General features: G+C 46.5%; 1 protein-coding gene across 1 annotated transcript; it reads right to left on the bottom strand.

Annotated features, from left to right (window-relative positions):
- Nucleotides 1–52,419: 52,419 nt before the first annotated feature.
- On the bottom strand, nucleotides 52,420–233,231 carry XKR6 (XK related 6). The gene is made up of 3 exons (XM_059468258.1): nucleotides 232,510–233,231; nucleotides 73,640–73,836; nucleotides 52,420–54,845 (listed from the first exon to the last, which is right to left on the bottom strand). The coding sequence occupies exons 1-3, from the start codon at nucleotides 233,229–233,231 to the stop codon at nucleotides 53,881–53,883; spliced, it is 1,884 nt and encodes a 627-aa protein (XP_059324241.1). The 3' UTR covers nucleotides 52,420–53,880.
- Between the last annotated feature and the right edge of the window lie 6,147 nt (nucleotides 233,232–239,378).

Below are 239,378 nucleotides of genomic sequence, written 5' to 3'. Positions count from 1 at the left end.
TGAATATTATATGTGTTATATTAGACAGTTATGCTGTATGATTTTTTTAAAAGAGTGTGTTAAATACAGTTTTAGGTTATAGCATAATGTTAAAACAGAAACTATATATGTGAGATATTTTTTTAAGAAAGGAATGAGGTACTCACACCAGATAGCAGCCACCGGACACTTAAATCTTTCAGAGAAAAAGAATTTATTGCCCCCTTATCAGAAGAATTTGACTTCTTCCTGCCTCGCTCAGCTATGAAGACGCCGTCAGGATTCAGAGGAAGAAGCTGACACTGACCAGACAGAATCCTGTGTTTGAATGGAATTTATGCATCATGTATGAGGTGTATGAATATGCAACAGGCTGTTGTTTTTAAGTTAATCCTTTGTTAATGTGTGTCCTTTTTCGGGCTTGTGCTGCTGAGAAAAAGATACCCTAACGTCCGTAACTCTTTGTTTCTATTGTCTCATATTGTCCTAATCCAAATTGTCCAAATTTTTTATTATTCTAATTATATTGCTCTTTTTATAACCATTTTATTACTGTTAAACTTTTAAAATTTTAAAAACAAGTGATTGGCGTTTTTCACGAGGGAGATGCTCCAGGCCCTTCACCATCCTTGTTGCTGGGCCTGCTCCAGGAGCACCGTATCCCTCCTGCCCTGAGGAGCCCAGAGCTGGACACAGCACTCCAGATGTGCCTCAGAGGGCTGTGCATTTCCTGCTGGAATGCTCTTCTTGGTGCACTCCTGGATCACTTTGGCCTTCTTTGCCCTCTGGGCACTGCTGGTGAAGGACACCTTCCACTATACCAGGTTGCTTCAACCTGGCCTTGGACACTTCCAGGGATCCAGGGGCAGCTGCAGCTTCTCTGGGCACCCTGTGCCAGGGCCTCACCACCCTCACAGCCAGGAATTCCTTCCCAATATCCCATCTAACCCTGTCTTGTGGCAGTGGAAAGCCATTCCCTGTGTCCTCTCTCTCCACTCTGTCCCAAGTGCCTCTCCAGCTCTCCTTCAGGTACTAGGAGGCCACAATTAGGTCACCCCAAAGCTTCTCTTCTCCACACTGAACAAGCCACATTTCCCCAGCCTTTCCTCAAGGAGAGGACCAGGACAGATTTCCCACTGCTCGTTCTCCATCCATCCTCCCATCTGGATGGTATCTGGGTTACAGTTCCCCAGCTCAGTTTTTTCCACTGCTTTGCTTCTCTGCCTTTGGATTTATGTTACAGTTCCCTGTTTCTGACGGTGTTCACAGGGGTCTTCAGATGAGGGAAGAGACAGGGATCTGACTCCATGTTTCAGAAGGCTTGATTTATTATTTTATGATATATATTACATTAAAAATATACTGTAAAAAAAAAAGAATAGAAGATAAAGTTTCATCAGAAGGCTGGCTAAGAATAGAATAGGAAAGAATGATAACAAAGGTTTGTAGCTTCGCTTTCTGTCCAAGCCAGCTGACTGTGATTGGCCATTAATTACAAACATCCAACATGGGCCAATCACAGATGCACCTGTTGCATTCCACAGCAGCAGATAATCAATGTTTACATTTTGTTCCCGAGGCCTCTCAGCTTCTCAGGAGGAAAAATCCTAAGGAAAGGATTTTCCATAAAAGATGTCTGTGACACCTGTTTGCTTTGGGAACACTGTGCAAGACAGTTTTTACAAGGTTTTTTGTCTTTTCTTCACAGACAAAGCAAACAAACATTTTATCTGAGTCTATTCCACTCTAAGACCCCTTCTGTCTGTCAGCAAAATTATGGTGGAGCTTGATCCTGGCAAATCTCTAACTTTATAATTAGCTTGGTGATTTATTTTTATTAGTTCATATTCAGGTCCTATTAAACTGGCTGCTCTGGCTGCCCCACTTCCTCCTTTAAACAAGAGAATTGAACTGGTCCTTTTATACTTTTCTGAGGCCATATTCCACTGCCAGGAATCCTCACAGGCTTTGTTCTCCCCAGACTTTTTATTGCCAGTTCTCTGCACTTTCAGGTCACATTCATCAGGCTTGACTGATGTGAAAACAAATAAATACTGCCCGGACCTTCACTTTGTGGCAGAGAGATATTTTCCTGGTCAAAACTTTCACTTAACACTTTTCTCCAGGAGGAAATCCTTGGAGATCAGAATCAACCATAGAAGAGCCCTTTTTCTGTGTTCATAGGTTGGAAAAGGCCTCGAAGATCACTGAGTCCAACCTGTGACTGATCCCCACTTTGTCACCAGCCCAGAGCACTGAGTGCCCCGTCCAGACTTTCCTCAGACACCTCCAGAGATGGGGACTCCAAACCTCCCTGGGCAGCTCCTTCCAATGCCTGACCACCCTTTCCATGGAGAAATCCCTCCTGATGTGCAACCTGAACTGAAATAGCAGTCTCTTTGAGTTAGGTTTTATAAGCTTTTGGAGATTTGTTTCACATTTAAGATAGCTTAGCTACTTTAGAAGGCATAAAATTAATAGGATGGCTTTTGTGGTAGTGTTGGAAACAAAAAGTTTTTTAATAAAAGGCAAAATAACAAACTCTTTACAGACAAAAACCAATAGGTGCAAGAGGCCCTCTTGCCCCTAGTAAAACACCTCACAAAAGCGATTAATTTCTTTGTTCTCTTCTTTTTTTCTAGTAAATTGCCTAGGTGAGACTTGTTGGCTTCTGTCCAATTAGCTATCCTTAATTTTGGGATGAAGTCCCCCAAGTCCTATGAGGTGTCTTCTTCACCTCATTGAGGAGAGAAATTTTTAGGCTTATTTCCTTTTTAAGGGGACAAAGCATGGTTTTGTCACTCCATCAACAAGGGGCACATTCCTACACTGAACCTCCCTGGCACAGTTTGAGGCCATTTCCTCTCATCCTGTCCCTGTTCCTGGGAGCAGAGTCCGAACCCCCTGCTTAGATTGAAAGTGCTGGGAAAGTAAAGGTAGAAATTAAGAAATATCTCCTAATTTCAAGAAATAATTCTGTTTGGTGCCTTTCTGCTTTGTTACCAACAACCTCCTGGGAGCAAAACATCTCAGGGGCTTCTCCACAGGGAGAAATACTCAGGAAAAACCATAGAAATTCACTTCTGAAGCTGTGGTTGAAAAGAAGGGCAGCTGCTCAGCTGGGGAATGTAAGATCTGCTGGAAGCCTTGAACCAGAGTCACTGAGGCTGGAAAAGGTCTCCAAGATCACCAAGTCCAAGCATCCCCCAGCACTGCCAAGGCCACCACTGAGCCATGTCCCCCATGTCCCCAAGTGCCACATCCTCAGGGCTCTGAAGTCCCTCCAGGGATGGGGACTCCTCCAGTGCCCTGGGCAGCTGTTCCAATGTCTGACCACCTTTTTCATGAAGGATTTTTTCCCTCATGTTCAATCTAAACCTCCCCTGGCACAATTTGAGGCTATTTCCTCTCCTCCTGTCCCTGTTCCCTGGGAGCAGAGCCTGAGCCCCCCACAGCTGTCCCCTCCTGTCAGAGAGTTGTGCAGAGCCACAAGGTCCCCCCTGAGCCTCCTTTTCTCCAGGCTGAGCCCCTTCCCAGCTCCCTCAGCCCCTCCTGGTGCTCCAGCCCCTTTCCCAGCTCTCATCTGCATTCCAGCACTCACAGGTTACTCACAGCATCCTCACAGAATCACTCAGGTTGGAAAAAATTTCCAAATCCAACCATTCCCTCAGCACTGCCACGGCCACCACTGCCCCATGTCCCCAAGTGCCACATCCACATTTTTTTAAAATTATAAATGGATTTTAAATCTCTCCAGGGATGGGGACTCCAGCAGTGCCTGGACAGCCTGTTCCAAAGTTTGACCATGCTTTTGGTGAAGAAATTTTCTCTCGTATCCAATCTAAACCTCCTCTGGCACAACTTGAGGCCATTTGCTCCTCCTCTGAGGGAGTTGTAGGAAGTCTCCTCCTCCCCTTCCACCACCACCCAGGCACTCTCTGCAGTGGCCACTCTTTGCTGTCATCTGGATCTGAAATAAAAGAATTTATCTCTCCCTTATCCTTTTACGTGTATTCTCTGATTCAAGTTCCCTTCCTGGCAGCAGCATACATTTTCTTGAATTATACCTCTAAAATCTCTTTTACATCAATGAAATTGTACTGTGTGTCGGGTGTTTGGATGGTCACTTGTGTGGTCCATTTCACACCAGCCAAATTCTGCTCTGGTTTTAGTTTTGGAGAGGTTTAAGTCTCTCTGGCTGAGAGCTTAGTGCTGTATTTGATCGCTCCAATAGGGAGCAGCATTCCCCACGTTTGGAACAGCTTCACTGTGGTATAAAGACATCACTGGAGGTGGAAAATGTGAAGTAATTTCTGTTAAAGGATGCCTGGAGGTTGAGATTTTTTTCTCTTGTTTGGTTTTGAAACTTAATATTCGGCTGCATCAGAGCTGCTTCTGCCTCCAGAGCTCTCACTCCTGGCTGGCAAAGAATCTCAACTGCAAACACAAAGGAGGTCGTACTTGATTTAATTATTATTTAATATTTGCTTAACGGGAAGCTTGAGGTCAAGGTCCAAATTATCTGACACGGCTCTTGCAAATTAGGAGTTTATAAAACAATTAAGTCCATGAATATGCATAGGGGCAGTGAAATTAGGCAGAGAAAAGGTTCCATCCGGGGGCAATGTGTGTTTCCCAATTACATTCCTGACTAAAAGCTGATGTCACAGGAAAGAAAAACATATGAATGTTTGAATATATATTTTTTGCTATGGGTTTTTTCAGCCCTCTGAGAAAATAGCCTAAAATCCTATTTCCAGTGTGCCTGGGGAGGTTGAGCTGTAGCTCTGCTCTGGAAAATAAAAGGATAAAGATGCCTGGTGGGCATTCCATTTGGAGCTCTTCCTTGGAAAGAGCTGTTTCCCTAGAGCCAGCCCTGCAGGCATCACCCAGGGCTCGGAGTCTGAGCAGGGAATTTTCCTCCCAGCATGTCCTTACCCATTGCTGTCAGCTCCAGAGTCCCTTCAGGCTTTGGGGAATTCCTTTGTTGCCTCTCCCAGGCTGGGTTTGGGTCATAGGGAAAGATCCAGCTGGGATGAACAGAGTCAGCAACATGGGAATTGAAAAAACAGGAAAGTGGAGGAGGGTTGGAAGCACTTCTGAGCCTGATACTCACCTTGCCAACCCTTTTCCACCTGGACCAGATCCTTGGGAAGAGAGAATTACATTTCCCAGAGCTCTGTGCCCTGCAGAAGGGCCCCATTCCAATGCCCCATAAACCAGGGAGATATGAGGAGGGAGAGGTGGCCAGGAAAAGCAAAGTGGGGGGAAAAAGGAGGTGGAAAGCCAGGAAAGAAATAGGATGTGAGTCACGGCTGTGCAACAAGTCCTTTGTGAGGCAAATCAGCCTCTGATATGAGGAGAGGTGGCCAGGAAAAGAAAAGTGGGGGGAAAAAGGAGGAGGAAGAGTCCCTTCAGGCTTTGGGGAATTCCTTTGGTGAAGCTCCCGGGCTGGGTTTGGGTCATAGGGAAAGATCCAGCTGGGATGAAGAGTCAGCAACATGGGAATTGAAACAGCCGGAAAGTGGAGAGGGGTTGGGAGCACTTCTAAGCCTGATACTCACCTTGCCAACCCTTTTCCACCTCGAGGAGACCCTTGGAAGAAGAGAATTACATTTCCCAGAGCTCTGTGCTCTGCAGAAGGGCCCCATTCCAATGCCCCATCAACCAGGGAGGTGTGAGGAGGGAGAGGAGGCCAGGAAAAGTGGGGGGGAAAGGAGGAGGAAAGTCAGGAAAGAAATAGGATGTGAGTCCAGACTGTGCAACAAGTCCTTTGTGAGGCAAATCAGCCTCTGATGTGAGGTGAGACAGGCAGCCAGGAAAAGAAAAGTGAGGAGAAAAGGGAGGAGGAAGAATCCCTTCAGGCTTTGGGGGATTCATTTGGTGCCTCTCCCAGGCTGGGTTGGGGCCATAGAGAAAGATCCAGCTGGGATCAGAACAGAGTCAGCAACACTGGAATTGAAACAGCAGGAAAGTGAAGGAGGGTTGGAAAAACTTCTGAGCCTGATACTCACCTTGCCAACCCCTTTCCACCTAGAGGAGATCCTTGGAAGGAGAGAATTACATTTCCCAGAGCTCTGTGCCCTGCATAAGGGCCCCATTCCAATGCCCCATTGTTGCTATGATATTTTCTGAAAAATCCCTTCTCCAGGATTTTTTCTCCTGGGAAGTTGGGAAGCTTCAGCTTCTCCATGTTTTACTGTTTTGAAATGTGATTTGGAGAACTGTTTATTCAGCATATGAATTGTTTTAACTTAATGACCAATCAAAGATAGCTGTTCCAGACTCTCTGAGGAGTCACAGGTTTTTTTATTATTCATTCTTTTCTAGCCTTCTGGTGTATCCCTTTTCTCTATTTCTTTAGTATAGTTTTGGTATAGCATTCTTAATATAATATATTAAAAATTATATCTATAAAATATAATAATAATAATAATAATAATAATAATAATAATAATAATAATAATAATAATAATAATAATAATAATAATTATTATTATTATTATTATTATTATTATTATTATTATTATTATTATTATTATTATTATTATTATAAAACATAAATCAGCCTTCTGAAGAACATGGAATCAGATTCCTCATCTCTTCCCTCATCCTGAGGATCTCCAAACACCACAACCAGGGAGATGTGGAGAGAGAGAGGCAGCCAGGAAAAGAAAAGTAGGGAGAAAAAGGAGGAGGAAAGCCAGGAAAGAAATAGGATGTGAATCCCGGCTGTGCAACAAGTCCTTTTGTGAGGCAAATCAGCCTCTGTTGTGGGATAAATGGCCTGAGGTCAGGCTGGAAATGCTTATTGAGGGAGTCCTGGGAGAGGCGTGATGGAAGCACAAGGGACAAGGACTGCCTGGAGACCTTAAAACGACAAGACAGCTTTGATTTCGGACACTGATTCGAGGGAGCACACGGATTAGAGGTGAGCTCTGGTGGGAGAAGCCGCCCATCAAGCGCCAGGCAGGGAGCAGGAGATTAACAACGTGTGACCCACGGAGCAAAGGATGTCACAATGAGTGCCCGCAGCCAGGAGACACGAGGGGTTCAAGGAACAGCTACTGGGGCACTGAGGAGCATGAACAGGCTCAGGGAGAGGGGATGCTGTTCCTGGAAGTGCTGCCAGCACAGAGCTGGGCAGTGGCTGGCTGGGAACGCTGGAGGGAGTGTGGTGAAAGAGGCAGCAGAGAAGAATTCTGATGATTTTTCTTCTGTTTCATGACTGCAGTGTGATGGTGTTCACAGGGGTTCTTGGATGTGAGAAGAGACGGAGGATCTGACTCCATGGTTCAGAAGGCTTGATTTATTATTTTATGATATATATTATATTAAACTATACTAAAAGAATAGAAGAAAAGGTTTCATCAGAAGGCTAGCTAAGAATAGGATAGGAAAGAATGATAACAAAGGTTTGTGTCTCGGACAGAGAGTCCAAGCTGGCTGACTGTAATTGGCCATTAATTAGAAGCATCTCTATGAGACCAATCACAGATCCACCTGTTGCATTTCACAGCAGCAGATAATCAATGCTTACATTTTGCTCCTGAGGCCTCTCAGCTTCTCAGGAGGAAAAATCCTAAGGAAAGGATTTTTTCATAAAAGATGTCTGCGACAGTGCAGTGTGTTTATATTCTTGTTGTTTCATCAGCCTGGGCTTTATGGGATCATGGAAACATGGGGTGGTTTGGATTGGAAGGGATCTTACAGCTCATCCTATTCCTCCTCCTGCCATGGGCAGAGACATATTCCACTATCCCAGGTTGCTCCAGGCCTCATCCAACCTGGCCTTGTTCTCACCTTGATGCAGGTGAGGAGGTGAAAAACCCACAAGAAGCATTGGCAGGAGATTGAAGGCTTTGAAGATTTCTTGTATTCAGTTTTTACAGTGAAATCTGGAGTAAATTTAATGGTGAGGGTTTGGGAATAGAAGAAAATTGATGTATCCACTTGGAGGTTTGTGACTCAGGGAAAGGTCAGCCTGGAAATTTTGAGAACTGTCGTGTAACAGCCTTTGAATCGGTAATGATCATACTGGGAGGAAGGGTGGTGGAGTTCAGGGAATGGTGGAGGAGCCACTTTGCCTTCAGTCCCTGGGAAAACCCTGCAGAAGTTCTTCCATAAATGGTTCAATATTTGTGCACTGGAGGACAGCAGAGTGTTGTAAAACACCTGAATAATTCACTGGGGACAATCCTCCACAAACCAACCCAATTTTTCTCTCTGACCATGATGATGCTGGTTTTGGTGACCAAGGGTCAAAAGGGACCAAAACTTTTCATGTGGGCCCCAGCCAAGTTGGGAAAATGGGAATGACCAAGAGGCACCAACACTGGGGGGAAATAAAAAAGGAGAAGTAGTAAAGCTAGAAAACAAAAAGTGAAATGAGAAACCTTAGTAAAAAACTGGTTCAAAAGAACAAATTCCTTTCTGGACTCATCACTGTGATGAAAGAGGATAATGGCTCCCAGTCTTGGAGATGGAAAAGCCCCACAGCTGTAACAACGTGCCCATATCTGGCCACTGCACTTCAGGAAATCAGGGATGAGCCAGGGATGGAGCAGACAGGAGAGGAAGGGATACTAGCAGATGATTGAAAAAGATGATCTGAGGAAGAGCTTGGATGAACTGGACTTCTTTGGTCAAGAAATGAAAGCACACAGGTGTCGGAACCCAGAAAATCCCTCTGGCTGTCCTGAGCAGCCAAGACCCCTGCCAGGGGGCTCAGAGACCCTGGCACAGAGACCAAAACATCTGTGATTTTGATTATGACCCATGGAGCAAATTACCAACCTTAAATGAAGATCTGCAGGCCATGACAAATTAAGTAGAATGATAGTGAAGTTATCATGGGGTGGAAAAGTAGATTTTGGGGGTTTTGGTATGGAGGTTCAGGGGGCAAGATGGAGGAATCTGGGCATGTCCAGCCTTTCTCCTTCTTCTTGGCCTCCATCTTCTGCTGTGATGTTGGCACTTTTGGATTGGTTTAGAGTAGAAACTCACTGTCTAATATAGGTGATAGGTATTGGAAAGTAATTGTAAACATTGTATATGTAATTTTTAATATAAAGACATAACACCACCCCAGGGGTGGGCAGAGTGCCTGGACTGTCTTGCTGAACAGACCTCAGCTGGACAGGAGAAAATATTTTATAGATAAGATACAATAAACAACCTTGAGACCAAGAACTGAAGAGCTCTGACTCCTTCTTCGAGTGCCAGGCTGGGAAAAGAGACTTTGGAACATTTCTCGGGGTCACTGTGACCAGCGAGAGGCCCCGAGACACACAGGAGCTCCAGCAGTGCAGGCTGCTTGGGATGGATTGGTTTCCTTGTGCACTGGCACCTGGAAAAGCAAGATCCAACATAATTGAGCATGTTGGAGAACAGGCAGAGTACAGAACACCAGGGAATGGCTAAAGGGTGCTGGGAGTGTCTTTTTGATGGTCACATTTGTCATGGATGCACTGTTTCACCTGAGCACAGAATGGGGAAGGGAGATAGGTGGCTGCCCAAAGGCTCCTCCAGCTCGTCCAGATTTTATCACTTTATGAGTTAATTCAGGAAGCCCTCTGAGAAGGCATCTTCCCTCAGGCCTGATGCAATGGCTTAACCACAAAACCAACCCTGTGGTAATTGCTCCTCTGTAAAGTGCAGCTCACTCTGCAAAATAAAGTGTCCCATTTAATCCCATGAAGTACTCACTTGCTTTGCTCTAACTGAAATGGGAGAGGAAGGGAAAAAAAATTATTTCCTGCAGATGCTGGTTCAGATTTCAAAATTAATCCCTTTCCACCACCATTTTGTTCTTTTTCTGGGAAGCAACTGGGCAGCAAATTTCATTTGCACAGGACATTTTTTGCCAGGGGTTTGAGTGTAATTTACCACACATGTGAGATAAGAAGAAAATGGCACTTTTGTGGAGAGAGGAATCATGGTCATGAAGCAGAAAAAGAAATATTGAGCAGCACAAAAGCAATGCCAATGGCTCACTTCAACAGAACCCACAAAAAATATCAGGAAGAAACTGGTAAAATAAAACAAACCATTACTGCCCCAGATATATTTCTTTTTTTTTTTTTTTTTATTTGCAGACAGTTGCAAGGAAAGTTCATTGCTTTCCACAAGGAGGAGGAAATGCCAGGCCCAGCAGAGCGTGTTTGATATATTATTCATAAGGAATTATGTGCTGAAGACTTGTCAGGATCCGGCAGCAGCAAACAGAGGTCAGCAGTGAAGAAAGCAAATAGACCTGCAATGGATTTTAAAGGGTTTTAATGCAGCCAATTTCCAGCCCCTTTTATTCATTAGCCCTGGTTGTCTGGGATGTTCTTGTGGCAGGATGGAGGTTCCTTCTGAAGGTTTCAGAACCAGCACTGCTCATAGTCCCAGCAGGGCTCAGCTTTGTAAACACAGCAAATTAGATTTAGGGCTTTTGAACAGAAATAAAGAGGGAAACCCACAAGGACATTGCTCACTTTTCAAAGTGGAGCTGCACTTTCAAGGCTGACCCAGTACTGTCATTTTGGGGCTGTTTGAGCAACCACTGGAAAATAAAAGAGCACTAAAAATAGCCAAGATGGTCTCATTAGCTCTTTAATTACATGTTGGTTTTCTTGTCTCTCATTACGCTTTGTCCTGTGAGCTCCCCATTGACAGTGACAGGGGAATGCCAGGTCTGGGGACATCACTGTCATTCACTGCCAGCCCATGTCTCTGTCCTCACCTTTTCCACACACTGGAAGAACAGGATTCCCTCATGAAGACCATGGAAGCATCACAAACATCGAGGAATGATGCTGAGAGAGTTGGAACTGTTCATAATGGGGAAGGGAGACCTCAAAGCTCCTTCCAGTGCCTAAAGGGACTCCAAGAAGCTGGAGAAGGACTTGGGACAAGGGATGGAAGGACAGGATACAGGGAATGGCTTCCCACAGCCAGAGGGCAGGGATGGATGGGACATTGGGAAGGAATTCTCCCCTGTTAAGCAGGAGCTGAGCTGGAGCTTTCCTTTGTTCACCCATCGTGCAGTCAACCAGGCAGGGAATTTATTGTGCCACACTTATCCATCCCACAGACACTTCCAAATCCACAGCTAATGGAAGCAGCAGCACTACCAGTGCCTGTAAATACCATTGTTTGTTTAAGGTTCTCTGGAGCTCTTGGAAAAGTGCTCAGCTTGGGAAGAAAATCTCCACTTTACTGCAGCACTCAGGTCCTGGCTCGTTCTAGGGAGAGAGAGATTCACAAACAGGTAAGAGAGACATGCACATGTGGTCAGAGGTTTTGTAAGGTCAGAGGTTTTGTAAGGCCAGAGATTCAGTAAGTTGTAGGCAGAGAATTAGAAAAATCAATTTAATCTATCGAGGGGCACCCCTGACAAACCCTGGAGCAGAGTCCCCCTTACTGCTGCCACCCACACCAGTCCTGCTGAATCATATCCAACCCCTTCTTCACCTCCACTTGGGAATGCTCAGCTCCCACCCACAGAACCTTCTCAGTGTCCTTTTATCCAGCCAGGAAAAAGCTGCTCCTGCTGTCTCACCCCTCACTTCTTTTCAACCATTTCTTGCTCATTTTCAACCCATTTCTTTGTCCTGACTCCTTTGTTTTCTCATCCCAGCATGTAGTTTGAGTGTGGCCATGCTGACCCACTCCATGAGTTTTCCTACAGAACCACAGACTGGGAAATTCCCAAATTCCAGGAAATCCCCCTGAATATCTGGTCTAGGTGGAGGCAACTGCTACCTACCTTGTGCTGTAACATGGCAGGAGTTCTCTCCTCAGGCAGGTGAGGGACAGCACAAAAACCAGCCAGGTTGTGGGCTAAGCTGCAGTTGTCCTCTCCAGAAGTTGTTTGATAGCAGCAAACCAGGGAAAATTATTAGGAAAAGTGCTAAAATGGAAGCTGGAAGATTGATGGAACAGGGAACAGGGAGCCTGTTTTGTCAGAAGGTTGTCCTGGGATGGGTGTCAGCAGGAGAGAAGTAATTGCTGTGTGAAGTAATTTCTTCACTTGTTTTTTCCTCCCTCAAATAGGTGAAAGATGTTTTTTCCAGGATTGCTGCTCTGCTCTGGTCCTGGTGCTGGTTGAAATCCCTTGGAATTCCTCCCTTGGCATTTATTTCTGCCTCCCTTCCTACCCTTAAGGAGTTCCTAGCTGCTTCTGTCTTCCCTCAGGTTCCTTCTCAGTTTCTCCCACCATCCCAGGACCTCTTCAGCCTCATCCCTATGTGCTACTCCTCTTCTCTCCCTTTTCCTCCACATCCCAGCCTCAAAGACCCCATTGCAAGAGCATTTGGATATGTTTGTGCTCCAGAGTTGCCATTTTATGTCGAAAAGTGCAGGAATCTCAATACTCCTGACACATCTGGGGAGTCAAGGACATAGAGGGGTAAGAATTTCTAATTTCAGGGCTGATCCTGGTGCTGCAGATCCTTCCTCAGCTCCATTCCCTTCCCTGGACACTCTCCAGCCCCTTTTTGTCCTTGTCATGAGGGTTCCAGAGCTGTCCCCAGCACTGGAGGTGCCCCAGCAGTGCCAGCACAGGGGACAGCACTGCCCTGGCCCTGCTGCCATCCCAGAGCTGGCACAGCCCAGGTGCCTTTGGCCTCTCGCCCACCTGGGCACACCTGACTCATGCCAGCAGCACCCCCAGGGCCTTTTCCATCTCTCCAACCACTCTGCCCCAGTCTGTGTTTGTTGTGACATCCCCAGGGAGGGAAATTCGAGTCACAATAAAGGACACTGTGTGCAGTGAGTGCCCACACTCACCCGGTTTTCTTCCAGATGCCTCTCCATAACCCATGAGCTCTCTTCTCTGATGGCTCTCAGGCGTGACATTGAGGCTGCACAACCTCCCAGCCCCTTCTCCTTCCTTTCCCACTCAATATCTCCCAGCCCTGCCTTCCAACCAAGCTTTGGTGTGTCCTGAAATCCAGATCCTGCCCAGAGCATTTGGGAAGCACAAAGATGTTTGGTTTGAGCTCTTGTTGTGTATGAAACACCTCCTTTCCTAGTTTGTATTCTTTGATATGCAATGAAATGCAGCAAACTGGGAGAGTTGTGGTACAAAAAGTTATTTTAGGGAGTTTTTGAAAATGAAACATAACTTTTGGAGAAAATCCCCAAGATTTTGGGACATCACTGTACCAGAAGTCCTTTTCCCCAATCACTTCCCAGGATCAGGTATTTTGCAATGGAACTGGCACCAAACTGGCAAATATGAGGAGGAATTTTCTGTGAGTCTGTACCAGGCATTCATTCTGCTTTGAAATATAGGGGTGGAGAAAACTCTCTTCTCTGATGGCTCTCAGGTGACATTGAGGCTGCACAGTTTTTCACCCCTTCTTCCTTTCCCACTCAATATCTCCCAGCCCTGCCTTCCAACCAAGCTGTGGTGTGTCCTGAAATCCAGATCCTGGATTTGGCATCTGGGAAGCATAAAGATGTTTGGTTTGAGCTCTTGTTGTGTATGAAACACCTCCTTTCCTACTTTGTATTCTTTGAAATGCAATGAAATACTGGACCTTCACAGCTGTGAGGTTCTGCCTGCTGCAAACTGGGAGTGTTGTGGTAAAATAAAAAATTATTTTAGGGAGTTTTTGAAGATGAAAATGATAACTTTTGGAGAAAATCCCCAAGATTTTGGGACATCACTGTACCAGAAGTCCTTTTTCCCAATCACCTCCCAGGATCAGGTGTTTTACAATGGAACTGGTACCAAACTGGCAAATTTGAGGAGAAAATTTCCTGGAGTCTGTACCAGGCATTTATTCTGCTTTGAAATATAGGGTGGAGCAATTTTGGGTCCATGTTTCCACTGCCACAAAAACTCCCACCAGAGGGAAGAGAACAGCAGTTTCTTGAGGGGAACAGATTTGTACTTCAGTCATGGATAATATGATCTGCTTTTCCTGAAAATACCCAAACCTGCCACTAGAAATCAGGACCCCGTGGGGCTCCCTTGTTGTTGTGCGCTTTGGTCCTCACTACTTGTATCTATAGCAAAAAATTAAACCAATGCTGGTTTCCAGGCACATTCCTGAGCAGTTTTGGACCAGGTCACCTGGAAATGTCCCAAATAATCCTTGGACTTGCCTCAGGAGTTAGAACAGACCATTCCCAACTGGCAGTTTGGATGTGACGCCTCCTCTCCTCTGGAGTTTTGGGGGCAAGGACCTGGCCAGAAGTGTCTCAGACCCCAGGATGGAATCAGCATTTCCCTTGTGGCCACAAAAGGATTTGCTCTTCACATGACACCAGCCTCCAGCCCCTCACCAGCAGGTTCCTGTCCTCACAAGCAACATGTCCTGGGTGCCCATGAACAGGAGTTAGAAGGACATGGCAGACCCAGGTGTGAGGGAGGGCAGCTTGCACAGACTGCATAATATGTGGGTTTTCCCTATGGAGTGATGGATTGAGGGGTCAGTTATCATCAAATGTGTATTTGGGTTCAGGAGTGGGCTGGGAGAGACACCCAACAGGAGGCACAAACTGAGGCTGGAAAACCGGAGCAGAAAATCAAGGAATGGTTTGCTTTGGAAAGAACTATAAAGATTTTCTTGTTCCCCCTCCTTCCATGGGCAGGGACACCTTCCACTATCCCAGATTGCTCCAAGCTCTGTCCAGCCTGGCCTTGGACACTTCCAGGGATCCAGGGACAGCCGCAGCTTCTCTGGGCACCCTGTGCCAGGGCCTCCCCACCCTCCCAGGGAACAATTCCTTCCCAATATCCCATCTAACCTAAATCTCTCCTTTTTTAGTTTACAACCATTCCTGCTTGTCCAATCACCTCTGTCTTTGTAATAAGTTGTTCTTACTCTTTTTTTACAAGCTCCTTTTAATTACCACAGTGGACTTGGCCTGGATCCTTCTCTTCTCCAGGTGAGCACTCCTAGCTCTCCCAGCCTGGCTCCAGAGCAGAGGGGCTCCAGTCCTTGGAGCATCTCTGGGGCCTCCTCTGGACTCTCTCCAGCAGCTCCAGGTCCTCCTGCTGTTGGTCCCAGGGCTGGAGGCAGCTCTGCAGGTGAGGTCTCACCTGAGCTGGGCAGAGGGGCAGAATCCCCCTCTCCCCTGCTGCCCCAGGACTTGGGGGGTTCAGGAATGGGTCATGTCCAGCTCCTACCCACCAGCACCCCCAAACCCTTCTGCCAGGGCTGCCCTCAGTGAGTTCCTCTCCCAGTGTGTGCTGATGTCTGGGATTGCCCCAGGACAAAGGACAAAGCAGAGAATGCAAAGCAAAGCTCGTGGGGAGCAGCAGAGATGTGTCCCCCTGTGTGTGTGAGGGGTTTGTGCACCTCCCTGGGCAGGGACTGGAGGAACAGCAGGGAACAAAGGAGGAATAGATGAATTTGGTGTAGGAAAAGGTCAATCCTTAGGGACTGAGTGAGTGGGGATGAGGAGGGCCAGGACAGGTATCACACACTCAGTCCCTGTGAGAGTGGCTCTGTTGGGGTCTGAGTTCAGGGACCACACCGCTGCCAGAGGATGGAAATGGGACATGTGGGGTGATGGTGGTGCCATTCCCTGTCTGGAGACTCCACAGGGTGTCACATCACCCAGAGCCAGCAGCAGGCAATTGGATTTCCAGCTGCATGTGGGAACCCTGGACTGTTCCTATGCCCAGGTCCTCTGCTCTCTCAGGAGACCTCATCCCATGGTCTGACCCAGTGCCTCATCCTGCCCAGGACACACTCGTGCTCTGGTCTAAAAAACCCTCAGGATTGTCAAGATCTAAAATATTTATTTTGGTTTCATAATCTCTCTGTTCAATGTGGAGTGGAAAGGGAAGAATAAGAAGACACAGCACACTGCAAACATGTTATTAAAATGAACTGTTTATATTATCTCGGTTGAGTCAATACATTATAATGTATTAAAATGGAAAGGTACAAAATTGAAATAAATACTTTCTGATTCATGTATAAATCTTTTGTCAAGATGACATTTTGTTTCTTTTTTTTTCATTTTTTTTCATCAGTACATGTTTCAATAAAACATTTAAAATGACAAAATATCATTTAAAATATGGTTCATGGAAGAAAAGGTTGAAATCAAACAACTTTTGGCTTGTTTTGGCATGAGATCTTGACACAATCTGGGTTCCCCAAAACCACGTAAATGGTGGTAAAATATAAATGCTCAAACTTATTTAAAAAAATAAACAGGCTTTACAAAACCCTCTGATCCTTGACTTAGCCACTTTTCTGTATAGTCTGCACTTACGATATATACATTCATTATTGTCCAAGGGAAGACAGCCACTGACGTTCACTTAAAGAGCTTGGTGGAGAGGCTTAACAAACATTTTTGCAGCTGACAACAATTAAACACTGGTAAAGAAACTCCTGACAGTGCAAAAAAGGAAAAAAACAGCTCAGAAACCAAAGCCTACAGATGGGACAAGGAAGAGGCAGGTGCACAAGCCCAGATCTGATGCAAAAGCTCCAGGCCAGGTCTAACAAAACAGCTTCTTCTCCAAAGGGGAGCGCGGGCTTGGAGATCAGCCCTGATGAATTTTGGGCTCCACTGCAGCTCCCAGGGGTGTTCATGATGCCACGAAAATTCCCCCTTGGCACACAGGAACCTTTTGCAGACTCCTTCCTCGCTGGTGGTGAAGCAAGAGCCAAGCTCAGTGGAATATCCTGGAGCAAGCCTGGCCTGGGAGAGGGGGCTGATGTTGAGATGAGAAAACACAGAGTGAGAGGGGCAGAAGGGGAAGTGTGAGTGTGGGCTTGGGACCTTGGAGGGGAGGCAGTGGGGAGTTCCCTCCTGGGCAGCAGGTTTTATCAGGATTGCAGAGCAGGCTTGGAGGTGTGCTTTAATCTCAAGTGTGCTTTTTGTCTTTGTCACTGCAGCCAGGGGCTGTCGTGGTCCCTCTAACCTCTACCATGTGCTTATCGTTCTGGGCAATGGGCAGGGTCCTGCTGGGGGCTGGGTGTGGGAGAATGGGCTCCCCTGATGGGTAATGGTGATGGGTAATGGTGACTTCTTCCCAATTTCAGCATGCCAGCAACTCTTCAAGTTCCACTCAAAAGGGCAAAAGAAACGTGGTTATGTTAAAACGGAATTAAAGAGAATCTTCCTGCCAACCTCTGGATTAACCTTCTCAAGGCTTGGGTTGTTTTGCTGCCAGCCAGTGAAACCACAAAAAGAAGAGGGTGGATTTTCTTTGTTTGCTTGGTTTGAAGGCAGTAGAAGATTTTGCCACCTCAGAAAGGAGGGACAGCCCCATCCTGGCTGGGTTGAAGGGCAGGCAGGACTTGAGAAGGTGCTGCCTGTGCTGTTCTTGGTGCTCCACTGTCTGATGGGGATTAGATCCTCCTGGAAGCCTGGCTGTTCCCATCCTGTGAGGAAGGATCTTGTGGCACCAGCTGTTTGCAGTGCCCTGAATGTTGCTGCAAGCTCCCATATCAAAGGGAATCCCGTTGTAAAAAGAACCCTGTAAAGATGCGATACACGGTCAAGATTTGGGAAGGAAAATTGTTTTCTCTCCCTCCACAAGAAGCCAGTGAGTCACAGTTAAAACTTCTTGGGAAATGCCAACTTCAGGCCTTTTCCTGTTGGAAAATATCACACCCGTTGGGAAAGGAATGACGTGATTTGAAGCTCTTGGAGGTCTTCTTTGACATTTTCCTTCAGTTTGTTTACTTTTCATTTCAGAAAAGCTTTTGTTTCAAAATGCAGGATAATTTATATATTAAATTAAAAAAAAATGAAGAGGATGCAAACAGGGAAAGATCAAAACAATCTCCCTCCATGATAGCCAAACTGTTTCTGTTGGCATATACATTGTTTTGCATGTTTTTGTTTCATGTTTGCTGTTAGCCTTGAGGTTTCCATGTGGGCTGGAAAAATAAATTCACAGAAATTCTTAAGGGATGGAACAGTTCTTTCCTGTCCAACTCCCCTGTGCAGAAGACTTGATTCACCTTATCTAAAGCCCTCCTCTTCTCTAGTTTTGAATTTGTGACTCCATTTTCAAAGGCAAACAAAGTAGAAGTTCTCTGAGTGCTGCTTTCCAGTGGGAGGGACCCACTCAAAGCTGCTCCAAGAATTTCCACATACCAGTGTGGCTGGAAGGAGGTCATTTGTCCTACTGTTTTCCCTGAATCAAACTCACATAGTGCACAAGAAGGGTCTTTTTTGTGCTCCTTTTCCACCCCTGAGAGGGCTTTTTGCTCCTTTTTTTAAATTTTTTACCCTTTTGTTCCCTAATCCAATTTTCTTGCGGCTTTCAAAAGTCCACCTCAGTGGAGCTCTTGAAGGAGCAAGCAGAAATTCTGAGCAGAAATTCCTGCACTTGAACAGAATGGCTTTCACCCTGCTAACCATTCATTCTGATTAAGATTAAACTTGGGATAAAATAGCATTTTTTTTTTCTGACTGTGGGGTAGGCTAAGATGGTGACAAAGTTTTCCTCTCCAGCACCAGTTGCTGGGATTCATGTCCTAAATCTTGTCTGTTGGAGCCTGAATTCATTGACTGAAGTGTGTACAGTCAAGGAGAGGCTGGCTGAGGGTGCTAAACTCCTGCCAAAACTGAGAAATTATTTTCAAATTACATATTTCTGCACATCCTTTCAAACAGCAACCAGCAAACATTTCCTGAGCTGCTCCTGCAGTGTTGTAGGACAGCCTGGACTGTGGCACAGAAAGCACTGGCATCCTTTATACAGACAAAATGTGCACTTGCACCATTCTTCAGTGAGTTGTGCAATCCAAAGGCTGGGTTTGTGGTGGAAAAGATGATTAGGTGGTTGGTGGTGGCTTGGGAATGTGGGACTAAATCCCTTTGTCCATGGTTGTGTTGGAAATTTTATGTATTTCAGGAAAAAGAGCAGGAATTCCCATAACTGATCTCCTCCACATCTCACACCCAAGCCTTGCCTGTGGGATGTCGATAGAAATGCCCCAAATTTTGGCATCAGATGAAAGGAATGAATAGAACTCCTGGTCTTTGCCAACAAGGATGTGTCAAGACAGAGTTTGGGAAAGCTGATGAGCTGATCCATAAATGGTGGATGTTCCTACCCCAGACAGGGGTCTCACAGCAGCCCTGTGAGGTAGATATTGAACCTGGGTGGGCAAATGGAGTCACACAGAGAAGATGAAGGGAGAAAGTGTGAGGAAAAACTACAGCAAGGATTCAGGGATCCTGGATACCAGCCTGCTGCTCCAGGAGAAGAAGAAATATATCTGTCTGCTGGAAGGCGGGAGGGACACCAAAGGAGCTCTTGGGACAATGCTCATTTTCCTGATTGAAGTCCAGTTTTTGGCTTTACACTGGGCATAAGACAGTGAAAGAGAGAATCCACAAGATTTGGTAAGTCAGGTATGGAGTGGGGACATGAAGGAAAGCACTTCCAAAAGGCTGCTCCAAAAGGACATCTGTGGAGTCTTCACAAGCACACCCTCAAGTGAGCTTTGGAGCTATGATGGAAAGAGCAAAGGGATTTGATTTCACAGATTCCAGTGGCTGCCAGTGGAAGCTCCTCATCTCACAAGAAAGAAAGAGGAGGAAGGAAAGAAAGGCAAAGAAGGAGGTTGAGAGAGCAAGACTGGGGAAGATATATTTTTTAAAAAAAGGAAAGAGGAAGAAAAATAAAAGAAAGAAGAAAAGAGAAATAGAGAAAAATTAGAGATAAAGGAGAGAGAGAAAGACAGAGAAAAAAAGAGAAAAAAGAGAGAAAGAGAAAGAGAGAGAAAGAGAAAGAGAAAGAGAAAGAGAAAGAGAAAGAGAAAGAGAAAGAGAAAGAGAAAGAGAAAGAGAAAGAGAAAGAGAAAGAGAAAGAGAAAGGGAGAGAGAGAGAGAAAGAAAAGAGAGAAAGAAAAAGAAGAAAGAAAGAAAGAAAGAAAGAAAGAAAGAAAGAAAGAAAGAAAGAAAGAAAGAAAGAAAGAAAGAAAGAAAGAAAGAAAGAAAGAAAGAAAGAAAGAAAGAGAAAGAAAGAAAGAAAGAAAGAAAGAAAGAAAGAAAGAAAGAAAGAAAGAAAGAAAGAAAGAAAGAAAGAGAAAGAGGATTAAGATAAAGAAAATTAAGAAAAAGTAAAGAGAAAGAAAAAGAAAGAAAAAACATAGTTTTCCCTATTTGCAATCTGCAAAGGGGATGTTTTCCCTTCCAACATTCTGCAAAGTGCTGTGAGGCAGAGACAAAACAGGGAGACTGTCCCATGCAGAAGGTTTGGGAGATAGCACCTGGCACAAGGTTTGCTACAATAACTTGGTTATTCTTTATTGCATTGGAAATAAAACAGTCATGGAAAGTCCTGCATAAATCCACAGCCATGGCCTGCAAAATCCCCACCTCATCTTGACTTTGCTGAATATTTTCAGGGTTTAGGGCTTGAAGATTTTTGATTTTTTTTTTTAAATTTTGTTTCAAGGATGGAAATTAGAGCTGGTCATGGCATTTGTTCTTCTGAGGGCAGGAAGGGAAATTCTGTCTATACAGAGAGATTCTTCTGATGTGTTTCTGGTGAGGGTGAGCAAAGTATGTGCCCAGCCTGTAATCCAGGTCAATATTGTAAGAGGATTTTTATTTTATCCTGAAACATGTTCCTGTTGAGCAAACCAAAGCTTAGTGGACAACTGGAAGATGAACAGCTGTGGAGAGCTGTGCCATGCGATATTTCTGTGGGATTCTGGTAATTTATGTCAGATCTATGGTTAATTAATCATACGAAAGCATTTTCATGCTGGCCTTGGGACAGGGAAGGAGGATGGGCCGTTGGAGACTGACTCTGCAGGAGGCTGCTCCAACAGCCAACTCCTCTTGATATCTGTAGGACCACAAAGAGGCAGATGGGCCAAGGGCAAGGGGACACTACAGGTCCATAAATCTAAATGGCATCTCTCAAGGAATAAACTTTTTCCTAGCAGGGCGCAGCTCCTTCTCCCAGATGTGCTGGAGATACAGAAGGCCAGCTCTGCAGAAAGAAAACTGATGGGAAAAGCTCTTGTAAGGGATTGAGTGGTGATGTTCTCCATCTGAGAATGCTCCACAACCCTGAGGGGTCTGGAGCAGCTGAGCTCACAGCCTTTGAAAGCAAAGCTTGATTCCAGCGCAGCTTTTCTAAAGAAAGACCTCAGACTTGGGATCAACTGAATTCCTCTTGAGGGGAAAGATCCACCGAGCACCACGCCTCGAAACATCAACTAGGAGGTCTCCTCCTTTGTCCAGAGAGCCAGTGCTGAGGCATTTCCACTGTTTGACTGCAGTAACTCTGGACCTGGAACAAAGGAAGAACAAAGCTTACCAAGCTGGGGAGATGAGCACCACGAGCAGCTTTTCAGAGATGCAGCCAATCCTGCAACAAATCACAGGATTTGCAGTCAGTGGCAAGGCCAAAAGCCGGCATCCATCGAGCTGTAGGATTTGGCCACAGGACAGTGCCTATATGTGCATGCCAAGCAAGGATTCCTGCCAGTGCCTAGTGTCAGGCTGTTTATTTCTGTCTGGATTAAAACCAATTAGAACATCAAGCAGCAAAATCAGAGTGCAGCTGTCGTTTAAAAGATGTGGTGGAGATCAGGGAAGACTGGATGTTAATTGGTCAGTGACTAGAAGGAAGGTAAGCAAAGAGAGAGGTATGGAGTTGTTCTATTTCTGGAGCTGGGAAGGAAATATTTGTTCCCTATCCTCCTGTGTGAAAAGAATATTTTAAAAGCTTTCAGGAAGGAAAAAGCTGATGAAAGCAAACTGTAAAAGTTTAGGTTACTTGGACTGCTTGTGATGTGAAGACAGGAAAGAAGAGAGGGAACTGCCCAGAAAAGAAAAACTAAATGAATCAATCTGTCCTCTTGGGTCCCAGCATGGGTTTAGCTGGGATTTGTGCATGTTATACCTTTGCCAAGTCCCCCCAAGGGTGTGATCCACACCTCTTGCACCAGACTGTTGCATAGAGTGGCCGTGAGCTGGCGGGGTCACCCCAGAGGTGGCTGCAGGTCGCTAACAGTGCTCTGCCACTTTACAGGCTGCACGAGTAAGATCGTGTTATGCTGGAAAAGCCCTTGGAGACCCTCTGGGGTGAAGGACTTGAAGAAGCTGGACAGCTCCATATATTCAAGTCTAGCTCTGTCTTGGTTTTGGAAAAGGCCACTGAAGATTTTTCAGGCATTGAGAGACAAGAAGACTTGTGCTGGCATTGCCCAGCACAGGGAGGGCCGTCACACCAGCCATTAATGGTCAATAGCAAACTTTGTTGTTTCCTGCTGGAGGCTTGGAAATGTCCCCATTCTGGTGATTCAGCAGTAGCAAAGCTCGGAGAGAACTGGGAAGAGGTGTGGTGGGGGCAGGAGATGTGAAAACGAACCATGGCCTTTGCCCGTGTGGTCGCCTCTTGGACGTTTGGTCCTAACTGTCATGATGTCCATCAGCTCTGCAGGATGCAGAGCCAGCTCCTCTGGAACATGGAATTTGTGCTTCTGGAAGGGAACATGGTGCTTATTGCAAGTGCTGAAAGCACGTTGTGTTTCTCATGGTGGCAAGGGCTGGTTGTCCACACTCCGCTACTGCTGGTACCCTGTGATTTCAGCAGTGTGGAACGGCTGCCACAAAAGCCAAATTCATCCATTAGAGAGCTGGGAGAAAGCCCAGGGCATGCCTGCTGTGATCCTGATAAAACACGTGCTGCCGAGAGGAAAAACCCAGCCTTTGTTGGTTAAGGATGGACCAAATCCTGCCCTCAAACCCCTCCTTGGTCAGAGACCGCCGGGCCTGGCGCTGGTGTCCCACTGAGCCACACCGTCAGATCCTCCTGGTCCCAGTGGCACCTGCAGCCCGGCCTGGAGCATCTCCCTGCTGTCAGATCCCAAGGGAAAGTCAAACCTGGGCTTCACAGCAAATCAAATGGAACGCAACTGAACCACGAGCGTGATGCGAAAGATCGTTTTGGCCGGACGGAACGCAGTTTCCACAACCTGGTTTTAAGGAACAGTATCACACAGAAATAGATACACTATGCTAGGTCTGGAGGAAAGAAAAGAAACCAATATGCTAAATAAACTAAGACATACAGTATAGGGGATATTCTGATCAACGAACCAATCACCATTAGAATCAAAAAGTAAACCAGCCTTTCACTTAGGACCCTAACAACATTTCTCAATGCACTAAGTACATTTTAAACCATGCAAGTTTACACAAACATCTTAACTAGGTTTTTTTTTTTTTTTACTTTTTAAAACACCAACATTATGCATTTCTTTGTTAATTATATTGGTTAAAGTTGCAGCCGTTCACTGCCAAATATCAGATACATCATATACATATTTTTATACAGAATCTGGACAACACAACATTACACAGCCTAAATAGAGAAAAAAAGATTATTTGTTCCTTTGTTTGTTTGTTTTTTTCAGTTTTGTAAAAAATATGAAATGGTGATAGGAAGGAGGGAGAAGGCGTGGGAAATCTTCTACCAAATTAAAGGATTATATCAAAATAATTCCCAAATCACAGTACATCAAGGAAAAAAATGGTTCGAACTCAGCTCCACATTTAAGATTCTCTTAGCTAAGAAACAAGACTTTACACACAGAATGTATCAGTATTTAAAAATAGAAAGAATTGCAACACCATGCTGTGATTCCAAATACATCTTAGTTTGAAAAAATGTTCAAAAGGGGAAGGTTAAAAAAAAAAAAAAAATAAAAAAATCAATCAACAAACTCAGTGATTGCAAAGTTATCTGGTTGGTTTGGATTTCCTACCTACTCGCGATGCATTGCCGTGGGATGGAGCTGGACGGCCACGGCAGCCAGAGCAATGCCAGGATAAAAAGGAATGACTCGGGAATCGCTCGCTGGGTTCTGTTGGGGCAGCTAGAACTCGGAACGGGATCTGAAACCATCCCAATGGTTTGGGGGGTCTTTGCTTTTTCCTTCTGCTCGGCTCTGAACAAGAGCGGGGTGGGGACCCATGTGGCTCCCCCAAGGCCATACCCTGCCCATCCACACGGAGCAATGCATGGGTTGGATTAGACGGAGAGGAAACGGAACCTGGAAATCAACCGTGGAGGGTGCTGTGGTTGACATGGCAAGAATACAAAAATGCTAAAATTTCAGATATAATCAAAGATACAAAATCAGTTCTGACAAGAGGTTTTTTTTTTTGTAGGTTTTTTTTTTTTTAATAGCAACCATTACAGTGCAAGGTTTTAAAAGTTATTATTACAGTAAAAGGTGTGTATCTGGTTTTACAGTAACTGTAGCACTGATTTTTGTTGTGTATAGTAGGTCCCTGATGTAAAGTGTATGCACCAGTTTGAGAGAAAACCCCGCACAATAACGGCTCTTTAGCTTTAAATACATTTTTCTTTTTTTTTAAACAGATACAAAATAACACAACAAGTTCACAATTTCACAAGCACGGACTTTTGCCTTAATAAAAAGCATGAAAACTTGGTTGAAACCCCGACATTTAAAGAAATGTAAAAACCATTCAATGAGGGACATGAGTGTGTGTTTGAGTCACGGCTTTCTGCCACCCCAGCTCCTGGATGAGTCTGTGCTGTCCAAACTGCTGCTTCCTGCTCACCCACCAGCTTTTTTTTTGGCCAGGCAAAATGGTGTTCAGCTTCCCACAGCTGGGATTTGAGTTTGTGCATTTAACATTATCAACAATCTATTTTTTGGATGGATGAGTTTTCAAAAAGAAGGATCATCCACAGAGGGTCTGTGACTCCAGGCCCCAGGTTTATTTGGAAAGGGCTCTTTTTTGGAATGATCAGGATGAGATGCAAATGACTGCAGCCCTGCAATAATCCTTGGAAACTGGTTGGAAAAGACCTCTACAATCATCAACCCAACATCATGTTCACCATTAAACCATGTCCTCAAGTGCCACATCCACTCTGGTCTCCCTGCACCCAACTTTGAGTTTTCTGAGTTAAAGAAGCTTTAGAATCATAGAATCACAGAATATCCTGAGTTGGGAGGGACCCACAAGGATCATGAAAGTCGAGCTCCTGGCTCTGCACAAGACAGTTCCAAGAATCCCACCCTGTGCCTGAAGCGTCATGGTAACTCACTGATTTAGTCAAACACATTGATTTTACTTCACAACCAACCTGACTTGTCTGAAAGCAAGAAAACAGTAATCAGAAAATAGCCAGGAAAATCTGATGATGCAGTTTAAACCCCAGCTCCAAGAAGAGGGATCCAGATGACATCATAACCACCAAAAACACAGGCTTCCAACAGAAATGTTCCTGTCCCTCACCAGTGTTTCAGAAATTTATTTATTGCATGATTTTACAATTTCTACCTTCTCAAGTTGTCTTTTCTCAGGTAGATAATATATTTTTCATCTGAGTTCCAGTTATTGAAAGACCCAGAAAAGTGGTGGGGAATTCTTCTCCAAAGCTGCATATATCCTTCCACTGATGGTGGAGGAAGCAGATGCAAAGAACTCAGACTAGACTCTTTAAGGGAGAGAAAGTTAAGTGGGATTAATCCCTGTTTTGACTTCTCTCCCCACTCCAAATGGGTGGGTAAGTAAATATGCTATACTCAGGTGGGAAAGACTGCAGAACTTCTTAAAAGGAATGTCTTATACAAAAAACCACCAAACATATTTTGAAAATTGCATCTGCAATCCTTAACAAAATGCAGCCCCAGTCAGAGGCTGGAGGAGGTTTGATGAACATTGTGAGCTCAAAGGAGATAAGGACAAATGTTTTATCAAAGTTCTTCCATCTCTGCCTCCCTTTAGATTTTATTCTGGACATTTTAGAAGCAGCAGGAGTCCAACACAAGAGTGGGATCCCCTTGGTTGTGTCAGTCACCCTGTTTTAGTTCTGTCTGACACTACATCCTCCCAGCAGATTTCTCCAGTCAGCTCCACCACTGCCCCTCAGCTCCTTCTTGCCAATTCTGTAGGAATTCCAAGTAGGAATCCCTCCTTTCCCACAGCACACCTGGACCTTGTCCTGGGGAGCTTTTCCCCATGGCAAACCTGCACCTGGGTTTCCCAATTTTTAAACACTGCCTGCTTTTTGAGGAGAGCCCGACTCTGCTGGTGAGATCTGCCCAGCACTGAGGGAGCTCGTAGCAGTGCAGCTCATGGAAAAGTAAAGAGCTTGACAAAATCCCTGGTCAGGAAGAATTAATCTCTTTAAATAGGAAAGCTTTCATCACAGCGCTGCTCTACCCTAGTCTTTAATTAACAAGACATTCCTCTGGAAGCTTGACAGGCCAGTGGAAGAGCAATCCAAGCGTCGAGGCCTGTGGTAAGCCAAGAATCCAACCATGGAGGCCTGTGGTGTTGTGTGGTGCCCCACAGCAGGAAGAATTTCTTTAGGGTCATTTTTCTAAAGCAAAAAATACCTTTAATAGACTAATTCAACAAAAAAATTTGCAACCTTGTCAAAGGAAAAGCACGACTCCTCCCAGACTCTGAGCAACAAGGCGGTGAAGCACAAGCCTAACTACAAAAAGCTGAAAAGTCAGGAATTCCATGAAAACTTCATGGCCTGCCCAGAAAGTACTTGGACAATTAAAACACAATCTTTCAAGCTGGAAAAGAAGTGGTGGAAATCAGATAAGCCAAGTTGCTTCTATCAAACTATGTCAAGGTTTGGGATCTGAGACTGTGAAGCTTTTCAAGAAGGGTAGGCTTTGATTATTCCAGGAAACAAAGAAGATCTCTACTTTTTACAGTGATTTTGCCCCTTGGTGTTAATATCTGAACTTCTCTGATGAATTGCAGATGGAAGAAGGACAGCAGGAATGTTGCCTCATTCCTACACAAAGGAATTTGCTGCCTGAGTACTGAAAATGGCCTGTGATCTCTACATTGTGTTAGAGGATCACCCCTGTCTCCTTCTGTAGTCAGTGGAAGAAAATTGGCATTTCCAGAGCTTGATTGATCTCTCCTGCTTTAGATATCTCTGCTAGGGGAGGTGAGTGTTCTTCTCCAAGAATCAAAGAAAAAGTTGAGCAGCACCAGTTAGAGTTTGGGGAGTTAACTTTTAGTTATCTAAGTCAGCTAAAGTGAATTTTACCAGCAATATTCAGTCTTAAAGGTTTGTGGAGGTCTGGATTTTTTAAAGTACTGGCACATTTCCATGCTGGCTTATTCCATCCTGAATTTATTCATCCACATTGGAGCAACAGCCATCTTAAATTTGTGTTCCTTCATTTCATGCCAGGACAACAGAGCTGCTTTTCCCCAGTGTTGTCAGCACAGTTCATCTCATCCCACTGTACCTGTAATTGTTTCCCCATTTGAGTCTCCCATCGGCAGCCCTGGCCAGCGGCTTTGGGAACTGAACACCTCTTGTTCTTTGAGTCAAGCAATGGTCAAGCTGGAGCATCCCACGGAGTCCAGATTCCAGAGAGATGTTCACAAAAAAATCAACAGGATCTGTGCTTTTTGGAACATGGGAAATGCCTCAGCACTGGCTCATTGACACTAATCCTCTAAAATCTCTTTGGAAGATGGAAACAAATGATGCAATTTGTTCTGCCAGAGAAAAGATGTCAGCTTTAGGCAAGAGATGTGGGTACACTGAAGAGAAGGATTCCTTCTTCCAAAACAAGGTACCAGACATGGCAGTTCAAGCGTCTGAATTGTTTTCACATGTTGCAATAAAAATCTAGAAGAGGAGCTGCAGGACCTTGCAGTGTCCCTTTGGAGGGGCTTGGCAAGCTGATCTTGTTCAAATTTATCTGAATTCCCAAAATGAGCAAAATTGGCTGTGGCCAAATCTGGACAGAAGACCAAGAGTGAAAGCAGCTCAAGATTTTCAACAGGTGATACTTCTCCACTGAAACCCTGAGCTGGCGAAGAAAATGAGTTTGTTTGGGATGAAAATGAGATTGTTTGCAGGTGCTGCTGTGTAATTATGCTGTTAAGTGGCCATTAAGGTTCCAATGAGATCTTTTACAGAAATCGAACTTTTAAATATTTTCAACTTGAGCCACGGTATTAAAAGTGAGAAATTCTCTTCCTCCCATAAAGATTGGAAGAAACAGGAGATCACCTTGACAGGTGAGCAGTCTGCAGGGCACACTTTAAAAACTGATTTGATCTTGGGACACCGGGAGCCTCATTATCTGAACAAACAGAGATCGATGCCTGTGTTTGAGTTGGTATCTCGGACTCCTTCTAAAGTCAAGACAGATGCAGACATTTCTAGGTCATGATTCACCTGACAAAGTGCAGGCAGCTGCTTTACAATGACAGGAATTGCATCCAAGAAAGGCACATTCCTTCCTAAATGTGGCATCCATTCATTAATCTACACAAGTGGGACAACCACGCTGTAAATGTCTAAAATTGGGCGAGTCAAATTTCACCTTCATTGCAAAGTTATTTCACATCTTTTTTTTTTTCCTCCCAAAGCATCCAGGATATCATGGAGCAAACACAAATCTCAAGGACCAATCCTATTTCTAGGGGGACAGTCAGAAACCTTATAACTTGAGAGATTCCTACCGCAGCTCTGTGGGAGACCTTTTCTGAATAAAGAGCAAGGGGAAGAAATAAAATTGCCCTGGAAGAATGACAATAAATTATTATCTTGCCTCACCCACCCATCTAAGGTATACAGGGGTGACAAATGGTCATGGGAATGTAGATGAAAGATACCTTAATAAAGAGTAGAAAACAAACCATGTGCTAAAATCTTCTGTTGTTGCTGCTAAGAGAAATTTTCAAAGGACAAAAACAGGTGGGTATTCTCACAGGTTTCTACAATTATCCCAAAATCCTATAGTGATAACCAGGTCTGGACACACCTGGGGAAGGACATCTGGCTCCTAAAGCCTTCAGGTTTAAGGATTTATCTTCTGGAACTCCTCAAGTAGCTAAGTAAATTATAAATGTAGCCATGGGATGTGAAGACAACCAGATTTCAATCGTTGTTTACATATTTCCAGATTATACCAAAAGACAAATGAGCACAGAATAGTTTCTTTAAATACCTGGTATAGTTTTTAATACCAGATTGATTCCAACTCTTTTTGCTTCATGCAAACCAGATTCTTCTTTTCCTGAGGAAAGAACTGAGCTGCTCCAATAAAGGGTAACAGGTGATTTCTGCTGTTTGAATTACCAAAATTTGGCAGATGTGGATGGAGGTTGCTCTTGTCATAAGAAGATGCAAATACATTTGTTTTTTCTGCTAAAATGTGACATTTTTATAGAAAAACCCTAATATTGCAAGAGCATCTGATGCACTGAACACAGGAGCTGATGAAGCCAGCACAGAGGTGATCCAGAGAGTTGTGCAGCCAAATCTCATTTACCAAATCTGTGGACTTTTAACCCAACCTGAAGTTGCAAACACCTCCCCAGGCCTCACTTGATGCAAATTCTTTCAGTGCTCTTGGCTGTGAGTTTTAAGAAACCCCAAGGCTGAGTTCTTAAAGTGAGCATCAGAGCTGGGGAATCAGATCCCCCATCAGATTTGGGGAAGAAAATGAAGAATCTTATTTTAAGTCAGTTTTGGACTGCAGAAAAGCCAGAAAAAAAAGCAAGAAAAACTCCCCCTAGCCTGAAAAATAAGGAATTGTTGCAGGAAAATGCAGCCAGCTCTGAAGGTGCTGAATTCTGCAGAAATATCTCACTTATTGAAGGGAAATGGACATAAACACAGCACTATTTAAACTCAGGCAGCACTGTGGAGTCGTTATTTTTTTAAAAAAGCAAATGTAACAAGGCCATATGCTGTCCTTGAGGCTCTGCTGGCAGCATAACAAAGGGAAGGCATGGACCAAAAAAATTCTGGGCTCTTCTTGGAACATTCTGATCCCTTCAGCTCCCACAGAAAGCAGAGATGGTATTTTGGGACTTAATAAGAAACCTTTGGCACCTTGCAAAGTTGAATCCTCTTGATTTGGTGTGGGATAAGAACAGGTGCAAGTCAGAAGGGTGAAATGGGCCACAAAAGTTTGTTAACAATAGAATGACAACACTGGGATAAAAATCCATTTTTAGACATTTCTGAGCACTTTCCAGTCATGTTTTGGGATCTGGCATAGTCTGAGGTGATACAAGAGGCATGGTTTGAAGGGGGAGGTATTTTAATAATAAAATACATATTTCTTGTAAAAGATATTACCTCTTCCCCAAACCTTGGCTCTCTCTTATTAAACAGGAACTTGTTTTCAGGTTCGGTCTGATATCACCTCCTCTTGACTTTTGCACTGTTGCTTGTCATGACATTGAACCAAAAGCTAATGAGGTTTGTGGTGACTTTATCCATAATAAATTAAAAAATCACTGTGACAATGGTTCTTTCTCCCTGTGACAGTGTCCCTGACCCTCCACCAAAGGGTGCCCACAACCAAAGTTTTATCCAGACCTGCTGCTAAATCCTCACATGGGGGAATCTCTGGATCAATATTCACTGACTGCAGCCCAAACTGTGCCAAGAACCGAAAAACTTTTGACAACTGAGTGCCAGATCCTGCTCTGTGCAATTCCTTAGTGTGAGTGGAGACAAGGAATGCAACAGGAATGGGAGAATAATCTGGGTGTCTTATTAAGTTTAGAGTTTTTGCCACTTCAAAGCACATCCAAAATGTTACTCAGCCCCTCATCCTGCATCTCGGGGATGATGATGAAGAGACCCCAAGCAATTCCATCAGGGAAGGAGTTTGGTTGCTCATCTTGAAGACTGAACTTGGCTGGGCACTGAAACTCTCATCTGGTGCTCAGGAAGAGCTGTACCAAATTCCCTGCCAAGTGATGTCATCGGGGCTGAGCTAATGATCCAAAAGAGGGACTGGCACCAAGAGCTGAGTGTCCTCACAGCCAATGCCATTAACACCTCACAAAAGTCACTCAGGGTGCATTTTCAAGACTGGAGCCAGCCTCGGAGATGGGGCAGGCCCCCTGAGGAGGAGGAGGAAGATCATCCTTTGAGCTTCTACCAGCCTTACATCTCCTCCTGGCATACCTAGTCCAGGCCAGGCAGCACTGTGTGTTGACGGTGAGACTGCTTTGGTGAGTGCAGGTTGGTTCTCCTCAGGTTCAAGACGATCCATCACTTGTTTGAACAATTAGCTTTTCCTGACAGTAGAACAAACATAATTCACAGTTGCCCCATCAGGCATTTTGTCCTCAGCCTCCATTGCTGAGTCTGTATTTCAGAGGAGAATTTCAGTGAGCTAAAATTGCAGCACTTTTCCCATATATTTTAAGGTCTGGTATCTTTTGTAGGATCTTCTGATGGTGCACTGATCTGTCCTTCCCGTGAGAGCCTGGGCATGTCCTGATGCCCAACCCCACAGCCATGAAGGGACCCTCAAACCATGGTTTCACCCTCATGCCTTGGACAAAATTCTGTTTCTTGACTTGAGCTGAGGAGTGAATGAGCCAAATTTGACTCTGTGCAGGGCCTTGTGCTTCCAAACATCAGGAGTAACAGAGAGAAAATAAAACTGAGTCCTGCAGCCTTTCTCACTGCTCTGCTGCCTAAAGGATCTCAGGAAAAAACCTTGATCCAAATCAAATGAGTCTTGGTTTCTGTAGGAGCTCCATGGACTGAACCTGCTCAACATTTCAACCAAACCTTCTCTTTAGTAGGTGAGACAGCAGAAGACATTCCCAGTGCTGTTATATCCACTTGCTATATCCCATCTGTCATGCAGCAGACAACACAGAGGCAATTCCTGCTCAAACAGCACACCCTGCTCACTCATGGGGACTCTGCTCTAGGCCAGGATAAAAGCTGGGTCAGCTCCATGGAAGCTTTCCCACATTTAGCAAGGTGGAATAAGAGGAAAATTTTGCTCAGGAGCCAGCTTCCAAAACAAAGGGATCTTTATAGAAATTAAGAGTACTGAAAAATGGAAAGGAGCAGATAGCCCAGCAGTGAGCATGAAGCTCCTCCACATACATGGAAGAGACACAGGAAGATTCTCAAAAAAGCAAAGCTGATCCCCCATAAGGACCTAAAACCTCAGAGCTGGCATTAGGAAATCATTGCAATACGACCACAGTAACAAACCAACCAGCTGGGACAAGAAAATGCTTCCATGACCAAAACTAAAGGCATCCCATCAGCACCAGTGGAAATAATTGTGGAAATAAGGGAAGAAAACCTGAGCTCCTTTCAAAGAGATGAAGAAGAAGGAATGCTGAAGAGTTCCCCAGTTCATCAAACCACCACCAGCCCTCTGAACATTTAAGGACATTGTTGATGCTGCTTCAGACATGAAGTTCATCCAGCACCTGCAGCTCTGGAGGGCAGAGAGGACCCACCAGGAACCTTGTTAACATTAATTAGCGTGACCCAATCAGATCCACGACCTGGTCCTTCCCAGAGCACATTTCACTGCAGATGAGAGGAAAGCCAGGCTGTCCCTTCCATTTACTGCACAGACTCTTTGCCACTCAATTAAAAGGAGACATTTTTGACTTCACAGCAGGGATTGAAGGCAATAACCACAAAGTACAAAATCCAACCCTATTTCTGAAGCAAATAAAGAACAAATAAGGCCAGGAATTCCATGTGATTTCTGAGCAGAAATTAAACAGCTGCATCTCTCCCTTCTGCCTAATGCAAGATGATTAATGAACAGATTGAAAGGATTGCGTATTTTATGTCAAAAATTTGGGGATTATAATAGGCAAAGATTGAACTACCATAATGGACCCTCAATCAAATTATAGCAGTTTAACAATAAATTGTGCTTTTTGGTATCTCAAGCTCTTCTCAAACTTCAGAAAGTCTCATTATCTCAAAATAAACCTTTCAAAAAGCTTGGTAGAATGACAAAATGCCCAAATTCAAACACACACATTTGAAGCATACTTTTCATATAGGTATTTTTCTCATTGTTAGGTTAATTCTTTTTCCAATTAAACTCCAACCTGTAATTCCATCTGCTATACAACTTCATGAACACATCTGTATTTCATTCCAGATAGACAAAATACTACACCATAAAAATAGAAATAGGTGAGAACAGGCAAAAATAATCAAACCGAAACAAAGAACAAGCCAGATTTGTACAGACACCAGATCAGAATGAGGAAAAAAAACGCTGTTTGTACTGAACAATTGTGCCAGTTTTAGAGAGAAGACTACGCAGAAGGGGTCTTGTGAAACCCAGTCTAAATCTGTGCTTTGCAGTCCTGTCTTGTGCTTTAAGTGAAACCCAACAGCATTTTCTCCACAGAGATTTATTCATCTTTGGGTTTCATTTCCTGCTTCTTTCTTTATTTCATTTTCCTTTCTAATTTTTTTTTTATTTTTAAAAATATTTTTATTTCCTAATGGAACAGCTGGATTTATATTCAGTAATAATTATTCTCCTTGCTCTTAAAAAAATATGTCATATTCCATTTGTGTCCAATTCTTTCTGGTCACTAATTTTTTGTTTGCTTTGACAAAGCAGTGGGGGAAAATGTTACATTCCCCATCTGGTGGAAAGGAAATGGAGAGGATTCCCCCTCATTTTACTCCCAGTAAAGTAAATTACCTGTAAATATTTCCTAACCAAGCTAAGAATCCCAGTATTTGGGGCTTGGTGCTTTTTTTATTTTCTAATTCCAGCCTGTGGGAGCGGTGAGAACATTGCAAAAGGATTGCTCTGGACAGTTGTGTCCTCACATTTCTGGCAGGAGGATCAAGCTGTGAGCTCCTAGAAAGGTTTTCCTGGGAATAAACCATTGAGAGGTCCCATCCACCTCAGCAGCCCTCTCTAATGCTCCTCCCCACACTGCCAGAATTTCAGTGCCAGATGTTGGTCATTGTGGTGCTCCTGGCTACAGGGTCCAAGGACATTTTCCACCAGATAAGCACAGGGCAAAGTCTTCCTCACTTTTCCAGGAGCTCCCACATTCCTCACCCCTTCCATTGCTGGAGCACGAGGAGCTGTGTGGCTCAGAATGATGCACATGATCAAAAAACAAGGGTTTTTCACTTCCCAGGATATTTGTGCTCTGACCATGGGAATTTGGCTTTAGCTCATCAAGGTCAGATATCCAAGGTGAGCCTCAAATCCTCAATTCCAGCCATACTGAAGGAGATGCATCCCACATGCCTTAGCCAAGTGGTGATTTGTCCTGGGGAATTCTTTGTCTCTCTCCAGTCCCCCAGAAAATACCTGGATTAGTGACTCTGGGTCAGTGGCTGCCATAAGATGGACAAATCTTTAATTAATGTGGTCCCATGGCTCGGGAAAGTGCCACATTCCAATTATTTCATAAAATGGACCCCTTCTTCACCCAAATGGAAAGAGATGAACATATTTTTCCTCCATCGGCCCTAAAAGCCCCTCTTTGTCTGCTCCCTCTCTGCCAAATTCAGTGTTGAGATCAGACAAACCAAAATTGAAAGATCAGGACTGCAAATAATTTTCTTTCAATTTTGCTGTTTGATTCCAGTTACAAACAGTCTGTATTTGGGGAAAAGAAAAATAGTAAATTCATGTTTGACAATTCTGGTGTCTATCTCACATCTCAAAAACATCACTTCAATGGAAAAGGAACAGAAATAATAACTATTCACTCATGAACACAATATCAATTCCAGTGTACAGGAAAATAGGATCTAGACAGATTTTACAACTAAGAAGGAAACATTACAATAAAGATTATGACATTTTATGAATATTCGTGTTATAGCTTTGAGCTTTATTGCAAAGCAAAAAATATATATTTGTATATATATATATATATTTTTATCTACATATCACCTCTGACATTGTATACAACACTAAATCACAAGAAATCAAAGAAATCATAGTGAGGTAGATACAAAACAAAGGGATGGTGAAGAATCCAGCTGCTAAATTTGGCTTAACGCAACTGTCATTAACATCTGTATATCCACCACAGCAGTGAGCTTTGATTCACAGCTTGATCAATGGATCCTACTAACATTGATATTGATATTAGAGCCCATTTAGGAATGATGCCATTTGGGGAATGGGGAGGAAAATAAATCAGAAGTGTTTCCTACAAATCTGTCGTCTCCGAGGGAAAATTTTCCATTGATTTTTCATGACTTTTAATGTTGATAAAACAGCTCTGAGAAATAGCCTGTGATCTAGGGGTACTGGTAGTGCCTGAGGGCAAAGAGGGAGGACTCTCCAGCAGGGAGAATCTACTGGGGTTGAACATAAGCAAAAGCAAAATAAACCATTTTCCCTTCCTTTCAGGTGGCTGAGAGGAAGCAGCACACCCGGGAATGCTGGAGGCTGCATCCACAAAAGTGTGCTCGGGAATATCAGCTTGGACTTGTTGATGATGGCAAACAAAACAAGCCTTCAGCAGGAAGGCAGCCCCTGGATGGATCCTGCTGCTCTTTTCAGGCAGCAGCAGGTACGTGGCAAGAAAATTGGTGCCGCTGAAGTGACCGGCGCTGGTGGGACCGGCGCTGGCACCTGGTGGGGTCTGGCTGCTTGCTCTGCATTCCCACAAGGAGACTTGTTAAGGCACCTGGATGACTTATGGGGCTCTACGGGTAATTCTCAGCACAATATCCCAGAATGGATTTGGGACAGCCTTGGGCTTTTAAATTTAGTCTGTCAACCCAGCACAAGATGTACCTGGTGCTTCCTTCCATGAGTGGAAAGACAGATATGAGAAGCTGTGGTTTAATGTTAGCCAAGGGGAACCAGGCTGGATCCAGGAAAAGATTTCCAATGTGTTTCCAGCACAGGGATGGTTGATAAAAGTTCTTTAGGCCATTGGACCACCTTCATCCATGGGGTGGCATGTGCAGCAAAATATAGATATGGCACCCTCATATCATTCAGGAGCCGTGAATTATCAGTGGTGTAAGGAGCTCTCAGTGCTCTATGTCCAACACAGACAAAAGTAAGTTGGATTTTCTGGAATAGGAAGTCCCTTTGCTGCTGCTCAGACATCTCCTAATCTTCTTGCAAAGGGAGGAAGTAACACCCTGGAAGAAGCACGATTCCCCAGCTCTCCTGCAAACAGTGGCAATGCAAGCTTGATTCTTCTATCATTTACAATGTCATGGCTGGATTAAAGAAAATTAGGAGAATTGACCAGAACAAATTGCAAATGAGCAGGAGGAGAAGCCAGTGTGACTGCTACCAGCTCTCTGTGTGAATTGAACAAGTCACTGTCAGAGAATGACCTTATCCTTTAGGAAAACACACAGAAGGTTATTGCTTGTGCATTCATTTCTAAGAGATTTTTTTGGGAACCCCTACAGCGACCAGAAGACAGTCACAGAAAGTGTGCAGCACTTAAGAAAATCAAATTCCCCCATTTATTTAATTCCCCCATACCTTTAGTCCTGTCAGGGGAATGCCTGATGTGGATGTGCCACTTTGGCAGGGGCTGCAGAGCCAAATTTCTGACTCCAGAGCTGTGTTGAAGGAGATAATTTTGAATGCTCATTAGCAGAGTACAAAATTCTCATGAGAAGCCGTGGTGGAGAGTGTCTTGGAAGCATGGTAAATCCTGTCCAGTTTGGATGGGATTCAGCTCACCTAAACATAACCAAATAAAGGCTACATGACAGATCTGAAATCAACTGGGATGAATTCCTACCTGGCAGTCACCCTTGAGAGAATGGATCTTGATAATTTGTGGGATACCCAGATCTTCTGGCTAAATTAGAGGATTGGATCCCTTTCACATACAGCCAAGGAACTTTGGACAAACCTCCTTATCTGAGGGAATCTGTCAAAAAATGCACCCTAGTCTTAAGCTCTGGAAGCCCGAAGTGGCTTTATACTTGTCCACAAAGTGAATTTCTCCTGTTCTGTCCCAAAGACACTGCTGAAGATTTGGATTTGGATTTGAATTTTCATGTTACCAAAAAAGCTATTTGGAACTGAAACATTGGTGTGCTTTTATTGATACTCTAAAGGGTGCCTTGCTTCGCTTTCAAGAGGCTGGGTAACACAAAAAGGAAAAAAGTATTGCCAAGCATCTTCCATTCCAAGCATTTCTTTTCCCTAACAGATTTTCTTGGTGAGTCATGGAACAAGCAGCTTTTTGCAAGTTACTTCCTTTAAGAACTGGAGTGTTCTTAAGTACGAACTTAAAATATTTTAGCTGCTGGATTACAGATTGGGTCAAACTTAACTTCCAGGGTCCTCTGCTCACTGAATTTAGCCATTAGGAAAGTATTCTAATTTTTTTCCTTAAAACTTTAGAAGAAACTGGGGCAGAGGATGACTCCACTTGGCCTCTCAGCACTGCATTTTCAGGAATGGAAATTCTAACTTAAAGTGAGCTGGGGAGGGGGGGAAGTACTCTCTTTGAAAAATACTGATTAATCATGAAATTAATCATTAATAATCATTAACACAGACTGCAGATGCTGGCATCCAGCTTTTCCACTACGGTTGTTTTCAGGTAAATGTGTCTGTAACTTGAGCAGGAAGACTCACACCAAGTTCTTGGTGAGGAACCAAATGCAAGAAGATTGGATTGAAGAAGCACCTTTGATACCACAGAATGATGAGGACACTTGTGCTCCCAGTGATACATGGAAGAGATGCCATAAATCCATTCCTTCCATCCTCCCCACTTAAGAAAGGGCCCTTTCTGTATCTACACCTGTTCCTTGGTCACGTGGAAGAACTTCACTAAGTTAGGTGTCCAATGAGTCAGAAATGGGATTTTATCTGTCCCACCCCAAGAAATTCAAGGTCACAGAATCATTGAACCACAGAATAAGTTGGAAGGCAACCATGAGGATCCAGACCATGGGATCTGGGTGCAGGATATGGGATATGGGAGTTGACAGCAGCAATCCAGGATTTTGCCCTCAGCCAAGCTGTGGCTGAGAAGAATCCAATAAAGAGATTTGAAGAGTGTCACCATGGTGGGCCACGACTCCTAAGGACAAGGAGGCCTTGAGTGGAAGGAAGAAGCACAGCCAGAAGATAAAAATAAGTTGATGATGGAAGCAGCAGTGAGCTTTGAGAACAGAAGAGAGCTGGAGGACAAGGGGCAGGTTGGTGAAGAACTCACCATAAACTGGCCCAAATCGCCTCCCGCTGGCACGGAGAGGGACCCCGCGGGGCATGCCAGGGAGGACCAGGAGTGCAAAGTGCTTAAAGGCTTGGTCAGCAGTGGCAACCCCCGTGTGACAGGCACAGAGAGGTGGGAGCTACGCGCTCGAAGCCGCAGGGGAGCCGGTGGTGGGCGTGGGGGGACAGGGCAGCCGCCTCTGGGGCCGCATGGTTTCCTGAGCTCATCACTGGACGACCCTGTTTCCTCACCGACGCTCTCCCCGTGGCTAACCGGGGGGAAGAAGAAAAGTTATCAAGACTGAATCACTGAATTCCCCTTCCCAGGAATGTTCACTGTGGATAACGGGTCGATTTTCTGCCTTTCACCTAAGGACAGGGGGAATTTTACCCAGTAGAGCCAGGCTATTTATTACAGCTGAAAGAACGACAAAACTTCTGTTTGGATGGTGTAGATGGGTATGATCCTGGGTTTGGATGTGTGTCTATATTATACACACCCTCATGTGGACATAGGCTATTATATATTTCTATAATATATAATATAGTATATAATACACACACACACACGCACACGCACGTGAGATACTCAAACACCTGAACTCCTCTTAAGTTATGGAATCAAAAGGCTCTTCCTTGAGGGGGACACTCACTACATTTTCTATATAGACAACTTTGTACATACAAGTCGTAAAGTGCGTTAAAAAGCGCGTAAAATTTTCTATGTAGAAAACTATGTACATATAGCACACACATGTACTAAAACACTTGGAATTAAGCCAAATTTCACCTTTATCTTCACATCCCCAATACCTACAATACAAAACCAGAATTAAAAAGAAAAACCAAAACAAACAAAACACAAAAGGAACCAAACAAAGAGGAAAATTTCTAAAACCCAAGAGAGAGAAATGAATTAAGAAAGGAAACCAAATCCAAAAAAAAGTCAACAGAAGCCTGGCACATGTAGAAAACATTGATTCACTTAGAGAACATAAAGAGGGTCATGTCCGAACCTCCTTTTTCTTAAAAACAAAACCAAACCCCTTTTGTTTGTCTGTTTGTTAGCTCTTATTGTTTGAGAAAAGTCACAGTAGCACTCTCACCTTGAACCAGAGTTTGGAACTTTTTGTGTTTCTTTGTACAAAAGAAAAAACGGTTTAGGTTATGGAAAATAGTTGGGAAATTTGAGGTTGGAGAGAGGAGATAGAGAGAGAAACTGGAAGATTGCATAGTTGTGAACAGTGGCTTCTCATCAAGGTGAAAAAGTGCATCATCTGATAAAATAGCATTTGATTATTATTCTTTTTTGTTCGGTTCCATACTTTTTTTTTTCCTCAGTCAACTGTACATGTCACACATGAAAAGGTATTTACAGCACACACACATGCTAACATTAAACGTCTGACACTGAAACAGCCATTCTTTAAAGGTTCCATCAGAGTTTGTTCCATGCAAATTTGTATTCTTTTTAAATACATTTTTTGCTACATCCTAAGACCACAGACTTGTCTAAGCCCATCTCATGTAATTGTGATCATTAGCAACACAAAAAGGGGAAAAGCACCAAAATGGCTCGGTTTGATCACCAAACCTCTGCTTTGACTTCTTTCTCTTTTCATTTTCATTCCTTCATCACTGCTGGTTGTTTGCTTTTTAAATTTTTTTCTCTTTGTTTTTGTCATTTGTTTACATTAATTTTCCAGAGATGGGAAAAAACAATTGACTCTTTTTTTTTTAAGTTTTCTTGAGGTAAGAGTTATGCTCAGGACCTGGGACAGGCAGCAAAGCTTTCAAAAGCATTTGAGAGATGAGGTGTGAGGCCAAACACTGCCACCAACATCGTAAACTAACAATGAAACAAAACAAAACAAAACAAATTGAGATGAATATTCCAGGTTTCTGTCCCAGCTAAACCTCCCACCCTCTTTCAACCCTCTGTCCTTTTCCAAAAAATCACAAATGGAATGAAAAGGAAATAAAAGCAACTTGGCACATTCCCTCTTGCACCAGCCAAACGAAAAAAGACAGGTGTTGTGCATTAAAAAAGATACTTCAAAAGCCTTTCATGCTTGCTGCCTGTCTCAAGTGCATTTTAATATATGTCTGATCATTTACATTTATATAGGAAAGTCATATTTGTTACACTTTACACAGAATCACTTCATTTTTGTCCTTTTTAAACCTTTTCACTTTTTTTTTTTGTCTTTTGGATAATGAGTTGGTTATAACAATCTACAGTAAGGCTGCACAGGAAGAATACTGTGTGGTTTATTTTTTTTTAATCTCTAAGAACCAAAGTATATAAAATGAGGTTTGATTCTAGCACCTTTTACAGTATTATTGGTGTTGTTCCCTTTAGGAAAAAAAATACCTTCACATCTGTTTTATCATCTCTCTTTAGTTTCAGCAATACTTCAAAGGTAACAATAAGGGGATGATTGACCCAAACCAGCAGTCCTTTGACAAAAAAACCTCTCCCGCCTGAAGTCAGGCAGAACAGCTCATGTGAGCAAAGCCTTGGCCAGCTTCCCTCCTGCCTGCCAGCGAGGGCTGGGGCAGCAGTTTGCTCTGAGCAGCACAAAAAACCGAGCATCCAAAGAGGGAAAAATCCGCACCAAGTTGCTGGGGCAACTGAGATGGAGAGGCTTGACAGCAGATGGTTTTGCTCGGGGTGGGGGCAATAACACTGCTTGCCACAAGGCGCAGAGGATGCTGCCCTAGGATGCTCCCCTGGGATGCTGCCCCACTGACCCCATCGTCCTCCCACCATGGCAAGGGGAGACCTCCCCATCCCACGTGAGGAGGAAGATATGGCCTGGCAGCATCCACAGGGGAGATTTGGAGAAATTTTTGTAAATTTCTATGATGTCAAACAGCATCTTTCACTGAGAGCGTTTCTGGGAGTTGGGAGGGGAGAAGGAAGCTGGAAAAATAAAGAAACCATGGGAAAGAGAAGCTCCTTGCCAAGGTTGTAATGTTTTACAGGACGTTTGTTGGTTTCACTCAAGCAGTGTTAATCCTGCAGAGGAATGGTCCATTCCCCTGACAGCGGCATCAGAACCTCAATTATATATATATAATTATAACTATAGCAATCTATCTATCTAGCTATCTATCTATTTTTATTTATATAAGTATACATTAAAGTCTGTTACTGCACTGGCACCTAATACAGAGGAAAAGTACTGGCGTTGCTGCTGGATGCAAGTGGTTGCCTTGACTGAAGTCCTGTGAAGGGTGAGCACCACAAGGAAAGGCACCACGAGGCTTTGAGAGTTGAAATGTTGCTACCCTAACATAACCCTCATCAACAAAAATAAAGAGCTTGGTGGAGTTCATGAGGGCAGGTGGGGCCAGGCTGAATTTTGGCCTCACTGATGATAGAAAAAACAGGGTTTTCCCAGAAAAAAATACTGGGATTTACACAGGGTGGCTGACGGTGAAATTGAGACCAGATTTTGGTCTTTTAAGGGGCACGTTGATTTTGTGAGCTCTTATGTAGCACTTTGGACACTTTTTATCAGCTTTCCTAAATTCAGACAACCTCTTTGTGCCATGTTCAACATATCTTCACCGATGGAAGAAAAGCAGGATGGAACTTTGAGCACTCAGGGAATAATCTAACACAAAGAGGGCTCAGCCTGCATGGGCTGCCTCCTGGGATGGGCTGGATGCCTTCAGGGGAAGTTGAAGGCGCTCAGTGAGTCAGATCTCATCCCTCTGCGTAGCCTTGTTCTGAATATCTCAATCCATCACACCCCAGGAGCACAGAGAATAAATTGTCCTGGACACAGACAACAATTTTGATGGGAAGAAGTTGGCAGAAGTCCTGCCAGGCTGAGGCAGAGATGAAACCTGCACCTGTCTGGTTTTCTGAGGTCTTAGCCCGTGCTTCTCATTCCCTCCTTACTCAATCAACATTTCCGCTGTGCTAAACTTTTGTGTTGGCCCTTGCTCTATTTCTTCTACTCATAAACTCATGCTCAAGCACTTTGCCCTGCAAGATGTAGAAAACAGAGGAAGAGCTGGGAATAAACCAGAGCACATCCTCAGAGCCCTCCTGCAAAATGAGAAGTTGCTGCAGACACTGCCCATCCCCAAAGGCTCCCTGTGCATAAGGTCATTGCTTGGTGATCGAAAAAGAAAAAGAAGAGACTCGCAGGCACTCAATGCCAAGTTAAGAGCACAGGTTTTGCATCATGTTGACACCTGTCAGCCCATCCCATCTGAAAATCCCGAGCTCTCCCAACAGCTGCTGACAAGCAGCCTGCCCCTGCAGTCAGCGGCATCGCGCCGAGGCAAGGACAGCACTGACGGAAATTCACTCGCTGGACAGAGAGGAGGGGCAGGACTGTCCCCAGGACTGTCCCCGGCCACTTCTGGCCAGCTCAGAGCAAGGGTGGGTGGCAACCCCATGTGAACCAAGCACCGTGTGTGTGGCTTGCTGGAAGAAGCCAAGAATGGTGTTGGGAGACCACTGCGGGGGACTAGTGGAGTTGCCTGCGGCAGGACGTGATGTGGTGTTCCTTGTTCATTCAGGTCGAATTTTGGGCATCTGATTTGGATCCCAGTCTTTCTAGAATCCCAGGAAGGCTGGCTCAGGAGCAGAAATGACCTAGGAAAAAGCCAGCCTCTCCCAGATGAACTGAAAATCCTTGATCCTAACTTGGATGGATGGGTATCTTCACCTGCAAGCCACGCTGGGTCGGAATGGCACTGGAAGAACAACTTCACATGAAGGACCTGGGTTCAGAATGGGCTGAGTTTGGTTTATAAGGCAAATTCAAGGCATGGGCATGACCAAGTTTCAAGCTTAGCTAACAAAATATGTACTTTTTACTAGGAAAGCTTAGGCCATTATTCCTGACTGATGCACCTGATCGAGAGGGTCTGGAGTGAGGAGAATTCTTTGGAATTTTTTCAGCCAGGCAGGATTTAGGGTGGGAGAATAAGACACAGGGATGCCTGTGGCATGAACTCTTGGGAATCCACTTGAGGACCCATGTGCTCTCTCCACCTCTGCTGTCAACACACCCATGGCCCAACAGGACTGTGCTAAATCCTTGGTTTCTCGTTTGACTTCCTTGGATGCTTTCCCAACCAACAGCCCATGGCAGAGATGGAGAGAGAACATGGATCTTCAGGCACTGTGATTTTCAAAATAAATCCAAAAATATTCACACCACAGGGAGGGCATTTCCTTGCAATCAGAAAGTCATTCAAAGCCTCCAGAATATAGGGCCTTCCTGTGATAATCCTGGTTTTAGGGGAACAGCTCCACCATGGAATATGCTGTCAGATTCCCAAAGAGATTCCTTGTTCCTATTAGTCTGGAAGAAGGAACACACAGAAAACCAAGCAAGAATGTCACCCCACCTGTTATCTCATACTCCTTCCATAATGAGTGGCCACATCAGATTTAGTGGAATGGTCCAAACTTGGCCCAGTGACAGGAGTCACCAAAACAAGATGTGAAATAGTCCTTCCCTGAGTAAATAAAATACTTTTAAAATGAATTCCCATTCCTCATTGGGACAAAAGGCTGGAATGGTAAAACTCTGCAGAGCAGAAACAGTAGCCAGAACCATTTTTTTCTGATAGGAAAATATTTTCCATGGAAAGCCCCTCAAGATTTAGATCCATTTTGGGAAGGGACATATTTTGTAGCTAATGGAAAATTGTGATACTCAAGGTAAGATCTCTTCCCTCTCACTCTCCCTACAAAGAAAAGATGGGAGACAAAGGGATTTGGCTGTGATACCTATTTAAACCCTCCTTCAGAAATCACACATCACAGCTTTCCTACAAATGACTGCAATTACATCCAATTTAAGGCTTGTTTAATTGCTCGACTAGTTCTGGGAAGTATATGGATAAGTGCAAACCAGTCCACTTTCCCTACTACTTATCCATCATGAATTTGTTGGCTGATACTGAGACTTCAATAATCATTGAAAAAAACCCCAGGTAATAGGGGTATGGTTTGAAATTGAAATAATTTGAGGGGAGCACTTTGTAGTTTCTCCCACAGTATCTGCACATAGAATCAGAACTGGAAAGGACCCACAAGGATCATGGAAGTCCAACTCCTGGCCCTGCGTGGTGCAACCCCAAGAATCACCTGGTTGAAGTCAAGAGGTTTCTTCCTTAAACTGCTGAAATTCCTGCGCGTGTGTGTCCCTGTGTGCACTTGCATGCCCTCAGAAACTGAAACCAACCCCTCAAGAGAACAGATTGCAGGTGTAATCATCTGGCATTTGTCCTGGATTTTCCCTAGTTAGGAAGGAACAGTGTTTGGTTTTAGAGTGGAAGAAGGAGAGGGAAGGCGGGGGCGGCGTGCAGGTGGCATTCAGCTGGGGCTGAGGGGAGGAGGTTCTGGCACTGGCAGCAAGTTTTATTGGTAAATACAGCTAGAAAGGAAAATATGAGCTGCTTGTCCTTGTGATTGATGAATGGGAATGACATCTGGAGCCAAAACAATAATTATTGCCTTTGAGTGGCATTTGGCATTTGAATTTTAAGGGCTTGAAATCAGATTTAGAGGGTTTACTCCCTGCAAAGGAGGGCCCTGTTTGCTGCGTGTGTTGACAGGGCTGTTGTCATTGCTGTGCTGATACTGGTGACAGGAGAAACCATCTCTTCCTCAAGTAATGCCAGGGACTACAAAGCCCCCACAGAGATCAGGGATAGTCTACACTCAGATGGCTCCTCTTGGAAAGATACTCCTGCTTTTGACCAAGTTTTGCCTGGGTTTTGACAAACCCTACAAGCTGAAGCATGAAATCTATTGTCACAGTTGAAGGAAAAGACCAATAGGGCCCTGTTTGGGCTCCCCATACCAGTCGAAATTAGTGTTTTTAGCATAGATAGTGTAAGGAGGCACCTGGCCATCAGTGCTCTATTGATTTATCCTGATGCTGTGTTTGGCCCTCATGTTTTGTCAAATTTGGTTTCCAAATTTCTTAACAAGTAGAAGATAGGTGGGACAGCATTTCCTCAGGACCTTAATCTTCTGATGGTCTTTTAATTAAAAAACAAGGAAAAAAAACCTACAAGGAATGTTTATTTCAACCCTGCTTGCAAATCCCAAATTGCTAGCACCTCTCACCAGGAATGACCTTCCTCATCTCAAAAAAGCCCTTTGGAATTCACAATGTGTTCATATATATTAAAACATATATACTGCTGCAGTAACATGGCATGTATGCTCACCTATATTTCCATGGGACTGGGGATATAGACTCAGACATACATGTTGATTAATCCCTTTAATCCTGAAAATTCATAGGCACCCTCTTCACTTCAGGCTTAATATATAGTAGGAAGAATTCTCTCTTTTCCTGCTGTTTTACTCTCACTGCCAAAGTGGGTCATACCAAAATAACAGGGTGCAAGTACAGCCAGGTGGTTTCCCTGTTAAACAGAACAATTTCAGGAGAATTAAAGGGTGATTTATCAATAATGTGAACTTCTTGTCTTTTTTTTTAAATATATATATATATATATATTATAATGCCCTCAATACCTTATAGGCTATATCCTATTTAATTCCACGAGGTGGGCGACAATGAGCTTTGAAAGCAGTCTGCACCTACAACTTTTTGCTCTACCAGATACACATGAGACTTTAATTGCTTTCAAAACCACACTTGCCCTCTCTCAGCCCTCTCAGTCCATCCCTGTTCAAGACACAGATGTGTGGTGCTTTTTAGGACAAAGAGGGAATATCAGTTTGTTGGCCAGCATTTGGTTGGGTCAAACAAAGCAGTTAGCATAGCACCGAAGGAGTTACATTGCTGTTTTTTTTCCCCAACATCAATCTTTTTTTTAAAATTTTTTTTTTTGAACAGAAGAAGTAAAAAGAACCCAGATGCACCAAGCTGAGTGCTTAAAACAGGGCAAAGAAACAGCTGGGGAGAAGGACGGGGAAGAAGCAGACCCAAAGCCAATGCGGATGAGCGACAGCCCATCTGCAGGAGTGGGGCTTCTAAATTTGCTCTGCCCCAACAGGAAGATGTGCAGCTGCCTGGAAATTCAGGTGGAAGAGCCTGGCCCCTGTAGCCAGAAGATCGTGAACTCCCTCCTCATGGTGGATACAGGGAAGGGACAGGGAAGATACGTGGCAGACCAAGCCAGAGCTTCTTTCTTGCTTCATGCAAGGCAAGTCTTGGGCTAGAGAAGACAATGGCCACTGAAACACCTCCCAGTGATCCCAAACAGACCAGACTCCACAGTCCTTACTCAGGACAGAAAAGGAGACCCAACAACCAAACCCAGAAGTTTTGCCTGAGTAAGGAGTGCGTGAGCAGACTTCACAAAGCTTCTCCAAAAGGGAGCAGAGAATCCTGCCTGGCATTGCATTTCCACAAGAGACATCATACAATGGTCAGGACACTTAGACAATAAAAAGACAAAAAAATTCCTACACCCCAGACTTTCTATCACACGTTTTTCCCTTCTGAATCATCTGACCAGTGGTGACATTTGGAGCAATGAACTGGATCCCTTCCCTTGTTCTAAAGAAAGTTATCCTGGCTTTCACCCACGTGGCTTGGGGCTCAACCAGGGACGAATCCACCTCGATGGACACGGAACCAACAGCCAAAACTCCCACAGGTGGCAGGGGAAGTTTTGCCTGCAGGAGGACGGTGAAGGCAGCCTGGTCTGGTCTCTCTAGGTGTGGCACAGGTTTTTTCTCCAGGAAAGCAGGGACTTCGGGAAGAGTTGCACGGGAGCAGCATTGGGTCTATTTTATCCTTTCACATCCCACCTTCGCCCTTTGTGTAAGGAAACAGTTCAAAAACCAAAAAAAACCAACAAAGCTACTGTACAACCAAGTAAACTGCAATTATTGTGCTGTCTTAGGCAGTCAAGAAACTCAAGAGGCAAAAACAGAAAGGAAAAAAAGATATTTTTTCACTTGTTTATCAGTTGAGACACTAGTTTTCCCATGCCTACAAGAGTCCTCAGCAATACCAGCCTCCCAAATAAGTCCAGGCTATTCCAAAACAGCGTGAGCAAATTTTTCACTGTATTCAGATGGAAGCTGATGACTGAAAGATTAGTGCACATTTAACCGTGGCTGATGAGAGCAACTTTTAAAGAAATTCAAGTATTCGTCAGTAATCTGTTCGGTTCAGAAATACTTTTGTCATCTTTAGTTTCAAGTTTTCAGAAACAGCAAGGAAAAGGGAAAGGTCACCTGTTGTGTAAGAAAATAATATTGCAAATAGTGCTGTTACATTTGACCAGGAAAGCAAGGCTGTTCAGTTGGCGCACAACAATTTTCTCCATTCCTTGCTTTTGGGGAGAGAAAAGACTTCAAATCATTTTCTCAAGGCATGCACCAGCAGGTTTTCCTTCTGCATGTTGTAACCCACCCCTTCTCTGCTCATCCCCCACAACAGCACAAACCCAGCAAGAATGAAATTTTCACGGCGCGCTTCCAGCACCTCTCACACGCATTAACTTAAGCCTCACAACACCCCTGTGAGGTAGGTAAATATTATTATACCCATGTACAGATGGGTAAACTGTAGGCACAGAAAGGTTAAATCACTTGCCCAAGGTTACACAGCAACTTCGTGGCAGAGCTGGGGTCGAAACCCAGGAGTACTGTCACCCAAAAATCTGCAATGACTTTTAGACCGTGGCCACTTTCTACGCTCTCTGTAAGAGACCATCTGACAAACACAGCATTGCACAAATCCAATTAACTCTGCGGATTACAAAGTGCCTGGCTTTCAAACAGTTGCCTTGCTGCATGTGTCCCAAAGGAATGGGGAGGGCACAGGAAGGTTTCTTCTCTCAAATATTCTTTTTTTTTTTCAGTTTGCAGGGCTTGGTTTTGGTTTGGTTTTTAGGTTTTTAATATACGACTGGAAAAGGTATCCACATTGTTTTATCAACAACATCACTTTCCAATTGGGTTCTGTGCATGTCTGAATATACATTGAGGTCCAGATGGTTTATGCAGATTTATTTTAATAGTCACCAGTTGCCTCCCTCCTCATCAGCGAAGAGCCAATGGAACATATGCAGCGATCTGTTATCTCATTTTCCCATTTCTCTCATTATCCCACTGTCTGAGCTTCAAGTAAGGAACAAGGGTTGAACACAGGCAATACCCAGCACAGCAGGAAAGCTCCTCCCTTTCTTCACATCACACCTCGACAGGAAAGAGTCACCATACCGTTATTCCCAAGTTCAAACAGAACAGAACAATGAAGCGATTCTGAACGTGCTCATGGAGAATTAAGTGGATTGCAACAATCTCTAGCGGTACCCAAAGGTCTGGAAATGCGTTCTGCACACAGTGAAAGGTTTGCCCACGTCTATTTGGGATAGCCTCAAATCTCCTCATTCAAACCAGGCTGAGATCCTCTGCACCAGAATACACCTGAGCTCCAAGGAAAAATAAAACCAGCAATCATAACCCTGGGAAAGCACCATTCCCAAAGCCCCCAGGGCTTGAGACAACTGCCAAAAGAACAGCATGCAAGCTCCAGCAAGCAAAGGGTCCACAACGGAGTTCACATCATCCCTACCATCCTACATCAGCCACCTCAGCTTCTGTGGGGATTGGCATAGATCTCAATTTGTCATGGTTATTCGGGTTTTTTGTTTTCTGGTGGGTTTTCTTTTGCAGGACCACATTCGATCTGAGCAGAACCCAGAGAAAAGCAAACCCAGTAAAAGAAGGAAAAATCCTAGGAAAGCCTGTCTCCACAAATTTCCACCGACTCCGGCAGCTTCCAAATTGTCTCCTGCCCAAGCTGCCCAGCAAGCAGGCACTAAAAGGTTTTGCAAATGCACAGTAGTAAGTTTTCCTTTTCAAAGCACCTCTGAGCTTCAATGAAATCATGCTGGACTAACCTCAGACCACATTTTCTTCAGGAGGTTTAGTCATGCTGCAGGTGTGCAGGTGACTTGTGTGACATGCAGGGCCAGGGGTGGGATAAATTGTGAAGTGAATCTTGTGTGTACAAAAATATATCTATAGAGCACAGAGTGATTGCACTGTGAAAGTCAATAGTAATGGTCCTCACGTGAGCCAGGTTTTAGCAGACAATTCACTAAAGCTTGGAATTAATTTTGCCATTTCATCCAGTCAGCTTGTAATAAAAATACATGCAAATGACTGCTGACTTTTGGCAGATGCACAAAAGGACAGGGTGAAGCAGAGAAGTAGCTCCACTGAAAATATATCTATTTACACTTGAAATGGGTGTCTCACTTGCACTTTGGACTGGTAAATATTCACCATTGGCTCCTCTTCTACAATTCAGGTTGGATTAGCTGCAGATGAAAAATGCCTCGTGTGGGTGGCAAAGCATGGCAAGGGCATGGGCAGGGACCTTGTAATTCCTGTGTTTCCACTGTTGATTTGCTCTGGTCTGAATGATTCCTGTCTCTGAATTAGCTGCCTATGGATGTGTAACACTATCACAGTAAACATGCCATCCATCTGACATGAATGGAGGGATGGATGGGTTGACATCCGAACCATAAAAGTGATGCAGTTTGCAAAACAACCTCAGCAAAAGGAACAAAGTGAACTGAAAAATAACTTGTCCATTGAATCAGGCAGAAAACAGAAAAATGCCAGATTGGAGCTGATGTTCTCCACCACCTTCTGCATCTTGGTCTGTGGCATGGAGTTACGTCTTTGTCAGGAAATTAAGCACTTCCAGGATCCATTCTGGGCATGAAGTCAACTGAGTAGTGCTGGCCCCATCCTGATGCCAAAAATCTTCCACCCCTAATACAGAGCAGCTGCATCCAAACTGCTGACTGGGGACGGTCTCTGGCCAGTGCCAAAGCCTGGGCAAGCTGTGCCTGAGCCCAGGACTCCTTGGAGTGGATCAAAACCATGCCAGGGGAGGTTTGAGCAATAACAGTCGAGATGGTGGAGCCCTCGTGCCTTGGCATTGCCCTGGCATGGCACAGTTGGCTGGTTTAGATGATCCCAGGGTGAATCCAGCACCACAAATGTGCCAGAGAACTTGCCCACCGGTCTTGAGAATAGATGCAGGCTCAACCCTCTCCATGGCATTTTGAAAAGCTCCTCACGCAGTATCTTCTGGCCAGAAGGTGGGATATGGTATAAAAAAGGTACTAGGGAAAAGCTGAGGAGTTAAAATCAAAGTGAAACCAAAAGAAGTTGCTGACCATCCTCCAAAAGTGCACACCAAAAAATCAAAGGGAAAAAAGATAAAACAGGAGGAGAGGATGAGACTCTTAGCACTGGGATTAGTACCAATAAAGGGCTGGGGTAGTTTTCTACCCTGAGCTTTTGGCTTGGCAAAAGGCGCTGTTTGGCAACAAGATCACAGGTAATCCCAAAAGGAAATGGTCACCACCCCAAACTGTCCAGCAGGAACATGTTGGGAGTAGTGGCAGAGCACGTGCTTTATGTTAAGGCTGTAATGAAGTCCTGGAAAAAGAAATAGTTCTTCAGGGAGGACACAGGCTCTCCCTGGAAATCCTTAGCTAAATGAAGATGCTGATGGATATCATTCAAAGAAAGGAGAAGCAGAGGCAGAAAGTTTATGCAAGTAGTGAAACAGTCTCAACTCACAGTGGAGGCACCTGCCTTTGTTGTTATCCACACTATGAGCCATGAAGGAAGAGGACTTTGGAACAGGGACGTGTCAAGCCCTTGGTTAAGCTGGTTTGGTTGTGAGAAGTTAGCACTGCATTGAGAAGTAAGGACACTTCCAGAGTGTTTTGCCCCTCCACTCCTGGCGTGGGGCGGAGGCGACGGCTGTTGGTGTGGTGTTGTGGAATAAGATCCCGTTCCTGAGGGAAGGCAGGCTGGAGTTGCTCTTGAGAGGCAACACTGAAGGGTCTCCTCCTCCTGGCATCTGGTGACTGTGCCTTGGCTCGTTGTCACTGTCCTGGTGGGAAGGGTCTGGCTGTTCAATGGGGTCAGTGATCAGCACCACATTTCCAGACCTCAAGGTTGATGAGTTTGGGGAGCAGAACCTTCTTAGGGTGCTTTAGAAAACAAGAATGCCACCTCCTGGAAAAATGGTCCCTGAGGAACAGCAGGGCTGTTTGCCATCCATTCCTTTCTCATGCTTTTGCCATGGAAATGCAGATGTGAGGAAGAGAGCTCTTCATGCAAGGACCAAGGGGAGCCTTTACATGGGGAATTAGATCAAGATAAGTCTACACTAACATTAAAGGCAAGTCAAAAGAAAGTTCTGGAAGGAGAAATGCACGCCTGTAGCTGGAGGATGGGCACCTCTGTGTTTTAAGGACTCAGCAGGTGGGGACAGGGAGTTCACTTCACAAATTACCTCTTTTTATGGAGACTGCACATTGAGGAGAGAAACGGGGTGAAATGTTAGTAGAACACTTGAGAAGGAACTGGCTGTGGGGCACAGACAATGGAGAAGGGAAATGAAAGCTTTTCACAAATATATATCAGTTCATGTATATATATATATATACATATATGTCTTTATGTGTACAGCAAACAAGAGACTGGGGAGTTAGACAGGGGATGACAAGACCAAATCCCTCCCTTTGCATGAAAATGTGACCATCACATTGGTTGTAATCAGAGCCCAGAAACATCTGCCTGAAATGGAGTTTGACTGGGAATTACAGTACCACTGACAATTTGGCTTTGTATAAACTTTGCCATGTGTCTATAGTTTGGTGTGAAGGAGTCCTGCCCTCCTTGAAGGGGACAGACACCAGTTGAAAGTTTCCTTTACAAAACAAAATTAAACAACTGAAGAAACCCCAACGTTTTCTCAGAATACTGCAAAGGATCACTGATTGAAAAAAATGTTTCTCTTCAGGTATATTCAGGCGAAGAAAGCATTCAGCTTCTTTAAACTGTTATATAAAATTGGTACTAGTTTCTTTAAATATTATCATAATTAAAAAAACCAACTGATTCCTGAAATTAAAAAAAATTAATAATCATAATTAAAAAATATCCCTCCATGCTGATCTTCTCTTCAGAATAGGTCAGCATGGGAGTTTTGCACCCTAGACAGTTACAGTATTTCTGGAATAAAAAATTGCAATTACACACAGAAAATACTACAGCATTCACTTAAAAATATCTCATTTTGTTGTTGTTGTTTTTCCCCTCCCAAGTAGAGGGATGGTGGGATTGAAAAGATGCCCTGAAACGGGAATATTCTTTTAAAGGAGCAATACTCTCGAAACGGAAAAAGGGTGTCGGATAGACACAAACCCGGTGATTTAACTCAAAAAAAACCCAAAAAACCCAAGATGTTCCAGCACAGAAACAGAATCCGAGAGAGATGAGAATGTTCAGACACCGAGCGGGTTATTTGGAAATGTCAAGACAACCCCACAGCTTTGCCAGCATCGGAGGTGGCAGCATCTCCTGGCGGTGGAAGGCTAAGCTAAACCACGGCGCTCTCGCTACGCTCTTGGGTTTCCTCTGGTTGTTGTTTCTCGCCATGTACTTACAGTAGAGGGTGACACGAGACAGTTTTTATCAGCAGTTCCCCACACGTAACCGAGTCGAAGAATTTTTCTCAGCTAAATCACAACAACAACATCAACAGAAATAACAAAGCACCAAATTCATCTCGAGACGTGAGTCAGTTTTACAGGTTATTACCGTTTGAAGAAGTTTTGTTGGTTGTTTTGTTGTTGTTTGTTTTTTGTGTTTTTTTGTGTTTTTTTTTAATCCCGACTTTTCATGTTTTGTTTTCCTTAAAAACAAAACAGAAACAAAACAGAAAATCAAAACCCAAAAATCCCCAAAATGGAACAAAGGATGCTTTACAATCACTTTAAGGCTCGCACTGAATGAGACATGACAGGTCTTACACGAGATTACAAATAATACATGTATGCCTTTCACAGCCTTAAAATGATACAGTAGGTCAAATTATTTTGCCAGTCACTGATCAAGTATTGTGCCTTTAAATTGACTCGCTTTTTGCTACCATGCTGAGTTTTATTATTACTGAAATAATTATTAGATATGTGGAAATGTACTTTCAGATCATGTTTTTTTGGTTTATAATTTTGATAATTTTCACATTTTCCAGAAATCAAGGTGTCAGGCCTTATTCTGGGCTCAGACTCTTGGTATTTGCTCCACTGGAGACAGTGGGGCTTAAGCACGAGCAGTTGTTGGGAACAAGATCAGATCCTGTATTTTCACTCTGATCTGGTAGAATCCCACCTTTGTACAGGGTCCATTTCCATGAGGAAAACGGTCCCAGGGTGGGGTTGCCTTTATAACACGATTCGGTCAAGGCTTGGCCCAATGGTGTTATAAATTCCTTGCCAAATTATCTTACAGACCTGATTTTGTCTTTCAGCTGTTGGAAAAATCAAACTCCACTGGGGTTGTCTTGGCTTTGCTTTCTTATCTTTTCTTTCTTATCTTTAGACATTTGGAGGGTTTTTTTCTGCTAAATCCAATATGAACAACAGGACTTTTTTTTTTAATACATTTCTCTCTTTTTGTTGTTAATTTTTTTTTTCTTTTTTAATTTAAAGGTTTGCATTTCAGTTGGATGGTTGGTTTTTCTTTTGTTTTTTTCCTGGCATATAATCATCAAAGAATTTTGCATGAGAAAGGTGACAGTACTTAATGAAACTCAGCACCTAAGGGCATAAGGCAGTTGTAGGTTTGTTTGTTTGTTTTTTTTTTTTTATTTTTCAATCAGCACCAATCCCATAAATAATGTTCTACACTTGGTGTACGGTATAAAACTGATGTGGAGATGCCTCCTTCTCCACCTGTGAATCCTAGGTGTGGAAGTTGAAATACTGTTTCTTGTGTGTAAAAAACAAAAGAAAAGTTTTTCTTTTTGTTTTTACTTACAAAACATAGAGAATATCTTTTTTTTTTTATACATACAGCAACCAGAAAGAAAGCTTATCTGAAGGTTTGTGTTTGTTTCATGATCTGTGTTTACCGTAAACAAAAATAAGGTCCCCTCTTTTACTTTTGCTTTAAGGAGCTTTAAAGTGAAGATTCATATTGTAGCAACTCATATAAGAGAGGTCCATCTCTATACCTAATACCTACAGCTGTGGGGGTGACATATTGGAGGATGTTGATAGTTCTTCTTAACCTCCTGTCTACAAAATGAGCATCCCAGGCAGGATATCTTTTTCTTGGGATGTCAATCTTAATGAGAGGCCCCTCGGGGGGGTAGGGTCGCCCAGATGGAGTAGATGGTACCATTGCTCTCACCTGGAAAACGGGCAAGCAAGTGTCAGCTGTGAGTTCCTCCTGTTGCTCCGTGACCGCTCTGGTGGGCGTAGCCTGGGCCCCCCGGTACCCAGGGGTTTGGGGCGCCATGGGCTCAACATCGGGGGGCAAAGGAATGCCCCAGAGCAGCTCGGCGCAACAGGAGCTGGCAAAGATCTTAGCTCTTGGCCCCATGGGATGCAGCACACCATAATATAACAGCATCAAAGCTATCCCAGCAGCAAAGCTAAGAAAGACACAACACAGTGCTGGCACGGCATAGGAGTCAGTGGTGTCAGGATCTCTGTAAAAATACCAAAGGAGCGTCAAGGCAGCGTTCTCCGTCAGGACCACCGTGTAATACGCAAACATTCGGTATCGAGTCCGCCCTTCCTTGACATTAAACCAGCAGAAAATGTACACAATCCCTACCACCATGTTGAAGAGGATCTCCTCCCACTTAGACATGCAGAAATCTGTCCCACCATGGATGATCCAGAAAGCCATGGCACACCAATGGACCACTACAAAGATCCCAAAGTAGAGCTGGAAGATGGAAGCAAAGAGAGCAAAAGAAATAACTCGGGATGAGATGGTGAAGAGGCGCCAGAAGAGATGGATGAGGGCCCCTCTGTAGCTCATACTCTTCTTGTCGTCCCTAGAGTCCCGAAGAAGCTTGTGATAGGAGGCTAGCACCCAAGCCAGGGACATCAGGGAGGCCACAGAGGACACACCTGCCGGAAGACACACAGATCCACTGAGTTAGACAGGAGCTTTGGTGGAAAACATCATCTGCTCACTAAATTATTGCATCTGGGGCAGGCTCTGGAGCCTGAAGGTTCAACTCACGTCAGGTTGTCCTTACAGTCTGGAGGAGAGAAATACAGAGATATCAGTGCGGGAATTGGAAATGGTATCCAGGAGTTCTCTGACTCCTTGTCCTTATCTTCCTGAGCCACTGGATTGCCATCCCACCCTGGTAGTTCCAGTAGGGAACAGCCTCTGTGCTCATCCTGACTGGATCCACACTTGAGAGTTTGAAATCCAGATCCCATCTAAATGCTGAAGCCCAAGTGTGAAAGTTACTTTCTTGGAGAGCAGAATCTCTCTTGGAATGCACCACGGCAAAAGCAGGACACCTGTATTCCCTGCAACTGCTTGGGTTCTTTTTTATTCTAAAATACTTTTGTTTAGGCAACATTCCCATTGATCTGCCTTACTCGGGGATCCCCATTTGCATTTGCCTTTCAGAAGAACAAGGTTTTTGTCCCATGCAGATAAATCCAGGGAGCATCAAGACTCATCAATACCCTTGAAAGAGTCCCAAAACAAAGGATCTGATCTCTCCAGCAAATCCCTGCCTTGTTTCTGGGATGGACCCAAGACCTCTACTGGAGGTAGCTCTTCTCCAGTCTCGCCTCTTGCCTGGAGCACAAATCCAAGTGACAGTCATGTCAGGGAGGGCACAGCCTGCACTGGGGTCACCTTCAGCTCCCAACACATCCAGCTGCACCCTGACATTGGGCAGAACACCCCATGATATTCCAAAGGGACCTGGTCTTATTCTCCATCCCAACACTTACACAATTTATTTCCTCCAGAAGATAAAACAGTGGCCCCACCACACTTGAGAGGCTTTTAGGAATGAAATTCCATTGATTATCACAAGGGTAGATTGAATAACTCGTGAAGCAAAGCATCACATTAAAAAATTAATTGAGAGATTCCTGGGAAAAGACAGAGCTGCTGGCATCTTATTCCTTTGCCCACGCTGCTCACTGGACAACTGTTCTGCAGGTGCGGAAACAGATGATGAGCCAAAATCCATATTTGGGAAGCTCAGAAATTTGGTAGCTGTGGTTGGATTGGGCCTTAGCCAAAGATTTGTCTGGGAACATCACCTTTAAAGTCCAAGGGAAAAACTGCTAATGGTTCCCAGCAAAACAGTGAGAAATGCCCCTCCATTTCTGATGTGTAACTGGGTGGTAGGTCCAGATCCTATTTGGCTTTTACTTCTTTAAGAAAATCAAAGGAACATCTTGCTGCAGCTGCTCAGAGTTAAAAAGGTAAAATGCCTGAAAAACCTCAATTTCTTCATCTCCTGTTTCCTTTTTTTTCTGCTCACAGGGGCCTTGCTTCCATGGGAATGCAAATAAGGTCCACTGACTCCTCAGACCTCACTCTGTAGAATTTATCTTGGTTTTGAGGAGCTCACCCCACAGTGTGGCAGGGTTAGATTTCCCTCCTTCCAATCTATCTGTGTCTGGAGGAGAGATGGTGGAGAAGAAGGCCAGGAAGAATGGCAGACTCCAACTCTGCCCTCACTGGAATTCTCACAGCCTGCAAAGTCCACCAAAACTACACCTTTTCATCAGCTCTCAAGTTTCCCTTTGAATCCCTTGTCTTTGGGCTCAAATCGACATTTGAATTTCAGACTGAACTTTAAAAATCAGCAAACAGCAAAGCAGTGAGAGCAGTGGCCTTATCCAAGAAGGAAGCTTTAAGCCACCAGCTTTAAGAAAATCACTATTTCCCGCGAGTTCTAAGTCCTCACTAAGAAACACTTGCACACAGGACTTGGGGATTCCAGCCACAGACTCACAGAATGGTTGGAGTTGGAGGGAAGCCCTGGAGATCATCCAATCACTCTGCCAAGGTAGGATCACCTGGAGCAGGTGGCACAGGAACACATCCAGGTGGGTTTGGAATGTCTCCAGAGAGGGAATTCTTTACTCTCCCTGGGCAGCTGTTCAGTGCTCTGCCACCCTCAGTGTAAAGAAGTTCTTTCTCATGTTGACGTGGAACTTCTTGTGGGTTATTTTATGGCCACTGCTCCTCATCCTGTCACTGGGCACCTCCTGCAAAGAGTCTGGCGACATCCTCTGGCACCCTTTGTAGGTATTTATATGGATTATTGAGATTCCCTCTCAGTCTTCTCCAGACTGAAGAGGCCCAGCTCCCTCAGTCTCTCCCCATAATGGATGAAAACTCTTAAATATGAACAGCCTCATACTCAAGCAGATGTAGATTAGATTCATTTTTAACCTACAAGATGAGTTACATTATTGGTAGACTTTATTAACAGTTTTGGAAGGATGAGTCATGCCACAAAGTTTTGTTATGTGTATAAGTACTGTTTGTTGCTTAACCTCTTGGCTATTCAGTTTAAAAACTTTCCATGATAAGCAGAGAAAAAATATGTCACTTATTGCCTTATTTTAGTACTGTTTTACTAGAAACTTTTACAGCATTAGCTGTACCTGTACAGCGAAACTCAAGCAACACCAACCCACAGGAGACAGATGTGTCAGCCTGGATTAAAAATGTTTCTATTGGGCTCATTTATTCCAGAAAAGAGAGAGGAATAAAATACACCCAAAACAATCCCCCAGTTTGCACATAAAGGCTTTACCTAATGTTTTCAGGGCAGAACCCTCCACTAATCACAGCCCTTGCTGTAAATTGCTCAGAGTGCGTGCGTTGAGTCACTTGCACGGCACCCGGGCTGCTGACAATCATCTGAACGTCTCCTCCAGCCAGCAGAGAGAGGCAGACACCCCCAGAAAGTGATTCAGCCTGTCCTGACACCCGTGTGTGGGACAGGGAGGGGTTGACTCATGTTCCCAAGGTGTCTGACTCCATCCCTTGCCAGGGGACGTGCGAGCACCAGCAGTCAGGCGGGATGAGCCCCCCCGTACAGAACAGCTCATTGTCTCTTCATCTGCACCGAGATCTGAGGGAGGCAATGAAGGACCTTTGGGCAGTTTGACATATTTTTGCTGTTGTTTGAAAGTTCACAAGCCTTGTGTTGAATGTGAATTTGGGCACCCTGGTGATAAGCAGGATCTGGACCTGGGTGTGAGGGGGGAGATCTGTAGGTGGACGTCAGCAGTAACTATGGAGTAGTGTTAAGACTTTTACATCACTCTTGCTTACTGCCACAGAAACTATTCCCTAGCTCTTTCATACAGACCTAAATGACACGGCACTTTTGTCATCTTGACCACAAGTTTCCCATTCTCAACTTTCCCTGTGACTTCTAGCCTGTGACATCTTCATGCAGTTTACAATTCTCACAGACGGTGAGATAAACAATCCCTGTTTTTCCTCTCAACTTCTCCAGACTTTATCTCTAAGCAACTTTAGACATCTCTTCAATTATAACTAAAACAAACAGTCCTGAAAAGTTGGATCACATGAGCAATCATTTTTTATTTTGATTCTGACTCTTGCACGTGGTAACTGATGCACCTTGGTGGAGCATGAGTAGGTTTCAACTCCCTTCCAGTGTTTGTTTATCAAAGGGATGAGGTTGGATAAACACTGAAGTCACTTTGAAAAAAGCCCACTCCCACTCTTCCCACTCTGTTCCCAGCCTTGGGAGTGGAACATCCCCACCATGCACAGCCACATCTCTGCAGACATTCTCAAGTCAGGTGCAAATCAGCTCCTGTGCGGCTGGAAGCTCTGGGATCTGTATCCCACCTGCCCACAATGAGGCAGACTGGCACAGACTGGGGTTCTCTTCAAACCTCTCTGCCCTAGGAAGCCATGAGTGACACACAGACCAAAGTCAGCACCATCAAGGAGTCAAGTCCCTGTGTCTTGAATGACACAGCACAAGAAATAATCCCCCAGATTCCTTTAGGGATGAACCCTGAAGTCCTGGCAGTGAGACATCTGCTCACCTACATTCAGCATGAGGAGGCAGAGCTCTACAATGTCCCTTTTGACAGATGAAGCACCAAGATTTGAAGGATTTACCCAAGATCTCGTATAAAATCCAAGCTAAAGCAGAGAGTAGTTCTCCTTCACATCACAGTGAGCTTGACAAGACATTTCAGACAGGATTCAGCTCCTACTGTAAATACTCACCCCAGGGTGTCCTGGGTTAAATGATGTCTGTTTGCTCAAAGGAGGATCAAAGCTTAGTGAAACCATCACAGGTGGGAATCCAACAATGTTTGAGATGCTTTAGGATATTCCAGACCACCATGTGGAGCTGGCAGATGTGACAAACTTGCATGCAGAGGACAAGAACATTTCTGAACTGGGAGCTGGGGTGAAGGAAGGCACTCAAGGCATTTCAAATGACACCAGCTGAGACTCAAAAAAATTCTGCCATTCTCAGGGGAGCTCATGATCCCTCTTCAATGATAAACACATGTGCAACAGGAAATGGCACAGAGAGATGAGAAAGCAGTGGGAAATAAGGCAGGTGTATAAAAGTTAAATTTCTGAGAATGTCAGGCCAAGGAATAGATTGTCTGAGAAAGGGAAACAAGAGCTGTTGCTTTGGATCATGAAAGCCTGGTGGACTTGAGTACAATGTAGACAGTGATCTGATACCAGAGGAGAAGAGCCTGAATGACTCTGAGTTCAAGGGAAACTGCAGAAGCTCACAGGAACACCCTGAATTTCATCCTGGTTTGGTTTTCCTCCCCTGGTTCCTACCCATAGTCCAGAAAAAAAAAAGGTCATCTCAGATTTGTAAAAAGGCTCTTTAGGAAAAAAAAAACCCCAATCCATCCACACGAAAGAATCAAAGCAATGACTCCCCTGAAATTGCCATTGTTGCTTTTAAAGCCTGGGAACAGAAATAGTGCAGGGAAAGCCATCCCTGTCTATCTGGCCTATTCCTGCTATGCAGGGTTTTACAACCACTCTAATGAAAAAAAATCTCACACACACACACAAATGAATATTTAAAATGAACAATACACCCATTCTGGCCTTACTCAGTGCTGTCCAGCTGAGGAGAGAGGATTTTCACTAGGGGTAGGTACAGTTTTCATCACAAATCCAGCTGCAGGTCATTGGCTGCCCATAATTTTGATGCAGATGCTGTAGCACATTCCCTGAGCATTTCCTGTGGTGCCTGCCCCTTTAACATTGAAAATGATGCCTGAACAGTGCTCTATTTCTTTTTTGACATTAATTCTCCTTAAGACTCCACTAAAACAAAATGGGAAGATACCAACATTTCTCCCGGGTGAGCGGGATGGCAAATATTGAGCGTGACACGAAACCTTCCCTCAGCCCCTGTGCAGAGGCTGCTCTTGCTTAATGCCAAGTGCCACATTTCAGTTCATCCCCATCCCTCCCTGGCTGCTCAGGCCCCTGTGCTGTGAACCCTGTTATCCTGTTTTCCCCTTTGGGTGGCACGTTCCTCCCTGAAGCTCAGTAGGAGACGAGGAGCAGGCTTTCATTTTGATGCACACGGAGTGAAAATGCATTTATACACAAAAGAGATCAAGGCAGATCCTGCTTTTGTAACAACAGGGCCTGAAAGTCACTCTCCCTCATTTTCTAATCTGATTTAATTTGTTTGTGTCAGAGTAAAAGGGGTCAGAATCAGACCCCAGGTCTGATTTTCATTGTTTCCTGATGGATTTTGATGCTTGATCTTTCTTAATTCTTTCCCATCCGATGAGGGAATGACTTTTGCCTTTTCTCCTTTATTTTCCCTCTTTATTTGTCTCCTTAAAAATGGACAAATATGGAACATTACTAACATATAAATAATAAAGGTCTGCACAGACTATTTTGCCTTTCATTTTCCTTGCTGGATTTCAGGACACTTCCTTAAACAGTTCCTCCAGTGTGCCACCAGTCCAGTATGGCAGATGGGAACTGTTCCATCTATGGTGAACATGATGCAAAAATCTGACCCAGGAATGGCCTCCTCACATTTTTGAGACACCTCTGTGCTCTACTAAGAGCTGGAATTACCAGGGACGAAAATCCAGATCTTTACACTGGGGAGACTGGGAAGAAATACCACACCAGTGTCCTGCCCTTTGCTCTTTTCTCATGGAAAATATTTTGGTTTCATCTGGTGAGGGGTGAGTTCACATCCTCAGCACCTGCTCCCTTGCCATGGAGATCCTCTGGGACCTTCCTCCAAGGGGTATCACATCCCCATTCTCCAGGACCCAGCTCACCTGGACACAGCATCACCATTCCATGAGAAATAGAAAACTGCTGATGACTGGGAAAGGCAGGATGCAAAGGTAACTCCTTTCAGGGACAGATTTCCAAGTAGGTCGGGATAACAAGAAAGCCTCCTACCACCAAATCCCACTGGAATGCCACACAAGGCTTGTGCTGGGTTTCTGTAAGGACAGCCCATGTCCAAGCTGGCACAAGGAGAGCTCTTGCACATTAGACCAGAGGCACATCCATATTCCCAAACCTTTCTCTGTGAGAAAATCCATGCCAAGGCACCTCCACAAAAGCTCACTCACATGGAGAGTTGCCCTCCAGCCCCTCAACAGTTAAAGTCTGGCTCATGTCCTGAAATGCTGCTTCCTTTTGCTAAATTAAGATGTCCTTGGTGACCCCAGAAAAGCCGAATCCCTCCTTAGTTCCTCCCCCAGCCCACGCCTCAGCACTGCCTTGAGGAAGCATCCATGGGGTCACCAGGGATTGTGTTTCCAAAGGCCTTGCTTTCCTTGCCCTTTCATCCTGCTGCCTCTCAGCTGTCCCCAGTGCCCCTTTTCCCTGCTGCAGGAAGGGGTGTCCAGCCACACTCATCTGATCTGGGCTCTCATTATCTAGGCTGCTTCTGTCGTGTCTCCTCCTATTCATGTTCTCTGTGAACTCAGGCACTCCAAAGCAGCTCCAACCCTGCAGCCATCGAGGCTTGGATCTCCTCCTGGATGCAAGCCAGAGACTGATCTTGCTGTGGGAGGCACGAGCACTCCAGGGCAAGCAGAGATGGGATAATCCACCCCCTGTTTGGGATTGTCCTCAAATAACCTCAGTGAAGTGTCAATCTCCTGTTCAAAATGTTGGCCCACCACATCAGGATTGGCAAAGCTTCCCCACTGTTCTAAAACCTTCTGTATGAAGATGCCCTGTCCATCATGTGCCTCAGTGTTTATTTCATGCCAGGAATGCTGTCTGAGACATGGGATGAGCTGTCTGGAAATGCCTCTGTCTCTCTATTGACTCTTCCTGGTGAATCATGGAATGGTTTGAGACAGAAGGATCCTTAAAGCTCACCTCATTACAACCCCCTGCCATGGGTACAGACACCTTTCACTCTCCCAGGTGGCTCAACCTGGCCCTGAACACTTCCAGGGATGGGGTTCAAACTGAAATAATCAAAGAAGAACATGGTAAGATGAATAGTAGATAACAGAGGTTTGACATCCACCAGCTCCCCACAAGAGCTCATGGAGGAACACTGAGTCTCAACGAGGTGAAGAGAGGAGAAAAGAGGATTGATGAGACCTCTTCCTGGCTCCAGGATGAGCAGAACAGCCCACAGTGGCTCCTGCAGAGCAGAAGCTGACAGACCCGACATGATCTGGGCATATTCAAGTAACACAACACAATGATTTTACACCACTGAAGGCCAAGCAGGCAAAACCAGCCCCCAACACCCTCCTGATGTGAGAAAGGTGCCATGGTCAGCCAGAGGACATCCTAGAACAGCCAGACAGAGTTACCAACATCCTCAAGGGGTAGGAGAAAGATAACATCCCTCTGTTACATCACTGAGAAGAAGGCTGGTCTCCAACAGGCCTGTGTGTACACAGCCCTCAGCAGCATGAAAATTCACTTTTTGCTTTCCATGACAGCCTTGCCCCTTTCCCAGGATGCTGACTGCAAGTATCTCAGGTTTTACCTATCTATGTAGGGAAAGAAGCTGCTGACACCTTTTCCAGAGCTGGAACATTTCTGGCTGGGGGAACAGGGGGAAATCTCAGTCCCTGTATAAGCAGAGGTCCACAAACAAGCCTCAACTCACTTGGCTAACTGGGGTCTTTGATCCTGTGTGGTGAATTGTCACCACAGATTGGCTCATAAAAACCAGCAGAGAGGAGAAGGACACATGGGAAGAGAATCTGGTGGTGGTATCTGAACCCCAAATGAGAAACAGGATTATTTGTAGACCCTGAGCCCAGCTGGCAGAATCTGCTATGCCCATCCTGTTAAAATCCCTCAAGAGTTGTATCCAACCTGCCAATGGGAATGGTTCCTGGACTATTTGAATTTGTTTTCTCATGCCTGGGAAAGCTTTGGGAAAGGGCTGGCAGGCAAAACTCTACCAGAGACCAATTTAGCACAAACACCTGAGTGCCAGTGCTTGGGCTCCAACACTGTTTGTGTTACAGGTATAGAGAAAATCTGATCACAGTCCTCTGTTTATCACAACCATGGTCGTATAATCCTTCTCATAATGCTAAAAATAACGTGGAAGACCTTTGGCTCAACTCCTCAATGCCTGGAGATAAAGCTTCTCATATTATCAGATTTTCCAGGCTGGGCAGAGTAAATTAGTCCAGGTGGCTTCTGTGTCTGGACAGCTCTGGGGAGCCCAGGCATGGAAGGCAGAGCTTAGGTAAAGGGTAATACAGATGTGGGGACAACTTTCTGGCAGAAAAATGTTATTTTAGCAGGACAGGGTAATCCTTCCAGGAATCTGGTGTCAGCTATGCTCCCAAAATTATGCCTGAGGAAAATGTCAGTGTGAGTCCATTGCTAGAGACAAATCCTGCCTTCTGCAGAGCAGCCTCTTCTGCAACAGATCCACCAGAGTCTCTGATGGGACTCTAATGGTAGAGTTCAAGGAAATGACAACACACAAACTCACTTTTTAGGGAGAACAATGCATGGCATATGTCTAAGAAATCCATTCAGGAATTTGGAGTGAGTTTGGTGATTTGGCTCAGTCCTAAAGAAGCTGGAGGCAATCAGGGAGCAGAGAGACACACACAGTGTTACTTTTGGAGTTCCTGTTGGTGTGGCATAAATGATATAAAAGTATTTATAACACAACACTATTTATTTTGAAATGGCTCTTCCGTTTTGAAACTTCCCCTAAATATTAAGAAAATTAAATGGAAAGGATTTACTGTTTTTCTTTCAGCAAAAGCAGATTGTTTTTTCTCACTGAAAGAACCCCCACTTCATCAGATGCTCCTTTGAGGGTGTTCATGAAGAACAGTTCTTTCCTTTGTGATTTTTAAAATCAGAATTTTTATTAATCCTACTGATGGTGTTTTCAGTGTCAGTGTGGGGCTGCATGGATGGTGTTTAGAAGAGCTGCTGTTGTCATAAAAATTTGGGTTGATGTGGACCAGTAACCCACATTGCAGCAGCAAGGACTCAAGTGCCAAAACCTCTCAAGGATCTTCCCACCATGCCCAAGTTCACCTTTTCCCAGTGCATCCTCCAGAGATCCTGAATCCGACAAATCCCTGAATCTCAGGTGGGCAGGGATGGCACTGCAGCTGATAGAACACTCAGAACCAACAACCATGTGCATCCTTGTCTTCTAATGAGCCACAGACACAAAGGAGAGATGGTCTGCCCTGAGCTTGGTCTAAATCCCTCCAGGCACCAATCACCTGGGTTAATTCTGCATTAGAAATGTGCTGGGAAAGCAGCAGCCAGGATTTCCCGGGCACAGATTAGCTTGTTTGGAAATAGAGCATGAGAACTGCTCTTCGTGTCTATTTTTGTCAAAAGCTGCATGGATTGCTACTCTTTTCAGTCCGAGGTGCCCTCTGCACAGCCACCACTGTAATTATAAACACTTTTGAGTTAAATCCATGTTAATCTGGAGCCTTTAAATGCTGTCTCAGAATGACACTGACAAAGAACCCCACCTGAGCCCCTAAAAGTGAACAGCCACACACGAGAGGATGCGAAGCTCCTCGAGAGACCCCGAGAGCTTTCATTGGAAATGCTCCACCAGGATGCTCTGACAACACCTCCAGCAAGGACAGGATTTAACTCTGTGCAAACAGACCAAAAAATCCCTCTTTGTAGCGTTAGAAGGCAGGGCAGTCACAGAAACTTGGCTCAACCTGACAGGGACACAACCATCTCTAGAAACTTCCACTGCTATTTCCTGTTGAGAACTTAGTTTTTGTCCCTTTGCTAATTAAAATTGTCTTTCTAGAACAAAAGGCATAAAAACCCCACCCAAACATGGTTACTTCAACAGGTAAGAATAAGATGGCAAAATCCAAGAGGGGTTATTCTTGGAGGAAAAAAAAAACACATTTCACATTCATCAGCTGCTTCTTTGTGAAGGGCACTTTAGTTACAACTTTCAGTGGCCAATTGTTTGCTAAGATTTTCAAGTATAGCAAATCCAGCAGAGCTGCTTCCAGTTTGAATCCTGAAAATATCAGAAGGAGCCTCCTACACTGAGATTTTTCAGATCTAATTATATTTGAGCTCTACTGTTAGGAATCCTTAGAAGAGAAACACACCTAAAGGAACCACTTGCATGCACTGAAATGGTGAAAAAATACCCCAAACAAACTGTTTTGCTAAAAAAAAAACAACACATGGCTCCATTTAGCACAAAATCTTTTCTCACCCATTTCTAGGAGTAGGGATGGTTGGCATGAAACAGCAGGACTCTACAAACATGTACAATACATGTGCATTTCAACACTGCAATCTGACATCTGTTACACCCTTATCCTGTCACTCCTTTTCTTTTTATTTCTGTTTTAATTCAGATAAGGACTGCAGACATTGGGAAACATGCAAACCTGCCTACTACAAGTTGAAAGCATCCTGTAATTCTACAAGTAGGGGTTAAAATAGTATGAAAAAGAGAGGAGCAGCACCCCAGTGCTGGAAAGGAAAGTCCAAAGAGTTCCACTGTCTGCTTTGGAGACCAAACACAAGGATCTCTTTTTCCTTAGCCTAGATCTGGGGCAGCATTGCACCCTGCACCCAGAAGTCAGCAACTAAGCCAAGCCTAATTCTGTGGACTGCTGAGTTCTGTCCCAGCCTTTGAAACAGGGTGGCCCAGAGTGCTTGGTGGGAATTGTTCTTGCCATCACCTGAGCCAAGCACGGGAATTGTTTGGGTTGGTGTTGGCTGCCAGGAGCTAAAAATGTGCCAGGGGCTGATAATTGAAGCAGAGGATGAACAAGATCTGGTGGCTGTGCTCATGTTCTGATGTGTTTTGGTTCATCAGCAGGGATGAAACCCAACAGACTTGTCCCAGGATTGGGAAAGCAACATTTCCTGCCAGGGTTTTGTGAGGGAACTTCCTGCTGAAAACAGCTCCCACAGGCTGTTCCTTGGGGATGAGACAACATCAAGGCAATGCTCCAAAGAGTCTGTGACAGCACCAAACAGGGATCCTGCAAACCTCTGGTAGGTGGCTGGGCCTGGATGCAGAGCAACTGCAAGCAATTAGGGAAATAACTTCATCCCAGCTCTGATGGGAAGATGAAGGGACCCAGCTGGGATCGCACTCAGTGGCCAAAGAAAGCGGGATCCATCCAGAGGTGTGTCAGCAGTGCACACTTTGTAACCTTACAGTTTATAAACCTCTGATGTTGTGCAGGGGAGCCTTTGGTGGAAATGCCTCAGCATAATCCCAGCTGAGGGGACTGGTCTCTGAAAAAGAAGGAGCCTCTCAACATTCCTGGGGAATGCGCAGGGCTGACATCTATGAGGCAAGTCTGGCAGAGTGTTCCTGTGAGGGGGAGTGACAAAGTGGCAAAAACGGCTGTGGTGCAGCTGGTGCTGTCTCACAGTGGGGTACTGAAGGCACCAGGGACACTGATCTCCAAGTATAACAGCAGGAAACTCTTTCTCCCTCTGCTTCCCACATTTTGTATGCTCTGCAAAGACCTATGTGACAGGTAGCAGGTCACAACTTGGTGTCCAAGTTCTTCAAGGGCCTGGAGTGACAGGACAAGGGGGAATGGCTTCAGATGGAGAGAGAGAAGGTTTAGGTTGGATATTGGGAAGGAATTCTTATTGTGAGGGTGGGAGGCCCTGGCACAGGTGGTCCAGAGAAGTTTTGGATGCCCCTGGGTCCCTGGAAGTGTCCAAGGCCAGGCTGGATGGGACTTGGAGCAGCCTGGGATGGTGGGAGCTGTCTGTGCCCATGTCCTTCACACATTACGTCATGCTTATCCTGGCTTATCTCCTGGGTCTTTTTGCCTTCTGCAAATATTTTTGGGACCTCAGTGTACACCAGACAAGGGCTTCTGTGCCTGGTGGCTGTCCCCCCTCAGTGACCCTCTGTGTGAAGACATGGATGTTTTGAGGGCACTGAGAGCATGTGGTTGGTCAAATGCCAGTTGGGACAAAAGTAATTTCAGGAGATTTCTACTGACTCAGTAATTTTGCTGCATGCACAGACTCAGAGCTGTCACCCCAAGCTAATCATTAAAAAACAATTAATAGCTTCTGAAGTGAGACAATTCTTTCCTTCAAAACTTGATGATTTTGAGTTGCATCAACCTGAACTGCTCCACCTCTATCAGGGGTAGAAGCACAGAGTAGTCCCTGCCCAACAGGGCATCTTTCCCATGTTTTTTTGGACATCCCAGAGCCTGTGTGGCGTCTTTTCCATGTTTTCCTACACATTCCAGGGCTTATGTGCTCCCTGTTTATCTGTGCTTTCCTAGATTCCTGACAAGAATCCCGCACTAGAGCAACCTGAAGCTAAAAAGAATTGCATTTCACTAACCAACAGCAGCTTTTTCTACGCTCTTATCCCAAACCTCCCATGAGAGGTCTATCTCCAGAAAGCCTGCAGCATGGAGTCACCAAAAAAAGTCTGAATTTCCTGCCTGGAATCTGCTTGACAAGAACCCAAACTTCTCTCCATGCCTCATTTTCCTGGCTGGCCCCCAGCTCCTGGGAACAGCATGAGCTAATGCTGTTGTAGTGCTCTGATGATGTAACCCCTTCCCAGTGATTACCACAGTCTGACAAAGCCTAAAATTGGCAGCACTGGCCCCCTGCCAGCTCTGTCCCGTGAATGGTGACTCATCTTTCCTGGCTGTGCCATGTCCTGTGTGTGACGGCAACACGTGGTACCGAACAGACGGGGTTTTATCAGCACTCCAGAAATAAGAACCAGAGACATGGCAAGGTGGTGGACAGAGAAGCTGCAGGTGGGGATGGGTGAAGGGATGATGTCTTTCTTTGGGCTGGCTCCAAATCCTGCTGGAAAAAGAAAAAATAGCTGTCCCTGGCTCTGAAAGCTCCTGGATCCCACGGCACCGGGACAATACGGCTGATGATGGGACAAGCTGTCCCATGCCAGCGTGCCTCAGGCTTGGCCTGCTCTCAGCATGCCAGAGCAAGGCGTCCTCAGTGCCACTGCCAACTGTGGAGATGGCTTTTTGATGCTGCTGGGAATTGGCCAGGCACCAGAGGCTCCTTTCCAGCAGGGCACCAAATTGCTCCCTGTCATCCGGCTTTGGTGGGAAGGAGGGGAAGGCAGGAACAGAGCCATATGCCCCAGTCTGGCAGAGCACTGGAGTCATATGAGTGGCCTCCCAGGCAAGCTGCTTATGAGTTCAGAGCTATCTGGGCCTCCTTGGGCTGCTGGTGAACATTTAAAGGGAAACTGTGGTGGAGTCAGGACAAATTTTCAGGGCAGATCACCCCAAATCCTCCAGGCCCAGCAAGTACATCCCTTTCCCACATGGCAATGAGCAACTGCTTTTCTCCTTGTGCTTCTTCTGTCACAGGAAACAAGGCCTGGGTGATGGAGATGTCTCCCACTTCTTTTAATCCCCAAGGAATAACATGAGAAATAAGGAAAAAAGAAAAACTGCCTTTGGGCCAGAGATGCGTTGCATCTCTTTTTCCTCATGATCTGTCTCAGAACCTGAGCCAAAGCCCAGAGTGGGGCTCTGGTAGATCTTGTCCCCACCTCATCTCCTGTTACTGAGGACTTTATAAGGCAAAGACTTCTTTAGAAATACAGTGAAGTTCTCTTGGTGGATCTCAGGAAAAATGCATCAGTCAGGAAGAGGATTTCTGCTTTGCAGAAATAGGACTTTCCCCCACAGAACCTGCAGATGCCATATTGAATTTTGTACTGATCCCCACAGGATCTGGTGCCTGTGTAGAGCAAACCCTGGTTTATTTATGAGGTTATGGGACTCTGCACAAATGGGGGCAATTTTGTGTTGTGAGGTCACAGAGATTGGGTTTGGGGGTTTGGATTCCTGTTTGAACATTGTTGGACACACCTGTTTGGCCTAGGCCAGCATGAATGGTCTTACACTAACTTTGAGTGTTCCTTCAAGTGGTGAAAAGGATGAAATTTCAAATCTCATGAGTCTTTTTTTCACTTTCACTGGAGACCTGTGGATTTTAGTCTCCTCAGTTGTGTTCAGTGTTGATATCACTTGAAACTCACATTTTTGAACACCTACAGGCTGAAGGTCGCTTTCTAACTCAGTTGACCAGCTGAGTCTTCTAAACTAAGTGACAGGATAAATTATCTTTAGTTCACCCCTGCAAAAAGGAATCATAAATGATTATAAATGGTCCCCAGACATGGCACAGATGAGGGAGAATGTGATAAAAAATAGGAATTCACTTTGGGAAGAACCAGATGATTTGCAAATTCCACCAGGATAAATCTGCAGCCAGCGCACATCTGTATCTGAGATGTCTGAAATCCATTTTAAAGCCTAATTTGTATCACTCTGCTTAAATAAAATGACCCCCCAAACCCCTAAGTTATTGTTGCTTTTTCTTAAATACATGAGCAGCTTCATCCTACTTTTGAGGGCTTTGGAGAGTGCAAACACCACCCAAAATCCCGGAGACTCCAGCAGGACTTTGCAAAAGGAAGGCTTATGCTGCTAATCTCTCTCAGATCAGCTGTAGGGTTGTTGAAGAGATGGACACAGCATCTGTGGAGAGATGTGGGGTTTTTTAGAGGGAGAGACCCTGTACTGAAAACTGCAGCCTCATACAGGCAGAAATCTTTGTTTAAAGAACTTGTGACATGAGTGGAAGGACGTTGGTGCTTCAGCTACATCTCATTAAGATTTAAAGAAGCCATGTAAAAAAAAAAATTAAAAATTGAATGGAAGCAAACCTCTTTAAGAGGAGATTTATGCCAGAAAAACTGGAATCCCTCTCACCTCCCTGTCTGCCTGGAGGTTGAGTGTCTCCTTTAAGCTGTTTTGATCTGCTCCTTCCCATTTGGCATAGAGGAAGCAGCACCTCTGTGGGGTGAAGGGGTTAAGGATGGTTTGTTCTGCAAGGAGTGAGGTGGATTATCTGCTGGGAGTGATTATGGAATGAGGATCTGGGTTGTTGAGTTTTTTCTGTTGTTAATGCTATGTTTTCCCCCTGCAAATACATGATTTAAATAATGGGAAGTCCTCTGGCTGTTGTTGCCCAGGTGTCTGAGAGATGGGCACCCTCTTATCCTCTCCTAAACCTCAGACACAGTGAGGATGACTGAGGGACAATGCTGCATCCTCTCCAGCATCCCTTCCCCTCCTTCAGCCTCACCCCAATGATAGGTATAAATGCATCAGATTCCCTGGAGAAAAGGGCTGCTGCTGGTTGAGCATCTCATCCCACCCTCTTCAGCTGCTTTGGGCATGAGCTGTTCCATGTCTTGGATCCATCCTTATTCCCTCACCTTCTCTTGACTCTGTTTTGGGGCCACCCAGCTGTGGTTGTAGCAGATAAATCCTCCACAGAGGGGCTGCATACCAACACCAGCTCCTTCCACATGGATATTCAGGAGATTATGTTGCTCCATTTGCTCCACCAACCAAAGAATTCCAGCTCAGGCTCTCAACATTCACCTTTCACTGCCCACCTGATGGAGTTCACAGAGTTCTCATCTCTTTTCTCTCAATGCTCTTTTCTGTTGTTGCTCAGACAAGGGCAGCTAAGCTGAGATCTGCTCTGCCTTGTGCTGGGGATAGGATGAAGGAATGAGCCCTGACTCTCATGAAATCCCAGCTTGTCTTGTCCCAAGCTTTATTGAGGCTGGGTAAACCTCAAATTCCAGCTCCAGCACTTCTGCTGCTGGACATTCTCACTTTTGGGTGAAACTCCTCCATTCTTTGAGTGCTGAAGGAACAACAAATGCAAGTCCTACCCAATCCTCTCACAAAGGTACCTCTCATGGTCAAATAGTTCTTGCAAGGCATGATGAGGTTTTTCTTTCTTTCACCCACCCAATAGATTGAAACCCAGGAAATTAGGCATTATCCTGGTGGTATCACTTTCTACTCATCCTTCCAAGATCAGCCCTTTCTACCACCATGCTGTGTGGCAGAAATGCTTTGGAGGAGATGCTCTGGATCTGAGTAAAGAAATAGGACTTTCAATGTGTTCACTCTTCTTTCCTCAACAGCTCTCTTAACACAGGAATTAGGAGACAGAAGCAAAACCTCCTGATAGCCATTCCAATGACTCCCTTTCTAAAGCTCCTTAAATAGAAGTTGACCTGTTTGGGGAGAAGTGGAGCCTGGGCTTGGCATTACAATCCAAAGAGCAGGGATGGCTGGCGCTTGGAAGAGGGATGTATGCCACAGGAAATGGTGAACTGACCTTGTCTGGCACTAAATGAGTCCATAGAAGTCTGTGGGGCATGTATGGAAGCAGCTGGAGTCTGGACACATCAGCAGAGGCAGTACCTGGGCTTTTAAGCCCTTCCCTGGGCTGTTTTCTCATTCCTCAGGGATGCAGCTGATGCTGTCCCTGTTTAAAGGCAGAACTGGCCCCTTCCTGTGACGAGCCATGCTCCCACAGACTCGATGAGCCAGGAGAGACTCGATTTGATTTTTAAACACACTGCCTTCCTAACAGTATCCATCTCCCTTTGCTTTTCCCCTGCTGGAAGTGAAAATCTTCGATGCTCCCTTTCCCAACAGCTCCTCTCAGCATTTAATTTGCTTTTATATAATTATGGACTGGCTGCGAGGAGGAGAAGGAGAATGAGAAGGAGGAGGAGGAGGTGGAAGAGAGAAGCACTGAACGTGCATGGAGGAGCTCTAGGAATCCTTGCGCCGGAGGAGTCAAGGAGCGCTGAGCAAGCTCCGCTGCTCTCATCCATCAGCGCCCGCATCCCTGGCACGGGTGGGGAGGGAGGCAGGGAGAGGATGCATTGGGGACCTGGTGAGCTCGGCTGCTGGAGCGTGGCAAGCAAAGAGCCCTCCAGGGCTTGGGGAGGCAGGCGGGGACGTGCGCTGCCTTGGAAGAGAGCGCTGCCTTGGAAGAGAGAGCGCAGCCGGCTCGGCGCGCTGGATGGAGGAGCGGAGGAACTGCAAAGCCCAGGAAGGGAGGGGAGGGGGATGCTGGAAAAAAAATGATGCAGCTCGTTCAGTGGATTAGGCAGCCGTGCCTGGAAGTGGCAAAGTGAAAGAGCCACGGATTTGAAAGCCTGGAGGGATTATTCTCCCGCGTTGTCTGACTTGCGGCACAACACAGAGGCCAACAAACTTCACCCGGCGCTTTCTGTGGCAAGCCCAGCAATCTGCAGAACGCCCTGGCAAACCTCCTGGGCTGTGATTTCTGCATTTTCAGTTGGGTTAATAACGTTGGAAGCAGCAGGAAGAAGGGGGCTGGCAAATGTGAGCCATTCTAGCAGGAGTTGTAGAAAGGCATATTCATCATGTCAGCACTTTGGAGGCCTGGAGAGCTCGTGATGAGAGGTTTCAAGAAAAGACTGCATAAATAGGAGGAGGGAAGCTTCTATAAACAACTGTGATGGACATGCTGGCAATACAGGGGAAAGGGAGAGTGGCTGGCCTTCCTTGATGCTGTAGATAGTGGTGACCTTGGCAAAACCAGCAAAATTTAAACCCCAAAGGAAATTCCAATTTCAGCTCCCACCTCAGCTCCAAAAACTCCTCAGAAATGACAGGCCCCAACCAGGCTGTCTTTGGGAAGCTGAGTGTCACCCTATGGTGCACGAACTGAACAGAGGCTGAATAACCAAGCAGCTCCACTGCTGGTCCTTGGAAAGGATGGTTGTCCCTCAGGCTGGTCACGCCGGGGCTGGGACAGGGCCATGTCCCCCTTAGCTGGGACAGATGCCCCATGCTGAGCACATCACAGTGGTGGACACTCTGGTGGGCACCAGAATTGGCAAAATATTCCCTATGGAGGCTTTTAAGCCTCCTCTTATCATTTAATTGCCTGTCCAACTAAACCTCCATAACATCCTTGTCCCTACACAATCCTCTCCACTGCCTTCCCCTCCTCTTTTCCTGGGCTTGGTGAGAACCATGGTACCAATGATAAGACCTTTAACTCCTGGGCACTCATCAGAAAAGGCCCTACAGCATTTAGCTGTTAAACCCCCCTTTTTTTACACTTAACACCATCAGAGCATTGCATAGGCATTGAACCATTTGTCCTCACAACACAAACTCAAATCTGGCCAGTTTTATCATCCTACTTATGTAAGGAGGGAAACTGAGGCAAGGAATGGTCATATTTGCCCGGTGCCAAGCGACAAACAAGTGGTGCCACAGCAGCAGAGCCTGCTTGCCTCCTCCTGACACCACCATCATTCCTTTAGCCTGGACTGGGTGTGGAAGAGCTGAATCCCATCTTTTCCTTGACACTGACTTGTTTTTTTCTCCTCAGAGGAAACCAGCAGAAATTTTACCCAGCGAACTCAGCAGAGATTTGTCCCAAAGCAGCAACCCCCAGCCAGGGTGGGAAGTGAGCAGCACATCCATCAGCTGCCAGGCACTGGGAGCAGAGGGGAAAGGCTGGAAAGGTGGGGAAGAGAGGGACCACTTACATGGTAATGTTTCTGCACGGTTCTTTTGGATCATTATGCAGAGCTGTAGCACCAGTTGAGGGGCGCTCTCGAGGAACGTTTCCAGGAGGCGCAGCATGTTCACGTCTGCATATTCGTACATCATAGCCCAGTAGAAACGCCGCTGGTGTTCCTTCCTCCTCTGGCTCTGGATCCCCAGGTACATTGTTCGGATATACCTGCAGGGGACAGGAGGGAAAAGCTGGGTGTGAGATGTTGGAGTTGCAGCAAAATCTGTTTCTGGGGTTCTGGGGAGACATTGGGGTTTGCGTGGTTCTTCCGCTCCCGTCACTGTCATATTTTCTGAGAAATCCCCTTGCCCAGGATTCTTCTCCTGGGAAGCTGAGAAGCCCCAGAGAAAAAGAAAAATAATATTATCTCATTTGCTTCTCCTGTATTTGGAATGTGGTTTGGAGATTGTTTATCCAATATGTGAATTGGTTTTATTTAATGACCAATCATGGTCCACCTATGTTGGGACTCTGGAAGCTTTCGCGAGTTTTAATTAGTATCTTGTTAAGCCTTCTGTATGTATCATTTCTCTATTCTTTAGTATAGTTTCAGTATAGCATAATATAATAGAACATAACGTAACATATAATATAATATATAATATATAGAATATAATATATATAATATATATCTAATATAATATATATAATGTATTATATATAATATAATGTATATATTACATAATACATAATACATAATACATAATACATAATACATAATATATAATATATAATATATAATATATAATATATAATATATAATATATAATATATTATATATTATATATTATATATTATATATTATATATTATATATTATATATTATATATTATATAATATATAATATATATTTTATTATATATATTATATATTATATATAATATGTAATATATTATATATTATATATTATGTATTATATATTATGTGTTATGTATTATATATTATATGTATATTATATATATTCTATATATATATAAAATATATATATAAATTAGCCTTCTAAGAACATGGAGTCAGATTCATCAATTCCTCCTTTATCCTGGGGACCCAGCAAATACCACAGGCTCCCTCCTGTCAGATCTGAGGAGGACTTTTAGAATCTGACTAATCATTAATGTTGGAAAAGGCCTCCAAGATCACCAAGCCCAGCCTTAAACTCATTGCCACCCTGAGAACAAGATCATATAATGAAGTGTATTTGGTGTTGCAAGGGTGGGAAAAGTTTAACTGATACCACCCAAATGTGAAGCCTGGGAGTAGGAAGTGCTTTTGAAATACAAGAGAACAACACCCTCACCTAATTTTCATCACAAGAAGTGAACCCACATGAAAAATACTGGTCCTAACACTTGGAAGTGGCTTGAGAGACCATCTAAACCCCCTCAGCACTCTGGTAAGGAGCTTCACTCACAGACCCCAGAGCTCAAGAAGTGTTTGCACCCTGCTCTCAGGCTCACTGTGGGATTCTTGAAGTTGTCCAGGAATTGGAATCTGACAATCCTTGTGGGTCTCTTCCAGCTCAGGATGTTCTGTGATTCTATGATTTGACCCTGTTTCATCATAGGTGGAGCAATGAGACACCACCTTCACCTCAGCATGTGTGTGACCCACAGATGTGAAAGGCCACAGTTTGTCACTGGTCAGCTTTGAGACTTTGGGCAACGTTGGAGTACAAGGAGGTGTCTCATGCACGGACAGGCACAGCTCTACCATTGCCTCTGTCTCAGGACTTGTGGCATTTAAGAAAAAACCCTAACAGAGTCCTTTTTAATGCCTGTTGATATCACAGAATCCCAGAATGGTTTGTGTTGGAAGAGACCTTAAAAATCATCTTGTTCCAGCTCCCTGCCATAGGAAGGAGCACCTTCCACTATCCCAGGTTGCTCCAAGCCCTGTCCAGCCCAGCCTTGGACACTTCTAGGGATTGACAATCTAATATTGTGCCTTCTTCCTTCTCATCCTGAATGGTGGCTGTAACCCCGTTTGGGATGGGAACCATTTCACCTAATGCTGCTCATCTGAGCCAGTCAATCGTCGGAAATGTCTCCTCCCGGGACTGTTCATCTGTCCCAGCTCGGCTGCCAGCACGGCAGAGGGATGAAACGCCTTCTGGATGCTCTGGGAGGGGCTCCCGGCACAAGCTTTGGGGTTTGGCCAAAACGATTAGATCATCCCCTGGCTCTCGGGCGAGACTGCACAGCCGGGCAGAGCAGGAGGGAAGGACGAGAGCCTGGAGAGCCTCCGGATCTCCGAACTGCACCCAGGATGGGGAGCTGGGAGAGAAACAGAGGCAGCTCTGCGAACCCTGTCCTTCATCCAGCATCTTGTCCTTCCTGACCGGCACAGGAGGTGAAAAAAATCCCGAAAAGAGGGACCGCAAGGACACCAAAAATGACGCAGGAGAGCCACCAGATGGGGCTCGACACTCGAGAAAATGCTGCGCCAGTCACACGACACTGGTGTGACATCCACAGCAGACCCCGATGGGACGGAGATGGCCATGGGGCACCTGCTCTCCCAACACGCCCAAATCCACCACCTGCATTTGGAATCTCCATGGAAAGACCCCAACCCCAGGAGCTGCAGCATGACACAGGAATCCTGCCTTCCCTTCAGCCAGGAATTAAATAAATGCAGTTTAGCTGGAAAGGCAAAGTCAGGGAGAGTGTGGTGGCTCAAGGAGAAAGCAGAGAAAAGGAGAATGCAATGGTTTTTGTAATGTTAGTGACACAGAGACAGCAAAAACCAAGTGGTGGTGTCCATAATGTGCTGCCCACTGGCAAAAGCACCATAACCTCTGCCAAATTCCACCAAATTCCACCAAATCCGTCCTGTAGTCCTGGATGGTCTCCCCCTCCCCAGAAGCTCCCATTCCTGCCTGTACACAAAACCTAAACTCCTTTTCAGAAGGTTAAACCACTCATTTCTCATCACCTCAGCCACAGACAAGAAGAATTTGTTGCTTTTCACCCTGCAGCAGTCTTTTACCTGTTTGCACATAGTTGCCATGTAAACCTTTCATTTCTCCAGATTAAAAAAAAAAATCACAGTTCCATAGAATCATAGAATTATTAAGGTTTGAAAATATCCCTAAGATCATGGAGTTCAATCATTTCCCTAGTACTGCAAAGGCCACCACTAACCTGTGTCCCCAAGTGCCACATCCACATGGCTTTTAAGTCCCTCCAGAGATGAGGACTCTCCCTGACCAGCCACTTCCAATGCCTGATAACCCTTTTTCTGAAGGAATTCTTCCTGATGCCCAACCTGAACCTTCCCTGCTCCATCTTGAGGCTGTTTCCTGTCATCCTGTCCTTTGTTCCCTGGCAGGAGAGCCTGACACCCCACAGCTGCCCCCTCCTGTCAGGAAGGTCCCCCTTGAATCTCCTTTTCTCCAGAAAAAAATTCTCTCAGTGCCTTCTCACAGTTCCTATTTCCTACACCTCTGCTCTTCCACAATGCTGTTCCCAACAGCTGTCTCCACTTTTGGGTTATTTTAAGACCATCTTTACTTTTCCCAGCCCCCCATTTGGCTGAACCAAGCTGCAACAATGGCATTGGGCCACTCAAAAAGATTAGGAGGAAATTATCAGACAGGACACAATGTCCTGCAATAATTTCTCCTGGATCTCTGGGGTTAGGGTGAATCTCTAGGGATTCACACCATCCACAGTTTAAGCACAGATTTTTCTTACTGGCCACAGAAAGAGGACATCACACCAATCCATGGAGGCAGAATGCATGGGAAAAATATTCAAATTCATGGGATTGACACAGTGTCCTGATCCTGCCTCCACCAGTGGCAGTGGCACAAACACCAAGTTCTCCCTGACTGCTGAGCCCACAGATTTTGGCAAAGGTCACCTGCATTGTGCCTCTTCCATGGATGGGGAAACTGAGCCAGAGAGCACCAAAAAGATGCTCTCAAAGTTGTTTTGGCATCAAATCTCAGATCTTTCAGTGCTGTCCCCTGCCTCTAATACCACATGAGTGGAGCACAGCCCTACCAGCTGATGCTCCTCCATCCAGGGTGGACATAATTCCTTCACAGCATAAATCCCAGCCCTGCCCAATCTGATCCCAAAGGACAAATCTGTCCCTATCCCATGGGGCTGTGACCTCAGAAACCCCTTGGCAAATGTTGGGCAGTGTGAGCAAAGCAGCTCTGAGGACCATTTGCAGCAAAAAGTAAATTGACTTAATTTTTCTTTCTCTTCAGTCCATGAAAAAATATGGTGCTCTGTTTTTAGCATCCCTCAGATTCAAATCTGGCAAAGAGAGGAAAGGAATGACTGAGATCCTGTTCCTTCCTCATGCCAGTGGATTGTGATAAAAGTAATAAAGTCATATTTCCACCTTGTGGGCTTTCGGCAAGTAATAAATACCTGCTTAATTTCTACTTAATTAATCAACATAAAATTTCACCCAGCTCCAACATTGATAATTCTAAACCCTATTTCCAAACACCAATGTACAGAACTGGTGTAAACAGTTATATTCCAGGTCATCTGTTTCCTTATTTTATTTACTTGAGGGTCTTTCAAACCTTTCCTAATATTGGTTAAGTGTAGACAACTTAAGAAGAATTAAGAAAAAAAAAAAAAAATCAATGTCATTTCACCTGAAATTCATTGTTCCCGGTCAAGCTGGTGGCAAACAGGCTTCTATAATTAGGCTTTAAAATCCATATTCAGGCCTGATCTTCAATCTTTAGCAACATGATGCTTCCTCTTATGTCAGTGAAAACCATTCACTGCTCTGTGCTTTTGAAAATCAGACTAATTTATTTATTTAAGAGCTTAATTTTGGATACAGGAGCCTAACTTTGGCCTTTTTTTTTTTCTTTTTTTTTGAATGCTGGCTATTTTTATATAAGAGTGTGTGTATTTGTGTGTATTTTTAGTTCTAAGTCTCATCACGGCTTCAAGAGATAGAATTTGGGGTTGTGAGGGGGATTGGGGCAAAGTTTTTTATTTTTTTTATTTTTTTTTAGTGCACAAAGGATTGGCTGTCCCCTCCCTCCTGGCAGGGCTCCCAGAATTCTTGTTGGTATAATTACCCTCACTCTTATTTACTACACATGTCACAGCAGCACACGAACTGCTGGGGTCAAAGTCACTGCTGTCCCCGCTCCAAAGTGCCTTTTTAAGGAGCCAAATCCACCAAATGTGGTCAAATAACCTTTGGAAAGAGCTGCAGGAGCCCACCAGGAGGGAGAAGAGGAGATGCGATGCTCCTGCTGTAAAAACACAACCCACCCTGAGCTCTGTGGAAAAAGCTGCTCCATGGGGATGACAGGGGTTGGATTCTGGAGGCTCTGGTTTTGTGTCACGAAATGAAGCAGTCCCTGGCCAGCTGGCAAGGATCAGCTCTGTGTGGCTACATCCATCTAATTTGCCCTGGCCAAAATTTCCAGGGGCTGTGTTGATAATTTTACAGGGTGAACTACTGCAGGGTCGTGCCTGGGCCTTGGCAGGGTTGGATTTGCTGAGGTGGCACCAGGAAATGTAGGAGGATGCCTCTGGCAATGGGCTGGTTGAGGGGAGGAGGATGAGTGTCAGAACCCAGGAAATTCCTCTGGGGGGAAAATTCCCAGGAAATTCCTGTCCAGGGACTCAGAGACCCTGGCCCAGAGCCCAAGACCCCTGTGCCCTTGATCTTGACCCATGGAAAAAATTACCAACCTTACATGAGGATCTGCAAGCCACGAAAGTTTAAGTAGAATGATAGTGAATTTATCACAGGGTGAAAAATATATTTTTTGGGGTTTTTAGAATGGGGGTTCAGGGGGCAAGATGGAGAAATCTGGGCATGTCCAGTCTTTCTCCTTCTTCTTCCTAACCTCCATCTTCTGCTGTGATGTTGGCACTTTTGTATTGGTTTAGAGTAGAAGCTCACTGTCTAACATAGGTGATAGGTACTGGAAAGTAATTATAAATAATGTATATGTAGTTTTTAGTATAAAAAGATTCTGAGAGATGAGGATGGGTAAAAGGGTCAGAGCTCTCTTGGGAGCCCAGAAAGGCACATTAGGACAGGCCCTGGGCTGTGCTTTGGGGCCAGGAGAGTCCTGGTGGCCTGTCCCACACAACCACAAGCTGACCAAGGACAGGAATCTCAGGCTGTAACAGTCTGATCATCTTTCCTGAGGCCAACAGGCCAAGATTCAAGAAATGAGCTCTCTCATCCTCCAAAACCAGGAAACTTCCTCCATATTCAGCACTGGGAATGATTCCTGGCCCTTGTAGATTGCTGAAACCTGCACAAGTTGTGATGACTTGGGAGAGATCGAATATGCCTGGACCATTCTAATGATTATATTCAGATTTTGGCACGGAATCAAAGAATATCCTGAGTTAGGAGGGACCCACAGGGATCACTGAGTCCAACCCCTGGCCCTGTACAGGGTGTTGTGAAATTGCAGTGCCCATGAACAGGTCTTGAAATGGCCTGGTTTCTCAGTACAGGTGTATGTGAAATGGATTTTGCTCGTGTCCAGCCCTCTGTTGGGGTGGAATGCTGGAGAAGCAGCTCTGATGCTGTGGTAGCCAAAACATTGGGGTGTTACCAACACCTTCCCAGCTCCAAATGCGAAGCACAGCAGTGTGGGGGCTGTTGTGGGGAAAACAAACTCCATCTCAGCCAGACCCAGCCAGAGAATCACACAATCTTTGAGGCTGGAAAATATCTCTAAGATCAAGTCCACCCAGCATGCCAGCACCATCATGTTCACCACTGACCCATGTCCACAAATGCCATATCCACACTTCTTGAACACTTCCAGGGGTGGTGGCTCCACAATGTGATGGTGATGCCACAATGTGTCACAGCTTGAGGCTGTTCCCTCTCCTCCTGTCCCTGTTCCCTGGGAGCAGAGCAGACCCCCCTGGCTGTCCCCTCTTGTCAGGGAGTTGTGCAGAGCCACAAGGTCCCCCCTGAGCCTCCTTTTCTCCAGGCTGAGCCCCTTTCCCTGCTCCCTCAGCCCCTTATGGTGCTCCAGCCCCTTCTCCAGCTCCATTCCCTTCCCTGGACATGTTCAGCCCCCCAATGTCCCTCTTGTCATGAGGGTGCCAGGGCTGTCCCCAGCACTGGTGTCAGATTAAGCCCTTTTCTGATGCAGAGATGGGGCAACTGAGAGGCATTTAAAAAACTTTTGTTCCATTTTCACTCTCATGAGAAGGGTGAGACAATACAGATGTTATAATTCATGCTATCACAATCTCTACAAATCCATTTCCCACACGCTGGAGGTTCCCCAGCAGTGCCAGCACAGTGGACATTCACTGTCCTGGCCCTGTTGGCCACACTGTTCCTGGATATTCCATCCAAGAACCCCTTAGGCTTCTTGGCCACCTGTCACTCTGCTGTTCAGAAATGTCCTGTGGCACTGCAGGAGCCTGGTTGTGACCTTGGTGATGTGGCAGCAACACCCATCATATGGATGGGCACCATCCCATGGCACCAACCTCCTCCCTGGTGGTCCTTCCTGGAGGAAGAGGATGGGAATGGGGATGGGAATGTCCTTCAGCTGAGGGCTCACCCTCCTGCCACCTCATCTGCCTATCAGGATTTTTTTTTTTATTTTCTCAGTGTTTTCCCAGAATTTCCTTGGAATTTAGTGTTTTTCCCCTCAGTGATGACCCCAGCATGGCCCTCAGCCCGTCGTCCCCTTCACGCTGAGAACCAGCTTGGTGCTGACTTTCCCTTTGCCCTATCATGATTTTTAGGACTTTCTCAGGATTTTTCTCAGATCTTCTTAGGATTTTCTGGAGATTTCCCATATTTTTCCCTGGAATTATGTATGCTTTTCCCCAGTGATGATGTGGGGCACGGCCTTCAGCCCCTCATACTGCTTCATACTGAGTGACGGTTCCCTGCTGATCCTCCCTGGGCCCTATTGGGGTTTTTGGCATTAGATTTTCATCAAATTGAGGGTTTTTTGATTGGATTGGGATTTTTTTTTTATTTTCTCAGGATTTTTCCCAAGATTTTCCTGGAATTCAGTGTTTTTCCCCTCAGTGATGACTCCAGCATGGCCTTCAGTCCCTCATCCCCTTCATGCTGCGTGACGGCTCCTTGCTGATCCTGCCTGTGCCCTGTTGGTTTTGATATTAAATTTCCATTAAATTGCATTTTTGGATTAGATTAGGATTTTCTCTGGATTTTCTTGAGATTTTACCATAGTTTTCCTGGGATTTAGGTGTTTTTTCCCTCAGTGATGACTCTGGCGGGGCCCTCAGCTCCTCGTCCCCTTCACATTGAGTGACAGCTCCGTGCGGGTTCTCCCTGGGTCCATTTGGGTTTTTTTGGGATCAAATTGGAATTGAATTGGGGTTTTTGGGATTGGATTGGGATTTTTGGAGGATTTTCTCAGGATTTTCCCAGAATTTTCTTGGGATTTTCCTGGAATTCTGTGCAAGGGGCCTCATGCACTGGAGGGTGTTCCCAGATTAAAATCCCTCTCCTTGGAGGGGAGGAAAACAGGCCATGAGTAACTGCTGGGAGCAGAGGCTGCCTGAACATCCCCTTACAATGAGGTTACGTGAGGGCAGATCTCAGCTGGAGCGAGCTGGCATCCACAGGGCTCTGGCAATTTACACCAGCTGCGGCTTTGGCCCGCTTTTTTAATTTTAATGAATTATTTTCATTCTAACTGATGTAAAAGGAATGGGAGATGCAGCGCTGGAGCAACAGGGGAGTAGGAAAGTGAAATGCTGTCTATTAAAAAATCAAACTCAAACTTGGAGTTGCCTTCACCATTAATGTGCTCAATATCAACATTTGCTTGTTATTTTCTTTGTTATAATGTCACATGCTAGTGATAAGGATTCACAGATTCACAGATTCACAGATTGATTGTTCCTAGTTTGAGTATCAAAATAGGAAATACAGGGTCCCATCCAGGGGCTGATATTCCACAGCTTTTTCTGGCTGCTCCCACGGCATCAAACTCCTCCAGAACAAGGGGCTGCATCCAAGCTGTCTCTAGGGAGTTGTTCCTGGTCTGGCCTGAGCCTTGAAGGGTGTGCAGGATTTATTTTCATCACTGCTGGTTGTGTTGGGTCAAAACCATGCTGAACTGAGAAAGATCACTTTTCACCTCAAAATTAAGAAAGGGATCTTTGTTTCTGCACAAACTCTAATCTAGCCTCCCCACAGGTCATCCTGACCACACACACCTAAATAATTATTTGGATGACCTTCATCAAGGCCCTGATCTTCAGAACTGGGGGTCTCAGTGCTTTCTGACAATTTCAGGGGATTTGCTTATATGGTTTACACCTAAAAAATCAATTAAAAAAAGTGTGTTCATCAAGGGGTTTAACCATTCTGCCTTGCAGTTTCTGATCTAAGTCTTATCTACTTGTTTCTATCAGCTCCCATTAAAGAATTAATAATTTGTATTACATACTCTCACTTTCTGCCAAATGTGAGACTGAAATTTGTGTTTGAAGGAATGATTGTCCCAGACTTCTGCTGCACAGGAGAAACTGTTACAATTTCATATTTTAAGCCAGTCTGAAGCTGTTTTAAAGCACAGATGGCTTTACTACACACCAACCTCAAAAGATGCAACTGATTTATAAAACTTATGTTGGGAAGGATCATATTGTGGAATCACAGAAGAATTTAGGTGAGAAGGAGATTTTAGAGGTCTGTGAATCAAGGGTCCCATCCAAGTGGGGATAACTTTGAAGTTAGGGAAGTCTGGTCATGGTCTGGTGCAGTTGAGTTTTGAAAATCTCCAAGGATGGAGATTCCACAGCCCCTCTGGACAACCTGTTCCAGCATTTAACCCCAATCCCTGCAGAATCATGGAATCATCCAGCTTGAAAAAGACCTCTTGAGTTCAACCATCCACCCAGCATTATGGGCATGTCCAAACCAAGTCCTCAAGTGCCATATCCACATGGTTTTTTGAACATTCCTGGGGATGGTGAAATGATTTCTAGCCCAAGATCACTTCCACTACTTGAAGAAAGTTTACAAATCAGCCCCTCCTTGGATGGAATTAAAAAAAAAATAAAATAAAAGCATGACACTGTGGCATTTTTAGGATCCGGTTCCAACAGCTTTGGTATTTGCAGGCTGATTTAACTCATGATAATCTGGGGGTTCTGATACACAAAACAGGGCTCTGTCATTGATCATTCCTGAGCAATGTCCCCAGCTCTTCTGAAATTATTGCTGGTGAAAGGGACATAAACCTACACCCCCTCCTCTGGGGCAGCACTCCTGGTCTTCGTTCAAATCCCTTTTACCTGAGGGTTCAAGTGGGTATTTGGGACTGTGAGAGCACAGTCAGGGCTGCAGGTGTGATTTCATCCTGCTGACAGACACTGGGGTCACAACCTCCAGCAGCTGCACAGGGCAGGGAAGTGGGGCAAGGGCATCACTGCAGATAAAACTCCAGAGGCCAAAGGTGCAGGAGCTGCTCGTGCTGCTCCATCTGGGAGATGTTTCTGGGATTTGTTTCTGTGACTGCTCTCCTTCCTCAGCTGCAGAGTAATTGTCTCTGACTCACAGGCTGAAAGATCACAACGAGAAGAAGAGAAACAAATCATAAAGAAGTGCTAGCCCTAAACAGCCCCACTTTTTGGCACTGATTTGCCAATCCTTCCCCAGCCTGGCTGTTACTGAACTATCCTTGCTTAGCCAGAGCCTGTCCAGTGTTTCTTTATTTGCCAAGATAGTCATGATTGTGTTATTGACATATTCACCACAACCCCAGTTTTGGAAGCAGACTCTCCTTGCTGCATCCCCACAGCTGAGGAGCTCCCCTGGATATCCAGACTGCAGAATCCCCATTTCCAGGTCTCTGCTCAGTAAATCAACACAGAATCAGAGAATAGCTTTGTAGCAGCAGCTACCATTGTTTCAACCCAGACTCCTAGAAATCATGTTTGTGTTTTCATTTGTTAATTATTTTCTGAGATGTAGAGCTCTAAAACAGGAATACAAACCCTAAGACCTCTCCAGAACCATGGCATGAATGCCCTTTTTTATAAATTTCAATGTGGAAACCATGCTGCATGAAGGAGGAGGCAGAGCAGCGGGGGCTGATGGAGAGGGTGTCCAAGTGATGGGTGCTACAGAGACATGTCACAGCATCTATCACACGTGGGATTGTCCTAGCACTGAGCCAAATGCTCTCTTTTATCATGTATTCCCCCTCTAAGTTAGTGATGAATTCTTAAACCCCAGTCCCTTCCCTATTTTGCACATGCTTATTTGCTTTAAGGATACTCCAACACTTGATGCTGTCGCCTCCGGCAAAGCCTTCTGTTTTAAATCAAAGCTGTTAAACAGCTTTACACAGGGACCAGGAAGTTGGACTCACACTGAGTTTTTGTTTCAAGTGTGTTTGTGAAAATAAGGTTTAGTGTCAGGGCTCTCTTTGCGGAAATGAAGATGGTCCCAGTCCAGCCAGTCCTGCAGGAGCAGCTGAAAGCCTTGAAAGGAAGCAAGGATGTTCTAATTGACTTGTCTTGGCTCCAAGCAAGGGAAATTCCCTGAAATGCCAAAGGAAATCCCAAGCAAGTGCCTGAGGACAGCCAAAATGTGATCTCAGGGGCACATGGGAGCAGTCACCTCACCCTTTGAACAGGATGGGTCACGTTACAGTGTTTTAACCCAGATGGTCTTGAGAAGAGATTTGGCATCACCAGAGCCATGGGGTAGCTCAGGGGAGGAGAAGCTGGCATTGCTCTGGGACACCAGTCAGTGACAGGGACACATCTTCATCTCCTCACAGAGATCCCTTGGTGCAGAATGCAGAGCAGGAGAGGGGAAAGAGAGGATTTTTGCTATCAGTAAGTCCTTGGAGATGGACACACTTGTGGTTTTCTCGTCCAAGGTTTTCTCACTTCTTGAAGGGTTTAACAGTTTGGGGTAGTGGGTCCAGAGAGCTGAACAGACACTGCAAATTCCCTGTGGTCTGAACCCTCAAAAGGCAATGTGGACCCCAGGATCACAGTGACAAAACTGGGAGTTTGTTCCCTCACTCAGAGGGAGACATTTCCATTCCCACACTCTGGCTGCTGGAAAAGATGAGGGGGTCACCTCTGTGTCTGGGAGATCAGATATGGATTCTAGGAGAGCATTCCCTGAATTTACAGTATTTACTCTCTCCTCAGCCCTCAGGGTGACTGATGCTTCTGCAGGACCTGAAATCACCAGATAAGCAAAGCAAAGCCTCTCCTAACCCTCCTTTGTAGAGCTGAGGAGGTAGACGCTCCAGGATTTTCAAACAGCATGCCAGAAAAACAGCAGCCAGGAGGGGTTTAGGGGGAAAGTATTCTGCTCAGGAAAAGGAGAGCTGGTTCTTGAGGAGCTGGTGCAGCTGCAAAGAAGCTGCTGCAGAGCTGCCAGGGTCAGAGCGGTGGCTCGCTGCCAGCTGCAGCGCGCTCTGCCCGCCGCTTGCATCCAGAGCACCAGGGCTCCCAGTAAATCCTCAGGATGCTGATCAGCAGCTACCAGGCATTCCTGAGCCCTTCAGAGAGCCAGGACCGTGCCTTCAGCAGCACATCCCCGTCTCCCCTGTGCTGCAGGGGTCAGAGGCATCCCTGGAGCGAAGCTCCTTCGCATGGGGGCTGCGACTGTCGCCTTGGCTTTGCCATCCCTTTGAGGAGAAGGAGCTAAAAATTGGGTGAGCGCCTGTGAAATCCTGGAAGAACAGCCTCAGATCGTGGCTATTTTTAGTTCCACAGAAGCTGCTGCATACATTAGTGAGGGCCTGCCTTCTTCTCCAGGCTCGGAGAAATCACACGGTGTCCTCCCAGCCTGCCAGGAAAGAGTTTAACCCTTGTTGTCCCACCACAGTCAGCCCCAGACAGCTGCACCGTGATGGGGACCAGAACAAGCGGGAGAAAGGTTTTCCTGGGCATTTTGGCTCTTGCAAAGTAAAGGAAGAATGTCTTTGTCCCATGGACCTTGTACCATCATATGTAGTGGGAGGAGCAGGGACTGGAAGAACGTTCCAGCACAGAAATGGGATCTGACTGCCACCACCATCGTCCCTGTCCAAGGAACAGCCTCACTCCGGGCTGAGAGGGGCAGGGAGCAGCTCAGAGTTTGCAGAACCTGAGAGTTGATTCCTCAACTCTGGTGACCTCTCATGGTAGCCAGGACAGGTGACATTCACGAACTGCCATATGTGGCCTTCAATTCATCCATCACAGCATTACAGAATCACAGAATGTTCTGGGTTGGAAGGGAATTTAAGGGAATTTAAGCCTCATTTTTTTGCACCCCATGCCACTGGCAGGGGAACATTCCACTATCCCAGGTTGCTCCAAGCCCTGTCAAACCTGGCCTTGGACATTCCAGGGATGGGGAAATTAAGCACCATGAGCTACTTAATCCAAATTTGCAATCTTTTAGCCACGCAACCTCCTGGGAAACAAAACCTCATCATCACACAGGCCCCTCAGATCCTTGGTGTTGCATCTCCTTCCTCCCACTGGATGTGTATCCGCTGCTCCAGACACATCACACCAGGAAAACCATGGCTGGGACACAGAAAGGAAATGAGGCCAGGGATGAGCTCACCAGCCCACTGGAACCGTGATGCCTTTCAGTGCACAATTAACAAAAAATAATTGCAACGCTTATTCCTCCACTTTTTTCTCGGATGGATGAAGAGCAAAGGCTGATCCCTGCACTTCACACCCACAGCGCCTGTCAGCTCTGCTGCCCGTGCGCTTTCACATTTTTCCAGCTCTTTAATATTTATTACCTCTGCTGCTTTGTATTACTCATCAGCTATTCCTGGCCAGAGGAAACGATGTACTGGTGGGTTCTGGAGCGTGCACGTTCCCTGTTACTCGAGGGGGCTGAGTACAACAGCACCTCTATACTCTCACTCACTGCTGGGCCAGTGCAGCTTCCCATGGCTTTGGAGGGAGGACACTCAGACAAGCCTTGCCATCCCATCACAAGTGGCTTTCCAAAGGCCACCAGGATGCTTTAGGCCATCAGCAGAGGAGACACAGCCTTTTTGGGAGGTACAGGAACCTTTCCATGGGTGTATCCTGCTGATCCCTGCAGGAACATCCCTCAGGAAGTTCACCTGAGCATCCTTCCCTTCTTCACTTGTTGTTCTTTTCCAAGTCTCCTCCCAGCCCTGTGGTTAACCACGGGTCTGCCAGCCCCTTTGCCTGCTTGCAGGATTTCTTCCAGATGCTGGGGGCTCTAAGTAAGGATATTTAAAATAAAATTCAGCAAGTCAAGCTGTGCAGCAGCCTGTGGGTGGCAGCACTTGCAGTTGTTCCATTCAACAGGCAGCTCTGAGTTAAGACTGGTTCTAAACAATATTGCAAAGAGGACCCTTTTTTAGTGGTCATGTTCAGGAGAAGAACCAGCCCAGGCATGGAACTACCCAGCACCACAGCATTTTTACCTTTTATCTATTCTCCTACTTATTTAAAAGGAGATTTCTGCTCAAAGCTTAATAAAAGTGAAGCCACCTGACCACGTCCTTGCTCCACCACCCTCCGGGTGCAGCTGAATCCTCTCGTGCCAGCAGCCAGCTCATCCAAGTGACACAAATGAGGTCACAGGAGCTTTCTGTCAGCGAGCAGCATCTGGGAGGTGAGGTGTGGAATCCTGCAGCTCAGCCCAAGGGAGGGATGTTCATGCACAGTTAGGTGCAGAAATGGAGGCAGAGAGGTTAAGTGACATCCTCTGGGCAAGTGGTGGTTGGTGGGGTTTAATTTAGAATGGAGTAGAATAGAATAGAATAGAATAGAATAGAATAGAATAGAATAGAATAGAATAGAATAGAATAGAATAGAATAGAATAGAATAGAATAGAATAGAATAGAATAGAATAGAATAGAATAGAATAGAATAATTTCAGATGCAAGGACTCTGCAATGACCATCAAGTGCAGCTTCCAGTTGGGGAGGCCCTTGTCTCTCTCTCCCTGCTGGATGGACTCCTTTTGGAAGTGCTTAATCCAAAGGAAAGAAAGCCTTTCATTTTCACACACGTTCCTTTCAACCTCCTGCTGCTCCAAATGCTTTCCCAGCCCATTTGGATGCCTCTCACACACCTGCTCCAGCCCAGGCAGCTGCCCTGCCCTGTGTGGAGGATGTTTGCATTAACATTGACTGTTGCAGCTGCTTGGATGAGATCTATCCCAGAAGCACCAATAAATTGCTGAATGCATTGATCCAGACGTGACTCAGGAGCCACCACTGGATAATCTCCCTCTGCACCTTCCCCTGGCTGAGCCTGGGCAGAGTTTCTGCTCCCCTCAGCAAAGCAGTGGAGGACTCTTCCATCTTTGCATTTCTCCAGGGGCAGGCCTGCTTCAATGACACGTGGGGGTTATTGATTTCTGTAATGAATGGATGGATTTTCCCCTCCTGCTCTCACACCTCCTCCCTCTCCCGTGGAATAATTCATTGCCTCTGTCATTTACTGCCCAAATGCCTCTCCCAAGTCCAAACATGCAGCCTTTCCCTGCTGGAATTGTGTGCTGCCTCCAAAGCTTTCACTGTTTTCTCCTGATCTCCTCTGATCTTGCCTCCAGGAGGGATTATTTAAACCAGTGCAGTGAGGCAAGGATCCCAGGCAAGGAGAACAGGAAACTTTTCCTCTCCAGAAGGAAGGTGTGTGGCCAGAGTGGTTGGAAAAGCTCAAGCTGTGAGTTGGATGTTGAAGAACTGGCTGGGAAAGGTGGTGGAGACACCTGTTGGGATGGACCTGGAGGAGATTCCCACACTCCAGGGATCTTAAACAGGAGCACAGTAGATGTTTTAGTTGTTGAGGAGATGAAGGGATTGCAGCTGGGGAGGTAGAAGTTGTGGGTTGAAGAAAAACCCACTGGTGTCACTGGGATCAGCTGAGAAGTTGCCCAGAGAAGTTGTGAACTCCCCATCCCTGGAAGTGTTGAGAACCAGGCTGGATGGAGTTAGGAGCAATCTGGAACAGTAGAAGATGTCCCTGTCCATGGCAGGGGTTGGAACTGGATGATCTTTAAGGTTCCTTCCACCCCAAAACCACTCTGGGACTCAACAAGGGTCTCACCCCTAGCCCAAAACACCAATTCCCGGCTTCCTTCAGCTCCTCCCTGGATATCCCCCTCTCACCACCCACTTCTCCCCAGCCAGATCCCTGTAGCTCATCTGAAGTGCTACAACCCATCTCCTGCTTTTGGGACCCTTCTCTTCTCACCACCCCACCTTCAAGTGACATGTCCTGCATCCTGTTGCTGGTGGCACTTGGCCACAGCTCAGGGGACAGCTCTGCAGGGGAGAGATGTACCATCTCTCTGTGCACAGGTTCCAAGGAGCCTGGCACTGCCTGTCTGCCCTCCTGTCCCTACAAATCCTGCCTGGCCCTCCACAGGACCCAGGACCTCAAATATCACAGGATGTGGTATTTGTCACCTCCTACATTTGCAGAGATTTGGAAAGACCAAGAGACCCAGCTGGAACGAGGTCCAAGATATGTCCTGCCCATAAACCTGGAATTGCAGAGCATCCATGGGGAGCTGGGATTTGACATAACTTCTGCATTACAAACTCCCAGTCTGGCTCAGGTTGCCCTTTGCCTCCACAGCCTCACCAGTGAAAAATTTGCAGCTGACTCTGAGTATGTCAGTCCAGAACACAAATTCTTCCAATCCTGGTCTAAAACTTCAATTATTTGAGCCTTAAAACTGAAAGTTTTTGAGTTTCTTCAGCAGGTAAGCCATGGCAGGCAGGCACAGGAAGGCCTGGCCAACACCAATGACTGTCCTGAACCACTAAAAGATTCGTCATTTCATTTTCCATCCTTCCCTGCCTCCAACAGACCATCCACCATGTTGGCCCAGACCTCAACACCCAACTAAGAACAGTGAGTGCCCTCTCCTGCACTCAGGAAAGTGTCCAGATGGGTTCAGAGCCCTTTTTTTAAGGTTTAAACTCCTTCCTATGGGTTCAAATTTCTTCTTGTGGATTCAAACCCTTTATTGTAGGTTAAAATCCTTTCTTGTGGGTTTAAATCCCCCCTTGTATGTTCAAATCCCTTTTTTATTGTTTCAAATCCCATCCTGCGGGTTCAAACCCCTTTCTGTGTGTTCAAATCCATTCTTGTGGGTTCAGATCAGCTGCCTCTGTGCTCAAATTCCTTCTTGTGATTTCAAATCTGCTTCCTGTAGATTCAAATCCTTTCTTGCAGATTAAAACCTTTCTTGTGGGTTCAAATCCCTTTTTGTGGGTTCAAAACCCTTCTTGTGGGTTCAAATTCCTTTTTGTGTGTTCAAATCCCTCCTTGTGTGTTCAAATCCCTTCCTGAGGGTTCAAATCCCTTCTTGTCATTTCAAACTCCTTCCTGTAGGTTCAAGAATCTTCTTCTAGGTTCAAACCCTTTCTTGTGGGTTCAAATCTTTCCTGTAGGTACAAATCCCTCCTTGTGTGTTCAAATCCCTTTTTATTGGTACAAATGCCTTGGTACAGGTTCAAATTCCTTCTTGTGGGTTCAAACCCCTTCCTGTAGGCTAAAACTCCTTCTTGAGGGTTCAAATCCCTTCTTATAGTTTCATACCCCTTCCTGTAGGCTCAAATCCTTTCTTGTAGGTTAAAAACCTTGTGGGTTCATATCCTTCCTGTAGGTGGAAATCCCCCCTTGTGTTGTACCAATAAAAAAATCCCTTTTTATTGGTACAAATCCCTTCCTGAGGGTTCAAATCCCTTCTTGTGACTTCAAACCCTTTCCTGTAGGCTCAAATCCCTTCTTGAGGGTTCAAACCCCATTCTGTAGGTTCAAATCCTTTCTTGTAGATTAAAACTCGTTCCTGTGGCTTCAAGTCCTTTTTTGTGGGTTCATACCCCTTCTTGTAGGTTCAAATCCCTCCTGCTGGGTTCAAATCCCTTTTATTGGTACAGATCCTTTCCTGTGTATTCAAATTCCTTCCTGTGGCTCAAACCCCTTCCTGTAGGCTCAAATCCTTTCTCATAGGTTAAAAACCTTGGGTGTTCAAATTCTTCCTGCAGGCTCAAATCCTTTCTTGTAGGTTAAAAACCTTGTGTGTTCAAATCATTCCTGTAGGTACAAATCCCTCCTTGTGTGTTCAAATCCCTTTTTATTGGTACAAATCCCTTTTTGTGGGTTCAAACCCCTTCATTTTGGTTCAAACCCTTCTCTGTGAGCTCCAAACCCTTCTTTGCTACACATGAAGGCAAGAGCTTGACCTTGGCCATCGAACATCCCAGACAAATCCATCAACCCCCCCGAGCTGGCCGAGGAGACAAAGCTCTCAGGTTCCCATGTTGGGGCTGCTGGGCAGGATATCCAACACTGGAACACCCCCTGGGACATGGCAGAGTGTCAGGAAGGCTCTTCTCTGCTGGCTCCAAGGGTGGCCTGGTCTCGGGTTGCTGTTGATAATTGCTGCCCTGAGATGCGTAGGATGTCTCTGCTTCGCCCCGTGCGTCTGAAGAACGAGTCTGGACTCTTCACTTTTCGGTCTTGAGGTTGTTTATTAATTCTTACTTGTAAAATTTTCTTCCTGCCCAGCCGAGATCTGCTCAGCAAGGCAGCCACAGGCACTCTGACCGCCCCCGAGGTGGTGTTGTCCTTTTATACTACAAACTACGTGTAACATATTTACACTTAATTCTCAATACCTATCACCTATGTTAGACAGTGCACTTCTACTCTAAACCAATCCCAAAGTGCCAACATCACTGCAGAAAATGGAGATCAAGAAGAAGAAGAAGAAAGGCTAGACATGCCCAGATCCCTCCATCTTGTCCCCATAACTCCCATACCAAAATTCCTAAAATCTACATTTTCACCCTGTGATTATATTGTTATTACACTATTCAAACCTGTGTGACTTTCACATCCTCATACAAAGTTGGCAACTCACTCCAGGGGTCAAAATCAAATCCCCAGGTATTCTGGGCAGCATGCCAGGGTCTCTGAGCCCCCCAGCGGGGTCCTTGGAAACTCTGGACAACCGGAGGGATGCACTGAGTTCCGACAGCCCGGAGAGGATTTTGCTGGGGCTCGATTCCCTGCCGTTGGAAACGCTCCCTCGGCCGGGAGCCAGCGGGCCGGGTTTCCACCCTGGTCTCATGAGGACACTCTGCTGGAAAGAGGATGCTGCAGGCTTGAGTCATCTCCAGGCTCTGGAGGGAATTAAAGTCTCCACCTCCCACCCCCCTGCCTGCGTGTCCTGCCACTTGAGGTGACAGAGCCAAAAGCAGGACATGGAGCCTGCGTGTTTTAAAGGAGCTTTGGGATTGAGTCCCTTTTCCCGTGCTGTCCTGGTACAGCCTTTCTCCCTGGCATATATGGAATATTTTGTGTCATATGTGCCCCCCTCTGATACCCCAGGCCCCTGGTGTGACCCTGGATGCTCCAGTTGTTCCCAGATTTTTTGTGAAGCTCAAGCTCACATGATTGGAAATCCTTTTGGAGCCACCACAGTTGACCCAAGTCCTCTCAGATGAGATTTCCATTCCTCATCTGTTCGAAAATGGGAAAGCTGATCCAAACCCATCATCTCAATTCCCTCTTTTATCAATAGAGAGAAGGAGAGAGATTTCCAGAAAGCCATTCATCCCATCTCCAGATAAGTGTCTGCAACACCTCCCACGGATTTCCTGTCTCCTTCCCTTGACTACAGAAGGGTCCAGACGACCGACTGACTGAGAGCTGATGGCTGATACCAGATGTCTCCCATCTCCTTGGCATCATTTCCCTATCAGATGCCTCTCACCTCCTTGCTGTCATTTTGAGAAGTCATTTTAAGGAATCACTTGTACTTTCCCCATGGAAAAGATCTGGGGGACATGGAGGCTGTGGTAGTGCTGTGCCAACAGGTAGGGAAGGAATTTTCCTGTGGGAAGCAAAGTCCATGCTAAAATGGAATGCATTCCCATCTGACAGCTGGAATGGGAGCTCCCAGAGCTAGCTGGGATTTCTTTTGTTCACATCATCTCTTAATCTGGCCTGTTTTTTCTCCTTGTGGAGCAAATGCACAGCTGTGTGTAGGTGACACATGCCGTGAGTAGTTCTTGTCTAGAACAGAACAGATTTTATCCCATAGTTTTTATGTTCTTCCCACCTGGAGGAGTGGTATACTGCCTTTCAAAGGAATCCCAGTGGAGATCAATCCCATGCATTATCATAGAATCATGGAATCTCTGAGCTTGGAAAAGTTCTTAAAGTCATCAAGTCCAACTGTTGACCCAGCAGGGTCAAGTCTGCCACTGCCCTGTGTCCCTAAGTGCCACATCCACGCATCTTCTAAATCTATCCAGGGATGGGGAGTCCACCACTACCCTGGGCAGCTGTGTCAGGGCTGGAGAGCCCTTTCAGTGAATAAATTGTTCCAAATATCCAACCTAATCCTTCTATGCCTCAAATTGAAGGATTTGTTTCCCTTTGTCCTGTCCCTGTTCCCTGGGAGCAGAGCCTGACCCTCCTGGCTGTTCCCTCCTGTCAGGAGTTGTGCAGAGCCACAAGGTCCCCCTGAGCCTTCTTTTCTCCAGGCTGAGCCCCTTTCCAGCTCCCTCAGCCACTCTTCATCAAAGCTCAGTGCTCCAGACCCTTCCCCAGCCCTGTTTCCATACTTTGGAAAAGCTCAAAGGCCTGCTGGCCTCTCCAAGGCATCCCTGAAGAAGATGGAGACCAGGGGCAAGACTCACAGGCACCTTAATTTGAATTTGAATTTTTCAGAGGATATCAAAGATACCCATGGACTGCTGGCAGGTGGGACACAGGGCATGAAGAAGACCTCTGCCCTTCTAGACCCACACCTGAGGGTGCACTGAACTGCTAGAGCATCTTGAGCAGTTTGGACAAGGGAATGGAGCTCCTGGGTCTCAGTCCAGAAGGGGAATCTCTAAAGCAACAGTCCATGGAGCCAGGCAGGACAACTGAACCATTTCCTCCTCTTCCTCACTCTATCGTTGCTCCATCCACAGGTTTCCCGTGGGAATCTTGCCCCTGCTGCCCCAACCAACTGGAAGAATCCCTTGCTCTGAGACTGACAGCACAGTCTGCATGTCCCTGCAAGCCACAGCTACCAGGACCTTCTGTCCTTGCGGCCTCCAGGGCTGCTGGTCCCCCTGTCACCAGTTCAAAGATGTCACTGCTCAGTGCTTAGAGGAGGGGACAGCACCCAAAGGGGGTTTGGGAGCTCCCTTGGTGAGTTTGTAGCAGCAAAGAGGAGAACATGGACAGAGTACATCTCCCTGGACAGCTTTGCATGTTATGGGAGCAAATGGAGAGGACTGAGGAGTGTGAAGGAGCAGAATGACAGTCATAGAGTGGAGCCAAGACACTTCCCACAAATCCTTTGCTCTGGTGTTGGAGCAGTACTATGAGTAAGTGCAACCCCTACCATTTTTTCCTTTAGGACTTTTTATCAGAAAGCCAAATCTAACTCATATTATTTATTCCCAATTGGCTTTTCAACTCTTGCACCCCATCAACCCCACCTTAAAGTCATTCATAAACAGATCCTGTACTCCTCAACCTTCTAACCACTATTTCAGACAGTCTTTATTTTAGAAACAGGTCAAATAAAATCATCCCTGGTTTCAGTGCAGGGTTGAGAGACCCAGGCAGAGAACCCAGGAGCTCTGTTCCCAGGTATCATTGATATTTATATGATAGCAATGTTAAAAGGCTTCTGCTGAGATCAGAGTTGGATTGTGCTGAGTCCGGAGCGCACACGGAGTAAGAAACAGCTCCTGCCCTAAAGGATTCACAATCTAAACTGACAAGGACAGAACCACAGCAAAGGAAAGGATGTGTTATTAACAGCAGGGGACCCAGGCACTGAGAGATGCAATAAATTGCCTGCAGTCACATGGGCAGCTCGTGGAGGAACCAAAACCCCAAAACCTGACCCTTGGTTTCCCACCGATGCTGCCTTATCTCAGCCATCAGGGAAGGAGCACACCAGGAATCTGGGTGAGTTGGGAATTCTGCTGGTGAGTCAGGTGAGGTCAGGAACCCTGCCAAAAGACACAGCCCCTCACAAAGGCATTCTTGTCCCTGCCCCAGCTTTATTTGTGTATGGCTGGGAAGGAGGAGAAAAGCCCTTTCTGACACCAGCAACCCCAGTGTCATCATCATCCAAACTGATTTTTGTTCTCTCAGACAGGTCCTCTCTCAATCCTGTAGAGGGCTCAGGGCTGAGGCTGATAAACCACTCAAGGTACTTTTACAGACTGGCAAAAATCACAGAATCATGGAATCAATAAGGCTGGAAAAGACCTTTAAGGCTGTCAAGTCTAAGTGTTAGCCCAGCCCTTGCTCACCACTAAACCACATCCACACAATTTTTGAAAACTTCCAGAGATACTGATTCCACCATTTCCCTGGGAAGCCTCTTCCAATGCTTTACAACCCTTTCTCTCAAGAAATTTTTCTTAATGTCTAATCTAGGAAGGGGAAACTGCAATCACTTTTCCTTAGAGGAAACTTGCCTGAAAGAGTGGGCTTCAGGGGACACCTGTGTGAAAGAGTGACCCACAGCAAGTTTGCTCTGTTGGGCATAAAACTGGACTAAAACATGTTGGCAATTTCTGGGTCAGGGCATCTCAAAGCACGATGAGATTGTCCCACCTGTCTGTACACAACTGCCCTGCAGCATTCCATGTCCACACACCTGAGAGAAAGCATGTGAGGAAAAATAAATTTCCTCTGTCCACTTATACATAGGCTCCTACTACATTTGTCATGGCCTCATGGCCAGGGGAGGTTCAGGTTGAACATCAGGAGAATTTTCCTCATGGAAAGGGAGGTCAGACATTGGAACTGCCCTGGGAGATCTAGAGTCCCCATCCCTGGGGGTGTCCAGGGAATGCCTGGATGTGGCACTCAATGCTCTGGTCTCGGTGACAAGGTGGGGATAAGCCACAGGTTGGACTCGATGGTCTTGGAGGTTTTTTCCAACCTGAGTGATGCTGTGATTCCATGACCTTTGAGATTTTGTTCTGACATAATTTCCTGTACCATTACCTAGCCTGCCCAATTTCTTTAACTCTCAGGAATGGATTTGAACCATAGCAGTGACACATAGGAGACTTCTACCATTCAGTGGAACCCCCAATCTGAAGAGTTTACAATTAGGTATGGCAGGGTTTGCTTTCAGTTGAAAACAAACAGTAAATTTAGGTTCTTGACTCACCACATCCAGCTGTGTCTCATTTAGGTGCTTGTTTACCATTCCTGGTCCATTCCAGATATTTGGTTGTCATGGAGTCACAGTGTCATTTAGATTGGAAAATACCTCTAAGATCAGCCAGTCCAACCATCCACCCAGCACCACTTGTTCCCCACTCACCCATGTCCCCAAGTGCCACATCTACACAGCTTTTAAATCCCTCCAGGGATGGAGACTCCAAAAATTCCCTGGGCAGCCTGTACCAAGGCCTGACAACCATTTCAGGGAAGAGTTTTTCCCAATATCCAATCTAAACCTCCCCTGGCACAGCTTGAGGTTGTTTCCTCTCCTCCTGTCCCTGTTCCCTGGCAGCACAGCCCGACACCCCTGGCTGTCCCCTCCTGTCAGGGAGTTGTGCAGAGCCACAAGGTCCCCCCTGAGCCTCCTTTTCTCCAGGCTGAGCCCCTTCCCAGCTCCCTCACCCCTCCTGGTGCTTCCCAGCTCTGTTCCCTTCCCTGGACATGTCATGACACTGGTTTCTGTTCTGAAGCTGTATCCACCAGGACTCCACTCCTCAGACAAACAAAACAAACAAGATTTAGGAAATCGGGGTAAATTACCCAGGGTCTTGCACAGCAAAACCCATATGTCTGAGATCACCCTACCTTGGTCACAGAGTCATCTTTTTGTGTAACTTCCTCCTTTTCTCCCTTTCCCAAGAAACCAAGCTGGATTAGGAATGGTTTTGATATCAATAAATGCTTTCCTTCTGTGGGTGCTCACAACATCTGTGCATGAACCCCTGGATGCCTCCACGGCAACAGAGAATTCAAATGTTCTGTCTGATCTCATCCTTCTCCTTGCAGGAACAAACATTCCCATGGATTACTCGTATCAAATCCTGGAGTTTCCATGTGCTCCTGAGTACAAACAGGATCTCTCCTTACAGGATGTTTATGGAGCAGAAGCATCAGGTGAGAAATGAGCAGTTTTAGGGCTCATGTCATTTACTTGGCCAGGAAAAGGAATTGTTTGTAGCATCGAGGTTTGTTCCAGTCTCTGGGATCTCATATAAAGTAATTAACTGAGAACTTCAGGGTCAGTGTCTGGCCCTGAGGCCAACAGGAAGAATCTGGCCACATCCATGCTCCAGAACACTCCAAGCCTTCAAAACCAGGTGGGCACATCCAAATCCTGCAGGGAATGGGATGAGCAGGGTGGGTGTGGGCAGCAGGGCAGCTCCTCCACAGCTCTAGTCTCATCAGACAGGGAGGACAGGATGTAATAATGCCTTGTGTTGATTTATTGTAAATATTTCATATTGCCAGTGATCCATGGGAAAGCACCTCTGGTGCCATGAGCTTCAGGCAGTCTGAGAGAGCTGCTGCCTCTACAAAACCTTAGTCCTGCACAGGATCCTGTCCCACGGCACTGAGAGCTTGGACATCCCTGAAGAAGGGTAAAATCTTCAGGATGTGACCCCACAACTCATTACTGCTGCTTCAAGAGGTCCTTGGGTCTAGTTTTCATCACAATTAGGCTGATTATTTTGTGTTTTGCTTCTGATTCATCCCAGCACCAAAAACATCACCTTGGCTGAAGCAGATTTTTGAGTTTGGGTTTTGCAATCTGCCCCCTCCCTCTCCCTTGGCCTCCCTTGGTGAAAGTTAATTTAGGATGGCAGCCTTTGAGTGAAAAATGGTGTTTTTCAGGAAGCACCAACTGAGGGCAGCTGTCCATGCAGGACAGGGCAATCCTTGCTTTTAGGAATATCAAGGACAAGTCCCCAGGAAGAAAAGTCATGCCTGAAATTCCTGCTGTTACCCTGATCCAAGTCAGGGAGCTTCTTGGTGATTGCCACAGCACCATCCCCACCAGAATCATTTAAAGAAAAAACAATAAATAACCAACGGTAACACAGCTTTTCTTCATGGATCAGGTTGTTCTCAACCAAGAAAACATTCCCTAATAACAGGATTCCACCATGATGATGTCACCAAAGCCTGGCAACGCCACTTGAGAGCCCCTGATCTTAAATAAAGTATTTTCCTTCACAGCAGTGAAAACTGCAGTGCCTTCACCCACTCCTCTGAATAATGGGAGTGTTTCTGCAAGCTTGCCATGGTAATTTAAAATCAATTTTACTTTGGTTTCCCATTATAACTTTTGCTATAGGAAATTAACACTTTAGTAAATCACCTATCGCCTGCAAAAACAACAGAGTGCAATAAATGGTAGTGCCTGTGAGGTTTGGTTGGATTGCAATGAAAAAAAATCCCAGTGGATATAATAATATGTGATAATTGAAATCTGTATTTTGGTAGAATCATAGAATAGTTTGGGTTGGAAGGGGCCTTTAAAGGCCATCCAGTGCCATGCTCCTGATGTGGGCAGTGACATCTTCAACCCAGGTTGCTCAGGGCTCTGTCCAGCTTGGCGTTGAACAGATGCAGGAGGGGCTGTACCCTTTGGATCTACCCTTTGGAGGAGCCAGCATGATGAAAGCATCATCCCTGTGTGTGCAGGGTGGTCACCAGCCCCACAGACAGTGCTGGGGAGGATATGAAGGTGATAAATAAAGCTCACTTCAGCCTGTGGCCCAGCAAATCGTTTTGGAGAATATCTGAGCCCAGGTCTTCTTGCTGTCTCAGTTGGCTTCACCATCTCATTACAAGGTACAGCAGAGGATCCTGTTCACCCTCCTGTTTTTGGGAAATGATGCTCAACCCCCCTGGTGATGCTGTTGTGAAAGCAGAGCTATATCTCCCATGGCAAATAAACTGCTCCGTTGCTCCTGGAGTTATGGGGCTTATTTTCTGATGGTTTCCTGCCTGTTTTCCCAGCAGTGAGCAGGAATTACAGAATATACCAGCTAACTCCAGCTCTTCCCATGACTACCACTTCAATAAAAACCATGCAAAAGAGATTATGAAGGAAAAAAAAAACAAACCCACAACTGTCTCTGAGTTCCCCATTTAAATTGTTACAGCCATTCAAAAGCAGGTGATTCCTGCCATCCAAACCCCCAGATTATCCAGCCCAGCTCTTTAAATGCATAGGACAGGGAAAAAAATGTGTTAGGCTGGGCCTTCATCTCCTCTCCTGGTGATTCCTGCTTTCAGCCCTTGCTGTCAGCAGTCCCCTCCCAGCACCAGCAGAATCAAAGGTGGAACCAGCTCCGACAGGAGGAATAACAAAAGTGCCGGCACTGCTCGCGAGTCATTTGGAAGTTCCTGCCTCTCTCCCAGTTGCACGTTAATGAGCACAGGGAGAGCTGGGGCTGGTTTGGCTCTGTGTTTGAGAGCCTGCTCAGGAGCTGGAGCTCGCTGTTCTGTGGCTTTCACAGGAAAAACGCTCCCCTCCCAGGCACCAAAAATCCTCATCAAAACTGGTGTGCACAGGCAGATCCAGAGGATGGAGATGGAGGATGGATGGGGATGGATGATGGATGGCTTCTGCAGAGACAGGCTGCAGAAAGCCCCTCTGATCTCTCCATGTGTCTCCCCTCGTTTCCTCTGAGGCATTTTGGGGTGGATGTTTGAATTTTAAGTGTAAAACATCTTTGGGATTAACACCAAGGGTGCAGGACACAAACAACAAATGGACAAGCCAGGGTGGATGTTGAGTGTGGGCTTAAGAAGAACCCCCTCAAAGGTCTGGAGATCCTGGAGGAGATAAAGGCTCTGGTTTTCCTTTCTCAGCTTAGGACTCCTTATAAAATAAGGGCCAGAAGGTAAAATTGGGACAGAAAGGCTACACCTACACAGGCAAATCTGCCTTCCAGCTCTTGGTCTCCCTCTTCTCTAGACATGTCACCATGGTATGGGACACCTCATCCCTGATGGACATCCCCAAGCTTTGAAGATGCAGTATGGAGACAGAAGACCATCTTGGTCCCAAAACAAAACACTTCCCATGAATCCCAGAATCACAGAATGGGTCAGGTTGGAAGGGATCACAGAGAGTGAGTGATGTTGTCCAACCTCCCTGCTCCAGCAGGGCTATCTCAGAGCACAGGGCACAGGATTGTGTCCGGACAGTTCTGGAATATCCCCAGTGCGGAGCCTGTCTGGACAATCTGTTCAGTGCTTGGTCACTGCACTGCACTCCTCACCCAGAGGGAGAAGCCAAGCATTCCTACCCGGATATAATCTGGAGATTCTGGAACACCAGCATGGCTTCTCCACTGGATTTCCCAGAGGAACAGCAGCTGCCTCTTCCACTGGATCTTCAGAGGAAGACTACACCCTTTTCTACAGGATCCCTGCTCCAGCAGAACCACACCTGACACTCCAGGAGGGCTGCAGCCACATTTCCAATTGGATTGCTACCAACATCCTGACCCACAGAGTGTCAGGTTGTGTTCTGATTCTGTCAGTGTTGTTTTAGTTTACTTCATTGTTTATTTTATCTTTTTATTTTTTCCCTATTAAAGAACTGTTATTTCCTCCTCCCATATTTTTGCCTGAGAGCCCCTCAATTTAAAATTTATAGCAATTCGGAAAAGGGAGGGCGTTCACATTTTCCATTTCAGGGGAGGCTCCTGCCTTCCTTAGCAGACATGTGTCTTTTGAAACCAAGACCTTCAAGAAAAAACCTTCAAGATTAAAGTCCAACTAGAAAGTTAAGACAACCAGGTACAGCACTAAACCATGTCCCTAAGCACCACATCTGTGGCACAGTTCTCAGTCCAGCTCATCCACTCTTCCAGTCCACATTTCCTGAGTTTATCCAACAGAAATTATGGGAGACAGTGTCACAAGCCCTGCTGAAGTCCAGGTACACAAAACCCACTGCTCTCCCCTTGTCCATCCAGGTGGTTGTCTCATCATGGAAGGCAATTGTGTTGGTCAAACATGATTTCCCTTCAGTGAATCCATGCTGACAACTCCTGATTGCCTTTCCTGACACTGGTGTTTTCCCACTTAAAGCATTTCCTTTTGATAAATGGGCATCTCCCTTCGGGGGACAGCAAACAGAGTCACTGGAAAATGCCTCCCTTGTGTTAATGAGCATTTTGCAGATGTGCAGGGACCCCCACCCCGTGGGGGAGAACACAGTGATGCTCTGAGAGCTCTGCAGAGCCTCCTGGGAGCTGGCAGGATCTCTGCCAGACTTCCTGGTGCACAGCAAGTCCTGTGGGATCACTCGTGCCATTCCACACCACTGTGGAGTTGGATGGACAGGCAGGTGGAGAAGGAAAAGCAGGAATAAATTAAACGTTCCTTGCCCCATCCTCTCTCATCCCAAATCAGTGAGAGGCTGCCAGTGCCTGGGGTGCCACGTCCAAGACAATCACAGCTGACAGTGCCTTCGAGGGACGCTGTCAAAGACTTTTAGGCTCATCATTCAGCAATGGGAAGATTTCCTGACCGATTTCGTGGGAAGGAGCCCCTTTGCAGACACGCTGGGAGTGCCACCTGCATCTGGTGTGGCTTCAGCCCTGCTTCCCAGAGCTCCAGGATGGTGCCACCACCCCTGAAGGTGAGGGCTGGGTCACAGGAGCAGGAGGAGAGGCGTGGTGAGGAGCCAGGGATGAGGAGGTCTCTGTGGAACACTTTTGATGGGTGGATGGTGGCCATACCATGGTGCAGCCACACCTGGTGGGATGGGGAGATGCCCTTTTCTTCTCATCCTGGTCCATGTTTTTGTCATGGTTTGAGGACTACAGGTATTGGCAGCACCTCAGGATTTCTGGGGAGTTGATGCTCACAGCACCAGGTAATTCCTGACTCCAACACCAGATGTCTGATGTCAGATGGGAATACTCTGAGATCAGGGAGAGCAAGGGGCAGGTGCAGAGGGTGACACATGTGACACAGCCAGCATCCCACAATGTCATCCTGTGGAGGAATTGCTCTCTGGGATGGGGAGAAGGAGGATGAGGTCGGACATCTTCCACTATCCCAGGTTGCTCCAAGCCCTGTTCAACATGGCCTTGGACACTTCCAGGGATGCAAGGGCTGTGAGGGTGGTGAGGCCCTGGCACAGATTATCCACAGTTTCTCTAGATAACCTGTGCCAGGGCCTGTCCACCCTCACAGGAAACAATTCTTTCCCAATAACCCATCCATCCCTGCCCTCTGGCAGTGGGAAGCCATTCCTTGTGTCCTGTGCCTCCATGCCTTGTAAATGATCTCTCCCCATCTTTCTTGTAGGCTCCTTCAGGAACTGGAAGGCCACAGTCAGCACATCCCAAAGCCTTCTCCAGGCTGAACAATCCCAGTTCCCTCAGCCTTTCCTCACAGCTGAGCTGCTCCATCCCTCTGCTCATCCTGGTGCCTCCTCTGGACTCTCTCCAGCAGCTCCACATTCCTCTGATGGATCCCAGGGCTGGAGGCAGCTCTGCAGGTGGGGTCTCACCTGAGAGGGGCAGAGGGGGCAGAATTCCCCCCTCCCCTGCTGCCCACACTGTGGGATCAGCCCAGGGCATGGGGAGGTTGGAATGGGTCCTGTCCAGCTCTCAGACCCCTACCTCAAGCTGAGATAAATTATGAATTAATTTATGTTCAACACCTCATTGGGAAATCTCTCAATTGCCAAAGTACCAAATGGGGTGAACCCCACACTTCTGATCCACAAATTCTCCTGATTATTAAATACCCTCCATATTCATCTAATTCCCCTTTTCCACACCAGACCCTTGCACCACTTTCATCTTTCCCAGGAGTTTGCCCACAACCTTTTTACTTAATGATTCTGGATTTAATTTTTAAACAGTTTTGATAATTTTTTTTTACATTTATAGCAGCCATGCTGGACAATGCGTTCCAAGGAAAAATGTACAATCAACAAACATACCATGTATATAAATTCATACCTTAAACATAGATATAGGTGCATATTCATGTGCAAACCTGTATGAATCTATGGCTTACTTATTCATTTGAGGTGCATATACCTGTATATAGAGAGGTGTATGGCATACAGAAATAAAAGAAAAATATCTGATTTATGAGGTATATATTTATATAAGTAAACCATATATGTTTATATATATCATATATATGACCATATTCATGATTTATTTATTCATTTCTACATCTATATGGACAATCTCCTGCTGGCAGAGAGTTGAAACCAGGCACTGCTGTCTGATGTAAGGATGGGAATTCAGTTTTGAGGTCAAACTGGAGTAAATAAATAAGTATTTTGATGGTTTCGTGTAAAAGACCTTTGGAACTATTCGGAAAAGCCCTTTTTAGAAATGTAGGGAATGTCACTTCTTGGCAAAACTGTTCTTTCTGACTGGATCTCCTTTTTTTTAAAATTCACATTCAGTGCCTCTCATTTGAAGTGACCCATTGCTGTCTGACATACTATCATGGCACAATAAATCATAAAATAAAATAAAATAAAATAAAATAAAATAAAATAAAATAAAATAACATAAAATAAAATAAAATAAAATAAAATAAAATAAAATAAAATAAAATAAAATAAAATAAAATAAAATAAAATAAAATAAAATAAAATAAAATAAAATTAAATTAAATTAAAATAAAATAAAATAAAATTAATGTAGCTTCATACAGGTGGCATTATTGTCATTGGAAAGGCAAAGGGTTTGCTCACAGATGATGCAAGGAAGTAGCTGAAGATAAGGAGAAATTTCCTCTATCAGGTTGCTGCTCCACATGGAGGCATCAGGAGACCATGGCCAAGCTCTCACTGCCCTTTCTTCGTCCTGACATTCCTGGAGACGTTACACGAGCTGAACTTCGCTCAGATTCTGGCATCTCCCTCCGTGCTCCCATTCCCCCCTGCCTTTCTCTGGTTTCCCTCCCAAGCTGCAGACGGCAGGTCTGGGCAGCAGAGATCTTATCTGTGCTCCTGGATGCTGAGAAGGAGGGAGGGAGGGATGGAGGAGCCTCTCCTGCCCTGGATGTGAGATGGGATCAGTGCTCAGCCACTCCATCCCCGCATCCCATCCCTGCATCCCCTTCTCCACCACTCCATCCCCCAGCCTTGGCTCTGGGAGGAGGTGTAGCTTTAAATTTGACCTAAAAAGAGCATTGGAGTGACTCACTGGATTATAGACAGACCCACACGTGGATCCTGGGCTGAGGGGAAGGAATCTCACTCACATCAATTCATGAATCCAAGCTCAGATGCGGATCTGTGGGTGAGGAGAGGTTCCCCTCCTGCCACCCCAGCCCTGGGATTTGGTTCAGATTTTGATAATCTCAAGACTAACAGGCCATAGGGGGGATTTTATTTAATGCATTGGTGTTTGGGGAAGGGGGAAAGCAGCCAAAAATCACCAAGTGCAAATCAGGGCAAAGAGGAAACATTCTCCACCATGGAGATGTGCCACCCAGGAGAGCTGGGGGATGATACCATGGGTAACAGTGAATATCCTGCTGTGGAGGGAAGGGAAAGAGCCAGGATCCAGCCCTTTGCCTCTCCTAGAAAATCACTAAAGCAAGCAATAGTAATTGGAGAGCTACTTGTAAGCTGGGCATCTTCTCCCCAGCTAAAAGCTTTGCCTGTAGCACCGAAGGAGCGGCTTGTGATAAATATATATATATTAAAAATATCCGCTCTGACAAGCGTGAAGCTGGAGAGGCAGAGAGGCAGGGGAGGAGGTAAGGCGGGTAGGAAGCATAAATCAAAATGTTTTGCTGCTCCTAATTAAATCCATCAACCTGTTTGTAACAAAACCCACTCTTGGTCAACGGGAAGATTGGAGGACGAGGAGCTGACGATGCTTGATGGCCATGGTGGCCAACAACTCCCTGAGCCTCATGTAGGAACAGGGGGGAGTCCTTACACTGGGATTTGAGCTCCAGGAAAACCTCCAGCCATCTGTGCCAGAGGAGGCAGAGCAATCACAGCCAGGCAGGGAGGAGAGGGGGGAAAAGCAGTGCAGGGAGGGCTGGGAACCTTCTCAGAGCTCCACATCCTCTGCAGCCAGACGGCTGCAATGTGCTGCTGCCAGCCCTGCAGCCACCACGGCCTCTGCAGCTGGGATTGGGTCAGGAAGAGCAAAATGGGATAAAAGGGAGGGCTGGGGAGGAGAGGGGGTGAACAGGGAGTCGTGCTGCTGCTGCTGCACTGTCCAGGATGTGCCTGCAGTGGGCTTGTGGCCCTCACTCATCTCCCAAAGGAGATACAGAGCAAGAAAATAATACTCAGAGAAGGATGGAGAAGGAGATCAGGGGGATGGAACAGTTTCTGTACATTCAGAGAATGGTTTGGGTTGGAAGAGACCTTTAAGATAACCTTATTCTACCATGGGAATATTCCTGCCATGGGCAAGGATACCTCCCACTATCCCAGGCTGCTCCAAACCTTGTCTAACTTGGCCTTGGACACTTACAGAATTCCAGAGGCAGCCACAGCTGCTTTGGAAAACATGTGCCAGGGCCTCACCATAGTCAAGAATTCCTTTGTAATATCCCATCTAACCCTGCCCTCTGGCAATGGGAAGCCATTCCCTCTGTCCTGTCCCTCCATCCCTTGTCCCCAGTCCCTCTCCAGCTCTCCTGGAGCCCCTTTAGGCCCTGGAAGGGGCTCTGAGCTCTCCCTGGATCCTTCTCTTCCCCAGGTGAACACCCCTAGCTCTCCCAGTCTGGCTCCAGCCCCCAGAGCATTCCCATGGCCTCCTCTGGATTCATTCCAGCAGCTCCACATTCTTCTTATGCTGAGGACTCCAGACAAATGTGTCACAGAGACCAAGATTCTTCAGCCCAGAAAAGGGAGAGCTGATGTCATTCAAGACAAAGAGCTGTGAAATCCAGAGTGCCCTGCAATGAAGGATTTCAATCTGTATGGGGAGGTTGGTGACAGATCAAACCCAGCAAAAAGAAAGCTCCTTTTTTTCTATAAAGCACAGCTGAACTGGGCAACTCCTTCTCATAATGCCAAGGATTTAGGAAAAATGAATAACAGAGAAACTCAACCACCAAGGAACATTCTGTTATTAAATCAACAGCAGCACATCCCTCTCAGAATCATCCTGGGATGCATCCCTGTGTGCTTGCCTTGTTCTTGCACCCACCTGTTACTCAACCTGCTCCTGGTGGACTTTAAACCTGGCCCAGCATTACTGTTGGGTTTTTTCAGTCCCAAACATGGCCCATTTCAATTTTTTCAGCAAATTCCACCCAAAAGTTGAGTTGACATCTGCAGGGCAGCCTGAGCTGAGCCTGGTGCTTGTGACTGAAGGAAATTACCCAGTGCCCTGAAATCCTGAACAGGGATGGTTTTGCCCTGGCTTTCCCAGGGCAACATCAAAATCTGCCCCAGCTGAAGCAGGTTTGGCACAGAATTGGTGAGAATGAAACTGTGTGGGATGATTTGTCCCCATCCCACATCCTGCTTGCAAAGGGCATCACAGACCTGATGTGTTTTGGGGCCACCTGCTGTGATCTCTTCATCAAGGAGTGGTGCAGCTGCTCCAAAATCTTATAAACAACCTACAGCCCTTCCCACTGTCCTGACTTTGCTCTGTGCCTTGCAGTGCTGGTTTCCAGAAGGATTGGGGAATCTTTATGGGGAGTGAATGCTCTTCTATTGCTCACATGAACTGTGAGTGGAAATCTCCTGAGCTGTTGGGAAGAGAGGGGGTAAAGGAGCAAGCTCTGGAGAAACACAGAAGCTGCTCCTGCTCTTCAATCCAGCCAAAATTAAACACTGTTAAAATCCCACAGGTTGGTGGAGGTGCTAAATATTGCTGTGAAGTGGGCAAAGTGAGAGTGACAATTAGATACTTAATAAGGGTTTGTTTTATATTTAAGGGTTTATTTGTTTCTTCAAGGATGTATGGAGTGGGAGGTGATGTAACAGGTCAGGAATGAGCTTTGGTGTGATTTTCCTTAGCACCTGGGATGGGGAATTTCAGTTGAGAAATGCCATCAGGATTTGGCTTCCAGAGCTATCCAGGTTGGATTTATCCACACAAATAATGGAGGAAAAAATACCCAGGGTCCCTGCTGGTGATTTGTTCCCATTACTGCCTTCCCACGCTGCTGGAAGATGTGGAGCTTGTTCCAAGCTGGAATTTGACTGACATCCCACTCCAAACACTGGAGCTCACTGGGTGATTTTATCTCCTGCACAGAGCAGAGATTGCCTTGCTGAGGGTGAGTAACCAGAGGTGCCCATGGCAGGAGTGACTTCAGTGCTTTCAGAAATCAGAGTTCACCCACTGGGCCTGTTCTGACTCGGGAGACAGGAGCCATGGGAACCATTGTTAGCATTTCACAGGAGAGTGGGTTGATATTTTTTAATCAACATTTGCATGCTTAAAACTTCGCCTCTATTTTATTTTTATCCACCTCCTTTCTCCTTGTACGTTTTCCAGCACACAAAAAAGAAGGAAAGAAAGGAAGAGAACTTTTTAATTAAACTTTTGAAGAAAACTACAGTACAAAGCTGTTCTTTATATTGCAGGAGATAAATCACTGCAAACATTTGGAAAAGCCCAGGCTTTGGTGCATTGTGCCAGTGAAATCACACATCAGGAATGATCTGGGGCCCAAATTTGGCTCCTGGTTGAAGGGGCCACTAAATGAACTTGGTTGTTGCTGCTTATCAGGCTAAGAGACCAAGGGAATGTGATGCTGGACATGTCTTGGCCAAGCTGGATGGGGCTTGGAACAACTTGGTCTGGTGGAAGGTGTCCCTGCCCATGGCAGGGGGTGGAACTGGATGAGATTTAAAGATTCCTTTCATTGCAAGGCACCTTTAAATAAGCAAAATGCTAAAGCTGAAAAAGCAGCAAGAAATGAATAATGCAATGAGCTGAGCTGAACTTTAGGTGAGTAAAACATGTGCCTGGTTCTGAGGTGTTTGCTCTAGATCCTTCCAGCTGGGATAAATCCATTTGTGTCCTTTAGGCACAGGTGTCCTTCCATTACTGTGAAGGAGCTCAAGGGAATGCTCAGAAATGTGTCTCCATTTTGGAGATTTTCTTCTGCTAAGGTGACTCTTGTTTTTCCTTGAGTCCAACCATTAACCCAGCACTGCTGTGTTCACCACCAAGCCACATCCCCCTTGTGACACCTTCTGGACACTTCCAGGGATTCCAGTGGGGATTCCACCACTTCCCTGGAGAGCTGATCCAATGCCTGACCCCTCCCACTACAGTGGAGATTCTGCCTCTGCTCTGCTGTCAGTGATGGACCAACTCTATCCACACAAATCAATGGCATGCAGGGTTATAACGACCTTAAAGAAGGATTTTTTCAGGAGAAAAAGGAACAGGAGGGGAAAAAATGCCCTCTACTCTAGACAAGATTTCCTCAACCTCTCCTCAGCTGGCTCATTTAGCACAGTGAACTCTCAAAATATCCCTCCGCTTGTTCCAGTGAAGCTCTGCTCCTGCTTCCATGGACTTTGGAGCAGCATTTTGGTCTCCAGACCCAACTTCCTGAGCAGTTTGGCAGCACTCAGTGCAGCTCATGGGCAAGGCAGGGAGGGATGCCCCCCTTCCACACTCTGGCCAGGAATATCCCTGGATTTAATGGCTCATATCCTGGCCTTGTCCCCCTTGTGCAGGGCTATCTGGCTCTCAGATGGATCATGCAGCCACTGCAGCTTGTCACCATGTGGAAGGTGAGCTGTGATAAGCCCAGCATCCCATAAAAGCTGTCCTCAACACTGACAGCCAGGGTGATCTCCCACCCTGTCAGCAGCAAAGGAAAAGGAAGGAATGTGAGGAAGGGCCTTTCCCAAAGGGCCTATTCCTTAGCCTGAACCTGCTGGCAGGGGGGTGAGGCAGGCAGGGGAAGGGCAGGATCAGTAACAGGGAGCTGAATGTGAGCTGAATCCTCACATTTTCCTTGGTTCACACACCAGCTTGGGTTGATAAGGGGGCTGCAAAGCTTTTCTGTCACACCCTTGGCTTTTGTAGTGCAATATTGAGGTGGAAAAGCAGGTATCCTGTCTGGTTGGGGCTGCAGAGAATCAGAGAAGTATTGAGAAATCTGGAGGTCTCTGTCTGACCATCGCCTGATTGGGTCAGCCAGGGCTTGGCATCATCCATGATTCCATAGCCTGCACAAAGATGGAGATTCCCCCACTTCTCTGAGTGCCTATTCCAGTGCTGCACAATCTCCTGTGAAACAGCCTTTCCTGTTGTTCCATCTGAACATCCCAGACTCTTGGAGAAGCAGTCATGGAATCCCAGAATGGTTTGGGATTTGGATTTGGGTTGGAAGGGACCTTAAAGATCATCCAGTTGCACTCCCTGCCATGGGCAGGGACATTTTCCACTATCCCAGACCACTCCAACCTGGCCTTGGACATTTCCAGGGATCCAGGGACAGCCACTGCTTCTCTGGGCACCCTGTGCCAGGGCCTCAGCACCCTCACAGCCAAGAGTTCCTTCCCAGTATCTCACCTTAATCTCTCCTCTTTTAATACCCAACAATTCTTGATTGAAAAAATGGCTGAATGGAAAAAGGGAAGCAAAGTGTGAATTTTGGTATCAGTTTTGCATTAGAAATAAAATGGCACCAAAGAAAGAGCAGAGAAGTGCAAGAATTTTATACTGGCATTTCACAAATCAAGTGTTTCAATCTCCCATGTCAGCAGTTAGCTCAAAAGAAAATGGAAAAATCCCCCTGAAACAAAGGAACTTCTTTTTTTTTTTTTAATATCCTGAAGCAGAGTGTGAGCTGCACTGGGAAGGGGAGGGTCTGCCTGCTGAACATGGAGAGAGCAGGAGCACTTAAAATAAGCAAAATGCTAAAGCTAAAAGTAGTAAAATCAGGGATGGATCCCTCTTCCTCCAGATTTGCTCCTGGATTTCCATCTGTGCCTGAATTCAGCCTTGAGCAAGACGTGGGCTTGCCTCTCTCCATGCTGCAGCCCAGCAGCAAACCAGGAGTTCAGAGACCACAGCAGGCATTATGTCATCCTGCGAGGAGGAGCTGGGCAATCCTGCAACCACTTCTTTCCAAACCCTTTCATCCAATCCCTCCTCCAGCAGCATTGCTGAAAACTGGGGGAAAAAAGAAAAGGAGCCTGGCCCCGGGGGATGGGTATGACAAAAGGAGATCCCACTCCAGGATGTCCCGATCAGCATCCCAGAGGGGGAAGAGCTGCGGTGCCGGGTTGAGAGGGGTGGAAATGCCTCCCTGGCTGTTGTTCACCTGCCAGATCCCTCCTGCTTGCAAGAAAATCTGTGTGCAGCAAAAGGTGATGTCATCCCTTCCCCGCTCCTGAAATCCAACTCCTTGCTGAATGTGGCTCAGGGCTGGTGTTATTAACACTCTCTTTGACACATCCTGTGCTCTGATTATTTCTTTCTTTCTATTTATTTTATTTTATTTTATTTTATTTTATATTTTATTTCCATTTATTTTATTTTATTTTATTTCATTTTATATATATTTTTAAACTTTATTTTCATTTATTTTATTAATTTTTTATTTCTATTTATTTTATTTTATTTATTTTTATATTTTATTTTAAATTTGTTTTATATTTTTTTATTTTTAATTTTATTTTCTATTTCATTTTATTTCATTTTATTGTCTTTATTTTACTGTATTTCAATTTAATTTATTTTATTTATTTTATTTCTATTTATTTTAAAATTTATTTTATTTTTATTTTTTATTTTATTCTTAATTTTATTTTATATTTTAATTTAATTTAATTTAATTTAATTTCATTTCATTTTATTTTATTGATTTTTTTAAATTTTTTTTTTTTATATTTTTTTCATTTTCCACCCCTCTTTTCCTCCTCTTGCTGCACACTGACCAGGCTCCTGAGACTCAGGTTGATTAAATTTCTATGCCTTGCATCTTCCCTGGAGTCCACATAATTTATGTAAATACAAGAGATAAGAAACAAGGGGGAATCACAAGAAAAATGGAGCATTAAGCCGCCAAGATCCATTAAATTCTCCATCACCCTTTTCAGAATCTCAATGCTCAGCCGCACCCGCCCCCATGTTTTCCCCCTGCCACAGCAGCGTGGATCAAATTGATGCTGTTGGGATGAGGAAATCCATGGGATCATTCCTGACTCCTGCCTGACACCGGGGTTCAGCCCTGCCTGCAGTGGATCCATGCAGGGAACCAGCCCTGCTCCTGTTGTGGTGTGCCCAGGGCGCCCAGAGAAGCTGTGGCTGCCCCATCCCTGGAAGTGTCCAAAGCCAGGTTGGACAGGGCTTGGAATTACCTGGGATAGTGGAAAGTGTCCCTGCCCATGGCAGGGGGTGGAACTGGCTGAGCTTTAAGGTCTCTTCCCATTCTAGGATTCTATGATTCTTTACCAAAGACTTCTCATTTTTAGTGATTTATCCGCATTCTCCACTCAGCTGTGTCCAGCATCACACAATTTCAGCCAAAATGGATCACCCTGGTGCTGCTCATTTCCAGCACAAAGTGCCCTCCTGTATTCTGAAACCTCCTCCCCTCCACTCAACCCATTTTATCCTCACTCCTGTTCATCACCAGCCACAACCAACAAGGAGCCAAGCAGCTCCAGAGCCATTATCCCAAACTCCTTATCCTATCCTCAAACTCCTGCTTCTTATCCTTATAATCCTCTTGATGGCAGGGAGGCTTGTTGTGCTATGATTTCAGGGTTTACCTCAGAAACCCAGGTCCTTCCCCTGACCATTCCCTCCCAGGTATGTCAATCACCTCTCCTTTCCCCTCCAAGCACTGTCTGTCAATCCTGGCATTCCAGAAGGGCATGGAGTGATTGGCAGATTCAAAGGATGCCCTCCACCCCTGGGGGGACATTGGGCCATCCAGGTGTCCTTTGTCCCTTAAGACCTCCCCTTCTGTACCTGGTTGGTGGCTGCCTACTCCTTCCCTGCCCCTCTCCCTGGGTTAAAAGGAACAGCAACCATGCAGTTTGGGAGTTCTATTGGAGCTGTTGTTGGATTCAGAGGCCTGTGGGTCAGAATAAAGCTCTGAATCCAAACCCTCCATCAGAACCGACTCCTTTCCTTCACCACCACCTGTGGGAATTCAAGACATCCCTCTGGCTGTCCTGAGCAGCCAAGACCCCTGCCAGGGATCTCAGAGACCCTGGCACAGAGCTCAAGACATCTGTGACTTTGATAATGACCCATGGAAAAAATTACCAACCTTTTATGAGGATCTGCAAGCCACGACAGTTTGAGTAGAATGACAGTGAATTTATCATGGGGTGAAAAACAAATTTTTTGGGGTTTTTAGAATGGGGGTTCAGGGGGCAAGATGGAGGGATCTGGGCATGTCCAGCCTTTCTCCTTCTTCTTCTTGGCCTCCATCTTCTGCTGTGATGTTGGCACTTTTGGATTGGTTTAGAGTAGAAGCTCACTGTCTAACATAGGTGATAGGTATTGGGAAGTAATTGTAAATATTGCACACATGGTTTTTAGTATAAAAAGATAACACCGCCCCAGGGGCAGGCAGTGTGCCTTGGACTGTCTTGCTGAGTGGGCCTTGGCCCAGGAGAAATAATTTTATAAATAAGAAACAATAAACAACTTTGAGACTGAGAAATGAAGAGCTCTGACTCCTTCTTCGATAGCCAGGCTGGGAAAAGAGACTTTCTAACGCATCTCGGGGTCACTCTGACCAGCTAACGTCCTGAGACCCCCTTAAAGCTTCTCTGCCAGAGGTAAACCTGAGGAGCAGCCTCTGTTACAGGGAAAGCTCCATCCCACAGCCACCAGAGCTCCTGAAAGCCTGAACTTGCCTCCATGTACCCAGCTGCAACACCCAGGCAGCCAAAAGTGTCTCTGGGGTGAAAACACCTCAGTTGCCACTATTTGATTCAGCACCAAGGGCCACACAAGCTCAAGCACATCCTGTCCACAATATTGGTTATTATTCCAATATGATCCAGAGGCAGGTGGATCAGCTGCCTCCTTGCCCAGCTCTATCCTGAGCAGCTGGAGCCCCCTCTGGGACAGGATGTCACATCCCGAGGGACAGAGTTATTCCTGGGTAAAGCGAGGTGAGCAGGGTGATGTAGTTTAGGATCCTCCAGAGACCCTCTGCACTGCCTGCACCGCTGGGCAGCACAAGAGCCCAGCCAGGGCTGCACCCAAAATGAACCCAAAATGGTCACAAAATGGACAACCAGTTATGGGGTCTCACACTTTTATAAGTTCTGGTCCATTTTCATATAATTGGAGTTAATTGTCCAATTACAGCTTTAGATTACGAAGGTTTCTGCTCAGGGTGTTCCTGTGCTGTCAGCTGAGCCCAAGGGCATGACCTGAACGTGGCCCCAAATCGGCCTTTCAACCCCAGTTCCTGGAAAGCTGTGTTGGGAAGGAGTAGGAGTTGTGTCAGCAGCCTGTTGTCCTTTGTGCTGCCTCTGCCTTGCCTAAGTCCCTTCCTAACCATCCTGATGGATGGAACCCCCTTCTCCTTCCTGTTCATCACGCAGCAGGGTAGGTCAGGCTTCAAAGCCAGTTAAGATCTTCCTGGAATAATTCCAAGGAAATTGGCACTGCAGTTTGGTGATCTGGCTCACTAAAATGTCTGTGGAATCACGGAATGGTTTGGATTGGAAGGGATATTAAAGATCATCTCATTCCACCCTCTGCCATGGGCAGGGACACCTTTCAATACCAGGTTGCTCCAAGCCTTGTCCAACCTGGCCTTGGACACTTCCAGAGATCCAGGGGCAGACACAGCTGCCCTGGACAACCTGTTCCTGGCAGTGTTTTGGCCCCCAACAAGGAGCAAACCCCAAAAATGAACCCCAAAAATGAGGTTGTTTTGGGAGGTGGCTGGAACATGTCCCACTTGGCAGAGTGGATGGGAATGCTGTTTTGGGAAGGATGCAAGGACATGAGGGATGGGAATCGTGGCAGTCAGGGCATGGCCAGATTGCACCAATTGGCCTCAGAGCCAGGACACACATCTGGGAATCTGTTCCAAAGGTGCACAAGCACTTGGCAAACCCTGTCCCAGCCCTGGTGCAGGCACCTACACATGTTATGCCTCAGGTTTTAGCTTTTGTGTTTTTCACATTCTGCACTGCTTTAGTGTGTAATTCTGAGCTTCACATTAAGGAATAGTGAGCTCTCTTCACAGAGTAGAGAGATAAAACAATTCCTTTTCTAGCTTGGGACCAAGGACAACTGATCCAAATCTCAGGCCCAAGAGCATAAACAACGTGGACTGAAGAGAGAAAACAAGAAGGATGGTACTTCATAGCCTAAAGCTATAACTGGACAATTAACTCCAATATGCAAATGGACCAGAACTTATAAAAGTGTGAGACCTCATGACTGGTTGCCATTTTTTGTGACCATTTTGGGTTCATCCTGGGTGTACCCCTGGCTAGGCTCTTGTGCTGCCCAAGGTGTATCCATTGAGGCCTTTTAATAAATCCTTACTTTATTCTTTAACTCTGTCCAGCCTCTGTTCTAGCTCAGCCTTCACAAGGCATCACATGGACACACACATGGACACCTCTGCCCACTCCTGAGCCATTCCCAGCTCAGTCACCAGAACCACAACACTCCCAGTCAGCAGCAGGGCTGGAAGGGCACCTGCCCCCACGAGCGACAGCTGAGACCTCTTGTGACAGCACCAGGAGCCTCGGGGCTGTGCTGTCTGAGAGTCACTCAGACCCAGAGAGCTCCTCTGAGACACAGCCTCCTGCTTCCCTGGGACTTCCAGTCCTGCACAGAAAGTGCAGTTAACCCCAGCTCCTGGAAAATCTTTCCCTCTGCCAATGGATGGCATTGGGAATAATGACATAGTTTTTTTTTTTTTTTATTTAAGTTTTGAGCTCACAGGCACTTCTTGAACTGCTTTTCCTAAGTGTGACGCAGAGGAACACTTCTTCAATGGAAGCAAAGACTTTCCAATAAAAATATGATTTCAGGATGCTGGAGCTTGAGGAAAAACCACAAATCCTGAGCGGTGATGGCATCCCAGGAGCAGAAGTCCCTGGCTGTCACTCAGCCCTATCCCTAAACTGGATGCTGTAGCAGTACTGTGGGTGTTTCTGCCTTCAGTGCTCTGCAGAGTCAATCCTTGGTGCCTGTGCCCAGGGCACAATTAACTACTCCAATAATCTAATATCAACTTATAGATCTTTCAATAGTCATCCAGGATCATGGTCTAATTAAGACTACAAATGAGTTAATCACGTGTGATGAAGTCTTCTAAGAAAATTACACCCAAGACTTCCATTCTGCTGGAGCAGCAGATACTTCTGACAGACCCCCAAAGCAGAGACTAAAAGAGTGGTGATTAAATGGAGTGATGGGCATGAAAAAAACAAAGCTTTGTAGATTTCAAAGAAGGAGGCTACCTATAGTCTGCAGCTTGGAGCGCTGTATTATTTGAGACAAATTTGATTTGGCAGATTCTCTTGAAATATCTGATAATTTTACAAACCACTCAGTGACCAGCAGTTAAAAGAGACCTACTGAGTCTCTCCCACTGGAGCAAAATATCTAATTTTGACCAGTGGGGCAGTGAAACACAGACCAGGACCAGCAGTGATCACAACCAAGAAGGGCCAAGGAGAAGTGACAAACTTTTTGAATCTCCAAACCAGCAAGGGGAGCGACCCAGCCCCTGTAAATAAATGGGTGCCTGACATTCCACAGGGTTTGAAAGGTCTGTGCCTTGGCCTCATCCCGTGCCATGGATGCATCATTTGCTGTGCTCTCACGCTAGAAATGACTGCAGTCATTAGGAACAATTTATGCTCAGGGAAATAATTATGGTCATTAATGGGGCTGCAAAGCAGAAGCTCTCAGGGAGCAGGAGTGGAGCGGTGGCAGCCACCCGTGCGTGCGCCGGGACTGATGGGCACAGCAATTATGGTGTTCCCAGGACTGGGCATCCCAAAGAACTCAAATCCAGCCTCAGGAGGCAGCCAATAACTGATTGCTGCAAGGGGTGTTTGGGAAAATCCAGCGGGATCACAAGAAAAGCCACAGCAGTGCCTGGGAGAGTTGGCTGGACACGGAGCAGGGGTGAGTCCCCAGAAGTCACCACTGACCACAGCTGGCAGTTTTAAATCTGCTGATAGTAATTAGTGAGCGATGATAGTAGCTATTAATGAGGTCATGTCTGTCTTTTGGACCACAACTTTGCAGAAATACAGTCCAATATGGAATGCGAAATGTTTGCAAATGTCTGCAAAGAATCCTAAGCTGGGTTCCCAAGTCTTTGACGCAGCTGATGGTATAGGCAGGACCCAGCGGTGTGGAGGAAATGGCTCATCCTCTGGGATAGCTCTCCCAGTGGAAAATAAAGGTTGGAGGAAATCTGGAAGCATCCAATGGCAATGACATTTTCAGGTGACACAATGTGACCCAGGGAACACTGATCTAAGGAAATCATTGAGAGCAGGAGGAGCTGGACTTAATGATCCTTGTGGGTTCCTTCCAACTCAGGATATTCTGTGATTCTGTGTGTGATTTTCTGGAAAGTCCTGCCTGGATTTCCTGTTTCTGTGGAAAGCACAGGATTATTGACAGTTAGCTAATAAAGCTCATTTGGATTGTCTGGACAGTCTCCTAAAGATTTAATACATTACTTAAAACAGTGGATTTGGAAAGGACACTAGTCAGTGAAATTGGCCAATGGTTGATTGATAACACAAATATGTTGATTGATAACACAAACATGTGCTGTATTCACTGAGACTAGCGAGGAAAGGAAGTTTAACCCAGCCCATGGCAGTTTCTATTTAAGGCAAATCTCTTCTATCCCCTGAAAAGGAGCCTGAAATCAGCCTTGCTGGGCACTCTGGCCACAGCTATGAGTTTGAGACCATCTACATCCCTTGGTGACCAAGTTATACCCTTGGGGACCAAACTCCCAGCTGCTTTTAGAGCCAAACTGAAAAATATCTTGTTTCTTCAGCAGAGGAATGACTGATCCTGTTTGTGTCACTGTGCTGCTTGCAAGTTCCTGGTCCTGCATTGACTTCCAGGCTGAATTTTGCCAATTCAGCAGCTGGGATCTTGTTGTGATTGAACTTGATAAATTAAGCAGCCTTTTAGGGCAGGGGATGTCCCTGGTGTTTATTTAGTGAGCCAGACTAAATCAATCCATGCTGTTGTACACAAATAGGTTATTTCACTGTCCCTGCTTGCCTTGGGATTCCCCTTGGTGACAAGCAAGGTGTGACCAGAGGGAGAAGCAAACAAGCAGGGGTTGGTGGGGAAAGAAGGGGCTAAAATCACCACAAAGGATTGTCCTGCCAAACTTCCCACGTGGCTGAATTAAACAAAATTAACTTCAAAAAAATACCAAAACTTAACAAAAATTAACTTTAAAAAATTAACTGGCTTGAGAATGATGGTGTTGTGGCCACTTGTCTCCAAGGGCTCCTTGGTTGGGAATGAAGGACCAACAACATTGTCCCACCTTCAGTAAGATCCTGAGTGCCAGTAGGATTAATTTATTAATATTAATAATAATAATATAAATAACATAATAATATATGTATATTATTATATTAGGTATGCAAAGTGCTCAGATGTTACAAAAATACAAGAGGTGGTGCCTCCAGCTGCAGGATGACCAGAGAGCAGGGGAATTACCACATTGTGGTAAAACAGGACACAGAGGTTATGTGGCTTCTCAGGCCTTGGTGCTGCCTCCCAGGCTTCAGCATTTCTCTAAATAGTTCATTTAATAAATAGATCTTTTGGTTCTGGAGGACTCTCCCTGCTGCATTCCAGCAGGTATTACATGGAACATGGTGGCAGAAGGCAGCATGGCCAGACAGGCAGCATGGAAATGCCTAATTAACAGGGAAACCACCCAGCAGCCAGGAAGGGAATCTGAAGAGGCAGCGTGGAGAGATTAAGGCAGCCAGGAGACTGCCAGGGAATCAATCCATACAGGCATGGGAAGAAGAACTGAGGCCAACTGCAGAGATGAACATGGATGGTAACGATCACAGAGTCACAGAATGGTTACAGTTGAAAGGGACCTTAAAGATCATCTCATTCCAACCCCCCTGCCATGAGCAGGGAAACTTCCAATGATCCACATGCAAGGAAAACACACATATTTTTATCCCTGTATTGTTGGGGACAAAGTGACACAGGACCTGAGTAGGAGTGGTGCCAATGGCAATTCCCAAGCCACACCTATTTGGTGATTTGGGGACTGAAATTAAAAAGGGGGGAGTTGACTGAAAAATCTCCTGAGGGCCTTTCCAAATTGAAATCCTCTGCAATTCTGAGAAATGTGTAGACACTACAGTGTCCAGTCAAAGCCATGCAGTCCAAATCCAGATGGGAATGTGGGCTCCAGGAATCCCTTGCAAAGAGAAAAGCAGGCAGCCCTGCTTGGAAATAGTGTAAAAAGTTTGATAGCAAGGGCAAAATGCAGAGAAATTCCACAAACTTGCTTTCCACAGGGATTTGGGCACCAACTCAGGAGGAAGGCTGAGAAACAAGACTCTCTTTCCCCTGGAGGTTGGTCCCTTGCAATGTGGCCACAGCATGGACAATGCCCAGGAGCAGGGAAGAGAAAGACAAACCAGCCAGGTTGGCATTAACAACTTTGGCCCCTGCAAGCCAGGAAAAATATCCAAATGGGAAGATAAAAATACAAAAATACAAAAAATAAAACATGAAAAGGAGAGGTGTAACAGCCCACATGGAGCAGAGGAAGCCAAGCTGCAGTCTCACCCTGGCTGCCCTGCAGAGAATGAGTTTAGGGCTGAAACTGTTCCATTTTAGGAGCATTTTGCTGTGCTGGTGCTCAGGGCAGAGCAAGCACTGGCCCTGGCCCTGGCCCTGTTCATGCTCCCAGGGCCAGGTGGAAGCGGCATCTCCACAATCCCTGCGGGCAGCAGAAAGTGGGTGAGGCTCCTTCCCTGTCCCCTCTGCTCCTGCCACCATGCAAGGAGTGGGAGGCAGGATGACCTACTTGTGTCATGCCCTGGAAGCCTCTTTTTGCTCCAGCCAAGGCATCTCCACGCTCTGAGGCTCCTGCTCTGCCTGTTGGAGCTGTCTGAAAGGATTTTGTTACTCCTCTCTTCCCTCCCCTCCTGTCCCCTTGGCTCACCTGGGGCTGGAAGGGCTGCAAAAGCATTTTGAGAGATGCAATAGGAACAGAAAGCAGAGGCTGGATTGTTTTAATCCCATAGTTTTGCTGTGGGAGGGGGAGATGTGGTGGAGGAGCATCCCTTGACATTGCGTTCCTGAGAAACAGGGGTGCAGGTGCTCTCCTTGATGAGAGATGTAAATCCATTGGTATCATTCGTGTCCCTCCAGGCTGGGGGCAGGATTATGGAAATCATTCTCTCTTCTCTCCCCATGAGGAAGGATGGGAGAACTGGGCTTTTAGGGATATGATTTTTTTTTTTTTTGTGATGATATTTATTTATTTGCCTGCTTAGCCAAAAATATGTGAGGGGTGAGCATTTCCCAAGCTCTCAGAATCAGCAGCTCTGCTCCTTCACTGATTTTGGAGGTATAGACCTTGTTGACTTCTGTGGGAGCCGAGATAGCCCAGGTCTGCAAAATTCAGCCCTGAAAGTATAGTATAGTATGATATAATAATATATAATATATAATATATAATATATAATATATAATATATAATATATAATATATAATATATAATATATAATATATAATATATAATATATAATATACAATATACAATATACAATATATAATATATAATATATAATATTGTATAGTATTATATTATATACAATATATTACATTAATCCCTATTTTTAAAAAGATTTTTATAAAAACTGTTACCACACACATTATCACAGTTTTTTGGCACAGCCCCTACAAAACCAAAGATATTTTCACTGCACCTTGTGAGGCACTCATAAAGAATCTACTGCCTGTGTTACTGAGCTCTCAGAGATATTTCTTGGTCCTTCACCTGCAGCTGTGGCCTCAGAGCTGTGACAGATTTCATTTAAGGCCCTCTATTTCCTGCTATGATATGTTCTCATTTAATCAGCCCTGTCCACCCCCCTTCCCACCTTCCATGTGGGAGGAAAATGCTGCTGGAGCTGGGAGACACAAGGAGCAAACCCCACAATCAGACAGACAGGTAATGACATTTTCCCTCTCCCATGGGTGAAGAGTGTTTGTCATATTGATTCCCTGAGGAATAGGCTGGGGGATCTGGGGGTGTCCAGCTGGAGAAGGCTCCAGGAAGAGCTTAAGGACATTCCCAGTACTTAAAGGGCACTTAGGAAAAGAGGAAGAGGGACTTTTTACACAGGAGGATAGTGTTAGGATAAGGGGCAATGATTTTAAACTAAAAAAGAGAGAGATTTAGGTTAGATGTGAGGAAGAAATTGTTCCTTGTGAGGGTGGTGAGGCCCTGGCACAGGGTTTCCAGAGAAGCTGTGGCTGCCCCTGGATTCCTGGAAGTGTCAAAGGCCAGGCTGGACAGGGCTTGGAGAAACCTGGGATAGTGAAGGTGATGCCTCAGGTTTTAACTTTTGTATTTTTCAGGTTCTTCACTGCTTTATTGTGTAATTCTGAGCTTCATATTAGGGGATGGTGAGCTCTCATCACAGAGAAGGGAGACGAAACAATTCCTTCTCTAGCTGGGGATTAAGGACAAATGATCAAAACTTCAGGCCCATGAGCATAAACAATGATGGACTGAAGAGAGAAAAACAAGAAGGATGGGACTTCATAACCTAAAGCTATAATTGGACAATGAACTCCCATTTGCAAATGGACCAGAAATTATAAAAGTGAGACACTCCATGACCTGTTGCCCATTTTTGTGACCATTTTGGGTTCTTCCTGGGCGCAGCCCCAGCTGGGCTCTTGTGCTGCTCAAGGTGTATCCATTGAGGCCTTTTGATAAATCCCTACTTTATTCTTTAGCCCCTTCTAATCTCTGTTCTAGGTCATCCTTCTCAAGGCACCAAAGGTGCTGTGGTTGAAATACATCCTTTAAGTTCCCTTCCAACCCAAACCATCCTGTGATCCTGTGGTATTCTGCTGTTGAGTTTTCCCTGGACAGAAGTAGCTGAACACTCTGCACACCTCTCACTTCCTCTGGAAGCTGCTCTGCCTTGGGATGGATCAAAATGGAGATGCCAGTCAAGTTTTGTCCACTTTTTGTCCACTAAGACAGGGCCTTGTGACAAGGTCACCTGCGCTGTCCTTCAGAACATGTGCTGGGAGAGGGGCCCTGCTGCTCAGGATTGTGTCCAGATGGATTTTAATAATCTCCAGGGAAGCGACTCCACTGAAAAACACAAGGAAAAACCACTGTATGGCACTGGGAGCAGGATCAGTCAGACCATCCCTCCTGGTCACTGATACCTTGTGAAGGCTGACCTAGAACAGAGGCTGGACAGAGCTAAAGAATAAAGTAGGGATTGATGAAAAGGCCTCAATGGATACACCTTGGGCAGCACAAGAGCCTAGCCAGGGCTGCACCCAAGATGAACCCAAAATGGTCACAAAATGGACAACCAGTCACGAGATCTCTCACTTTTATGAGTTCTGGTCCATTTGCATATTGGAGTTAATTGTCCAATTCCAGCTTTAGGTTATGAAGTACAATCCTTCTTGTTTTTCCCTCTTCAGCCCACGGTGTTTGTGCTCTTGGGCCTGAGATTTGGATCATTTGTCCTTGGTCCCCAGCTAGAGCAGGAATTGTTTTGTCTCCCTACTCTGTGAAGAGAGCTCACCACTCCCTAATATGAAACCCAGACCCACACACTAAAGCAGCACAGAATCTGAAAAAATACAAAATCTAAAACCTGAAGTATCACCACAATCACCTTGTGCTGTGAGGTGCCCAGAGACCCTCGAGGAAGAGCATTCCTGAGAGGTGGGATCCCAGCACAGCAAGGTAAATTTGCAGTTCCTGGGGGAAGAGCTGTCGCCTTGCCACCACCTCGGGATGCTCCATCGACCAACACCTCCTCCCCCAAAGAGCAGAGCCCCTCTCCTCACTGCAGACCTGGCTGAGAAAGCCTGGCCAGTGTCTACACATTAACATCATCACCACAATGATTCCCCCTGGGAGCACATCAAGAGGAAGTTAATGTGAAGGGAAGGGCCTCACCATCATCTGTTCCAGAAGTGACAATGATCCCTGGTCAGCCTGATCTCGGGGGGACTCAGTCCCGCAGGCCAAGGGTGGCTGTGCAGAAGGTCTGACCCTGCTGCACTCCAGGAGCTCACCCCAGGTCACGTTAGTGCCAGCCTCCCTGGGGACCTGAGCTGTCTCACTTTGTCACATCACAGGGGCAGCAGACAGATGATTTACAGAGAGCTCCCCTCCCTAACTTCATTTATTTCATATTTCCCTAATCCTGGTGCTGCTCCAGAGCTCTCTGGGTAGTGCAGCTCCTGAAATTTCTTAGAGCAAAGCCTGGACTGGGCTTCAAACCATGAAGAAACATTTTCCTCTTGAGTGTCTCACCACCCCATCATTATCCCTGCCCTGTTCTAACTCCAAAAGTGCTCCTGGGAACCACCTGAGTCAATGCTACTGGCCCAAAATCACCCCCTGGCACTGCCTAATCCATCCATCCAGCTGGAGTCTGCAGGTGTCTCATGGAAATGGTGGAACAGCTGATATCTCAAGCCACTTTCAGGCATTTTTAAGACTTTCCTCTCTCTTTTTTTCACTTTTTTACCCCCTAAAAGCAGAGTGATTTTCTTTATACTGCTCCAGAGCTGGAAACCTCTGTGGTAGAGCAGGGGGTTCCGTGCTCCAGCACTCCAGATCAATCACTGGTGGGACCTCTCTTTTCTCCATGAATAAATCAAGACTCTGCTTTCCATCTCCTCTGGGAATGTCCAAAAAGCCCCTTCCTGCACTCAGGCAGGAATTCTGTTTAATTCATGCCAGTGGGGAATTTCCAAAAAAAAACTTAAAAAAACCCCATCAAGCCAAAGAAAGCAAACAGAAAGGGAAGACCCCCTCCCCACAGGTGTGTTGGAAACTCCAGATGATTGAGAGTACGAGGTCTCTTTGCCAGGTCCAAGAACACCTGATGCAGCATCAGAGAAAAGAGGGGTTTAGCACTGACATTTTGGGTTCTGTAAGTTAAATATTCCACAGAAAATATCCAGTTATCCCTTGGATACCCAACCTCTCTGCTCCACAGTTTGGTCTCTGGAATGATGCACACACACAAGAAGTGAATTGTCACTGAACCAAACAAATCCCCAAATCTGCACCATCCCCATCAGAGCTCAGATACCCCAGGGTCCTTGGCTAAGGCAGCTTCCACAAGGCAAATGCATGGAAATGTTGGAATTAATCCAGAGGAGGCCACAGAGATACTCTGAGTAGAGCCCCTCTGCTCTGGAGCCAGGCTGAGAGAGCTGGGAATGTTCACCTGGAGAGGAGAAGGATCCAGGGAGAGCTCAGAGCCCCTTCCAGGGCCTAAAGGGGCTCCAGGAGAGCTGGAGAGGGACTGGGGACAAGGGATGGAGGGACAGGACACAGGGAATGGCTCCCACTGCCAGAGGGCAGGGATGGATGGGATATTGGGAAGGAATTGTTCCCTGTGAAGATGGGGAGGCCCTGACACAGGGTGCTCAGAGAAGCTGTGGCTGCCCCTGGATCCCTGGAAGGCCAGGCTAAACAGGGCTGGGAGCACCCTGGGATGGTGAAAGGGTTCCCTGCCCATGGCAGGGGACAGGACTGGATGATTTTTAAGGTCCCTTCCAACCCAAACTACTGAATCTCTGATTATACCAATTATATAACATCATTATTAAACAGGCTCCTTTATTGTGTGTATATTTTGGTTTTTGTTGTTTGGGTTGTTTTGGCTTTTTTTGTTTGTTTGGTTTTGCATTTTTCAGTTTTGCTGGTTCTTAGTGTTCATGGTACCTCCGATGAAGCTTCTTGTTTGTTTCAAATTTAAAAATTCTTCAGCTTTAGGAAAAAAAAAAGTAAAAATAAAAGAAGACTAAATTAGTGATTAGTTCAAATCATACACCAAGTGGCAAAAAAATGGATAAACTATCAGCACTATGCCCATAACAAAGCTCTTCCAACTCCTTGTCCCAGTCAGGCTGCTCATCTATGAAATCTTCCGTGCAGATTTATTTTTGGGAGGAAAAAATCACTCTGGTTACAGCAGGAATGGAGTTTAGAGTAGAATTGCTATTTCCCAGTGGTGCTGGGGGCTCTTACACTAAATCACATTACTGCAATTTAAAATACAACCGCACATCTGCTGAGGCTTGGGTATTGCTAACATGTGTGTTTTTCAGTCCGAGGCGGGTATTTTTACGTGGATTTTTTCCTCCTCTCTGGGATGTAAAATGAAGCTGAATTCCTTTACATTTTCCATGGATTCTCCTGCCTATCCAGTAGGTTACCAAAGCTCAGCTGCTTTGTGCTAATTTCTTAACCTGGTTTTGTGGCAGGGTCCCAGGTGGATTGAGCTAATTTGGAATAAGGCATGTCTGATTCTGGAATAGGAGCATCAACACAGGGAATTAATTATGAACCACTAATGTCAGGTGCACTGTCCAGAATAAGTCCTTGGATAGATGAAGGCCATCACCTCTAATTTTTCTAAAAGCAAATTATTTTTTTTCCTTGTCTGTCTCTTGATCTGCCTATCAGGAAATAGGGTTGGAACTGGAGAGGGGGTTTGAAACTGGAGAATCTTTAAGGTCCCTTCCAACCCAAACCATCCTGTGATTTTTTTGGCTATGGAATGGACACACAGATGTTTTGTCCTCACCCCGTTCCAACCCCTGATCACTCAAGATCAGCTCTGTGAATGGGGTGCTCAGTGTGTAAAGTCCTTCCTACATTTAGGGCTTGATCTTGGCCTGTAAATCACTGGGATTATTTGTCTAAAAGCTTACTCAGATCATAGTCCCTGCCTTATCAGAGTTCAACCAAATACAGATCATAGCATTCCAGAATGGTTTGGGTTGGAAGGGACCTTAAACATCACCTCATTCCAACCCAAACACCTTCCACTATCCCAGGGTGTTCCAATCCCATTCCAACCTGGTCTTTGACAATTCCATAGATCCATGGGCAGCCACAGTTTACCTGTGCCAGGGCCTCACACCCTCACAGGGAAGAATTCCTTCCAAATATCCCAACTATCCCTGCCCTCTGGCACTGGGAATTCATTCCCTTGCCCCATTTAAAGCCTTGTTTAGCTCTGGATGCAAATTACAGCACCTCCTGTGCAACAGCTTATGGAGGTAAAATTTTAATACAAAAATCTTTCTTCTCATGAAAACCTTGGGTTGTGGGTGTTTTGGCTGACAGAAACTACTCTTTTATCCTAGGACCCCCATGTGCTGGATTTCCAGCAGATTTCCAGAAGTCTTTTCCAACCCCTTCATTCTCTTCTTAGAGCAACCACTGTCCTGCAACCTGAAAGGAATTTTCCACTCTGGTTCTCCAAAATCCTCCTTGTTCTCCTTGAGAAACTTCACACCTGCAGGTGGCTGCCATGAATGCACAAAGTTGCTTTTCTCAACCTCCTCTCACCATCCCACCTCAGCCCCCAGTGGCTGAAGGACAACAACCCAGGACATGGCTGTGGCCTTAATCAACCCCACCAGGCACTTCCACAAAACTGAGGACAGCAAAAATTCATCAGTCTTAGCCGTAAATTCCTAGAAACAGGGAAATCCTGAATTTGGCTGTGAATTCTCCCACCCTAAGAAATCTGCAAAATTTGGATTTTCCTCCTTTGTGTTAGCCCCACCTTCTTTTGGGAACAAAAAAACTGATGGAGCTTAAAAAGATGAATTACCTGATCTGCACATTCAATGGAGCTCAAACGCTCCATAAACGCGACATGAGTTTTAACAGTATTTAATGGTTTGCATTAATTAATAAGTCTTTAAAGATGTCAGACATTTGTAGGTTTAAAAACTTTATAACTTTCAATAAATTCAGTGGGGCTTAATGAATTCCTGTCAATTTACAGAGCTTTGGAAACACACTCCCTCTAAAACAACACCACCAGTGTTTGTTATTTTAAGAGACAGGAAGAAAGACAAGAAGGAAAAAAGAAAAAGAATGAGGAAGAAAAGGAGACAATTTATTATGTTGTGATTTACTATGAAATAGATTTATTTTTCATTTCAATATTTGGTTACTTGATTGATTTTTTCGAGCAATTCTCTGAAGAACTGGTGATGCAATGAGGGGTGGGGAGCTCTGAAAGCCTCCATGTCTCTGTACACAGACTCAAAGGATCATTTAGATTGGAAGAGACCTCTGAGACCATCCAGTCCAACCTTGACTGATCCCCACCTTGTCACCAGCCCAGAGTGCCATGTCCAGACATGAACACCTCCAGGGATGGGGACTCCAACACCTCCCTGGGCAGCCCCTTCCAGTGCTTGGCAACCCTTATCAGGAAGAAATTCCTCCTGACGCCCAACCTGAACCTCCCCTGGTGCAGTTTGAGGCCATTTCCTCTCCTCCTGTCCCTGTTCCCTGGGAGCAGAGCCTGACCCCCCTAGCTGTCCCCTCCTGTCAGGGAGTTGTGCAGAGCCACAAGGTCCCCCCGAGCCTCCTTTTCTCCAGGCTGAGCCCCTTTCCAGCTCCCTCAGCCCCTCCTGGTGCTCCAGCCCCTTTCCCAGCTCTGTTCCCTTCCCTGGACACCCTCCAGCCCCTCAATGTCATTTCCAGAGCTGTCCCCAGCACTGGAGGCGCCCCAGCAGTGCCAGCACAGGGGACAGCACTGCCCTGGTCCCGCTGCCACCCCAGAGCTGGCACAGCCCAGGTGCCTTTGGCCTCTTGCCCACCTGGGTTCATGTTCAGACACTGTTGACCAGCACCACCAGCACCACTACTGGGCAGTTTTCCAGTCAAACATCTCCATATCAGTGTCTGGATTTGTATGCATATCCACACAGCTGTACACACACACACATTCACAAATATATATTTAATATCTAAATTTTGTTGGTATTTTTTCTGAAGGAAACTACACCAGAAATCCAATTCCACACACGTATCCTAAAGGTCAGCTTCTTACATCCATTTGGGATGAACACAAAGAGTGAATATTCCAATTCCTCCCCACACCTTTGGTAATTACAGATTTCTGAGAAGCTCTTTGCCCAGAGGGAAGCAAAGTGAGAGGCAGGGGCAGGGCTGAAGGCAGAGCAGGGGGAGGAAAGAGAGCATAACTCATCCTCATGGGTGGCATATGTGTATGAATGGGCTGGGATTTATCCTAAAACAACTTCCTGTGCTCATGACGGAAGAAAGACAAGAGGAATCATAAAAACAATGAATGCAGAGAGGGGAATGAGCCTTGGCTCTGGCTTGTACAGGGAATTCTTCTCCCAGGCATCTCACCAGCCTTCTGGTCAGGATCACTCATCCCACTCCTACACACTGGATGTAAAAATACCAGGAAATATTTGCTGTAATGCTGTCCCTGCCTTTGTAAAGGCCACTCCATGAGGGATGAGAAGGAAATGCCATAGGACCTGTTGGTTGCTTTCAGGTGATGGGGCTGGGGAACAAATCACAGAGGGGAATCACTGCAGGTTCCACAGGGTTGGCACTGCTTTTTCTTAGTCATCATCACCACACAAAAATCAGAGCAGAGGCCCCACAAGGAAATGGGATGGTGCCAATGCACGTCAGGATCTTCCCACAGATTCACCAGCAGGAGCATGGAACAGGTTGTCCAGAGAAAGTGTGGCTACCCCATCCCTGGAAGTGTCCAAAGCCAGGTTGGACAGGGCTTGGAATAACCTGGGATAGTGGAAAGTGTCCCTGCCCATGGCAGGGGGTGGAACTGGCTGAGCTTTAAGGTCTCTTCCCATTCCAGGATTCTATGATTCTTTACCAAGGATTATCTCATTTTTAGTGATTTATCCACATTCTGCACCCAGCTGTGCCCAACATTAAACAATGTCAGCCAAAATGGATCACCCTGGTGCTGCTCATTTCCAGCACAAAGTGCTTTCCTGTGTTCTGAAACCTCCTCCCCTCCACTCATCCCATTTTATCCCCACTCCTGTTCATCACGGCCACAACCAACAAGGATCAAAGGGGCTCCAGAGCCATTATCTCAAACTCTTTATCCTATCCTCAAACTCCTGCTTCTTATCCTTATTATCCCCTTGATGACAGGGAGGCTTGTTGCAGTGTGATTTCAGGGTTTACCTCAGAACCTCGGGTCCCTCCCCTGATCATTCCCTTCCCAGGTGTGCCAGTCACCTCTCCTTTCCCTCCCTGGCCCCTCCCAGCACTGTCTGTCAATCCTGGCATTCCAGAAGGGCATGGAGTGATTGGGCAGATTCAAAGGATGCCCTCTACCCCTGGGGGGGCATTGGGCCATCCAGGTGTCCTTTGTCCCTTAAGACCTCCTCTCCTGTACCTGGTTGGTGGGTCCCTACCCCTTCCCTGCCCCTTTCCCTGGGTTAAAAGGAGCAGCAACCACATGGTCAGGGAGTTCTATTGGAACATGTAAAAAGATTGGCTTTTCACAAACATTAAAATGAATATTATATGTGTTGTGTTAGAAAGTGATGCTGTATTAATTCTCTTAAGTAGTGTAGTAAATAGAGTTTTAGGTTATAACAAAATGTAAAATAGAAACTGTGCTACATAGGATACTTTGTTTTTTCTAAAGAAAGGACTTGCACTGAGATAGCAGCCACAGGATACCTAAATCTTTCAGAGAAAGGGAATTTATTGTTCCATTATCAGAAGAAATGAACTTCTTCCCACCTCCCTCAGTCATGAAGACGCCGTCAGGATTAAAAGGAAGAAGTTGGCACTGACCAGACAGAATCCTGTGTTTGAATGGAATTTATGCATCATGTATGAAGTGTACGAATATGCAACAGGCTGTTGTTTTTAAGGGTTAATCCTTTGTTAATGTGTGTCCTTTTTCAAGCTTGTGCTGCCCAGAAAATTGTACCCAGACATCCGTAACTCTTTGTTTCTATTGTCTCATATTGTCCTAATCCAAATTGTCCAAATTATTATTACTCTAATTATGTATTACTAGTTTTATAACCATTTTATTACTATTAAACTTTTAAAATTTTAAAAACAAGTGATTGGCGTTTTTCACAGAGCTGTTGCTGGATTCAGAGGCCTGTGGGCCAGAATACAGCTCTGGATGGAAAACCGACTCCTTTCCTTCACCATCGCCTTAAAGCTTCTCCATCAGGGGTAAAAACCTGAGGAGCAGATCCTGTTATGGGGAAAGCTCCATCCCACAGCCACCTGAGCTCCTGCAAGCCTGGACTCCTCTCCACTTGCCCAGCTGCACCACCCAGCTAGCCAAAATGTCTCTCGGGTGAAACACCACAGTTGCCACTATTTGGTTCAGCAGCAAGGGCCAGACAAGCCCTTGGTAAATATTCCAATGGATGCTCTTCCCCCTCCCCAGCTTTGGCAGGACCCTCTGTCCAGCAGGCAGCAGGAGGCTCAGTGCCCGTGATGGAGCTCACAGGGATGCTGCCCATCCATATGGAGATTTGGGTACCAATTTTTTTTGTATTTTGCTGACGTGCTGCTGCCTCCGCTCATCCAACAGATCCTGGCTGTGCCCCTGGCCCCATCCTGCCCTCATTTGCTGACAGGGATCGGCTGCTTGGACTGGCAGCATCCCGGGAACTTCCTGGCTTTGGGCTTGGCTGGGCATGCTGAGCTGGGAGACTGACAGAGGAAGAGTGTGTAATTGCAACAGAGGGGAAAGCTGCGGGGGAGTTTGTCTCGGGATGACGAACAGGAGCTGGAAAGGCTGAGGGGAAGGGGGTGAGCAGTCACGAGAGTGGCCTGGCCTGCTTTGAGGCACAGGAGACAGCCAGGAGAAGGGGATGCAGATCTCTCTTCTTGTCCCTGAGCTGATCCAGCAGCACCAAACACGCTGCTGTGATCACCAAATCACCACACCTGGCATTTCAGAGCTGGACTTGAAATTATGTCAAAAAAGGTCTTGCTGAGACCAGAGCAGCCTGATGGACTTTGGTAAATAACCACTAATTAATGTCTAATCTGTGGGGCTGTATCAGAGCTGTGGACTCATGGGCTGCTGGATCTGTGAGCACTGGGAAACTGAGGCACAGAGCAGTGACCAGTCTGATCACAGAACCACAGGATGATTGTGACCACTGAAGGTCCTCTAGACCAATATCCCTGTTCAAGTAGGGTTCCCTAGAGCAGGTTACACAGGATTGTACCCAGACAGGTCTGGAATATCCCCAGTGAGGAGACCCCACAGCCTCTCTGGACTATCTGTTCAGTGCTTGGTCACTGTACAGGAAAGAAGTTCTGCTTCCTGTCCAGGTGAAACTTGCTGGGCTCAGTCCCTGCCCGTGGCTCTGGTGCCACTGCTGGGCCCTGGAGCAGAGCCTGGACCTTGCTCTGACCCTCCCTGCACACAGGGACACTCAGGGCTGAGGACCCCTCTCAGCTGGGTCTCCTCTCACCCTTTCCTCATCAAGAAGACACTCCAGTCCTTTCACCATCTCCATAGTCCTCCACTGGACCCTCTCCAGGAGCTCCGTGATGATTCCCTGAAGGAAATCAGCCTTCCAGGGACCTGTGGGAAAGCACAGCAATGCTCTCCCAATGGAAACACAGAAATTCTGCTCCCTGGAAACACCACAAACTTCTGCTGCTGGACACCAGACTTGCTGGTTTGGCATCACTTCTCTTGCCTAAATCCAAAGGGAACATCCCAAGGCAACACAAGTGGTTGGAAGCACCAAAAAATGGAAAATTTGAAGAGCTTTTGGGAAAGAGATAAAAATTTTCTTTCAGCGCCGCCTTCTGCCCTGTGTCCCTGGTCCTTCTTGAAGGTTTGGGAACTTGCTGTTCTGAAGCTGGGGTGATAAAAAAAAAAAGCCTGTGCCCTTTTTGGATAATGCAATAAAGACTTAGATGCTTTTCGGACGTCAGCTGCTGCCAGTAATCAGCGCTTCGCAGCTGCTGAGTCACAAATAGCTTGAAAAATATTTCCAGTCCTTGCTCTCCTGAGAGCTAATCCCAGAATGGGCAGTCATAAAAAACCATAAATCCCCAAATTACCAGAATGGCCCCAGAAATCTCTTTTAAGGCGATTAGTTCGATGTCGGTTCTGGATTTCTGGATTGTCTTTACCTCGTTGTTTCTCCTCTATGTTCCTCTCTCCTCTCTTTTCCCTGGACATCCCCACAGGGCTGGAAAAGGTCATTCCTCTGTTCCTCTTTGTCCAAACACTCCCTAACACCTTATATCTGTTCTCTTCCTGGCATGGACTCTGTGCCCCCTCCCCACACCTGTCCTGTCCCCTCTGTGTGTGTGTCCCTGCCAGAAGATGAGATAAAACACTAAGCACAGAGAGATTCTCTTTCTGGGGGTTTAGGGGGTGTTGTTTTTATCATTTATGGTGAGAACAGAGATGTTCCCTTGTGGGCTTGTCCACAAATTTTTCACCCTTCAAACCAAACATAAATCTTTGCCACAGCTTTCTGCAGGAGACTTTACCCTGGTGTCCAAAGGGCTCCTCCAAGTCTGTATTTATATTTCAAAATTGCTTTATCCATTATTATTAAGAAGAAAAAGAAGAAATAACCGTGTCCTTCATGACACTTTTTTATAAGGGAATGCCAGGCACGCTGCAAGAGTCGTCACCATTAATTAAGCAGAAGAAAGGGCAGCTGAAGCCCACGTGAGCGTGTCCATGCAGCTGTTGGCATCATGTTAAATAAGCAAACATATAAATATAAAAACTACATAAATTACATAGAAATTAATTTCTGTTTATTTATTTTTTTATATATATGTATAAGTGGGTTGCAGAGAAGGCCATGGAGATGCTCTGAGGGCTGGAGCCAGGATGGGAGAGGAGGGGATGCTCACCTGGGCAAGAGAAGGCTCCAGGGAGACCTCAGAGCCCCTTCCAGTGCCTAAAGGGGCTTATGAAAAAGAGGGAAAGGGAGTTTTTACACAGGCAGTTGGTGATGGGACAAGGGGGAATGGTTTTAAACTAAAAGAGAGGATATTTAGATTAGATGTTAGGAAGGAATTGTTCCCTGTGAGGGTGGTGAGGCCCTGGCACAGGTTGCCCAGAGAAGCTGTGGCTGCCCCTGGATCCCTGGAAGTGTCTAAGGCCAGGTTGGACAGGGCTTGGAGCAACCTGGGACAGTGGAAGGTGTCGCTGCTTATGGGACACTTTATAGGCTTATAGGTGGTTGGAATGAGATGATCTTCAAGATCTCTTTCAACCTAAATCATTCTCAGATGTGGCAGAGGATCAGGAAGCATCAGGTAATCCTTGTCAGATAAGTTCTTTTGTAGGGACATGATGTGGTCAGATGTTGACACTATCAGTTTGAAGCCATTCCCCCTTGTCATTCCATGTCCTTGTCCCAAGTCCCTCTCCAGATCTCCTGGAGCCCCTTTAGGCCCTGGAAGGGGCTCTGAGCTCTCCCTGGATCCTTCTCCAGGTGAGCACCACCAGCTCTCCCAACCTGGTTCCAGAGCAGAGGGGTTCCAGCCCTTGGAGCATCTCCATGGCCTCCTCTGAAGGGAGGTGGCTGTACCCAGACAAATTTGTGGCCCATCAGTGCCAGGACAAGGAGCAGTGCAGGCAGTGGAATGCAGACCCCGTCAGGGTCCCAGCGCTGCTGCATTTGCTGATACAGACTTTCTGTGGCTCTCCCTGCTTTACCCTGGGTGCCCCACTTCTCTCTCCCTCTCTGCCTGTGACCCCAGTCTGGGACATCCTCAGTTCCATAAATCTCATTCCCCTCCCCTTCCCAAGGGCTCAGTGCTTTATGTAAGAAGGGGAAGACAGGATCCATCCACACTGAGACAGCCTGAGAGCAGCACAAGCCTCTATCACTCAGCAGAGAATATTTTTAACATTAACAATAATATCCGGGTGGCCTGGCCTACAAAACGCTGCTCCAGGGCATCCATCCCAACATGGCAGCGTTCCCAACCTGGCTGCTGGGACTCTCTGCACTAAGTTTAGCCCTGAAATGAGCTCAGACCCCTGGCTGAGGTCTCTGACTCGTGCTCCCCTGGCTAGGGAAGCTTTGCTGCTTCCCCTTCCATCCCTTGGCACCGAGGATCCTTTGCCACGGGTGGCTCGGCCTGCGCCAGCCGAGAAGACGCAAATGCACCCGTGGGACATGGCAGGGACACGTCACCCCTGCGGTGACAGCACCAGGCCCTTCCTGTGCTGAAGGCTCCAAGGCCTCAGCGGCTGCCCTGGGTTGCTCCCTGCTCTGGTTTTGGCTTTCTTCTCTCCTTGCTGCTCCTCACGTGAAATAAAACCCCAGGGACAACATGGGAGTGTTCCTGGCCTTGCAGGGCCTTGCAGGATCCTGCCCCAGGGTCACAGCAGCACCCAGACCAGAGGAGACAGCTAGGGAAGGGCTCTGAAATTCACCCCGGGTGCCCTGGGTTGCTCCCTGCTCTGGTTTTGGCTTTGTTCTCCTCCTTGCTGCTCCACACATGAAATAAAATCCCAGGGACAACCTGGGAGTGTTTCTGCAACCAAGATCTGCAGCACAGCCTTGTAGGACCCTGGTCCAGCCAGGAGGAGGTAGCCAGGGAAGGGCTCTGAAATTCCCTGGGTGACATGGGTGCCTTGGGCTGCTCCCTGCTCTGCTTTTGGCTTTGTTCTCCTCCTTGCTGCTCCCCAACATAAAACAAAACCCCAGGGAAAACCTGGAAGTGTTCCTGCCTTTCAGGGCCTTGCAGAACCCTGCCTCAGGGTCACAGCAGCATCCAGCCAGGAGGACACAGCCAGGGAAGGGCTCTGAAATTACCTGGGTGACATAGGTGCCCTGGGTTGCTCCCTACTCTGGTTTTGGCTTTGTTCTCCTCCTTGCTGCTCCCTACATGGAATAAAACCCCAGGGACAAGGTGGGAGTGTTCCTGCCTTGCAGGGCCTTGCAGGACCCTGCTCCAGGGTCACAGCAGCACCCAGGCAGGAGGAGATAGCCAGGGAAGGGCTCTGAAATTTCCTGGGTGACATCCCAGCATCACCCACGCTGTATTTGTCACCCATGGCAGCCGTGATTGATTCTCCCCCCAGATCCTTCCCCTGCTCCAAATGTAATGCTCAGAGCTGAGCCTGCCCCCCCTGTGAGCTTTGCACAGACCAAGAGGCCTTCAAGGACATTTTTACAAAGTATGATGTGACATAAGGAATAAACTGCGGAGGGGGAAGCACCCTAGGAATCTCAGAGCCACCACTGGGGCTGTGCACGGGCACAGGGGAAGGAGGGGCAGCGAGGAGCCAGCTTGCTATTTTAAGGACAAGCTCCAATAGTAAAGTAATCATCTCCCCAGCAATGCTATTTTCTGGATCCATGCCCTCAAGTCAGCACGAAGCCACCGTGCTTTCTATTCCGGTCACAGCGAACGCTTCCCACCGATCTATCCATCTTAATCCCGGCAGCCTCACAGCCCCACCGGGGCCGAGGGGGTTTGGAGCTGGGTGCATCCCTGCCAGCCCATCCCTGGGCACACCGGACCATCCTCTCCATCCTTTCATCTGCATCCTCACTGTTGCTGCTGCTGCTGCTGCTGCTGCTGGACAAAATGCCTCCCACGTAATCAGCTCCCATCCTCTCTCTCCTCCTCCTCCTCCCCCCCTCCGTGGTTCTCCTCGCTCCATCCCCTCCTCTGGCGCACCGCGGATAAAGGGATCGGTCCTGCGGCGCTGGGGTCATTTCAGGAGCTGTCGCCGCTGGGGTGGCGGGGCTTTGCACGCACAGAATTACAGAATTACAGAATTCCCGTCCCCGCTGCAGCAGAGGCTGGGCACGGGCAGCCGAGGAGCTGCCAGCATCCTTCACCCGAGTTGTGCACCCGCATCCCTGCTCGGGGACATCCCGACCTGTGCTCCGTGCCTGCCCTGTCCCCTCCTCATCCAAAAGGGATGTGCTGGGAACGGAGACACCGCACAAAAGCTGCTTCACCACCTCCAGGACCACTGCATCTCATCCTTACATCCCTGCATCCCATCCCCACATCCCATCCCTACATCCCATCCTCGCATCCCATCTCCGCATCCTCCTCGCACCGAGGGCATCCAGACCACAGGATCACCTCCCTCTCTTTTTATTTTTTTTTTCCTTTTTTTATCGGTGTGATGAGGCAGAAGCTGCACTTCCTGCTGCAAGGATTTCCCTGCAGATTTCACCTTCAAAAGCACCGGATCCCCAGAGCCCCCGAGGTGCAAGGTTTCCCTCTGCTGAGCGCTAACAAGTGGTCAGGAGCTTGGGGTTTTGGTGAGGTTCCCTAAATAGAACATCTCTTCAGAAGCCCAAAAAGATTAAAAGCTCAGCTGACTTCAAGAAAAAAATGATGTTTATACAGAGCACAACAGGATCTGGAGTTTAAATGTATATATATTTACACAAACACTTACATAAGGACCCTCCTAGACACAAGTTAACCTCCAGTTATGCTTTGGGAGGAAATTTTCCCTGGGATTTTGGTGTTTTTTCCCTATCCAGACAATTCCCAAGTACTAGTCACTGCAATAAAAATGCACTGCATTGTAAAGCCTAAAAATTGCCTGGTTTTGGTACTTTTTGCTCGCAGACTTGGATATGAATTCCTTTTTTTTTCCATCAGAGTGCTCAAAAGCCCTGAGCTCCAAGAGGTGCATCTCTCTGTGCCTCAGTTTCCCCAATTTAGAAACAGGTGACGCTGAAGTTTATTACATGTCCAAGACCTGTTTCTGATAGAAAAATCTACTGCAAATTAAAAGTCAAAACTGAGAAAGTGCTCCAGGGAGGATGGTTGGAGTTTTTGAAGGTGGGAGAACATTTTTGAGGTTTGGGGGTTTTTTGAGAATTTTCTATAAAACAACACAATCTAACAAAACCAACCAAAAACAATCACAAGAGACCCAAAGCTTTAAAAAAGTGACCTCATAATTCTTCCCTAAACCACAAACCAGCTCAAATAGGAGCATTAATCAAGTTCCATCATTAAGAGATTTGCAGTCCACAGATGACTCAGATTTAGTCTTTACTTTGATTTCCTCACTCCCATTTCCCCAGTTTGCATTTTTTCCTCTTCCCACCCTTCTGTCTCCACCTCAGCACAGCATTTAACAGGGCAATGCAATTTAAATATACTGATAAATAAATATTTATTTCTTTATGTGTTTAGTGGATGAGTTCAGGTGAGTGAGGCTGAGGAGGAGGAGGAGGAGATGAGATGGGATGGGTTGGGATGGGATGGAATGGGATGGGATGGGATGATAAAGAATGACCATTTGCAAGGGGCTGCACCAGTGTGGGAGATACACAAATATATAAATTATATCTCTAAAAGCATAGATATACATAAATACCCAAACCCAGAATTTGTAAGGGTTTTTCCCTGCCTGTAAAAAGGTAAGGAAAAAAATATAAAGAAGAAGCAAAAAAGGCAGAACAAGCCCAGTTCTCTGACAAAAATAACAATAGGATCCTGCTAAGGAGTAATTCCAGGTCTCCTGGACTAAATTGCAGCAGGTTCCCAGGAGTCAGCAGAGAAGAGGCAGAGTGCTGCAAGAGCCAGTCACACACCCTGCAGCTGGCAAAATAATAATAATAATAATAGTAATAATAATAATCAGCCATGTCCAATCAGCCCTAATATCCATTACCACCATCAGGTTCAGTGCAGGATTAAGAACTGCAAGTGAATAAATGTGCCTGTGATTTCCACCGTGTTTAGAGGCTGATTGGAAGTCCTCGTGGAGGGGTGTTTGCAGCCATGGATGCATTTTCCAAGCTGGGAATGCTGTGGCTCTCTCTTGGCTGCACTCTTGACTCCTGACACCCTGAAATCCCAGAATGGTTTGGGTGGGAAAGGACCTCAAAGATCAGCTGGTTCCACCTCCTTCCTCTATCCCAGGTTGCTCCAAGCTGGCATTGGAGACTTCCATGGATGCAGGGGCAGCCACAGCTTCTCTGGATAACTTGTGCCATGGGCTCACCACCCTTGGTGTGGGAACACATATTCCAAACCCGGATATGGATTCATTCCTCGAGTTGGCCAAAATTTTGAGTTGAACCCACAAATAAGACCTTGTGCTGCTCTTTGTGCAGTAAACGTAATATTGCTTAGGCACCTCCTTGTCACCCAGCCCCTTGCTGTGTGTACTTTTAACCTCATAGTTAAGGAATAAGATCACAGAACTTCATTTCCTCATGGTGGTCCCATCCACTCTCCCAGGAAATTAAATTCCCTCACTTCACCTTCTGCTACTTACACACCCACCTGCAGATTTCAGTGCCCTGCCCCCAAAATAGCATGGAAAGTCATGGGAACATCCTCAGCAAGGCAATATAGGTGAGGGAAGGTCTGGAGAAGCGGGGCTGTGGTGGTGTTCACAGGGGTCTCAGTATGAGGGAAGAGACAAGGATCTGACCCCATGTTTCAGAAGGCTTGATTTATTATTTTATGATATATATTATATTAAAACTATACTAAAAGAATAGAAGAAAGGATTTCATCAGAAGGCTGGCTAAGAATAGAAAAAGAAAGAATGATAACAATGGCTTATGTCTTGGACAGACAGTCCTAGCCAGCTGACTGTGATTGGCCATCAATTAGAAACAACCACATGAGACCAATCACAGATCCACCTGTTGCATTCCACAGCAGCAGATAATCAATGTTTACATTTTTTTCCTGAGGCCTCTTAGCTTCTCAGGAGGAAAAATCCTAAGGAAAGGATTTTTCATAACAGATGTCTGCGACACTGGGCCATGAGGGGGATCTCGTTGAGGAGTCTCATCCTCCACTTCAGCCATGTGGCAAGAGCCAGTCCTGAGTTACTGCCATGCCTATAGGATCTGATTTGATTTTCCCACCCCAACCTGCTAAAGCAACCCTTGGCACAGCTCATAGCAGCCCAGACCCAGCCATGTCTGACCCTGGGGGTGAGCAGAGCCCTGAGGATGCCCCAGAATGCTGTTCCCAGGGTCACAGCATGGGTGCAATGTGGAATTCCCTCCTGATGTCCACATGTGAACCTCTGCTCTGTACCACTGTCACCACTGAATCACAGCCAGACTTGGCCTTTGGTGACTTCCCCAGGGTCTCCTTGGGGGAAACCAAGCATCCTAATGGTCAACAGAGTCCCAGGGAAGGATGGAAAGGGGACAGAGGCCCCCACACCAACACCAGGACTGTGTCCTGCCCACCATGGCCACGGTCCTGTGGCACCTCCATGGTGTCCCACCTCTCAGAACTCCCTGAGGAGGAGCAAGGAGGGGACCAGGCTGTTTTTGGGGAAGGCAGAGGGAGGAGTGGCTGTGATTGCCTCAGAGCACTCAGGGGATGATGGATGAAGCTCCATCATTGGTGCCTTCCAGTGCCACCCTGCACAGAGGAATCACAGAGATGAGCACAGTGGGGATTCAAAGTTACTCCTCTTCACACCTCTGGATCCTCTTTCTTTCCTCGCTTTCCTTTTAATTCCTCTTTTTTTTTTTTTTTTTTTCTTTCCTCGCTTTCCTGCTCCTTTTAATTCTTTTTTTTCTTTCTTTGTTTTCCTAATTTTTTTCTTTTCTTTCTTTCCTTCTTTCCTTCTTTCCTTCTTTCCTTCTTTCCTTCTTTCTTTCTTTCTTTCTTTCTTTCTTTCTCTCTCTCTTTCCTCATTTTTCTGCTCCTTTTTATTCTTCCTCTCTTTTGTTGGTGGCACAGGGAGGAAGAGTTTCAGAAGGAGCAGCGCAGACACATCCATCAACTCCAGCGAGCAGGAGCCGAGCAGGCAAGCTCTCGACAGCAGCAGGGAGACGTCTCTTCCTTGGGGGAATCTCTGCATGGAGGGATGATGGGAGACCCCCTCCGCCCTCCCGAATCCTCCGCACTCTCGGCATCCCCTCTTCTCTCCGCCTCCTCCCCAACTCTCCGGTTTCCGTGACAACGCTTGGCTCACAGGAGCCTCTCCATTGCAGAGCCCAGCTCCACGCACAGCTCCTGGTGCCTGTGCAGCCCACGTGGGGTTCAGAGGGTTCAGCAGCAAGCAACAGCCTCGGGTTGAGTGCTTGGAGGAAGCTCCAAACACGGATTCTAACAGGAGAAGGCTGCCAGGTTGGGGATTCTCTTTGATCCAGCTCCCAGCAATGGCTGCTGTGAGAGGTGGGTGATGAGAGAGGTTGGGATGCAAAGAGGGAAAACCCTCACAGTGCTCAGGTCAGAGCTGATCATGGAATCAAAAGAGTCCCTGAATGGTTTGTTTTGGAAGGGACCTTAAAGGTCAACTTGTTCCATCCCCTGCCATGGCCAGGGACATCTTCTACTCTCCCAGGTGGTTCCAAGCCCTGTCCAACCTGGCCTTGGACACTTCCAGGGATCCAGGGGCAGCCACAGCTTCTCTGGGCACCCTGTCCCAGGCTCTCCCACCTTCACAGGGAAGACCTTCCCACTATCCCATCTAGCCCTGCCCTCTGGCAGTGGGAAGCCATTCCCTGCATCCTGTCCCTCCATGCCTTGTCCCCAGTCCCTCTCCAGCTCTCCTGAAGTCCCCTTAGGCACTGAAAGAGGCTCTGAGGTCTCCCTGAAGCCTTCTCTTCTTCTTCTGGTGAGCACCCCCAGCTCTCCCACCCAGCCTGATGCTGAGGTTACACCTCCACAATAAATCCATGCTGGAGCCTGATCTCCATCCCTGAGACCATTAACCCTTCCCACCCTCCTAAAGGCAGTGCCTGCACCCCAACCACATCTTGGGGATGATCCCTGACCTGTGCCACCTTCTGAGCTGAGACAGGGATGGTTTGGCTGAATCTGAGTTGGCCAGGGCTGAAAAGGCTCTGGGGATGGCAGCAAAAACAGAAAGGTGAAGGTTGAACCCCAGCCCTTGTGTTCTGACTCTGTTCCACTCACCACTCACAATAATCAATCACCCAGCCCTGGCAGGGCCTGGGCAAGCCTGAGTCCATGTGCTGGCAGTGCTCTCAATCCCTCTGTGCCCCAGGGATGTCACAGCAAGTGCCCAGAGCAGCAGCAGTGACTTCTACCAAGGGCTGGACCCAGAGGGGGACTCACAGAGCCCTCTCAGGTGATTGTGCCCCGCCCCAGGGGACAGAATCAGACTCTGGTTATTTTGGCTGAACAGTCACCAAGGACATGAAGCCACCTTGTAGAGACCCAGACAGTGCTGGGAGTGTAGGCATAGAGCAAGGGCTGTGCCCAGGAAAGAGCCACAGAGTGGGAATAAAGGGCAGGAATCATTTAGAATCGTAAAATCACAGACTGTCCTGAGCTGGAAGGGACCCACCAGAATCATCCAGTCCAACTCCTGTGCACAGACACCCCAAAATCCCACCCTGTGCATCCCTGAGTGTTGTCCAAGTGCTCCTGGAACTCTGGCAGCCTTGGGGCTGTGCCTATTCCCTGGGGAGCCTTTTCAGTGCCCCACAACCCTCTGGGGAAGAACCTTTCCCTGACATCCAACCGAATCCCAAAATAAGCACAACTGGTTTAGATGTGTGGATAATGGTTGGTAAATAACAATCAAACAAAACATCCAAACTCTTGCAGGTTTTCTCACACCCCAGTGCTTGGCAGGGTGTAGGGAGGACTTTGTTTCCTTGGCACAGCCTTGGCACAGACTAATGAATGCTGTTCCAAATTGTCCCACCATATAAATCCCAAAAAGGACCCAGGACCAGTGGCTGCACAGAGCTACCACTGATCACAGAATCATGGAACAGTCTGGGTTGGAAGGGACCTTTAAAGGTCATCAAGTCCAAACCCCTGGAATGAGCAGGGACATCTCCAACTAGGTCAGCTTGTCCAGCTGACAGCCTGTCCCCTTTGGTTCTGGTGTTCCACCCTCACAAATATCACAATGGGTACAAAAGAAAGGGGTATGATAACTTTTTTTCCTCATTCCCATGAATCTGGGCAAACCTGATCTGAAGGCAGGATCCCTCTGCTTTCCAGGACTTAAGGCTGGCCATGAGCAAGGAGGGAGTTCCATACACTGCTACCTGTCCTGGCCCATGGAAATAAACCATGGAAATAAAACACAGCCCAGGGTGAACCTCAGCCTGTGGGAGAGTGAGCTAATTACCCCTCGAGAAGAGAAGAGAAGAGAAGAGAAGAGAAGAGAAGAGAAGAGAAGAGAAGAGAAGAGAAGAGAAGAGAAGAGAAGAGAAGAGAAGAGAAGAGAAGAGAAGAGAAGAGAAGAGAAGAGAAGAGGAAAGGGAAAGGAAAGGGAAAGGAAAGGAAAGGAAAGGAAAGGAAAGGAAAGGAAAGGAAAGGAAAGGAAAGGAAAGGAAAGGAAAGGAAAGGAAAGGAAAGGAAAGGAAAGGAAAGGAAAGGAAAGGAAAGGAAAGGAAAGGAAAGGAAAGGAAAGGAAAGGAAAGGAAAGGAAAGGAAAGGAAAGGAAAGGAAAGGAAAGGAAAGGAAAGGAAAGGAAAGGAAAGGAAAGGAAAGGAAAGGAAAGGAAAGGAAAGGGCAAGGCACAGTCACTGCTGGAATTTGTTTGCCAGCCACTTTCATCAATGACAAGAGAAAGGCAGCTCTGCTCACTAAAAAGCAGCTTCCATGGGGTGAGATCCTCCTGCTTCCAGCTGAAGTTCTTCCTTAACAGGACCCAAAGGTGATGGAAATGTTATTTACAGGCAGCCAAATTCCCAGGAAGGGACTGGCAGGGGCAACTCTTGGGTATCAGGCGGAATCATGTTTTAACTCCTGGGAACAGAGCCCACTCCAAGCTCTGGACTCCTGGTTTTGGTGGGAATTCTGGCACCAGCTGGATGTGGGGTTGTCCTCTCTGACATTGAGAAGCCAGCTGAGATTCCAGCTGCCAGAACAAAGGCTGAGGAGCTGTGTTTAACAGCACGAGGGCCCAGCTCTACATTACACACACACACGCACACGCTGAGCTGTCCCCAGCATTAAAATTTCATTACAAGGAGTGCACCAGGAATAACCATTATCAAATATATATTACACACTGCTTTAGTCTAAAAGAAATCTGATGGCTTGGGGGTTCTGCTGTGAGAAGGAGCCTCTCTGGCAGGCTTTGGAGCTGATGGTGTGGTGGAGCTTTGTGATTCACCACTCAGTTCCCACTCTCCCAGCCCCGTGTCCTCATGGTGGGAATATCCACTCCTGGCTGGCTGTTTGTCCCAGTTCCACGCAGGTCATGCTGGGTTATCACAGAATCACAGAATGGTTTGGGTTGGAAGGGTTCCAGTCACACTTTCCACTGTCCCAGGTTGCTCCAAGCCCTGTCCAAGCCAGCTTTTAACATTTCCAGGGATGAGGCAGCCACAGCTTCTCTGGGCCACTCTCTGTGGGATGCCCAGGACATGTCAGAGACTGAGGATTGGATTTTGTGGCTTTTTGCAAAGAGCTGGCTTTGCTATCTGGATAATGCCAGGAGCTGCTTAGGTCACTCACTTGGTCACCTGAGATGTCACCTACAGTCAGGGACACCTCCAAAGGTGCTGTCCTGTGTGTCCTGGACACCTCTCATGGGTGGGACAACTGGACGTGTCCCCACTGCTGACAGAAGGTTATTTGGTGGCCTCAGTGTCCTCTTTCAGATACTTTGGTCTGAGAACCAGAACCTCACTCACACCCCAGAGCTGGAGTGTCCATGAACTTGCCCTGTGCCATTTCCCTGGGACAGCAGTGACAGTCACCCCTCCAGAGTCTACAGCACCCAAATCTCCTCTTTCCCCCAGCACACCAGGCCTGAGGAGCTTTTAAACACCAAACCCACAAACTCTTCCATTCTTAAGCTGCTCCTCATCCCCACCCTGAGCAGCCTTGGCCCTGTGAAAAATCCACTTCCATTTCTTCATGTTGAGGAATGTTGGCACAATCTGAAGGTTTTCCTGTAAAATGATCCCCCCCCCCCCCCCCATAGATGGCAGACAATAAACAACCCCAAATCCTGACAGATGATAATGACAGGGACATTAAGAAGTGATGGGGTGGAGGGAGGGGATGTTGAAGGGTGTTTAAGTCTTTACATTGATATTTCAATCCAATTAATGCCTCTGTGTGTGATGCCCTAGGATTTTAGTTTTTATATTTTCTTATATTTGTAATCCTGGAAATTCTTTAGTGTATAACTCTAAAGTTGCCTGTCAGCTGCTGTTCTTCCATTTTATTTGGACCAAACAATTCCTCTCTAGGCCCAGGACTCAAGGACACCTCACTGTCTCAGGCCCCAAGAAGTTCAAACAAAAGTAAGTTTAGGGGAGAAGCAAAGTGGGAGTTTATGACTTCATTACCTGAAGCTGTAATTGGAGGATTAATCCCTGATATGTAAATTGACCAAACTTAAAACTGTATGAAAAATTGGTGACCATTTCCCCCAAGGTATACGATTTAGATTTGATTTTAAGAAGAAATTCTTCCCTGTGAGGGTGCTGAGGCCCTGGCACAGGTTGCCCAGAGAAGCTGTGGCTGTCCCTGGATCCCTGGAAGTGTCCAAGGCCAGGCTGGATGGGGCTTGGAGCAACCTGGGATAGTGGAAGGTGTCCCTGCCCCTGGCAGGTGGTGGGATGGGATGATCTTTAAGGTCCCTTCCCATCCAAATAATTCTGTGATTAAACTCCAGTGGACCCCACATTTCTTTGCTGCCAACAAGCCCATGGCTGCACTTTGAAATCCTTATTTCCCTTTCCCATCCAGTGGATCGTGCCTGAGAAAGCGATTTCTCAGGATGCAGATTAAAGCAGAACAGCAGAGAGCCTCCAGTGCAATTATGAAAAGGAAGTCATAAAAAATAGTAATTAAAAGTCATATTTCTGCTGGGTAAATGCCTGGGCAGGGCTGGGAGCTGGAGACAAAGATGCCTGAAATGCAGAGGATGCAGCAGAGGTAGAGATGGGACAGAAAAGCTTTGTCTGTGCCAGTAAAGGAAGCAGGGACAGGGATTGCACCACTCCTGCTGTCACCTGTTGGCACAGTCCCTTGCACAGTTTCAATCCAGAAAACAGCCCTGTTGGGTGCTGATCTCTGCTGTCACCTGCCTGTGACTCAGTTTCCTGCTGGATGAGCCAGGAATGATGAGTGCTTTGGTCTGTGTGGATGGTGGGACACACAGCATCCCAGTGCAGCTGCTGAAAAGGAGCTGGGGAAAAGCAAAGCAGTTTGAGTTGGGTGGAAGAGGTTTTACTCACTGAAATGAAAACATGGGCAGAGTTTCATTTGGTTCCACCCTGAGCTGAGCCCCTTTGACCTCCTGGAGTGGCACAGCCTGAGGGCATCTCAGGTGGCTTTTGGCACCTGGGGAAAAACTAGGAGAAAACAACATCTGTATCTGTGAAATATCCAGAGCCTCTTCTCCAAGATTCTGAGGTCTTTTCCTTGGCCTACTCAAACTGCAAATGCTCTTCCAGCTCCTTACCCAGCAAGGATTTACACCTCAAAGATCCTGCACCCCTCTGGACATGGAGTCATGGTGTCCTTCTGCCTCTCCCCAACCCTCTCAGACCTGGCCAAAGCGAGACCTCTGAGCTGACTGGTTGGCAGATGATTGAAACCTCAACACCTGGAAACTCCAACCACGCTCCTGCCGTGGATGTTCACCCAGGAGAAGATGCCAGTGGGACAACTGGGATGAGACCTTCCCAGGAAAGTCTTCCTGCACCACCCATCAGCCCATTTCTGCTGTGGGGAAATTGGTCCAGCCCACAGGCAGCAAATGAGACCCCAGCCAGGGGGAACATTTCAGGAAATGCTTAAAAAACCCTCTAAAGGCAAAACCCTGGAGGCCAGAGGAACTCTTTGCCCTCCTGCTGCTGAATCACCAGTGGGGAGCAGGAATTAAACAGAAGAAAATAAGAATATAAGGGGAGATTGTAAATACAGACCAGATTAAAAACTTAATGGGTCTAAGCAGGCTCTGGAGAGGGGAGAGAGAGGGGAGGCTGGTGCTGTCTAAAAGGGCTGTGGAAAGCTCCAGCAACCCCACTGCACCCAGGAGAAGGGAAACAGATACTCTGGAGTGGGAGCTGGAAGTGCAATTACTGGGCTGGGTCATTGCCAAGAGCTCAGGGGACATTTGGAGGGACAAGGTGGAAGCTCAGGACTGCCACCATGCCAGCCCCTGCTGGGGGCCAAAAGGGCTGTGGGGCAGGGATGGGGTGCAGACTGATGGAGGCTGTTTGGTGGGTGATGGGAATTCATGGATATGAAGGAAGAAAAGGTTTTTCAGCCCTGTGTAAATGTGCCTGGGGCAAAGGGGAGATGGGCCCATGGAAATCAGCCTCCTCAGGTATTAAATTAGGAGGAAGTTCAGGCCAGCCCAGGATGAACCTGGTGGTTGAAGATGCAGAAGACTGAGGCTCAAATTCCACTTCTTGCAGTATCCCAGAGTTCAAAACACCCAGCTTTACCCATTTGCCTCCCAAACTTTTCCTTTACATGCTCCAACATGAAATTACATCCAGATTTCTCCCCACACTACAGCTAAGAAAACAAATCCTCTGTGAGTAAAAGAGCAAAGCAAGGTTGGTTTTCAAGGGATGGTGGATTCTCCAGCATCCAGTAAAGAATAAACTCCAGTGAAAGATTTACCCAAGCCTGTGGCACTCATCAAATTTCTCTGATGGGTGGTTTGGCTGGAATTTAGGAGGGAATATGGTCCAAGGGGTGATTTTTCCCTCACTGAGGATCCTGAGGTTCAAATTCTGTTTCCACTTGCTTGGTTGTGTGAAAGTTGAAGGATTTATCCTCTGAAAAATCAGTATTAAAAGTTTTGAGGGGTCCACCCTCTGTCCCTACATAGGTCTAGTTTCTTTAGGAAACAAATGTAAAGCTGTGGTGAAAAACTGCCCAAAACCAAATAGCAAAACTTTGGAAACAGAATTTTGCACCTCTTAGACAAAGAGAAGCATTTAAAATGTCTCTGAGATGAGGTTTGACTTCAAAATTTTCCTCCAGGCTCTAACATCTGAGGGGAAAAAAATAATGATGAAGAAATGGAATGCCCATGACTACTTCTCTACGTGCCTGGATTTTAAACCATGGAATGACACAATCATTTGGGTTGGAAAAGACCTTTCAGATCATCATTTTTGTTACTTTCTGAGGGCTTGGTGTGCATCTTGGAGAGCCTGACATTGGCAATGCCTTAGCTGGAGCCAGTGAATTTCAGGACATGGGGAAAAGAGCTGTTTGATCACACTAGTGATCTGAGCTGCAGATGGGACAGGAACCCTGTCTGGTGGCTCAGCAACCACGTCCTGGTGCTGGTGACCGTGTCCCCTCCCTGCTGTGCCCATCACCCCAGCCAGTCTCTGAGACAACCATGGGAAAGCTGTGGCATCCCACAGAGCTGAGGTGAATCCTCTTTTTGGATCTTCCTTGTGTGAGTCACCTCCTCTTGTCCTTCTCCAAGAATGGACCACATTCCTGCATGGCTGCATGGAAAAGCTGCAAGATGCCACCTTGTCCCAGCAGGCACGTGTGTCACCATGGAATCATCTTGGATTTCTGTGGTTGAGATGACTTTTGAGGTGTCAGAAAGTCTCTTTTTTCCCAGCCCCACGACCAAAGAGACAGTCGAGATTCATCAGTTCTGCTTTTCAAGGTTGTTTATTTTCTCTTATTTATTACATTCTTTCTCTGACCTGCTGAGATCTGTCCAGCAGGTCGGGGTTGTGGCACAGAGACTGCCCTTGAGGTGGTGTTAACTTTTTATACTAAAAACTACATGTACTTTATTTACAATAATTTTCCAATACCTATCACCTACATTAGACAGTCTGTCTCTACTCTAAACAATCTAAAAGTGTCACCATCACAGCAGAAGATGGAGGACAAGAAGAAGATGGAGAAGGACAGGACACCCAGATTTGTCCATCTTGCCTCTTGAACCCCCATTCTAAATCCCCAAAATTCTACATTTTCACCCCATGATAAATTTATTATCATTCTACTCAAACTCTTGTGGCTTGTAAATCTTCACACAAAGCTAGTAATTGCTTCCATGGGTTAAAATCAAAGGCAAAGGTGTCTGACTCTGTGCTAAGGTCTCTGAGCCCCTTGCCAGGGTCTCGAGCCATCCAGGACAGCCAGAGGAATGTCCTGGGTTCCAACCAATGAAAGAGGGATTTGGGTTGGAAGGGAAAATAAAGCTCATCTTATTCCACCCCCTGACATGGCAGGGACATTTCTCACTATCCCAGGCTGATCCAAGCCCCATCCAAACTGGCCTTGGACACTTCCAGGGATCCAGGGGCAGCCACAGCTTCTCTGGGAACCCTGTGCCAGGGCCTCCCCACCCTTAGAGGGAACAATTCCTTCCCAATATCCCTCTATCCCTACTCTCTGTCAGTCTGAAGCCATTCCCTGTGTCCTGTCACTCCTACATCCATGGAACTGTTCCAGAGGATCCAAGCAAACCCTTTCCAGGCAGATCCCTGAGGCATTAACCAGCAGTCAGGGGATCCTGCAGTGACTCATCCTCAGGATCTGACAAACCCTTGATCCCATTGATAAAAGCCCTGGAGGGTTCTGGCTCCTGGCCAAATCCCTCCACTTCATTCATGGAAAAGAGGGACAGGGAGGGAAACGGGCTGGGCTCAGGTCCAGGGAACAGAAGCACAGGAGGATCTGGCCATAGCACAGAGTCCTCCTATAGCCATGGATGGAGGCCAGGGCCAGGGGAAGGAACCACAGCCAGCCCTGCACAAGGAGGCTCCAGCCAGGAAACAGCAGGGTAGCAGAGTCCTGGGCCAGGAACTCACCTTGGGGGAGCGAGGAGGAGCAGACCCTTCAGGAAAGCTCTGTTCACAGGCAAGGTCACGTCCTCCTGGAAAAATCCCTCCAGTGGCACCGTTAACCTGAGCAGTGTGGTTTTCCCAGCTGGATCTAGAGCCAAATTCCAGTCTTAAACACCAGCAAAACCTTAAGCATCAGCAGGACAGGTAAGGACAAGGAAAGGGCATTCACTGGGTGTTGTGGGATGCAAATATTCCTTGTGCAATCCTTTGTGCATCCACATCTTTTTGTGTGCCCACAGATCTTTCCAGTGTTGGAAATTGCATATGTTCCTCACAGCTTTTTCCTAATTGCTGCTGGAGATGAAAAGGCATCCAGGGATTTGAAACAAGGTGGTCTTTAAGGTCCCAACCCAAACCATCCAGTGATTTGGTGGGATACTGGAGCATACCACACCCACAGGGACACCAATAACTGGGGAAAACCTGACAAATAGTAACCCCTAAATAATTCCCTGATCACCAGAGTGTTATTTCAGAGGGATCATTCCTGCTGGAGACATTACTGGAACAAGCATCTTCCTAGAAAAGGAATTTTTTTTTGCTGAACTGGTATTTTCCAGCAGGGAAATGAAAGTTTGCCTTGAGAAATTCCTGGAAAGCTTCCTCAGGCGATTCATACACTCATCAAGTCACAAAGGTTGGAAAAGCCCTTTAGGATGATTGAGTCCAACTGTGCCCCCAGCACTGCCAAGCCCACCACTGATCCACATCCCCAAGTGCCACATCCCTCTTTTTAAGGGCTTTTAAATCCCTCCAGGGATGGGGAATCCACCACTGCCCTGGGCAGGGAATGAGTTGTGCTTCAGTGAAATCTGCTTGGAAAAGGCTACTGAAGAGGCAGGAAACCCTCCATGGGTTTCAAGTGTCAGGCCAGGAGACCTGACAGCCACCCCCAGAATATTTGAAACATGGGGATAATAATATTTTTAATTATTTTAAAATAATAATTATAAATAATTAAATAATTTTAATTATTTTTAGATAATATTTTAAGCCACAACCCTCTCTCAGAAGGCACATGGAGGAGGCAGGCTGGGACAGGCTCTTGTTTCCACTGACTGCATCTCCAGGTCTTAGGGATGAGCTGCAGGGAGTGACAACCTGTCAAAGACAAAAAGACTCTTCAATATGACCCCAACTGGAGTTTGATCCCCAGCCAAGCCTCTTGTAAGGGAGAGGGTGTGGCTGGTTTGCTTTCAGTGGCTGCAGGCAGTGCAGCCCCCAGCCTGGTGCTGGATTAGTCTCACCCCAGTGCTTTAATGTGCCTGAAAAAGTTCAGAGCTCACTCCTGGAGGTGTCAGCCACGCCGTGGGGCTGTGCTGGGAGGGGAAGCAGAAATGACAGCTGGAAAGCAAGCAGAGGGAAAATTTAGGAGGTTTAAGAAGAGCCTTATAAAGAGAGAGATGTTGGTCTGGGGGGCAGAGCCTGGGAGGGAAGGGGATCAATCCAACCCCCAATTTGGGGCTGATCACTGATTTCACAGACGGTAGGAAGGTGAATTTGGAAAACACAAGTCTAACACAAGGCAAAAGTGCAGCAACAAGGCCAAAACATCTGCAGAGACCTCAACCATGCTCCTGGGCCACAAGAAACCCTCGGAGAGGGATCCACGTCACTATAGGGCACGAAATAACGCGACACGCACACACTGCTGCTCTCAAGGCGAAAAAAGGGAATTTTATTTTCTGACTCCAACATTTATAGATTTCCAAAAGTGACAGTGGATTGGAAGGTGAAAGTGCCACCTCTCCAATGACACTGGATGAAACAACAGTCCATAAAATTTCTCCTCCTCCATATAAGAGTGCAAAACAATAAGTTATTTACAGAAAGTGTGTGAGAAAGTTCCTTACAAGAATGTAAACATCAGAAGGCTCAAAAAAACTTAAAAAAATCAGGGCAACAGATCCATGCCATCCCCCATCCCAAAATCACCTCAGAGCCTTGCTGCAGAATTCAGGGAAGCAAGCAGTGACTCCAGCAAGCAGGGAGGAAAATGAACATTTCAGTTGTAGCATTAGTCACGGGCTCCTGTGCGTGAGGGAAGTGGATCCCGGCCTTGTGCTCTTCCCACACGAGCAGTCCCATTGAGATCCAGAGCTACTCAAGCAGGGAGAAGTCAAGCAAAGTGAGGATGTGTGGGAAGCTCTCACAGTGCTTTTAAGGTAACGTTGGAGGTTGACGTCCATTTTTTTTTCCCTCTTGAAATTCACTGAACAATTTTCTCCCTCTTGCAATCTTTTTTTTTTTTTTAATTTTTTTTTTCTCTTTAAACCAAATTCACATTACAGAGAAAAATGGCAAGAAAGTGTAATTGTAGAGGAGGGGAGGGAATGCAGAGTAGGGAGAGGAGGCAGCTGTATTGACCATCTGCTATACCACTAAAAACACCCACTTAAGTGTCTGTTTACAGATCAAGTTGCCCGTGTCAGGAGAAACAGAGGCACTTCTTCAGCAGGATCAGATGATTGGCTGCCAGCACTCTGGGTTTATTAGGGAGCAGCCTGGGTCTGGGTGAAAATGTTTGGTAGGAGAGGAACAAACCCAAAATCTGTCCCCAACAAGGAAATACTGAGAGGCACTGAAGGCAGGGAAAACCAGGGCCTGCAAGGAGCTGTAAAGTGGGCTCACCCCTGAGCCAGCTGCCATTCCTAGAGGGATCCCAAGATTTCCTGAATATGAGGTTTATCTCAAAAAAAGCCTCACAAACATTCAGCTCCAGCTTCATTGTTTGCCAAGGATGATGTCACAGAATCATGGAATCGCGGAATGTTTGGGTTGGAAGGGACTTTAAAGACCATCTCATTCCACCTCCTGTCAACACCTTCCACTATCCCAGGTTGCTCCAAGTCCCATCCAACCTGGCCTTGGACACTTCCAGGGATCCAGAGACAGCCACAGTTTCTCTGGGCAACCTGTGCCAGGGCCTCCCCACCCTCACAGGAATAATTTCCTCCTAAGATCTAATCTAAATCTATTCTTTTTTAGTTTAAAACAGATCCTTGCTGTCCCGTCGCAATCTGCCTGTGTAAAAAGTCCCTCTTCATCTTTTATTATGTTCCCCTTTAAGATTAAGTGAGACCAACTCCTTTTCCCTTTTTCTGAATTCCAGGTAAGACCAACTCCTTTTCCCTTCTTTCCACTTTGGGCAGTGCTATATCCTTCCTCCAGAAGAGCCTGGAAGCCCATCAGACAGCATTGCTTGACACTTCACATCCATCTTACACAGAAATATTAAACAAAAAGCTGCCAAACACTTTTCCAGAGGTGTGTTTAATACCAGCAGGGATAATGAAGCATCCTGACCCCCCAGATGTCAGGTCATTGCTCATAAGTGCCTAATGATGCAAACGAAGCTTTAAAGATGCATTGCTAACTGATTCCTGCTTCCATTCCCACCATCCTTGGGAAAGCAGGTGCAGGAGGATCCAGCTGCATTTTGGGAATCTGTACACACAGCTGAGGCTGCCTCTGTTCCACAAACCAGGGGCCCTGAGCTTCTGACACAGCCACGTCTCAGGTGATGCCCTTCAGAGAACCTGATCTGGGTCTCCAGGGGCCACCTCACCCTCCCATTCCAGCCTAAAAAGATTTGAGGGCACCAGGAATTTTTGGATAACCCAGCAATGATATCCTGAAGCCAGCTGGGAGGAACAGCTTTCTCTGATTGTGGAATTCATGAGATGGGACTTGAGAAACAGGGAATCATGCAGGTAGAGTTGCCTTAAGACTTAACTGCACTCAACTCTCCCAAATCCAGTTCCTGGGATTCTATAAAATCAGAAGCCAGGTGTTTTCTGTGTTGGAAACTCATCCAGCATAGTCAAAGAGTCCCAGGAGAGGGAAGTTTTAGATGCCAGATATCAGTCAAGGAACCCTTAAAGGGATTCCCGTGACTGTTTCCAACTGCTGGGCACACGTGGGAATGAGATCATGGAATCACCAGATTGATAAAGTTGGAAAAGACCTCTGAGAACACAGAGTCCAACCATTAACCCAGCACTGTCAAATCCACCCCTAACCCAAGTCCCCAAGTGCCACATGCAGACAGTTTTTAAATCCTTTCAAGGATGGGGATTCCACACTGCCCTGAGCAGCTGTGCCATGCCTGGCCCCCCTTTAAGTGAAGAAATTTTCCACAAAATCCCATCTAAACCTCCCCTGGCACAATTTGAGTTCATTTCCTCTTCAATCCAAGCATTTCCACAATTGTGGAGCAATGAGTGGCCCTGATGTTGGTGCCCAAGGCAGCCACAACGGTTGTACATCAAAGCTGCCCCACCAAGGTCGCTCAATTTGCATTTCTTTACATCCATGGAAATCCTGGCTTGCATTCCAGCTCAGGCATGAGCAGGTGTCCAAGTGGGACTATAAAAACAGTGGTGGGGATGTCGCAGACATCTTTTATGAAAAATCCTTTCCTTAGGATTTTTCCTCCTTGAGAAGCTGGGAGGCCTCAGGAACAAAATGTAAACATTGATTATCTGCTGCTGTGGAATGCAACAGGTGCATCTGTGATTGGCCCATGTTGGATGTTTCTAATTAATGACCAATCACAGCCCAGCTGGCTCAGACAGAGAGTCTGAGACAGAAGCCATTGTTATCATTCCTTCTTATTCTATTCTACTCTCAGCTAGCCTTCTGACGAAATCCTTTCTTCTATTCTTTCAGTATAGTTTTAATGTAATATATATGATAAAATAATAAATCAAGCCTTCTGAAACATGGAGTCAGATCCTCATCTCTTCCCTCAACCCGAGACCCCTGTGAACACGGTCACAGTGGGGACACTTAGAAATGTTAATGCAGATGGCACAGCTCCATCGCAACTCCTGCCTGCAGAAAACCCTGGCAAACCCTTCAGGAGTCCTGGCTGACCTGCCTGCAGCCACTGAGACCATTCCAGGCTGTGTAAAATCCCAGCCACGTGCCAGGGATCTTCCCCATGACCAACAGTCCTATCAGAAGCCCAGCACACCTCTGGAGGAAAGCCCTACCAGCCTTTCCTCCCTTATGCTGCCCTACCCAGTAGTTTTCTCTCACTGAGGAGCTCAAGGAATAGGTTCTCTGTGCAGGCACAGCAATTTTTAAGATGCAGACACACCAGAGAGGCAGCCAGGCCTCTCCTGCAGCCTGTGGTCAGCTGGCAAGGCTGCATGGGAGGCAGATCCGGGCAGTGCCAGCCCTGCGGGAGCTGGTGTTTATCGAACAGGGTGGGGCTGCTGTGGAATGTGCTTTGAGCTGTTTTATTTTCCAGCATCAGTCTCATTACATGATTATGACAATGGGAAGATGCCACCAGCTCACATCCCAGGCAGCAGACCAAGAATTTAATGTTACAACTCACTTTATAAGTTTCTTGACCAATCACACAAAGCAAAAGGACATTGACAGTAGTTCTATCCAATCACCACACATACCTTTGGTTAAAACAATGCTTGCTTATTTTGAATAGAATACCTACTTGTAAGCCTTAAAACACAATGCACAGAGCTCCATTATCAAGCTTTAACCTTCCTAATATCTTGCTGGATAAACTTTTCTGTAGCTCAGAGAGTAATTCTAGACAAGCGTTAATACACAGACCATTGTTCTATTCGTCTTTGCTTTTCTACAGTTTAAATAATTTTTCTGCTGACCAATCTCATGGCTGCTGCTTAGCTCTAATCACAGGTCTACTGTATCTGAGGCCTGCCTTTTGCAGCTTTCCCAAAACCCTCTGATTTTGTGGATTCCCACAGTGTTCCCTGTCCCTCTGAACAACTGCACGTTACCAGTGAGTCAATGGAGCAGACATTGCTGATCAGCTGTTAATGCTCACTCCAAAGATGAAACATTTAACACAAAATCAGATCATAGAGGATTTTTTTATTACTATTATTATTTTTATTCTCTCTCCCTTCTTCTTTTTTTTTTTTTTTTTATTCCCATCCCTTTTAATTCGCTCCTTTATCTCCCAGGCCTTGATAGTGTCAGGAACTGACTGATGACTACAGTGTTAAGTTGCCTCTGGTTAAATCAAACACTGCTTCAAGCAGAGAGTTTCTGGCTGGGAGCAGTTCAGGAGTGACATGGAGCAAGGGAATAAAAATGCCTCTTTGATGGGTGGAGGGAGCCACGCTCCTGGATTGATGGAGAGAGGAGGAAACATCCCTATGCTGGTTTATCCCTGTCATGTATACATACAGGGAGGGTTCAGATCATTTGGGCAGCAGGGTAGGGGAGCATGGCTGTAGGAACAAAAGCTCACAAAAGTGACAGCAGCTTCCACTCAGAGGGGACAGAGGATCCTGTGCTTTGTCTCCTCACAGAGATATGCACACAAAAAAACCCCCAATGCCTCCTGCTGGAGTGAAGCTCCACAGCCTCTCTCCCTGCAGGAGGAAATCAGTGGAAATGTTAGTCCAGGGACTCATTTTGCTCAGCAGCAGCTGCTTCTCAGAGGGTTGTTCAGCCACTGAACCAGCCCCATCCAGTTGTGCTTCCAGGTGCACACCCTGCTGCATTCCCATTATACCAAGCAGCCTTTCCAGGGGCTCACAGATGTCCCAAGTCTGAGCTGAGTTTCCTTCAAGGTCAGTTCCTGCCTCTGCTCCCACCAGGTGAAGCTTTTCTAGAAAGCTGGTGAACTCCTCCTGCTCCACTTTGTGCCATTCTGCATTAAAATCAATGTCACTTGGAGCAGCAAAGCTCTGCTCTTTATTCATTCAGCAGGGCTGCTCATCCCCCTCATGCACATGAGCACCAAATACATCCTGGGAGCATCCAGGGAATCCATCCCCCACTTCAAAGAGCCATTCTGGTTAACACAGAAAGCTGCAAAGTCTGGATAAAGAGGTTATTTTATTTTTAATTTTTTCTAAGCACATTAGGTATGACCCAAGCTCCCTATGGTGAAGGCTGCATCTCTATGGATGTGTCCTGGGGGATGGAACACATCACTTTGGTGGCCAGGTGGGGTTTTCAGCATGGCTCTGAATTCACACAGCAGCTGGGATGTTGTCTCTGGGATATTTAAGTCCCTTGGAGCCCAAACACTTCTTCTCCCAAGGCCCTGCCCAGCCCTTTATGTTCTGTGCTCTAGAAGTTGCTGAGCTGTGCCATAATTCAAACATGTCCAAACCCAAACTCCCTTGAATCAAAGTTGGATCAATTCCTGTAAGATGTCACAAACTGCTCTGATGGGTCATACTCAGCCATTTTCTGGCTCCAACAATCACCAGTAGCAGATTCCCAAGGAAAGGATGAGAATTGGGTAAGATGAGAATTTCCCACAACTCTCCCAGTCTCCAGCAGTTTCCACATTTGGTGCTACCAGAGAAGGGAACAGAGCTGGGCAAGGGGCTGGAGCACCAGGAGGGGCTGAGGGAGCTGGGAAAGGGGCTCAGCCTGGAGAAAAGGAGGCTCAGGGGGGACCTTGTGGCTCTGCACAACTCCCTGACAGGAGGGGACAGCCGGGGGCGTCGGGCTCTGCTCCCAGGGAACAGGGACAGGAGGAGAGGAAATGGCCTCAAACTGCACCAGGGGAGGTTTAGATTGGATATTAGGGAAAAATTCTTCATGGAAAGGGTTGTCAAACCCTAGAACAGCTGCCCAGGGCTGTGGTGGAGTCTCCATTCCTGAAGGGACTCAAAAGCCATGTGGATGTGGCACTTGGGGACATGGGTCAGTGGTGGCCTTGGCAGTGCTGAGGGAATGGTTGGACTCAATGATCTTAAAGATTATTTCCAACCTAAATAATTCTATGATTCCACCTACACATATGGATTCTAGGGCTTTTTTTTTTTTTCTTTTTTCAAATTTCCCTTATTCTAATGAGTTTTTCAGTTACATAAACCTCCAGAGTCTACTTCTCTCTTTCAGCAATGAATTCCATTCAGAACTGGATCATAGAGCCATAGGATATCCTGAGTTGGAAGGGACCCACAAGGATCATCCTGCCCAACTCCTGGCCCTGCACAGAACACCCCAACAATTCCATCCTGTGCCTGAGACTGAGATGATCTTGGATTGGATGAATCCTCCTGAGCCCCAGCACATTTTTGCAGCACCCAGGTTCCTGACAGTGCTTTTGCCTTGATTTTCACTGCCCAAACTAATCACCCACATCCAAACTGCGCCTCTCTGGTGATGATTTCCAGAGTGTGGATCCAGCATCTGCATCCTGTGGGGTCCTAGTAGCTCAAACAAGTCCTGTGTCTCCTGTGTTTTGATTGCAAATGTTCTGGATCTGGGGCTGTTTCTCCTGGGATGTACAGAAAACACTGGATGCTGGATTACATCACAGGTTTCCCAGGAAGGGAGGGAGCAGCCAGTGGGGTTTAATTCTCCCATTAACAGCCCCTAAAACTCCCAGACACCTGGCAAAGGGCAGCTCGGCTTGCAGAGCTTGATGAATCCAGAGCCTCCGGGCCATGCATCCCAAATCTCTGCTAGGAAATAAAATGGGTCAGGGCCAGTTCTCTGAGGGCAAAGCAGCATGGCACAGCTCACATCCATATGGACAAACTCTCCCGTCCTCCAAAGCAGGCTGGCACGGAGCCTGCTGGAAAACATCCCTGCTAAACCCTCAGGCACACCCAGATATTGTCTGGGAGAGGGGTGCTTGGTCTGGGCCCAGCCCATGTTTGGGATCGGGGTATGGATTTAGTGCCAGGGATGATCCCAGAGGTGGATTCAGCCTCCTGCCCTTGCCCTGCCTGGTTTGTCTGATGTGGCCCTGGGGAGCTCTGGGCTCTCACACACAGATTGTACCTGCCAGGACCCAGCACCTGGGCAAACAGTGCAGGACCCTAAAATGTGGCATTGTGGATTGTGATGGCATTCACAGGGGTTTCCAGGTAAGGGAAGAGATGACAATGTTGACTCCATCTTCAGAAGGCTTGATTTATTATTTTATGATATATATATTACATTAAAACTATATTAAAAGAATAGAAGAAAAAGTTTCATCTCAGAAGGCTAGCTAAGCTAAGAATAGAAAAGAAAGAATGACAACAAAAGGCAGCTGCGTCAGACTCTGTCCAAGACAGCTCGGCCTTGATTGGCCATTAATTATAAACATCCAAGATGGGCCAATCAAAAATCCACCTTATGCATTCCACAGCAGCAGATAACCATTGTTTACATTTTGTTCCTGGAGCCTCTCAGCTTCTCAGGAAGAAAAAATCCCAAGAAAAGGATTTTCATAAAAAGATGTCTGCGACAGTGGATAACTCTGCTCCAGAGTCCAAGTCTGGGGTTAAATTAGCTGGTACAGATAGACCCTCCTCACCTGGATACATCCTCCCTCTGTCCACCTCCCTGCCCATTTTTCCCAGGAAAAATCAGCTGAACAGGCACTCCTGGATCCTGCAAGGTGCTGAAGGGGAAAATGCCCCATGTGGGCAGGGTCTGCTCCCACCTTGAGTCACCCCAACCCCCAGAGAAATTAAAGACACAAGTATTGCAAAATGGGGAATCAGAAAATCCTACTACGGTTGGATTGGAAGGGACCTTAAAGATCATTTAATTCCACCCCCATGACATGTGCAGGGACACCTTTCACCATCCCTGGCTGCTCCAAACCCTGTCCAATGTGGCCTTGAATGTTTCCAGGGATGGAACATTCATAAGTTCTCTGGTCAGCCTGTTGCAGTGCTTTATCACCCTCACTATAAAAAAAAATCTTCTTTATATTTAATATAAATTGACCCTCTATAAGTTTAAAAGTCCTTTTCCTGTCACTACAGGTCCTAATAAAAAGTTGTCCCTATCTTGCAGGCCCCAGGCCTGGATCAGAGGCAGATCTGAAACCCCGGCTCTGTTAGGCTGCTCCTGGAGCAGGATCCTGCCTCTCCAAATCTCTGCGTCTCCATTGCAAACTTTAATTATCTTAGAGGAATGAAACAGGAAGAGGGCAGAGATCTGAAATGTGGCTTTCCATTTGAGCTAATCATGGAATCCTTAAGGTTGCAAAAGATCTCTGAGATCATTGAGTCCAACCATCAGCCAGCACCACCCTGTTCACCACTGAACCACATCCCCAGGGGCCACATCCACACATTTTAAACACTTCAGAGGTGGTGACTCCAGCACTACCCTGGGCAGTCTGTTCCAATGCCTGATTGCTCTTTTGGTGAACAAATTGTTCCTAAAATCCAGCTTGAATCTCTCATAGCACAACTTGAGGGTGTTTCCTCTTGCTCTATCACTTGTTCCCTTGAACATTCCTATTTCTTCTCTTACCACACCCAGTTAAAACCAGGCTTGAGTCTCAGCCTTGACCACCCAGCTGTTTATGGCCTAAAATGCTGTAAAATAGATTTTTCTTTCAACAGTTTTAACAGTACGAACCTTTACACTAAACCCAACTTCAACTTGGACCACAAACGCATTACTGCAGGAATTAAATTATTAAATCCCATAGAAATGTGATGGGGGGAAAAAAGTTAATTTGTCTGCAGAACGACCCACTTTGCTTGGGGTCTTTCCAAAATGATGATGTTAACGTCCTTACTGCCAAGAGATTTAGAGGTTTAGTGAGGATTTGGCTTTATAGAATAAAATCATGCCATGGAAGGGATGCTCAAGGATCATCAAGTCCCACTCCTGGCCCTTCACAGAACAACCCCAAGGATCACATCATGTTTTCCTGGAAGTCTGAATCCATGCCTGCCTGCCTGGAAGAGGAGGGTGAGCAGAGGCTCTGAGTGCACCCAGGGGGAACAACAAGCATTGTCCAGAAATCAAAAACTTCCTCAATTCATAAAAATTCCAAGGACGCATATTTCCCACACAGAGGAGAATTAGCCACTGGCACAATTTACCCAGGAGCATGGAAAAAGCCTTGTTTCCTGCTGTGTTGAAATTAAGGTGGATTTCCTTCGGAAACCCCCTCCTTGGGCTTGGTTGGGGGTACTTAAAGTGGTTACTTTTCACTCAAAACCTCAGATCCAGCTGATCCCAGCATCACAGAATTGTTTAGGTTGAAAAAGAACTCCAAAACCATGGAGTCCAACCATTCCTTCAGCCCCACCACAATCACCACCAAACCTTGTCCCCAAGTTCCACATGCATTTGTTTTTGAACACTTCCAAGAGATGGTGACTCCATCACTTCCTGACCAGCCTGTCCCAATGCCTGAGCACCCTTTCAGTGAAGATTTTTTTCCCTAACTACCAATCTTTGGATTTTAGGCTCCTCCTAATCCCCTGAGGATGGCAGGGAACTCTTCAAGCTGGCCTGGTTCAACTTTATGTACTATGAGTTTGTTGAGTTCCTTCCCAACAAATAACGCTGTGCACGGATCATCCACTGCTTGTTCCACAAGGCTCCAAGCAGAATCCATGGCAGGGGGTGGAATGAGGTGAGTTTAAGGTCCCTTCCAACCCAAACCATTCCATGATTCCATGATTTCTTTGTGTCCTTCATCACACAACTTGTTCACATCCTCTGTGGTTTTCAATGAGAGCTTCCCCTGTGAGTGCTCCAGCTTTGCTCCTGTGCCCTGGCTCCTCAACACATCTGAAAGGCTCCAAGCCAATCCTGAGGGGACATTCATCATTAGAGCTTTCACATTTGGATTTTTTACCTCCTTGAAGGCTTCCCAAGGATAGACGGAGGAGGGATCCACTTTTAGGTGCATGAAGCAGATGAAAAAAACCACAAACTTAGCACTTTGTGCATTTAGCAGACTGGCAAGTGTGACGGTGTTCACAGGGGTTCTTGGAGAAGGGAAGAGATGAGGATCTGACTCCATGTTTCAGAAGGCTTGATTTATTATTTTATCATATATATTACATTAAAACTATACTAAAAGAATAGAAGAAAAGGTTTCATCAGAAGGCTGGCTAAAAATAGAAAGGAAAGAATGATAACAAAGGTTTGTGGCTCGGGCTCTGTGCCTGAGCCAGCTGTGCTGTGATTGACATTAATTAAAAACAACCACATGAGACCAATCACAGATCTATCTGTTGCATTCCACAGCAGCAGATAATCAATGTTTACATTTTGTTCCTGAGGCCTCCCAGCTTCTCAGGAGGAAAAATCCTAAGGAAAGGATTTTTCCTGAAAGATGTCTGTGAGAGGCAAATGTTTGATCTGATCCTCAGGTTGGAAAGGATGGGATTTCCTTGTGCAGAAGCCAGACAGCATCTCCTCCTCCCAAATCAAATTTCAGCCTCCAGCACCAGCCCCTCACAGGCTGTGGTTTCAGGGGATGTTTCCAAGAGCTGGGAGCACGTGCCTGCCCCGTGTTAGGTGAACACACACAAATGGAAATTGCACAAACAAATTCCCTTAATTCTGAGTGGAGGGGCTCAAAAAGCTCCAGTGCACCCTGGAAAAATGTTAGGAATCCAAACTTGCAACAGCAGGTGCTGCAAGGAGCTCAGGGACAGACTAACAGCCCACGCAGGATGGTGCTGGGCGCTTTCTGCACGCAATCCTTTCCTGGCAGGGAAGTGCTGTCAACCCTGAAGTGTTGGAAGTGCAAAAGGAGGTGGGAATTGTCCCCAGAGACAGCCAGGAAGTCGGGCATGGAGGTGTTTCTAAAGCAGAGGGCATTGCCCTGTGACCATAGCAAACCCCATGGACTCCTAAGTGATGGGATAGATCAGCCCCATCCAAGTTGCCTCAAAACCTGAAGAAAATTTCTGTGTTTACCTCCAATACAGCTGTGATAGAGGGAAGGTTATAAGCCAAGGGATTGAAAGAGATCATTTTTTTGATATTTCATTTTGGGTATCAGTCCTTTACCCCAAGTAACAAATGACAGAACAAGAGGAAACGTCCTCAGGTTGAGCCAGGGGAGGTTATATTGGATATTTGGAATAATTTCTCCACAGAAAAGTTTGTCAACACTGGCACAGCTGCCCAGGGCAGTGGTGGAATCAGCACTCCTGGAGGGATCTAAAAGAAGTGTGGATGAGGTGCCTGGGGACAGGGAATAGGGAATGGTTCTGTTGGCAGCAAGTGGGGGATTCTGATCTCCTCCCTGCCTCAGGAGAAGAACCCAGAAAGGAAATCATTGTATGGGTTGGTGTAGAATTATAGAATTGTTTAGTCTGGAAAAATCCTCCAAGACTGAGTCCAGTTGCTAACCCAGCACTGACAAGGAGGTGGCAGCTGTCCTGGTGGGGCTTTGGCCATCCCAGGGTGTGATTTTAAAAAAGCCATTTGACCCATGTGAACACCAAGTTCAACCCTTGGGATCAACCTGTGCCAGGTTTCCTTGCCATGATCCAACACAGGCACACCCTGGGGGTTAAGACACAGAAGTTTCCTTGCTGGTGGCTCCAAGACCCAGGATGCTTCCAGCTGCTGCCCCAAACTCCTTCTGTTATCACCCCAGCTGAGCAGTTTGGGATGGTTGGAAACAGATCACAGAGCCATGGCAAAGTTTGGGTGGGAAGGGAACTTTAAATGTCACCTAGCCCAACCCTCTCCTCTGGACTCTGAACTCTGCCCAGTTCTGGACCCACCCTGGATGTGCTAGGAACACCAGAAATGGGAGCCAAGTTCCAGCCAGAGCTCCAAGATCAGATAGAATCAAGCTGGTCCAGAGACACTCCTGATTCCCCCTCCTTTCTCCTCTTCCAGGCTACATTTTCCACCTTGTGATCAATCCACACAGAGTTTTTCTTCGTGTTTTTGCTGTTTCCAAGCCAGGCCCCTCCACCTTGGCACAGTGAGTCCACAAGCCCATGTGCTCAACTCCACCTGCTCCACACCCCGCTCCTCAAAGCCAGCCAGGCTCATCTGACATCTCCTGCTCCCCTCTCTACATGCAGGGCATGGCAGCCCCAGAGCCAGGTCTGGAGGCCAACCTAAGCCTTGTGGAGGCAGCAGAAATAATCTCATTAATGTGAATTCCCAATAAATAAGGTATTTGTACAAGACTTCCCATTTCTAACCAGTAAATCTAATTTAATTTGTAATACAAAGTCTTTTTGCAGCACAGCATGTGCCAGCTCCTGCAAGAAGAGCAAAACGAGCTGCAGCAGCTTCTGGGAAAGTACCTGATTTCTCCTGGGATGGGGCATGTGCTGGTGATTCCTCTGTGAAGCAGGGCTGGAGCCTCCTGCTCTGTGTTCTGAGTGAGTCAGAACTTGTGCAAATCTTTTGCATTTCCACTTCTCTCTCTAGCTGAAGCTCTGCTCATCCTGAGCTCCTGGAGCACATGGACTTTGTCAGAAAAAAATACATTTCACAAGCAAAGATCCTTAGGAAAATGAGATACTTGATGAAAAGCTTTCCCTTTGCCTTCCCTCCCAATTATTTTTTAACTACTATAGGCATGAAATAAAATATTTTTTATTAAAATGTCAGCAGGCAAACAAAAAAATCTGACAAGATATTCCACAGCAAAGCCAAAATCAACTCTGAAAAATGACTCAAGCAGAAGGGTTAACCCTCAGCCTGTAATTTCTTTCCCAGGGAGACAGCAAATCCTCTCGAGTTCTCTGTACAGAGGGACTCCTGCAAAGTCTGGCATTATTTGATTTTATTGTTTTCTGAGTAATAACAGCCCTTCTCTAAGGCTGGGGACTGGATTTGTCCTTATAAAATGACCTTTTTGTAGCCTACAAGTAGTGACAAAAGGACAAACTGGCAGAAAACTGACGAGATCTGTGGCTTTCTGCTGGTGGAAAGTCAGGTTTTATCCACCCTCAGCCCTGAGCTGCTCCAGAGACAGAAGGGTGGAGATCTCTGTTATCCCTTGGGATCTGCCATTTCCAGAGCCCCTGGAAACTATGTCCACAATGTGTTTTTGTTTTTCCTGCAATGGTCGAACAATTCCCACCTTGTTCTTTGGAGCAGGTGGAGCCCTTTCCCACTGCCAGTTTCCCTACAGATGCCAACAGCCTTCCTGTGACATCATTCCCTCTCCCAAAATCGCACCCATCCTGTCCAAAACTAATGTATTTTCTCTAAAGCAGAAGGAATCATGACATGCTGGAAGATCCAAGCACTGCTGTTCAGGTTAATCTACCCAAAGTCTTTCAAATCCTGCAAAGTTCCTGCCAGAACACCACAGAACAAAACAGAAGTTTTAGTTCTCATTCCCCTGATGGGATTTTATTTGGTTTTGTTTTTCCTGCAATGGTTGAACAATCTCCCCTCACTCTTTGGAGCAAGTGGAGCCCTTTCCCGCTGCCAGTTTTCCTATAGATGCCAAGAGCCTTCCTGCTCTTCTTGTGTCATCATTCCCTCTCCTGAAATCTCACCCATCCTGTCCAAAACTGATGTTTTTTCCTCCAAAAGTGGAAGATATACTGAACATTCAAGTGCTGCTGTTCAGGTTAATCTACCCAAAGTCTTTCGAATCCTGCAAAGTCCCTGATAGAACATCACAGAACAAAACAGAAATTTTATTCCTCATTCCCCTGATTGGATTTTATCTCTTCTGGTCAACTCTCCTTCATCTCCACTAAGAAAAGCTGGGAACAGCTCTCTGTCTGTTTGGAAGGTGAAGAAGCAAAAGAAAATGGCCAAATACTGAAAAAGGAGGATAATTTGCTTCCTTGGGTAGATCAGAGCAGGCTGGTCTGCACAAAACCCACCTCTGCACACAGAGCTGAAGTGAGGAGCTGCTGGGAATCTTCGTTTTCAAACCCACATTTTCAAACCCACATTTTCAATGGGGCTACAAGGAGAGGGAATGAGTCAGATGACAGAAAGTGAGTGAGGAAGCATGAAGACCATCCCAAGCAAACCATCTGGGCCTGAAATGTCAGGCAGATCCTTCCTGGAGGAATCAATCAGGGCAGTCTTTCTTCCAGCGTGCGCACGAGTGAGCGAGCACCTCAATTACGGCTCTGTGTTCCACTGCACATTGACCTTAAGAGCTCAGTGCTTTATAGGAAGGAGATTAATTCAATTAACACACCCAGGGGCTTCCAGCCAGGCTCAAACTGACCTGCTGGCAGCAGGCATTGGAAGCAGCACAGGGCACTGCAGTTCAAATGTCCCATCTTCCCCTGCTTTCCATCTGCAGCCAAGAAAAAGGGGCATTGGTGACACCGCAAAGGTAGGGTTTGTTTGAAAAACATCCCAAGGGTTTGGGGCTTTATTGTAGTTAAAGGCAAGGCACTGAGAAAAGCCTGAGCACATCCTCTTCTTGATAGGATCTGACCCTGTTCATGCTCCTTCCCATGCATGCGGGAAATTTCACAATTTCTCACAAATTGGGGAAATTGTGAGCAGCAACTTGATGTCCTGAAATCCTGGAATGGTTTGGGTTGGAAGGGACATTAAAGATCATCCCATTCCTCTTCCTGCTGTGCACAGGGACACGTTCCACTATCCCAGGCTGCTCCAAGCCCCATCCAGCCTGGCCTTGGACACTTCCAGGGATCCAGGGGCAGCATCAGCTTCTCTGGGCACCCTGTGCCAGGGCCTCCCCACCCTCACAGGGGGGAATTTCTTCCGAAAATTTCACTGAAATCTCTCCTCTGTCAGTTTAAAACAATTCTCCCTTGTCCTGTCACTCTCTACCCATGTAAAAAGTCTCTCCCTCTTTTTTATAAGCCCCCTCTCAGTACTGAATTGAAGTGTCCCCAGAGCCTTCTCTTCCCAAACTGCTCTGCCATCAGCAATCCTGTTTTCCTCTTGGCTGTGTGAATTTCAGCATTTCTTATGGGAAGAGGGAGGGAGGGAGGGAGGGAGGGAGGGAGGGAGGGAGGGAGGGAGGGAGGGAGGGAGGGAGGGAGGGAGGGAGGGAGGGAGGGAGGGAGGGAGGGAGGGAGGGAGGGAGGGAGGGAGGGAGGGAGGGAGGGAGGGAGGGAGGGAGGGAGGGAGACCTTGTACAAGCAAAGTCACTTGAGCACCAGAGCATCTGCACAAGGAACATTTTCTCTCTCCCCCATCCTATCAAAGGATGACTTGAGGGGAGAAGCAGTGTTAATCCTAACATGGTATACCAAATTCCATCTCATTCTAAACCAAGTTTTTTTTTAATCCCTAAATCTTTATGCAGGTGTGTTTTTCTTCTTGAGGTGAGAAAAGAATCAGAGAGTCATGGAATTGTTAAGGTTGGAAAAGACCTTTAAAATCAACAAGTCCGACCATCAACCCCTCGCCACCACCGTGTCCTCAAGTGCCACATCCACAAATTTTTTTAACATTTCCAGGGATGGTGACTCCCTGGGAAGCCTATTCCAGTACGTGACAACCTCTTCTGTGAAGAAATTATTCCTAATATCCAATCTAAATTTCCCCTAATGGAGCAAGTCAAACTGGAAGATCCAAACTTTTTGAAACATCAGTGATGCCACCAGCTCTGTCCAAGCACTGGCTGTGCCCCACTTCTCCGGCCAAGACATGGATAATTCTGCATCCTTGGACAGGATTTGGTGGCTTTTATGGTGTTCATGTGAGTGGTCATCAACATCATGTACCTTCAGCTTTGCACAGCATCCCACTGGCTGAAAGCAAGAGAAGGAGGCAGCAAAGATGCCGAGGGAACTCAGGGAGAGTGGGAATTGCTGAGCTGCACCCAGAGGGATGAGCAGAAGGGGTTAAAACAGGAAAGCTTTGAAAACTGGGGGCTCGTTCCCAGTGCTTTTGCTCCGTGGATTGCAAGGGAGCACGTCTGGAGAAGCAGGGGCACCGACAGCTTTCCTCCTCCTCCTCCTCCTCCTCCTTCTCCAGGGTATCTCAGAGCTGCGGGGAAAAAAAAACTAAAAAAAAAAAAAAAAAAAAAAAGAGAAAAACCGTCCAGCGACCTCACTGAAATTAGAAACTTAACAATGAACACGCTCCACATACAACTTGCCCGTCTCTGTCGTCATGGAGACGGGTACAAATCTGTGTCAGCTGCAATCCGCTCTCCAGTCCCGAAAATTTAAACGAAAAAGGAGGGAGAGAGGGCTGGGAGGCGGGAAGAGGGAATTCCTCTGCTCTGCTAGGCTTTGATGTGCAGCACGTTTAAAGGCACAGGGGATTATTCGAGCCCGGTGCCGGAATGAAGCGGCAGCCGTGCAGCAGCTGATGTGCGCTGGCCACGTTTGCCTCCAGCAGAGCATCTCCCCAGCCTGCAGAACAGCATCTCCACAGATTCCAGGACATGATCTCCCCAGATTCCAGCAAAACATCTTCCCAGATTCCAACAGAACATCTCCCCAGATTCCAGGGCAGCATCTTCCCAGATTCCAGCAAAATATCACCTCAGATTCCAACTGAGCATCTCCCTATATGCCAGGACATGATCTTCCCAGATTCCAGCAAAACGTCTCCCCAAATTCCAGCAGAGCATCTTCCCAGCCTCCAGCAGAGCATCTTCCCAGATTCCAGAACAGCACCTGCGGAGCCTTCAGAGCAGCACATCCCCAAATTCCAGGACAGCATCTTCCCAAATTTCCACAAAACATCTTCCCAGATTCCAGCAGAGCATCTTCCCAGATTTCAACAGAACATCTTCCCAACCTCCAGGACATGATCTTCCAAATTCCAGAAAACATCTCCCCATTCCAGAACATCATCTCCACAGATTTCAGGACAGCACCTTCCCAAATTCCAGCAAAACATCTTCCCAGATTCCAGCAGAGCATCTTTCCAAATTTTAGTAAAACATCTCCCCGCATTCCAACAGAGCATTTTCCTAACTTCCAGGACACAATTTTTCCAGATTCCAGCAGAGCATCTTCCCAGATCCAGCAAAACATCTCCCCAAATTCCAGCAGAGCATCTTTCCAGCCTCCAGGACAGCATATCCCCAGATTCCAGGGCAGTGTCTTCCCAAATTTCCGCAAAACATCTTCCCAGATTCCAGCAGAGCATCTCCCCAACCTCCAGGACATGATCTTCCCAAATTCCAGCAAAATATCTCCCCAGATTCCAACAGAACATCTCCCCAGCCTCCAGGACATCATCTCCCCAGCTTCTAGCAAAACATCTCCCCAGATTCCAACAGTGCATCTTTCCAACCTCCAGGACATATCTTCCCAGCCTCCAGAAGAGCATCTTCCCAGATTCCAGAATAGCATCTTCCCAAATTCTAGCAAAACATCTCCCCAGATTCCAGCAGAGCATCTTCCCAGATTCCAACAGAACATCTTCTCAGATTCCAGGACAGCATCTCCCCAGCTTCCAGGACATATCTTCCTAGATTCCAGGACAGCACCACCCCAAATTCCAGCAGATCATCCCCCTCCAGCCTCTACAGGGGCTGTGTGGGAACCTCCTGGAGCCCAGGATGAGCCCAGCCCCATGGCATTCCCAAGAGGATACAGAGCATCAGCAGCACCCTGCAGGCAGCAGGATGAGGCAGCACCCCAGAGAGGATTGAAGGACTGGGATGAGACTGGGAAAGGAGCATCCCAAGGGTCAGTGGAGGTGTTCAGTGGGAAAACACCCAGCAAGGAGGTTGGTGGTGTCTTCAGGGCAAAAAGAGCAGAGTCAGACAGGAATTCCTGCTGCTGGTGTGGCAGGAGGGAAGATGAAGCAGGAAGGAGAAAGATGGGACCTGAGATTTGTTTGTGGTGGGTTCAGAAGTCACAGCTGGGATTTGGGGCATGGACACCCTCCATGTTAGGTGGCTCCACAGAAAAATCATGGAAAATGGCCCTTCCAGCTAGGAAAGAGCAAAGCCAGGGGATACAGGATGGTAAAGGTTGGAAGGGAGCACAGTGGGGTCATCTGTCTCACCTCCCTGCTCCAGCAGGGTCATCCCAGAGCACAGGGCACAGGATTGTGTCCAGATGGTGCTGGAATATCTGGAGACTCCGGAGCCTCTCTGAGCAGCCTGTTCCAGTGCTTTCCAGTTCTTCTCAAAGGGAATGAAGAATAGACACTCCACAGACCTTCCTGGAGAAATTCTCTTCCATCCTGACAACTCAGCCCCCACCTCTGACAATTCCTAGGATTTGGGTCAATTTTTGTATGACTGGAGGCAGTTATTGGCCAGAAATTCAGGAAAATGGATCAAAAGCAACCTAATTTCCTCCTGCATTCATTTCCTGCTCCACCATGCTCCCACTAATATTAAAGGGACATTTAGGATGGATAGGGTGGAGAAATGAGAAGTGACCCAACAGGAGAAGACTCCTGGGACACTGTCCCTTGGGCACGGATGCAAAGCAGAAATACACCTCACAGTAACTGCAGTAACAGAGACACCAGAAATTCCAAATTCAATAATCTCTTCTGTCAAATGAGCATTTTTCCAACAGGGGTGGAGTTACCCTGCTCACTGTGATGCACTATCCAATATATAACCACTGGATTAAGATCTAAAACATGCATGGAGGATTTGCTGAAATGGTCTCATTTGCTGCAAAGCAATTAATTAAAGATACATTCCCAGCCAGGTATGTTTTTAATGCTATCCAGAGAATAAGGCTAAAAAAAAAAAAAAAAAAAAAAGAAAAAAAAAAGGAAAGAAAAAGGAAAAATGAGTTTAAAATTAGTTAAATCCATAAATTAAACACACCAGTGTAACTCCTCTTCCTTGGAAAACAGATGCTTTGCTTTTCCTTTTTGAGAAAAACCCTTCAGAAGGCATATTTGCTGAATTTTGGATTTTTTTCCAATCAGTGAAGTGCAGCTGAAACCAGAATTTAGACTGGAAGGAGGGAATGAACAGGAGCACTTGTTGAACAGAGCTCCATCAACACCCCACCCTGAGCAATTAGGAGTGCCTCGTTATGTGCACTGCAGCAACTCCCCAATTAATTCCTTCCTCTTTGCAGAGCCATTGCAGGAGACAAAGCATTAAATATGGATGCTAAATAAAAGGGAATAAATAGCAGGCACCACTTGGCTCTCCAGGTTTCCAGGCCCCACCAGTGGGGACGTTCTCTTCCTCCTTAACTAAGGCCTGTAAGTGCATTATTAATTTTTCAGCAGCATCTACCAGACATAATGAAGACACAGTTACTCTGGGCATGAGGAGTCTCCCCAGAAGAGCTTTAAAATCTCCAGCCTTGTGGCTGGAAGGGTCAGTGCTGCTCTGCATCCCAGCCAGAGCATGGGCCAGGCATGCAGGAGTGACCCCTTTGCAGCCAGGAGAGTTCCTGATGCTCATTTTTGTTTTCCACCATCCAGTTTGCTCCAAGTCCCATCCATCCTGGCCTTGGACACTTTCAGGGATCCAGAGGCATCCACAGCTTCTCTGAGAAACCTCAGGGCCTCCCCACACTCACAGGGAAGAGTTTGTTCCCAATGTCCCATCTAAATCTCCTCTCAGTTGGAAGCCATTCCCCCTCATCCATGACACATCTCTGCACATCCTCCACAAGATCCCAGCTGAAACCAGGCACTGGTGACCATGCAGAGTTTCTCTTCCTCGATGAAGGCTCTTTGCAAACAGTTTCTACACCACAACATTCTTGTTCTGATCTTTGCACTGATGAAAGAGAAAAAATAATCCTGTAAAAGTTTGAACAAAGGATTTAAGTCCAACCCAATGGCTCTCAGAGGCAACAAAAGACACCCCTACTACGAGGGTATTGGTGGAGATGGCCTCTTTCACAGAATCCCAGAATTATTTAGGTTGGAGAAGACCTCTCAGGCCCCCTGTGACCAATCCTTGTCACCCAGCCTAGAGCACTGATCCTTTCCTGGACACCTCCAGGGATGAGGACTCCATGACTTCCCTGAGCAGTGCCCTCCAATGCCTGACCACCCTTTCCATGGAGAAATTCCTCCTGCTGTCCAACCTGACCCTCCCCTGGTGCAGACTGAGGCTGTGAGGACACAGAAAGATGTGGAGATGCACCTGAGAGCAGGACACCTCTTGAGAAGGATGTGATCCCAGTCTCTCATTTGCTAACTCAGAAGGAATTTCAGCCTGAGCCTGCATTGCCTGTACTTCTAACCATAAAACAGCGCTAGCAGGTGTAAGACACCTCAAATTCAGGCAGAGAAGTCCTGTCCATCACTTGTGGATCTTCCACAGCAGCCCAGACCTGTGGGCAGGCCTCCAGAGAAGGTATTATCTTCCTGAAATCCATCCCCAAAGCACCTCTGGGTTCCCCAATCCTTCCTTCCACTCCCACTGGAAGGTGATCACAGCAGTGATCACCCACTGCTGTTTCATCACTTGTGATGATCAGGGGGCAGCATTCAAAAACAAGAAATCTTCTTTGCATGTCCCCTCTCCTAGCCTGCAGGTGCTGAGGGGACAGGTTGACAGTCTGTGCACTCAGCTGGTGTGTTCCCTTGCTTTAGGATTACATCAATTATCCCTATTTTTAGGCTTGAGGGCACAGCCCTGTAGACCACAACAGAGGCAAAATGACTCCCAAAGAAAAAGTATAAACATATCTTTATATTCCAGTCTTTGTTAAGCTCCATGAGGGGGCCATCAAGAACCAGAAGCCTACCAATTTCCAAAGCCTGGAGTATTTCCAGGAGTCAGTTCTGCTCCAATCCAGCTGGGATTTTTTTTCCCCCTTTCCTTTTCTTTCCTTGTTCTTTGCTATCCGTGGGAGTTCATTTGCCTCAGAGTACCTTGTACTTGGTTGAGCTTGTGTCATTATTATCCTCCCTGCAGAAATCCTTGCATGGGGGGGTTTAAAACAACATTTTTTTATTTGGGGCCTCATCCCCATTGCAATCAGCAGCCAGAAAATTCATTGGAATTTTCTCTTCGATTGAGCTGATTTTACCTTGAGAATAGAATCCTTGCCAATTTTACCTTGAGAAGAGAATCACTGAAGAAGAGTTTGGGTTGGAAGGGTTCCTAAGGATCATCCAGTTCCTAAAACACCATTCCTTCATTTGGGGCCTCACCCCCATTGCAATCAGCAGCCAGGAAATTCAATCCCTTGTTGGAATTTTCTCTTTGATTGAGCCAATCCTTGCCAACCTTACCTCGACAAGAGAATCACTGAAGGGTTTGGGTTGGAAGGGACCCTAAGGATCATCCAGTTCCTAAAATAACATTTCTTCATTTGGGGCTTCATCCCCATTGCAATCGGCAGCCAGGAAATTCAACATCTCATTGGAATTTTCTCTTTGATTGAGAAAATTCTTTTCTACCTTATCTTGAGAAGAGAATCACTGAAGGGTTTGGGTTGGAAGGGACCTTAAGGATCATCCAGTTCCTAAAACACCATTTCTTCATTTGGGGCCTCAAAAGCATCCAGGAAATTCAACACCTCATTGGAATTTTCTCTTTGATTGAGCCAATCCTTGCCAATTTTACCTCGAGAAGAGAATCACGGAAGGATTTGGGCTGGAATGGACCCTAAGGATCATCCAGTTCCTAAAACACCTTTGCTTCATTTGGGGCTTCATCCCCATTGCAATCAGCAGCCAGAAAATTCAACCCCTTGTTGCAATTTTCTATCTGATTGAGCCAATTCTTGCCAATTTTACCTTGAGAAGAGAATCACTGAAGGGTTTGGGTTGGAAGGGACCCTAAGGATCATCCAGTTCCTAAAACACCATTCCTTCATTTGGGGCTTCATCCCCATTGGAATAAGCAGCCAGGAAATTCAACACTTTGTTGGAATTTTCTCTTTGATTGAGCCAACCCGTGCTAATTTTACCTCAAGAATAGAATCACTGAAGAGTGTGGGTTGGAAGGGACCTTAAGAACCATCCAGTTCCAGCCCCTGCCATGGGTAGAAACACCTTCCACTATCCCAGGTTGCTCCAAGCCCAATCCAACCTGTCTTTGAAGCTTTCTTGCCCCAAAATTCCTTATGCACATCTTATTTTTCAAGACATTATAATTAATTTCCACGAGCGCTGTGGGTTATGTGCTGGACACCACACGACAGAGGTGATGCACAAGCATCAAGCAGAGCTGGAAAACTCTAAAGGATGCTCTGGACTCTTCACACCCTCCTTTTGGTCACTACACCACCACAGCACAGGATTTGGGGTTGTGCAGTGAACTCCCCTCTCTCCAATGTCGCAAGGAGCTTTCCCGAGCCTCCACCTCTCCTCCATGACATCATTTTTGCCATTCAAGGGCAAGGAGCAAACAAAAGAGGCTTTTGAGCCCCTGCACCACCTGGCTGCCCTGGCTTTGTTTCCCCAGCCTGTGTGACCAAGCAGCTCCCAGCAGAGAGGGAACAGCAGCTGGTACAAAGCTGCCACTTCAAGAGCTTTTGGACATCCACCCTCCAATGCTGCAGAGGCTGGGGACAGTGACAGGCCCTGAGCCACCACAGGCTTTTTTATTCCCATTTGGAGGCCAGCTGTGAAGTGGGACAGGGCAGCAGGAAGGTCGTGGCTGGAAGTGGTTGGGACACTTGCCTCAGGAAGGGAGGAGGGATTTTCTGCCAGTCTCTTTCCTCTTTCGGTGTGTTCACCAGCACAGACATCCCCTAATGAAGGCTTCATCTAATTAAGTTTTAATTTAGGACTTTGCTTGATGGAACCTGTGAGTTTTAAGGAAAATAAGGCACTCTAGGCTGCAGGGCAGTGGTTGACCAACATCCCCCTCCACAAACAGGGAAGTGGAGAAGGGTTAGAAGGAATGGGCGGCACAAAACACAGCCAGGGTCAACAAACAGGAGTTCTTCAATGTTTTAAAGTTTCCACCTAAAATGTGGAAGTGATGCTGAGATGGAGCACAGGATTCAGGTACTATGTCCATTTAAAAGAAATCTTACATTTAAGAGAAGGCCAACATATCCCTGCAATGGGAAAGAGTTTATTTAAGAATAATCATGGAATTTTAAAATGGTTTGAGTGGAAGGGACTTTATAGATCTTTTAGTTCCATCCCCTGTCATGGGCAGGGACACCTTCCACTTTTCCAGCTTGTTCCAATCCCTGTCCAACCTGGCCTTGACACTCCCAGGGATCCAGAGGCAGCCACAGCTTCTCTGGGCACCCTGTGCCAGGGCCTCCCCACCCTGCTCACAGCCAAGAATTCCTTCCCAGTATCCCATCCATCCCTGCCCTCTGGCAGTGTGAGCCATTCCCTGTGTCCTGTCCCTCCATCCCTTGTCTCCAGTCCCTCTCCAGCTCTCCTGGAGCCCCTTTAGGCTCTGGAAGGGGCTCTGAGCTCTCCCTGGATCCTTCTCCTCTCCAGGTGAGCACCCCCAGCTCTCCCAGCCTGGCTGAGTCCTGCCCATCTCCAGACACAGGAGAGAGGCAGCTCTGGGGGTGGATGAAGGCTCTGTAATCCCAACATCTCCAGTGTTACATGAGCCTGAACATGAATAAACCACAGAGTCACACTTAAAAGGGCCCTGACAGACCTTCCCCTGCTACCTCCAAAACCCTGTAGACAGAGTTATTTAACACAGTACAAAAATAGCACCCAGACTGCCCTGCTGTGCCAGACAGAGCACAAACATCTGGCAGGCAACAGATCTTGTCCCCAAAAAACTCAGCAGGAGGTTAGTGGGTAGCTCAATTCTAGATCCATCTGTCCCAGGACCTAGGGAAGTATTTTATCCTCTCTTCAACACTGATCCTCCCAGCAATGTGGGAAAAGCTATTCCTGTCCACAAAATAAGAGGGCAGGAATGTCCAGCTCAGGAAAGCACAATGCCCAGCCTGGCTTTTTGTACTCAGATGTGGAGAATCACAAGCTGTACCCAAGAGTCACGAGTGGCACTGTTAAAAGGGAAATTCATATTAAATACAAATGCAAAGCAGCCCTTGGAGTGGAAACAATTCCTGGTGTGAAAGGAAAGTGGAGGCTGTGCCGTCGCTCAGCTGTCTCTGCACTCACAGCTCCTTTTGAATTCAGTGTTGGTACAAAAACACACTCCCACCTGGGACTCGCTTCCCCCACGTCTCTCCCTCTCTGGGAGGCTCCCAAAACCCTGGAGAGCCTGCACAGGTAATGGGAAGTGAGTGGTTTCCATGGGATGTTCCTGCCTTTGCACTGGAAACCTCATTGCTCTGCCATCTACATCCATCATGGAATCATGGAAATGGTTGGAGTTGGAAAGGACTTTATGAATAATTTACTTTCAACCCCCTGCCATGGGTATGGACACTTTGCACTATCCCAGGGTGCTCCAAGCCCTTTCCAACCTGGCCTGGGACAATTCCATGAATGGGGCAGCCACAGCTCCTCAGGGCATGGATGATGCTTTGTGGATGTGGCTTCATTCCCAGACCACCAAAAGGCAGGTATCCACATCCAAGCCTCCTCCCCAGGCTCCCACTGCAGCTCCTGGTGAAATCTCCAGCAGCCAGAGGAGGCTGCAGTGGTTTTCCCCAGGAGCTGCCTCCCATGAGTGGTTGTAGGAGGAGCTGAACACAACCCCAGCCCGACGGTTCCTCTTCCTTATCCTTATTCAACCCCTCAATTCACACACAGCTCCTGCTCTGGGAGCTCTCCTCAGCTGCTCCCTGGCCTGCCTGTCCTGTCTGTGGTGTGGAGATGCCTCTTTGGGGACTGTAGCACTTGCTGGGATCACAGGAGGACAGAGCCATGGATGGCGTGCTGGTGCCGAGGGCAGCCGGGGGCTCTGCAGGCGCGATGGGATTTCCTCACGGAAAACAAACATTTTAGTGCAGGGCAGAGGTGGGGACAAACACCTGAGCACAGCAGCTCTTCTTGCAGCAAAAGCAGTCAGATCAGCGAAGCTGGGAGCTGGGTTCCCACAGAGCTCCTCTGAGTGATGGCTCTCAAATTGCATTAGCGAGTGAGATTGTCCCCAGAGGCCTCAGAGTGAGGAAATGCTGGAAGTGAAGGCACCACAGGGACCAAAATCCACCTGGCAGCTCGCTGACAGCTGCACTGGCTCTGGGGCACAGCCTGGGAGCTCCTGCAAACTCAGCTGGAGGCTGCTAACCCAAACATAATCCAACACCTCAGCCAGCACTGCTGGGAAAGGGGCTCAGGAGGGAGAAAAGGAGGCTCAGAGGGGACCTTATGGCTCTGCACAGCTCCCTGACAGGAGGGGACAGCCAGGGGATGGCAGGCTCTGCTCCCAGGGAACAGGGACAGGAAAAGAGGAAACAGCCTCAAGTTGTGCCAGGGGAAGTTTTGGTTGGATATCAGAATATTAAGGAAAAAAATTCTTCATGGAAAGGGTAGTGAGGCACTGGAACAGCTGCCCAGAACAGTGATGGAGTTCCCATCCTTGCAGGGATTAAAGAGCCCTGTGGATGTGACCCTTGGGGACATGGGCCAGTGGTGGCCTTGGCAGTGCTGGGGGAATGGTTGGACTGGATGATCTCGCAGGACTTTCCCAACCTCAGCAATTCTCTGCCTCTGTGCTCTAATGAAGGAATTTAGGTGTTTTCAAGCTGTCAGGAGCACTTTGGAGCTCTCCTCCAAGAGGTTGAGCATCCCAACTCTGCTCTCAGCACCAAGAGCTCATTCTGGTTTTCCTCACCAATTCCAGGTCCCACACACCCTCATGTCTTTATCTGCTTGGCTGGAGTTCTGCAGCTGGGATTCCAAGTGGCTGCACAAGGTGACACCAGGACATTCTGGTCTCTCCCTTTAATAGTCTCTTTGTTTCTCAATGGACAAAGAGTAAGCTTTGTGGCACCTACAGATTAAATGGCAAATGCTGGTTGCTGCTTTCTGCAAAGACAATACACAAAGACACAAAACCTGGGGAGGCTTACAAGCTCACTGTGTTGAACTGCAAACACAAGGAAAAATTTTCTCTACAGTTGGTTCATATTTGATGAAATGAAATCATAATATTTTGTACGTGAGTATCTGTGTTAAAGGACTTGAAAATTGTTTATCTTGAGAAGAGGCAAACAAAAACACTCAGGGCAAGATAGGACAAGAGGGCATGGCCTCAAGTTAGGTCAGGAGAGGTTTAGATTGGATATTGTGAAAAATTTAATCACCAAAAGGGTTGTGAAACTTTGGAACAAATTGCCTGGGAAGTGGTTGATTCACAGTTCTCTCAAAGTGGCTGCACAAGGTGACACCAAGAAGTTCTCCCTCCAGCCACCCTGGCCAGTAGTGCTCTTTCTCTTAGAAGCCTTTGAGAATTTCACCCCAGGAATTGGTGTTTATTTATTTATTTGAAAAAAACCTGCCTTTTATAAATGGACAGAAATCACCCTGCCCACACACAAAGAAATAGACCCGCAGGCTGAAAGCTGCTGCTCCTGGGGGTTTCTCCCCAGGTTTGGGTGGTTTTTTTTGAAAATAAAAAGCACTTTTTTTTTTTCTTTTGTGGCCACAGAACCACATAATGGGAGGGTTCCTGCATCAAATGAAGATCCATTTAATAATCACATTTGGAGTTTGCAAAGCAATTTATTGGAAGTATTGGTTGGAAGGGACATTAAAGAGTATTGCATTCCACCCCCTGTGATCAGCAGGGACACCTTCCACTATCCCAGGGTGCTCCAAGCCCCATCCAGCCTGGACTTGGACACTTCCAGGGATCCAGGGGCAGCCACAGCTTCTCTGGGCACCCTGTGCCAGGGCCTCCCCACCCTCCCAGGGAAGAAATTATTCTTAATATCTAATTTAAATTGTTTAATACAGAAGATCCAGCCTGACCCCAGTGTCTCCATGTGCTCCTGTAACTGCTGTGATTCCCACACAGAGCCTGGATTTCTGCAGCAATCAGACTGGGCAGCTCCAAAATGTCACAGGTGCTCACAAAGGGAATGACTGCACCTTGAAAGCATCTGAGTAACCATGAGAGTCATTCAGTTCAGAGAAATTGCTGATATTTAAGCTACAGATGGAGAAAAATTATGTCAAGAGCATGGTTCAAAACCACTGCACAGTTTAAATAACCTCCTCCAGGCAGCTTTGGTAAACACAATGCCATAAAGGAGTCCTTGTGCTGCCACGGAGAGCTCTGAAGGCAGCAAATGACAGTGGTGGGTCACAGGGACTCCTCTGCTCCTGCTCTCTCCTCTCATAAAGGGAAGCTGCTCAGAGGGAGCACAGCCTGGCTGCCACTCCTGATCCAGGAAAATGCTCCTGTAAAGGGAGGATTCCTCCCTGGAACAACTTGGGAGAGTGGAAGGTGTCCCTGCCCGTGCAGGGGGTTGGACTGGATGGTCTTTAGGGCTCCTTCCCACCCAGACCACCCTGTGCTTCTTTGAATTGAAGCTCAGGCCTGCACATAAAATGTGCAATAACCTTTAAGTGATGGTTAATACTCCCCTCCTCTCAGCCCCTTCATTTCTCTTTTCCTGCAGACCAGAAGCTCTGCAAACAGAATCCCAGAATGGTTTGGGTTGAAAAGGACCTTAAAGCTCATCTCAATTCCAGCCCCTGCTATGGCCAGGGACTCCTTCCACTATCCCAGGCTGCTCCCAGCCCTGTCCAACCTGGCCTTGGACACTTCCAGGGGCAGTCACAGCTTCTGTGTGCCAGGGCAGACCTGGATGCACTCCCTGGTCCCCATAATGCCTCACCTCAGCCTCGTTAGCTCCAGCATATCATTATCACTTTAATTGCCCAAACCTGAGTGCTTGTAATACCTTTATTAGATTGCACTCATCCCCCAGTGCCAGGCACAGCCTGATTTAACAGGTCCAGTGCTGCATTTATGAGTACAGCCTCTTTCATTACTGTCTGAAGGTAATTCCTCTTGATCCAAAACTTCCCATGGCCTGGAGTGATACCCTGGGAAAGGAGAGAAGGGAAAACTGCCAGGCAGGTCAAAATACCCAGCTGGGGAGCTTGGAGCATTCCTGCCCTGTCCTGGAGATCCCCACCTCATCGAAGCAGCCAGAGGGAATTTGGGAGACTCCCAGACACACAACCTACAGCAACAACTCTCACCTGCCCTGATCTTTGCAAACCAGATCCCAAACTGAGGTGGACTGAGCTGCCTGATGGTGTTGAAGAGCCTCCCTGGCTCTCCTGTGCCCCACATGAGCAGCAAATGTTTGGATCCTCAGGGCAGGGGAACCTTCTGGTGTGGAGACAGTGCCTGGGGGGATTGGAGGGAGTTTGAGGAGGAGTTTTAGCAACCCATGCAGGGGAAAACAAGGGTTAAAGGCCATTATCTTGGTCAACTTGTGATTTTATATTTGTAAAAGAGAAGAGGGAAAGGATTCTCCACACTGGATCCTCCACCTCTGATTTCTGCTCTCTGTGAGCAGGAACAGGACCCAGGAATGGCTGAAGCTGTGTCAGGGGAAGGTTAAGCTGGATATTGGGAAAAGCTTCTTCCCCAGAGGGTGTTTGGGCACTGAGCAGGCTCCCCAAGGAGCTTGGGACAACCTGGGATACTGTAGGTGTCCCTGCCCATGGCAGGGGTTGGAATGAGAGGAGTTTTGGGGTCTTTCCTCACTCACTCAAACCACTCTGGGATCCTGGAACCGCATCCCAGTTTTTCAAGGCACTACAACCTCAGCATCTTGAGTATCTGAAGCAAACACCACAGGCAGTGTCTATTTTAGACCATATTATTCACTTTCAAGACTTCTCAACACCGGTTTTCTTCCTTTTTAATTGCAACTCCACCTTTGGGATTAGTGATTTTATTTTATGATGGGATATTAAGAGTAGGCAGCCTTCTTTTTTTCTTTTCTAGTCCAAGCCAGTATTTAGAAGGAATAGCTTAAATTATTAAATACACACAAGCACAGGAAACACAGGAAACTCTCAGCCATTATCCTATGAAGACAATGCCAATGCAAACACTGTAATAAAATATTCTTCACTGAAATCAACACTAATTTTCCCAGGCAATCAAATCCATCCCTGTGATCCCTCCTCCTAGGGAAAACAGCCAGCACAGCTAAATTCAGATCTCTGTGGCTCCATGCTTAAATTTGGCTCAGACACACTGCAAATCAATGACTCCAGAAAGGTTTTCTAAGGAAAAAATTCCCAGTGGGCAAAGTTTGCTCCAGCCCACGGCAGCTCTCCTGACACAGCAGCAAAGAGCCCGGGGCTGCATGGATCTGGGAATCCAGGAAGGCTGAAACTTCCAGTTGTGAACTTGTTGAGGTCACCACTGTTGGGACATGGCTCCTGTGCCCAAGGGGACAGTCCCCAAGGATAGCTCAGCCATGAGGATGATGCACCAGCAGCCCTGAAACAGCACTGAGTCTCTACAAGCTCCTCCCTCATCCACCCACAGTGAGGATGAGGATGGGATGGAGAAAGGGATGGAGCAGGTTTGGTCAGCACCTGCCAGCTCAGGAGGATGGGGATAGGACATGTGACAGGAAGTATTTTGGGTTGGAAAAAGCTTTTAAAGGCCTTCCAACCTCCTGCAGTGAGTGGTGACATCTTCAACCAGATGAGGCTGCTCAGAGATCCACCCAACCTGATCCTGAATGTTTTTAGGGATGGAGGAACCAGAACTTCCCTCCCCAGCTGTGGGAAATCTGTGGATTGCCCATGCCCAGGGCTGTTTCACATGACACTCAGAAAACACCATTTTCTTGTCTCCAGAAAGTGTTGGTGCCTCTCTTTGATGTCCCTGAACTCTTACTCAGTAAGAGGATGAATAAATGTTCCACCGAGGTATTGTATGGTGGGTGCAAACCCTCCATGACTTCTTTAAGGATCTTGCAGCACCTTGGGCCAAAGACCATGGCAAAATAAAAATAACACAATCATGGAAGATCAACCATTTCCCAGCACTGCTAAGGCCACCACTAATCCATGTCCCCAACTGCCACATCCATGTGGCCTTTAAATTCCTCCAGGGACAGAGACTCCACCACTGCCCTGGGCAGCTGTGCCAGAGCTCAGCAGCCCTTTTGGGGAAGAAATTATTCCTAATAAATAGCTTTAATCTCTCCTGAGGATCTTGAGGCTGTTCCCTCTCATCCTGTCCCTGTTCCCTGGGAGCAGAGCAGACTCCCCTGGCTGTTCCCTCCTGTCAGGGAGTTGTGCAGAGCCACAAGGTCCCCCCTGAGCCTTCTTTTCTCCAGGCTGAGCCCCTTTCCCAGCTCCCTCAGCCCCTCCTGGTGCTCCAGCCCCTTCCCCAGCTCTGTTCCCTCCCCTGGACATGCTCCAGCCCCTCAATGTCTCTCTTATCAGGAGGGTCAGAGAGCTTATCAGAGCTGTCTCCAACACTGGAGATGCTCCAGCAGCTCCAGCACAGGGGACAGCACTGCCCTGGTCCTGGTGGACACACATTTCCTGGAACAGCCCATCGGCCCTTGGCCTTTTTGGCCACCTGGGCACACCTGGCTCTTGTTCAGCTGCCTGTTATTCATAGCATGGAAGTTCCAGCCCCACCAGACCAGAGCTGGAGCCCCTGCCCAGCTTTACAACACCCCCAGCCCTGTCCCAGCCTGTCCCCCAGTGCAGCAGAGCAGTGATGGTGACAGTCCCTTGGCCAGGCAGCCAGAGCTGTGTCACCAGGCTCAGACACAGCCCAGCACCAAAGTGACAGAGGCTCAATCATTTCTCCTTCCATACCCAAGGCCCAGGATCAATGAACCTCTGCCATGGCTCCTCCTGTGAATCACTTAAGAGGGGGCACAGTGAAACCACTTCATAGGAAGCAGTTTTAAAAATGTCCTGCTCTGCATAAGATGAGTTTGCCACAGAGAAGGGGGGAAAAAAATTCAAGCATGTTCAGCATCTTATAGATTAATCCTAGGCCTAGAGCCAGGATAATTACTGCCAGAAGGAATAAAAGTAACATAAATATAGGTTAACACACAAAGGGTCCCGTTTGCAAGGTTTTACACATCACCAGCTCACAGGCGGATTTGTAAATTTAATTATAGAAAGATTTATAAAAGCAGGTAATACCCAAAGGGTAATAAAAATAATTTTACTACAGTGAAGAGAACAAAACAAAAATTAAAAAAATAAAAATAAAAGAAACTCCAAACATTTAAAATTAAGTAGGGCATTGATGGATCTCCTGAAGCACTTCCACAGGATCCAGCCCAGACTGTGGAGCTGCATCCGCCACGGCCTCCCAGAAATGCCATTTCCAGAGGAGAGCAGATAAGTCACTCTGACAGCTTTGTGACCTTCCAGAGCTGATGTGTTTAAAAAAAAATCTTTTTTTTTTTTTTTTGTAGAGGGTGCTCCTGGTATGGTCAAAGCCTTGTTAGGATGGGGGAGGACAATTCCAAACCACCTTTGCAGCAGGAGTGCCATGAAATCCCTGGAATTGCTGCTTCCCACCAGGATTAATGGTGTTTTTCTGCCAAGGACAGCTTTGGGGGAGGAGGATGGTTCCCTGTCCATGGCAGGGGGTTGGAATGAGATGATTTTTAAGGTCCCTTCCAACCCAAATCATTCTGTGACTCCATGATTAAATATCACTGGGATGGATTTAGGTTCTGAAGGAGATGTTGTCAGTGAAGGAAAAAGCAGGAGCAGGGGCTACCCAAGGAACTCAGCATGGAAAAACGGATATTCTCTGGCAACCATGCTACTAGAGTGTTTAAAACTCTGTCCTTCTATGAATGCTGCATTCTTGAAGAAAAATGAAATATTGTTACAAGGTGAGTATGAAAGGAAGGCACAGGGAAGAGAACTCCATTCTGGGATCTCCTGGGCTTCCCACTAAAATACAGCCACCCTTAGAAACTTGAAATTGTAATTCTTTCCTATAAACCCCATTTTTGGTGTATAAACCATGTTTCTGACCTATCCAGTGCTTTCTGCTCCAGGAGGCACTTCCTGAAAGATCCCTGGAAGTGATGCAAATGCTAAACCAAGATTTTGCCAGTAAAGCAAAACATGGTGTCACTTTTAAATGCACCTTTTGGGGACTTCAAACAGCTCCTGGCTGGAATGCTCTGCTACCCCCATACCAGTGCATGTGTGAGGAGAAAATGTTCAGAATGCTGAATGCCTGTAAAAAAGCATTTCAAAGGATCACAGACAAGGATTTTTTCAACATGAAAATACACATTTATTAGGAAGAAAACTTATGGGGTTACAAATATCATAAAGAAAATATAGTGTGATATAAAAACCCCTCAGGACTGAGCAGCAAATCTCTGGAAAATGGGGACAGGACCCTCCACTTTGCCACGATCACCATCAGCTCTGCACAGGTGGCTCTTGGAATCTCATTTCACACCAGTTGTTTCTGTGCACAAAGATCCAGGATGGACATTCCAAATTCTTTTTGTATCTAGATCTGTTCCTATAGTTTGAAAACCTCCACACAGGACACCAGAGATGTTTGTAGTTTAAATATACATCAATGTATATTAATGGAGTGAGCACCCAAAACAGCACGGGGAGGGTAACAGGGAGGGTAACAATCCCTCTGCCTTGGGAAGGCTGATCCCAAAAGCAGCAGCAGCAGCGTTATGGGACGGCACAGGATGGAATGGGATGCAGTAATGGGAATGCAAATTGAATCTCAGTATCAAGGAAGTGCCACTAAATCAGCAGACAGAGCCGGGAGGAGCTCGAGCTCGGTCCCCCCGGGCCGTGTAAAACTGGATTAGGTGTGAACTTCAAACCCAGTGTGATGTGGAATAATCCTATGCTGGCAGAAAGGGATCAAAGCTAATTTCTCTAACTTGCTTAATCTTCTGCAGAGATGTCTCAACTGGGGAGACACAGCAGGCAGGGGGTTAAAGCCCTGCTCTGTCAGAGGGTTCAGCAGGGGCTGAGGGAGAACAGAGCACGTTAAAAATCCTGGGAGTGGAGGTGTTTCTGATGAGCTTTTAGAAAATCAGGGAATCACAGGACTGGATTGGAAGGGACCTTAAAAATCATCTCATCTCTTAAAATTCCTCCCTGGAAATGTCCAAGGCCAGGTTGGATGGTGCAACCTGGGATAGTGGAAGGTGTCCCTGCCCATGGGAGAGGGGTGGAACAAGATGGGATTTAAGGTCCCCTCCAACTCAAACCATTCTGATTTCATGATTCTCTGTCTCTATACCTGGATCAACTCTGCTGATGTAAAATTCCAGAAACTTAAAGTAACACAACCAAAAAACAGCCAAAAAAAGAAATCCACTCCTTCCCACATTAAATAAACAGACTGATCCAAGCACTGGAACATCTCAGCACCCATATAAACCTTTCATACCTAAAAAACAAAAAAAGAGAAAAGAATAAAATTAAATAAATAATAATGCTTAAACCTTAACTAAACCATTATTGATCAATTAAAGCTTAAATAGTGAAATAAAAATAGGATGTTCAGGAATCCCTGATGGGGTGGCAGAGCTCATCCCACCAAAGGTTCAGTGTCTGAGGTGCAGACTCAGTCAAAGGTCAGGATTTCTAGGAGAGGACACATGGCAGCGTCAGTGACTGAGGGAGCCAAGAGCAGCAGCTCTGCCTGGGCAGCTCACTTGGAATCACTGAACCTTTAAGGTTGGAAAAATCTTTAAGGTCATCGAGCTCCCCCAGCACTGCCAGGGCCACCACTGGTCCATGTCCCCAAGTGCCACATCCACATGGCTTTGAAATCCCTGCAGGGATGGTGATTCCACCATGGGCAGCCTCTTTCAGTGCCTGAGCATCCCTTCAGTGAAGGAACAGATAAACGAAGTCAGATGGAATAAAAAATCCCAGCAGTGTAAATTAACCATTCCAAAGCCTTTAAGAAAATAATTTTACAGGTGGGTGCCAATTAATTGGTAACTACACCTTAAACTGGGTCAGGAATTGGGATTTCTGGTTTGGGATGAGATCCTTCCACACTCAGTGCTCACTTTATGCTGCTAAAAGGTTGCTGGCAATTGATAAAACCCAGAGCTCCAGGAGAAATAGTCTACTTTGAGGTGTAAATCAGCTCTTACACTGCAATCTACAAATGATTCTGCTGGATAAAAAGCACAAAAAATTAAGTACAAAGAGGCTCAATCACCTCAAATAATGATTAGCCATAAGTGGATACATTATACCACAGATATGTCTTTGCTCTGTTAACTATTAATTTAAATGGGCACATTTTAAAAGACATATAATAGGGATAAGCAGTTTTTGTTAAAGGAGAGCAACTCCTGTTAGTGAGTAAGAAAGGAACAGCTCAGAGGAGAGCAGAAGGATTTCAAGTAAGAACAGTCCAAGGATAAGAAAAATATATGTACAGTAACCTGATACAATTATATGCATGTAAACATGTGCATTCAGTGCAGCTTTTCTGCATAATTCCTTAAAATCTTGAATTGCAAGCCAAATAAGATAATGCATTGCTGATCTCTAAATCTGTGGGATCATTCAGCTTTCCAGAATGGAGTAACACTGAGCTAAAACACACACAGAGCTGAAACCAGCCCAGTTTTGGCTGCAACTCGAGGCAACGTCAGCAGCTGCCACTGCAAAATGTGCAGAGAGCTCTCTCCAAGCTTCATCCACACCCCCTAAATAAATCCTGTGCCAAAACACAGCAAATACTCTCTGTCAGAGACCAAGCTGTAAAGCTGTTTGGCTTGGGTTTTTTTTGCTTCTTTAAGTTCCAGCTTGACGAGTGCTTGGGAATGCTGTGACATGGGAAGGGAAGTATCAGCCTGAGTATGTGCCCACCTTGTTTCCTCCACTGTTGGTATTATGATATTATGATATTATTATATAATTATATGTAAATTTTCTGGTGATAATTTACTGAGAAATTTGGTACATTTGCCAATTACCTGTCAACACAAAACTTTATTTCATTCTTAGTTATGGAATCATAGAGTCACAAAATTACAGAATCGGGGAATGGTTTGGGTGGGAAGGGACATTAAAGCCCACCCAGTTCCACCCCTGCCATGGGCAGGAACACCTTCCACTATCCCAGGCTGCTCCAATCCCTGTCCAGCCTGGCTTTGGACACTTCCACGGGCAGCCACAACTTCTCATGTAATTTTTGGCTTTGTACAATGCTGCCTAAGCTCCCCTCTAGCTCCTATAGCACTTTTGGGGGGAATTATGGGATACCCAGGACTACTGCAAGAGGAAACCCCATGGAAAAGGAAAGAGAAGCTTTGCAAAGCAGCAGAAGTTGTGGCTGAAGACAAGAACAGAGAATGACAGTACAACAGAAGCCTTTCTTGGTCTCATTACCATTTTGTTGGAAGTTTTCCAGAGTGCTGGTGTCCTACAGCTCCTTCTATGATGGAATCAGGTGATGTGAAAATAACCCCAATTCTGCCTTAGTGCTTCTTTCTCTCTGGTTTAAGCTAAAAACAAAGACACACATGGATGATTATGGAATGGAAAACACAAGAAAATGAAAATAATGTTTTTTTTCAGGATTCTGAATTGTCATGAACAGTGAAAACGAATAAATAAATATAAACAAAGAACAAAAATGCTTTATCTTAAACGATGGGTATAATGTATATACATTAAAATATATATACATTGGAATAAAAGGGATGAAAATAACAGGTAAGAAACCACATTGTGTTTGCAACAGATGACAGAAATGAACAGAAATCTGTTTACAGGAACTGAAAACACACTGCCACGGTGCAATCCTGACTTTTTTCACCACTTACCCAGCTGCAATTACCATCACCTCAGCCACAAACAGCACATCTGGGGAGGGAGGGAGGGAGGGGAATTATTAGGAACTCCTTTGTCATCCCGAATTACCTGCCCTCCGTGTGTACACAAGCACTGGCTTAAACATTCAAAGGAATTTGCCTCCAAGAAAAGTCATCTTTATTGTCATTGTCCCCAATTTCACGGCCAGACCAGCGACACAGCCGGCTGTGTGTCAGCACAGCCCCCAGTTTGAGGAATCCACACTGACACGACAAGAACTAATCCTATTATTTCCTTAACGGCATCTGAATAGGCATTTTCCAAGTCCTGCTTCTTATTGTAAGTTTAACCCATGTGTTAATTCTCTTACTGAGATCTCAAGCTGCTTTCTCTAGAATCGGGGATTTAAGGGAATCAAATCCCTTCTATTCAATTTGCTACTTAAGAGACAAACCTTTCAAAATTAAACTTGGAGGCTGTTTGCCTGAAAAACATCTCTTCTCTTTCCAAGGAAAGTATCTCTAAAACCTGTTTTAAGCACAGAGAGAAGAAGTTTTTAGCACATCTCAAGTTTAAACCTGACAGCAGCTGCCTTGAAGTAAGAACTAGGAGGGCAGAAATTCATTGGGGGAAAGATTTTCAGTTTATTTTAATACCAATTTGATGAGTGAGCAACCAAGCAGTGCTTTATTTGAGTAAATTATTTCCTGTTATTGTGATTCTCCTCCAGTAAACCACAATCACAGAAGGGCTTGGGTTGGAAGGGATCTTAAAGGTCATTTTGTTCCAATTCCCTGCCATGGGCAGGGACACATTCCATAATCCCAGGTTGCTCCAAATCCCATCCAACGTGGCCTTGGACACTCCAGGGATCCAGGGCAGCCACAGCTTCTCTGGGTAATATTCAACGGTGATCAAGTGGGGAAAGAGTTGGGCAAAACCCAACTCCTCGTGACACTTCTGTGGCTGAAAAAATTTTTGAGCACATCATTATCAGGGGAGTTTTCCTTTCTGTAATCAAATATTAAGCTCTGAAGCCCCATGAAAACAAACACCTCACTCTACACACACACAGACACTTTCTGTGCTTTCCAGCAAAGCCACAACAACAGATTTGCTGTGGGCCTGCAGGAACTTATAGGTAACATATTAAATATTGATTGAAAATAAATCCAAATAATTAGGCTTAAATTTTAATACCCGGGTAGGTTTCTCTATAATTCATGATGAACGGCATTTTCTGAGGTTCCACGAGAGGCTCTGGGTTTAATTTTAATTATGCATTTATTACATAATTCACCAAATTCAGTAATGTGCAGCAAGTCTCCCAGCCATTGAAGTGAGTAACGAGATTTATCAGCCCAGTTTGTCACACAACAAACAGGATTCAGAGCCTTATAAAGGCGGGTGATGAAAGATACATAGAGGGAGGGAAGAACCAGCAGCAGCTTTATTTCCATGTAATAATGCTAATAATATGCAAATAATTCCCCATCTTAATGAATACTTCAGATGAATGCCACGTTCCAAGCGGGGATGGCACAGGGAGGGGAGGGAACTCAGCTGCTGGGAGTGTTCAAAGCTCTTTGGAAACCACAGTTACAGCTGTGGGTAAAACTGAGCTTCCCTTCTCCCCCCAGAGGGTGGTAAGGCACTGGAACAGCTCCCCAGGGAATGGGCACAGCCCCAAGGCTGCCAGAGCTCCAGGAGAGTTTGGACAATGCTCTAAGGGATGCACAGGGTGGGATTGCTGGGGTGTCTGTGCAGGGCCAGGGGTTGGATCAATGATCCTGATGGATCCCTCTGAACTCAGGATATTCTGTGATTCCATGATCCCCACATACCAGGAATGACACTGTCACATGGCAGAAGGTTCCTAAGCTCCTCAAGCTCCTTACATCCTGGTTTTAGACAGTGACAGTCACATCAAAAATGTGAATAATTTTCAAAACAGGCAGGGATACACACACCTCCCTGTAGGGATCTCCCTCTGGAGGCTGGAGCACAAACAACACTTTATAGACCCAAACCTCCAGGGGTCTGTGACCTGCTCTCCTAAATACTTCTGGTGATTCTTCAAAGCTGCATTTGGAAGTTTTTCCTGAATCCCTCCAACTGTTGCTGTCCTTTGACAAACATTTCAATATTTATTTTTTTTTACAGTTTCTGAAGTTTTTGCAAACTTCCCCCCTTCCAGCAGGAATCATCTCCCCTGGGACACTGGGCATGTGCTCAGAAGCCAGGGGTATCAGGTACTTGCCATGCTGTTCTTTTCCCTTATTATTTTAATCTCAAACATCTTCAGGGAACTCAAATATTTAAGTCTTACAAGCTTCTCACAAAGCCAAGCCAGCATTCCTTCCCACGTTCTCACTTGAAACCCACATTTCTTCAGTCCTCCTTAGGCATCCCTTTCACTCAGCTTCCCATTCCCACACATCCTCTGGGATTTCCAGTCTATCTCCTCTCTCAACAAAGTGTTAGGAGAAGCAGGAACCTTTGGGGGGCCTCCTCCATCTGCAAGAAGAAGCTCCTAAGCCTCCTTTTCTCCAAGCTGAGCCCCCCAGCTCCTTCAGCTGCTCCTCATAGGACTTCTTCTCTAGACCCCAAATTCCTGCGGAACAAAAAGGCCTAAAATCCCCCAAAAGTTCACCCTGATGATGAATGGAAGTGGTGGATCCTCCTCTATGCTCATCCTTGGGGAAAAAAGAAAGTGTGAAACTGTCACTTCTCAGGCACCAAAGGATCTGCAGAGAAGAGAGAACCCATTAAATGACACAAAACCTTCCACCAATTCTCTGAGATTCCCCCTGGGTCCCAGAGCTGTGAGACAGAACTCCAGGACATCAGGCTTTGTTAGGTCTGGCTCTCACAGCACTGCTCCTGGGATATCCCAACTGGAAGAAAACAAAACCTCCCCCTGTGGAATCTGCAGCTCCAATGCAACCATAGGACTTGACTGTGGAATCATTGAAATATTTTGCTTATTTTGACCTCAGACACTGAGGGGAATCTGCTGCTTTCACTGTCAGGTGGGACCAGCAGAGAAAGAATTTTTTCAATGTCTGACCCAGCACCAGCAGAGCTCATTACTCACCAAGTGCAGGAACACTCTCTGAACTGAAAAATAAACTCAGTCCTCACCTCTGCTTAAAGGATGCCCTCAGACACCAGCTGACAGTGGGCTGTGACCGGGAATTTACTGCAAGATATCAAAGCTGCTGCAGGAATAAGGAAACCCAGAGGTAGAAAAGACACAGAGGCTGTGCTGCACCCAGTGAAATGCAGTGTTCCCAAAATAAAGGTTTTGCATTTGACACCAGGAACAGAGAATGGTCTGGGATGGAAGGGAACTTAAATATCATCTCTAAACCCCTGCCAAGGGAAGGGAAACCACTCAAGAGCCACTGCCGCTCCAAGCCCCATCCAGCCTGGCCTTGGACACTGCCAGGGATCCAGGGGCAGCCACAGCTTCTCTGGGCACCCTGTGCCAGGGCCTCCCCACCCTCATAGCCAAGAATTGCTTCCCAATATCCCATCCATCCCTGCCCTCTGGCAGTGGGAAGCCATTCCCTGTGTCCTGTCCCTCCATCCCTTGTCCCCAGTCCCTCTCCAGCTCTCCTGGAGCCCCTTTAGGCCCTGGAAAGGGCTCTGAGCTCTCCCTGGATCCTTCTCTTCTCCAGGCTGGACATTCCCAGCTCTCCCAGCCTGGCTCCAGAGCAGAGACTGCTCAGGGAAGACACCACTTGCAATCAAAACTGTACAAATTATACTTCACTGCTCCTTTTCCATGTATTTCATGGGGAACACAAGTGTGAAGAACAGGAAATGCTCTTCCACCTCTGAAACATTCAGCTCTAATACATAGCACTGCCAAGTAGAGCACTGTGAAATTATTCAGATTTCAGGTAGTATCACAAATTTGCAATAACCCACAAAGCCCTTCATTCTTCCCCAAATAATTTCTGAGTAGATCCAAGCACACAAAGGAAAACAAGCAGGGAAGGAATGAGGGAGTGACTTTTTACATGGGCTGATAAGGGATAGGACAAAGGGGAGAAGGAAAGAGATTTAGATGGGACATCAGAAGGAAGTTCTGCCCTGTGAGGGTGCTGAGACCCTGGCACAGGTTGCCCAGAGAAGCTGTGGCTGTCCCTGGATCCCTGGAAGTGCCCAAGGCCAGTTTGGACAGGGCTTGGAGCAACCTGGAATAGCGGAAGGTGTCCCTGCCCATGGCAGGGATGGGAGCTTTGCAGCAGAACTGTTCCAACCTGTTCATTGATTATAAAATCTAAATAAAATAAAGGAAAATGGACAAATAAGCAACCAGAGCAGCACATCTGAGCTGCCAGGTGGGGAAACATCACTTAATAAGGGAATTTTGTGGGCAGCAGCACCAGAGCTGGAAACCTTTATTCTGGCCTCTACAATCAGCACTTGCAGCACTTTGTTGACACAACAGAACATGGCTCAATTTCAAGCACCGTTGAGGTTGAGTAATTTCAAACATCTTTTAATGTTTGTAGAGAGTCCAGAGGGAAGTTGGTTGAAAAGATCTCCAAGGCAGCCACGTGGAAATAAGATACAAACCCCTTCAAATTACTGCAGTGCCAGGCAGGAGGCAGGAATGGACACAGAGGAGGGAAAAGGGGAAAGGTGAGGATCCACACTTCCAGCTAAACTGCTTAAAGCATTTATTTATGTCCAGTGGCTCCATTACAAGTTCACAGTGTGCCTTGGGGAGCAGTAACAGACCAGTTCCAGAAACACAGATTGGTAATTCAGAAGTAAAATTTTAAGTGTAATCTGTACTCCTATTTCTTCTCATGGCAGGGACACTCCTTTTAGAGGGAGGTCATCCTCCTGTTCTCTTACAGGTACCAAAATTGTGCATGAGCAATCAGATAAGACATTCATACAGCTGGATTTAACTTGAGTATTGCACACCAGGGCATTGGTGCTTTTAATGAAAATCTGGGAAAGATTGCTGATAAACCTGAGTTGGGAGCAATGACAGTGAAAATAGGCTACCACTCATCTACAGAGCTTCCCCTAAACTTGTGAGGTCAAGGGAGAGCCCTTTTAAAGTCTAAATTAAATTTACAAAGGACAAAATTAGCTGCTCATTGTTGGTATTAGAGCATTTTTCAGAGCAGGATCCAGCAGCAGTATCCCAGCAAGGAACTTCAGGATAACAAACAGTAAATACAAACCAGTACTTAGGGTTTGTGTTGTTTTTTTGGTCACTCATGTTATGATGATTCAGAATAAGGAAATTTGTCCTGAGAACGCTGAGGGACACACAGCTCTTCAGGATGCCCTAACAGAACAGGAATGCCCTGCAAAAGGGTCCCTGGAATGATCCAGCAGTGGAGGATGTCAGGGAACACAGGAACACACCTCCAGCAACAGGACAATGCTCTGAGGTTGGAGGATACACAGCTAAAGTCTGCTCAAGTCCTGCTGGCAGCTCTGGTTTCCTCCTGACCTTGTGTCTCCATGCATAGGCTGGATTATCACTGCTCCAGAGGCTGGAGTTTAAATCTGGCAGCAGGGAAAAACAACCAGGGCCACAAACAGCCCAGAAACCCTGAGGCAAGGTGCAGAGATGATGGGTGCAGAGTGCTCCATCTTCCTCTGGCTGAGCACAAACTCTGCTTCTGCTTCCAGCAGCTTTCTGGGAGTGCTCAGCACTCTTGGAAGCTAAACCAGATGTGAATGGCAATGGAGTGGTGCCCACAGCACTCCTGTCACATCTGGAGTCACAGAATGGTTTGGATAGGAAGGGGCCTTAAAGCTCATCCAGTTCCAAACCTCTGCCATGGGCAGGGACACCTTCCATTATCCCAGGCTGCTCCAAGCCCCATCCAGCCTGTCCTTGGGCACTTCCAGGGATCCAGGGGCAGCCACAGCTTCTCTGGGCACCCTGTGCCAGGGCCTCACCACCCTCACATGAAGAATTCCTAAAATCTCTAATTTAAATCTATTATTTTTCAGTTTAAGCCATTTCCCCTTGTCCTGTCCCTCCATCCCTTATCCCAAGTCCCTCTCCAGCTCTCTTGAAGCTCCTTTAGGCACTGAAGGGGCTCTGAGGTCTCCTTGGATCCTTGTCTTTCCAAGCTGAACACTCCCAGTGCTCCCAGCCTGTCTACAATGGGATATTTTATGTTTTTATATTACAGCAGCAGGACTGTCAGATTTGCTGTGAAATCAGCAATGGGGACAAGGGTGCAGCCTCACCCTGAGCCATGGGACAGCTGCTGTGCAGGTCTGCCTGCTTCCACCACATCCTGCTGCATCTGCCACTGTGAGCACCTCTGGCAGCACCACTTTTAGAGGAAAGCCAAATTAAATCATTCCTGTCCATTTCTTCAGGACATTCAATCCCTTGCACAGATCCCCACAGCTGTCCCAAAGTGCATCAGGATGGATTAAATTCTTCTCTAAGTTTTATGATTATTCCAAGGGTGAAGAATGAAAATAAACCTCTTCTTCAACATCACCTCAGAGAGCAGAGAAAGCCTCAGAGGCATCAGCAGCTGCTGAAATTGTCCTTCCAAGCCTGTCCTGACACCTAAAAACCTGAAACCTTTTCCTGAAGGAAGATTTTTCTCAGTGCAGCACCAGCAACACTGCATCAAGCCCCAGTTAATTTGCCATTTGCTCCTACCCAGCAGAGGTAAGGAGTAAATCAGCACCTCTGTGGCTCTGTCACAGATGCCACAGGATTTTCCAGCCAGACAGACAGACAGACTGTAAGTGCTGCCCTGCTGGGACACCGCATGCCACAGCACTGGCACATTAAGAGGATCATGATCCCAGCATTAGCTGTGGGAACACTCCCAATAAATTGCTATTTTTCCAGCCTGATTGTTCCAGCTTCCATCATTTCACATTTTAATGCAGATTCTTCCTGTGAGCAGACTCATCACTGCCCAGCTCAGTCTGTCCATCCGGCCCAGACACCACATTTGTTCACACAAGGCTGTGGCATATGGATTTTTCCTTCAAAAATGAGGAGTGTCAGCATTTTCCTATCATTCTTCTGGAGCAAAAGTGATCTTAACTACACCCTCTTAAAAGCTGGAGCACATTTCATGAGAACTCCACTTTGTCAGGCCGTGGTGAGGTCACAGATCAGGTTGGCAGGTGGAAAAGAAGGTTTAAATGTGTTTTTAGGGTCACCAGAGAAGGATCCCTCAGCCATTTGGGTTTTTCAGCAGCTCTCTACTGCCTGAATGCAGAGCAGCCTCAGCTGAATTTCACTAATTCCTTCAAAGGCTCTCTTACACTCATCTGCACAGATTATGCAGTAAATACTCTTTAAGAAAGCACTCTCTAACCCCAACAAGGCTATTCAAAAAATAAGGCTTAACCAGATGACCTCTGATTATCTTCAGCAGTTCACCCATCTGTCTCCAATACACAAATTCCAGCCTCAAAGCAATGTGTCTGAACTGGATCTTAACAATCACAATGCTCTTCAATGAAATGGTGACATGAAAATGTCCAAACTGTCCCCAAAAAAAGCTCAGTGAGGGCTGTGAACACTTAAACCCCTCCTGAAAGTCACCATAACCCAGGCACAGGACACTGAAGCAGCATTTCTGCTCTCAAGGGACACATCAGGACCACCCCATCAGGATCTGTGCCCCATTTCACACATGGACAAGATCAGCCCAAATGAAGTGAACCCAAATCCCTCCTCCCACAGTGACTTTGGGAAGAAACTTTCCCAGTAGCTTTGCCTTTTGTAGTGACAGTGTTTACAAAATTTGGGAGCTGTGAAGAAAACTGGGATTGCTCAATGGCAGCTTTCATGAAGCGCAGCAGGCTGCAAAGTAAGTGGCATTTGAAGCTAAAAATTAGTGAATTATTTTTCTAGAGGTGGAGTAGCTCCTTCTTCTCCCTGGAGAACTGGACACCTCTGTTACCATTCCATAGGAGCTGCAGGAGACATGGCATCAATCAGGAAACTAAAGGGTTATCCCAAACCTCCTGGGGTATCACAAACTTCAATTTTCCCCTTCTGCCTCAGGTTATTTTGAAGTCTCAGCCACCTTTAACTGCAGCCAGGAGCTCACTCTGCCACCAGCCATGGAACACAGAATGTTTGGGTTGGAAGGGACCTTAAAAATCATTCAGTGCCACCCCCTGCCATGGGCAGGGACACCTCCCACTGTCCCAGGTTGTCCCATGCTCCATCCAACGTGGCCTTGGACACTTCCAGGGATCCAGGGCAGCCACAGCTTCTCTGGGCAATCCATGCCAGGATCTCCAGATGCTGCCACCCTCCTGATGTCTGTGAACTAAGAGAGCAATTTCAGCCACTCCAACCCTCTAAAAGTGGTGTTTGACCCTTTCCAGCCTGGAATCCAGCCTCTTTAACATCCAATATGGACACTGTAAGCAGCTTTTGAATTTGAAGGGTTTCCACTGAGTGCATTTTACAAGTTAGGTGTCTTCAGGTTCAAATCTTTCTCATAGTACATTTGAAATCATCCAGAGAAATCCTGATCCTGGCAGGGCTTGGAGATTGTTTTGATTACAAAAAAAAAAAAAAAATGCACAAATACATCTTAAAGAAAGGGGAAGATGGAAGAGGAGCTTTCAAATGGAAGCAGCTTTGCTTGAGACAGGAAAAAAATCACAGGAAATGAGGGAGCACCAGTCTGGGAAACAAAGGACCTGCAAGAGGCTGATTGTGGTCTTGATTAACAATCCCTGCTCAGGGCTGGGGCAACAGGAGCAGCAGTGGGCAAAGCCACCCCTGGGAAGAGGTGAAGGAAGGCAGGAGCTGCTTTCCAGGAGAACTGAGCTACAGGGACTCTCCACACCCCCATTATCCATGAGGGAAGAGCCCAGGGCACTTCCCATGGAAATTAATCTTGGCTCAGGAGTGAGATAGAGCTGTGAGAGAGGAGGAAGCACCCACACCCAATTTTCCTGCCTTAACTCAGAATAGATCTGTATTTTGTCATCTTTCACCCTGAGTATTTAGAGGGTTGTTCATTTCAGGGAAAAGGAGGATGCAAACCCACCGCAACGCATGGTGGGGCACGAGCTGGCTCAAAAAGATACAGGGACCTGATCTTGCACCTCCAAATTCCTATGGTGCAGCCAGACTGAGGACACTGCAAAGCTCATGAGATGTCACCTCTCAGCCTGAGGCCACCAGGAGTGTAGGAGGGGCACTGGATGCACTTGTGACCTGGGTTTATGCAACAAAATTCTCTGCTCTAACTCACCATGTGTCCTCCTGTAAAAAACACTGTGCAGAGTGTAGGTTTAGATGGGGTATTAGAAAAACATCTTTCCTTGTGAGGGTGGGGAGGCCCTGGCACAGGGTGCCCAGAGAAGCTGTGTCTGTCCCTGGATCCCTGGAAGTGTCCAAGGCCAGGCTGGATGGGGCTTGGAGCAACCTGGGATAGGAGAAAGTTCCCTGGCCATGGCAGGGGTTGGAATGAGATGAGCTTTAAGGCTCCTTCCAACCCAAACCATTCTGTGATTCTGTGATATAACAGAGCAAATTCTCTCCCTTCATCTCAAATTAAATCTAAGCATGAAGCAAAAGCAGCTGCATTTGTGTAGTGATACATGAAAGTGTCTGCAAAGCATTTTAGGATCCTTCAGGAAAAATGCTAAATATCTGTTCTATAATTCAATGAATGTTAATATATTCATCACAGATTTCCACTCTTCAATTGCATGGGAGAAAAACAAGAAAATTGGTGCTTGTTGCAACGTTACGATGCCAAGGGATGGAAGCAGTCCAGGGCCTTGGAATATTCAAGTTCTGTGTGGGATGCAGGGAAATCCCCCATGAGAACACAAGCAGAGCCTGTGTGCTGTGGGATGAGGAGTGAAGGCACACTCAGGCTGGCTCTGACCTCCAGAGCCACAAACCAGATGTTGTTTTACCTTTCTGTGGTTGCCAAAATCAAACCCAAAGCTGCCTCTGTCCTCACACCGAGGGCTCTGGCCCTGCTTGCCAGGCAGAGCCGGGTGAATCATTCTCCTCGCTGGTTTTTCACTTTGTGCCCTCCTAAAAAGCTCAACCTCAGGCGCCTTCCTGCGCCAGCAGCTCTTGCCCGACACGACCTCGACCTGGTGAGGACAGAGCTGCAGACCACAAAGGCAGAGCACTTGCCCTGCTTTTCCCAGGCACGCCATTCACTGCTACTCCAAGGTATTTTTGTTCGCTGCTTGGAGCGACTCCGAGCCCATAACTGCCCTCCTTTGTTCAGGCTCTTCAACAAGAGAACCCACGGCTTTTGCAGTCTGCTCAAACATAAAGACTCTCAGCAATACCCTGTGGTTTAACCTCGGGCTATTTTAGCATGTGCTAAATTAGGGGAGTGTTTGTAATGCGCTCACCTAAATGATCAGTGCTCACACACCTCCTGCTTTTACACCTAGGTGGAAAAAACAAATCCCTGCTGCGCTGAGTCCACATGGGAATAAGCTCCTCTGTGGTCTCCCTGCAATTTCCCAAAACATCCTGCTATTCATCTTCTCCCCCAGCATCCTGGGTGTGTCAGTGACCATTTAAGAAAGTTACTTCAGAGGGCTGGAGTTCTGTGCCTGAGACAGGCTGGGAGAGCTGGGGGTGCTCACATGGAGAAGGGGAAGGATCCAGGGAGAGCTCAGAGCCCCTTCAAGTGCTTAAAGGGGCTCCAGGAGAGCTGGAGAGGGACTGGGGACAAGGGATGGAGGGAAAGGACACAGGGGAATGGTTTTAGGCTGAAAGAGGGCAGAGTTAGATATTGGGAAGGAATTACTGGCTGTGAGGGTGGAGAGGCCCTGGCAGTGTGAAAAATGCCAATCACTTGTTTTTAAAATTTTAGAAGTTTAATAGCAATAAAATGGTTATAAAAATAGTAATATAATTAGAGTAATAATAATTTGGACAATTTGGATTAGGACAATATGAGACAAGAGAGACAAAGAGTTACAGATGTCTGGGTACCTTTTCTGGGCAGCACAAGCCCTAAAAATGACACACATTAACAAAGGATTAACCCTTAAAACAACAGCCTGTTGCATATTCATACACTTCATACATGATGCATAAATTCATTTCAAACACAGAATTCTGTCTGGTCAGTGTCAGCTTCTTCCTCTGAATCCTCACAGCATCTTCATGGCTGAGCGAGGCGAGAAGAAGTTTGTTTCTTCTGATAATGGCGCAATAAATTCTCTTTCTCTGAAAAATCAGGTGTCCTGTGGCTGCTATCTGGTGCAAGTACCTCATTCCTTTCTTAAAAAAATATCTCACATACATAGTTTCTATTTTAACATTATGTTATAACCTAAACTATATTTAACACACTACTTAAAACATTAATACAGCGCAACTTTCTAATGTAACACATATAATATTCATTTTAATATCTGTGAAATGCCAATCATAAAATATGCATTTTTCACACACAGGGTGCCCAGAGAAGCTGTGGCTGCCCCTGGCTCCCTAGAAGTGTCCAAGGCCAGGTTGGATGGGGCTTGGAGCAACCTGGGATAGTGGAAGGTGGCCCTGCTGACCTCAGGGGGTGGAATGTGATGCTCCCTAAGGTCCCTTCCAACCCAAACCATTCTCTGATTCTGTAACTTTTGCCCTCAGCCCCGTTACAAAGCTCCTCCCGTTTTTCTCCCAATAATATCCCTCATCCTGGCAGCTGGAGCACTGCTGGAGTGCCTTTGAAGGAGGGGAAGGAGAAGCACCTCAAAGTGAAGGAGGATTATTCTCCAGCAGCGGAGCACCCTTTCCTCCAGCCTGGAACCACAGCAACCTTTGCTTTCCCCTGCTCTCCAACAATTTCCTCCCCCTGATGTGCTTATGAAAGGCCCGACCCAAAAATCAGCCCTTAAAACAACGTCAGCAGTTTTTAAACCCCACTAAGCTGCGCACTGGAAGGAGGAGGGGAACAAACTGGCCCCAAAGGCAAACTCCAATTCAGCTCCATTCAGCCATAGAAACTAAAATGTTAAAATAAAATATGTGTGCACAGTGGTGAACCCCTGAGCTGGCAGGTCACAGGGTGGGCAAAGCACAGGGTGTGCTGGCAGGGCTTGGAGCAACCTGGGATAGTGGAAAGTGTCCCTGCTCATGGAAGGAGGCTGGACCAAAATAAGCTTTAAGGTCCTTTCCAACCCAAACATTCTGTGATTCCAAGAAATACAGCAGGGTTACAATACTTTTAAACTGGTTACTTTTTTATGTTATTCTCAGAAAATATTTGCAAAATGGCCATCCAGCATCTCATCTTGATTATCTCAATGCCATCAAATCCACACAGATTTTGCCTCTAAATGCAGAGTACTAAATGCAGAGTATAATATTTAGGCATTTTAGAGTTTCAAGGCTGGAAAAGCCATTTCAATCTAAAGAGCCTCAAGAAGCAATAAATCATAACAGCTCAGACAGGAGTTGTTTTTGACTCAGTATTACTGAGGTAAATTACTTGTAGCATTACAGAAGAGTAATTCTGTGTGTGAGAAGCGAGCAGCAGCACTTTGGTGATAAGGTTAGAGAGATATTTGTGCTAACGAGGAAATTTAAGCTCCATTTCAAGGCAGACTCCGGAGCCTTCAGTGGTGTCTCCTGCCTTTCTCCAGGGACCAACTTAGTATCACTCTCACATCCTTCTCTGGAGTGATGAAAGCACATTATAGGCTGATAAAGGCAATCCGTGGTATTTCTTACAGGTCTCAAAAGATCAGCAATTTATTAAAAAGCGCTTTTCAGGAACTGGGCAAAAACAAAACGTTCCTCATCAACACCTCACACCGAATCCATCTTGCCTTAAATAAATTCACAGCTCTGGCAATACAAACTCACTCCTCCCTAATTGCTGCTGTTCTACATTTGCAAATTCAAGTGGTGATGCCTCTCTGCTTGTCAGCAGAGATTTATCAACCCTGATCCGTGTCCAAAGGTCACACTCAGAGTAAATCTGAATGTGTTCTGAGCAGGAATCTCTCTCTGCTCCTGAGCTGTCCCATCCACAGCAGTGCACAGACCCAGGGTGACACAGAATACAACAGCTTAAATAAGGAAAATCAAATTGATAATTATCAAATGAAGGAACAAAGCAGCTCTGATACACAACGAGCTTTGCTTTGCTTTATCCTCCCGTGACTTATTTGCAACAGGTCTCACAGGATCTGCTGAGAATTAACAGCAATGAAGGGATGCTCTGGGGCTTGGTTAAAGGCTACTGCACCCAGCTGTTCATCTGTCATCAAAACACAAAGAAACCACCAGAAAATTGAAGGTCTGAATCTCACTTCCCACTTAAAACCACCCTGGCAGTGCAAACATGAGAATAAATTATACTCCTCCAGCAGCAGCGTAAATGAGCTGTGGTGGAAAGGCTGATTCAGCTGAAGATTTCAAGTTAAAAACTAAAGCAAACCCAAGTACAGATGTTTTGTATTCTTGTGCCTTGTGCAAATGCTGCTTTCAGTGTGTGCTGGAGCTGCTCAGCTCTCCTCTGAGCAGCACCTGGGAACTGTAGTGTCATGTCAGACACTAAAACCAGGCACGGAAATGCCCAGTAAATGAACCATCCAAAAATTTCTTTTACTGTTTCTGCACCTTCACTGATACCAAATCTCTCTCCAGCCCACCTGCTGCCATGGAGCTCTTTGATTCATCCCCACAGCTGAGAAAAGCTTAAGCCAAGCCCCTGTGTGTGAAATCAGGGGAAATCAGTTAAATCAGCCAAGTCAAGTGGAATAACCAGGCAGGGAACTGAAGTATCCTTATCCATTGTGGGTCACACTGCTGGAATTCAGGTCTGTTTTTCCCTTGGCTTCCCAAAGCTCTCTGCACTCAGAGTGATACCTTCAGCTGATGGGGGTCACCCCCCAAAAATCCACCCCTCTAGCTTAGTGCCAGCTCAGCAATGAGGGGCTGCCAGGGATGTAGGACACCAGAGCAGGAGAAGCCTGGCACAAGCCCTGGTTTGTTCCCAAAGGTGTTTGCTCCAGGACCTGGCTGACTCTGACTTCAGTGTTAATATAATTTTTCCATGCTGTCATTTTTTTAAACAAATATGACTAAAATTGGAAGATGTACCTGTGTGGCTCAGACACAACCTGCCCTGACAGGGGGACAAGGTCAAGTAACCCTTTGATTTATTGACTCTGGAATGTCTGAGTCACAGAATTATAAAATCACAGAACCACAGAGCCTGGCTGGAAAAGACCCCTGAGATCACCATGTCCAACCACCACCATATTAACCACTAAACCATGTCCTCAAATAACACATCCACACACTTTTAGAAAGCTTCTAGGGATGATGACATGGATACCCTACTCTGAAAACCAGAGTTATCCAACCTTACAGTCCTTATTAACCTTATTGGGACCTACAGTCCTAATAAAACCTTATTCTCCTTTTTCTCCCAAAATTCTGAGGGTTCTGCTTCACCACTTAGACTTCAGAATGTATCACCTGAGTCTGTTATAGTGCACTGAAAGCAGCAAAATTGTCAAAATGCACATCCCAGGCTGATACTACCAAACTGAGTTGGGTGAGGTCAGAATATTTTGGTAGGGAATGATTTGAGCAGCTCATTTTTCTAAATTACACTGCGGTGCTGAAAGCAAGCGGCACTCAGTGTTTCACTCAAAGCCTAATTCAATTTTACTCTGTCTCAGAAAAAGAAAACAGCACATTAATCCCGAATCCTGTAAACACAGAGTTGTAAACACTCCCCAGCACCCTCCCCACCCATGCTGAGGAGGGCAGGCCTGTTTTCCAAGCCTGTGTGAAAGCAGATGGCAGCCACCTAATTCGGATTCGGTGCAATCTGTTGCTGGTGAGGAAAAAAAGGGAAGATACTTGACTGCTTTTCCTTATAAATGTAAAACCTGGGAAGTTCAACCCACTCTGTAGTTTTGTGAGATGCTTGGTAGCAGTTTTGCCAACAGAAGCAGCTCTGCTCAAAGAGAACACATGCTTCTTGTTCTCAGCCTGAACTCTGCAGTGAAAAATCCCCTTGGATCACTTGGGAAGGGAGAGTTGTCTGTGGGCTCAGTTCTCACTCTGGCTTTGCACCCTGCAAGTGCACCAATCATGACAACATCATGATAAACGGAGACACCTTATCTACCTCATTTTTCATCACAGCAATGAAGATCTTATTGAAAACAGAAATATATTACAGCAGGTATAAATGCTTTTTTGTGTCCAAACACTCCACACTGTCGGCCTGATGGTGAATCCTCTCTGGTTCAGAGAAGTTCTTATGAGGCACAAAACTGGATGTGGGATTTTGTGTATGACCAACAGAGGGGGTTAGGTCACTCTCTTGTGGTTGGGCTCCTGTTTAAACAGCCTGAGATGCTGCTGGTGTGTTCCCTTTTCTGGGAAGGGAACGGAGCTGGGGAAGGGGCTGGAGCACCATGAGGGGCTGAGGGAGCTGGGAAAGGGGCTCAGCCTGGAGAAAAGGAGGCTCAGGGGGGACCTTGTGGCTCTGCACAACTCCTGACAGGAGGGGACAGCCAGGGGGGTCAGGCTCTGCTCCTGGGGAACTCCTTCTTTCCCTGCACATGCCTAGAAATTTGTTCAAATTGTTCATCCCACAATTTCTTCAGGAGTCAAAATGGAGATAACTGCCCTGTAGCTCCTTGGATTTGTAGCCTTAGAAAGACAGGGGCAATGTTTACCATTTTCCCATCATCTCCATGGATTTTCAGAGTGGCCTTGCTTTGACACAGCCACCTCTCAGCACCCAGCAGGTCTCATGGATCTGCAGGTGATCCCTCATCCCACTGTTATCCACTGCTGATGTTCCTCTATGGCTCAAACCCCTCTGGTCTTTGCCCGTGCCAGAGACCAATGAACACGAGTCATGGAATCATTTAGGCTGGAAAAGCCTTTCAAGATTAGCAAGTCCAACCATTCCCCCAGCACTGCCAAGCCCACCACTAAACCATGTCCCCAAGTGCCACATGCACACAACCTTTAAAAACATCTTGCTCTTTCTGACAACCCCTTGCAAGCATCAACTGTAGCTGAGTTCTGGCTTTCCTGACACAAACCAAACATGCCTGAACAATGTTTAAACCTCCACTCTTGCAGCCAGACCCTGCTTCTTTCTCCTGAATATTGTTTTTTTTTGCATATTGAATGCCAAATGAACCCACTGCCTTGTGCCTCTAGCACAGGCCGCAGCACGATGCCTCAAAGTGAAAAACCTCTTCAGCCCCACTCAAAACTCAGGGCTTTGATAGCTCTTCTCTCCAAGCATGAAAAACTGGATAATGCTGCCAGTGATTAGTTAAACCCCTTCACAGCAGCCTCTAAATAACCCTGGCTTGACACAAATGCCAGTGGTCACAAAGCTTCAAAGTCCTTTTTCAAAACTGGCCGATTTTATGTGACTGGGTTTCTCCGTGCAGGAATGAATTTGAGAGGTTGATTCTATGTGATACAATCAGGATGTTTTAGTTCCTGGAGATAAGTTGACACTTCTCCTCCTACCCACAGCTATAGACTTGAGAAGCGTGACACAGATTTCCTACAAACTTACAAATGTTTGCTTTGCTGTTTCAGCAGCCTCAAAGTGCCTTAACTGCATTTTTTTTTTTGGTTAAAAATAAAAAATCGCTAAATGCTGAAGTTACAACATTTCTGTCATCCCTGATGTTTATAAACATTAAATGAAGCTTTCAATGAGCATGTTCATGCTGTCACCAGCACAGAGCTGCCTTGCTTTGCTTTTTGTCTCCTGAGGAGAAATGCAGCTGTGAATTCTCCTATCCAAGAGTAACAGGAAAACCTGGACAGCAGCTGGTGAGTCAGGTTGAGCTGGGAACTTCACTGGAATAAAGGAAAATGTACAAACGCAAGACTAGAAAGCTCTACTGGTTGTTCTTACTCTTCATGGAACTATTTACTTAAATTCCTGCCATTTTTTCCCTTATCTCAGTACCAACAATGCTTTTTAACAATTTGGCTTAAAAACTCCTCCCATTATTGCTACCATCAACCCTTCACCTAAATAGCATCAGGGATGAGGTGATATTGGAACACTCTTCCCTATACTTGATGCATTTCCTTGGGGCATTAATCCATCAGATAAACAAACTGAAAGGGGGGAGGTTGAGATTAGATACTTTAGGAAAAAATTCCTCCTGCGAGGGTGGTGAGGCCCTGGCACAGGGTGCCCAGAGAAGCTGTGGCTGCTCCTGGATCCCTGGAAGTGTCCAAGGCCAGGTTGGATGGGGTTTGGAGCAACTTGGGATAGTGGAAGGTGTCCCTGCCTGTGATCCTACAATATTAGATCAGTCACCCACCTTGGAAGATGTGCTGCCTTTGTAAGGGATAAAAACCTTTCAGGAGATGGCAAAAGGACCAGCCCGCTCCTTCCACTTCCCTCTGTGGAGGACAACTACCAAAACTGCCCTGCAGCTTGGAAGAGGAGTTAAAGGAATTTGTTCCTGACTTGCTTCCTTGCTAAAGCACAAAGCCTTTTTAACCCATTTGGAATTATAAAATCACACCAAGACTTCTCTGCAACTTCAAAGAGCCTCAAGGCTACCACAGCTCAAGAAGTGTTTTGATAATGCTCTCAGCACTGGGTGGGATTGTTAAGGTGTCTGTGCAGGGCCAGGAGTTGGACTCCTGGTGTGTCATTTTGTTTTTCTTAAGTTTTTCTAAGCCTTTTGATGTTTATATTTCTAACAAACTTTTTCACACACTTTATGTAAATAACTTACTGTTTTACATTCTTTTATGGAGGAGGAGAAATTTGATAGACTGTAAGTTTGCCCAGTGTCATTGGAGAGGTGGCACTTTCACCCTCCAATCCACTGTCACTTTTAGAAATCTATAAATGTTAGAGTCAGAAATTACAAGTTCTCTTTTTCACCTTGGGAAAGCTGCATGTCCACATTGTGTTATTTCGTGTCCTACAGTGACACTGGTGGGTCCCTTTCAGCTCAGGACATTCTGTGATTCCTCCTGAGAAGCTCCTGGGTGAGCAGAGTGAGAACATCTCTCCTCAAGCAGTGCAAGGTTTGGTGTTTCCCACCTGCTCTGCCTTGGAGCAGCTGCTGTGGCTGAAGCTCACCCAAATCTGCTCTGCTGACAAAGCAGCACCGTTGTACCCCGGCCTCCTTCACTGCTGCCTGCCCCAGATTGGGAACTTTGGGGGCAGGACCCGAGGCAGCAGCTGGCACAGATGGGACACACCACACTGAATAAAGGAAGGCTGGTCTCAGGTGATGCTGCTCCACTGCCAAAACCACTCTGGAGATGGTCTGGCTGCTTCCCTTGTGTTCTAAGTCACCACTTCATGAGATGCTGGACCAATGTCCACCCTCAGGGTCCATCTCAGTTGCATCAGTTCAGCCCCTGGCAAAACAATCCTGTACTAAACTCAGTTCAACCCTGTCACACCATGGGCTTGGAATTATGGGCTGCCTCTTGACCCATCAGGTTCTCTGTTAGAGGATAGCAAGAGCAGGGGCTGAGTTTTAGTGCCCTGGAGCCAAGAGACTCCTCTCTGTCTCTTAGCAGTGTAATTTCACAGAATCCATCTCTCCAGAGGTACTCCTGCTCACTTTAAAGGTTACAGACGTGGTTTCACTAGATTTATTTTCATGAAATGAGACTTTTATACTCCTTTTTATAAATCATCTGATCTCCCAGTATAGTTCAGCTGTGATATTAATTGTAAAACCCCCACATAAGCAGGCAGAAATGTTAAACAGGGAATGCTCAAGAACTGGAGAATTATATGAGGGATGCAGAAGGATCAGTGCAAGGGCAATCCAGCATCCTGCTGAGAGCAGAAGATAGGCACATGCAACCACCTTTCACCAATCATGTGAAAAAACTTTGGGAAAGATGAATAAATCCACGGGATAATTAAGAAGGGACTGTTTTTGAGAAGTGAACTGCATGAAATGTGGAGAAGGATGTCAACACTTTGTTTCAACACCGCCTCCAACAAAGCCTTCCACTCTCAGCCTCTGCCATGCTGTGTACATCAGTACTCAAATCTTTTAAAGCAGAGTGGCAGCTCTCCAGTCCTACACTACTTCCAGCATATTGATCCCAAGCATGCAAAAAGCAGCAGCCATAATTATTATGTGTTTTGGAAGCAGCTGCTTTGTTGTAACTTGGACAGAAATTACACATCAGTGAGAAGTAGGTGAAATATTGTTGCACCTACTTGGCCTACATAGTAACAAGTCTGTGTGTCTGTAGCAAAATGGGGAAGACCACAGTTGTCTAATAAGATTGTAATTCACTGACTCAGAATGGAAGTTTTGGCCAGGTCTTAATCTGCAAAAATTACATTTGTTTCAGCAATCAAGTCTCCCTCTCATTACGTCACTGCTATCAGGATTCTGATATAATTGACATGATCATTTTCAACAGGAAAGTTTGGATTTCAGAACAGCCAATCTTGTCCTTTTTTTTCTATAGTATTTACACTCATCCATTTATACAATCAGAATTTTTCCCATACCCCCTTCTAGAAAAATACATTCAAAATAGTTCCAATGTCCATCTAATTAATAATACAAGCTGAGTGAACAAAAAAAGAGTTTCTAAAGGGACAAAACCTCTTCCTTTTCCATTTAAGATGACCAGGCTTCCTAATTATTTCTCTCCAGGTAAGAGCTTGTCCCTAACATGGTGACACAGCGCACTTTGTGCCCCTCTGAACATTCTCATTCACACCTGGCTGTCCCCACTTGCCCTCAGCTCTCCCCTCTCCAGCACAGGTCAGGGATGTGACAGCCCAGGCTGTGACCTGTCCTGCTGAATTCTGCCCCCAGAAACCCTTCTTGATGATAAAACTGATTTATAGAATAAACTTTTCCCAGTGCTGAGAACAAGGCTGCCTGTTGTAAAGTCCTGTCCTGCTACCAAACAGTTCTGACATAAATCATCCTCTGCAGCACCTGAGGCAGGGAAAAACCCTCCACAGAATCATGGAATGGGTTGGGTTGGAAGGGAATTTTAAAAATCTCTGTGTCAAACCCTCCTGCCATGGGCAGGGATATAAACTTGCTCAGGGCTCCATCTGATCCAACCTTGAATTTTTGCAGGGATGGGGCACCCATGGTGCATCATTCATGATGAGGGTGGTGGGGATCCCCCAACACCCTCATCATAAAAAATGTCTCCTTTATCTACTCTCATCATAAAAAATGTCTCCTCATCATAAAAAATGTCTCCTTTATCTACTCTCATCATAAAAAATGTCTCCTTTATCTACTCTCCTATCCATAACTGTTGTGACTGCCAGGTCCTCTCTGCACAAACTCCTCTTCCCTGGCATTTTCTCATTCCTATCCCTTCCTCTGTGCTTGCACTGCTCAAAACCCGGATGGCTGAAAAGCCAAAAAAAAAAAAAAAATCCCTAAAACAAAAGAACCTAAAGCTTAGACGCCTGGAATTTCCTCTTAACACCTCTTCAAGCATTCACTGTTCACTGAGCCTTTCATTTCCTTCTCAAATAACCTCCCACTGAGTTAAACCAACACAATCGAACAAAATCTCTGTAACCAGGCCAACACACGGAGCTCCCATAGATGCAGGGAACACGTGGAGATCTGGCACACCCCCTCCCATAGTGCCGGGAGCCTGAGCTGGGGTCGGCAGCTGCAGGAGGAAAAGCAGAGCCCTGGGATCAGATTATGGCACCACTTCTACCAAAGATTTACCTGCAAAAGAGGAAAGACCTTGGCGATTGACAGAGATCATCACAGAATGATCATTGACAAAATCATCACAGAATCATTTAGGTTGGAAAAGAACTCTGAGATCACCGAGTCCCACCTGTGACTGATCCCCACCTTGCTAACTGGAATAATTGTGTCCTGGTAAACTCACAAATGTGGCAGCTTTTACTCCTTTGGACCTCTAATAGGTTTTTCTCTCCCCTCTGTTTTCAGGGACCCAGCAACCATTTGTGATCAGAAAAATCTGCACTGAAAACTTCTGGTTGAAATGGGTCAAATTCAGAAGCTAACTCAGGGGCAGACTCTGTGTGTCCTGCACACATGGAAAACACCACAATAATGATTAAATAATTTCACATAATCACAGAAGGGACCTTAAAACCCATCCCATTCCAGTCCCTGCCATGGGTTCCACTATCCCAGGCTGCTCCAAGCCCTGTCCAACCTGGCCTTGGACACTTCCAGGGATCCAGGAGCAGCCACAGCTTCTCTGGGCAACCTTTGCCAGTGTTTCCCCACCTCAAAGCAAGAATTCCTTCCTAATATTCAATCTAAATCTATATTCAAAAGAGCCTAATTATCCAGTGCTTTATGCTATGCTTTTTCATGATTCAGATGCTCTGATTTCATAATTCAGGACATCAGGAAAAGAAGCTAAAGATCACTATGGAAAACACTCATCATGTCTTCTCCAAAGTTTTTTAGTAAGTAGCATAAATACAACCCCTATTTCTTCTTAACCACCCTTTTGAGGAAAACTCAGTAAAAGTGGCACACTTTAGACATCTTTTTATTTCACTTTGACCACAACATCCTCATCTTCTGGCTGCTCCACCACAGTACAGACACTTTCAGGACTTCCCCATTCCAGCTCCCTCTCTGCCCCAAATCTTGGGCTCAGCTCTGTCACGTGTCCTTCCACACGCTCCAACTTGTGATTCCTTCACCATTTACCTCCTCAGGAACATGATACCTTCCAAGTGCATATTTTAAACTGCTCAGAAGCTGTTCAGATCCATGGAGAGCAGCAAATCAACTCTCTGCCACCCCCTGCTTCAGTTTCTCCACCAAACTGGGGCATCCTTGGGATCTGTGAAGGGAGCATGGAAGATCCCACCTCCTCCCCTTGGCCTCCATCCTCCTCCTGAACTTCTGGCTTTCTTTAAAGCTCACACTGCCAAAAAGGACACCTCTCTCTTGAGAGAAGAGTTTTCTTTCCTCTCCTGCAGCCTTCAGGGTGGCAAAAGCGAAACACGAACATTTTTGTTTCTTTTCTAGTGAGAATTCCCCGGTTTTACATTCAGAGCAGAAAAACACCAAAGTTGGAAAAAACTGGTTGTTCCTGAGGAACAGATACTCCCTCTGTGGGAAGGGATGTGCTGTGAGCCTGTTCCCTTCCCACAGGGATGTTCAGCACTTTCCTAAGTGATCAGAGACATCCTGAGTCACCCTGTGTCAATCAACATCATCCCTTAAAATACAACCACCAGGCTATTTTCTCTCTCTTTCTCAAAACCAGGTACCAGAGAATCAATCATGGAATTATAGAAAGGTTTGGAAAGGACTTTACAGATTCTCATCCCACCCCCTGTCATGGGCAGGGACGCGTTCCATTACCCCAGGTTGATCCAAATCCCATCCAACTTGGCCTTGGGCACTTCCAGAGATCCAGGGGCAACCACAGCTTCTCTGGGCACCCTGTGCCAGGGCCTGCCCACTCTCACAGGGAAGATGTTTTTCTTAATATCCATTCTAAACCTATTCTCTTTTATTTTGAAACCATTCTCCCTTGTCCTGTCCCTCCAGATCGTGGTAAATAGTCTCTCTCCATTTTTATTATTGAGGAGTCAATAAGGTCACTCCAGAGCCTTCCCTTCTCCAGGATGAGCAATCCCAATCCTTTCAGCTATTCCTCATGGGAGGGGTGCTCCTTTCCTCTAGATTTACCTCCAGGTACAACTCCTCTACAGTTTTCCTGCTTTCCTCCCACCCCAGAGATCCACTGTGGATTATAAGTGAAAAAAATACTAAGTCCAAGATAAACCAGTGATGACAAGGTCCAGATCTTCTGAAATAACAAATTCCTGTTCTGGCTGCAAGGTCAGCACATCCACAGGCTCTGGACTCTGCCAAGACAACACATGGATATCACAGGGACCCTGACACAGGCTGACAGAGACCTTTTCCTTAGATCCTCTGCCAGGTCTCCTGTGTGCCAGAATATTCAACCACCTCCATCCCCATCGCTGAGAAAACACCCCCAGCTCTGCCTTACCCTAATCCATGGACAAGATCAATCTGCAGGACAGAAAGCAGCAGCTCAGGTGATGCCAACCAGCCAAGGTGGTTTTTATTTCAATTTTCCCATGCTCTGGAGTGGTACCTGATGGCTGCCGAGCCAAACCTGCAGAGCCTGGCATTAGGAGCTGTGTTTTGTGCTTCCTCAGAAAGCCAGCAGTTAATGGCATTCAGGCTGCCTCCAGAATCATGAAAATATCTTTATTAAGCATGTCAGGAAACGCAGCAAAATGCTGTGTCGAACAATTGGCCGTAGCAATGCTACTCAGCTCTGCAAAGCGAGTCTGGATCACATCTGATGTGCTACATAAAATATATGTCAGCATTTTCCTGGCAATAACAATAGAGCACTTGCTGAAAAAAAAAACCCTTAACACACTGCAAATAAAATATTTGGAAGTGTGGTCACTGCAGAGCTTAACACACTCAGCTGGAGACTCACATGTCTCAATCCCCTTAGAGGAGAGCTGAATAAGCCCAACTTTTGCAGGTATATTTAGACACAGTGTTGTGTCTAAGAGCTTCTTATATATTTCAGGTATAAAAGGCATTTTTACTTAGGCCTATCTATGCTTTCCTGCATATAGGAAATGACCTGAGGGGGAAAAAAGAGGAGATGAAAGCAAGAAAGTAAGGCCAGTGTAAGGAAGGAGGTGCAGGCAGAGAAGTTTTTTATGAAGCTTGAAAACTGCTGTGCTTAGTCATGAAGGAAATCAGAAATGTAAAATAAGAGGTAGAAAAATAAAATATGCTGAGTTGGAAGGCACCCATTAGGATCACAGAGTCCAACTCCTGGTCCTGCACAGACACCCCAACAATCCCACCCTGAGACTGAGAACATTGTCCAAACACTTCTTGAGCTGTGACCATTCCTGGCAGAAACAAGTAAAAAATCCAAACAAACAGGGAACCAACTTTTAAAGAGTTTTAGTATTGCCTGGAGGTCTTAAAAGAATACCAGTAGGAAGCAATTTACCCTCAGAGATCATTTAACATTGAATTTCTGCTGGGGACTCTGTCCATTTCATGATTTTGTGATTATGAGTAAAAACCATCCAGGACAACAAAACTACAAGAACAAAATTCAACTTTGAGTGAAAAGTCCCACACAGGCAATGACTGAACACTGGTTCAGATTAAATTCAGCATTTCTTGAAACTCCAAGACTTCCCAGCTTTTCTCACTGTAATATCCCAGGATCATCACTTACACAGGGCTGGAGCATTTGGAAAAGGAGGGGCTGTGCACTGGATATCCCCAGCTCTGTGCACTGGATATCCCCAGCCCTGTGCACTGGATATCCCCAGAACTGTGCACTGGATATCCCCAGCCCTGTGCACTGGATATCCCCAGAACTGTGCACTGGATATCCCCAGCCCTGTGCACTGGATATCCCCAGAACTGTGCACTGGATATCCCCAGCCCTGTGCACTGGATATCCCCAGAACTGTGCACTGGATATCCCCAGCCCTGTGATGCTCTGAGAGGAGCAGGACTGGGCTGATGGCTTTGCTGTGCTTCAGGTACCTTTGAAGAGACTGACACCAGCAGAAACAAAGCACTCGCCTTTCTGTGAGTGCAGTCATCCCAGGAGAGCACTTCTGAAAGGTTTAGGAAGCCTTTTGATTAGAGGGGAAATTGGAAATCCTAGCTACAGATCCTACCACATAATAGGCCAAAACCTGCTGTCACCAAAACTACCCATTTAATTTTTTTTTTCCCACAGCTCTACCAGAAAATGAGTTACACAGAAAACAAGATTAAGGGGAAGGAAGAACAGAGAGGGCTGCGAGTGTGCTCTCCCCATCACCTCCATGGATGATCCCTCCTTCAGGTAATTCCAGCTTTGTCCAAACTACCACAGAGAAGCCCCTGTGCTCATCTGTTTTATCTGTGATTTCTCTTTAGAGATGACACAACTGGGGGCTAATTTAATGCATCTCGATATCTAACAATGCTCCTGATCTTACAAGTAGTGCAAGGTGCCCTTCCCACCCATTCCAGCCATCATTCTTCCTTGAAAATCTGCAGCAGACAAGGATTTAGCCCTAATCCCAGCAGTTTAAAGTAGTCATTGTGCCACTGAAGGATGGTGCCCACATGTTTGGTGGTGGAGGGGTTAAACATCACCAACAGACTTTTGTTATTGCTATTAAAAAAATGAAAAAAATAAGTAGAAATTGGGCCAGTCTTGAGCCAGAATTGAGTGGCTGACCCTTCTCATAAGGATTTGCAGCAGGGGACACAGGACCCACCTCACAAGGATGCTGGGATGTCCTTGTGCAAAGGAGAGAGCAGATCCCAAACCTGGCTGTAGCATCCTGCAACCTGCCAGGCCAGGTGAGTTCCAGAGGCAGAGGAAAAAGCCTTGAGGAGGCAAAGCTTTACAGGAACAACAGGATGGGGAGATCTGGCAGGCCCACTGCAAATGTAAATTTGCTCTTCTTAGATTATTTAGGGTGTCCCCCTAAATCTTCCTTGGCCCTGCCTTGTCTGAGGCTGGCCCTGCCAGAGACACTAATTTTCCCTGCCCCATCTGTTTGGATTTGCTTACTTCCTAATTTATCCAACGCCTAGCTCCATGGTGGCTAAGCATTTTAATCACAGTGATTAACACACTGAGCAAGAACAAAACAAAAATGGTTAATCAAATGCTATTAGCAGTGTTTGAATGTCTAGACGCCGTTTTACACATGAATGCTGGTTAACGATCATCTCCCCAGAACGTTCCCTGATTTATTCCTTCCCTTGCCAGCTCCACAGTTTGCCACCACCACAGCAGAGATTTTGACCCATTTGGCACCAGGAGAACACAACACTCTCCTGCAGGAAACACTCAGGCTTTTCAGGCTGCCTGAAGTGCTTCACACCACCAGCAATCTCCAGCAAAGGGAAATCCTCAGCTCCATCCTGCATCCAGTGGGAGATGAAATCCACCATGCTCTGAACTCCCTGTGCCTCCAACATAAAGAGGATCCTTCCCAAATCGAGGAGGAAAAGCCAAGAAATGTCATTATTAAATGCACAATGTCTTAACCAGTGTTTGTCACACTCAGGTATTGTTTATGCATGAACATAAATGGGTTGGGGATTAATAAAAGCCTGGATTTGCTCCAACAACCCTGGGTGTTCAACTTTCCACCCCAAAATTACTCCCAAAAACCAGAGCCCAGTGCCCAGCTGGGAATGAGAACTCCCTTGGGTGAAGGCATGTCTGTCCACAAAAAGGCTCTGGCTCGAGGATTCCTCACAGGGATACACAAGGAAAGGAAGGGATGCCCTAATACCTGGACAAATCATTAATTTAGGAAGCCCAGACCTCTAAGAATGAGTTATGTGGGCAGGGAAAGTGTCTTATCTGTGTTTGTAAAGCCCTGTGTAAATTAACAGTCTTGCACAAACAGGATTTAAAACAAAAATACAAGAGCAGCAACAGGGTTTATGGCTTTAAATACATCTCCAGTGGTTTGGGCTGTGAGCACAGCTCTCAGTGGTTTATTTACAAGTCACAGCATCTTCAAGTAAAGCAGAACTGTAAGTTTGTTGGGTTTTTTACAGTTAATACAAATAAAAACAACAAAAAAAGTTTGGTCACTTTCAATTCCACTGTCTTCAACTGGTCCTTCTGTCACTGAGCTTTTTCTGAGGCCCCTTTGGCCACATAAGTTTTATTTTTCTTGTAAAATAAGGTCTCACAGCTGCAGTACTGAGCTCTGGGCAGGCTCTGGGTTCAAAAGGCTCCAGTAAAAGCTGAATCCTGGGTGAATCATAGAACCATTAAGGTTGGAAAAGATCTGTGAGATCATTGATTCCAACAGTTAACTATGATAGCCATGATAACCAGTAAAGTTAAAAATGCTACAATCCCATACCAGCACACACAGAGTCATGTCCCTCAGGATACAAAGGTTTATTTGGTGGTAAGCTGGAAGGAAATGGACAAGGAATTACCCTTATTCTACCCAGATTTTTACCTCCCTTTTCCAGCCAATCATCAATCATTTTAGCACAATCTTTCCCTTCCTTGGAAGGGTATGTTTACAGCAAAAATAGCAGTTTGGAGGGGTTTATCTCTGATGAAATCCTACGAAAACACCTATCCAAATCTCAGTGCTGTGCAAAAGAGAAGAGGCATCTCAAGAGAAGATGAACGTCAATTAGCTCAGTCAAACCATGTCTCCAGTCACTTAAGTCCCTTAAAACTGCATTACCAGCCACAGGAAGCAATAACCCCACTGAATCTGCACATTAGTGATTTAAAAAGCCTGGCTGGTACATCCTCACATTGACCATCCCAGCTTTCCACCAGTTCTACTCCACTGTTGACTGTTTATTTATAATTTACTATCCAGGTGTCTCTGGGACAACTTAATACTCTGTGATAGTCTCTCATCTCTTCCCTGCTAATGAAGGCAATAAATAACTACAGTAAGCATTGCAATCAATATTACACTCTGCTCACATCCTGGAGAACACGAGGTCTGTGGCCTGCAATCCTGCTGGAGATGAAAACTCTCCCTGGGATCTGCTCAGAGCAGGTGGATTAGCATCACAGGGCTGGGGTCTGTGTGCTCCAAAGGCTGGAAGGCACCTGCAGCTCACAGCCTCACATTTCAGGTGAGATACAAGAATGGTTTTAAACTAAAAGAGGGGAGATTTAAGTTAAATTATAGGAAAAAGGTCTTCCCTATGAGGGTGGGGAGGCCCTGGCACAGGGTGCCCAGAGAAGCTGTGGCTGCCCCTGGATCCCTGAAGTGTCCAAGGCCAGGCTGGAGCAACCTGGGATAGTGGAAGGTGTCCCTGCCCATGGCAGGGGCTGGAATGAGATGATCTTTAGGTCCCTTCCAACCCAAACCATTCCACAGTTGTATGAAGAGACATCAAAGTTTTATGCACTGCGTAACGTTTGTGAACAATCCTAAAGATCCATTTGTGATTTGTGAAAATAAATTAATTTAATGCAAAATGGCATTAACTGCATGAAAAGAAAAGGCTGCAACTGCTTGGAATTTTCCTTCCTACAATGAAAAATCACAGAAAACTCTTGTGATTCTGAATTTAAGTGCTTTTTCCTTTCATCTCCTGCCCTTACAAAGTCATAACTTCATGCTGCCTGTGATATTCCTCCATTCATGCTGCAGTGATATTCCTCCATTCATCCACCAGCTCTCCACCTTCTCCCTGAGCTGCTCCAAGGCATGAGCCAAACCACATTATCCAGAGGCTGAAATCAGGCATGAGCTGTTCTTTCCAAACCATCCCCTCTGAGATCAGCCATTATTACACCCCTTAGTACCCTCCCAGGAAATATTTAGCCAAGCTATCTCCTTGCAATTCCCTCTCTCCCTTCTCAGTGCTTGCCCCCTTCCAGGATTTTTCCTCAAACCCTGCTGTACATCTCAGAACCAGGATCACAATCTGCTGCAGAGAAATCTGCAGGGACCAATTGTCCCCAGAGCCTGCAGGGAGTTACTCCAAGTGGTAAAAGATGAGCAAAAGGAGAGAAACTACAACTACTGACTCATCTCAGAGAGGAGCTTTGCTGCTGAAGCTGTTCCTGTGTAAAATCACCTCTGTTCATCAGCATGAGCGTCCCATGTGGGAGGCAGGATTTGATCTGAAGGGGGTCCTGTTTCCTTGGGTCTCCCTCCTCTTCACAGCTCAGCTCTCTGTGTAGACAGCACAGGCATTTTAAAAATGCAATTTTACCTTCTAGAAAGGTGTCCCTGCCATGGCAGGAGGCTGGAACTTGAGAAGTTTTAAGGCTCCTTCCAATCCAAACCATCCCAGGATTCTATGATTCAATAAAATCCTTCTCACTAAAACACCCTTTGACTGCAGAGTAAATAACACATTCACACTAAACATTCTGACAGCACAGGAGTATTTTCTCTATCCATATTCCCAAAGTCCAATACACACAAAACATAATTACCCAATAAAAATACCATTGAATCCAACTGTCAACACTGACACCACACTGAAGCTGGAAAACTGACTTTGGAATATTCAGTACCTTGCTTCACTAATACATAGAGTATCCACAATTAATCTATGGAAAGGTTTTTGTTGCACAGGTATTTTCCCTCTCTGCAAGGGGCAGAAACTCACGCCACTGGTTTCAGTTCCTCAGGATAACTTACTATGTGTAAAGCTCAACTAATCCCCGTTCCACAGAGGAATCTGCATGAAAACAAACCAAAGTCCCCCCAAAAAAGCCCCAAATAAAACAACTGTCATTGTCCCACTCTCAATATTTTCAGGAAAACAGTTTCAAGCACAAAATCATCAATCAGAATGGTTTGGGTTGAAAGGGACCTTGAAAATCCTTCAGATCCAATCCCCTGCCATAAGCAGGGAATCTCCCACTAGAAGATTCATATTTGGGAATCTTCCTGATGAAAAGAGCAAGGAGACACCAAGCAACGAAAAATTAAAAAAAAAAAAAAATGAAGAAAATTTTACCAAGCTCCAAAACTAAAGCATTCATCATGGGCTATTAAATACACACCACCTCCTGCTCAGAAACTTTTAAACCACAAATGCCAGATGATGGCATGAGAACCTGGAGGAAAATCAGGATGTACCTGCCCAGATCCAACCCCTTTTCCTGGGCCAGCTGTGCTCTTTTCTGCTCACCATCAGAAAGCAGATAATGAGCTGCACGGTGCTTTGGCCTGAGATCTCTGAAGGTACTTTCCTATACTGCCAGAAAAGCTCTTTCAAGCATTGTGAACTGTCTTCAGTAACTGATAAAGTTCAAAAAAAATTTAAAAAAAGGTATTTTACACTTAAATCAGAACTACTTTAAAAACGCCAAACATTGCTGCTGCTCTGTGGTTCCTTCCTTTAATTCCAGCAGTTATTACAGATCACAGGGAGCTGGGCACAAAAGCTGGTTATCCCTGTCACCCTGAGCTCTGAACCATTCAGGACATGCAGTTACTTCTTTAATTCACCAAAGGCAGGGTGGAACAAGTGCAGGACACCCCAGGAAGGGCCCCCATCAAAGGCAGAGCAGAGACAGGTCGGGAAGGACAGCGGAGCAGACAGCCTCATTTAGATAATCCCACTGGTTTGACCCAAAGAGATCCAACTTTATCAGGTAACAGAACTCCTGTGGGGGGGAAAAAAGAGTGTGAGATCATAAACTGACAAAAGCTGACTTTGCTGACTGAATCCAGAGGTTTCAGATATATCTGACACTTCACTGCTGTGGCTGAATGGGGAAGTGCATAGAGGAAAATAATGGTTATGCCACAGAACTGGGTAAACAGCCTCATTTAAAGCAGGAGTTCCTTATTCTAATTCTATTCCTATGATTAGGAGGAGCAATAGATACCCTTTAATAGGCAAATAATTTCAGTGTCATCATGAGAATCATGGGCAAAAGGATGTGGGAGCAAATTTTATGTCTGGGATGGTGAATTTTTGTGGTCATCCCCTGCTCCTGTGAGAAGGCTTTTCTGAAATCCAATAACACCATTTTCAGTAAAACCAGCTTTGGTTTTTTGGGCCTTTAAGCTGCATTTCTATTAGGAATCTTGTCTTTTATTAAAAAGCCAAAGGTACCCAAGCTCCAAAAACCTGAAACTTTCTGAGGTAACCCCAGCAGATGATGCTTGAAGGGCAGGGAAAGCCAGCCTTGGACATGTATCCCATTTCTTAGGTGATACAAGAAAATTAATATGGACCAAAGGAAACTCTAAAGCCTGAACTACCTGACAGGAGGTTGTCACAGGCGGGGGTTGATCTCTTCTCCCACATAACAAGTGACAGGATGAGAGGAAATTGCCTCAAGTTGTGCCAGGGGAGGTTTAGACTGGAAATGAGAAATTGTTTCTTTACCAAAAGCTTTGGAAGGGGCTGCCCAGGACAGCAGGAGTCACCATCCCTGGTGCGCCTTAAAAGCTGTGTGGATGTGGCATTTGGGGACACGGGCCAGTGGTGGCCCTGGCAGTGCTGGAGGAACTGTTGCACTCTATGATCTTAAGAGAGCTTTTCCAAGCTTAGCAATTCTCTGATCCTGTGGTTAATAAAATGTTGCAGTTCCTGGGTTTCTGCCACTCAGTTCCATAAATGCAGTGAGCAGCCCAGTCCTGGGGACACTCAGTTTAAAAGCAACAATGACCACAGCAACTCAAGGCACTGATTGCACAGAAACCCTGGGTTTGAGGGGAAAAAAAGAGTCCAAATAAAACACTTCAACCAACTTCAACAATATTGAAGAAAACAATACATTCCAAGCTGGGGAAGGGGCTGGAGCACCAGGAGGGGATGAGGGAGCTGGGAAAGGGGCTCAGCCTGGAGAAAAGGAGGCTCGGGGGGGACCTTGTGGCTCTGCACAACTCCCTGACAGGAGGGGACAGCCAGGGGGGTCGGGCTCTGCTCCCAGGGAACAGGGACAGGAGGAGAGGAAATGGCTCAAGTTACACCAGGGAAGGTTCAGGCTGGACATCAGGAAGAATTTCTTCCCTGAAGGGATAGTCAGACATTGGAAGGGGCTGCTCAGGGAGGTGGTGGAGTCCCCATCCCTGGAGGTGTCCAAGGAATGATTGGATGTGGCACTCAGTGACAAGATGGGGATCAATCACAGGTTGGACTCGATGGTCTTGGAGGTCTTTTCCAACTTTAATGATTCTATAATTCAGTAATTCTGCAGAAAACAGATGAGGGGCGATGCCAAGGGAGGAGGACAGAACACATCTCAGAGCTCTTGACAGGTGTCACATTCCCACCTGCCTCACAAGCAAGAACACAAACTTGCCCTCAGAGTTAACACAGATTTAGCGTCCTACTGAAAGGCTTCCTCTTGGAAAAAGAACTGGAAGAGAAGTGAGTATATTTAAAGGAGTCTCATCAGTAAAAATGTCCAGTTTTATGATGGTGAAATTGTTCCTAAGAATGCAGACTCCTACTCTAAGTGACTAACAGATGTTTTCATGGAGGATTTAGGACAGAAAAAATACAAATGCGCTGATAATGGCAGCCTAATGAAGCTTAGTCCTCAGTTAATTCACACAACCAATTAATCCTATAGCCAGTGGAAAGTGGCAGCAAGGCAAGGACCCTTTTGCTGACCATAAGGAGCAGTGCTAGGCAGAATATCCACTCTAAATATCATGGAATTATGGAATGGTTTGGGTTGGAAGGGAACCTAAAGATCATAAATATGTGCATTTTCATTCTTAATTAGGGCTGTGGTCTTTTATGAGCCTCACAGCAGCACACAAGGACCCAGCACCAGATGCCAACAATTCCCAGCCTGGCTCAGGATCCTTAAACAGCTTTCTGCTCCAGTGAGACACATATTCCATGTGGGAATCGGCTCTAAACAATAATTTTTCAATTAGTATATCCTCATTCTTCAATTCCTACTTAAAATTACTCAGCAGAATTATTCCAAAATAAATACTCAAAATTAAAAGCATGATTTCCTCACCATTCCCCCCAAAAACCAGTTTCAGGATGGCAAAAGTAGTTCACTCAAAGTAAATGGAGGAGGTGTAAACCCAGTGCCTCAGACACCTTTGTTAGGAGTGCTGCTTCCCAAATAAATCCCCTAATCCCCTGAAAAAAGGGGGAAATAATCCATTCCCAGGCAAAGAAGTTGGCAAAGCCACCAGAAATGCAACTTAACCCCTGAATTCAAACTCCACGCTGCAGTTACGCAGCTCCCGACAATTGCAGGAAATCGGAAAAATTGTATTTTTTTTCCTCTCAGAATACACTTAAATATCAACAAAAAAAATTAAAAGAGTTAGAGATAATTTGCCCTCATTGATAAAAAAATTGGTCACTTCCCAGGAATGTCAAAGATCTTATTCCCAGTGAAAGGAGCAGCAGGGAATTACAGGGAGATCTGTGTGTTCAAACAGAAAATTCAGTGGTTCGTTGCAAGCAGAGCTTGATCACAACAAAAAAAAAAATAATAATGAGAGCCTTTAACGAAGCTCTAATTGTGCAATAAGCCATACTAGGGAGAAAAGAAACAACAAAACCCCAAATGTTTTGATAAATGGGATTATGAAACTCCAGAGCAGTAAAACAAAGACTAAGAACGCAAATGGTAATAAAGCATCATTAAAGGTGCTGTTTTGAAGCTCTGCTGAAGCACAGGTAAATGTCAGGTTACCCAGGCAGAGTTTTAGTACTCAAAAGCAATGTTTAATCTGATTTTTTGCTCTCCTGAATTTCTGAATGGAAGATATTCCCCTTACTGAGGGATAATTTTTATTTTCTTATGAGGATATTTGGATTTTTACAGCCCCTTCTGAGACATGGGGCACTATGAGAAAGGACCAAGCACTTAGACCAACCCCACAGGGGTCATTTGTCCCTTTTGTTGACTGCTTGACAAACAGATTTCAAACTGGGTTTTGCATCCCCATCAGAAGATCCACACCAATCTTAGAGCAAGCTGAGGAAATGCTGGAGAATGTCTGAATTTAGGGATGCCAAGATTTTCCCACAATAAAACCGGGGCAGATCAACCATAATTTTTTGCAAAATTATAAATGACACCTGAAGTCCTGGCTGGCTTCACCTACTGAGGGATGATTAAGCTGCAAATCTACAATTACTTCTAATCTTAAATAACTGATAGGATTTGAACTCCCAACATACAGTAGCTCAAATGTGATATTACGGGGAGCTTTTTGAAGCCAATCAATAACTATTAAAGCTGGATCCCATCAGCTACCACCAGGTATTAGCCACTTTCTCAATATTTCAAGGATTCAGTTATTCTTAGCTACAGTTAAAGTAGTAAAATGAAGTGGTCTCATACTGACACTGCGATAAATACGAGATTAAATATAGAACAAATTTATTACTCCCTGAAGTCCTACTGAGTGTCCTGATTTTTTTTTCCTTTTTTTTTTCTCTATCCACAACAATCTGGTTTACTTTGATGTTTTATTATCCCAGATCTAAAGCTCAGGATTGAAAAGCAAAGCCTGAGCTGGTTCAAAGAACCCAACCCCGGCCACGCCGGGGGAAGGGAACAAATTCACAAATTCCAAAGGGAAGGTGGGGATGGCAGAGCCGGCCCTGTGACAGCCGTCATGCCCCACTTAGAGCAAGTGGCACTCACAGGCGAGTGATTTGTGACACTGAGCGGGTGTGACACGGCACAGCACCCCTGGAGTGCCTTGGGCTGCCAGAGGATCGTGCCTGCAGGAGCCGACTTTTCCTAATACCCCGTGCTTTGAAGAAAGCGGAATAATCAACCCATTTTTAAAGCACTGGTTTGAAGGGCTCCGAGGAGTTTTAAAGGAAAGCAGTTAATTACTTGGCTCACTTTAAAAATAAATTAACCCACAAATTGGAGTCTGGGTGATGATGGGTGACCCCAGAAGTGTGCATTTTTGGCTCGCTGCATGTCCTGAGCTCCCAGGGATGATCCCAGTTTAACCCCAGCGGGTCTTCCCTGAGGAGCAAAGCACTCCAGAAAACTGTGGGAGCAACAAACCACATCCTCCTCCACCAGCATCTGAGGGGGATGAGTCCACAGGGACACGAGTGTTTGGGTCTCAGCTGAATTCCCTGGAAGTGTTCAAGACCAGGGCTTGGAGCAACCCAAGACAGTGGAAGATGTCCCTGCCCATCGGAGGGGACTGGAACTGGATCAGCTTTAAAGTCCATTCTGTCATTCCATGATTTATGACATGTCCAGGCATTTCTCTGCTCTCCTCACCTGGGATTCACCCCTAAGCAACTGAATATAACCCAGTGGCCCACTGAATATAACTCTCCCAAAGATGACAGTGACAATCTAACCCAATGAAGGGATCTGTCCTCCACTACTGGTGCACATATAAAATAAATTTAGTCCCAAACAGATAAGTCTGGTGGCCATGTCCAAAAGCTAGAGGTGGATTTTGCTGGACACTCTGACAGGCTGGACACACCTTCATCAGAGTGGAAAAACAAGCCCATGCTCTCATAAGAAAATAAAAATTAACCCTAAGTAAAGGGAGCATTTTCCTTGTGTTGCTAGGATGTGCTACTCGCTTCTGGGCTCCTCCTTGTCTACTGGACAGGGATGTTGTTGCCTTCAAGGCTCAACCAGCTCAGGATCATCCCTGGGATGATAATCATCCCTACAAGCCCTTACTTCAAGAAGCACCACCAGTACCATTCCCAGCTGGCATCCTGGAGGCATCCCAAAAGCCAAGAAAGCTTAACATGCCAGAAACAGCCACACTGTGCCAGCCCATCTCAGGGTCAGAGGGCAAATCCTGCCACTACCAAGCTCCTAAGAGGAGATGTGGCCACTGATGATGAGTTCCTGGCAAGAGAGATGAAGAGGGCTCTATCCTTGATTAGTGCACATGGTTGGACTTTGAGATGGAACCAGAAAAGGGGAAAAGTGTCCCTGCCCATGGCAAGGGGTTGCAATGAGATGATCTTTAAGGTCCCTTCCAGCCCAAACCATTGTGAGATTCACTGAAGGGCTCTGGTATCATCACACTTGGAGCTGGAGCCTTTCCTGGCGTCAGTGGCACGATGCATTTACGTCAGCGTGTGACAAGGGGCCCGGAGTGACAAGGACTAAGGTAAGATTAAGCATTCAGGAGCAAAGCGTGTCCTTCACTGAAACAAGGGCGCCGGAGCCTTATCGCGCTGCCTTTCGGCACAGCCACGTGCCCAGGCACAGCCTCAACCTCCAGCCCCGGTTCAGATGCACATGACTTGGCAAGGCACTGCTGCAGCTCCTTTCTCCCAAGGAAATCATTCCTTTCCTTTCTCCCAAGGAAATCATTCCTTTCCTTTCTCCCAAGGAAATCATTCCTTGCCCAGCCCAGCCGTGACAAACGCTGGGAAATAAAGCCCCGAGTCAAGCTCCCGCTGCATCGCCGACGTGTCGGCGTGACAAACGCCGTGTGGTGACTTCACACCCCAACGTGAGCGTCTTCCCTGAATTTGTGAGTGTTTCATGAGGGAGGAACTGATGGATTTCTGCAGCCAGTGATGCTTGGAGAGCTGTTGGTGCACGCTGTTCCAAATTATTTCCATTTCTAATTAATATTCATAAACGAGCCACAATACTGCGCCTTCCATCAGCCGTCACACACCACCCACGCTAGATGAAAGGACAACTACACGAGATAAGCAGTTTATTGGATCAAAAGTCCCCTTTAGACGAGGAAGACAGCTACTGCAACAGCCTCCAACTGATAGCATCCCATCACATGGAGGGAGTATCAGCAAATCTCCCTCTTTAAACCCCAGATTCAGCGCACGGAATGCACAACGCAATTATTATGTTAATTTAGCTGCATTTCGCTGCCTGCTTGAGGCTTGAGCTGGAGGGAGGAACTTGGGTTTGAAGAGCTGCCACTGAAAATGGCTACTTCAAAAAACTCAACTGACACCCAATTATACCATCAGCTGTCCAGTTTAATCCCCTTTTGTCCCTGTTGGCAGCAGGGCTGCCTCACCTGGCTGGTTTTGGGCAAGGACTCTGCCCTTCAGCTTTTGCCTCTACCAACCATCTACGTCTTGCTCCAGCAGGATCCTGAAGGAGCATTAACTGTCCTCCTCCTCAAACTCAGTTTAGGTGACAGAAAACAAGGATTTCATCTGTTTGCACAGAACATGGCCTGGGAATAACAGCTGTTATTGTGAGGTCCTGGCACAGATTTCCCAGAGAAGCTGTGGCTGCCTCTGGATCCCTGGAAGTGTCCAAGGCCAGGCTGGACAGGGCTTGGAGCAACCTGGGATAGAAGAAGGTGTCCCTGCCCATGGAAAGGGGTTGGAACTGGAAGATCCTTAGAGTCCCTTTGAACCCAAACCATCCCAAAATTCCATGATTAAAAAGAGCAGAGGAAGGTGCATTGCCCACTGCTCTCCAGAGCTGTTCTGCTCCTCATCCACGAGGGACCCAAACAGCCTGCCCAAGAAGAAGCATATTTACACCCATTGCCAGAGAGGGAAAGTATAAATATTTCCAAAGCTTTATGAAGGCTGGTACTTACAGTCATGCTTTGAAAGGGAAAGAATAAAGCAAAATATTCAATTAGAAAAAATTACTATAATTGCAGGTTCTATTTTATCCCTCCATTAAAGCAATAAAGTGCCTCGAAATATTGCTAAGCTGGGATACAGAGCTTAGTGCTACTTAACATATTAATATACATCCAGGGGGGTTAATTTAATTTAGATCTGCATGAGGGTCTCCTCTCCTCCCTGGCCCCTATGGTCTCCCCCTACACTTCCAGCTGGATATCCATCCATGCTTCTCCCCCCATTCCAAGGGATGGACACGCAATGCTGAGGCTGGACATAAATTCTGACATGTGCCACACATCTCTGGAGCCAGAGGAGCCATCAAGCACATCCATGCACAGCTCCACACACACAGATGCCCAGCTTAAACCATGTTTGCAGGCCTCTCAAAGCTCTGATGTCTGAGTATTTGATTTTCTGTTGGACAAAAATGTCCTATTCCTGCTGTCTGAACATCAAACAAAATCCTCTTGGAAATGTAAAACCATCCCATTTTGCTCTAATAGCACATAAATCCCATGGGAAGGGATTTGCTGTTGAAAGTCACTGAGGAAGGAACTGCTGAGGCTGAAGAAGGGGCTCTTCCTCCCAGCCTTGGCTCTCTCCGTGCTTTCTCCACACTACGGTGCCACAAGCTGCAGTTTTCCCAATATAACCTCGCTCTTCCCAGCTACAGAAGATAAGTGAATCTTATTTTAGGGAGCCCTTCATCCTTTTAATTAAACAAATTTATATCACTTCTCCGTATCTCATAGCCTCCATTATCTTTTGTGAACTCCTACAATTCTGTTGTAAAGATATATTGAAAAGCGCTAATTGAGATAATCTCTGGAATTCAAGAGTTGCTGTATTTTTAGCCATGTTTTAAAACTATTTTCCCTTTGTTTCTGGAATGCCTCCCATCCTTCCTCCCATGCCAGACTGTTTACATTATTTAAATGCCTTCTGCTTATACCACTCTTTACAATTTTTACTTCAACAACATCGGCCTCCGTTGCTCTTTTTTCCCTCGCTTAGACATAACTGGGATGAATTCCAATCCCAAACTCAAAACCACTCCTGGTGCTTCACTGCTGTCTTCTGTGTTTGGTAGATCAGGAAACGTATTTCTGCCATCCTGTCATCCAGGGCTGCCTGTGTGGGGGATCCAAGCATGAGGAGTTAAACTGATCTTTTTTTTATAAGAGAAAATTGGAGAATGGTGAATTTCCCAGAGACTGGAACTCTTCAAACTCACAGGGATATGTGGCATGTCCCTGCTTTAGGAGATGATCCTGAGCCACCCCACTGATAGGATGGGGGAGCTCATGTCTCCTGGACTTTTGTTGGAGAGTTGTGATGTCCAGTGTCCATCACAGAAGCAAAATATGGTCCTGCCCCTACAGAAAACCCCAGAGAACCCCATGAGCTGAGGGAGGTTCTGGCAGCTGGACATGATCCTCCCTCACTCAGGTTTGGGTTTTTCCCACAGGTTTAATTAGCAAAGTGATAAAGGCAGCTCCAGCTGCCAGAGCCTTTTGCATTGTGGCTCCTGAGGAGTTTTTAATAAGAGTTCTGCCAAAATGGTGGAGGTTTTATGGGAAACTTCTCCCACATCAAGCAGACCTGTGAAGGCAGAAAAGGTGGTGTAGCTCAGCAGCTGACAGGAGTTTTCCAGCATGAGCTGAGACCTCTGCAGTGTCCATTTTTGTGTCTGTTCACAACAGGCTTGGTTTTCCTAGCACTCATTCAGTGACCATCTAAAGAGCACTGAGAGATTCCTGTCTTAGTCCTATTTCCCACAGGGTTTTAGGACAGGGATAAGATGCCTATTCCCTCAGCCCATCCTGTACAGAGAGGGGTACTTAAACAGGGTGTACAAAAAAGAGGAAAATTGGCTTTCTACATGGACAGATAGTGATGGGACAAGTGGGAACAGTCTTAAACCAAAAGAGGAGAGATTTAGGTCAGATATGTAGAAGGAATTCTTTCATGTGAGGATGGAGAGACCCCGGCTCAGGTTGCCCAGAGAAGCTGTGGCTGCCCCTGCATCCCTGGAAGTGTTTAAGGTTAGGTTGGACAGGGCTTGGAGCAACCTGGGATGGTGGAAGGTGTCCCTGTCCATGGCAGGGGTGGCACAGGATGATCTTTAAGGTCCCTTCCAACCCAAACCATTCCATGAAATGATTCTATTCCATAATAACATGGGGATATTTCTTTGGGATACCAAAATCTTGCTGCAGGTAAACCAAATCAGAATGGAGCAGAGGAAGAGGAGGTCATGATAAAGGCTCTGGGCTTGAACACAGAAGGTTTCAACAAAGCTGCCAATTCTGCAAAAATTTTCTGTGCAGCTGAAGTCACTTAAGGACAGACTGTGAATATTTCAGAGGTGAACCTGAGCTCTCACAGTTTTCCAAAAAAAGGAGACGTGAGGAGCAGCACAGTCTTCAGGTCCCGTTATAGTTTTGGGGACACATTTGAGATGGCCTTTTGCTCTATTTTTTTGTCTCTTGGCCAAGATTTGAATTTCTTCCTGGTTCAAGATATGGAAGTAATGAATAAAACACCCATTTATACTGAAATAATGAAACTCCATCACTGAAATTTGTTCAGGAATGGACAAATAGCAACTCCTGAGACTCCTTCACAGCACTGTGAATGTAGTTCCTCTGCTACAGCATTTCCATATAACCAAACACAGGCTGAAACTGGAATACAGGGTGGTTGGAAATTTAAATCCCAAGTGGAGAGAGTGACAAAAAATATAAAAATAAAAATCCATCCATGGAGAGATGCAGTGGGCTGCTACTGGGACACAGCTAAATGCTCAGTCCCACAATCCAGAAGATTTTGGGAGCATCTTTGACACTGCAGCTTAAAGGACATGGGATGTGCCTGCAAAGATCAAGCAATTCCACTCCACAGGGTTAAAAATACAAGATATTCCCCCCTCCATCAGACTGCTGGTAGGTTGGAGGATTTTCTAAATATCCTCCTTCCCTGGAAAGCTCTTTCCCCATTTTCTTGGGATCTGTTTGGAAAAGCATCTTGGTGCCCTAAATGATGATAGGCTTGCCCATTATTCTGAATGCCAGCACATCAGAAGAAGGTGGGTCAATGAAGTGACAATATTTGGCACATGTTCTTTGCTTACGCCTTTAATTACAATTTAATTTTCTCTCTAGCAAAGCTTTACTCTGACTCACAATTCCTCCTGCTTAAAAGCTTCCAGGTGTTAAAACACTGCCTTGTACTACTGCTGATTTTCACTACAGTCAGGTGCTAAAAATCAAGTCAGGATTCAAGGGAAATAAAACAAAATGAGTAGAGAGCGGAGTTGTGTGAGGGATCCACACTTTTCCACAGGCTCACCTTCATTCCCCAAGGAAAATTACAAATTTGACATCCCATTTCTGCTCCTTGCAGTCTCAAGGCGGAGCAAGCAGCTCTCCTCCAAAGAGATGCTTTATCACCATCAGTTCTTCCTCCATCCTTTTCATTAAAAGAAATGCTCCCTGAATAACCTACATTTGTTCAGAGAGGAGAACCACTGCAAGGAATAAAGCTGGCTCAGTGCAGCTGAAAGCAAAATGGAAGTGTCTGGAAAGGTGGAAAATACAGAGCCTGGAATTTTAACACATAAAAAATGGTGAGCCATCTTTCCCTCCTCCCCTTGGCACCCTGCCTCCCCTCCACCAGGAAAGGCACTGTCAGGCTGCCACTGGCATTAGAGATAAAGCCATAGGGAGAGTGGGAAAAAAACAAACAGCTGTTTTTCCTGGAGTTCAGCTTGAACAGCTGAAAAGGGATGTTGTGGTCAAGGTCCACATGGGGGGAGCATTTAGGAAAGCAGCCTGCAGCTCAACTTCAAAGCAGTTGGGTTCCCTTCCAGTTTTTGGACTCCTGGAGATGCTGTCCCCAAAATACCTTGCAATGGTGTCTTTACCTTGAAAGCCATGGAAATTTTATGCTGGTTCCAGTAAGAACTAAGTCAGGTCACCCAAGCAGTTCTGCTCCCCTTTTATACCCCCCTAAAAACCAGGGCAGGGGGTGATGAGCTGCTGTCACTGCCCAGCACCATGTAGCTCTTCCTCAACAGCATCCAAGAGCAAACCAAACTCCAATTTCTCCTCCAAATCCCATCCCCACCTGCCCAAGCCATGCTGTCTCTGCAGGAACACTGGGTTGCATGGGAAGGGGAGTTCCCAGCAGCTCAGGGCAGGATATTATTTCTCCCAAGGAAAGATTTGGAGAAATCTCTGCCCTCCCAAGTCTGGCCCAGCAGATCCGCTCCAACATCTGTGGTTGGACCCCCTCTAGTGGGAACCACTCAACAAGACACGGAGCATCACCACCAGCAGCCACCCATGGAGACCCCACTCGAGGGATAAAGCCCTTTTCCCATCGTTATTATGATTATGATTATTATTATTATTATTATTTCCACTCTCTCACAAGCTACATGCTCTGTAGATGTTGTTGGACCTCTACACCCACAGCCCAGCACTTCCTTATGGAGATCCTGCAGAAATGGGGGTGGAATGGGTAAGTTTTTTGAAAGGGAGAACAACCTCACTGGAAAAAAAATATAAAAAGTTAAACCCCAGACCTGATTTTGTAGGGAGAACATATTTATCATCTATCCCAGAATGTCTTCCCTCTGCCAACTTGTCAAAAACTGACAAAACTCCATACTATAAAAGCAAGCTGTTAAAACTTGGCTAAAAGGAAAAACTCAGCTGCCAGACAAGCTAACCAGAAAAAGCTGAAAAAAATATTCCAACGTGCCAAGGAAGGCAGCAAATTTACAGAAAGTCTCTACAGAGCTGAACATCCCAAACCAAGACAAGAAGGCAGCATTGGGTCAGCAGCTTCTGGTTCATCTGCTGTTTGACAAGCAGATGGCTTCCACTTTGAGGGATTCAGACAGAGAACTTCAGAGTTGTAGCTGCCTGTATTTCTAAACTATCCAAAATAATGTGTTTCCAACTCACAAAGTTCATCCCAGACAAAGTATTTTAGGAGAGCCTGAACCCACTCAAACACAAAGTCATTAAATGCCACATATTCCATTTAAACCCATTGATTCATCCTTCCACCTCCAAAGATGAACAGCTCACAGATTTGGTCTTTACACTAATAAAAAAGATGCCAACTCTCTGCCTAAACATTAGGAATTTCTCACCGTGTACATACACAAGACAATTTTTAATGTCACAACAATGACAAGGTTTGTTGTGGTTTGCTGGGGTTTCTTGCACAGAATGTTTTTCTCCTAGATCTGTATTCAAATCTGTTTTAATAACGAACCCCACAAACAGAGCACATTCACGTCCCAAAATCCACCATCACTGATGGTTTAACACACACAAATAGATTTCCAGCTGGTCAGCATTCATTTTAGCTCAGCTCCACATCCCGTTAATCCAATGGAATCCAATAATGTTTGCTTTAATAGCACAGCACAACGCAAGGGATCCGACTTTCCACTCTAAACCCCCCATTCCAGGGCAGCATCCATGACCCAGTAACCCACTTCCAGCAGAGGTTAAGGAAAGGTACATCAGACAGGCAAGTTCATTCCTGTCATTCATACAACCTGTGCAACTACTCAAGATACCAAAACTTCTGCTTCTCCTGAATTTACATGGCTGAACAGCTCCAGCAAAAGAACAGCCCTGTCCTCACCCCGTTTCCAGCAAAACCACAGCATCCCTCCTCAAGGAACAGCCCTTGGCAGCTTGCACTGCAGCACCTCAGTAATGAGCATAATGTGCCCCAACTGGCATCCTTCACTTTTTGGATAGTCTGAATGAATTGTTCAAGTCCTCAAATTGAGAGGAAAGGTGAATATTGTAGGCTTATGAAGGTAAAAACCTCAGGAGCTGAGCTGTATTGGTGGGAATGGCATTGGAGATCAGACTACTGGCATCCATTTGAGATCAGACTACTTCCAGCAAAAATTCAAAATAAATACATCTATACACACACACATATGTTTTTACTATTTTTCCAACAGCCACTACAGACAGACAGTATTAACACATCCTTCAGATCCCAGCTGAACTAAAAAAAAACACAAAAACTCCAGGAATATCACTAAGTGGCCCCTCAGCACTCGCACTGCCCCCTCAACCCTCCTGCCTGGTCACGATCCACCCTCTGAATACGACACAAACAGACAAAGCCCTCATCCAGACTGCTCCAAAACAAGCTCCTTCTCCCACAATCCTGACAAAATGAAGAGACAGCCTTGCTAAAATAAGATCCCAATGTATATTTATATTTCTGCCATAAAATGCTATTTATTCACCATCTTATTGGCGAGCCTTCCCAGTATTTACGAGAAGAAGCTGCCACAGGAATTGTGTCATCCCTCAAAATCCAAACGCACATTTACCTAACGTATTCAGGATGAGAATTCCTCTACTACTCCAACCTGCCCCCCTCCAATTCTCCACGGTTTCGTTCCCAGCTGCTGAGCAACACCCACGACATCCCCTACGTAAGGTACGATCCCAATTACGCTCCGTGCAGCGGCAGCGCGGATCCGTGATCCCACGGGAGAGCAGGCTCGGAGCATTACGCACTGAACTTACGCTGTCCCAGGTTTTCCTCCTCCATCCCCACGCCTAAACTTCTCCCCAGCAGGCAGGGATTGTGCTGCAGGCAAAGCTGGCCAAACCAGTGTGATCCAGTATTAGTCCCATCACCGCATCCGAGATTAATTTTAATGGCGTTGGCAATAGCTGGAGTGGGAATGCAAAAAGACACCCTCGTGGAGGCTGCTCCACAGATCCCAGGAAGTTAATTCTGGCTCTGGTCAGATATTGGGAGTCAGCTCCACGCTGTCCAGCGTGCCTTAAAGAGCAGGAGCTGGGTGCTGGTGGGATTAGAGATCAACAGGAGAGAAAGCTCCCTGATTTCACCTGACATGATCTGGGCTGCAGCATTCCTTATCAGTCCCCTTTGGCATTCCCAGCCCTGCACAATCTCAGAAGCAAATGTTTTTCCTCTGCATTACCCTAGCAGAGAAAAGTCTGGGCAACTTGAGCTCTGTTTCTTCCTATTACCCAAAAATCAGCCCCCTGCATGAATCCCCTCTGTCCCTGCCGGCATCACTTCGGCATCCCCCTCCCCACACGCTCACTCGACTGTGCCACGGCATGGGGTGTTTGTGCACAGCTAAAACACAATCATTTCTTCTGCCTGACTCCAAGAAAGGAAAAATCCAACTTGCCAGAGGAGCATCTGCATTGAGAACTGCTTTTGCTGATGGGATCAGCATTTGGGAGTACCAGGGGAAGCAGCAGAAAGGGTCGCGGACCAATTCATCATCCTCGCACCACCCACAGACATCCCCCTCCCGCCACCCCCCAGCCCAAATCCCGACCGTAAAAAACCCATAAAAATAGAATAAACCCCCAAGCAGAAGTTGAGAACAAATGTGCTTTGAACGCTGCACAAATGACATTGAAGATGCAGAAGAAATATGTATTTGCTGTTGCACTGCATGATTGCATGGGCTTATTTCCTACGTACACATCTCACGCACCCTTCCCACGCAGATCCCCTCCCCTCCACCCCCGCGGCTTCTTCAAAAAAAATTGGGAAAATAAAAATCTTGGATCCCTAAGGATTATTTGAAAAGCTACAAACGCTGAGGGACCCCCATCTGGAGCCTCTTCCCTACAGCCTGACCCATCCATGGTGTGGAGGGGGTGCAGCCACCACCCTGTGACACAATCCAGAGTTGTCCCTCTACCCCCACCCCAAATCTCACACCCCTTCCACGTTCCCAACCCGCGCCCCAGCTCAGAGGATGCTGGGCCACGCCGGGTTTTTACAGCTGTCCTTACACCACCTCTTTCGGCAAGCCCGACATCTCTGTGGCAGTGTTTGCATCCACAGGCTTTCATCCTGGAGAATCCCTCCCTGCCTCCTCCCACCTCTCTTTTTGGGGAGGATAACGTAATTTCCAGCTCGCACTGGAGGATGTTTTTTTATTCCTGCCGAGCCCGAGGTCACTTGCCAGACTCGTCCTCTGGCCAGTGTCTCCTCCACCCCAGGACCTCTCTCTCCGGCAGGGAAGAGTCCCTTATCCCTGACCTTCATGCTGGCACCGGCAGCCCCACCGCCGCCGCCGTCCCCACCGAGGAGGCTTCTCCCTTCTCCACAGCCACAGCCGAGGCATCACGCTGCGTTTTTCCACTCCCACCACCCGCTCCTTCGGTTCAAGGGGAGTCAGCGAGCCAGCAGCTCTCGCTCCCGCTCCTCTGGCTGGGGGGAGGCTCTCGGGGATGGATGAGACCCTCACCCCTCATCCCCACGGGATCTGTGCCAGGAGGACATCAACCCTCTGGAACCAGCACGTCCCAGTGCTTGGCAGCCACGGGTCCATCCCCCTGCAGACCCTCTCTGGAGCAGCCCCTGCGTTCCATGGCGGCTTTTTCTCATTGCCCCCTGGCTCCAGGAGGGGGTGATGGGGTGAGTCCCCTCCTGAGACACAGGACCTCCCTCTGCAGTGCTGCCACTGCCAGGGTCACCCCCAGCCCTGGGCCTGTCCTGGAGGGAAGAGCAGCTCCATGAGCTCCCTCCCATGTCTGACCCATGTCTGTGGAGCACCATCTCATTCCCACGGAGCACCATCTCATTCCCACGGAGCTAGAATCCCTTCCATCCCACACCATGGGGGGCACAGAACTGTGTCCCCTCCAAGCTGTGAGGTGACAGCAGCCCTACTCCCCTCTCCTCAGCCCCACATGCTGCATCTCTGCTCCCTTTGGGGCTCTTCTCAGTGAAGAAGGGGTCACCCCAAATCTCCACGTGGGGAGCACCAATCTCATGTTCTGCTTGTACCAACCAATGCCACTCCTCCCACCTCAGCCCCACAGACATATTTTGGGGGAACTTCTCTTCCCCTCAAAGGTCCCCTCAGCACAAGGGGGCCCTTGACACCTCCTCCACCGTGGGGAGCACTGGCAAGGGTCCACCTCAGACAATGAGGTGACAATGACCCCCATGTCCCACAGGCTCATTTTGTGGGTTTCTCATCACTCAAAGTTGGAGCAACCCCCAAATCTCCACGTGGGGAGCAACTGCACTGACCACCACCACCTCAGACCACGAGGTGACACTGAGCCATGTCCATCTCACACCACAAGCCGACAACAACCCCCATCTGCCCTACCTCAGCCGGGGACAGTGACCCATGTCCACCTCAAATCATGAGGTGACATTGACTCCCATCGGTCCCACCTCAGCCAGGGGACACTGATCCACCTCAAGCCATGAGATGACACTGCCCCACGTCTGCCTCCAACCATGAGATAACAGCAATGGCCATCTGGTCCACCTCAGCTAGGGGACAGTGAGCCACCTCAGACTACTGAGGTGACACTGACCCCCATCTGCCCCACCTTGTCCAGGGGACACTGACCCACACCAAACCATGATATGACACTGACCCACCTCAAACCAGGAGGTGACACTGACCCACGTCCACCTTGGACCACGAGCTGAGAGCTCCCCACCTCATCCAGGGGACAGTGACCCATTTTAAACCAGAGGGTGACACTGACCCATGCCCATCTTGGACCACGAGCTGACAGTCACCCACAGCCGCCTCAAACCAGGTGCTGACAACCACCTACAGCAGCACACTGACCCACGTCCACCTTGGACCACGAGGTGACACTGTCCCCGTCCATCTCAAACCAGGAGGTGACAGTGCCCCACATCCCCCTCGGAGCAGGGGCTGACGCTGCCCCCCGTTCGCCTCGCACCGGGCGCTCGCAGTCCCCGCTCCCGCCCCTCCGCCGCCGCGGTCCCCGAGACCCAGCGCGCCGCCCGCCCCGCCGGGGGCACGGCGGAGTCCCCGGCCGCCCCTTACCTCCAGACCTGCCCCATCTGCAGCAGGTGGATGACGGACTGCCAGACCCAGACGGAGATCCTGCAGAGGCGCTGCGCCCCGGGGGTGGCGGTGCCGCCGGCTCCTCCTACCCCGCCGGCGGGTCCCCCACGCCGGCCCGCGGTCCCCCCCATCATGGGCGGCCCGCGGCTGCTGAGCCCCTGCACGGCACCCAGCCCGCCGCCCGTGTAGTCCTGCACGAACCAGCGGAAGCTCAGGATCTGCACCAGCACCGAGGGCAGCAGCACGAAGGCCAGGGTGAGGCCGCACCACAAGTAGTCCCGCCGGCCGTAGTGGTGCAGCGCCAGCCACAGGTCCGTGCCCACATCCCCCAGCAGCACCAGCAGCGCCAGCACGATCCACAGGCAGTCCAGCCACGGCCGCTCGGCCGCCTCGCCGCCCTCCGGCGGCCCTTCGGCGGCGGCGGCGGGGGGGCGCGGGGCCAGCGGCTCGGCGGCGGCGGTGGCGGCGGCCCGCCCGAAGAGGTTCCGCAGGCAGGCGCTCCGGCAGCCCCAGTAGCAAGACGACGTGTTGCAGCAGTGGCAGATGTGCAAGGAGCTGCTTGCGCCCGGCTCCTCCGCCACCTCGGCCGCCGCTGCCCCGACGCCGCCGCCCGTGGCCGCCGCCGCCTCGTCCAGGTTGTGCAGCTGGGCGAAGCCGCTGCCGCCGCCGCCGCCGCCGCCGCCATCCGACTTGGCCGCCATCTTGCTGCCGCCGCCGCCGCGTCCCCGGCCCGTTCGCCGGGCGCTCGCTCGCTCTGCCCCCCCCGTGCCCGCTCCCCCCGCCCGCCGCTTCCGGGGGCGGCGCTTCCGCGGCGCGCGGGACGGGCCGGGGCCGCCTGGCGGCGACAGCGACCGGCGGCGGGGCCGGCGCGGACGGGAGGGAGCGGCGCCCTCCACACGCCGTGCCCGGGCACGGACAGCGCCCGCCGCAGCGGGATGCTCCGTGCCCCGTCCCGCCTGGCCCGGGAACTCACGGGGATGAGGCCTGGAGAAGGGGAAGATGAGGGGAGGTCTCAACTTGCTCATGAGGGGGAGAGGAGGAGCAGGCGCCGGGCTCTGCTCGGTGCTGGCCCGGACGGGAGCCGAGGGAATGGGCTGGAGTTGTGTCAGGGGAGGGTTAGGCTGGATACTGGGGAAAGGTTCTGATCCCAGAGGGTGACTGGGCATTGGGACAGCTCCTCTGGGAATGGTCACAGCACCAAACCTGACAGAGTTCGAGGAGCAGCACTTGGACAGCGCTCTCAGGCATGGGGTGGGATTGTTGGGGATGCTCCTTTGTGGGGCCAGGAGTTGGACTGGATGATCCTTGTGGGTGATTCTCTAGACAACCTTTGCCCTCACAGGTCTCAACGCCCTCACAGGGAAGAATTTCTTCCTAAAATCCCATCTAGCCTTGCCCTTTTTCAACTTAAAACCATTCCCCCTTGTCCTGTCACTCCATGCCCTTGTCCAATGTCCCTCTCCAGCTTTCTTGGAGCTCCTTTACAGAATTAGGTTGGAAAAGACCTCTGGCATCACCAAGTCCAGCTGTTAACCCGTGGACATGATCACGCCTAAATTGTGTTTCCAAGTTCTACATCTACACATGTTTTGGAAACCTTCAAGGATGGAGTTCCACCATCAGGTTTCCTTGGGCAGCCTGTTCCATTGCCTGACCACTCTTTCCATGAAGAATTTTTTTCTGAATATCCAATCTAAACCTCCCCTGGTACAACTTGAGATCACAGAATCACAGAATGACAAAATCATTTAGGTTGGAGAACACATATGTAATCATCAAGTCCAACATATGGCCAAACACCACCTTGTCAACCACAGCAGAGAACTGAGTGCCATGTCCAGTGATTCCCTGAACACCGCCATGATGGTGACTCTAAAACCTCAATGGGCTGCCTGTTCCAAAGTCTAATCACCCTTTTTGTAAAGAAATTCCTCCTAATGTCCATCCTGAACCTCCTTTTCAGCCATGTAAGACCTAGGCTCTAAGATCTCCCCAGGGCTGTCTTCTCCAGGCTGAACAACCTCAATTCTCTCAGCCTTTCCTCATAGGAGAGGTGTTCCATATCTTTAGTCATCTTGAAATCACAACATCTACACTGAATCATAGAATATTCTGATTTGGAAGGGGCACACAAGTCCAACCCCTGACCTTGCACAGGACACCCCAGCTATCCCATCCTGCGCCTGAGAGTGTTTTCCAAAGGCTCTGGCAGCCTTGGGGCCATGCCCATTCCCTGGGGAGCTGTTCAGTGCCCTATCACCCTCTGGGGAAGAACTTTTCCCTGATATCCAATCTAAATCTTCCTGACACAGCTCCAGCCGTTCCCTGGGTCCTGTCTCTGTCTCTGGGAGCAGAGATTGGAGCTGCCCCTCGGAGGTGCTGCAGCCCCCAGCAAGGTCTGACCTCCATCTCCTCCAGCTGAACAAAGCCAGTGATGTCATTTGCTCCTCAGATGGCCCCTGAGATCCTTCACCCTCTTCCTGGCTCTCCTCTGGGCACTCAAAAAGTTCCATTGTGCTTCTTCCCCCAAGGCTCAGGTGCTGACACCTCCATTCCCCAGACCAGCCTTGGCTGGAGCCCCTTGTGCTGACCCCATCCTGCTCCCAAATCAGCTCCCCAGTCCAGTGTCAACTGCCCTGTCCCTGCTCAACCTCAAATCCCAGGATCACCCCTCAGTTCATCCTCAGCCAGGCTGCTTTCCACCTTCCCGCCTCCAGCAGCTCCCAGGTCCCTGGGAGACCTGAGACCTCCTCTGGGTTTCTTTTTGCCTTTTCCCTTCCCATGGTTGTGCTGAGGAAGGGGGGCTCCTGTCCCTCCCCATTCCACAGGTCCCTCTCCTGTACTCAGAGGGTGGTGGAGCTGTGGTTTCCCCATCCCTGTAAATGTTCAAAGCCAGGTTTGATGGGACTTGGATAACCTGGGATAGTGGAAGGTGCCCCTGCCCACAGCAGTGGGTGGCACTGGATGAGTTTTAAGGTCTCTTCCAACCCAAACCTTTCTGGGATTCATTCTCTGTTGATAACAGCTCTCTCCAAGCACACCTTGGCACCCTGACCTGACACCACCTTGTTGCCTTCTCAAATCCCCCACCTTGGTGTCTTCCTGTCCTTCTAACACAGGGATTCTCCATCCCCTCCTCTGCTCTTTGTCACTCCCTTACCCACTTTGGGGGACATTGCTTTTCCCACTGTGTACTTAGAGTCAGGCAGACTCTCCAGGGGCTCAGCTCTGTGCTGGAGGAACCTCTTGCAGGCTGAGCAAGCAGCTCCTGGCTCTGCTTTTGGGATCTGCCTGGAGCTGAGCTGCACCCCAGGCAGCTGTTTTACCAAAGGACCCACTGGCAATGTGGGAAAGCCAAATTCCAGGTTACACATCTGTTCATTCATCATATCCATCTTTTCTGAGCTGTCTTGTGCTGTCCTCTGTAGGTTACAATCTCTCTTTTCCATGTTTTTTTTTTTCCCTCACCATTCAATAGGAAGGCTCCTTCCAGATGCTTCTTCTCCAGCACCTGCTTCTGCCTCTTTCTGTGGGAGTTTGAATTCTACCCTTTCTCCTTATTTTTTTCCTTTAAATTGTGTCAAAATATCAGGACTGAGAATGTCAGGACTCCAGAACTGGCTGAAAAAGTTGCTGCTTTGCAGAGCCTAAATTGCAACATGGAGAAAAAAGAAACAGCTCCAAGAGGGTAGAAAAATGAGATAAAGTGCAGATAAAATGCCTTTTCAGGGAGGAAAAATTAATTTAATCTTGAAAAAAAAGTGGGAGGACTTTCATGTATTAATCAGGCTATCTGGGAAAGGTGTATTTGGTGTTTCTTGGTGATGTCAAAAAAGCTGAAAAGTTTTGTGAAGTCTGAAAAAAAATGCTGTTGGTTTTGAAATGGTTGGATCCTCCTGCAGCAAAGAAACAGAAGAAAGGGAGCAGAAAGCAAAGCTTTGGGCATGATCCACTTGGATGCACCTGATGCACACCTGGATGTGGACAAATTTCACTTGGAGTGAAACTGGCACAAAGTTCCCCAAAGGGACAAAACTGCTATTATGTATAATATTATTTAATGGGATCAGACAAAACAGGATCCCACAGATCCCCATCATAGCATATTCAAATATTGAAGATATTATCTTATTTTCTGCAACTTCAGCTATTGCAAGAATATGGAAATAAATAAGAGCAAAACCAGCCCTCAACCAAATTACTTCATGTGCATAAGACATGTATAAATATAAATATATATATATAACTTCAACTCCCTCTCCTGATAGATACTTTCAAACCTAAATATGGCTGTTAATTCTCACAGCAGTAAGAAATAAGGACTCTGGGACCCATATTTTTGGGTGAGAAGCACCCAGATTAAGCTTCGACTTCTGATTTGCTGTATAAAGAGATATAAAAGGAAGCATCCCTCATTCCCTCAAACTTTTCTGTGTGGCAGATTTGCTACATATGATTAAAAGATAAAAAAATCTCCCAAAACCCAAAACAACAGAGAAGTAAACAAACTATTTCATCTTATTACTTATATAGAAGTGTAGGTGAGCCAGTAAGGGGGCAGACGAGTCATCTGTTTTGATACAAAACCAACCCAAACTTGTTTGATGAGACATTCTGGTGGGAGAAGGCAGCAGTTGAGGATTTCAGCGTTGGCACGTGGAGTGAGAGAAGCAGCTGCTTGGACAAGGGATGACACAATGACAATACCCTGCTGGCACTGCCCCCAAACTCCTCGGTGCAGCTGTGGTCACCTGTGCCCAGCCCAGGAAAGGTGAATTCCAGCTGCAGGGAAGAGCTGGGTGTTGATCAGAGCGCAGGACAATCTGTCTTTTCTCCCGTGGACTGAAAGAATTTGGCTTGTTTAGTTGAGCTAAAAAATGAGGCTGGAGAAGGAATATGTTTTCCTGCCTATAAATACATCCTGGAAAATAAATGTGAGCGGAGGGAAAGGCGTTGGGACACTGAAGGGCAACGGTGGAAAAGTAAATGAGTAGGAACTGGCCATGAATATTTTTAGCCTGGAAATTGGAAGATCTTTCCAGTAGGAGTATCGGAGACTGAAATAAAAAAGTAACTCATTTAACACATCACTTCCTGATTTTATCAAGAAAAAGGCATGCCAGTGTGGAGGGACAAACAGCTGGGATGGAAGCCCTTTAAAGGTCTTCCATGCCAGATCATCTCTCCTTGGAAAGATCCTGTCCATTTTGATGCACGGTACGCTACGTTCCTTCCTGCACCAGGGGATGAGTCATGGCTACATGACTCCGTGGGTGGCCAGAAGTGATATCTCCACCACTTACATCTTAATTCCTGATTATCCCATGATGTTCTCCAGCTCCTGCTCCCTCTCAGCACACAGCAGAGATGTTCCCATGTCCCAGTCTCCCCACAACCCCCTAATTTCCCTGTTTCCCACAGCTGCTGCTGTGGGGTTGCTTTGGCCAAGGACTTGGGGGAGATCCTTTGCCCCTTTAATCCACAAGAGCTCCCATTCCTCTGTAGTCCTGCCCTCCCAGAGAGCCAGAAGTCATTGCTCAGAGCCTGTTTCTTTTATTAGCCAACAGTCTGTATTTTTAGGGATTTTTTGGAAGTTGTGAGTGTCAATCACACCCATGATGAGATCTCTCAACTCATATTTTTGAGAGGAGAAATCTTTTCTTGGCACTCAGCAGCATCCCACGCTTCCATCACGCTGGAGGCGCTTGTGTCCGGAGGTCTGGGTAAACTCTGGGTGACCCCAAGATCTGCAAGTATTTATAAAACATGTTTAGCCAGGGTTTTCCTTCACAGCACTGGGACCTGATCTGTCTGGGCCTTGCATTTTGTGTTCCTGCTGTTCTCCAGGAGCACCAGGGAGGCACTGGGAAGGGGAGGCGTGTTCAGTGCTCCAGCAGCACCCCAGCATGGGATCACAACCTCTTTGTGCTGCTTGGTTAAAGGCTTTTTTCATACTGATCAATACCCTAATTGAGCTGTGTGGTCTTCCATCTTCCAGGCATTTATTCAGATCAGGGGAACAAACACTAAATATAGAGAGGTATGTAAGCCAGAATCAGAGTTGTGTAAATCTGGAGCTACCTCATTTAAATAACTGGGGGATGGATCCAGCTGAGTGTTTGGTGTACATGGAGTACAGATAATTACAATTAATGGGGATTTACTTTAAGCAAAGTAGGTCAGAAAAAAATGACATCTTATTGTGTCATTAGTTTCCATCAATTACTTCCATGTTGTTTGCTCAGTTCCCAAGTCAAACGAGTGTGGGCTGACAGCCTCGCAAGCTCAACTTGGTATTGTCTCTAAAAATCAAACTGCATTATTTCTGCCTCATGCATCATCACTAACAATAAAGCATTCACTGCTGGAATATAGCAGGTGGCTTTGTTATTCATGCATGAGGCAGAAAAAGCTCCAGCTTCCGTTGCCACAACGTTCATGTGTCCACAGGATCAAAAGTTGGATGTGTTGGTAAACTTACTAGTTACGTGTGAGCTTGACTTAGAAGACTCACTTAGGCCAGTTCTTCTGTTGATTAACTTTGTTAATTTCTATTAACCTCTTTGAATGCTACATGTCTATACCAGGGGAGGATCAACAGGATGCTGCTTCTTCTGCCACTTGTCTCCCTCTGGCAGCACTGTCTAGAATCATGGAATGGTTTGGGTTGGAAGTGATTTCTTAAAATTTATTTTGTTCCAGCACCCAGCCATGGGCAAGGAGACCTTCCACTATCCCAGGTGGCTCCAAGACCTGCCCAACCTGGCCTTGGACACTTCCAGGGATGGGGCAGCCAGGGATCCTCTGGGTAACCTGTGCCAGGGCCTCACCACCCTCATTGTAAAAAA

Source organism: Ammospiza nelsoni, chromosome 3 (genome assembly GCF_027579445.1).
Source record: "Ammospiza nelsoni isolate bAmmNel1 chromosome 3, bAmmNel1.pri, whole genome shotgun sequence".
NCBI lineage: Eukaryota > Metazoa > Chordata > Aves > Passeriformes > Passerellidae > Ammospiza > Ammospiza nelsoni.
Note: the sequence above shows the minus strand (reverse complement) of the source record. Positions and strands in the feature narration are given on the sequence as shown.

Excerpts from the sequence above, each read along its gene's own strand:
- XKR6 (XM_059468258.1), bottom strand. The coding sequence starts at position 233,231 with ATGGCGGCCAAGTCGGATGGCGGCGGCGGCGGCGGCGGCGGCAGCGGC. Across the intron at positions 73,837-232,509 it reads CAGATGGGGCAGGTCTGGAG|GTATATCCGAACAATGTACC; the intron begins GTAAGGGGCGGC and ends TGTCCCCTGCAG. Across the intron at positions 54,846-73,639 it reads CCGTGCAGAAACATTACCAT|GTGTGTCCTCTGTGGCCTCC; the intron begins GTAAGTGGTCCC and ends GTCTTCCGGCAG.